The sequence below is a fragment of the Eleutherodactylus coqui genome, chromosome 5 (assembly GCF_035609145.1).
Source record: "Eleutherodactylus coqui strain aEleCoq1 chromosome 5, aEleCoq1.hap1, whole genome shotgun sequence".
Lineage (NCBI taxonomy): Eukaryota > Metazoa > Chordata > Amphibia > Anura > Eleutherodactylidae > Eleutherodactylus > Eleutherodactylus coqui.
The window spans coordinates 35,845,085-36,075,691 of NC_089841.1; the positions used below are offsets into that span (position 1 = coordinate 35,845,085).

At 47.1% G+C, this 230,607-nt stretch overlaps 2 protein-coding genes and 2 pseudogenes across 2 annotated transcripts in view; all 4 read right to left on the bottom strand.

The window, feature by feature from the left end:
* LOC136629088 (zinc finger protein 585A-like) overlaps window positions 1-61,040 on the bottom strand; it is a 343,652-nt gene extending 282,612 nt beyond the window's left edge. The window contains exons 1-4 of the mRNA XM_066605206.1: window positions 60,999-61,040; window positions 60,298-60,444; window positions 59,991-60,170; window positions 59,785-59,908 (exon numbers count right to left, since the gene is read on the bottom strand). Of these exons, the coding sequence (XP_066461303.1) occupies window positions 59,785-59,908; window positions 59,991-60,170; window positions 60,298-60,375 (382 nt within the window). The 5' untranslated portion in view covers window positions 60,376-60,444; window positions 60,999-61,040. The remainder of the gene's footprint in view (window positions 1-59,784; window positions 59,909-59,990; window positions 60,171-60,297; window positions 60,445-60,998) is intronic.
* LOC136627180 (zinc finger protein OZF-like) lies at window positions 46,793-59,724 on the bottom strand (annotated as a pseudogene).
* A 13,564-nt stretch (window positions 61,041-74,604) lies between the features above and the next one.
* LOC136629221 (zinc finger protein 585A-like) lies at window positions 74,605-131,775 on the bottom strand (annotated as a pseudogene).
* Window positions 131,776-137,923: 6,148 nt separating this feature from the next.
* LOC136629222 (zinc finger protein 271-like) lies at window positions 137,924-179,100 on the bottom strand. Its single transcript, XM_066605398.1, has 6 exons — window positions 179,053-179,100; window positions 175,917-176,063; window positions 175,610-175,789; window positions 175,404-175,527; window positions 169,336-170,161; window positions 137,924-140,154 (listed from the first exon to the last, which is right to left on the bottom strand). The coding sequence occupies exons 2-6, from the start codon at window positions 175,992-175,994 to the stop codon at window positions 139,287-139,289; spliced, it is 2,076 nt and encodes a 691-aa protein (XP_066461495.1). The 5' UTR covers window positions 175,995-176,063; window positions 179,053-179,100; the 3' UTR covers window positions 137,924-139,286.
* Window positions 179,101-230,607: the final 51,507 nt, after the last annotated feature.

Here is a 230,607-nt window from a genome sequence, read left to right on the forward strand (position 1 = left end):
GATAGCCGCAGTTACCAGCACTATCCACTGGCTTTAGAGTCTTCTCTCACTCCACAAAGCCTCTATTATCTACAAGTCTCTGCGAGTAGTAGATTACCCCTAGGTATCAGTGCAAGAGAGCGGGTTACTTTTTTCAAGTCACAGCATAGAGCCTCCGCTATCTACAACTCTCTGTGTGTGGTGAATTAAGCCACAGTTGTCAGTGCTATAGAGTGGGGTAATTTATTTGGGCCCTGCTCTATTCTTAATCTGACATAATGAGGAGTAGGGATAAGGGTCGAGGGCGTGGACGTGGATGCGGACACGGATGTCCAAGTGAGGGTGTGGGCACAGGTTGAGTTCCTGGTCCAGGTGAATCACCGCCGTCTGCTGAGGGATTAGGAGAGAGGCAAGTTTCTAGGGTCCTCAGCTTCATATCACAATTTATGGGTCCGCGTGGTAGACCTTTATTACAAACAGAGCAGTGTGAGCAGGTCCTGTCGTAGATGGCAGAAAATGCGTCCAGCAATGTATCGACCACCCAGTCCACTACTCCCGGCCTAGGGACTGCAACTCTGAATCCTCTGGCTGCTGCTCCTCCTTTCTCCCAGCCTCCTCACTCTATGAAAATGACATATTCTGATGAGCAGGCAGACTCCCAGGAACTGTTCTCGAGTCCCTGCCATGAGTGGAAAAAAATGGTTCCTCTCCCACCAGAGGAGTTTGTCGTGACTGATGTTCAACCTTTGGAAAGTTCCCGGAGTCCGGGTGATGAGGCTGGGGACTTCCGGCAACTGTCTCAAGAGCTTTCAGTGGGTGAGGAGGATGATGATGATGAGACACAGTTGTCTGTCAGTGAGGTAGTAGTAAGGGCAGTAAGTCTGAGGGAGGAGCGCACAGAGGATTCGGAGGAAGAGCAGCTGGACGATGAAGTGACTGACCCCACCTGGCTTGCTAAACCTACTGAGGACAGGGCTTCAGAGGGGGAGGCAACTGCAGCAGCAGGACAGGTTGGTAGAGGCAGCGGAGTGGCCAGGGGTAGAGGCAGGGCCAGAGCGAAGATTCCCCCAACTGTTTCCCATAGCACCCCTTCGCGGCAAGCCTCCGTGCAGAGGCCTAGGTGTTCAAAGGTGTGGATGTTTTTCAGTGAGAGCGCGGATGACCGACGAACAGTGGTGTGCAACCTGTGTCGCACCAAGATCAGCCGGGGAGCCACCACTACCAGCCTCACCACCACCAGCATGCGCAGGCATATGATGGCCAAGCACCCCACAAGGTGGGACGAAGGCCATTCACCGCCTCCGGGTCACACCACTTCCTCTTTCCCTGTGCCCCAACCTGCCACACAGATCCAATCCCCCTCTCAGGACACAGGCACGAGCTCCTCCCGGCCTGCACCCACACCCTCACCTCTACTGTCCTCCGCGCCATCCAGCAATGTCTCTCAGCGCAGCGCTCAGCTGTCGCTAACACAAGCGTTGGAGCAAAAGCGCAAATACGCCGCCACGCACCCGCACACACAAACTTTAAACATGCACATTGTCAAATTAATCAGCTTGGAGATGCTGCCGTACAGGCTTGTGGAAACGGAGGCTTTCAAAAACATGATGGCGGCGGTGGTCCCGCGCTACTCAGTCCCCAGTCGCCACTATTTTTCCGTGTGCCGTCCAAGCCCTACACCAGCAAGTCTCCCGCAACATTAATCGTGCCCTCACCAACGCGGTTACTGGGAAGGTCCACTTAACCACGGACACATGGACAGTACTGGCGGGCAGGGCCACTATATCTCCCTGACGGCACATTGGGTGAATTTGGTGGAGGCTGGGACCAAGTCAGAGCCTGGGACCCCTCATGTCCTACCCACACCCAGAATTGCGGGTCCTACCTCGGTGCTGGTATCTGCGGCGTTTTATGCCACCTCCTTTAAACCCTCCCCCTCCTGCTACGAAACCTCTACCTCTCAATTAAGAAATGTGAGCAGCACGTCGCCAGCAGTCGGTATCGCGCGGCGCAGCAGCACAGCGGTGGGTAAGCGTCAGCAGGCCGTGCTGAAAGTAATCAGCTTAGGTGACAAGAGGCACACGGCCCCCAAACTGTTGCAGGGTCTGACAGAGCAGACCGACCTTTGGCTTTCGCCGCTGAGCCTCCAACCTGGCATGGTCGTGTGTGACAACGGCCGTAACCTGGTGGCGGCTCTGCAGCTCGGCAGCCTCACACACGTGCCATGCCTGGCCCACGTCTTCAATTTGGTGGTTCAGCGGTTTCTGAAAAACTACCCACACTTGTCTGACCTGCTCAGCAAGGTGCGCTGCGTCTGCGCACATTTCCGCAAGTCCACCACAGACGCTGCCACCCTGAGGACCCTGCAACATCAGTTTTAGTTGCCAGAGCACCGACTGTTGTGTGACGTGCCCACATGGTGGAATTCTACGCTTTACATGTTGTCCAGGCTGTATGAGCAGCGTAGGGCAATAGTGGAATACCAACTCCAACATGGGCGGCATAGTGGGAGTCAGCCTTCCCAATTCTTTACCGAGGAGTGAGCCTGGATGGCAGACATCTTCCAGGTCCTCGGAAACTTTGAGGAGTCTACCCACATGGTGAGCGGCGATGCTGCAATCATTAGTGTTACCATCCCGCTGCTTTGCCTGCTGAGAAGTTCGCTGCAAAGCATAAAGCCCGTCGCTTTGCGGTTGGAACAGAAGACGGGGGATGACAGTATGTCGCTTGATAGCCAGACCACCCTCATGTCTATATCTCACCGCGTTTTGGAGGAGGAGGAGGAGAGGGAGGAGGAAGGGAAAGAGACAGCTGGGCACGCTGCAGAGGGTACCCATGCTGCTTGCCTCTCATCTGTTCAGCGTGTATGAGCTGTGGAGGAGGAGGATCCTAATAGTCATCTTTCTAGTGAGGACAGCGATGTGTTGCGTACTTGTACCCTGGCACACATGGCTGACTTCATGTTAGGCTGCCTTTCTCGTGACCCTCGCGTTAGACGCATTCTGGCCAACACGGATTACTGGGTGTACACCTTTCTTGACCCACGGTATAAGGAGAACCTTTCCACTCTCATTCCCGAAGAGGAAAGGGGTACGAAAGTGATGCAATACCACAGGGCCCTGGTGGAAAAAGTGATGCCAAAGTTCTCATCTGACAGCGGTAGTGGCAGAATACGCAGTTCAGAGGGCCAAGCAGCAGGGGAGACGCGGAGATCAGGCAGCATGTCCAGCGCAGGCAGGGAAACACTCTCCAAGGCCTTTGCCAGCTTTATGGCTCCCCAGCAAGACTGTATCACCACTCCCCAGTCAAGGCTGAGTCGGAGGGAGCACTGTAAAAAGATGGTGAGGGAGTACGTAGTCGATCATACCACCGTCCTCCGTAATGCCTGTGCTCCATACAACTATTGGGTGTCAAAGCTGGACACGTGGCACGAACTTGCGCTGTACGCCCTGGAGGTGCTGGCTTGCCCTGCCGCTAGAGTCTTGTGGAAGAGGGTGTTTAGTGCAGCTGGGGGAATCATCACGGATAAGCGTACCCACCTGTCAACTGCCAGTGCCGACATGCTTACACTCATAAAGATGAACAAAGGCTGGATTTCCTCAGACTTCTCTTCTCCACCGGCGGAGAACAGCGGAACCTAAAGATTCTTTTCGCTGCAACCGGAGAAAAAAGCATTCTCTATCACCGGAAAAAAAGGGGTAATTAGCTTTGACAATCACTCTCGGATATTATTAGTCCTCCTCCTCCTACTCCTCCTCCTAAAACAGCATGTCATCACGCTGAACTGCCAATTTTTCTGCGGCCCAAAAGGCTCTGCTTACAACTTTTTTACGAGTTTTCAAAGTTTCAAAAGTATTGATACTTTAACAGAAACCATTTTTTCCACAGGACTGCCTCCAGGCTCTGTTACAAATTAAGCAACAGCGAGCTGTATCTTTAAAAAATATTTATGGGTTTCACCTGCCCTCTCGGTTGAGCAATTTTTCAGGGGTACACTTGTGCTCTTGGTACGCTAATTTTTCTGGCCCTCACCTATACTGTTATCTAACTAATTTTTCCCGCCTTCGCCTACACTCATGGTACACCAATGTTTCAGGGGTTCGCCTATACTCTTGCTACAGAAATGTTACTGGGGTCTGCCTATACGTCTGCTACAGAAATGTTACAGGGGTCTGCCTATACTTCTGCTACAGAAATGTTATAGGGGTCTTCGTATACCTTTGCTACAGGAATGTTATTGTATCTTGACGCCACCAGAACTAGGGGGCGGAGACAAGATACACGCCCACAACCAACGCTCCTCGCTGGATTGGCTGGCCATGCCAGCTTCGGCCAAGTGCTCCGCTGCTCATATTTGGCCCCACTGCCGTTCAGTAAGCGCTGACATCAGGCGAATTAGAGCCCGCTGTCGTCCCGTGGATTATGCGTGCGCTGCTCCACGTGGCAAGTGCTCCGCTGCTTACACTCACCCCTCCACTGGCACAGTGCATCGCGATACTCCATCTCGCAGTCCTACAATGTGGTCCGCTCCTTCCGCCACTGCAACAGTGTCTGCGGGAGCTGCTGTCACAGACTCCTCAGCTGGGTACGGCGCTTTCACGTTCCGTGCTCAGATGGTTCCCCGCTGACACTTCCATGCCCTCAGGTGTCAGTGGCGCCAGCGCCCTGCCTTCACCCCTCCAAGCTCTGCAACACTCGCTCAGCTGCTGTCAGTGTCCTCAGCCAGCTCAAGGGAACCACGCCAACCGCTTGAGGGGATATTGACAGGAGGCCATTTAGGCCGAGTGTTGGAGGGGGGATTTACAGCAGCCAGCTGGGGAGCGGCAGAGCGTATATTGACAACAGCAGCCCATTAACGAGCGGCGAATGGGGCATTCACAGGAGCAGCCTGGGGAGATGACAACAGCAGCCAGCTAGGGAGCGGCGGAGCCGACATTGACAGCGGCAGCCGATTAAGGCAGAGCGGTGGAGGGAACATTCACAGTAGCAGGCTGGGGAGATAATGCCCACCCATTGCCCATGGGAGCCAATCCAGTGGAGGGTGTTGGTTGTGGGTGTGTATCTTGTCTCCCCCTTTTAGTTCTGGTGGCGTCACAATATAATAATTCCACCTCAGTTTTTCAACGTAATTGCTGCTGGCGGTTCGTTACGGAATGCCCATAGGAATTATGCCATGTATGAAGGTGTCCTTATAGACAGGTTTTATTTGACATAGTTGTTGTTGCTAAATTCCCCCTACACTCCACAGGCCCAAAATTTTCTCGGCGCTCAGCAGCATCCACAACCCCCACTTTCCCCTGTGTCCAAAGCCCCAACTTTACTGCTGCGCTCCACAGTCTCCAATTTCTCACTGCATTCCACAGCCCCCACCAATTGCTAGCGATTGTGGGGGAACGATAACGTGACAGTAGGTGGTCGCTCCCTCTGCGAACCTTTTGCATGTCACAATCCACATTGATTGCGACATCTAAGGGGTTAATAGCGGGGATTGGTGTTCTCACAGACCGAACCATGGAAGGCAAGCTGTCAGTCACAAAAGAATCCTTCCCCTAGCAGGAGTTGTTGAAATGGAATGATTGTGTGATTGTAAGCTTGATATAAGTGATTACAATATCAGAGCAAAAGGATCAATTATTGCAGAAAACTGAAGACCTGAATGGAGGCTCTAGTACCCTGTTGTACTGCCTCTAGCTTGGATAGAAGATGTGATACAGATGGGCATGGAGTCTCCTAGGACCCTGTTGGGTCACCTCTAGCTTGGATAAAAGATGTGATATGCGTGGGTATGGAGGCTCTTTTACCCTGTTGTACATTCTCCAGCTTGGATAGAAGATGTGATACAGGTGGGCATGATGGCATACAGGTTCTGTATGGTATACAACAGAATATTTCTCCACATTTGCTGTAACTGAGCCTCTAGATCATGCAAAGTCGTAGGCCATCAAATTTGATGTCCCAAATAGTCGCATGCATGTTACTATTGCATGCGACTATTGGGGCATCAAATTTGCATGTTACGTTCCAAACTGAGGCAACGGTGGGTGTCAAAAGCAGTACATGTAATTGGCTCCATGATATCAAATGTGCTTCAGCCAAGTGCCTGGAAATGGTTCCAACAGAAATACGGGCCTGTAATGATGGGGCCACTTCCTGTCTCTGGAATGTGGACAACAAAACAGTTGGAGCTGCTGGTGCTTGTCGGACAATCAGACAATGCTCTCTACTGGTGGACTGTCAATGACATATCTGAGCCCTCAAGCATCTACTGGTCTAAAAACCTCCTAACATTCTGCTCAGAATGACCCAGAGCATTTATCTAATCAGACCACAACTCTAATAATTTGCATATCTGCCTGAGATCATAGAATGGTAGAGTTGGAAGGGACCTCCAGGGTCATCGGGTCTAACCCCCTGCTCAGTGCAGGATTCACTAAATCATCCCAGACAGATGTCTGTCCAGCCTTTGTTTGAACACTTCTATTGAAGGAAGTAATGTAACTGAATGCTGAGTTTTTCAGCAAAATAACAACTTCTAGGGGTGGGATTGTTACCGACAAACAGCAATCAATATAATAAAGTTATACATATAATCAAAAATAACATACTTATAGTTCATGAAGATTTGAAAGTTACATAATATATTATCAAATAACATTAAAGGGGTTGTCTCATGCCGAAACAGGTTTTTTTTTTTTCAATAGGCCCCCCCTTCGGCGCGAGACAAACCCAAGGGATGGGTTAAAAAAATATATATATGTTACTTACCCGAATCCCCGCTCTGCGGCGACTTCTTTCTTCCCTTACCAAGATGGCCGCCGGGATCTTCACCCACGATGCACCGTGGGCTCTGTGCGGTCCATTGCCGATTCCAGCCTCCTGATTGGCTGGAATCGGCACACGTGACGGGGCGGAGCTACGATGACGACGCGGTGACCAGCTCTCTGGCACGAGCCACCCCATTCACCAGGCAGAAGACCGCACAGCGCAAGCGCGTCTAAAAAAGCAAGAAGCCGGCGAAATTAGACGGATCCATGGCGACGGGGACGCTAGCAACGGAGCAGGTAAGTGAATAACTTCTGTATGGCTCATAATTAATGCACGATGTACATTACAAAGTGCATTAATATGGCCATACAGAAGTGCTGAACCCCACTTGATTTCACGAGACAACCCCTTTAAGTTTGTGGCCAAAAGAACTCCAGTAATAGGTTATACGTTTGCCCCAAGTTTATTTCTTAAGCAATAACAAATTGGAAAAGAACATAGCTTTCGGTGATTGGTTTCTACTGTTGTTGAGATTTTAGCTGTAAGGCTTGTAAATTTGCTAATTCTAGTAAATCATTCACACCTTGTTCGACAAATGTAAAACATGATATGCGGAGTTACATAAATTGCTAAGTCGGCCCAGTTCACCAGGAACCAAAACCCCAAGAGGATCTGGATATGTTGAGGGCTTGGGCAGAAAAGTTGCAAATGAGGTTTAACACTGATAAGTGTAAAGTTATCTACATGGGCAGAGGAAATACATGTCACCATTACACACTAAGTGGGAAACCACTGGGAACACTTGCATAAAAAAGGACTTGGGGGTTTTAGTTAACTGTAAGCTTAACTGGAGCAACCAGCGTCAGGCAGCTGCTGCCGAGGGTAGTAGGATCTTGGGGTGCATCAAAAGAGGTCTAGTACACATGACAAGAACATTGTTTTTCCTCTTTACAAGTCACTGGTCAGACCACACATAGAACATTGTGTACAGTTTGGGGCACCGGTCCTCGAGAAGGACATATCAGAGCTTGAGTTTGTACAAAGGTGGGCAACTAAAGTAATAAATGGAATGGACTGACCACAATACCCAGAGAGGTTATCAAAATTGGGATTATTTTGTTTAGAAAAAAGATGGCTGAGGGGCGACCAGACAGCTAAGTATATATAGGGGGCAATACAGAGATCTTTCCCATGATCTATTAATATCCAGGACTGTGACTGTAACAAGAGGGCGCCCTCCTCATCTACAGGAAAGACTGTTTTTACACCGACATAGGAGGTTCCTTACTGTACAAGCAGCAAAACTATGGAACTCTCTGCCTGAGGACGCGATGATGACAAATTCAATAATAGTTCAAGAGGGGCCTGGACACCATTCTTGAGTTATACAATATTATAATCATTAATAACTTCAGAGAGGTCGGTAATCTGGGGATTATCCCGATTGCTAGATTGGAGTCAGGAAGGAATTTCTTTTCCTTAAAAATGGGGAAAATTAGCTTCTACCTCATTGTTTTTTTTTTGTCTTCCTCTGGATCAACATTGGAGGTGATAGGCTGAACTGGATGGCCATTTTTTCAGCCTTACATACTATGTTACTATGCAATACGTCAAATGTGATTTATTGCACTACCTGTACATATGTAATTTACAACATATCGGATGTAGCATGAGGTTGTTGAAGGTACGAATAAAGCAACATTTATCTGATATTCTACAATTGCTCTACCTGGGGAACACAGAAAGATGGTCTGTGTGAGCCACTAAACTGGTCTGTGAGTACAGTTGTAAAGGTATGGCGTTTTGCAAGCTGGTAAAGAGAAGATCTCCAGTTGGTAGTGAGGGCATCACTGTGTGTTAGTGACTGCCAGAGAGGTAAGGTGGTGTTATTTGGTCTGTGCTGTATTACATTTTATTACTACTACAACCATGCTAAAGCTGTTTGACTATTAGTTTGAAATGTATTCCTGGCTATTGACTCCATGATTGATGTGAAACGTCTCCTTTACCCCAGCAAAAGCGATCCTGAGCTAATCCTGCCACCATCTGCATATAAGATTGGTGGCAACATGCCAGATACTCACTTCATATGTGCAACTTTCTTTAAAAGCTGGCACCTGCCAGTTTTATTTCATTGTGACAATAGTTCACAGCACTTTTGCACTTTGCATTAACCCCTTGAGTGGCACGCCCAGAAATTTTCCGGGACGAGCTCCACTGCCGATAGTGATAGAGCCCGGAAACTATGTATCACTATGGGAGCTGCAGAGCACAATGCCACAAGCTGTGACAGTGTGCTCTGCCTGCACAGACCCACAGAGAACAAAGCAAGGGCTTTGAAAAACCAGCGGAAGATATTGCCGATATGCCGGCAATCTCCTGCTTCTAAGTCTCATGCTTTGTTTATAGGTTGCCATAGAGACCATCGGCTTGTCAGAAGCAAGCCGATGGTCCCTGTTGCAGGGAGAGCTGGTTCTTGGCTGTCAGAGGACAGCTAGGTGTACCAGCTCTTACAGCAGAGATCAGAGAAAACTTCTGATCTCTGCTGTGTTAACCCGTTACATGCTGCAGTCTATGTGACTGCAGCATATAAAGGGCTGTCACCATGGGAACCCTCCCCCCCAGAATGGGATCAGGGAGTCTTGATGGGTCTCTGTGGAAGTCCCCTAAAGGGACAAAAATTTAAAAAAAGTAAAAAAAAAAAATAAAAAAAAAGGAAAAAATTATTTTTAAAAATTAAATAAATAAAATTAAAAACACTTGTCTCCCTTTACTTTGTGCACAATTAAAAATAAAATTACACATGTGGTATCTGTGCATCGTAATGACCCAGAGAAGGAAGTTAGTACATTATTTAACCCCTTAATGACACGGTCCCTTTTTTTCTTCTTTCCCCATTTCTTTTTTTCCTCCCCCCGTTTAAAAAATCATAACTCCTTTATTTATCCATCAACGTCACTGTATGAGGGCTTGTTTTTAATTTTTATTTAAAGTACCATATAATGTACTGAAAAACTTTTACAAAAATCTAAGTGGAGTAAAATGAAAGAAAAATGACATTCCACCATCCTTCAGTGCGTTTTGTTTCTACAGCGCACAAACTGCAGCAAAAATGACCTGATAACTTTATTCTATGGGTCAGTACGATTACTACGATGCCAAATGTGTATACTTTTTTTTACTATAGCACTTGTATTTTTTTTCAAAGACATTTAATTTTTTAAAATTATTTTCTGCTGCATCTTCTGCGTGCAATAACTTTTTTCCATCGACATACTTGAGCAAGGGCTCATTTTTTGAGGGACGTCCTGTAGTTAACGTTGGTATCATTTTGGAATACATACGACTTTTTGATCGCTTTTCATTGCATTTTTTCTGGGAGACAGGGTGACTGAAAAAGTGCATTTCTGGCGTTCTTTATTTTTTTTCGGATTACGTTCACCGTGGGGGGTAAATAATGCACTATTTTGATAGATCAGACATTTACGGACGCAGCGATACCAAATATGTATTTTTCTTTTATGATTTAGATTTTTCCCCTCGTCATCCTGACAGCATACACATGGAGGTTGCCTGCTGGACACCTGTTGGGACAGGAAGCGGAAACTACAAAAGGCAACTCCCACCACCGGCTCACCAGTGTCTTCCTGTCCCTACAGGACAGTCCAAGCGGGCCTCCAGGTGTATCCTGGAGGTGAATGAAGAAAGAAGACTCCCATGCAGCCTGTCCGCCCGTGGGGGGACGACTCTCTGTTCGGGCTGGCAGGGCTTGCGTGGGTGAGACCCTACGAGGGGACCCTCACCCGCAGGATCTACCCAGCACTGTTCCCCCAGTGGGAAAATCCTCCCCCGGTACGCTGCCCAGTGGGGTTGTCGTACCGGTAGGAAGCAGCCCCGGTACCTGCAGGCTCGGACGCCGGTGTCTCCAGGGATCCACGTCTAGAGAGGTATGCCAGCAGTGCTCGGGGCGGTCCGTTCGGCGTGAGCGCGGCGCCATGTGTGTCTCCTAGGCGGCGGGTCCGGTCGGCGTCCCCACGTGTGTGCTGGTTGGCGGCGTCCCAGTGTATGCGGTGTATCCCCCGGGTCCGGCGTGGCAGCGTGACGTCAGTGCGGCCGCATCACGGGGGGCGGGGCCTCACTTAAAGGGGGCGTGTCGGCGCCAAATTTGAAAATTTAAAAGGACTGGATTCCTCTGCATCTCTCCTGTCTGCACCTTACTGAAGATGTCAGCCAGAGAGGACACTGAAAGCAGCCTGCTGGTGAGTAGACTGCTTTGGGAGTACCGGGAGGGAGGATTGAGAAATCAGGTATCTGGTGCTGGAAGTCCTTTTTGCTGTCTCCGTCTCTTAGGACAGAGAAGCACAAAAGGTTAGAGAGGCCAAAAAGCGAGTGCGCAAATGTCCAGTTGGCTTGCGGCGGCTAGAAGAGGGCCACACCAAGCCACTATGCGCGAACCATACGGAAAAGGTGATCCGCGAAGAGGGCTCCTCGGGCATGTCGGACATCCGATCCATGATCCGCGAGGAGATTGAAGCCTCGCTCTCCTCTTTCTCTGCCGCCCCCCACGGAAAGGGTAAGGCGGGCACGAATGGAAGAGTCAGACTCTGAGGAGGTCCTAGAAGATTCTCCTTCAGAATCCATGCCGCCCATGAAGGATACAAGGAAGTATTTCTTTTCATCGGCGGACTTGGGTCAGCTGTTAACTGCAGTCCGGCGCACCATGCAGGTGGAGGAAGAGGTGCCGCAGCAGCCATCCTTTCAGGATTGCCTGTTCCGGGGACTCCTACCACAGCCAAAACCGTCATTTCCAGTTAATGACACTTTAAAACAGCTGATCCTGACAGAGTGGAAACAGGCAGATCAGAAATTCTTCCTGTCTAAGGAATTCAAGGATCGGATGGTCTTCACACCAGAAGATATCGAGTTCCTAGAAACCATCCCTAAGGTGGATCTGGCGGTCGCCAGGGTCTCAAAAAGCAGCCCTCCCCTTTGAGGACATTTCCCAACTGCGGGATCCACTAGATACCAGAGTGGATTCTGCGATGGGAAAGGCCTGGGAGACCGCGGCCCTGACCGTCAAAGCCAACATCACGGCCACATCTGTGGCGAGATCTATGTCGGTCTGGTTAGACCAACTCCAGACGCTGATTTCTCAGAGGGGCTCTAGGGAGGACATCTCCAGCTGCCTTCCCCTCCTCCAGAGGCAACCGGCTTCCTGGCAGATGCCTCTATGGAGTCAGTGAGGTTCAGGGCCCGTTCAGCAGCCCTCTCGAACACAGCAGGAGGGCTGTCTGGGTAAGGCCTGGACAGGAGATAACGCCTCCAAGAATAGACTCTGTTCCCTGCCCTCCCAAGGACACAGAATCTTCGGGCCTTCCTTGGATACTCTCCTAGAGAAGGCATCGGATAAGAGCCAGGGACTACCATCGGAGAAATCGTTTAAGCGGCTTCCTCCTCCTACCCTCCTCCTTTTGTTCCCTCTAGAGCATACAAGGGGAAAGGAAAAACCGGACGCTGGTCCTATCCCAAAGGCGGAAAGGGTGAGAATCCGCCTTCCCGAATCCTACAAGTAGGGGGTAGACTAAAGGGGTTCGCCCTTAGATGGAACGAGGCGACCTCCAATCCCTGAGCCTTACGCCTAGTCTCGGATGGCTACAAAATTGAATTTCCTCCCCTCCTCCCCGGAGGTTCATAGTCACCCCCTGCCAGTCACCTGCGTCTGCTCAGGCCCTCCAGTTGGGGGTGCAAGAGCTGTTGTCCCTAGGGGCCATCACTCGGGTTCCCGCAGAAGGACTATTCAAGGGGTGCTACTCCCCCTTGTTCCTAATAAAAAAAAAAAAAAAAAAAACAACGGATCCTATAGAACTATAATTAATCTGAAATTCCTGAATAAATCTATCACGTATCAAAGATTTAAAATGGAATCGGTGCGGTCAGCAATCCCCTTAATTGCGCCGGATAGTGTCATGGCCACCGTGGACTTAAAGGACACATATTACCATGTCCGTATACACATAGATTCCCAGCTTTTTCTGCGGTTTGCCCTGGTGATAGATGGCTCTGTCTCTCACTTTCAATTTACGTGCCTGCCGTTCGGGATTTCCTCCGCACCCCAGGTGTTCTCCAAACTGGTGTTAGAGATGGTGGCGGCACTGACAAGGTGTTGATTGTCCCATACCTCGACGATTTCCTGATCATAGCAGGATCGGCTTCAGAACTCCAGTTCCAGGTCAACCTCACACTCCGTCTGTTTGAGTCATTAGGCTGGATCATCAACTCCTCTAAATCCAGTCTTCTGCCCGAGCAGAAAGAAGAAAAAAAAATTTCTGGGAGTGATTCTGGACTCACACCATCAGTGCTCATCCCTTCCCCTAGAAAGGCAAAAAACGATCCAGGATGAGTGTCGGGCACTTTCTCTAACCACTAAAGTCTCCCTTAGGAGAGGCATGAGGGTCCTCGGCCTCATGACCTCTTGCATCGGGTAGTCCCTTGGGCCCAGTTACATTGTAGAACCCTCCAAGACTTTATCCTAAACAACTGGGATAAATCCCCCGCCTCCCTGGATCGGAAAGTCGTCCTTACCTACAAGATAAAATCCTCCTTGGAATGGTGGATGTCTATCTCTAACCTTGCCAGAGCCACGGCTTGGTACCCCGCATCCCCAATATCCATCTTTACTGACGCAAGTGCAACTGGTTGGGGGGCCCACTTAGGCCATCATTACGTCCAAGAGGGCTGGAACCGGGAGGAAGCTGCTCAATCCTCCAACTACAAAGAACTTTGCGCTGTCTGGAAGGCCATTCGGGGCCTCGAGACAGAGATCAGGGGTAGACGCATTAAGATCTTTTCGGATAACATAACAACTGTGTCCCTCATCCGCCACCAGGGATCCACGCGGAACCCCCGACTCCAAGACCTGGCGGCGAAAGTTCTCGGGTAGATAGAGCAGCGGACGCCTTCCGTCACAGTGTACCACGTAAGGGGCCCAGAGAACTCCATGGCGGACCATCTCAGCCACAGGAAGATAGACCCCGGGGAGTGGACTCTACATCCACACGCGTTCCAGCTAATTTTAGAGAGATGGGGGACACCCAAGGTGGACTTGTTCGCCTCTCGGGAGAACACCAAGTGTCCCCGGTTTTTCTCCATGGGAGCAGACGGGGGCTCCCTGGGAATAGATGCACTATCCCAGGCCTGGGATTGGGACCTTGCATACGCCTTCCCGCCTATCCCCCTGATTCCTCGGGTCCTAAGGAAAATTCAGGAGTCCCCAGGCTCCGTTATCCTGGTGGTCCCATTCTGGCCCAAGAGACCCTGGTTCCCGCTCCTGGCCGCTCTCTCGACACAGGAGCCTCTACATCTGCCGCAGAGAGACGACCTCCTTCAGCAGGGTCCCCTGATATGCCCAAAGGTCCGACAGTTCAGACTGGCGGCCTGGAAGTTGAGCGGGTAAAATACCTGAGCCAGGGCCTATCAGAGGGGGTGACCACTACGTTATGTGAGAGCCTCAAAAAATCCAACTGAAAAATATACTCCAGGGTGTGGGATACCTTCTCTAGGTGGTTGGGGCATAGTATACATGACCTCCAACAGCCCGACATTAACAAAATATTGGAGTTCCTACCTAGTACCCTTAAGGTCCAGGTGGCCGCCCTTGGGGCCTTCTTCGACTTCCCCTTAGGCGACCATAGGCTAATTAAGAAATATCTGAAAGGGGCAGTCAGACTCCATCCCTTTATAAGAGAAACCATTCCCCCATTGGACCTGAACCTTGTTTTACAGGCCCTCTGCGCACACCCCTTTGAGCCCCTGGAAGATCTATCAGTAAAGATCCTCCCCCACAAAGTTGCCTTTTTAGTGTCCATCACATCCGCCAGACGGATCGGGGAGATCCAATCCCTCTCGATTAGGACCCCATACATGACCACCTTCCCAGATAAAATAGAGTTCAGGCCTGACTCCTTCTTTCAACCAAAAGTTCTCACAGACTTTCACAGAGAACAGCGTATAGTACTTCCCTCCTTCTGCCAGGAACCCCGTAATACCCCGGAACAGAGGTTCCATAATTTAGATGTTAGACGAGCAGTCCTGAAGTATTTGGAATTCACACATTCCTTCAGGAAGTCTAACAACCTCTTCATTCAATTTCAAGGTCCACGCAGAGGAGGGGCCGCTACTAGGACTCCTTAGCCCGTTGGGTCAGGAGGGCCATAGAAGAGGCGTACAGATCCCAGGGGATCCCACTCCCGGGCGACGTTAGAGCCCATTCCACTAGGGCGGTCGCCTGTTCCTGGGCGGAGAGAGCCCAGGCGACAACCGACCAGATCTAAAGAGCCGCCACGGGTCGAGCACACATAATTTCGTTAAACACTATCGCCTGGATTTGGGGGCCAACCGGGATATGGCCTTTGGGCGGAAGGTGCTATAGGCAGTGGTCCCTCCCTAAAGCCCTTGGTCGTTGGTATTCCTCCATGTGTATGCTGTCAGGATGACGAGGGGAAGACAGGAATTAGGTCCTACCTGTTAATTCCTTTTCTTGAAGTCATCCTGACAGCATAGGGGCTTTTCCCTCCCCTTCGGTTATATTTTACGTGAAGTAACGTATTGTACTATGATTTCCATATTAGAAATAATTGGTTAAGCAAAGCCGGGTCACTGTAGTTATTTGGTACACACTGGTGAGCCGGTGGTGGGAGTTGCCTTTTGTAGTTTCAGCTTCCTGTCCCAACAGGTGTCCAGCAGGCAACCTCCATGTGTATGCTGTCAGGATGACTTCAAGAAAAGGAATTAACAGGTAGGACCTAATTCCTGTCTTTGATTATAGATATGGCAAAAGGAGGGTGATTTAACTTGTATTACTTTTTTTCCCTAATCTCCCTACAAATTTTTTCACAAAAGTTATGCAATACATTATATATACCCAAAAATGATGCCATCAAAAAGTATAACTTGTCCCGCAAAAAACAAGCCCTCACATGGCCGTGTCAATGGAAAAATGAAAAAGTTATGGCTCTTGGAACGCGACTGCAAAATTAGTTGAAATTAAATGATTGGCCCATTTAAAAAACCTGCCCTGATGGGCACGACAGAGGGGTAGGAAACCCGCCACTCAAGGGGTTAAACCAGCACCAAACACCTGGCTATCTGGTCACTAACTAAACAGGATCTTCAATACTACCAGGCCTAATGCCTTAATGTATCACATCAGCATAACATCTATTGGTTCATTCAGATTTCCTTTGTTTGAGCGTGCATTTATCGCACACACAAAAAAATAAAACATGCTCTATTTGGCGCACCGAAGAGTCCCATGGAAGTCTATGGGGAGTACACAAATGCACAAATTGCGAGAAAACACAAGCACTAGCAAGTTCCACTCAAGATTCTTGATGCAGCTCACACCATACATGGACACCTCATCCATGTGCTGTGCAAGACTCTGCACATTACATGTCCTAATCTTGTGCATGAATTAAATAAAAACAGGACATTCTTCAGTCTTTTAATTTTTGCACCATCAATGCAAGGGCAGAAACACCCATGTAAATTAAGATATTGAAAACAATGAGTTAATTAAATGCAGAAGCTTTGTGTGTCACACAAATGCATAAAACATGTGCGATTTTATCGGCCATGTAAATACGGTCTAGCTTTTGCAATTTCTGAACATGAAAACGGATGCTCCCTTGTGTGAATTTTCAGATGTGTAACAAGACCTGAATTGAAAGAAAAACATTTCTCACATTTTGGACATGAATATGGCTTCTCGCCTGTGTGAATATTTCGATGTTTAGCAAGATACGATTTATCTATAAAATATTTCCCACATTCTGAACATGAAAATGGTTTCTCCCCTGTGTGAATTTTCAGATGTGTAGCAAGACCTGCCTTGAAAGAAAAACATTTCTCACATTTTGGACATGAATATGGCTTCTCACCTGTGTGAATATTTCGATGTTTAGCAAGATACGATTTATCTATAAAATATTTCCCACATTCTGAACATGAAAATGGTTTCTCCCCTGTGTGAATTCTCTGATGTCTGACAAGTGTTGATTTTTCTGTAAAACCTTTCTCACATTGTAAGCATGAAAATAACTTCTCTCCTGTATGAACTCTTTGATGTCTAACAAGATCTGATTTGACAATAAAGCATTTTCCACATTCGGAACATGAAAATGGCCTTTCTCCTGTGTGAATTTTCTGATGCCTGACAAGATCTGATTTCACAGTGAAGCATTTTCCACATTCTGAACATGAAAATGGCTTCTCCCCTGTGTGACTCCTTTGATGTCTAACAAGATGCGATTTCACAGTAAAGCATTTCCCACATTCTGTACATGAAAATACATTCTCTCCTGTGTGACTTCTCTGATGTATAACAAGATTTACTTTCTGGGTAAACCATTTCCCGCATTGTGGACATGAATACAGATTCTCTACTGTGCAAGATCTTTGATGTTCTCCACTTTTGTAACTTTTCTTCTGCTTATCATTCAGTGATGAATCAGAAAATGGGACCTCTATAAGAGGATCAGATGATGGATCTTTGCTGTGAAGGGCTGAGGGGATATCTGGGATAATGACAGGTTCTTCATATGTATCTTGTGTGATATCACAATCTTCTGCTTTACAATCTGCAGACATCAGACCTCCCTCTGAGCTCCCGCTACCGTTATCTGCAAAGAACAAAAACGATTTAACTGTTTTTGAACAATATAACTTTAAAATGGATATTGATATTTTATCATATTTGTATAGTAACTTTACAAATTGCTGGGCATTTGGCAAAATGCAATTATTAACCCCTTAATACCACAGCCATTTTTGACCTTCAGGCGACAGCCCCATTTTTCAAATAGGAACATAGAAAATTGATGGCAAAAAAAAAAAAATTTCCTGACGTCGCTTTTGATTTTCCCTCAACTAATCTAGGATTGTGCACCCTTGATTTAGTGTTTAGCTTCCTGATAAAAACACCTTTCCCCAGACCTTATTTATTCCTGTAATACATATAAAGGGTTTCCATCATGTCCCATTTTTCTCTTCTTTCCTCCAGGCTATCCAAATTAATTTATTTAAAGGGTTGTATCAGAAAAAGCTTTTATCACCTTGCCAACATCACATCACCTTATGTTGCACAAAGAGCACAACAGCTGCACTTTCACTTTCATTCATTCATTCATAAATAGCTAAGCACTAGCTGTGATTGGCTGAGTGCTCAACCAATAGCTAAGCACTAGCTGTAATTGGCTGAGCGCTCAGCCAATCAGCATAGTCCTTTCAGGAGGCGGGGATGTAGGAAGCATTTGACCCCACTGGTATTTTGTAAATTTTGTTAACATTGAGCTTTAAAAATGATTTTTTTTCCCTAAGAATTCACACGTTTAGATGTAAATTTCTCATTTTGTTGAAGGGCAGTATAGTACTTTCGTAAACACTGGCAGAATTTTTCACAAGCTTCTGCAGGCTTTCCTTTTATTCTTAGAGCATCTAATTAAATTTTTTCCCAGTAAACAACATTCCAGTGAAGTTTGCTGTACAGGGTGCACCACGGAAAATTAGCCCGGTCCCCCCCCCTCTTATGAAAGCTGGCTAAAATTAAATCTTTCTTGCCCGTAGCAACCAATCACAGCGTAGCTTTCATTTTACCTCAACAGTATAAGAAATGAAAGCTGCTATGTGACTGATTGCTGAGGACAACGAAGACAGATTTTTCTGTGGCCCACCCTGTAGATGCTATGGTGATGGGCGAATGTGAGGCGTAGCACGCAGTTACATAATGCATACACATGAGGGCAAAAAAGGGGAATCCCCTAGTTGAACCAATCCATCTTGAAGAAACTGAAAAGCACCAAATAGACCCCCATTGACTATAATGGGGTCTGTCTGGTTTCTGCTCAGCTATCCAGCATTTTACCAGACGGATAAGTCTTGCATACAGTACTTTTCCTTAAGCATTTTGTGCCGGATATGTGACGGAGGATGTAACGCTGATGCAGGGGCATAACTAAAGGCTCAGGGGCCCTGATGCAAAAGGTGAGCTGGGGCCCCCCTCTATCTGTACCCGTACCTAAACCATGCTGGACAGAGGCATAACTTGAAGCTTCTGGGCCCCAATGCAAAACCTGTAACAGGGCCCCCAACTATAATGCTTTATTCATAGTACTGGGCTCCCTATATGGAGAAGAGAGGCCTTATGGGCCCCCTAAGGCTCCTGGGCCCGGGTGCAACCGCATCCCCTGCATCCTCTATAGTTACGCCGATGTATTTTTTCTTGGTGATGGGGTGACCAAAAAAATAAAGAACACAGTTCTGGCATTGCATCTTTTTAGATGGCGTTCACTGTCTGGGATTAATATGATATTTTAATATATTGAAATAATTTGTTTTTAAAGGGGTTGTCCCGCCGAAACGGGTTTTTTTTTTTTTTCAATAGCCCCCCCGTTCGGCGCGAGACAAACCCGATGCAGGGGTTTTTAAAAAAAAACGGATAGTACTTACCCGAATTCCCGCGCTCCGGTGACTTCTTACTTACCTTGCGAAGATGGCCGCCGGGATCTTCACCCACGGTGGACCGCAGGTCTTCCCCCATGGTGCACCGTGGGCTCTGTGCGTTCCATTGCCGATTCCAGCCTCCTGATTGGCTGGAATCGGCACACGTGACGGGGCGGAGCTACGAGGAGCAGCTCTCCGGCACGAGCGGCCCCATTCAGAAGGGAGAAGACCGGACTGCGCAAGCGCGTCTAATCGGGAGATTAGACGCTGAAATTAGACGGCTCCATGGAGACGGGGACGCTAGCAACGGAACAGGTAAGTGAATAACTTCTGTATGGCTCATAATTAATGCACAATGTATATTACAAAGTGCATTAATATGGCCATACAGAAGTGTATAACCCCACTTGCTGCCGTGAGACAACCCCTTTAATGCAACAACTGGCAAAGTGAGGTTGAACTTTTAGTATTTTTATTAATCATTAAAGTGAACTTGTCATCTGGTTCATGTTGTTCAAACAACATTAATAAGGGACAGATCTGCCCATCCCGGCCATGTGTGTTTTACCATGTAAAACAAAAAAAAAGTTTAGTACCATGTTAGCCAGCAGAGGAAAATGTGATTGTTCCCAGCAGGGGAAACCAAGTCACATTTCAGAAAAAAAAAAAAAAAAAACACACTTAGAAGTTTGACTTAGAGCTCAGCCGGAACGGATCTCGTAGTTGAAGAGGTGGGCCGAACAGAGTCAAGCTACTGAATACAAAAAAAGGGAAGCACCAATAGAGTACTGTATTATTCACCCTATAAAGACGCACTTTTTTTTTTCTGACAAAGCGGGGAGAAAAAGTCATTGCATCTTATACAGCAAATGTGCCGAAATTCTTCGCAATCGCCATTTTTTGGCATGACTGTGATTTACTTAGCGCGATTGCGAACAAATGTTTAGGTAAATAAATGAGGTCTGGCAGCACTCCAGGATGCAGTAAAATCAGATGATCTTTATTTTCCCATCACCCACAGACAGCAGTCTGTGGGTGATGGGAAAATAAAGATCATCGCTGCCTGTGGGTGATGGGAAAATAAAGATCATCGCTGCCTGTGGGTGATGGGAAAATAAAGATCATCGCTGTCCGTGGGTGATGGGAAAATAAAGATCATCTGATTTTGCTGTCTGTGGGTGATGGGAAAATAAAGATCATCTGATTTGAGTGCTGCCAGACCTCATTTATTTACCTGGACTTTGATTTTGGAGATGTTTTGGTTCGGATCTCCTTACTGGCGATTGCACACAGGTCTGACATTGCGATAATTATTCGTGCTGTTGATTCAACTCTCTTGGCGATATGCGAACAAATGTTTATCAGTTAGCAGTTTTCTGTCCTCCCTACTGCAGCGCCTTTTGTACCGCTGATTGGCGTTGAGCGCCGGCGAAAATTGCCGCACACAAGCGCCGCTGTGACACAGAGCTCTGGTTTCTCAGAGCTCTGCTGCTTCTTGTGCTCCTTCGCCCGGCACTATCCCTGCGCTGTCCCTGGGTGAATTCAAAATATTTTTTTCCAATTGTCCCGCTCTAAATTCAGGTGTGTGTCTTATCGTCCGCTGCATCTTATAGAGCGAAAATATGGTAGTTAAGAAACATAAAACCATGGGATGATGTGGGAGCAGATTCTCACGATATCACATTTTCATTCATATACAATTTGTATTTTGCTCAAACAAGGGAATATAAATCAAAAAATATGATACTTCACAGAGCTTATAAATCTACATAACCATCTGCAGCCGCTGACCGAGGAGAATCTGACTCTTCTCTGCTGTATTTAGTGGTTACTACTCACCTGGGCGGTTACCTGTAGGAATCTCCTCTTTACACCGCTGATCACCCCTCACATTTGTCTCTGTAGCATTAATATTGATCAGATCTTCATCCTGATACAAAAGCTGGAAGACAAATATTGTAAAAGTCAGCAGACAGTTGGAGAAATCATGTGGAAGGTTTTACATGACAAGAAAAGATCATTAATCATCATGATGACCAAAAATGACCTGACAGGAGTAGTTACTGAGCCACATAGCTGAAGGTCTAGAAGCCGGACATAGATATTAGATGGCAGCTCAATGACCCCTCAGGAACCTCATACACATGTATATCCGGCATGGCTAGACACGCTGCACGTTGTCTCAGTGGAGGAGATCAGCGTCTACCAGACACATCCGCTGTTTGTCTCGGGGAAATAAAGGAGCAGATAGATATAAATCCAACCTGTTGGCTCCTTATTCCCACCAGCAGTCTCTACCGCCAGAAAACGGGGAGAAGATCCAGACAACATGTAATGTCTCTGGTCAGCGGGAATCCTGCCATCTACACCGGCCTCATCACACAAGTAGAAGACATCTAATAAGACTGAAGACAAGAGCTTCACAGCCTTCTACAGATCAGAGGGACATCTCCATCTACCTGGTGGTCCTGTGGAAGAAGAGGACGGGGACATCTCTCTGGTGGGCTTCTCTTACTGGATGGAACTGGAGGAAACACAGACAGACACTGAAGTCATTCTTTACATACAGATAATAAAGTCCCCGTGTATTTAGTCCTGTCTATTACCTGGTGATGGGAGCGGCTGGCGGGTTTCCATCATGGCCTCCTTGTACAGATCCTTGTGTCCTTCTAAATACTCCCATTCCTCCATGGAGAAATAGACAGCAACATCCTGACACCTTATAGGAACCTGACAACACAATATACAGTCATCACCCAGAAGCCTCCAGGGCTGTTACTGTACAATGTCCCAGCATGCCCTGCAGCGTCACCTCTCCAGTCAGCAGCTCAATCATCTTGTTGGTGAGTTCTAGAATCTTCTGTACATTGATGTCCTCATGTATCAGGGGGTGAGGTGGGGGCCCCATGATTGGGCTCAGGGTTCTCCCCCATCCATCACACACAGGGGCCTGACAGCCATCACTAGAAGTCTTCTTCACTACTGTGTAATCCTGTATATGGGGATACATTAATAAACATCACTACAGACATTTTCAGAGTCCATCACCTCTCCAGTGACATCATCTGTTATTACCATAGACAAGAATGATGTAATCTGACCAGGTACAAACTGCCAGACTAAGTACTGCTGTATCCATAACAACTGAGACTGCAGGGGCTTGTGGGGGATGCAGTCCACCCATAATCCCTCATTCACTGCACAAGGAGGATAAAGGACCTGTGATGATGTCACCATCATGTGATCAGGGAGTGGAGCTAAGAGACAGTAACTGACATCACAGGTGCTGTCAAGCTCTGCATGTAATTCACACAGCAAAGACAGAATGATGGACAAGTGGTCATTAGCACTTTGATAAGAATGATGTTATATGACATCATCAGCATCTCTACCCTCTCCAGTGATATCATCTGTTATTATAATAGATAAGAATGATGTAATGTGACATCATCAGAATCTCTCACCTCTCCAGTAAGCTGGAAGAGTATCTCTAGGGTGAGATTTAATATACTCTCCACCATCTTGTTCCTGTCCTTCTACAATCTTGATGGGTCAAGCAGAAAAATGATCTTATATAGAAGATATTAACAGAAGATCCTATATTGTAGGGACCTGAATGGAAGGAAAATGAGAAAATATTTAAAAAAACACACAAAGTCCATTATTTTAAAGCGGTTGTCCCGCGCCGAAACCTAAAATTTTTTTTTTTACACAGACCCCACCTTAGTAGACAGAAAAACAGCATCCATTTGTTATTTAAAAAAATAAAAGATTTGCTTACCTGGATCCCCATTCTGCAGCTTTGAAGATTCTTCTTTCAAAGATGGTGCCGCTGGTCTTCTCCCACGGTGCACCGCGGGTCTTCTCCCATGGTGCACCGTGGATGTTCTTCTCCAGTCTGTGTTCCACTGCCGATTACAGCCACCTCATTGGCTGATCGGCACCACTTGATGGAGGCGGAGCTACACGATGACGGGAGAAGAGGGAGGAGCCAGGACGCAGCTCGTGAGCCCCGGACCATCAAGAAGAGGATTCCTCTGTGAGCAAGCGCGACTGTTCGTGCGACCACAGAAGAAGTTTGATCGTCACCATGGAGACGGGGACGCCAGCACCGGAGGGGGTAAGTGTATAACTTCTGTATGGCCAATATTTAATGCACGATGTATATTACAAAGTGCATTAATATGGCCATACAGAAGTGCTTAACCCCACTTGCTTTTGTGGGACAACCCCTTTAACTTCATAGCCAGGATTATCGTTGGAGTACTAGCCCAAGGCCTTGCGATCTCTGCTAATCAGGGGGTCCCTGGCTGCCTGTTATTTCATGGACTGATGGAGAATCAGTGAAGCCCTTTTTTATCTGCTGGTAGAATCCCCAACCTCCCCAACCCAAACAAAAATTGCTCCCCAAGATGCTTTGGATTGTTCCTTTGTACTTCTGGGTAAGTGTATGTGCTGATTAACATCATAGAATCATAGAATGCTAGAGTTGGAAGGGAACTCCAGGGTCCTCTAGTCCAACCCCCTGCTCAGTGCAGGATTCACCAAATCATCCCAGACAGATATTTGTCCAGCTTGTATCTGAACACTTCCATTGAAGGAGAACTCACCACCTCCCATGGTAACCTGTTCCACTCATTCATTGCCCTGTCAGAAAGTTTTTTCTAATATCTAATTTGTGTCTCCTTCCTTTCAGCTTCATTCCATTGCTTCTAGTCTTTCCTTGTACAAATGAGAATAGGGCTGATCCCTCTGCACTGTGACAGCCCTTCAGATATTTGTAGACCGATATTAAGTCTCCTCTCAACCCTTTTTTTTTTTGCAAGCCAAACATTCCCAGATCCTTTAACAGTTCCTCATAGGACATGATTTGCAGACCGCTCACCATCTTGGTAACTCTTCTCTGAACTTGCTCCAATTTGTGTTTGTCTTATTTAAAGTGGGGTGCCCAGAACTGGACACAGTATTCCAGATAAGGTCTGACTAAGGAAGAGTAGAGGGGGATAATGACCTCACGTGATCTAGACTCTATGCTTCTCCTAATACATTCCAGAATTGTGTTTGCCTTTTTGGCTGCTGTATCACATTGTTGGCTCATGTTCAGTCTATGATCTATTAGTATACCCAAGTCTTTTTCACATGTGCTGCTGCCCAATTCCTCCCATTCTTTATGTGCTTTTTTCCTTTTTCTTTCTCTTTCAATTCTCTCTCTTCTCTAGTGTTAGCTATTCCTCCTAGCTTTGTGTCATCGGCAAATTTGATCAGTTTCCAATTAACCCATTCCAGCTCCATGACGTATAGGTACGGGGGAGCCATGCAGGTGTCATGGCAGCCGGGGCCATTAAAAAGGCCCCAGGGCTGCCTATCAAGCCATCCCCGTGGGGTGGCTTGATATACTGCATTCTGACAGGCAGCCTGACGTAATGCTATAGCATTACGTCATACTGCAGGAGCAATCAAAGCATCGCTGCTTGTAGTCCCCCAGGGGGACTTTAAAGTAAAAAAAAAAAAAAGTTTTTTTAATTGTAAAAAAAAAAAAAGTTATAAAAGTTTAAAAATCACCCCCTTTTGCCATATCCATCATTAAAAAATCTAAATCATAAAATAAAAATATATATAATAATATATATTTGGTATCGCCGCATCCGTCAAAGTCTGATCTATCAAAGTAGTGCATTATTTTTCCCGCACGGTGAACGTCGTCCAGAAAAAAAAAAAAAGCGCCAGAAATGCATTTTTTTAGTTACCCTGTCTCCTAGAAAAAACACAATAAAAAGCGATCAAAAAGTCGTATGTATTCCAAATTGGTACTATCAGAAACTACAGGACATCCCGCAAAAAAATGAGCTCTTGCTCAACTACGTCGATGGAAAAATAAAAAAAAGTTATTGCGCGCACAAAATGACGGAAGAAAATAATTGAAAAAAATTAAATGTCTTTGAAAAAAAAAAAAGAGTTCTCCAGGAATTTTCAATGATTATGGCAAGTGGTTCAGCAATTATTTCTGCTGCTTCCTTTAGTATCCTAGGATGTAATTCATCTGGACCTTGAGACTTCAATTCATTAAGTTAGCTAAGTGTCTCACAGATAGCCTGCATTCTTTTATTCCCCCAATAGCCCTGGGAAGATCAGTTGATGTTCCATCTACTTTTTGAGAGAAAATGGATACAAAATAGGAATTTAAATGTTTGGCCTTCTCAACATCATTCTTAACCAATTCACCATTTTCATCCTGTAAGCATTCAATGGCATATTTGATTTTTCTTTTGTTTTTGACCTACCCCCCAAATCCTTTTTTATTGCTTTTGGCCTCTGTTGCAAGCATCAATTCATTATTAGCTTTTCTGACACTTACCCTACAGTTTCTGCAGACCGTATTATATTCCTCTTTAGACATTTCCCCCTATTTCTATTTGATAAACACATTTTTCTTCTTTTTTAACGTGTGTGCAAGTTCAGTGTTCATCCATCCTGGTCTCTTTAAATGCTTCCCATTCTTCCTTCTTCTAGGGATTGTTAACGATTGCGCTTTGAGAATCTCAATATTTCCCAACCTTCTTGGACATTTCTGTCCTTAAGAACATCCAGCCATTGGATTCTTACTATCCTCTTTCTGAATGCATTAAAATCTGCCTTTCTGAAATTCAACCTTGAGGTCTGAGTTTTCTCAGGCCTTCCTCCCCTTTTTATCCAAAATTCAAGGATAGGATGATCACTGCTTCCTAAGGTCCCAGCCACCCTGACTTCCTCAACCATTTCCACCATGTTGGTAAGATTTAGTTCCAAGATAGCAGATCCCCTTGTTTTCTCTTCTACCTTTTGTTTAAGAAAAATATTTATTGCCTTTATGATGCTCCAAAATATATCAATCAAGAAATACAGCATTACAGTCAGCGACAAGAAGACTGAACAGATAAATAAGGAGTTACATTGCCAGATATCATTTCTAATAAACATACAAAGTAAAATAAAAGTCACTTCTTCAATTACTGCAACTCCTAATCAGATAAATCAGTATAAAAACCATAAATGAGAGTAACGAGTGGGGGAACACAAGAGGAACACATAAGGAAAAATGAAAGGGAAGAGAGGGATGAGGCTGTAATATGGTGTATTATGTGGGTGAACCTAAAAAAGGAAAAATTAATTTATTCTATTAGGCCTCATGTCCACGGGCAAAAGAAGAATTAAAATCCGCAGCAGATTTTAACTCTTCTCCCGTGTGCGGATCCGCACCCCATAGGGATGCATTGACCACCCGCGGGTAGATAAATACCCGCGGATCGTCAATAAAAGTGATTTAAAAAAAAAAATGGAGCATGAAAAAATTTGGACCATGCTCCATTTTCGTGCGGGTCTCCCGCGGGGACGGCTCCCGCGGGCTTCTATTGAAGCCTATGGAAGCCGTCCGGATCCGCTGGAGACAAAAATCAGATTTTACTCACCCGCTCCATTTCTTCTCTTCACCGCGGCGCCATCTTCTCTCAGTCACGGCCGGATCATTTTGCTTCGGGCCGGCGCATGCGCGGGGCACGTCACCGACGTCATCCTGCGCATCCGCCGGGCCGAAGAAAGAAGATCCGGCCGCGACGCAGAGAAGATGACGCGGCAGCTAAGGAAGGATCCGGAGCGTGTGGGAGGTGAGTTAATTCTGATTTATTCTTATTTTCAGCGCTCATGTCCGCGGGGCAGGAGGGACCCGCTGCAGATTCTCCATGGAGAATCCGTAGCGGGCCTGATTTTCCCCGTGGACATGAGGCCTTAAACTGTCTGGAACCATGGTCATCATAAATCTGTTGGGGGAGTAGATTAAATGCTTGAAGGTAAACTAGACTGACCTGCAAGTGTCAAAGCTTTGGCTGTTGGGTTCCATAGGTGCATAGTCTGCGAATAATGATACCAGGACGACCAAGTTTTTTGTACAGCCCTTCTCGATCGATTAGAGTAGCTGCCAGCTTCTCACTGACCATGATCCAAGATAATTTAGTTTTCACAAAGTTGATACTGAGATTTTTCTCCAGGAACCGGCGATTGCGATCCGTTTAGCTATAGGATATCCATTTGTCTGTGTGTTTGGGGATGCTAGGAATTTGTTTACCCAGTAGAGCGTCCCAGGGTGATTTTTGTAGTGACAGATTTGTAATGGAAAATATAAAGTATATACCTGGATCCAAAATCTATGAAGCCAAAGACAATTCCACCAAATGTGTAGGAAGGAACCCTCACCTCCACATCCTCTGAGGAATAAACCTGACATCCCCGGAACATACTGGCTAATTGTCTCAGAACCATATACCATCGCATTAAATGTTTATAGCCTGCCTCTGTTATTACATTAATAGAAAGCTTTGCGGTTGAAATGGCTAGTTTATGCCAGTCTCGCATATTGGAGTTTATCCATGGGTGTTGTAAAGTGGGTGTACAATTTAGCGATTTTTCCAGGACCCCAGGCGTTCTCAAAACTAGTTAGTTCGGAAATGTCTCGCCCATTCTCCGTGAGTGCTAAAACATAGTGTTTAATTTGTTGAAGATGAAACATCTCCGAGCCTGGAAGAGAGTGAACAGCCTGAAAAAACTCAAACTGTCTGAAGCCAAGCAAGTCAATCCATAAAACCAACTATTCTGGTTAGGCCCTTCTCCATCCAAACCTCTTTTTGATCATACCTGGGGAAAGGTGGAATTACCAAAGATCCTAGATATGGGGAGGTGCCTAGATGCCAGGTTATATCTTGTAGAGAGTCTATCCCAGTGAGCCAGGGAAGAAGAAGGATGGGATTCATGAGTGCTTTCTTATGTTCCGTCCTGTGCCAAAAGATTTCATCGAGTGGTAGAGGCAAGACTGCCTGTGTCTCATATAATACCCAAAGAGGTTTATCATGATGGGAGAAGATGGAGACTGATTGAGCTCCATGATAACATTTTATGATGCTCCAATAGTAACAGGCTCCCCTCTCTGCCCTCCATCCCCTGAATCCCCACATCATCGCTCACCTTCTCTCTCTCTGGCTCCCAACTAGCCGCTGCTGCTTTAATCTAAGCTTTGACCCTTGACCTCTCATCCCAGCATCTGCCTACAGGATGCAGACACCAGGAGGAGAGGTCAGCGGTCACAACTCTGATTACAGTAGCCCGACGGGAGCTGAAGAGGGTGAGTGAAGTACTTGATGCTGTTGGGCTGCTGCCCAAACGAAGATACTCTTAGTGACAGCATCGTCCTAGTGTCGTCCACATGGCGGCTTCCACCTAGCTGTCCCCTCACACGGCAATCACCTACCTGTCTCCCCACGTGGTATCACCTACCTGTCTCCCCACGTGGTGTCCTCCTACCTGTCCACCCCCCCTCCCCCCTCCCCCATGCGGCATCCTCCTACCTGTGTCCCCCCACACGGCGTCCTCCCACCTGCGCCCCCCACACGCACACACGGGGCGTCCTCGCACCTGCCCACGCGGCGTCCTCCTACCAGTGCCCCCCCCTCCACATGCGGCGTCCTCCCACCTGCCGCCCCCCTCCACCCAACACCACCCACACACACGGGGCGTCCTCTCACCTGCCGCCCCCCTCCACCCAACACCACCCACACACACGGGCGTCCTCCCACCTGCCCCCCCCCCCCACGGCTTCCTCCTACCTGTCCCCCTCACATGCCCTCTCCATTGTGATAGTGCTTTCTTACCTGTCCATGAGAATCTTCATTTTCTGTACTGTAGAAGAACTGCGAGATACAACAGCACAGCCTGCAGCCTGCCTGATCACATAACAAACCGTCCTTCAGATTCTCCAGCGAACATACTTTACATATGACTGGTCACATGGTCAGCACATCGAAGCTTCTTTAACCCTAAAGATGTCCCACCTGCAAAGCCAGACAGCAGCTGTGTGTTTACAGGACCTGCGATGATGTCACAGTCATGTGATTAGTTCCATTTGTGGGAGGAGTTAGGGATGACATCATCAGGGGGTTGATCATTGTATGCAGGAGTCTGCCATGCTAGATAAGCAGAAGTGATGTGTAGGGATCAGGATGGATGGAGTAGAGCTGTGCGTGTGATGTGTCGGGGATCAGGATGGATGGAGTAGAGCTGTGCGTGTGATATGTCGGGGATCAGGATGGATGGAGTAGAGCTGTGTGTGTGATGTGTGGGGATCAGGATGGATGGAGTAGAGCTGTGTGTGTGATGTGTGGGGATCAGGATGGATGGAGTAGAGCTGTGTGTGTGATGTGTGGGGATCAGGATGGATGGAGTAGAGCTGTGTGTGTGGGGATCAGGATGGATGGAGTAGAGCTGTGTGTGTGATGTGTGGGGATCAGGATGGATGGAGTAGAGCTGTGTGTGATGTGTGGGGATCAGGATGGATGGAGTAGAGCTGTGTGTGTGATGTGTGGGGGATCAGGATGGATGGAGTAGAGCGGTGTGTGTGATGTGTGGGGGGTCAGGATGGATGGAGTAGAGCTGTGTGTGATGTGTGGGGATCAGGATGGATGGAGTAGAGCTGTGTGTGTGATGTGTGGGGATCAGGATGGATGGAGTAGAGCTGTGTGATGTGTGGGGGATCAGGATGGATGGAGTAGAGCTGTGTGTGATGTGTGTGGATCAGGATGGATGGAGTAGAGCTGTGTGTGTGATGTGTGGGGATCAGGATGGATGGAGTAGAGCTGTGTGTGATGTGTGGGGATCAGGATGGATGGAGTAGAGCTGTGTGTGTGATGTGTGGGGGATCAGGATGGATGGAGTAGAGCGGTGTGTATGATGTGTGGGGGATCAGGATGGATGGAGCAGAGCTGTGTGTGATGTGTGGGGATCAGGATGGATGGAGTAGAGCTGTGTGTGATGTGTGTGGATCAGGATGGATGGAGTAGAGCTGTGTGTGTGATGTGTGGGGATCAGGATGGATGGAGTAGAGCTGTGTGTGATGTGTGGGGGATCAGGATGGATGGAGTAGAGCTGTGTGTGATGTGTGTGGATCAGGATGGATGGAGTAGAGCTGTGTGTGTGATGTGTGGGGATCAGGATGGATGGAGTAGAGCTGTGTGTGATGTGTGGGGATCAGGATGGATGGAGTAGAGCTGTGTGTGTGATGTGTGGGGGATCAGGATGGATGGAGTAGAGCGGTGTGTATGATGTGTGGGGGATCAGGATGGATGGAGCAGAGCTGTGTGTGATGTGTGGGGATCAGGATGGATGGAGTAGAGCTGTGTGTGTGATGTGTGGGGATCAGGATGGATGGAGTAGAGCTGTGTGATGTGTGGGGGATCAGGATGGATGGAGTAGAGCTGTGTGTGATGTGTGTGGATCAGGATGGATGGAGTAGAGCTGTGTGTGTGATGTGTGGGGATCAGGATGGATGGAGTAGAGCCGTGTGTATGATGTGTGGTGATCAGGATGGATGGAGTAGAGCTGTGTGTGTGATGTGTGGGGGATCAGGATGGATGGAGTACAGCTGTGTGTGATGTGTGGGGGATCAGGATGGATGGAGTAGAGCTCTGTGTGTGTGATGTGTGGGGGATCAGGATGGATGGAGTAGAGCTGTGTGTGTGACATGTGGGGATCAGGATGGATGGAGTAGAGCTGTGTGTGTGATGTGTGGGGATCAGGATGGATGGAGTAGAGCTGTGTGTGTGATGTGTGGGGGATCAGGATGGATGGAGTAGAGCTGTGTGTGTGATGTGTGGGGGATCAGGATGGATGGAGTAGAGCTGTGTGTGTGATGTGTGGGGGATCAGGATGGATGGAGTAGAGCTGTGTGTGTGATGTGTGGGGGATCAGGATGGATGGAGTAGAGCTGTGTGTGTGACATGTGGGGATCAGGATGGATGGAGTAGAGCTGTGTGTGTGTGATGTGTGGGGATCAGGATGGATGGAGTAGTGCTATGTGTGTGATGTGTGGGGGATCAGGATGGATGGAGTACAGCTGTGTGTGATGTGTGGAGGATCAGGATGGATGGAGTAGAGCTCTGTGTGTGTGATGTGTGGGGGATCAGGATGGATGGAGTAGAGCTGTATGTGTGATGTGTGGGGATCAGGATGGATGGAGTAGAGCTGTGTGTGTGATGTGTGGGGGATCAGGATGGATGGAGCAGAGCTGTGTGTGTGATGTGTGGGGGATCAGGATGGATGGAGTAGAGCTGTGTGGGGATTAGGATGGATGGAGTAGAGCTGTGTGTGATGCGTGGGGATCAGGATGGATGGAGTAGAGCTGTGTGTGTGATGTGTGGGGATCAGGATGGATGGAGTAGAGCTGTGTGTGATGTGTGGGGGATCAGGATGGATGGAGTAGAGCTGTGTGTCATGTGTGTGGGATCAGGATGGATGGAGTAGAGCTGTGTGTGTGATGTGTGGGGGATCAGGATGGATGGAGTAGAGCTGTGTGTGTGATGTGTGGGGGATCAGGATGGATGGAGTAGAGCTGTGTGTGATGTGTGGGGGATCAGGATGGATGGAGCAGAGCTGTGTGTGTGATGTGTGGGGATCAGGATGGATGGAGTAGAGCTGTGTGTGACGTGTGGGGGATCAGGATGGATGGAGTAGAGCTGTGTGTGTGTGATGTGTGGGGATCAGGATGGATGGAGTAGAGCTGTGTGTGTGATGTGTGGGGATCAGGATGGATGGAGTAGAGCTGTGTGTGTGATGTGTGGGGGATCAGGATGGATGGAGTAGAGCTGTGTGTGTGTGATGTGTGGGGATCAGGATGGATGGAGTAGAGCTGTGTGTGATGTGTGGGGATCAGGATGGATGGAGTAGAGCTTTGTGTGTGATGTGTGGGGATCAGGATGGATGGAGTAGAGCTGTGTGTGTGATGTGTGGGGGATCAGGATGGATGGAGTAGAGCTGTCTGTGATGTGTGGGGGATCAGGATGGATGGAGTAGAGCTGTGTGTGTGATGTGTGGGGTGATCAGGATGGATGGAGTAGAGCTGTCTGTGATGTGTGGGGATCAGGATGGATGGAGTAGAGCTGTGTGTGTGATGTGTGGGGATCAGGATGGATGGAGTAGAGCTGTGTGTGTGATGTGTGGGGATCAGGATGGATGGAGTAGAGCTGTGTGTGATGTGTGGGGATCAGGATGGATGGAGTAGAGCTGTGTGTGTGATGTGTGGGGATCAGGATGGATGGAGTAGAGCTGTGTGTGTGATGTGTGGGGATCAGGATGGATGGAGTAGAGCTGTGTGTGTGATGTGTGGGGATCAGGATGGATGGAGTAGAGCTGTGTGTGTGATGTGTTGGGGATCAGGATGGATGGAGTAGAGCTGTGTGTGTGATGTGTGGGGGATCAGGATGAATGGAGTAGAGCTGTGTGTGTGATGTGTGGGGGATCAGGATGGATGGAGTAGAGCTGTGTGTGTGATGTGTGGGGGATCAGGATGGATGGAGTAGAGCTGTCTGTGATGTGTGGGGATCAGGATGGATGCAGTAAAGCTTTGTGTGATGTGTGGAGGTCAGGAGTGATGCAGTAGAGCTGTGTGTGATCTTTGTGTATCAGGAGGTATGGTGTAGAGCGGTGTGTGTGATGACAGATCAGAGGTGCTTGTGTTTAACCCAATCAAATGCTTAGCCTGATCCAGGGACAACAAGAACCCCTCCAAGTGACCAACTCTCTTCTGCTCTACTGCCTCTTAGACAATAAGAATAGCATTAAAGGTGCTGCGGCCTGGAACCAAGCAATGCTGGGCATTTGAGAGGAGTCGGGGAGTAAACTTCACCAGATGATTAAACAGCATTTTTCCTAGAACCTTTCTGTCCGCATTGAGAAGTGCTATGGGACGCCAGTTCTCAATATGGCTCAGATATCAACCTTTTATAGGATGATCAAGGTCAACTTGCTCATTGACGTTTACAGAGTGCCTGAAGCACTCATTGAATACTTCAGTTAAGGGGGAATGAAAATATCCTTAAAGAGTGCCTGCACATTTGTCTTCGGAGTGCTTCTGCTCCATTGGCCATTTTCAGCTTCTTTCATCAGCTGAGGATGGTCCCAGCTGCGGGAAGGAGGCAAAAATGGCCGACGGAGCACCAGCACTCCGAAGACAAATGTGCAGGCACTCTGTAACCCCTTCCCGCTCCAGGACGTACATGTACATCCTGGAGCGTCGAGGTATTTATGCAGAGAGGTCGCGGGGCGACCTTTCTGCATACAGCGCTGGTGTCAGCTGTTTACTACAGCTATTACCCGTGGGCAATAGCTGCAATCGGCCGATCGCAGCTATTAACCCTTTAAATGCCGCTGTCAATTCTGACCTCGGCATTTAAATCCCCTGAACGATGTTCGGGGGTCCCGTACAGACCCCCCAGGTGAGATCGGGGGTCCCGTACAGGTGTCATGGCTGCCGGGGGCCTTCTGAAAGGCCCCAGGGCTGCCTTGAGAGACTGCCTATCAAGCCATCCCCGTGGGGTGGCTTGATAGGCGGCTGCCTGTCAGAATGTTTTTAATTGTTAAAAAAAAATAAAAAAAATTTAAATCACCCCCTTTTGCCTTATCTGTAATTAAAAAATCTAAATCATAAAATAAAAATACATACATACATATATATATATCGCCGCATCCCTAAAATTCCGATCTATCAAAGTAGTGCATTATTTACCCTGCGCCGTGAACGTCAGCCGAAAAAATTAAATAAATAAAGTGCTCTTTTTCAGTCACCCTGCTTCCCAGAAAAAAAACCGCAATAAAAAGCGATCAAAAAGTCGGATGTATTCCGAATTAGTACTAACGGAAAATACAGGACATCCCGCAAAAAATGAGCCATCGCTAAACTAAGTCGACAGAAAAATAAAAATGTTATTGCGCGCACAAGATGACCGCAGAAAATAATTTTAAAAAATTAAATGTCTGAAAAAGAAGAGTGGAATAGTTAAAAAAAAACTATACAAGTTTGGTATCGTAGTAATTGTACTGACCCATAGAATAAAGTTATCATGCCGCTTTTGTTGCAGTTCGTGCGCCATAGAAACAAAACGCACTGAAAGATAGCGGAATGTCATTTTTTTTTTCATTTTACTCTACTTAGAATTTTTTAAAAGTTTTTCAGTACTTTAGGGCTTATTCAGACGACCGTATATCGGCCGGGTATTCACGCCGGCCGATATATGGCATCTCTCTCTGCAGGTGTAGGAGGCTAGAAGAGCTGATAGAAGAATTTTGCCACCTTGATCTCGAACATCTCCCACCACTCTGACTTACTGCTAAAAAGATCCAGTAATAGTACATGGCTCTGCAGAAAGTCCCCAAAGGACTGTCTTATCTCTGCTTCATCCAGGAGTAATGAATATTCCTCTGTGACATTGAAAGAAAACAAAATAAGACAGTGATCAGAGAATTTCACTTCACCTGCGGACACTAGTGAAGAGATGGCTTCCTCCTTCAAACAAAACCAGTCTATCCTAGCCTTACATCTACCATTATAATAGGTTAACCCCACATGGCCTAGGGTGTTCCAGATGTGGACATCTACCAGGCGAGCTTCACTAGCTATGCTATTAAGTGCGATGCTGTTGCAAACCAACCTATCTTGGGAGCCTTCCCTATCTTGGGTTCTCATGACTGTTAAACTCACCCCCAAAGATCACTTGATAAAAAGCTACGTCTTGATCCTCATAAAGAGATCCTTCTGGTCTTGCTTGGTTTGCGGAACCTTATATGTTAAATAACCAAAGCTCTTGTCCCTTCATGAGAACATCATGGCATAAAAATCAGGCAACTCCCTATTTCTAACTCAATAATCTGTTGGTACTTAAATGCTGCGGTAAAAAGGTCTGCCACCTCCGCTATATGGTTCAGACGCAAGAGACCATTAGGATGGACCAGACCTCCACTACCACTTTGCTAAATGTCCGGTAGCCAAATTTGGCAGTCCGGTCTTTTGTAAAAATAAAATGTTGAGACTTCAACATTGCTGAGAAAATCAAAGGCCGCAAATCAAGCCAAATCTGACTTAAATGTTGGCAACATTAATCAAAGACAGTGTGTCATTGGAGTGGGTGCCGCCATCATGGGTGATTGAATTAGACAGCTTTCTTCTTCCCACCCGCCTTTTTTTGAGGATAACCCCTTGCCATGTTTTTGGACACTGAAAGGTCCATGGCAATGTGCTCCTCGACCCTGCTCTGCTTGCCACTTGGCTACAGGCAAGCGCTCCACTTGAAGGTCAATGAACCCTCAGAAGAGGAAGACTCAGTATCCCCTGTAGGCCTCGCTTATGCCTCAGGAACCCCCGCCTCCTCCACTGCCTCTTTACCTTATGTACAGCTAGGAAATTTGGCAGCCTGGTCTCTTGCAACAACAAAATGTCAACTTCAACACGGCCAAGAAAATCAAAGGTCCCAAATCTAGCTATTTCTTACTTGATGCTGGCAATGAGAATTGATACCAGTGCCAACAAACCTCTGGGTTTCACGCACCAACTTTGCCTCCAGCAGCCAGTCTACACATTACAGATGTCATTAAAGCATACTGTAAGCGGAGTGCCGATCAGTGCTTACTGTAGGAACGTCAGGGATTAACCACCAGGCAAGCGGTAACAAAAATAAAGGAACAAACTGTTTCTCCAGTAAACAAAAAAATACAATGTCCTTCACACTGGTATTAGCAGTTGTAGCAGGAACTATGACAATAGCTATAGCAACGGTAGGAGGAGTGTCACATCTCAGTCAGTACATAGTTAATTATTTGCCAGCACACCTTGTTTCTGTAGGTTCTGTCCAGACAAGCCAGGGTTAACAGCTGCTGTGCCTTCTAGTCTAGGTTAATTTCCCTGCTAGTGTTTGAGATGGGTGCTGGTGATTGACATGTCTGTCTGCAAATCAGCTTCTCCCGCCTCCCTATAAGATCCAGCTCTTACTGCCTAGGAGTGGCCGATTGTTCTCCAGTGATCCCTGAGCAGTCCTGCTGAGTTTCTGTCTCTGGTACTTTGACCTGTTCCCTGTTTGTGCCGGGTGTTCTGCTACTGCAGTTAAGTAGCTGCTGCGTCTTTACCAGTAATTAGTTATTGGTTCAGTTCCCTAGGTGTCTGACTGCGGTCCTGCCCTAGTGGAAGTTACCTTACCTCGATCCAGCTCTGCCTGTGTTCTGTGGTTTTCCTGTCATGTTGCTCTATCCTTTCAACCTAGCCTGTCGGTACTAGTAATTTGTCTTTTGCATAGGTACGACGGTTCCTTCCTGTCCTGCCACTAGGCAGCGTAGGGTCAGTGTTGGCGGCTTGGACCTGTACACCTTTAGGGCTACCTCCAGGAAGGAACATTGGCGTGGGTGAGGGTCAGGGAGTCCCGCTCCGTGTGTGCCTGTGCACACTACTAGTATCGTAACATAATAATCGGCCAAAATAAACTGTGCTTGATGTTGTATGGATCCTGTTCAGGCACTTACAAGTCAGATTAGTTCCATGTCGGTACAGGATCCAACGCAAGCTCTGGTTCAGTTAGTGCTAGCCTTATCGCAGCAAATGGCGAACATTATGCAGCAGCTGTCTGCCATTAAGTCTTTGCCTACTGCTTTTGACTTATCTGCACAATCTGAACAAAGGCTTGAGCTACCAGACCGTTTTTCTGGTAAATGTAGCGATTTTGTTTCCTTTCATGAAGCCTGCAAGTTATATTTTTGTTTAAGGCCAGTTTCCTCAGGGAATGAGACCCAGCATGTGGGTATAATTATCTCCCGGGTACAGGGAGACCCCCAGGCCTCGGCATTTTCCCTTTCTCCTGTCTCACCTACTCTGTCTTCTGTTGACAGTTTTTTCTCAGCTCTAGGCTTGCTCTATGATCATCCGGATCGTGTGGCCCTCGCTGAAAGTAAAATCCGCATGATACTACAAGGCAATCACCTGGTTAAGGACTACTGTGCAGAATTTCAGCATTGGGCAAATGAAACCCAGTGGAACGATCCAGATTTGAGAAGCCAATTCTGTTTTGGTCTGTCATGCAGGCTAAAGAATGCAATGGTTCAGTATGCTACACCTTGCACGTTGGAGGATGCCATGGCCTTGGCAATAAGGATTGATCGCTGCCTGCGGGAGAGAAAGGAGAGAAGGCAGGAGACTATGTTTGAGTCTTCTTCCTCATAGTCTATATTCCCTGAAGAGGTTGCGGAGGAACCTATGGAGATAGGGACAGCCTCTACTAATAAAGCTCGTAGGGATATTCGTCTAAAGAAAGGTTTGTGCTTTTATTGTGGGCATGATGGGCACTTTATTTGCAGTTGGCCAGTGAGACCCAGGAACAAGCAACCAGTTATTCAGCGGGATCCACAAGTTGCTTGGTTGGCTAAGTCCAGGCAAGACGTCTCTGCTGAGGTAATATTAGATGATAACGTAATATCTGCTGGTGTTTGTCTGGATAGCGAGTCGGATATTAATGTGATTAATTCTCAGTTTGTCCTAAAAGCTGGTCTGAAGATAAAGACTCTCCCTAAACCAATGTCAGTTACCAGTGTAGACTCATCTCCGTTACATCTGAGACACATTATTCCGGACGTACGTTTAGGGGTTGGGCAGTTCATGTGGAAACTATATCCTTGTATGTATGTGAGGGCCTGCCTTCTGATATAATCCTTGGACTACCCTGGTTTAATTTTCATAACCCGATTGTCAGCTGGGTTTCTAATGAGATTTCTGGGTGGGGAACCCATTGTCTAACCAGGTGTATTCCTGCGAATACCCCTTTTAGGGACTATTAGCCCTCATCCTGATTCTGGGAAAAGTTATGGTATTTTTTTTTGGCTTCGTATACCTGTTCATTACAGACTATTGTGACTGAGGCCGATTGTGTAAGGCGCAATAGTTCTGTTCAAGGTGTCTTGTGTATGTTTTCGGCAATACCAAGTATATACCCGTTTTTATGTTTTGGTTTTTTTGTACACAACCCCCCCCCCTTTTTTTTTTCTTTTAAGATTTGCTTTTGTATTGCCACATGCTAAGAGCCATAGCATTTTTATTTTTCCATCAACTGAGATCTACGAGAGCTTGCTTTTTGCGGGATGAACTCTAGACTACATTTATCCAACTTTTGGGGCCATATAATATTTTGATTGCTTTTTACTAGAGATGAGCGAGCACCAAAATGCTCGGGTGCTCGTTACTCGAGTCGAACTTTTCGCGATGCTCGAGGGTTCGTTTCGAGTAACGAACCCCATTGAAGTCAATGGGCGATTCGAGCATTTTTGTATATCGCCGATGCTCGCTAAGGTTTTCATTTGTGAAAACCTGGGAAATTCAAGAAAGTGATGGGAACAACACAGAAACGGATAGGGCAGGCGAGGGGCAACATGTTGGGCTGCATCTCAAGTTCCCAGGTCCCACTATTAAGCCACAATAGTGGCAAGAGTGAGACCCCCCCCCCCCCCCCGCACTGTCAGCATAAAGATCGTTCTCCTCTGCCACAGCTGTAACAGCTGTGGCAGAGAAGAACGATGTCAGCCCATTGAATTCAATGGAGCCGGCAATACAGCTGGCTCCATTGAAAGCAATGGGCTGCCGGCGATCGCGGGATGAATTGTCGGGAAGGGGTTAAATATATAAGCCCTTCCCTGCAATTCATCCAGAAATGTGTAAAAATAAAAAATATATATATACTCACCTGGTCCCGGCAGAACGATGTTAGCCCATTGAATTCAATGGAGCCGGCAATACAGCCAGCTCCATTAAAAGCAATGGGCTGCCGGCGATCGCGGGATGAATTGTCGGGAAGGGCTTAAATATATAAGCCCTTCCCTGCAATTCATCCAGAAATGTGTAAAAATAAAATATATATATACACTCACCTGGTCCCGGCAGCTGGAGTTCAGTGCGGCCAGCGGCAGTCCTCCTGAACTGCTCTGAACAGCTGTGAGTAGTATTCAGCAGCCGGGGATTTAAAATCCCCGCCTGCTGAATGAGCTGCCTCTAATTGGTCACAGCCTGACCAATCAGAGGCAGATTCCACTCACACCCATTCATGAATTTATGAATGGGTGAGTGACTGCTGCCTCTCATCTGATTGGTCCCACTGAGCCAATCAGAGGCATATAAAATATGACTGTGACTGCTGCCTCTGATTGGCTCAGTGGGACCAATCAGATGAGAGGCAGCAGTCACTCACCTATTCATAAATTCATGAATGGGTGTGAGTGGAATCTGCCTCTGATTGGTCAGGCTGTGACCAATTAGAGGCAGCTCATTCAGCAGGCGGGGATTTTAAATCCCCGGCTGCTGAATACTACTCACAGCTGTTCAGAGCAGTTCAGGAGGACTGCCGCTGGCCGCGCTGAACTCCAGCTGCCGGGACCAGGTGAGTGTATATATATATATTTTATTTTTACACATTTCTGGATGAATTGCAGGGAAGGGCTTATATATTTAAGCCCTTCCCGACAATTCATCCCACGCTCGCCGGCAGGCCATTGCTTTCAATCATTGAATTCAATGGTCAGTGCTCGTTTAATCGAGACGAGTACCGCTGGTGCTCGTCTCGAGTAACGAGCATCTCGAGCACCCTAATACTCGAACGAGCATCAAGCTCGGACGAGTATGCTCGCTCATCTCTACTTTTTACACATTTTTTTTTCTAGAGTCAAAATTAACAAATTCTGTAATTCTGGCATGTTTTTTATTTTTAATATTCAATAGGTTTTTATTGAAAGAAACCGGCATAATATTTGTACATTCACATTATATAGCAGTCCTTAGAATGTTGATTGAAATGCAGAAAAATAAAACAATTCTTGGAACTTCAGTTGGTATAAGTATCTGCCAACTTCTTATATAATTAAACATTCTCAAGTCTCAATTAACATGGGGAAGGGGATGTATAGGTAGGTGGGAAAGGAGGGGAAGGAGGGGGGGGGAGCATACTATTTGTATCCACCAGCGATTGCTCTATCTATTTCCACTCCGTGCCCATCCAGGGTTTTCCAAACAATACCATCTCGTCCATCTACTTCTGGGTCACGGCAAATGGCCTTCAAGCAGAGGTTCCGGGTTGATTTGGTTGTTCTATGTGTTCAGGTTCAATGTAGTTTGTTGTGGGTGAAAGTGTTTTATCCATGTTTCTACAAATCTGGAAATGTTGTTTTCTCTTATGGCATAGATTTTTTCCATGCCCATGTGGTCTGACATTAGTTGAGTGATATCAGATAAAGAAGGTATAAGATGGGACCTCCAGTTCCTCACTATCAAGAGTTTATATGACAATAGGCTATGGAAGATAAGTTTCCTTACTTCATGAGGTATGAATTCTGTGTCCAGTAGGAATAAAACTCTATCCGGTGTCGGGGAAACTTCAATCTTCGAAATTGTTTTTATAAGGTGTAAAAGTTCCCTCCAAACTCCATTGATTTTTGGGCAGCTCCAAAATATGTGTAGTAGAGTGCCTCTTTGTCCACACTGTCTCCAGCATTGTTCTGAAGCGCCCGGGAAAAAATCTGCTATGCGGACTGGAGAGCGGTACCAACGGGTGGTCAATTTGTAGTGGACTTCTATCAGCGAAGCACAAAGTAAAGCCTTGTTTGCCCATTTGAATGAGCTTATTCCACTGTTCTGCTGTATATGTTCTTCCCATTTCTCTTTCCCAGTTTAAGATGTTTGCTCTTTTTTTTTGGAGCGGTTGGGACTTGGATTCACCGCAAAAGAGCTCATAGATATCTCTTAGGGGGACCTTGTGGGATGAGGGGCCAAAAAGAAAATTAGTTAGGGTTTTTGGCATGGAGGTCTTTCCGTGTGCCAAAGCCGGCCAACTACTTTTTATTTGGGAGTATAGGAGGAAGTCTCCTCCCTGTAAGTCATATTCTTTCTGGAGTTGTTGAAAGGGTTTTATTTTTTCCCCATCTGCTAGGTCCAAGATCAATTTGATGCCCTTCAGTCTCCAAGATCTAGTGTTGATGTTATTTTGTGTTAAGTCTATACAGCTTATCGGGAGGGGTATTTGTACTCTGGGTTGGAAGTCCTTCGTGATATGTATAAGGTGTTTCCATACCATCAGTGTGTTTGTTATTGTTGGGTTTTTGATTAAGTTAGTTTTCCAGTTCAAACTTGTAGTCAGTAGTGCGTCTTTTAGTGTTCCACCTCCTAGGCTGTTTTGTTCTATGGATAGCCAGCTAATCCCTGGCTGGGATGTTCCCCATGGTCTAGACTGTTGAATTACGTTTGCTTCATAGTAAGCGGTGATATTGGGAACTCCCAAACCTCCCTTCCTTTTGGGGGTGTAGAGTATGGAGGCGGCGACTCTCGGCCTTTTGTTTTCCCATATAAAAGACATCAGCTGTATTTGAAGTTCTTTCAGTAGTTTGGGGTTGCATTTTAATGGGATAGTTCTGAATAGATACAGGATTTTGGGAAGTATCATCATTTTGTAAATTACTATTCTTCCCATCCATGATAGTTCTGATTTGCTGAAGTTGATCAGGTCCTGACGAATTGTTTGGATAAGTTGAGATATATTAATATCCATGGATTCTTTTATGGGAAGGTTGATTGTTGTCCCCAAGTATTGAATACCTTTAGGATCCCATTCGAAAGGAAACTCTTCTTTTATTATTTTTTGGAAGTTTGTGTGTAAATTGATTGGGAGAATTTTTGATTTTGTTGGGTTAACTTTATAGTATGCGATGGTGCGGAACATCTTTAGAAGGTTATATGCTTCCCTGAGGGAATCCAGTGGAGAGGACAGGAACAAAACAATATCGTCGGCAAACAGCCCTATTTTTTGTTCTCTGCCTGCCAGGGGTATTCCTCTTATCCTCTCATTTGTTCTGATTGCCTCAGCTAACGGTTCAATAGTTAGTATAAATAATGTAGGTGACAGGGGGCACCCCTGTCTGGTTCCATTAGTTATCATAAAGGAGTCTGATAATACTCCATTTGTCAGGACTCTTGCTGACGGATTTATGTATAGAGCTTGAATACCTGCCAATATGTTGCCTCTGAGTCCAAATTTTTCCAAAGCTGAAAAGGTGTAGCCCCAGTGCAGTCTGTCGAATGCCTTCTCCGCATCCAAAGTTAGGAGCAGAGAAGGCATCCGAGAGCCCTCCACCTCCCCCACTATGTCCACCAGTCGACGGGTAGCGTCCGACTCTTGCCTACCTTTAACAAAACCCGCCTGATCACTGTGTATGAGGTAAGGTGTGAATTCTAGTAGTCTCAGGGATATAATTTTTGCGTAAAACTTGGTGTCGTTATTTAAAAGTGAGATGGGTCTGTAATTAGCTGGGTTGGATGGGTCTTTCTCCGGTTTGGGGATGGTTACTATAGTGGCCTGTAACATTTCAGCTGGGAGGGAACCTGTTTGCATTGCTTTATTGTAAGTATTAACCATGTGGGGAACTAATATTTTTTTATAAGTTTTGTAGTATTCGCACGAATAGCCATCGGGGCCTGGGGCTTTATCTTTTTTAGATTTATCTATGACCTGAAAGACTTCCTGGGGTGTGATATTGGAATTTAATTTCCTAAGTTGTTCGTCGTTTAGTTTTGGGAGTTGTAGGTTTGCAAGAAATGTGTCTATAGAGCTTTTCGAGGGCGGCTGAGTATTCGAATTTTGATTAAGGTTATATAATTCTCCATAGAATTTTCTAAACTCCTCTGCAATGGCCTTCGGGTGGAGTATTTTGTTTTTTGAGTTGGGTTCAATCACGAAGGGTATTTTGGTTTTAATTCTTTTTTGTTTGACCCTATTAGCCATCCATTTTGTGTTCTTATTTATGTCGGTATAATAGGTGGTCTTCATGTTTTTTATATTTTTTTCGTGTTCGTCAATTAATAGATTCCGCACTTTGAGTCTGGCTTCTCTTATTTGGTTACCCATTGAAGGGGGGGGGGGGGGGGGAGTTGGGTTGGATTTGGCTCTCTAGTTTTTTTAGGTTCTCTGTGGCTCTCTTGAGGAGGATGTTTTTTTCTTTTTTATATATTGATCCTTGTTGGATCATAGCACCCCTTACGACAGCCTTATGCGCGTTCCAAAGCACATATCTGCACATTTCTGGGTTGTCGTTGAGTAGGAAGTATTCTTCCATCACTTCTTTAATTTTTTGCTGGAATCTTGGTAGCTTCATTAAAAATAAGTTGTTACGCCAGGAGTTTGAGGTGTTCACTAGGGGACCTATTTTTAGTTTTAGTGATATTGGAGCATGGTCTGACCATGTTGTTACTCCTATCTTGGAGTCTTTAGTTTTATTTAGGATATGGAAGTCGCCTATAAACATGTCTATTCTCGATGAAGAACTGTGTCTAAAGGAATAAAATGTAAATTCCCTAGAATTAACATTCATTGCTCTGAATACATCATATAAATCATTATTCTGTATCCAAGACATAAGGTTTGTACCTCTGTTCCTCCCCGGGTGGCTTGAGTCGAGAGAGTGATCAGATACTGCATTGAAGTCCCCGCATAACAACAAGGAGCCTTTTTGTAGCTTCCTAATCTTCCTCGTCACTCTGTTCAAGAATCTAATTTGATGTGTGTTTGGAGCATAGATGTTGGCCAGGGTGACGAGGAAACCATCTATTTCACAGATCAAAATTAGGTACCTTCCTTCTTGGTCTTTGACCTCCTCTAGTAGTTTGAAGTTCACCGAGTCTCTGACAGCTATCATGACTCCAGCTTTTTTCTTGGGAGCGTTGGCCAAATAACACCTGGAAAACAATGGGTGATCCATCTTTGGGTGATTGGATTCCTTCAGGTGTGTTTCCTGAAGACAAAAAATGTCTGCATGGGAAGCAATAGCTTCTTTCCATAGGCACGATCTCTTGAAAGGGGAGTTAAGTCCTCTGGCATTCAGAGATATTAATTTCAGTTCCATTTCAGTTTCTGGGTGTTTGTTGTGGTGACTTGTTGGACCTTGTAATGTACCTTGGAAGTACCCGGAGCTTCATCAGTCTCAAGGTGCGCCCGAGCAGATTCGGTGAATTGCACGGGGGTCATTTTCTGGTGGAAAAGTATGCGAGGGTTTTGCTGGTGGGTTTGATTGGGGGAAAAAATAACTCTGTAACTGTAGAGCAATGTAACAGTTGTTGCTGTTGTCATCTGTGGGTGACGTTAACAAAGTAAAAGGACCTTTCCTTCAATGGGTTCGAAAGCCCTAGGAAGGTCTTGTTTCGGGGGGGTTAAAAGTTCAGCCTGTGCCCAAGCGTAAACGTGCTTATTGGTGCCCAGGGTTTAATTGTGGTGTGAGCCTCTTTTCTGGGAATATCAACGATGCGTGGATTTGTTTTTGTTTGGTCTGTTGTTTTGTTGGTAAGACCAATCCTTAGTTATTTGAGGCGGGTGATGTTCTTTGGGTTCTGGGAGATCCCATCTTCGCAGGAGATGTATACCCTCTTCAAAGGTTAGAATTGTGGTGATCTTGCCGTCTTTGTTGATGTGTAATTTAGTGGGGAACCCCCATCTATAGGTTATATTGTTGTCTCTCAGGACTTTGGTGATTGTTGTGAATTTTTTCCGAGCAAGCATTGTAGCCTGGGAGAAGTCAGCGAAGATTTTTATATTGCTATACGGAGTCTGGAGTTCTCTTATGGTTCTTGTTGCTCTCATTAGGTTGTCTTTTGTTTCATAGAAATGCACTCTCGCTATTACATCCCTTGGAGCGTTATCAGGGACATTTTTTGGCTTCGGGAGCCTGTGAACTCTATCCAATATGCGTTCTTCCTTTTTTGAGTTAGGTAGGAGCGTTTTAATTAGTTCTTGTACGAACTCATTTAGTTCCTCTGGCTTCACTGCTTCTGAGATGCCTCTTAACTTTATATTGTTGCGGCGATTCCGATCTTCAAGATCGGCCATTTTGTTTTTTAGTAAGACCACTTCCTCTTCGAGTCTATAATGGGCGTCTATAAGCTCATTGTGTGAGGTGGTTATTTCGCCGGTTTTATTTTCTAAGTGGTCAATTCTTTCTTCTATTTCGTTGAAATTTCTATTTATTTTGGTATTTAAATTTGCAAGATCGCTCTTTATTGAGCTTTTCAGGGCAATCGCCATGTCCCTAATAAAGCATTGTGAGGCCATCTGGTCTGTACAATAAATATTAAATAGAGGGTCAGTGGCTTCCTCCTCTTCTTGTGCCTCTTCTATTATGTTGTCAGTAGGTTTGTGTAGAGGGTCCTTTCTAGGACGCCTTTTATCAGGGCTTTTACTAGGGGAGCTGATAGCTCTTTTTTCTTTATGCTGTGTGGATGTTTCAGGGGGGGGAGATGGCGCCTGCACTCCCCCCTCCCCTTCTCCCCCGCAGACTCTGAATGGCTCCGAGTCTCCTTCCCTTCCTGGGGTCTCCCTGCTAGTTTTTGCAGGTTTCTCTTTGTGAGAGGGGTTGCATGAGGGTGCTGTGTGCGGTGGAGTAGGTGTTATGACTTCTCCGCTTACCGCTAGCTCTTGCGGTCCCTCCGATCGTGCTGCATCCCCCTCTCCCGCGCTGCAGGGAATCGGCTCCGCCATCTTCTCCTCTTCTGAGCCGCGCGCCGGATAGAAGTCCGTGAGGCGCTTTGGACCCCCTTTCCCGGTCTTCCTGCGTGCTGTCATCTGCAGGTATTGAGTTCTCCTGTCTGTTTGTGCAATTAGGTGCCCTGGGCAGGCTTTTAATTGCTGTGAAGCTTGGTTTAAGAGCAGAGCCGTCTAACACACGTCTTCCATCGGCTCCGTCAGGCCAAGCCCCCCCCATGTTTTTTATTTTTAACGGCGTTCACCATGCAGCAGAAATGATCATGTTAAATTAATTCTGCAAGCCAGCATGATTATGTCAATACTAAATTTACATAGTTTTTTTCTTTTCTTCTACTTTTTCACACTTTTTTTATTTTCTGTATTTTTTGTTTACTGCTGCATTCAAAGATCCCTAACATTTTTATTTTTTTTTCCTCAACAGTGCTGTGAAATGGTTGTTTTTTTTTCTTTTTGCGGAATAAGTTGTACTTTGTAATGGTCAAAAGATGGCGCTGCAAAAGAAAGCCCCTTAAAGGCATATGCCTGCACATGAACAGCATATTTTATGCATGCCATCATGCACTGGCTTCCTGGTTTCTTCTTTTTTTTTTTTCACTTTCCTCCCACGTTTCCTATAAACATGCGTAAAAAACACCATACATACACGAAATCCTGAACGATGACCATTCAGTACTGAACGGCCGCTGTGTTAAGTGAATCGAGAGGAGTGGGAGAGAGCGAGAAGTGAAATCTCCAGCATGTCCCGCCCCCCTGCTGAGTGAGTCAGCGATACTCGCTCCCGTGCAGCAGCACAGGAGCAAGTATATGCGAGAACGAGTGTTGGGCATCGTTTGCCTGACATTTATCCAGTGTAAATGGGCCTTTAGATGGGGCGGGGGTAAGGGGAGGAGGAAATTACAGCTGCTCTATTACTCCTTAATAACGACATTAACATTTTTGCGAAAGTGTTGTTTGTGCCATATTAGTACAAGGAGATTATTCATGCTGATTAGTCTGGCTTTATGCCAAGAGTACAGATATGAAGCTCAGAAGACTTCTAATCAGTCTTGTGCTTGAACGTTTCAATTCCGGGAGGCGTACTCCTCTATTCTTTTGACAACGCTAAAGCTGACTGTGGATTGGAGGAATTTGTGGTATTTGTAATGACTCACTTTGGGTTTGGGTCAACTTTTAATATACTTTATTGAAATATTTGAGAAATTGAAAGTTCACAATTCACTAGCTGAAATCCCCACGCAGGGGCCATAAACAAGGCAATGTAATTCCAGAGAACATAAATAAAAAAAAAATCAAAGAAAGCTGGAAATCATTACTTTCTCTTAGATTTTTAGGAAAAAAATATTTAGGCCTCATGTCCACGGGGAAAATCAGGCTCGCTACGGATTCTCCATGGAGAATCGGCAGCGGGTCCCTCCTGCCCCGCTGACATGAGGCTAAAAAATAAGAATAAACTCAGCTGCTGCGGACGGTGCAGGTCTTCCCTTCTTCACGGCCGGATCTTCCTTCTTCGACCCAGCGGATGTGCTCGGCACGCCGGCTGCATGCCAGGCACATACGCCGGGCCAAAGAAAGAAGATCCGGCTGCGAAGAAGAAAGATCAGGCCGCGAAGAAGGGAAGACCCGTACTGTCCAGAACAGGTGAGTTTAATTCAGGCGCGGGTCTCCCGTGGATCCGGACGGCTTCCATAGGCTTCAATAGAAGCCTGCGGTAGCCGTCCCCGCGGGAGACCCGCACTAAAATAGAGCATGTCCGGATTTTTCCCTGCACGCAGGACCCGCGCCTCAGGGAAGAATGACATCCGCAGGTATTTAACTACCTGCGGGTGTCTAATGCATCCCTATGGGGCGCGGATCCGCGTGCAGGAAAAACGCTGCGGATTTTAATTCTTAATTTCCCCGTGGACATGAGGCCTAAGTGTGCTACACCTAATTTATGACAACATAATATCCATTTGTTCTCATTTGTTGATCGGTTTGTATTCATCTTACTGCTCCGTGATTTTGTATGTTTATCTTTTCTCTTTAATTATACAATGTGTTTTACTTCAAAATAACTTTTTTAGTGGAACACTTGTTAAACATTTCCACATTTTGAACATAAGAATGACCTCTTCTTTGTGAATTTTCGGATGTAAATCAAAATTTGATTTCAAAGCAAAGCATCTGCCATATTTTGAACATGAAAATGGCTTCTCCCCACATGTGTTCTTTGATGTTCCGTAAGATATGATTTCCATGAAAAGCATTTTCCACATACTGAACATGAAAAAGGCTTCTCCCCTGTGTGAATTCTATGATGTTTAACAAAACTTGCTTTCTGAGTAAAAGATTTGCCACAGTCTGAACATGAAAATGGCTTCACCCCTGTGTGAATTTTCTGATGTTTAACAAGATTTGCTTTCTGGGTAAAACATTTGCCACATTCTGGGCATGAAAATGGCTTCTCTCCTGTGTGAGTTTTTTGATGTAAAAAAAGTTTTGCTTTCTGGGTAAAACATTTGCCACATTCGGAACATGAAAATGGCTTCTCTCCTGTGTGAGCTCTTTGATGTTCAATAAGATGCGATTCCCAAGTAAAACATTTCCCACATTCTAAACATGAATATGGCTTCTTCCCTGTGTGAGTTCTCTGATGTATAGCAAGATGTGATTTCTGGGTAAAAGATTTCCCGCATTCCGAACATGAAAATGGCTTCACTTTTGTGTGAATTCTCAGATGTCTAAGAATATCTGATTTGTGGGTAAAACATTTCCCACATTCTGGACAGGAATAGGGCTTTTTCCCTGTGATGGCTCTTTGGTGCTCTTCCACTCTGTGACTTTTATTTTGCTGATCAGTCTGTGATGAATAAAATGATAGGACCTGTATAAGAGGATCAGATGATGGATCTTTGCTGTGAAGGGCTGGAGGGATAATGGTAGGTTCTTCATATGTATCTTGTGGGATATCACAATCATCTAATGTAAAATCTGCAGATATCAGATGTCCCTCTGAACTTCCAATACCATCATCTGCCAAGAAAAAGTATGATTTTTTAATAATATAAACCTTAAAAATGATACTGATATTTTAAAACATTTCTATATAAATATAATCATAGCAGGGAGGATCTCAATTTCCCTTTAAACCCAACAATAGACTGCTCAACCCCGAGAGACCGACTCCCTGTGGCCCAGGTCTTTTAACGGGACCCTCCATCTACTCCAACTAGTTGACATATGGTGGATCTTGCACACACAAGATAGGGATTATTCCTATTACTCACCCGCACATCAATCATACAGCCATATAGACGTTTTCTTTTTGAGCCATCATGCCCTGACACTACATCCAAAGGCATCTATTGGCAATATGATATGGTCTGACCATGCACCAATTTTTCTCTCACTTGGAGTCCCCGAGATCCCTTCGGGAACCTGGAATTGGAGGCTTAATGACAACCTCCTTAAACACTTGGTGTGCTGCGAAGACATCAAAACAAATGATATCTGGCTTCTTATTACACCACACATCAGACCCTACACCCCCTCCAACATAATGGGAAGCCCTAAAATGCGAGATAAGTGGGGGGGGGGGTCTTAATCAAACAAGGGATACATTTGAAAAGTGAAAACTCACATAAAATCATAACATTAATTGACAAAAATAAATAAAATAATAAATAAATACCCTGGTAGCCACACGCAAAAACAATAGATCCCAGTCTGCCCTGACCGAATTACTCAATGCCAGAGAAGAACTGAGACGGATACTAGATCAAAAATATCTACAGTCCTGTGACCTACTCCAAAAATATTGAACACTGTAATAAATGTATATGCCCATGGCACGCTTTCTGCACACAAATAGAGGCCACACTTACACATCCTCAATTAACGAGAAATCGGGGCAGAAAACGTATGATCCAACTAAAATAGCAAACACCATTCGGGACTACTATAAGGAGCTGTATCAAAATTAAAGGTCATTTTGACGATATGACACCAGAGGTCCTACATGCACGCTTCCAGTCTTATGTGCAGGAATACCCCAGCCATGCAAACACATGGGGTCTCTTGGAGAGAGACATATCTAAGGAAGAGATAGAGGAAGTCATTGAAGGGGCCCCAGGAGGTAAATCCCTCGGCCCTGACGGATTTACGACCCGATTAAAAAACAATTCAGGCAGCTGCTTTTCCCTTTCATGACGTCGGTCTTTAATCAAGTGTCCCTAGCTTCTCAATTCCCATGTCACGCACTTATGGCCCATATCACAATGATCCCCAAGTGGGGGAAAGATACTATGGTATATGGAAACTACCGCCCCATCTCGCTAATTAATGTTGACATCAAATGATTTTCCAAAATCCTAGCAAACAGGTTGGGCCCTTTTGTGCCATCAATTATACATAATGACCAAGTGGGATTTGTCCTGGACAAGGAGGCCAAGAATAATACCAATAAAAGCCTTCTTCTCATTTCAAGAGCTTCAATCCTAAAGCTACCGCTATGCTTACTCTCCATTGATGCTGAAAAGGCATTTGACATACATTGGTGGTTCCTACGCTCCGCTCTGGAGCAAATTGGCTTAGGTCCCAGGTTCCTGGGTAAAGTGATGGTCCTTTACTCTGATCCTACAGCGCAGGTAAGAGCCAATGGCCTCTTATCTGAACCATTCTCCATTAAAAATGGAACTAGGCAGGGCTGCCCACTTTCCCCGATGTTACATGCAATCGTAATGGAACACTTGGCCATAGCTCTTCGGAATAATACAAACATATGTAGTATTACTATTGGGCATGAGCAATATAAAACAGCCTTCTACGCTGACGACCTCCTCATGAACCTCTCCCCGGTCATCTTGAGAGAGTTTGCACACGTTGGCCAGCTTAGCAATTTTAAGGTTAACATGCACAAGACCGAGGCATTACCCATATCTCTTCCAGCAGAGGAAGTCGAACAGTTAGCCAGTCACTTTCCCTTTAGGTGGAGAACCTCCTCCCTGAAGTACTTTGGTGTCCACATCTCTGCTGATCCATCACAGCTGTTCCAATTAAATTATGCCCCAGTGTTAGAGAAATCCACTCAAGAGCTGAACACCTACTCCAGGAAACACTTATCCTGGTTTGAGCAAATCAAAGTTCTTAAAATGGACATAATTCCCCTAATCCTCTAATATTTCAGACACATCCTATTAAAATCCTGGCTCACTTTTTCAAGCAAACCCAAGCAGCTTTCCGCAGATTTGTGTGTGGGGGTAGAGAAAGTAGGCTGAGCCATCGTACTCTCTATTGCCATGAAACACGTGGAGGGGTGAGAGCCCCAGACCCTAGGCTATACTATTTGGCAGCTATACTTAAAAGACTTCTCGAATGGTTCTTCTGTTCCAGTACCAAACAGTGGGTAGGGGTACAGGCAACCATGATCGGAACTAATTTACAGGATCTGCCTTGTTTGTCTCCTGAAGACAGACAGTCCTCTATGTTGTCTTTCCCACTAGCTGTGAAGTGCCTAGATGTGTGGGATGTGTTGGTGGCCAAAAAGAGTCTCCCAATATGTAGTGGAGCTTCGGCTCCCTTATTTCACAACCCGGCATTTCCACATGGACTCCATGGAAGACATCAGATAACATAAGACTGGCAGAGGTGGCCCCCAGCGGGGTGCTACCCTCACTGCCCACACTTCAGCCATCCAGACAAGATGCTCTCCTGGTTCGAACACAGACAATTATCAGTCTTTCTCACTTTCCAAACAAAACCCTTTCAGCTGGGAGATGTTCCTATGGTATTTGAAAACATGTTCTTGTAGGATTCCCTTCCCCCCATGACCTTTCTAAGATGTATAGTATACTACTGAGTATCATCACTCCAGACGCCCCCTCATTTGTCCTCGGTTGCCAGAGAGAATTTGCCGTTTCGGTACCGGACCCTGATTGGGATAGGGCATATCTGTTCTTACACAAGCTACCGGTGGCATGTGCAGCCCAAGAAAAGAACTATAAGATCCTTTCCAAGTGGTATAGGTGCCCAGTTCTAACCCACTGTCATACTACTAACGACCACTTGTCTGTGAGTATGTGTGTGCATGATTCTTATGCTCCACCCCTGGTAACATCATCGCTCCACACTCTGGTGATGCCATCGAAGGTCCTACAACATATATAAAACACAGAATCTGACTGACAGAAGAACAACACAGTTGGGGCTCTTGAAAAGGGGAGGACAAAAATAAAAAAATGAGAATACAACTAAGCTGTTATTATCTCAGACACAACTCAGCACTCCTGACAAAACACACTGACCTACCTCCACCACAGAGATCCGGTGAGCTAAAGGACCTGTGGTAATGTCACTGCTGTGGGAGGAGCCAAGCTGTGTGTGTGAAAATCAAGCTGCTGTGTGTGATGTGTGGGGACCATAAGTCATGTACCATGTAGCAGATGGTGACATCCCACAGCGGCCCCAGTAGTAATGGTGACATCCCACAGCGGCCCCAGTAGTAATGGTGACATCCCACAGCGGCCCCAGTAGTAATGGTGACATCCCACAGCAGCCCCTGTCAGTGATTAAAAAGGGCCTCTTACGCCACTTAGGCACTGGTGGAGTACACGTCACGCCATGATACTTGAATTGTGTCACCTGAAATACATGGAGGAATTAAAGGGGTTGTCCCGCGAAAGCAAGTGGGGTTAAACACTTCTGTATGGCCATATTAATGCACTCTGTAATATACATCGTGCATTAAATATGAGCCATACAGAAGTTATACACTTACTCACTCTGTTGCTGGCGTCCCCGTCTCCATGGAGCCGTCTAATTTCGGTGTCTTCTTGCTTCTTTAGACGCACTTGCGCTGTCCGGTCTTCTGCTGTGTGCTCGCGCCGGAGAGCTGGTCTGCGCGTCGTCATCGTAGCTCCGCCCCGTCACGTGGTGCCGATCAACCAATTAGGTGGCTGTAATCGGCAGTGGAATGCAAAACATCCACGGTGCACCATGGGAGAAGACCCGCGGTGCACCATGGGAGAAAACCCGCGGTGCATCCTTGGGAAAGGACCGGCGGCCATCTTTAAAGAAGAACTTTTATAAGTTCATGAAACGCTGGGATGGTGAGTATAAACCATCTTTAAAAACGCTTTAAACGTGTAAATTGTAATGTTTGCTTTAGAAGGGGGACTGGGCAAAACAAAATTTTTCACTTTTGCCTCGGGACAACCCCTTTAATGTCAGAAGAGTGCGGGGACTGCATGGGAAAGTGGCCCAGGAACTTCTAGGGTAGTTAGCTCAAGGCAGTCTCAAATATTGAGTTAAATGAGCGCCACCAGACAAAGTCCATTGTATCCCCTCACCTCCTCTTTACTACCCCTTTCCCAGGAATCTCTCACCTCCATCTCCCCTTCTCTTTCGATGGTGCTCGTTACTCGAACGAGCATCAAATCACGTTCGACCCCGCCCCAGCTTTTGGCTCCTCCCCGCTGTGACGTGCCTGTTTTGGCCCGTCCCTGCAACGACGCAACGCGTGTCATACGAAAATTTTTGAGAGAGCACCCGGCACCCGACGTTCCACATACAAAAATGCTCGAGTCTCCTATTGTAGTCAATGGGGTTCGTTACTCAAGTAGAGCTCTCGAATTTTACGAAAAGCTTGACTCGAATAACGCGGACCCGAGCATTTGGGTGCTCGCTCATCTCTAGTAATGACCTGTACAATTAATTGAGCACACTATTTATCTTGCAAGGTAAAAAAAAAACGAAAAAATAAGACTAACATTACACTGGCGAGCGCGATATGGTAAATCCCGCCCCCATATCACGCTCCCCACCATGTCAATTCCCCGAGTATGGGAGGCATTTTCATGTTATACCAGCCTCACATCACTTCGGGGAAGAAGCAATCCTACCATGGCTGTCGGCCACAGCAGGAGAATCATGGAGTTTCGGCCATTGCTTTCAATGGAAGACCTCGCAATGCTGTCCCCGGCCCCATTGAAACCAATGGGGCTGAGATGCGAGATCATGCAGCAAGATACAATACGTTGCGATTTGCTTCCTGCATAGTGTCACATCATCGCTCATTTGTATGACCCCACTGAAAAGAATGGGGTTCTTATTCGTGCGAGATTAGTGCGTCTCGCGGGATTTTGATGCCCATGTGTAAGCAGCCTAAAAGTGTACAAAAAAGCATTTTGTACCCCTAAAGTGGTACCAATAAAAACTACAGCTCATCACGCAAAAAACAAGCCGCCCCAAAGCTCTGTCCATGGAAAAATCAAAAGATAGGCCATTCTCACACGTACGTTTTTTTCAGCATTTAACCCCTTGAGTGGCACGCCCGGAAATTTTCCGGGACGAGCTCCACTGCCGATAGTGACATAGCCCGGAAGATTTCCGGGCTATGTATCACTATGGGAGCTACAGAGCACAATGCCACAAGCTGTGACATTGTGCTCTGCCTGCACAGACCCACAGAGAACAAAGCAAGGACTTTGAAAAACCAGCAGAAGATATTGCCGATATGCCGGTAATCTCCTGCTTTCTTTACAGGTTGCCATAGAGACCATCGGCTTGTCAGAAGCAAGCCGATGGTCTCTGTGGCAGGGAGAGCTGGTTGTTAGCTGTCAGAGGACAGCTAGGTACCAGCTCTTACAGCAGAGATCAGAGAAAACCTCCGATCTCTGCTGTGTTAACCCTTTACATGCGGCAGTCTATGTGACTGCAGCATGTAAAGGGCTGTCACTGCAGCATGTAAAGGGCTGTCACCATCGGACCCCCGGAATGTGATCAGGGGTCCTGATGGGTCCTTGTGGAAGTCCCCTAAAGGGACAAAAAAAAAAAAAAAGTAAAAAAATTATTTAAAAGAAATAATAAAAACACTTGTCTCTCTTTACTTTGTAAAAAATCTAAAATACAATCACACATGTGGTATCCATGCGTCGTAATGACCCAGAGAAGGAAGTTAATACATTATTTAACCCCTTAATGACATGGCCCCTTTTTTTTTCTTTTTTCCCCATTTCTTTTTTTCCTCCCCCCTGTTTAAAAAATCACAACTTGTCCCGCAAAAAACAAGCCCTCATATGACCATGTCAATGGAAAAATGAAAGAGTTATGGCTCTTGAGACGCAACTGCAAAATTAGTTGAAATTCAATGATTAGACCATTTTAAAAAAACCTGCCCTGGTGGGCACGACAGGGTGGTAGGAAACCCGCCACTCAAGGGGTTAACGCTGTGTTTTAAGTTCAGCGCTACACGCTGTCAAACGTTACCATTGATTTCAATTGGACTTCTCAGACGTGCGCTAAAACGTGTTTTGAACGCTACATTTTTCAAGCGCCGTCTGTTTTATTCTCATGTGTTTTAAAACGCGATGCTTTGTCCGCTGAAACGAATGGGATGCATTTTGAGCGCTGCTGAAAACCCGGTAGAATGAGGTCCCCGTGTTTAACAGTTTTTTTCAGCCCTGGCATTATCAGCTTGCTTGGCTTCATTTATAACTGCGCTGAAGACGCAGCGAAATGCATATCAACGTAGCTGAAAACACGGTAAATGCTGCATTAAACAACACCGCGTTTTTACAAGCACATGTGTGACAGTGGCCTTATGGGACCTTGAATAGAGCAATACAAGAAAAAAAATAGTATATATAAAAAACGGTGCAAAAGATAAAAAAATAAATAAATACATTTTGGTATCGTAATCAGAACAGCCTGCAAAAAAGTTCCTGTCATTTATGCTGCATGATTAATGTAAAATTCATTTAGGCCTCATGTCCACGGGGAAAATCAGGCCCGCTACGGATTCTACATGGAGAATCTGCAGCAGGTCCCTCCTGCCCCGCGGACATGAGCGCTGAAAATAGGAATTTAAAAGAATGTACCCATCCGGAGCGGTTCGGGAAAGTCTTCTCTTCCTCACGGCCGGATCTTCTTTTTCGGCCGGCGGATGAACTCGGCACGTCGCCGGCGTGCCGCGCGCATGCGCCGGGCACATCCGCCGAGCCGAAGCAAGAAAGATCCGGCCGTGAGAAAGAGAAGACCTTCCCGGCCCGCTCCGGATGAGTAAATTCTTTTAAATTCCTATTTTAGGTCTCCCGCGGATCCGGACGGCTTCCATAGGCTTCAATAGAAGCCCGCAGGAGCCGTCCCCGTGGGAGACCCGCACGAAAATGGAGCATGGTCCAGATTTTTTCATGCTCCATTTTTTTAAAAATCCCTTTTATTGACCATCCGCGGGTATTTATCTACCCCGCGGGTGGTCAATGCATCCCTATGGGGTGCGGATCCGCGCACGGGAGAAGAGTTAAAATCCGCTGCGGATTTTAATTCTTCTTTTGCCCGTGGACATGAGGCCTTAGAGTAGCCGTTCGAAGAAAATCCCACTTCCCCCCCCTTTTTTTAAAAAACGCAATTTTTTTCGGTATACTCAAACCCCCATGCTAAAATTAAGATTAATGACTCCTTCTCCCCTTCCTTCTCCATTACAAACGGAACCCGGCAGGGGCGCCCCCTGCCCCCTACCCTTTTGTAACCTCTCTTTAGAAATTCTTCTACAATTAGTGAGGGGATTGAAGGAATCCGAATCGACCACCATACATTTAAAGCTGTAGCATTTGCTGCTGATATTGTATTCGTATTGACTCGCCCAGAGCAGGGCCTGCCAAATCTCAATAAGATCCTACAAACCTATGCCTCCTTTTCTAACTTTAAAGTCAACGAGTCAAAGTCCACGGTCCTTAATATTACACTTTCCCCAAATACAGTGATACCTTGGGTTAAGAGTGCCTCAGCTTACAAGCTTTTTGATTAAGAGCAGGCTCTCTCACAAATTTTTGCTTTGACTTAAGAGCAAAAAACTTGGGTTGCGAGCCTTGCTTTCAATGGGGCCGCTGCTACTGCCAGTGGCCCCATTGAAAGCAATGGCCTGCCGACAACCCCTGCAGTGATTTTCGGGGAAGGGCTTTAAATATAAGCCATTCCCTGAAAATCATCCCTAGCTGTAGTAAAAAATATATACTCACCTGTCTGCTGCTGCCGGGGCTCAGGCGTGTCTAGCTGCTGCTTCAGAGCAGTGCAGGGAGAACAAGCGGCGGCTAGACGTGCCTGGGCCCCGGCAGCGGCACACAGGTGAGTATATTTTTTTTTACTGCAGCTAGGGATGATTTCAGGGAAGGGCTTATATTTTAAGCCCTTCTCCGAAAATCACTACAGGGATGCCGGCGTACTATTGCTTTCAATGGGGCAACGCCATCCCCATTGAAATCAGTGGCAGAGCTTCACGATCCGGAATAGATTAATGACTTTTCCATTCATTTCAATGGGGAAACTGGTTTTGAGATAAGAGTGTTTTGGGTTAAGAGCTCCGTCACGGAACGAATTAAACTCTTAACCCGAGGCACCATTGTATAGCAAAAAAACTGCAACTATCCTCCAAGTGTACTTGGGCTGAAACCTACATTGAATACTTGGGGATCAAGATCACCAAAGACTTGGGGAACCTATATGATAAGAACTTTTCACCTCTCCTTAAAGAAATATCATCATCATTATTAAAAACATACGATTTGCCAGTACTTCTGGTTTTGACACTTACCAGACATGTTCCACTACTATCAATAGATGGATGGAATTGACTAAGCCCTCTAAAAACTGAGTGGCAAGTCTTCTAGCTCTTGCTTCTTATGGAACGTCTATCCTTTGACCCCTTGCTGAGTGGAGCGTGCGAGATCTGGGACTCTCTCCGAGGAGAATCAGGCCCTCTCCCATCCCCAACTACCCCTCTAAGCTTAATACTAAACTATCTGGGCTTAGATCTAGCCGTACATACAAAGCAAATTTGGTCTTTTTTGAGCGATCTATTAACCCTTTCCAATCCACTGTCTGACATCTAAAGACATTCTGATTGCAGGCTGTACAGCTCTGATGTCGGAAGACGTCCGGCAGGGTATTCTTACTGTAGATTACTGGCTGTCATGTTGTCGGGGGGGGGGCCTCTACAGCATGTCGCATACTGCAGTACCAGCTCTAGCCAGCAGATGGCGCCATTGTATAATGGCAGAAAGAGAGACCCCCCCCCCCCAGGAAACCCACAATCCAAAATTGGACTGCAAAGGCTTAATTGCAGATCTTTGGTCGCATCGATCGCTCCAGAGCAGACAGCTCTTGGAAAAATTACTTTCTCTCACAACTTCCCCCTTGCATAACCCTTTATAAGCAATTCACCTATCTATTCACTCTAAATGCACTAGGATTAGAGCTGAGCGAGTATACTCGCTAAGGCACATTACTCGAGCGAGTAGAGCCTTAGCTGAGTATCTCCCCAGTCGTCTCTAAAGATTCGGCTGCCGGCGGGGAGCGGCAGGGGAGAGCGGGGAGGAACGGAGGGGAGAGCTCTCTCTCTCCCTCTCTCTCCCCCGCTCCCCCTGCAACTCACCTGTCACCTGCGCCGGCCCCCGAATCTTTAGAGATGAGCGGGGAGACACTCGGCTAAGGCCGGCAGCACACGGCTGTGACGGGCTCCACGGCGGAATATTCCGCGGCGAAGCCCGTCACGGCGCCCCCCAGAGACCCCATACTTACCAGCGGATCCGGCGTTCTGGGTCCCGCATGACGCTTCCCCGCCCACCGCCACCGTGTCATATGACACGGCGGCCGCGTCACATGTCATGCCCACTGCACCATATGACGCGGCCGGCTGTGTCATGTGACGCGCCGGCCGCGTCATGTGACGCAAGGGCCGCAGGCGGGGAAGCGTTTTCACGCTATCTTCCGCTGTGCTACAGCAGACGATAGCGTGAACGGACGGCTTCCATTGACTGCAATGGAAGCCGTCTGCGCGTACACCCGCGGCAAATAGAGCATGCCGTGGGTGAGGTCGGGTGATTTCACGGTGCGGAATTCCGCGGTGGAATTCCGCACTGTGTGCGCTGAGCTATTAGGTTCAATAGAACCTAATAGCTGCGGGCAACGCAGCGGATTTTCGCCGCGAATTACACGGCGGAAATCCGTTCGTGGGAAGGAGGCCTTAGGCACTACTCGCTCGAGTAAGGTGCCTTAGCGAGTATACTCGATCATCTCTACTAACTAGATTGCTCTCATATTCATCTTATGTCAGAGGTTGGCGGCTTATTGTTTCGCCAGGGGCCTCAACCATATTACTAAATTCTCTTTTTTGTCTCTTAACTAGTAATATTATCGCAAGCTCATCACTTAACTCTCATTTCCCTCCCTTCCCCCTTCTCCCCCACCCGATACTTTATCCTCATCTCTCCCATTGTACCATAGCTTAAAAGTTGAAAACTGAATTTTATTTTTATCATTGTGGTGTAATTGTCAAATAATATGTAAAATGTACGTGAGTGTAAGCTTACCATTGTACTGCTTTCACTACTGATTTTAATTCAAAAAAGAATTCGCAAAAAAAAAATTAATTTAGTGGTTACTACTCACCTGGAAAATTATCTGTGGGGATCTCCTCAAACTCCTCTTTGACCGTCACAATTTCTACTGTATCATCTAGATCGGTAAAATCTTTATACTGATACCAAAGCTGTGAGACAAATATTTTAAATCAGCAGACAGTTGGAGAAGATCATCAATCATAACAATGACCAAAAATAACCTGACAGGAGTAGTTATCTGAGCCACATAGCTGCAGGTCTAGAAGCTGGACATATATATTAGATGGTGGCTCAATGACCCCTCAGGAACCTCATACACATGTATATCCGACATGGCTAGACACGCTGCATGTTGTCTCAGCGGAGGAGATCAGCGTCTACCAGACACATCCGCTGTTTGTCTCGGGGGACATAAAGGAGCAGATAGATATAAATCCAACCTGTTGGCTCCTTATTCCCACCAGCAGTCTCCACCGCCAGAAAACTGGGAGAAGATCCAGACAACATGTAATGTCTCTGGTCAGCGGTAATCCTGCCATCTCCACCGGACTCATCACACAAGTAGAAGACATCTAATAAGACTGAAGACAAGAGCTTCACAGCCTTCTACAGATCAGAGGGACATCTCCATCTACCTGATGGTCCTGTGGAAGAAGAGGACGGGGACATCTCTCTGGTGGGCTTCTCTTACTGGATGGAACTGGAGGAAACACAGACAGACACTGAAGTCATTCTTTACATACAGATAATAAAGTCCCCGTGTATTTAGTCCTGTCTATTACCTGGTGATGGGAGCGGCTGGCGGGTCTCCATCATGGCCTCCTTGTACAGATCCCTGTGTCCTTCTAAATACTCCCACTCCTCCATGGAGAAATAGACAGCGACATCCTGACACCTTATAGGAACCTGACAACACAATATACAGTCATTACCCAGAAGCCTCCAGTGCTGTTACTGTATAATGTCCCAACATTCCCTGCAGCATCACCTCTCCAGTCAGAAGCTCAATCATCTTGTTGGTGAGTTCTAGAATCTTCAGTACATTTATGTCCTCATGTATCAGGTGGTGAGGTTGGGGCCCCGTGATTGGGCTCAGGGGTCTCCCCCATCCATCACACACAGGGGTCCGACTGCCATCACTAGAGGTCTTCTTCACTACTGTGTAATCCTGTATATGGGGGGACAGTAATAAATATTACTACAGACATTTCCAGAGTCCATCACCTCTCCAGTGACATCATCAGTAATTACCATAGATAAGAATGATGTAATGTGACATCATCAGAATCTCTCACCTCTCCAGTAAGCTGGAAGATTATCTCTAGAGTGAGATTTAATACACTTTCCGCCATTTGGTTTCTGTTCTTCTCCATCCTTGGTGGGTTAATTAGTAAAATTCTCTTATATAGAAGATATCTGCAGAAGATCCTGTATTGTAGGACCTGGATGAAACAAAAAAATTACAAAATAGAGAAAATAAAAAGACACAGAACTCCAACATAGAAATAAGAACTCCACAAAGACAAGAATTCGCTGGAGAAGTCAGGGAGGTCTGGAGTAGATGGAAAACAAAAGAGAAGAGTCCAGAAAGAGTCACCCGATGTCCTGGTGCGTTCTGTCTCTAATCTCCTCTACTACACCTCTCAGCATGTCCTTATCTTTGTTAGTTCACACTGGGAGTTGTAGTGTTATCTGGTTAAACCGTCTATAACGCCCGATGGGTTGTCAATAATGTAATAAGTATACTAAAACATTACGGGCAGCCCAAGTGCAGAAAGTGACGTCACCATCTTCAGTTCTCGTACCTTGTCACCCTGTTCAGGTTGACCGCACTCACAGAGCGCTCCCCACTTAATGTCTACATTAGAGATCCCAGTTCTGCTCCAACTAGATTTACTGGACACAAAAATCCAATTCTACCATTAAAAGAAGTGACGTTTTAGCAAGAGTTTTCTGGGCTGGTCCTGAAGGGGTTAATAAGCCCAATCACACCGACCTGACATAAGGGGGACACACAGACCTCCAACTGCAGTGCCCGACAGCAGCTTACAGGACCTGTGATGATGTCACCGGCATGTGATCACATGTGTGGGAGGAGTCAGGGGTCACATGATCAGTCAGTGATTAGTGGATGCAAGACCCTGTTGTGCTGGTTGTGATCCCTGCTGGATGAACTGAGGTGATCAGGATCCAAAAGATGGAGTAGAGCTGTGTGTGATGTGTGGGGATCATGATGGATGGAGTAGAGCTGTGTGTGTGATGTGTGGGGATCAGGATGGATGGAGTAGAGCTGTGTGTGATGTGTGGGGATCAGGATGGATGGAGTAGAGCTGTGTGTGATGTGTGGGGATCATGATGGATGGAGTAGAGCTGTGTGTGTGATGTGTGGGGATCAGGATGGATGGAGTAGAGCTGTGTGTGTGATGTGTGGGGATCAGGATGGATGGAGTAGAGCTGTGTGTGTGATGTGTGGGGATCAGGATGGATGGAATAGAGCTGTGTGTGTGAGATGTGTGGGGATCAGGATGGATGGAATAGAGCTGTGTGTGTGAGATGTGTGGGGATCAGGATGGATGGAGTAGAGCTGTGTGTGTGATGTGTGGGGATCAGGATGGATGGAGTAGAGCTGTGTGTGTGATGTGTGGGGATCATGATGGGTGGAGCAGAGCTGTGTGTGTGATGTGTGGGGGATCAGGATCGATGGAGTAGAGCTGTGTGTGTGATGTGTGGGGGTCAGGATGGATGGAGTAGAGCTGTGTGTGTGATGTGTGGGGGATCAGGATGGATGGAGTAGAGCTGTGTGTGCTGTGGGGGGGATCAGGATGGATGGAGTAGAGCTGTGTGTGATGTGGGAGGGATCAGGATGGATGGAGTAGAGCTGTGTGTTATGTGTGGGGGGATCAGGATGGATGGAGTAGAGCTGTGTGTGATGTGGGAGGGATCAGGATGGATGGAGTAGAGCTGTGTGTTATGTGTGGGGGGATCAGGATGGATGGAGTAGAGCTGTGTGTGTGATGTGTGGGGATCAGGATGGATGGAGTAGAGCTGTGTGTGTGATGTGTGGGGATCAGGATGGATGGAGTAGAGCTGTGTGTGTGATGTGTGGGGATCAGGATGGATGGGGTAGAGCTGTGTGTGTGATGTGTGGGGATCAGGATGGATGGAGTAGAGCTGTGTGTGTGATGTGTGGGGATCAGGATGGATAGAGTAGAGCTGTGTGTGTGATGTGTGGGGGATCAGGATGGATGGAGTAGAGCTGTGTGTGTGATGTGTGGGGGTCAGGATGGATGGAGTAGAGCTGTGTGTGTGATGTGTTGGGATCAGGATGGATAGAGTAGAGCTGTGTGTGTGATGTGGGGGGATCAGGATGGATGGAGTAGAGCTGTGTGTGTGATGTGGGGGGGATCAGGATGGATGGAGTAGAGCTGTGTGTGTGATGTGGGGGGGATCAGGATGGATGGAGTAGAGCTGTGTGTGATGTGCGAGGATCAGGATGGATGGAGTAGAGCTGTGTGTGTGATGTGTGAGGATCAGGATGGATGGAGTAGAGCTGTGTGTGTGATGTGTGGGGATCAGGATGGATGGAGTAGAGCTGTGTGTGATGTGTGGGGATCAGGATGGATGGAGTAGAGCTGTGTGTGATGTGTGGGGATCAGGATGGATGGAGTAGAGCTGTGTGTGATGTGTGGGGGTCAGGATGGATGGAGTAGAGCTGTGTGTGTGATGTGTGGGGATCAGGATGGATGGAGTAGAGCTGTGTGTGTGATGTGTGGGGGTCAGGGTGGATGGAGTAGAGCTGTGTGTGTGATGTGTGGGGGGATCAGGATGGATGGAGTAGAGCTGTGTGTGTGATGTGTGGGGGGATCAGGATAGATGGAGTAGAGCTGTGTGTGCGTGATGTGTGGGGATCAGGATGGATGGAGTAGAGCTGTGTGTGTGATGTGTGGGGGTCAGGGTGGATGGAGTAGAGCTGTGTGTGTGATGTGTGGGGGGATCAGGGTGGATGGAGTAGAGCTGTGTGTGTGATGTGTGGGGGGATCAGGGTGGATGGAGTAGAGCTGTGTGTGTGATGTGTGGGGGGATCAGGATGGATGGAGTAGAGGTGTGTGTGTGATGTGTGGGGATCAGGATGGATGGAGTAGAGCTGTGTGTGTGATGTGTGGGGGTCAGGAGGGATGGAGTAGAGCTGTGTGTGTGATGTGTGGGGGATCAGGATGGATGGAGTAGAGCTGTGTGTGTGATGTGTGGGGATCAGGATGGATGGAGTAGAGCTGTGTGTGTGATGTGTGGGGATCAGAATGGATGGAGTAGAGCTGTGTGTGTGATGTGTGGGGATCAGGATGGATGGAGTAGAGCTGTGTGTGTGATGTGTGGGGGTCAGGAGGGATGGAGTAGAGCTGTGTGTGTGATGTGTGGGGATCAGGATGGATGGAGTAGAGCTGTGTGTGTAATGTGTGGGGGATCAGGATGGATGGAGTAGAGCTGTGTGTGTGATGTGTGGGGATCAGGATGGATGGAGTAGAGCTGTGTGTGTGATGTGTGGGGATCAGGATGGATGGAGTAGAGCTGTGTGTGATGTGTGGGGGTCAGGATGGATGGAGTAGAGCTGTGTGTGTGGTGTGTGGGGGTCAGGATGGATGGAGTAGAGCTGTGTGTGTGGTGTGTGGGGATCAGGATGGATGGAGTAGAGCTGTGTGTGTGATGTGTGGGGATCAGGATGGATGGAGTAGAGCTGTGTGTGTGATGTGTGGGGGATCAGAATAGATGGAGTAGAGCTGTGTGTGTGATGTGTGGGGATCAGGATAGATGGAATAGAGCTGTGTGTGGGGGATCAGGATGGTTGGAGTAGAGCTGTGTGGGATGTGTGGGGATCAGGATGGATGGAGTAGAGCTGTGTGTGTGATGTGTGGGGGATCAGAATGGATGAAGTAGAGCTGTGTGTGTGATGTGTGGGGATCTGGATGGATGGAGTAGAGCTGTGTGTGTGATGTGTTGGGGATCAGGATGGATGGAGTAGAGCTGTGTGTGTGATGTGTGGGGGATCAGGATGGATGGAGTAGAGCTGTGTGGGGGATCAGGATGGATGGAGTAGAGCTGTGTGTGTGATCAGGATGGATGGAGTAGAGCTGTGTGTGTGATGTGTGGGGATCAGGATGGATGGAGTAGAGCTGTGTGTGTGTGATGTGTGGGGATCAGGATGGATGGGGTAGAGCTGTGTGTGATGTGTGGGGATCAGGATGGATGGAGTAGAGCTGTGTGTGATGTGTGGGGGATCAGGATGGATGGAGTAGAGCTGTGTGTGTGATGTGTGGGGGATCAGGATGGATGGAGTAGAGCTGTGTGTGTGATGTGTGGGGATCAGGATGGATGAAGTACAGCTGTGTGTGTGATGTGGGGATCAGGATGGATGGAGTAGAGCTGTGTGTGTGATGTGTGTGGATCAGGATGGATGGAGTACAGCTGTGTGTGTGTGATGTGTGGGGATTAGGATGGATGGGGTAGAGCTGTGTGTGATGTGTGGGGATCAGGATGGATGGAGTAGAGCTGTGTGTGTGATGTGTGGGGGGATCAGGATGGATGGAGTAGAGCTGTGTGTGATGTGTGGGGGTCAGGATGGATGGAGTAGAGCTGTGTGTGATGTATGGGGGTCAGGATCGATGGAGTAGAGCTGTGTGTGTGTGATGTGTGGGGGATCAGGATGGATGGAGTAGAGCTGCATGTGTGATTTCAGGATGGGTACTGCTGCATCTTGTCTCTAGCAGAATGGTGGGTGGAGACATGGGTTGCCAGCCGAAGTACAGGGAATGCCCAAAGCTTCTAATTGGCAGCCGTATATACACCCTCACTGAGCTGCAGAGAACAGCTCTTGTTGTAGACGTGCAAAGCCTCCAACAGAGGGAGGGAGCTCCCTCTGCTGTGTTTTCGCCAGGTTGTCATGGAGTGGGAAGGGGTTAAAAACAGTCTTTTACTTTTTCCCCCTATTTTTATGTAACACAATAAACATTTAGGCAAAAGCCTACATATGTAGTATCGCCGCATCCATAACGACCAGTACTATAATCCTGCGCAGCAAAAAACGGGAAAAAACAGGCACAGTGCTTCTTTCACCTCTAAAACAGCCCAATAAAAGCGATCCAGAAAGCCATATGTACCCCAAAATGATACAAATATAAACTACAGCTCGTGATGCAAAAAAACAGCCCTCATGGAGCTGTCTATGGAAAAACAAAAAATGTATATGACTTTCCATGCAACGCTACAAAACTAATTCATGGCGATGATAGCTGCTACTGATCGGCTCGTTTTCACGGACTTGGATAAAGGCCCCTTGCTTGATGAGCGACATGACTCATCATAGAGGTTGCCACTGGATTTCAGCTGTAATAAACAGCCGACACCCGGGATGTATGAAGGGAGGTCAGAGCTATTTAACAGCTTTCACTACCCCCATCATCCGCTATCAGTGCTTAAGCTGATCATGGCTGTTAACCCTTTAGCTGTTGCCAATTCTAACGGAGAATTTAAATGCATCAATCAGTGTTCAAGGATTTGAAACAGACCCCTTCCCCAGGATGAGATCGCAAGGTGCTAATCGGTTCTCACTAAAGATGAGCGAACCTACTCGTTTCGAGTAATTACTCGATCGAGCACCGCGATTTTCGAGTACTTCTGTACTCGGGTGAAAAGATTCAGTGGGCGCCGGGGGCCGAGGGGAGGCGTGGCAGAGCGGGGGTAGCAGCAGGGAACAGGGGAGAGCCCTCTCTCTCCCTCCCCCCCCCCCACTCCCCGCTGCAACCCCCCACTAACCCACGGCGCCCCCCGATTCTTTTCGCCTGAGTACGGAAGTACTCGAAAATCCCGGTGCTCGGGCGAAAAAGGGGCGTGGCCGAGTACGCTCGCTCATCTCTAGTTCTCACAGATCCAATGGATGGAACATTTTTCCAATCAGAAAAGAGGGTAACATCTGAGGTTACATTAAGCTCAAAATATTCTTAAAGGGCTTTTTGAAAGCTGCCTTACCTTTTGGGCGTCTTGTAAAAAAGGATTCATTCAGATGCCAATGGCCTCGGAAAGGATAAATAGTTTAATAACTGAATAGGTTGGTTTTCTGGCTCCAGAATGAGATATTGTTATTGAAGCATGTGTCAGCACAATGGAGCGCTACAGGTATATTCTTGTGTTACAAATTAAGGGTTAATTCATGAGCACTTCAGAAAATCGCTGACATGTCACGCAGCAGATGTCTAAATTGCAAATCATTCCATTTTCGCTTAACAAATTAAAGTATTTATAATTAGAGATGAGCGAGTATACTCGCTAAGGCTAACTACTCGAGTGAGTAGTGCCTTATTCGAGTACCTGCCCGCTCGTCTCTAAAGATTCGGCTGCCGGCGCGGGTGACAGGTGAGTTGCAGTGGTGAGCAGGAGAAAAAGAGGGAGAGAGAGATCTCCCCTCCGTTCCTCCCTGCTCTCCCCCACCGCTCCCCGCCCCCTGCCGGCACCCGAATCTTTAGAGACGAGCGGGCAGGTACTCGAATAAGGCACTACTCGCTCGAGTAGTTTGCCTTATCGAGTATGCTCGCTCATCTCTATTTATAATCCTTTAAGATTAATACATTGAAAGTGAGACTAAAGGTCACCAGACTTAACTTGTAATACCTCTTTATATTAACCTTAGCAGGTGGCCTGTGTTCAGAAACATCCCATTGTGGCCCTAATCTAATGTTAGTAGGCACAATTAGAGATGAGCAAGCATGCTCATCCAAGCTCGATGCTTGTTCGAGCATTAGCATACTCGGAAGTACTCGTTACTCGAGCGAGTACCACGCGGTGTTCGAGAAAATGTCACCCTCTCCTCCCCACATGTTTAGCGGCTTTTTTAGCCAATGAGCATGCAGGGAAGCCTTTGGCACCTCCTGATATGATGTGCCAACCGTGTGCACGTCTATAGCAGTGACTGGCTGGCCAGATCAGGTGATCAAGGATCATAAAAACTCAGGTCACCTGATGCTCGCCTTACACGGAGGCTGGATTAGCTGAGGGACAGAGCTGCTGTGAATGAGGGAGAGCGTTAGTGTAGGTTAGAAGAAGCGTTTAGGCAGGGATCCATTTTCAAAGAACCCAACAGTCCTTTTTAGGACTACAATTCCACTTTTGTGCATCATCAGTTTTGGCTGCATGGGACCCATAGTGCGCACAAAGCATTCACAAGCATCCCGGCTGTATACTGCATACTGTTATGGTTCTATACAGTATATTGCTACTGGTGTACACAGTGTATATAGAAACTAACAAAACTCCTCATTTTTCATTTTTTTTATTTGTTTTTGTACAAGACTGTACAGATTTTTCACAGTCTACTTTTGGCTTAAAGCATACGCAAAATACCTCGCAGTTTGCATAGCATTTTGACACAGTGCATTATACAACATGATCAAGACTAGGGGTAAGGGAGGGGCGTGGCCTAACCGAGCTGGAAGATGGCAGCATAATCCCTGCGCTCCGGCCGTAACCACCGATAAACCTACTAAAACTGCAGCCTCCGCTTACCTGACATCAGCCAGTGCAGCCTCCGGCTTTCCCTGTCAGAGCGATGACCCGCCGCCGACCTTCCCGGTCCCAGCCGCGCCGCTTGGAAGATTTCTTCACTCCGTCGGAGGTCCCGCGCTTGAGAACCGACAGCCTCCCGGCTTCTCCCGGCTCACAGACGGCGTCCAGAGAGGAGGAGAGCGCCGACAGCGATGCAACCTGCGCAGAACGGCAGCCCCTGGTCCGGGAACAGCAGGAACCGGTGAGTGAAGCGTCTTCACCCCACTCACATGGCCATAAAGACAGGGAAAAACAGAGCCCTCCATCTCGGCCCCACGCTAAAATGGCGGCGGTCACCCTAGTCTCCTCACATCATGGCCGACAGCACCACGCTGTAACAGCTTCAGCTGTCTCACCCACACGGCAGCCCCGGCCAGAACAAGTCAAAGCAACTATGCAAGACTTTGAATTGGGAGATCAGCTGCCTGTCAGCCCTCTTCCTCCATCACCCAAGTTAACAGGAGGGAAAAGGCAAAAAAACCCCTCACAAGAGTCCAACAAAATGGCTGCTGCCATATCTGTATCCAAAAAGAAAGGATCTAATCACATAATAGACTCCCCTTCGGACAGTCCATTGAAACAGCGCCCTAGAACAGACGAAGGGAGCTCATCTGAAAATCACCCTGAATCACTACATAATTTCATAACGTCCCTACCATCGACTTCTCAGCCGGCCTCAGAAGCATTTATTAAAAACATGGTAGTGGCCCTCAGCGACTCCTTCCAAGCCAGCTTTAAATCTCTCAACTCATCCATAAGAAGCACAATTGATTCTATTGGAGAGAGAGTGTCGCACACCGAAAACAAAATGGGGGAAATAACAGAATCCCATAATGCCTTAATCGATGCACACTACGACCTGGTAGAGGAGGTATCCCAGCTCAAAACCAAACTCGCCGACATAGAGGATAGAAACAGGCGAAATAATGTAAAATTTCGCGGTATCCCGGAAGCTATTGCGCCATCTGAACTATCCAATTTTCTAAAAAAATTCATGTCTACCCTCCTTCCGGAGGCCACTCCACACGATTTAACCATCGACAGAGCGCATAGGCTCCCCAGGCCAAAATTTCTTCCTGATTCTAGTCCAAGAGACACCATAGCCAGGATCCACTTCTACCATATTAAGGAGGCCTTGATGCTCGCGGCTAGGAAAAAGAAACAACTTCCATCACCCTACGCAAACATCCGACTCTTTGCTGACCTCTCACAGGTCACTATGAATGAGAGGAAAAAATTCCAGCCAATTACCGCAGCCTTACGGCAAGCTAATGTCCTCTACCGCTGGGGCTTTCCAGCAAAAATAATAATACGTAAAGACAATGTCACGTATGTACTCCAAAAACCGGAGGACTTTCAGCAAATTCCAAAGTCCTGGGGAGTTAAGCTATCAACGTCTCAACAATCCCAACCTTCCCTGAGGAAACAGGGAAAGCAAACCCAAGATTGGACCCAAACCTAATTCATTAAGCGGACATGCCACACGCTTAAAACAACCATGAAGGTGGTTGCACTCCTAAGAAGCCCCTAAACAGGCGAACTTTCTCGTCCCCCCCTTTATTCAGCGTGCACACGCACTTAGCTGAACCGTCGCACTTCATGTCGACTTTCCCAACCCCGCTCAAGAATACAAAGTCTAGACTTGTTTATTGTTTAAAAAATTTCTACTTTCATTCTGCATTACTAATGTTCTCATACAGTTGCGTAAATGTCTTTGTGAATTCTTACATTCGCAGAACAGAGATTTCCTTTTTACATGTTAATGTTTTCCTCCCTTTCTACCTTTCACCGAAAAACACAAGGCTTCCACAAACCATCAAATCACTCTTACACACTCAAACATGTCCATAAAAATATTCTCATTAAATGTAAACGGGCTAAACTCGCCTTTTAAAAGGTCTTCCTTCTGGAAGGAGGCGATCAGCTCCAAAGCTGAAATAATTTGCGCACAAGAGACGCACTTTGCATCTGAAACATGTCCAAAAATAACAAATAAAAAATTTCCACAAATTTTTAAAGCCTGCGACACAAAAAAACAAGCGGGAGTTCTGATAGCCTTTAGAGACTCGTTGCAAATAGATATAACACATCAAGAAGCAGACCCTAGGGGCAGATTCCTAATCCTGTCAGGCCAGGTAAATGGCAAACCGTTCACTATTGCTAATATCTACACACCAAATACCGCCCAAACCCGCTTCCTAAACAAGATTATAAAAAAGATAAGAAAATGCGAAAAAGGCACCCTATTAATTTGCGGAGACTTCAACTCCGTACCAGATAACATACTTGATTCCACAAAAGGGACGTCGAGATCAACCCCGTCGTTACTTCCATGGCTCCACAACAATGCCCTATTCGATACCTTTAGGTGTCTCAACACATCGTCAAAAGAATTTACCTTTTATTCTGCGAGACATAGGTCATTCTCCAGGATCGACCTAATTCTGACAGATAGATCATCCCTACCCTCTATTAAATCAGCCCAGATAGGCACGGCCACATGGTCCGACCATGCCCCTGTCTCAATAACAATCGCCCTAGACCAAACAAACGACAGGCCAAAATCATGGAGAAACAATGTGTTCCTCATGTCACTTCCTAAAAATCAAGCTGACATCTCTTCCGCTATAAAAGACTATTTTAAAATTAACACAACTCCAGATATCTCTCCCATTACCGTTTGGAATGCCCACAAAGCCTTTATTAGAGGAATCTTAATTAAAATAAGCGCAAGACACAAAAAAGAAAAAACCCTCAAATTAAATGAACTCTTATCACAAATATCCGACAAAGAAAACCAAATGTCTAGATCCCCCTCCAACTCCTTACACAACGAACTACTTATACTAAGACAAAACCTCAGAAACCTCCTGATAGATAATTACGACAAAGAAATGAGATCCTCAAAAGCATCTTACTACGCCTCAAATAACAAACCCACGCGAATGATGGCAAACTTGGTCAAAAAAAAGATCATCAGATCTAGAATACCATATCTACTTGATCCAAATAACCATAACAACAAAATTCAGCACCCCAACCGCATAATAGACGCCTTCCGCCAATATTATCTAGACCTATATAACTTAAAAGACGACCCTTTAACCCCCCAACCCCAAACTCACAACATTGAACAGTTTCTTAGTGCAATAAATCTTCCTGCACTCTCAGAATCCCAACTCACCCTTCTTAATGCCCCCTTAACACCTAACGAATTAGTTGACAACATCAAATCTCTAAAACCACACAAAGCCCCAGGACCTGACGGGTTTTCAAACGACTATTACAAACTCTTCTCAACACACCTTGCCCCACATCTAACGAAAGCATGCAATCAAGGAATCATGAAAGGCTCCTTCCCACCCGAAATGTTAGAAGCTACAATAATAACCATCCCCAAGCCAGGGAAAGAACCCACCTCACCTTCCAACTTTAGGCCGATATCCCTTTTAAATAGCGACTTAAAAATATATGCCAAAACTCTAGCAATGAGACTACTAAATATACTACCAAATTTAATCCACTCAGACCAAGTCGGTTTCGTTAGAGACAGACAGGCTTCTGATGGAACTAGAAGGATACTAAACCTCCTCCATAAACTAGAAATAACACATACCCCCTCAGTGCTACTTGCCCTTGATGCTGAAAAAGCCTTTGACAGGCTCCATTGGAACTATGCTTTTGCCACTTTGAAAAAGTTTGGCTTTTCCGGCAATATATTTAAAGCTATCCAAGCCCTGTACACCACCCCATCGGCAAAAATTTATGCAGACGGCATGCTATCTTCTTCCTTCCCAATTACTAATGGCACCCGCCAGGGCTGCCCACTTTCTCCTTTAATATTCACCCTAGTTATGGAACCCCTGGCGGAGTACATAAGAACATGCCCAGACATTCAGGGAATAGCAGCGAGTTCAAGACTAGGGGTAAGGGTCAAGGATGAGGATGTGGATGTGGGCGTCCGAATGAGGGTGTGTGCAGAGGCCGAGGTCCTGGGGTGAAACAGTGCCTGCTGCTGAGGGAAAAGTAGAACACCATGTATCTACGCTCCCCAGCTTCATCTCACAGTTTGCAGGTCTGCGTGGTAGACCATTATTAAAACTACAACCGTGCGATCAGGTGATGTAGTGGATAGCGGATAACGCATCCAGTCATTTATTCACCTCCCAGTCTTCCACGCAGTCCACTCACGCTAGCCTAGGGACTGGACCTGTGAATCTTCATGGTGATCTTCCTTCCTCCCAGCCTGGTCACTCCAGGAAAAGGAGAGATTCAGAACAGGCAAACTCACAGGAACTGTTCTCAGGTCCCTTCCCTGAGTCGCAAACAATGGTACATGAGCCACCTGAGGAGTTTGTCCTTGCCAATGCCCAAAATTTGGACCTTTCAGAGTCTCAGGGTGATGAGGGTGGGGACTTCCAAGTAGTGTCTCAAGAGGTATATGATCATGATAATGAGACACAGTTGTCTGTCAGTGAGGTCCTTGTTAGGGCAGTAAGTCTGAGGGAGGAGCAGACTGATGATTCAAAGGAAGAGCTGGTGGATGATGAGAATGTGGATGTGGGCGTCCGAATGAGGGTGTGGGCAGAGGTCGAGGTCCTGGGCGGGGTGAAACAGTGCCTGCTGCTGAGGGTGACGTAGAACACCACGTATCTATGCTCCCCAGCTTCATCTCACAATTTGAAGGTCTGCGTGGTACACCATTATTAAAACCACAACAGTGCGATTTGGACCTTTCACAGTCTCAGGGTGATGAGGGTGGGGACTTCCAAGTAGTGTCTCAGGCGGTATTTGTTGATGATGATAATGAGACACAGTTGTCTGTCAGTGAGGTTGCTGTTAGGGCAGTAAGTCAGAAGGAGAACCAGACTGAGGATTCAGAGGAAGAGCTGGTGGATGATGAGGTGACTGACCCGACCTGGGTTGGTAAGCCTACTGAAGACAGCGCTTCAGAGGAGGAGACAAGTGCAGCACCAGAACAGATTGGAAGAGGCAGTGGGGTGGCAAGAGAGAGAAGCAGGGCCAGAGCAAGTAATCCCCCAACTGTTCCTCACAGCACCTCCTCGTGGAAAGCTCCCGTGCAGTGGGCTAGGTGTTCGAAGCTCTGGAGGTTTTTTTAATAACAGCACGGAGGACCGACGAACAGTGGTGTGCAACCTGTGCCGCACCAAGGTCAGCAGGGTAGCCATCATTACCAGCCTGACCACCACCAGCATACGCAGGCATATGATAGCTAAGCACCCGACGTGGTGGAACAAAGGCCATTCACCGCCTGCGGGTCACACCACTACCTCTTCCCCTCTGTCACATGCTGGCACTGAGATGCAATCCCACTCCCAGGACACAGACACGTGTCTCCCGCCCTGCACCCACCCCTTCACCTGCACGGGCCTCCACTGCCTCCACCAATGTGTCACAGTGCAGCGTTAAGTTGTCCATAACAAAAATATTCCAGCGCAAATATGCAGCCACCCACCCGCATGCACAATTGCTAAACTGCTGAGCCTGAAAATGCTGCCATACAGGCTGGTAGAAACTGAGGCTTTCCTCAACCTCATGGCTGCGGCTATCCCTTGCTACTTGGTCCCCAGTTGCCACAATTTTTCTCAGTGTCGTCCCCGCCCTACACAAGCACGTGTCATGGAATATTAACTGTGCCCACACCAACGCGGTTACTGGGAAGGTCCACTTAACCAATGACACATGGACAACTGCTGGCGGGCAGGGACACTACATCTCCCTGACGGCACATTGGGTTAACCTGGTGGAGGCTGGGACAGAGTTTGACCCTGGGTTCGCTCATGTGCTACCCACACCGAGGATTACGGATCCTACCTCGGTCATGATTTCTCTGGCTTATTATGCCACCTCCTCCAACCCCCCTCCTTCTCCACCTCTCAATTACCATCTGTGAGTACATCGCCTTCAGTCGGTAGCTCAAGACGCTGCAGTACTGCCATGGGGAAGCATCAACAGGCCGTGCTGAAACTCCTGAGCTTAGGTGACAAGAGGCACACCGCCCAAGAGCTGTTACAGGTTTTGATGAAGCAGACAGATCTGTGGCTTTCGCCGCTGAACCTCCAACCAGACATGGTCATGTGTGACAGTGGGCGTAACCTGGTGGCGGCTCTGCAGCTTGGCAGACTAACACACGTGCCATGCCTGGCGCACGTGTTCAACCTGGTGGTTCAGCGCTTTTTTAAAAACTACACCAATTTGTTTGAGCTGCTCAGCAAGGTGAGTCGCGTGTGCGCACATTTCAGATAGTCCACCACAGATGCTGCCACCCTCAGGACACTGCAACAGCGCATCCAGCTGCCAGTGCACCAACTGTTATGCGACGTGCCCATGCACTGGAATTCAACTTTTTCTGTAATTCAACTTAAGATAGGGAGTGCAGGAACAAGATTGCAAGGGGACGAGATATGGAAGTGTGCACTGTCCAGCCCTACTGGCAGAGATCAGGGAGAAAGCATAGAAAGAAGAAGCTGGAGGCAATACTCAATGTACCAAAGGGCAAGGACAGCCGCCATCACCCACGGCTACAGGAGCAGGTAAACATATCTGGAGTAAACTGTACTTAAAGAAAACATGGAACCAAACAAATTTAACACAAGCACAGAAAATCACAACACACAAAAAAGCATAGTTTGACATGAGTTTTATAGTTCACTTATGGCTTTCAGTGAATATTTATTCAGGAAAAAAAGGATAAAATGATGTCAGTAAAAATGTCTCAAAAAAGCAGCACTTAAAATCTACCTTCAGACTTCCTTCACATACACACTTTTTTCACCCCCAAAATGGAAGTGTTTGGTTTTTTTTCCAATGGCACATGCAATTTTCAAGAGACTTTTTTAAGTTACACAATTTTCAACATGTATTTTTTTCAGCCATTTTTGCTGAAGCATTAGAAGAATGACGGAATAAAAAGTGCCAAACCTATAACTTGATGCGATTAAAGAAGGAAACACTTATTGGAGTACATTTAGTAACTCTTTAATAACCTACAGTTAACATCTAGCCATAGTATTTTTGGATGAAGAAGAAAAAAAATGCCTGGAAAAATGCAATGAGAACAGAAATTTTAAAAAAATCTGTGAAGTCACCTTGTTGTAATTTTTCTAATGCTATTTGTTAATTAAATAAGTCCCTTATGTAACAAAACCTGCTATCTCGATTTAACATTTCACATATTCTGATCATGAAACTTTTTCACCTGTGTGAATTCGCTGATGTTTAGCAAGACAAGATTTTAGAGTAAACAATTTCCCACATTCTACACATGAAAATGGTTTCTCCCCTGTGTGACGTCTTTGATGTACAACAAGATTTGTTTTGTTGGAAAAACATTTTCCACATTCTGAACATAAAAATGGCTTCTCGCCTGTGTGAATTTTCTGATGCTGAACAAGAACTGATTTATCTGTAAAACATTTCCCACATTCTGAACATGAATATGGCTTCTCCCCCGTGTGACTTCTCTGATGTGTAATAAGAACTGATTTGTAGGTAAAACATTTCCCACATTCTGAACATGAAAATGGCTTTTGCGTTGTATGAATTTTCTGATGCCTAACAAGATTTGATTTTTCGGTAAAACATTTCCCACATTCTGGGCATGGAAACGGCTTCTCTCCTGTGTGAATTCGCTGATGTTTAACAAGATCTGATTTTGCAGTAAAACATTTCCCACATTCTAAACATGAAAATGGCTTTTCTCCTGTGTGACTTCTCTGATGCACAGCAAGAGTCGATTTCTGGGTAAAGCATTTGCTGCATTGTGAGCATGAAAATGGCTTCTCTCCAGTGTGACTTCTCTGATGCGTAATAAAACCTGTAATCTCGGTAAAACATTTCCCACATTTTGAACATGAAAATGGCTTCTCCCCTGTGTGAGTCCTCTGATGTGGAATAAGAGCTGATTTCTGGGTAAAACATTTTCCACATTCTGTACATGAAAATGGTTTCTCTCCTGTGTGAGTTCTCTGATGTTTAACAAGACATGATTTTAGAGTAAACAATTTCCCACATTCTACACATGAAAATCGTTTCTCTCCTGAGTGACTTCTTTGATGTACAACAAGATTTGATTTGTTGGAAAAACATTTCCCACATTCTGAACATAAAAATGGCTTCTCGCCTGTGTGAATTTTCTGATGGTGAACAAGAATTGATTTATCTGTAAAACATTTTTCACATTCTGAACATGAATACGGTTTCACCCCTGTGTGAATTCTCTGATGTGTAACAAGAGTCGATTTCAGGTTAAAACATTTCCCACATTCTGAACATGGAAATGGCTTCTCTTTTGTGTGAATTCTTAGATGTCTAAGAATATCTGATTTCTGGGTAAAATGTTTCCCGCATTCTGGGCATGAATATGGCTTCTCCCCTGTGTGTACTCTTTGATGTGTAATAAGATGTGCTTTTTGAGCAAAACATTTTCCACACTCAGTGCATGAATACGACTTCTCCCCTGTGTGAGCGCTTTGATAGTCTCCACCTCTGTGACATTTATTCTGCTTATCAATCTCTGATGAATCAGAAGATGAGGCCTGTATAAGAGGATCAGATGATGGATCTATGATGTGATGGTCTGAAATAATACCTGGGATAAAGGCAGTTTTTTTGTTTGTATCATGTGTGTTACCACAATCTTTTGCTCTACAATCTGAAGATATCAGATGTTCTTCGAAGCTTCTGGTACCATCATCTGTCAAGAATAAAAATCAAACATTTCTATTTAAATTTTGGCATGTAGCAAAATACAGTTAGTAATGAAGACAGTGGTGACAAAACAAATCATAGTCTAAAAAAGGACCTCAGAGCAAGGACCAGCAGATCATGATTTTCAATAACCAGGTTGCAGATTTTCCCTTCTGTAGTGAAGCCTCCACCTTCATAGGTCCATGTCTCAGTGCACATGTCACCACTCTTCCAAAAAATGCGGAGAAGCATAAAGACTCCTGTGAGTCAGTGCTACTAGGTGATGTCCATCTCACACACTCCCTGACAGCTACATGCACTTTATCACAGATTGGGAGGAGCAGTATGGTCACGTATGAAGAAGTCATAAGGGGAAGGCTGGATTAGCATATTCAATTTTCTATTATTTTATTCAGCATTGTACTTAATATAATGTACTGAAAAACTTTAAAGTGAAGTGAAATGGAAAAAAAACACAATTCCACCATCTTGGGGAGGTGTCTTGTTTTTAAGGTGTACACACTGCGGCAAAAATGACATAACTTTATTTTGTATTCTGTTACCTGGGTCTATGTCTCCATGTTCTGTATTTTGTTACCTGCATCTGTGTCTCCACATTCTGTATTCTGTTACCTGGGTCTATGTCTCCACATTCTGTATTCTGTTATCTGGGTCTATGTCTCCACATTCTGTATTCTGTTATCTGGGTCTATGCCTCCACATTCTGTATTCTGGTATCTGGGTCTATGTCTCCACATTCTGTATTCTGTTATCTGGGTCTATGTCCCCACATTCTGTATTCTGTTATCTGGGTCTATGTCCCCACATTCTGTATTCTGTTATCTGGGTCTATGTCCCCACATTCTATATTCTGTTATCTGGGTCCATGTCTCCACATTCTGTATTCTGTTACCTGGCTCTATGTCTCCACATTCTGCATTCTGTTATCTGGGTCTATGTCTCCACATTCTGTATTCTGTTACCTGGGTCTATGTCTCCACATTCTGTATTCTGTTACCTGGCTCTATGTCTCCACATTCTGCATTCTGTTATCTGGGTCTATGTCTCCACATTCTGTATTCTGTTATCTGGGTCTATGTCTCCACATTCTGTATTCTGTTATCTGGGTCTGTGTCTTCACATTCCGTATTCCATTATCTTGATCTAATGTCTCCACATTCTGTATCCTGTTATCTGGGTCTATGCCTCCACATTCTGCATTCTGTTACCTGGGTCTATGTCTCCACATTCTGTATTCTGTTATCTGGATCTATGTCTCCACATTCTGCATTCTGTTATCTGGGTCTATGTCTCCACATTCTGTATTCTGTTACCTGGGTCTATGTCTCCACATTCTGCATTCTGTTATCTGGATCTATGTCTCCACATTCTGCATTCTGTTATCTGGGTCTATGTCTCCACATTCTGCATTCTGTTATCTGGGTCTATGTCTCCACATTCTGTATTCTGTTACCTGGGTCTATGTCTCCACATTCTGCATTCTGTTATCTGGGTCTATGTCTCCACATTCTGTATTCTGTTATCTGGGTCTATGTCTCCATGCTCTGTATTGTTATCTGGGTCTATGTCTCCACATTCTGTATTCTGTTATCTGGGTCTATTTCTCAACATTCTGTGTTCTGTTACCTGGGTCTATGTCTCCACATTCTGTATTCTGTTATCTGGGTCTATGTCTCCATGTTCTGTTAAGGCCCTTTTACACGAAAAGATTTTCGCTCAAAAATCGCTTAAAGCCATCTTTTTAGTGATAATCGTTGTATCTAACTGCACTGACATTGTGCAGTTTTCGTTAAGCCGTCGCTGATCTTTCAGCATGCTGAAAGATCAGTGATCAGTTATCAGGAATTCATAGCAGGATTAACCTGATACTATTGTTTTAGCTGTATCTCGCTCCCTGATGACAGGCGGGGTATGAAGAACAGAGCGGTCCAGCTGTGTTCTCCATACCCCGCTCGGAGCGCTCGTCTGTATAACAGCCGGGTGCTCCGAGGGGGGAACAGCTGAATGCAGAAGACAAGTGGGGACGCCCCGCTTGGCTTCTGCATCCTCCGCTTGGAGCGCAAGGTGATCGCTCAACATTTGAGCGATCGCCTTGCGCTGTTAAAATACCACAACGATTATCGTTCAAAAATAGCTCAAAAGATTTTTTTTGGAGGGATAATCGTTGTGTCTAAACCAGCCTTTATCTGTGTTTACTTCTTCGTGATTTGTAAACTATTATCTGGGTCAGGTTCTCCGAAATCTAGATTCTAATAGGAGCTAATGCTTCCTTAGTCCTGAAACTGGGGGAAAACTTTTGCCTCATCAGGAGAAACAACAGATGATGAAGGAATCAGCCTCCTTCATATAGATCGATTTCATGTTTATATTCCAGATTTATATTACATTGATATTTTCTATTTTACATATTTTACTATTCTGAATAATGGACACAATACATAAGATAATTGTGTCATTTTTATGATATGGTGTGCACCTAATTACATCCTTATTATAGATGCTCATCATATATTTTTCCTATACCAGTATCACATGTCATCCATCTTTAGTTTGTATATCAGCTAAATGGGGGAACATAGAGCAGAAATCTGACAGATCACATAGCTTATAAATCTACATAAAACACCTGCTGTAATATGGAAGGTCTGTGACTCTACTCTGCCTTATTTAGTGGTTACTACTCACCTGGTAAGCAGCCTGTAGGAAGTTTCTCTACAAAGTCTTCTTTAACGGTCATAACTGTCACTGTACCATCAAAATCAGTAAAATCTTTATCCTGGTAAAAAAGCTGCAACACAGATATTTTAAGTTGGCTGACGGTTGGAGAAGTTGTGTGGAATGTGTTACATGTTCAGAAAACATCATTCGACAACATCATAATGACCAATAATGACCTGACAGGAGTAGTTATCTGAGCCACATACCTGCAGATCTAGAGGCAGTACACATATATTAGATGGCGGCTCAATGACCCCTCAGGATCCTCACACACATGTATATCTGGCATGGCTAGACACGCTGCACGTTGTCTCAGTGGAGGAGATCAGCGTCTACCAGACAAATCTGCTGTTTGTATCGGGGGACATAAAGGAGCAGATAGATATAAATCCAACCTGTTGGCTCCTTATTCCCACCAGCAGTCCCCACCACCAGAAAACTGGGAGAAGATCCAGACAACATGTAATGTCTCTGGTCAGCGGTAATCCTGCCATCTCCACCGGACTCATCACACAAGTAGAAGACATCTAATAAGACTGAAGACAAGAGCTTCACAGCCTTCTACAGATCAGAGGGACATCTCCATCTACCTGATGGTCCTGTGGAAGAAGAGGACGGGGACATCTCTCTGGTGGGCTTCTCTTACTGGATGGAACTGGAGGAAACACAAACGGACACTGAAGTCATTCTTTACATACCGATAATAAAGTCCCCGTGTATTTAGTCCTGTCTATTACCTGGTGATGGGAGCGGCTGGCGGGGCTCCATCATGGCCTCCTTGTACATATCCTTGTGTCCTTCTAAATACTCCCACTCATCCATGGAGAAATAGACAGCGACATCTTGACACCTTATAGGAACCTGACAACACAATATACAGTCATTACCCAGAAGCCTCCAGTGCTGTTACTGTATAATACCCAAGCATTCCCTGCAGCGTCACCTCTCCAGTCAGCAGCTCAATCATCTTGTTGGTGAGTTCTAGAATCTTCTGTACATTGATGTCCTCATGTACCAAGGGGTGAGGTGGGTGCTCCATGATTGAGCTCAGGGGTCTTCCCCATCCATCATACACAGGGGTCTGACAGCCATCACTAGAGGTCGTCTTCACTATTGTGTAATCCTTTATATTGAGAGACATTAATAAATATCACTACAGACATTTCCAGAGTCCATCACCTCTCCAGTGACATCATCTGTTATTACCATAGATGAGAATGATATAATGTGACATCATCAGAATCTCTCACCTCTCCAGTAAGATGGAAGAGTATCTCTAGGGTAAGATTTAATACACTCTCCGCCATCTTGTTTCTTTCTTTCATCCTTGATGGGTCAATCAGTAAAATGAGAAGATATCAGCAGAGGATCTTGCATTGTAGTAACTGGATTTAAAGCAGATGAGCCAATATAAAAAAAATCAAAATCCAATCTAAAAATATGCTGACAGTACAGACTATTTCTTGGTGCGCAGTGAGTGGCGCTATTTTCAGGTGACAGTATGTGGTGCTATTATTTTCAGAGGGACCAAAGACATTTGGGCCGCAAATGCCGCAGAGACAAGAATTAGCTGCAGAAGTCAGGAAGGTCTGGAGCAGATGGAGAAGAGAAGGAAGGAGTCAAGAGAATGTCACCAGTGAGTCATCCAATGACATTGAGATTTCTGTCTCTGACATCAGCATTGTGTTCAGTCTAATTTCCTCTACTACACCTCTCAGCAAGTCCTTATCTTTGTTAGTTCACACTGGGAGTTGTAGTGTTATCTGGTAAAACCGTCTATAGCGCCCGATGGGTTGTCAATAATGTAATAAGTATACTAAAGCATTATTGGCAATCCAAGTACAGAATGTGACCGCGAATTATTGTTTTTCTGCCCTCTAAGACCACTCCCACAGAGCGCTCCCCATTTGATGTTTATGTTAGAGCTCCCAGTTCTGCACCAACTATATTTACTGGAGACAAAACATCTAACTCTACAATTAGGGTAAAGGTAAGGTCCCGGGGCAAGCACCAAGTCATGGCTGACCCCTTGGGTGACGTCACAACGTGATGTGTTCTCTTTAGACTGTCTTTGCAGAGTAGTTTGCTATTGCCTCCTCAGTCATCTTTTCACCCTAGCAAACTGTGTACCCATTTTACTGAACTCAGAAGGATGGAATGGTAAGTCAACTTTGAACCGGCCACCTGAAACATATGGAGATTGAGCCCGCAACCTTCAGGTCGTGAGCGAGAGCTTAGCTCTGCATCTCTGCTGCCCTAACACTGCGCCAGTTCAGGCTCATATTCTACAATTAAATAATGTGCAATTTTTTGGAAGAGTATTTCAATTTTATGGTTATTAGGGGTTAAAACCCAAACTGGGGAGGTCCAGATGGGGGTAATAATCCCTTCGTCTCCCCAGTGGGAACACACAGACGTCCACTTGAAAAGCCGAAAAGCAACCTTGTACTTACAGGACCTGTGAAGATGTCACATACATGTGATCAGTCACATGTGTGGGAGGAGTCAGGGATCGCAGGACCACCGGTTGATCAGTGGATGCAAGACTCTGTAGTACTGCTTGTAAACCTTGCGGGATGACCTGAAGGGATCAGGATGGATGAAGCAGAGCTGTGTGTGATGTGTGGGGGTCAGGATGGATGGATGGAGTAGAGCTGTGTGTGTGATGTGTGGGGATCAGGATGGATGGAGTAGAGCTGTGTGTGTGATGTGTGGGGGATCAGGATGGATGGAGTAGAGCTGTGTGTGATGTGTGGGGGATCAGGATGGATGGAGTAGAGCTGTGTGTGTGATGTGTGGGGGATCAGGATGGATGGAGTAGAGCTGTGTGTGTGATGTGTGGGGATCAGGATGGATGGAGTAGAGCTGTGTGTGTGATGTGTGGGGGATCAGGATGGATGGGGTAGAGCTGTGTGTGTGATGTGTGGGGATCAGGATGGATGGAGTAGAGCTGTGTGTGTGATGTGTGGAGATCAGGATGGATGGAGTAGAGCTGTGTGTGTGATGTGTGGGGATCAGGATGGATGCAGTAGAGCTGTGTATGTGATGTGTGGGGGATCAGGATGGATGGAGTAGAGCTGTGTGTGTGATGTGTGGGGATCAGAATGGATGGAGTAGAGCTGTGTGTGTGATGTGTGGAGGATCAGAATGGATGGTGTAGAGCTGTGTGTGTGATGTGTGGGGATCAGGATAGATGGGGTAGAGCTGTGTGTGTGATGTGTGGGGATCAGGATGGATGGAGTAGAGCTGTGTGTGGTATGTGTGGGGGATCAGGATGGATGGAGTAGAGCTGTGTGTGTGATGTGTGGGGGATCAGGATGGATGGAGTAGAGCTGTGTGTGTGATGTGTAGGGGATCTGGATGGATGGAGTAGAGCTCTGTGTGTGATGTGTGGGGGATCAGGATGGATGGAGTAGAGCTGTGTGTGTGATGTGTGGGGATCAGAATGGATGGAGTAGAGCTGTGTGTGTGATGTGTGGGGATCAGGATAGATGGGGTAGAGCTGTGTGTGTGATGTGTGGGGATCAGGATAGATGGAGTAGAGCTGTGTGTGTGATGTGTGGGGGATCAGGATGGATGAAGTAGAGCTGTGTGTGTGATGTGAGGATCAGGATGGTTGGAGTAGAGCTGTGTGTGTGATGTGTGGGGATCAGGATGGATGGAGTAGAGCTGTGTGTGGATCAGGATGGATGGAGTAGAGCTGTGTGTGTGATGTGTGGGGATCAGGATGGATGGAGTAGAGCTGTGTGTGTGATGTGTAGGGGATCAGGATGGATGGAGTAGAGCTGTGTGTGATGTGTGGGGGATCAGGATGGATGGAGTAGAGCTGTGTGTGTGATGTGTGGGGGATCAGGATGGATGGAGTAGAGCTGTGTGTGTGATGTGTGGGGATCAGGATGGATGGAGTAGAGCTGTGTGTGTGATGTGTGGGGATCAGGATGGATGGAGTAGAGCTGTGTGTGTGATGTGTGGGGATCAGGATGGATGGAGTAGAGCTGTGTGTGATGTGTGGGGATTAGGATGGATGGAGTAGAGCTGTGTGTGTGATGTGTGGGGATCAGGATGGATGGAGTAGAGCTGTGTGTGATGTGTGGGGATCAGGATGGATGGAGTAGAGCTGTGTGTGATGTGTGGGGGATCAGGATGGATAGAACTCTATGTTATTATAAAATTAGGAAACATAACAGTAATTGTCAAAAGAAAAATCTGTCTCTCTCCACAGTTTGGAGCATCAAACACAAATTAACACAACATGTGTATTCCAGTCCGTACAATGTCCGCTCAGGAAGCTTGCTTCTTCTGAACAAAATAGAAAAATAAGGACCTCCTCATCCTCTCTTGACCTTTCTTGAGCTTCTCTTTTGTTCTTTGCCTCTTCTCCTGCTTTAGTTTTTCTGTCCGTATCTTCCCTTACTGCCCATGGACTCTCTGGTGCCAGAAGATCCTCGATGCCAGACAAATCAGCAGTGCCAGTATACGTTCCCCAGAAAGAAAAACAAATAAACTGGCTTTAGATTTTTTTCTCATATGAAATGAAATAACAGCACTAACTAGAACATTCCCCTCATACAACCCCCTACGCTAGGCCGGGCCCTTAAAGGGGTGGTCTCGCGAAACCAAGTGGGGTTATACACTTCCGTATGGCCATATTAATGCACTTTGTAATGTACATCGTGCATTAAATATGAGCCATACAGAAGTTATTCCACTTACCTGCTCCGTTGCTAGCGTCCCCGTCTCCATGGCTCCGTCTAAATTCGCTGGCAGCTTGCTTTTTTAGACGCGCTTGCGCAGTCCGGTCTTCTCCATTCAGCACGAGCCGCTTCAGTGTGCTCCCCGCTACAGCTCTTCTGCGCATGCGCAGACGAGCTGTCACTGCTCGGGAGCGCGCTGCAGCGGCCATTCTGTACCTTCCTCTGTTAGAGGAAGGTGCAGAAACTGGAGCTGCCCAGCGGAGAAGCCCAGCCCAGCCGCCCCGAGAAGCCTCCCAGGTAAGTGATTTGTGGGGGGGGGCTGCCGCTGCGCCGGGCTGCGCCGGGGGGGCTGTCGCTGCTGCCGGGGGGGGGGCTGCCGCTGCGCCGGGGGGGCTGTCGCTGCGCCGGGGGGGGCTGCCGCTGTGATGGGGGAACTAGCGCTAGGCCGGGGGGGCTGTCGCTAGGCCGGGGGGGGCTGCCGCTGTGATGGGGGAACTAGCGCTAGGCCGGGGGGGCTGTCGCTGCGATGGGGGGGCTGTCGCTAGGGCGGGGGGGGGGCTGCCGCTGCGATGGGGGGGCTGTCGCTGTGATGGGGGGGCTGTCGCTAGGCCGGGGGGGGGCTGTCGCTGCGATGGGGGGGCTGTCGCTAGGCCAGGGGGGGCTGCCGCTGCGATGGGGGGGCTGTCGCTAGGCCGGGGGGGGCTGTCGCTGCGATGGGGGGGCTGTGGCTAGGCCGGGGGGGGGGGGGCTGTCGCTGCGATGGGGGGGCTGTCGCTAGGCCGGGGGGGGGCTGCCGCTAGGCCGGGGGGGGCTGCCGCTAGGCCGGGGGAACTAGCGCTGGGCTCCGGAACCTAGCGCTGGGCTCCGGGGCCTTCACCTGGGCTGAGGGTCTAGCGCTGGGGAGCCGGGGGCTAGCGCCTTACCTGCTGCCTGGCGGTGGGCGTCTGGTCGGCGGCTGCGGGGCGTCTGGTCGGCGGCTGCGATGCGTCCGGTTGCCATGGAGACACAGCTGGCGGCGTCTCGGGAGCGCGCACGTCGGGCTGCAGCGAGCGACGGGGAAAGAGCCGGCGGCCATCTTGAGGAAACTTTTATAAGTTGCTGAAACGCTGGAACGGTAAGTACGAACCAGCTAGAAATGTCATTTACAGGGGGGCTTAGTAATGTGTACTTAATGGGGGGGACTGGGCAAAAAAAAAATTTAACTGCTTCCTCGAGACATCTCCTTTAAGACATGAAGAGAAGATAACATGGAATATTTACATTATTTATACAATTTTCTGTTTCCCTACTAAGTCATGCTATAACCTACTTACAAGTTGTTTATTTTATTTTATTTATTTATTTAATCTATTTTTTTTGTTTGTTTTTTATTTTATTTTTTTTCAAACACAAGAACTGTAATTTAATATTTACAGCATATTATATACATATATACACAAATTATTATTATTATTTTTCTCTCTCAATATAACTTAATTAAATTCTTGTTGTACACTCAATTCTCTTCAATATAAAGAAAATTCCCTTCACCCTCTTACCATCACCGTCTTACCATTGAGTCCTGGTTCAGTCATTTGCAAGCCCTATTTCTCCTTTTGTACTTAAAACAAAACAAAAAGCTGTTAGTGTGAGAAAAACCAGCCCACCACCAGGAATCAGAAAGGGAAACAGGCTAGGGCACCGCAAAAGAAAGGCCCCTCCATAACCGAGATGCCTTTGGCGCTCCCAACCTGCTGCCCTCCCAAGAACGTACCTTCCCCAGGTCATCAAGAATGCCCCTACATACTACTTCCACCAGGAGGATTTTCTGATGCGTCGAAACTAGACACCTTGCGTGCCACGTGAAATATCTAACCACTAGGCTGACTAAATATAGCGTGCATTTATCCCGGCCACCCAGAACTCTGAAAGCTCCATATGCCCACTCCGAATAGGAGAGTGCAGCCAGCCGGGGCCAGCCGATGGAAATCCCCACCCTTCTATATACCTCTGTATTGAAGGGACATTGAAGTAGGAAATGCTCCATGGTTTCCACCGTAGAGCCACACTCCTGACGGGGGCAATTTCTTTCCTCCGTGCTCCTATACTTCAGATTGTCCCTCACATACAGCTTTCCGTGGAAAGAGCGCCAGGCCAAATCCCAAAACTTCATAGGGACCCTCACTGAATTTAACAAAACCAACCCACTCTCCAGGTCCTGGCTTGCCACAGTAGAAACAACCAGGTTAGCGCTCCTGAATATATAGGCAGAGTGATATCAATATGCACGTGTGTTGAATATAAATAACACACTTACCTGGTGTCTGGCAGAGACCTTGGATAAGATCCCTACCAACACCCCATATCCAGAAAAGCCTGTAGGTAAATGCTGCCGGTGAGTCCCTTAAAATCCCTCTGGGCTAGACAGCTGGGAGAGCTCCTGCAGATCCTCCGTCTTCCTAGCAAGAGAGCCGCTAAAGTAAAAGTCTATGTGTTTAAAAATAGGATACCGCGCTCCTAAGAACATCCACGTCCCGGACAGCAGTTAGTTTTCTTTCACCTCGTTTATTTGCACAACGCGTTTCGTCTTAAAGACTTCCTCAGGTACAGACCCTCACTGAATTTAACAAAACCAACCCACTCTCCAGGTCCTGGCTTGGGCAGTCCTTGAGGGCCAATGGCTTTTGGAAACGGGAGGTCAGGACCCTCCTATCAAGGAACCTCCTCGACAGAGTCTCAAGCTCCACAGCCCCCAAGCCCCATCGACGGATAAGCTTCAGAGCCGGAGTAACGTAAGCCGGGAGATGTTCGTGCGGCGTGCATAGGTCTTTCACTCGCCCTCCTCTCACCCAATCCTGGAGAAAGGGCCGAAACCATGACTTAGAGGAAACTACCCACCAAGGAGCCCTTTCCTCATTGCGGAAGTTGACTAGATTAATCTTCAAAAAGGTGTTGACTAAAAACACCACGGGATTGACCATACCCAATCCCCCTAGTCTCCTTGGGCGGTATGTAACCTCTCGCTTCACTAGGTTCAGCCTGTTGTCCCATAACAGCTGAAAAAACAGGCTGTAGATCCGTGTCCAAGAAGACTCTGGCAAGATGCACACGCTGCCTAGATAGATAAATAAGGGGAGCAGGAAAGTTTTGATGAGGCTCACTTTTTCCCTCAGGGACAAAGACCATCCCTTCCATTGGTCCACCTTTTGACAAGCATCTTTTAGTCTGCCTTCCCAATTTGTCTCGGGATAATTTCCCTGGCCGAAGTGGATGCCCAGAATTTTTAATGACTCCTGGGGTCTTGGGAGGGTGTCCGAGAGACTAAAATCAGGATCTTCTTCTCCCAACCAGAGACTTCCACACTTATCCCAGTTGAGCTGGGATCCAGTTACTTCTGAATACTCCACAACCTCCGACATCACCCATCCCGCCTCCTCGCGAGAAGAGACGAAAATCGTGACATCATCGGCGTAGGCCACCCCCTTTAGTGCCGGCCCAGAGTCCCCCAGGCCCACCCCAACCCCCGCCAACGGCCCACAACCCAACCTCCTTAAAAAGGGGTCGATCGCAAACACGTATAGCAGGGGGGTTAAGGGACAGCCCTGACGAACCCCGGATCCCACACAAAAGGGGCGCCCAGCTCAACGGTTCACCAGCGGGAAACTCTCAGCCCCTTTGTACAAAAGTTTTAACCAATTGACAAACCCTACCGGCAGACCATATATTAAAAGCACCGACCAGAGGTACTCATGGTTAACCTTATCAAAAGCCTTTGCCTGATCCAAGGACAGCAAGAACCCTTTCCAGTTCCCAGCCCTGCCCTGCTCCACAACCTCCCGGACACTCAGCACGGCACTAAACGTGCTTCGGCCTGGAACAGAACAGTGCTGATCACCTGAAAGCAGCTCCGGTGCAAAACGCACCAAACGATTAAACAGCACCTTAGCCAAAATCTTCTGGTCCGTATTGAGCAGCGCTATGGGACGCCAATTCTCAATCCGGGACGGATCCTTACACTTTGACAAGATGATAAGGGCTGACCTCATTGACTCTGGCAGAGTACCCAAGAAAAGGCACTCATTATATACCTCAGTCAATAGGGGAACCAACTGTTCCTTAAAGGTTTTGTAGAACTCGGATGATAAGCCATCCGGACCTGGCGTTTTCTTGAGCTTAAGCCCATCAAAGGCCAGTCTCACTTCCTCTTCTCTGATAGCTTCTGTCAAATCGTCAAGCCCAGAGGTCACTCTCTCTTCAGGAATGGTTTCAGCCAGGAAAGCCGACAGCCTGTCTTGATCTTGATCCTTCCCTGCCAGAAGGCCCGAGTAGTAGTGTGAGGGTATATGTATATATTGCCATATGTTTTTTATGCTTTTATACCTGTATGCAAGTTCTATTCAATGCTAAAATGAGAAAAACTTAATATGTCGCCTTACATCAGATATTCTAAAGGTTTGCAAGGCTGAGAGAGATGTGTCCAGAAATTCAGAGATGATACAGAACCGGATACGAAGGCCGTGTGCTTGGCTGTTTTCCCAGAAGCGCCGTATCAAGATAACGACTGTTTAACTACGTATATAACTATCACTACCTCAGGCGGAAATGCGGACTTCACATATATGGTTATGCGGTGAATTTGAGCCAATGAGACCATTACCCATTCCTAGTGACGTGACCAAAGGGTATAAGACCCCATGTAATTTGTAATAAAGTGCGCAGTTATGTCCCCGTGTGAGGAACTATACCAGACCTCCGTGTGTGGTGTCTCTTCTTTACGCCGGCAGCGGGGCATTGGGGTGGGCCTGATTGGTGCTGTACCCAGAATTTCCCTGACAAATAGCGCATCCAACGTGGGGCGACAAAACCGGAGCCGTGCAGCCCTGTCCACCCGGATCCACACCACGGGAAAACCGTCCTGCTGCAAACCGAGCCTGATCAACTCACAGAACTCCAGGTAAGATCGGCATATATTTATGTTGTGTTTTACACTGAGAGTCTTGCAGCAGGAGGGGCTATCTGTGTTTTGTGGCCGGATGGGTTGGGTTAAGAGTTCTACACGGTAACTCGTGGGCTTCGGGTTTGCTGTCACGGACCACTGACCGTGATAAGCGCACCAATCACTCACCCAGGAACTAGTCTGTAGTCTATTTGTACTCTGAAGTCCGTAGCGATTTAGCAATAGTGGAGATTGTTTGTTGTATCTGCAGAATTGTTTTCCTCTTTCTTTTCATTTAGTCTCATAGAAGAAGGGACCCTCGGTTGTTTTGCCATATATAAGGGGCTAACGGTTTGATTTTAGAGGGATGCATTTTGTGAGACAGGCTTCATAGGAGAAGGGACCCTCGGTTGTTTTGCCATATATAAGGGGCTAACGATTTGATTTTAGAGGGATGCATTCTGTGAGGCTGGTTCCATAGGAGAAGAGACCTTCGGTTGTTTTGCCATATATAAGGGGCTGACAATTTGGATTAAGAAGGATACATTCTATGGAGCGTGTTATTATTATTGTTGTTGTTGTTCTAATATGCGTAAGACCTTATTAAAGAAGACGGAGCCCCTCAAGGGCCACCGCCGTGCGGATCAATTGATGGAGGAGAGACAAGGGTCCCAATTTGTAAAATGTAAGAAAACTCTTATGAAAATGTGTAACAAGGACCCGCATGGTAGATTACAGTATGGTGACTGGGAGGAGGTCTTTAGGACCAAGAAGGGCGCCTTGAAAGACAAAGCTTTACTAGAAAGTGCTGAAGTGAGGAGCAGAGGGAAAGTCAGAGAAAGTTAGGTATGTACACATTATTTGTTTAAGAAAGTATCTGTAAGTAAAATGTTGGAAAGTACAGTAAGTGATCAAGAGGGTGTCGGGAGAGTGTCTATTGAAGGTTTCATTGGCAGTTAGGTAGGGAGAGAAATATGGGGAACAAGCAAAGTCGAGAGGAAAGTTACAAAGTATGTGATTTGGTGGCAGAGAGAGAGAGGAAAAGGTGTATAATACTAGGGTGATAGATATAGATGTATGTGTGTGTGTGTATATATGTATATATGTACAAATGGTTAACTGAGCTCGCTTTTAGTGGGAGAAGGATTGTTTACTTGAAGCTGCAGAGTCTGTGTCTAGCTTTCCAAGGCCAAGAGATAACAGAGCGAGAGAGAATGCGATACTAACCCTGGAAAGTAGCCTTGTTTGCTTTAATGGAATAGAAGCTTGTAATGAATCTAATGAATTATACTGTCTTAGAAGGCAGGAAAGATAGCAATTTCTAAGGTATATTCTTACTGGGTTCTGAGGTCACAAATAGACACGTTTTGGTCTCTTTCATACAGGTGTAAGAAAGTTATACCCCACTCACATCCTGTGGGGGCTTTTAAGAATACAGGGGTTGAAAATGAAGAACATGTTGCGCTGTCAAAAGGTCCCAGCATATGTATTATTTATGAGTTCAAATGCAGGGAATAGTTAAACTAAAAAAACTTTGTTCAGTCGGTGAATGCATATTCACAGAGAGATAACAGTTATTTTGCAAAGGTGGGGGCTTTCAGACTTCACTCTAAGCTCAGGGTCACAGACACAGAAGGAAAGGAAGGGGGGCTGAAAGATACCCACAGATTCTAAAATACTTCAGCGTTTAATACAGCATATAATAGCTTCAGTAGATAAGAAAGATAGAATGTCTCAGTCACTCAGCAAACTTTTTCACATAATTTGTCAAAAATAGCACTCATTCACAATTTCATCTCAATAGAATCATGTACTTTATAACATTATAGCACTCACCTCAATGTTTTTCAACTGATGTATGTATGTTTGTCACACTTTTTGTCCGTGCATCTGTATGTACTGGTACACCTTCAATGGGGGGTGACGGGGCAGACTTGAGCGCATGGATCGATGAGAGTTAATGCCCAGTGTTCAGACTATGATGAATTTAAAATGTGTGATGCGGATATTGACTGGGGATAAAAGTCCCCCCCCCCCATGCATAAGACTTTACTTGGTTGTGATGTGGACATGCAGACTGTAAAGTTTAAATGAAGGTGTGAAGAAAGAAGCAAGCGGCCAGTATCGAGGGGGTGGAGCTAGATGATGTAAAAGTACGTAATCTTGAGCAGCTAGTAAAAGTTTTTTGGTTTTTTTTCTCCCACAAATTTGATGAGACATTGCAGGCAGGATCAGATTAATAATGAATTTGCTTAAAGAATATCACATTTCAAGTATTAATAGATGTTTGTAGATTATTCTGCCGCGATGTAACTCATGTCTCTGTTATTGGTGCTAACATCTTACAGGCCTTATCTGCATCCATCAAATCTTTTTCCAATGTTGTACTACTTTGAACCCGGCTTCTTTTTTTTCAATTGAGTACCCTGGTTCAAAGGGGGGGAGGAGAAGGCATAGGTGATCTAGGTATTGCAAATCAGCCATTTTTTTAATTTTTTGCAACAAGATTCTGATCTATTTGAAATAGAATATCAGCATGATTGTCAAGCATTGATGCAACAAGAAAATGTAAGTTTTAAAAAGTTACTGAAAGCCCTTGTTAACAATGCATATTTTGAAATGTTTTTTTATAGATGGTCCCAGGTTGATTGACGACTCCACACTAGATATGCAGTGGCCACACAACAAGATGTCCTAAAAACAGAAGCTCTGCCTCCGCATGTCTCAGTACAAGAAGCGGAACTGAATGCCCTCACTGAGGCGTGTAGAGTGGCAGAAGGTAAGACAGCAAACATTTACACTGATTCCCGGTATGCATTTGGCATAGCTCATGATTACTGCCCAATATGGAAGGCCAGACAGTTTCTTACCTCAGCAGGACAAGCAATTAAGAATGGTGCAGCTTTGCAGAGTCTCACGGACGCCCTACTTCTACCTGACAAAGTGGAGAGCTCACACCAATTCCTACACCAGAGAAACAAGAGGCAACGCCATCACAGATCACACAGCAAAGGCAGCGGCCCTGAAGCCGTGGAAGAAAAGAAGAATCTAACAATAACTTTGGACTTTGACTAAACTTTGGACATTGACTAAAAACTTTGGACATTGACTAAAACGTGGACTTTGATATGCTAAAGACTTTACAGTTACAAGCCAGAAAGGAAGAAAAAGACAAATGGACTAAATATGGAAGCAGCAAAAACAGGACGGCGTATGGCGAACAGTCAACAGAACTTGCCTACCACGGTCTCTGTGCCCCATGATGGCCCAGCTGATCCACGGATAGACGCACCTCTCAAAGCAGCAATGATGTCGACGCTTGAACAAGGACGGGTGGCTCCTGGGTTTTCTGTAGCTGCTGCATCATTTGTCCAATTTTGCATGATCTTTGCCGTAAGCAACAGGGCAGAAGTAAAATTTGTCACATAACACTTGCCCAGACCACTCTACCCATTTCAGGGATTGCAAATTGGCTACATTCAGCTCCCACTTGTTGGGAAGTATGAATATGTGCTTGTTTATGATTTCTTTTCAGGTCGGAGACCTACCCTGTTGCCAAAGTTAATAAGCAGGTAACCGCACAGAAGCTCATGAATGAGGTAATCCGCAGATACGGGGTACCGGAAGTGATTGAGTCAAACAAAGGTGCACACTTCACAGGTGAAATAATGCAACATATCATGTCTGCTTGGGTATATCCCAGGCTTTTCACACACCCTACCATCCGCGGAGTAGTGGGAAAGTAGACACAAAAGGCAATGAAGAAAATGGGCAAATCTTGAATTGAGTGTCTCCCATTAGTTCTTTCCCAGGAGGGTACATGCCACAGTAGCTGAGTTTGGGGAATGATTTTCTTGCTAATTTTGTCATAGGCCTCTCCAAGGAATTGTCAATAACGCAATCTGCAGTCTCTGCTTTTCTCCCTGGTCCTATGGATGAGTGTCACAATCTGAAACCAGGTGACAGGGTCTATGTAAAAAAGTTTGAGAGAGAAACCCGGTTTAAAGGTCCCTACCAGGTGTTGCTCACCACCCCAACTGCAGTCAAGCTCGAAGGAAAGCCCACTTGGATCCACACCTCGCACTGCAAAAAGCCAGTTTCACCGAGCCCGTGAAACCATCATTACTATGCCCCTCCCCTTTGTAGTCCGACCCTGCAGCAAGCACCTTGCCAGACTGGACATGGGGGGGGGGGGGGGGCTACCAATGGTTCTATTTTCTCTCCCTTTTGACTGGCTCCCGGTGCCACTTCAGACACCGGGCGACCCCCTGCCACAGGGATTGCATTATCAGGAAGTGGCACATATCTTGAACTTACCACTTCCACTGTAGCCTTCTTCGCCTGGCCTTTTGCCCGGATACGGGTGTCCTCTCCAGGTGTCTCGTTCCCAAAGCACAGCTTGCTCAAATCCGGGGGGGCCTCCATTTTCTGGATCTCGCTGAGTAGATACCCGCCGCTGTCACTTTCCTCTTCCATGGATGAACCTGAGAGGGGCGGGTCGGATTGTCTTGCCTGGATGCTAGCGTCAGACTCGTGACCCGTCCCCTGCTTTCTTTGGCTGCCTCCGGGGCTCTGTTCATTAACCCCCTGTGATCTAGCAGTGTTTGAATGCTGCTGCAGGCTTGTAAAAAGCTGGGTTTTCCCTCTGCAGTCTTCCTCTGCACTCTCTTCACTGCTTGTATAGGACGGAATATTCCTATTAAAGCGCTCCTGGTGTCTCCAGTTTTCCGACATGCTGCCTCCGTTTGCCTTTATAGCGTCTTTTCTTGCCGTCAGTTTCCTAATTTCCTCCATTATGTTCTTTATTTCGTCCTGATAGTCTTTCTTTTGGTCTCTTGAGCATGTCTCTAGCAGGGCTTTCAGACCCTGCACTTCATGCTGCAGTTTCTTTAATTTGCCGCTTATTGCATCAAACTCCCGCTTGTACTTATTAAAGCGGGTGGCTAATTGCTCCGCTGTCTCTCCATCCTTTCTTTCACCCCAGGAGTACAGATCTTCCTCCTGGGGCTTACCTTTAGTTTCTGCTGCTTGCACTCTCAGTCTCTGCGACCTCCTCAATTCTGTATTGGCTCTTGGAACCGGCTGCCTCTCGCTGCCCCCCGCCGGTCCATCCCGGGAGGCAGTGGATGCCCCAGGCGAGGGCATACTCGCTGGGGAAAAGCAGACCTTCTCCCCCTGGAAGAGGGAGAGGCTGCCTGCACGTCTTCACTCTCCAACAGCTGAGCACACACTGCTGCACTCTGACATGCCCACCTCAGGATGGATGGAGTAGAGCCGTGTGTGTGATGTGTGGGGATCAGGATGGATGGCATGCCATTGCTATTGCATGCTATGGGTGGTATAGGCTGTGGAATCTGGAAGCGGCCGCTTGCTTCAGATTCCGCAATGCAAATAAGGCCGTGTGCAGCTGGCCCAAAGCTGTGTGTGCGTGATGTGGAGCCGATCAGGATAGATGTAGTAGAGCTGTGAGGTATGTGTGGAGATCAGAATCAATCTTTCCTTGGCTCTTGTTCCTGCAGGTCTGGTTCCTGTTTAGCATTTAGTTCCACCCTACACTAATTGGACTTCCTATATAAACCTGGCCGTGGCCCTCCTTCATTGCCTGTTTATTTTGCTCTTAGCCTTAAACCAGTCTCTCTCTCTCTCTCTCGGCTGTCTCTCTCTCTCTCTCTCGGCTGTCTCTCTCTCGGCTGTCTCTCTCTCTCTCTCGGCTGTCTCCCTGACTACATCTGTGCTTAAAGGAGATGTCTCGAGGAAGCAGTTACATTTTTTTTTTGCCCAGTCCCCCCCATTAAGTACACATTACTAAGCCCCCCTGTAAATGACATTTCTAGCTGGTTTGTACTTACCGTTCCAGCGTTTCAGCAACTTATAAAGTTTTCTCAAGATGGCCGCCGGCTCTTTCCCCGTCGCTCGCTGCAGCCCGACGTGCGCGCTCCCGAGACGCCGCCAGCTGTGTCTCCATGGCAACCGGACGCATCGCAGCCGCCGACCGGACGCATCGCAGCCGCCGACCAGACGCCCCGCAGCCGCCGACCAGACGCCCACCGCCAGGCAGCAGGTAAGGCGCTAGCCCCCGGCTCCCCAGCGCTAGACCCTCAGCCCAGGTGAAGGCCCCGGAGCCCAGCGCTAGGTTCCGGAGCCCAGCGCTAGTTCCCCCGGCCTAGCGGCAGCCCCCCCCGCCCTAGCGGCAGCCCCCCCCGGCCTAGCGGCAGCCCCCCCGGCCTAGCGGCAGCCCCCCCCGGCCTAGCGACAGCCCCCCCGGCCTAGCGGCAGCCCCCTCCGGCCTAGCGGCAGCCCCCCCCGGCCTAGCGGCAGCCCCCCCGGCCTAGCGCTAGTTCCCCCATCACAGCGGCAGCCCCCCCCCCCCGGCGCAGCGACAGCCCCCCCCCCGGCGCAGCCCGGCGCAGCGGCAGCCCCCCCATCGCAGCGACAGCCCCCCCCCGGCCTAGCGCTAGTTCCCCCATCGCAGCGACAGCCCCCCCCCCGGCGCAGCGCTAGTTCCTCCCGACCCATCACTTACCTGGGACGCTTCTCGGGGCTGCTGGGCTGGGCTGGGCTTCTCCGCTGGGCAGCTCCAGTTTCTGCACCTTCCTCTAACAGAGGAAGGTGCAGAATGGCCGCTGCAGCGCGCTCCCGAGCAGTGACAGCTCGTCTGCGCATGCGCAGAAGAGCTGTAGCGGGGAGCACACTGAAGCGGCTCGTGCTGAATAGAGAAGACCGGACTGCGCAAGCGCGTCTAAAAAAGCAAGCTGCCAGCGTATTTAGACGGAACCATGGAGACGAGGACACTAGCAACGGAGCAGGTAAGTGAATAACTTCTGTATGGCTCATATTTAATGCACAATGTACATTACAAAGTGCATTAATATGGCCATACGGAAGTGTATAACCCCACTTGGTTTCGCGAGACCACCCCTTTAACTTCTCTGTGCTGCATTGTCATCTCTGTACCCGGACCTCTGCCTCACTCAATTACACTATCCTCCAGCGGCAGTTCCAAGCAGAAGACTTCAGTCCTGCACCAGAATCATGACAGAATAAACACGCCCACCTACAAACATGGAGTACATCGTAGCCAGCTCAAGGCAACAAATCACAGAACTGCAAGACTTCTGTGCCACCTATTAGGTTTCTGCCTTTCAAAACAAAGTAGATATGTTACACTGACAATTACTTGGATCAATTTGTGGTGGCCTATCTTGATGACATTCTTATTTTTTCTGATAACTTGAAGAAACCTCATAGCCACGTCTGGTTAGTCTTCAAGCGACTTTGGAAGAACGCTGTTTATATCAAATTGGAGAAATGTGAATTTGAGCAGACCTGCATGCAATTTCTGGGGTATATCATCTCTCCAAACCATCTGAGTATGGATTCTAGCAAGATTAAGGCTGTTGTGGATTGACCTGTTCTGAAAAACTTAAAAGATGTTTAACGCTTTGCCAGATTTGCACATTTTTACAGAAGAATTCATATAAGACTTCTCAAAAAGCATCTTGCTCATTACCACACTCAAAAACCAAACACAAGCTTTTTAATGGTCTCCAGATGTTCAGGATGCCTTCAAAAGATTAAAGACCCTCCTTATGTCTGCAGCAGTACCGGTCCACCCAAACTCTGAATTGCCCTGTGTTGTCGAAATTGACGCCTCCAATTCGGTGGTGGGAGCTATTTCACCACAACGGGCCAGAGATAAGATGCAAATGCTTCCACATGCGTTTCTATCATATATCTTATTGTCCGCAGAAAGAAACTATGACATTGGGGATAAGGAACTTTTAGCTAATAAGGTAGCCTTTTTTGAATGGAGACATCTTCTGGAGGGAGCTCATCATCTGGTGACTGTTCTTATGGACCATAAGAATTTAGAATTTCTACTTACAGCAGAAAGATTATTGGCAAGACAAGCAGGATGGCCTTATTCTTTTCAAGATTTAACTTTATCATCTGCCACTGGCATGAATCCAGGAATGGTAAGGCCGATGCCCTGTCGAGGATTCTCGTTGAATCTGGGGAATAGGTTGTTCTGGACAATACTATTCTGGTTCCAAGAAATTTCCTAGGCATTCTTAACCTAAAAGAACTGCTATCAAGGTTTAAGAAAGGGTTAGAGATGAGCGAACCTGCTCGACCACGCCCCTTTTTCGCCCGAGCACCGCGATTTTCGAGTACTTCCGTACTCGGGCAAAAAAATTCGGGGGGCGCCGTGGGTGAGTGGGGGGTTGCAGCGTGGAGTGAGGGGGGAGGGAGAGAGGGCTCCCCCCTGTTCCCCGCTGCTACCCCCTACTCCGCCATGCCTCCCCGCGCCCCCCCCTGCGCCCCCCGAATCTTTTCACCCGAGTACGGAAGTACTCGAAAATCGCGGTGCTCGATCGAGTAATTACTCGAAATGAGTATATTCGCTCATCTCTAGAAAGGGTATAAAAATGATAATTTCCTCAATCAGCAATCCAAGAAAGTAAATCTTTTATTTAAGAGGGGGTTCTGGATGCAGGGAAATAGATTGCATGTTCCAAATGCCGGTCATCTCGCTGTTTTAAGACAGATCCATGACTCTAAACTTGCTGGACATCTTGGGATCACAAAGACTTTGAAGCTCCTGCTTCATTTCTTCTGGTGGCCCAATTGCAAGGGTGATGTAAAATAATATGTTCACTCTTGTGATGCGAGTGCACAAAATAAGATTCCCCAAGCTCGTCCTCTGGGTCTATTGCAACCACTTCCAGTTCCATCTAAGGGTGCCCACCAACTGGCGTTTTTTTTTCCCTGCGAAATTCGCAGCATTTTTTTTCTGCAGGGGTCTATGGGACTTGTAATGTTAAAATCGCGATCGCGCAAAATCACAATTTACCGCGATTCGCAGTAATATATCTATGGACTTTATTGTGGACCTGCCTGAATCAAAAGAGTTGACTACATCCTTGTCATGGTAGACCACCTTACAAAGATGGCTCATTTTATTCCCACCAAAAGGATTCCAATAGCTGAGTATACTGCAGAACTGGTGATTAAGGAAATATTCAGACTACATAGAATCCCTGGTTATGTAGTTTCTGACAGAGGGGGTTCAGTCCACATCTAAGTTCTGGAAGAGTTTTTGCATGGCCCTATCTTCTGCTTTCCACCCCCAGTCCAGCGGTCAGACCGAAAGAACAAATCAGACTTGGGAACAATATCTCCGATGTTTTATCTCCCACCTCCAGGAATATTGGGTTGATTACCTACCGACAGCAGAATTCACTTACAACAACACCAGACATTGTTCAATCTCTCAGAGTTTGTTTTTTGGGCATAATGGGCCACATCTTGTCTTCATTCCTGTCCTCCCTATCCAGAGTACCATCTCCACTGTCACCCACAGACTTGTAACATTGTAGGGAATTCAGGAGAAGTTAAAAGAATTACTACGGGAGGCTCAGGAAAGTTACAGGCAAGCAGCAAATAGACATTGCAAAGCCTTCCCTATCTTGCAGGTGGGGGATAAAGTATGTCTATCAACCAAAAATCTTAAAAGCCACGTTCCTTCCCCCAATCTCGGACAAAAATTTTGATGGCCTTTCCCGATGATGGTAAAGATAGGCCAAGTTGCATTTCGGCTGGACCTGCCTGGCGAATTGAGAATCCATCTGGTTTTTCACGTCATTTCTCAAGATAATTCAAAGAAAATCTTTCCAGGAAGGACTCAACCACCTCCCTCCCCAGTGGTGGTCCAAGGAGAGGAGGAATATGAAGTCGAGAAGATTTTGGACTCCAGAATGTGTAGAAGGAAATTGTAATACCTCATTCAAGGGAAAGGTTATAGGTGGGAAGACAATGCTTGGGAACAAGATTGCAATATCCACATCCCTGACCTCACCAGAGAGTTCTATTGCAGGTATCCAGGAAAAACAGCCCCTGGGACGTCCGGAAGCCATGCTGGAAGGAGGGATTAGCTGTCAGGGCTCAAACCCAGAATCTCCTGTACTCCAAGTTGCAGCTCTACCTGCTGTCATTCAGCCCTCTGAACAGATCTTTCCAAATCTGTCCTTGGCTCTTGTTCCTGCAAGTCTGGTTCCTGTTTCCCATTTAGCTCCACCTTACACTAATTAGGCTTCATATATAAACTTGTCCCTACCTCATTGCATGTTTATTGTGCTCTGAGCCTTTAACCGAGCTCGCACTCTCTCTGCATATCTGTATTTCTTACAAGTGGATCGTCATCTTTGTGTACTGAACCCAGACTGCCTACCTGACTACGTCCCTGCTTAACTTCTCTGTGCTGCATTGTCACCTTGTGTACCGAACAGAACTGCCACCCTAACTACGTTCCTGCTTAAACCCTTTATGTTGCATTGTCATCTCTGTGCCTGGAACTCTGCCTCACTTGATTACGCTCCAGCAGTGGTTACATACAAGAGACTCCACTCCTGCACCAGAATCGTGACAACAGCTGCACATGGCAGAGCCGGATTCCACATGCAGGTTCCTGCAGCAGATTCTGGTTCTGACCTAAACCAGTGACCACACGTACCTGCTTTTGGTGTGCTGTGGAGGACCGATGACACTCGGTCATGTGCAGCACAGATTTTCAAAAAAATATTGGCTTTTAGCACGCCGTCACTAGGCAAGGATGCTAGTATCCACAGTCTATCCACAATGTCAATTGTGGATGAATTGCGGGCCAGACGGCTTCCATTGATTTCAATGGAAGCCATTTAGCAAAATAGAGCACGCTGCATTCCCCCCCCCCCCCCCCCCGCTCATAGAAATCTCAATTAGTTTCCCCGAGTGTAAAGGAAAAAAGCAAAAATACATAGCATGCCTAGAATGGTATTTGCTGCAGATCCTCTATGTGGACGCCCTGCCACGGATTCCGCAGCAACAATCCAGTTGTGTGCAGTCGCTCTTACTGCGTCCGTAATACCATGGTGAAATGTAACCAATCAGATTGTTTTTAGATGACAAAGGAATGTCTTTGTGTGGATTGTATAAGAGAGTATGTTGCCATTTGATGTTGGTTCAGTCTTGGGAAACAATTCCACTAAACACATATGTATCGATACAATTAAAGAAGCTGTAATTCCGGAAGAATCTGCCTCAGTGTCTTTGAATCCCACTTAGAGGCGTAACTTAAAGCTCCTGGGCCCCAATGCAAAACCTGTAACAGGGCCCCCAACTATAATGCTTTATTCATAGTACTGGGCTCCCCATATGGAGAAGAGAGGCCTTATGGGCCCCCTAAGGCTCCTGGGCCCGGGTGCAACCGCATCCCCTGCATCCCCTATAGTTACGCCATTGATCCCACTACACCATATCTTGAAGGTTTTCTGCAGACATATTTTCAAATAGACCCTTCAGTTTCAGGCCACAGTCACACAAGGTGGATTCCCGACGGAAATGTCGCGGCTTGGCCGCAGCGAAAAACCGCGACATTTCCGACGGTAGAACCGGCTTTGAAGCGGCCTGGACGCTCGCTCTTCTGCTGCGGCCGGCGCTCCCATAGGGGAGAGCGCAGCCGCAGTGGAAAAAAAAACAGACATGCTGTGGTCGGCAAATCCGCGCTGCAGCAGCGGCTTCTGCCGGCTTAGCCGCAGCAGATTTGCCATCCCGTGTGGACGAGATTTCTGAGAAATCTCGTCCACATGGCTGGCTAATCCCGGGATTAGTGGCCGTATTCGGATTTGCCACGGTGAAATTCCGCACGGAATTTCCGTGGTGAATCCGCCCTGTGTGAACCGAGCCTCACTGTTATTTTTATCCGTCATCATTTTGTGCTATAAATTACTTTCTTTTTGGCTTGAATGACATGAAATACTTTGTTTTAATTGCGTTCCCCGCAGCGATAATCCTGCCACCGGGAACGCAGTAAAAGCTTTCCATAGCGCTGCTAGGGAGAGCGCTTCCCCCCTTTCCATGAGCAGAGAATCATTGCGATTCGCCGCCTGCGGGCGGCTATCTGCAGCATGCTGCGAATTACCGCGATTCTCCGCAGTCAACTTATCTGTCAGATAGGCTGACAGCGGAGATCCGTCTGCCGGCACTTGCTCCTGGGCGACAGCTCCAGCGACGGAGATCCGCGGCAGGATACCGCAACACCCGTGGACATGCAGCCTAAGTCTATGTTCACACATGGTGGATTTGTTGTGGACTTCACCTGCAGAATGTGCTGCAGGGTTCCACATCCAAGTGCAGTACAATGTAGGGAAATAAGGTCCAAGCAAACTTCACTCACAATAGTAGAAATCTGCAGCGCTCCATCTATAGCAGAACATCACCGCGTTGTCAGCGCAGATTTCACTTCTTGTAATATAAAGGGTGAAATCCACTGGGAACATCTGCACCAAAGTCACATGGGGATTTTGGTGCAAAATCTTCAGCTGTAACATGTGAACACGCTAAGGCTAACTTCACACTGGGAAGCATGATATGGAGCCATGAATCACAGCCCCGTATCACGCTCCCCACTATGTGAATTCCCGGCGGATGTAAGGTGTTTTCATGTCAAAAAAGGGATGTAGCGGAGGATTGCTGAGTTTGTACCATTGTTTTCAATGGGAGACCGCGCATCGCATTGCGTGCACCAACCATGTGGTGCGATGCTGCTGCTGTTGTCATTAAAAACCATAGGAAACACTTTCCGATCCGCCAACATGGCTGAAAGCAGAGAATCGCTACTTCACAAAAAGGATAAGAGGCATTTTTGACAGAAAAACGCCCCGCATCCACGGGTAAAATCGCATGCTGCAGAGAGCGATATCAGGACAAGTTTCTTGGCCTGGTATCGCGGTTGTGTGTAGGTAGCCATGCGATGCGCATGCGAGTGCGATTACAGGTTTCCCATGGACCCCAATACTTTCCTGCGGATCCTGCGTCCTACGTCCCGCAGGACGCTTCGGCACGCATGCGCAACAGAGCGCGTGGCACGCAGTAGCATCATGTGACGTGCCGGCTGCGTCATATGACACGCCCACAGTGTCACATGATGCGCCAGCCGCGTCATGACACGGCTGCGGTAGGCAGGGAAGCGGTTTCACGCTATCTTCCGCTGTGCTACAGAGGAAGATACCGTGACGGACGGCTTCCATTGACTGCAATGGAAGCCGTCCGCGCATACACCCGCGGCAAATAGAGCATGCCGCGGGTGAGGACGGGTGAATTCACGGTGCGAAATTCCGCGGTGGAATTCCGCACCGTAAGCATTGTGCTATTAGGTTCAATAGAACCTAATAGCTGCGGGCAACGCGTAATACGCAGCGGAAATCCATCCGTGGGAAGGAGCCCTAAGGATGTCAAAGCTGAAGGTCAGGGCTGGCAGCAGGCAAAAGCAAAGGTCAGAGTGCAGAGCCGTGGTCAGGGAGCAGAGACGAGGTCAGGGAGCAGAGCCAAGGTCAGAGTGCAGAGCCAAGGCCTGGGAGCAGAGCCAAGGTTAGAGTGCAGAGCCGAGTTCAGGGAGCAGAGCCAAGGTCAGAGTGCAGAGCCAAGGTCAGGGTGCACAGAAGTCAGAATTGTCAAAGTCAGGCTAGGGTCAGTACCAGAACAAACACAAACAGCAACTCCAACACAAATGGCAGAAGGAAACCGATTGCTAAGGCATCCACCCTAGGGACTAGTTATGGCAGTGTGCACTGTCCCTTTAAGAGACTGAGCTTCTATTAGCCCTGCAGACAGAGGTCAGAGAGCAAGCAGAGGAGAAGGAAGGAGCTGGAGGCAGGAATAAATGTACCAAAGGGCAAGCGCAGTGGCAATCACCCACAGCTGCCAGAGCAGGTAATAGAAGTATGCGGTGACAAATACCATATCTGGTGTAAATTCTATTTAGAAAAAGCTAGGAACCAAAAAATGTAACACAAGTACAGAAAAAGAATACAAACAAAAATACACTCTTTGACATACATTTTATAGTTCATTTTAGCAAACATTCATTTGGGGAAAAAATGGCTGAAAACAGCAGCATTTTTCTTAAAATCTAACTTTAGACTTCCTTCACATACACTTTTTTTCACTTAGTCCTCTGTCTTCTATTCTCCATCTACACAGCCCCTATTGGACAAACCATCGGGAGCTTTGGCAATCAGTACCATCTCTTTGCTAACTACACCCAGTTATACACCTCTTCCCATGACATCACAGCACCGATCCACCAGAATGCCACCGACTGTCTGTCCGCTGTCTCTAATATTATGTCCTCTCTCTACCTAAATCTGAGCCTCTCAAAACCTGACCTTCTCCTGATTCAGCCCTCTACTAACCGCCCTCATCCTGACATCTCCATCTCAGTAGGTGGCACCACCGAAACACCCAAACAGCACGCCCGCTGCCTTAGGGTTATATTCAACTCTGATTTCTCCTTTACCCCCTATATCCAATCTCTCACCCAAACGTGCCACTTGCACTTCAAGAACATTTCAAAGATTCACCCCTTTCTCACCGTGGACACGCTGAAAACAATCACTGTTGTCCTCATCCACTCCCGGCTCGATTATTACAACTCGTTGCTGATCGGCCTCCCCTGCACCAGACTCTACCCTCTCCAATCCATCCTGAATGCAGCAGCCAGGCTCATCTTCCTGTCCAGCCGCTGCATGGACACCTCTGCCCTGTGCTGGTCACTGCACTGGCTACCCGTCAAATACAGAATTCAATTTAAATTCACTACCTTCATCCATAAAGGGCACCACGCCGCCCTATATTGCCTCCTTCATCTCAATCCACAACCCAGCCCGCGCCCTCCACTACGCTAATGAAATCAGATAAAGTGCCCTTTTAATTCAAGCCTCTCATTCTTGCCTCCAAAACTTCTCCAGAGCAGCACCAGTCCTTTGGAACACACTACCCAAAACTAACCGGGCAATCCTCGACACACAAAACTTCAGGCGAGCTCTAAAAACGCACCTCTTCAGGGAGGCATACCATATTCCCTAAACCAAACCCCTCTTTACTCTGCCTGATGATATGCTCCCTGTCCTACTGACTGCGATCCCTGCTAGCCGTAATCAACTGCCAATTCAGCCACTATACGGCCTAAGTCTGACCATTGTCTATGTGTATAGCATCCCTCACTCTCCACCTCGCCATACGGTGCACATCTCCAGCCCCTTTACCTTCTGTATCACTCCATTATCTGTAGTATGTAAGCTCGTTGGAGCAGGACCCTCACCCCTACTGTCTCCATCAATCGATTACTACATGTAACCTTGGTTTTTGTATCTTTGTTTGTTTGTATCTGTTCTCCCCTGTTTTGTGAGCACGGCGGAGTACGTTGGCGCTATATAAATATAGATTATTATAATTACGCCATATAAGGTCTCTGAATAGACTATGGACCTTGTAGAAGAAGCCCTATATAATCCACTGTGGTGAATTCTGCAATAACTAGAGTAATTGTGGCATCCATATCATCTTGATTAGGTTTGACCTACCTATCACTGAAAGAGGGAGTTTGAATTTAGATAGTAACGGATCCAGATTGAGTCTCGTATAATCTGAGAGAAGCCTTGTTATGTTTTTTTTTTAAACTCGTTTTATTGAAAACATTGTATTTTGTACAACAACTGAATAAAGAAAACTTTTGGTTACATCATTAGCTCATTATATTCCTAACAAGTGTTTTAGTACATTCTATTGACATATTCCTTTGTTACATTTTCCTCTGGTAATATAATTTCTTTGTGGTGTCGGCGGAGGGTGTGTTCCTTTGTTAGCCCATCTAAGTGTTTCTAGGCATCACTGTTCTCAGCAAATTATGGAACTGGTTCTGTGTGTACACCGTACTTGATGACCCACACCATCTTTCCCACACTTTATCGAATTTTTCAGGGCATTTTCTATTTTTATATACCATTTTTTCATATGGCAGAACGGCGTTGACAATGCTCTGCCACTTTGTGAGTGTCGGGGGGCGCCTGTCCATCCAGCGTAAGGCTATTGCCTTCCGGGCGTAAAATAGAGCCTTTGTAAGAAATATCCTGTCATGATATTGCCATTGTTCTTCGTCTAAGATCCCCAACAGGCACACTGCAGGATCGTGTGGTACTGGTATTCCCAATATTTGTGTTAGAAACTCTATAATCTCTCTCCAGTATGTCTGAATATCTACGCAGTTCCATAACAAATGGTTGAAGTTTGCATTGGGCATTCCACATCGGTGGCAGCGGTTGGTGGTTATCCGATTCATTTTATGAAGTCTGCTCGGTGTTAGATAACACTGATGTAAGATATATAGTTGTGTTAGTTTGTTATTTGCCGCCGGTGATACTGTGGTGTATATGGACATGGCCATTTCCCAATCTTCACTAGTGAGGGTGGGAATAAGTTCTCTCCATCTCTGCATTACTGTCATTGGTATGTCAGGGATTTTAGCATGTAGTAGATGGGTATACAGCACTGAAATCAGGCCTTTGGGTCCTTGTGTTCGCAGTACCCCTATCAATGGATACTGTGAAAATATTTGTCTAGGTCCTGGAAACTGTGCGGTCAGTGCGTGTCGGAGTTGCAAATATCTAAAAAATCCCGCCCTTGGGATCTGGTATAGCTCTTGCATTTGTTCAAAGGAAACCAGTGTTTGGTCCCTATAAACATGCTCTAGTGTGGTAACTCCTGAGTTTATCCAGAATTGTTTACCTGGCAAATTCACCAAGTGTGGTAATGCCCTGTTGTCCCACAGGGGAGTCTCCAAGGGGGTGTTCTCTTGTCTTGTTAGTGATTTGCATATCTGCCACACGTTTACTGCCAGTCTGTGGACTGGCAGCATTTGTTTGGTTATCAATTTTGGTTTTTCCAGGAGGATCCACAACGAAGTCTCCTCGAGGAAGTACATGAGATGGTGCTCGGAGTTAGGGAGAGGCGCACCCGACAGCCAATGACGGAGATACCTGACCTGTCCCGCCAGATAATATAGTTTAAAATCTGGTAACGCCATACCTGCAATTTCTTTAGGGCGTTGTAGGGTATCCAGTCGTAGTTTGGCTCTAGAGTTTCCCCATATGAATGACGTTATTAATGAGTTAGTTTTTTTAAAGAATTTCTGTGGTATAATTGTTTCTGTATGTTCTAGGCAATATAAGTATTTAGGGAGTATTATCATTTTTATGAGGTTTATTCTGCCTGCTACAGATAGTGGTAGGGTGCTCCAGCCTTTCAACTTTTGCTGCAAAGTTGTCAGCAGGGGGGCAATATTTAACTCGAGGCTCTGGGTGTGTTCTCTGGTGATATATATACCAAGGTACTTAAATCTGGGAGTGATTTGTAAGTTACAAAATACATCCCCCGTCTGCCATCCCTCTGATCTTAGGGGCATGAAAGCGGATTTTTGCCAGTTAATGCATAGGCCTGAAAAAATTCCAAACCTGTCTATTAGAGATACGGTCAGTGGTAGGGTGTTTCTAGGGTCTGACATATACAATATTATATCGTCCGCATACAAGCCTATTCTATCCTCTCTGGGTCCGATTTGAACGCCTTTGTATGAGTTGTGTTGTCGAATTCTCAGGGCTAGGGGTTCGATTGCAATTGCAAATAGAAGGGGGGAAAGTGGGCATCCCTGTCGTGTCCCCCTGTGTAGTGGGAAGGAAGTGGAGACCAGGCCGTTTACCGTTACCCTTGCGGTCGGGGCTTTGTACAGGATGGTGACCCATTTTATAAACGTTTCTCCAAACCTGAATTTACGCAGCACCTCTATCAGGTACTGCCACTCGACGGAGTCGAACGCTTTAGCCGCGTCTAGTGAGGCCAGGGCCCAGTCTGCTCTCCACCTCCACCCCACCTGTGTGATTACCTGTGTTCTTCTGATATTGTCCGATGTCGATTTACCCGGGATAAAGCCAGATTGGTCCGGGTGTATAATTTTCCCTATTATTTGGTTTAGTCGGGTCGCTAGTATTTTAGTAAGGATTTTATAGTCCGTGTTTAATAGGGAAATCGGCCTATACGAGCCGCACTCCTCTGGGTTTTTGTCTGGTTTAAGTATGAGGACTATGTTGGCCTCTAGCATCGATTCTGGTAGGTGATGTTTATCCAGGATGTATTTGTATAGGGTAAACAATTGTGGTATTATTTCTTTTTTGTAATGTTGATATATTTCCACTGGCAACCCATCCATTCCCGGAGTTTTGTTTTTAGCCATCTCATTTATTGCTTCTTCAATCTCTTCCACTGTTATGGGGGAGTCAAGTAGGGACCTATAGTCGTCTTGTATTTCTGGAAATATTATGTCATTTAAGTAGGTCTCTAGTTCTGCCGCTGTGTAATTTACCCTTGATTGGTATAAGTCTTTGTAGAATTGCTGAAATCTATCTAGGATTTCTTTCGGGTCTGTAAGCACTACTTCCTCGGTTGATTTAACTCGCAGTATGGTTGGGGGAGCGGTTTCCTGTCTCGCCATATAAGCAAGTAGTTTACTGGATTGGTTTCCTTGTTCAAAAAAGGACTGTCGGGTAAAGAATAGATTCCTTTGGGCTTTCTCTTTCAGGTATAATAAGTAGTCTCTGCCTGTCTGAAGCCATTTATCTCTTTTAGTGTCTATAGGGTCAGCTATATAATCTCTTTCTAGTTGTTGGCATTGCTCTGCTAAAAGTTCACCTTCACGTGCCGTGGCTCTTTTGACAAATGAAATTGAGGACCTTAAACAGCCTCTAAGGTATGATTTAAATGCCTCCCATACTAGATTTATGTCTCCATGCGTCTCATGTGCCTCATAGTATATTTGGATCTGGTCCGGTATGCGGTCATTAGGTCCAAATAATGAAAGCCAGAATGGGTGCACCCTTGGTCTCTTGATTGTGATTGGGCCTGGGTTTTTAAGGGTCATACGTATTGGCGAGTGGTCTGAGATACCTCGAGGTAGGAACTCTATTGAGTCTATTTTAGGGAATAGTGAAGGGGACCCGAATATATAGTCTATTCGGCTGAGAGCGTGGTTGTGGGCTGCATGGCAGGTATACTCTTTTTGCTGCGGGTGAAATGTTCGCCATAAGTCTAGCCAACCCGTTACCGAGATAATAGAGGCCAGGCGAGTCTTGCTCGCATCTCCCTCCCCCCGAGCACCACCCCCAAATCTATCCAAGGCGGGATCCATCACCATGTTCATATCTCCCATACAGACAACTGTTGCGTCTGGAGAGAATGATGCAAATTGAATGCCGTCTGCTAGAATGGTTGTTGTTGCCGGCGGCGGGTTATAGTAACATAGTAGGACATATGGGTCATTGTTAATTTTAGCTCTTACAAAAATATATCTGCCCTCTGTGTCCTTCTTAATCTGTTCCACCTCCCATCTAAGTGTTCTTCTTATTAGTAGAGACACCCCCCTGGAGTATGATGTGTGGTATACATGCGCGGACCATTGTACCCATGGCTTCAGTAAGACTTTTGTGGTTTCAGGTGTAAGGTGGGTCTCCTGTAAGCACAGGATGTGTGGTCGCCAGGAGCGCAGCAACGTGTTCATCGCTGCCCGTTTCCTAGTAGACCCCATGCCCCTGACGTTCCAGGATACAAAGACTATCTCCGCCATTGGCTAAGAGATGTTAATCTGATCCGGATACTATTCCCCATGTTATTCTGCCCGTCAGGCGACCCCCCCCGACACTCAATTGCATTTTTATCATCTATCATGTAACAGTACTTCAGCACATTTTCAATATCATCATAGAGCACTTGATGCATACAACTTAAAAACATTTTGATAAACTACTATCAACTGTAACTCTCAATCAACCTGTAATTAACCAGATTCGAAGATTATCTTCTTTATCACATACGTATTCGTGGCAACCTGTATTTAGGGGGTACCTACATAGTATAGCTTATTACAAGACTATACTTGTGGTATTGTTGTGTTGTTAAATCAGTTATGTGGACCGGCATTGGTTAGGCTGTCATTTTCTGGGTGGGTCCCCTTAAGGATAGGAAGCATATGGGGAGGGGGTTCTAAATCACCCCGCAAGACATCGACGAGGGGAATCGGTGGAGGAGGAGGATGGGGGGGGGGGGGGGGTTAAAACAGGTGAATCTCGCCGGGGCCGTAGAAAGGGAAGGTTTGTCATCTTCTCCTGGGAATCGTAGATTACTTGTCTGCCACAGATAAAGAAAGTCTCGGTTCTGTGCCATTTGGCTAGAGTGTTCTTGTGGCGTGTTTAGAGGATAGTCACTAGTGTGCAGTTAGGAACTGTAAGGGAAATGTTCATCTTTGTGTATTGGTCTCTGCACCTAGAGAGGGGAAAATAAATGGTTATGTATACATTACGGCCCTTCTGGTCGTCGTCTGGTGTTCAGCCAATTTCCTGCTTCCGTTGGTGTGGAGAAGAAGCGGGCACGGTCCCCGTCGATCACCCGCAGTCGAGCCGGATACACCATCGAGTACGGGAGCTGCAGATCTCTTAGTTGCTTTTTGACTCCGAAGAATGTTGCTCGCTGCTTTTGGAGATCAGCTGAGAAATCCGGAAAAATGGACACTGTGGCGTTGTCATGTCGCAGGGGCCCTCCCTTTCTGGCAGCTTGTAGGATTATATCCCTGTCACGGGAGTTGAGCAGCTTTGCTAGTAGGGGTCTGGGTGGGGCTCCTGGTATTGGTGGCTTCATGGGCACTCGATGCGCACGTTCAATAACAAAGACTTGCGATAGTCCAGCATTGGGAAAGAGTTCTCGAAGCCAGCGTTCTATAAATTCTTCAGGTCTTTGCCCCTCGGCCCGCTCTGGTAGCCCCACTATGCGCAAATTATTTCTTCGCGACCGATTTTCCAGATCGTCTGCTTTTTGTCTCCAGTATTCAGCTTTCTGCGTAAGATCTCGTATTGCATCTGTCATTGGGGCGACAGTATCATCTAGGGTAGATATTCTGTTCTCTGTGCTGGCAACACGTTCTCTTAGGTTTTGGAGATCTTGTCTCAGCAGACTCACATCCACTTTAACTTCATCAATTTTGCTGGTGAGCGTGGCTGTAGATGTTTGTATTGCGGTCAGAAGCTGTTCAGACAGTTGTTGCAGCGTTTGCACAGTTCCCTCAGTTGGATCTGGGTTGGTATGCTTTGTTGCTGCAGCTCCCGCCGCAGCGGGCGCAGCGGGTTCAGGGCTGGGCTCCTTCCGGGTTTCTCCTCTTGCGAAGACTTTAAGTTTGTCTGCAGATGAGCTTTGTCTAGTGGGGCCCATGTCGCGGTTGTTTTGGTTTTCCGTTATAGAAATTGAATGTTCTATAGGGGTCTGCTGCTGCCCCTGTTTTGCCCCTTCTCCTGGTTCTCCGAATTGTATGGTGTTTAGTCCTCTTGTAAGTGGAGGGGGGGGGGGGAGGGCCTCCCTCTATGTCCCCTTAAATGTGTCTTCTCACTGCTTTGCTTGCTAGCTGCGCTTGTTCGCTTGATGGTCACTTCGCTGCGGGTCTGAGGTCGTTGTGCGCTGCGCTGCCTGTGCCTTCTGTGTAATTCTAATGTCTCTGTCCTCTTCCCTTTCCCTGCAGCGGTGCTATATTGGGCCCGGGGGTAGCTTTCGGCCCTGTTTTAAGGGCCTTTCTGTTCCGGCGCCACACGCAAGATGGCCGCCGCAGCCGCGTTTTCGCGGTCTTTTCCCGCCAGCAGCTTTTCCTATGTCCACCTCTCGGTTATACCTTCCGGATCTCGACCTTCTCTTCCCCCTCTCCGCACAACTCCTTACCGCGCCCGGGAGCAGTGCACTCTGGTGTTCAGGGCCCTGCACCTCCGCCTCTGCCCCTCACAAGATGGCCGCCGGAGTCGCTGCCTCTCGGACTTTTCTCCCGCCGGCGGTGCCCGCTATGTCGGTGTCACAGACGTCCCTCCGGGGGGTCTATCCGCCTCCTCTCTCCCCCCTCTCGGAGCAAAGTCTGGCTCGGAGTCCCCGCCGCTCACCGGTGTCCTCCGTAGTACGTCCGCGGCGGCTATGGGTCTCCGCTCTCCCCGCTGCCGGTACCTCAGCTGCGGCCGTCCGGGAGCGCCGTCAGGGGCTCTATCCTCTCCTCCCTCCGCCGGTGCTATTCTGGGTCAGGGGACCCTCAGGATGTCTTCAGGATTAGGGTTTTTTTGCCGGTATGTGGAGGAGCGCTCCTCACATGCGGCCGGTCAGATTAGCTGCTTGGCCACGCCCCCAAGCCTTGTTATGTTTACTCCTAAATATTTAAATGCTGATGTACAGACCAAAGGGGTCTGTTCAGTTTGAAGAATTAGGTCAGTTTTGTCTATTGGCTAATTGTGGATTTGTTCTAATTAATTCTGAGTCCTGAGTGACTGCCAAATTCATCAATCGTGGATATAGCCGATCTTAATGACATTCCAGTAAGGTTGGGACATCGAAAACCGATATATCGAAATATTGATATATCGCTAATGCTTTGGTGATACTTTTCATCGATATTGTTCTGTCCGATATATCGGTAACATCGATAGTTTAAGGCGATATAATATCGATTTTTGTAAAGAAGAAGCGTATCTTGTGGTCCGGTGACCAGATTGTCTTTCTTTAGATTCTGCCCTTTCCTTGGTCTTGCTGCAGGATGTAGTTTTGTTCTCGGCATTAATGAACTTATAAACAAGTTCTAGAAACTTTTGGAAAGTGTAAGGCAACTCTTTGTCACCAATCAGGTTTGCTCCAGGCAAAATGACTCTCAGAAAAAGTGGGGTCTTCGGCCCCTCCTCCACATTGTTCATCGCGTTAGATGAGGCTCTGAATGCTTTCAACTAATGCGATGGCTGTGGGCAATGCTTTCTAAATGAAAGTATTCCCACATGCAGATGGAGGGCTGCGCTGAACGCACGAAGGTCGTGTCCAGATAAGGAGAGGTGACATGTCATGCGTTCAGCGTCTAACGCAAATGCAGTGCCCATAGAAAAGATAGGAGACTCATCTAACACAATTACAATTGCGTTCGGGCACTGTGGTCACGTTACCAGGCCCTGCATTGTTTACAAGTTGCCATGGAGACCGTTGGTCCCTCAGCGGCAGTTTGAAAAAATGCAAACACACACAGAGATCATGCTCACATCCTGTTAGGTCCAGCGGCCAGCTTCTGGAGCATGTGAGCAAATTAATATTTCTTGGCTCATTAGATAACGATTATTGGAGCCAATGATAAAAAACTTCCTTTCATAACCTAATTTTAATTCTATGTTTCATCTGTAATTTTTTATTTTCATTTGTAACTTTGATATATTTTCCTGTTATTCATAGTTAGAAGTTAATAATAAATTCAACAGTTTAAAGTTTTAAAAGAAAACTAATTTTTTGTTGATTGTTGCTTTATTAACCCCAGACTAGAGATGAGCGAACGTACTCGGTAAAGCACTACTCGTCCGAGTAATGTGCTTTATCCGAGTACCTCTCTGCTCGTCCTGAAAGATTCGGGACGCGCTGCGGAGCGGGGAGCTGCAGGGGAGAGCCGGGAGGAACGGAGGGGAGATCTTTCTCTCCTTCTCTCCCGCCCGCTCTGCCCCGCTCCCCACTGCGACTCACCTGTCAGCAGCGGAGCGCCCCGAATCTTTCAGGACGAGCACAGCGGTACTCGGATAAAGCACATTACTCGGACGAGTAGTGCTTATCCGAGTACGTTCGCTCATCTCTACCCCAGACCCATTTTATTTTTATACAGCATTTTAAAAAGTCGATATATCGAAATATCGAAAGTTTTCCACTGATATTTTACAATAATCGATAGTTTGTTCAGCGATAGTCGATACTATCGACTATCGATATTTCTGTGTCGATGTCCCAGCCCTACATTCCAGTGTCTCCCAGAAACAGCAGCATGTCATCCACATATAATGCAATCATCTCTATATATTTCCATGCCTAAACCCCACTATATCTGGATGTGACCTTATCTTTCTTGCAATAGATTTTATTGCAACCCTGACCTGTTCCTCTGAAAAGCGAGAATGTGTCTGTGCAGCCCCTATTCATGGCTACCAAGACCCTGGCATCGGTGTAGAGTAGTTGTACCCAGCCTATGAATTTGGAACCCATTTTATGCATAACCCCCCATAGAAGGAGCCGCTCCATGCTGTCAAATGCCTTAGCGGCACCCAATGAGCGTACTATTCACCACCCTTCATGGTCTACTTGTAACTGTCAATTGAGAAACAGTCTGCAGATATTGTTTGCTGTTGACCTCCCTGGTATAAACCTGTTTTGATCTGGATGAATTAGGGTTGAAATCACCATCATGATGGGATTAGCTAGTACTTTTGCTAGAATGTTAATGTCTGCATTCAGTAAGGAGATGGGCCTATAAGAATCCACCATCAGTGGATCTTTTCCTCTTTCTCATAGAGGGAGGCAATTCATGCCTGTGCTCTGCCTCTTGGAATGCTGTAAGCAATTTCGGAAGCAGTATGTCCCCAAATTGTTTGTAAACCATCAGTACCTGGGGCTTTATTATTCTGTAAGGTGACTAGAGCTTCCTGCAGTTCCTCCAGATATTCCCTCTGCTCTTGAGATAAGCAGGGTATTGTTATAGTTGTCAGTAATTGTGTGATTTGTTCCCTGGTCCTGAGTAATCCAGAGGAAGCATGGGAGTGTACCGTCCCACTGATGGAAGTGGAGTCCATGTCAATTGTTCCACTATCATTTCTCAGTCCAGTAACATAGGTGGATCTCATCTGTGCTCTAGCTATAACCGCCAGCATATGGCCTGTCTTCTCCTCCTATACGATGGCTGCGATTGGTTCATCGAGCTCTGCAGTGATTGGCTGAGCCGCGGCACTCGAGAATTAATCAAAGCCAGCACTTCCTGGAGGCAGGATTTTAGAACCCCCTCACCAGGAATTACTGGGTGAAAACTATAGATAAGGGCAGTGGAACTGCCAGAGGAGACGGAGCCGACAGTGCCTGTTAGGTAATGTATTGTTTTTGTTTTTTAATGCAGCCAGGGCTTATTTTAGGGTCAAACAGTAGGACTTCCTACTGTAAGAGTTGCATCGCAGCATTAAGGAAGGCTCCAAATGCAAACATAAGCCACAAAACATCGGAAATCGTGGCTGTATAGAGCAATGCGGGATTTTTTTTTCTCGCAATGTAGAAGCTTACAAAACATTGCTAATGTGAAGGAACCCCTTGGAAAACATGGGCATCATATACATGCGATTTGTATCTCAGATCACAAGAAAATCGTGTGATTTTGTCAACCGCGTGATAGTGGTCTAATAACCAACAGTTAACATCTGGCCATGGCATTTTTTTTATTCAGATTTTTTTATTAGACAATTTTTGCATCTGAACACTTTTTAACATACAACACAAAACAAAGACCCCCCCCCCCCTATAAACCGTTCCCATAAGTCTTTCTTGTACCGTCCCATCATATTTTATAAAGTACGGTAAGCTCCCTCTCCCCTCCCTGCCCCTCCTTATTCCTCCCCTCCCCCAGAACACTCCAGTGACCATTGAGCACTATCCTCTAAGCAGATCGGTATTAGGGAGACTGAAGGCACGCCGCCATTTGAGCCATATACTGTAGTATTTCTGCAATGTTTTCCTTTTGTAATAAACACTTTTTTCCCACATTAGAATTTGAGTGACTTTTTGTGAGTTCGGTCGGATCAGGAGGGGCTTCATCCAGCCAGTGCTGCGCTATTAAGTTTCTGGCCAAGTATAGTAGTCTAGCTCCTGCCAGCTTCTCATTTTCATCTAAGGGTAGATCATTCACATATCCCAGAACGCACACCAGTGGGGTAAATTCCAATGTGGTTCCATACGCTCTATGGATCAGACTGCATACCTCGGTCCTATATATTTGTAGTTTTGGACAGCGCCACATCATATGTATAAGATCCGCTGTGTGGATCTTACATCTATTACACAGAGGGGAACCCCTCACACCTATACCGTATAGAAATGCTGGAGTACGATACACACTATGCAATAGATATATTTGTAATGATCTATGGGACTCGCTCAGAGACAGCTTGGGAGTCATTTGTAGTATTTCCTCCCGCAGTGATTCTCCATCAGGACTGATATCTTCCTCCCACTTGCTCCTTGTTGCCAGAGGATAGCGCAAATTTATCTGACCCTGGATACAGGAATATATGTGTGATATCTTCCCCTTTTACAGGTTGATCCACCTATAATCTCTGTTGGTAGGAATTTTCCAAATTCTAGGTCATCCAGGCCCTTCTCCATCTGAAAGGCATGTCTAAGTTGTAGATACTTAAAAAATTGCTGCTCAAAGGATTTTATATTTGCCCCAGTCACTATCTGGGACAATCGTCTAATCTCTCTATCCTTCCACCCTTGAAAGCCCTCTAACTTTTCTAACTCCTGTAACCTTGGATTATCCCAGATAGGAGTGTAGTGCGTATAGCCCTTGACTCCCATTATCTCTCTAACCTTCCACCAAACCTTATGCATAAGAGCTAAAGTTGAAAAATTCTGGGTGTTACAGTGGAATTTAAAACTCTCTAGGGACTCAAACAAATGTGCATTATTAAAATAGGTTTTTAGAAGTCAGAAACTCCCATCACGAGTATCCTCTGATTCTCATCCCTGGAAGTGTTATATGACATAGGATTAGGCAATGGAAGTCCTCCCTCTCCCTTAGGATTACATAGTGTCCCCAATCTAATTCTAGGCCATTTTTCTTTCCAAATCAAGTCTCTAAACAGTCAGTTGACCCTATAGAAGAGGCCCTGCATAAGCCAATGAGGCAAGTTATGAAGAAGGTCTGGCAATTGTGGCATCCATACCATTCTAATGAGGCTCACTCTTATAATCGTTAGGTAAAGTTTACACCAGTCATCATGTTTTTTTTCTAAATTTCACTATTAAGGGGTCTAGATTCAATTTTCCATATTCCAAAACGTTCCTTGAGACTTTGACTCCCAAATACATAATAACCGACTTGCATTGCATAGAGGTCCTATTTTCCTCCACCTCTAGATTAGGGTCATCTACTGAAAATATATCAGATTTAGGGGTCAATTACTGAATTAAAGTCTCCCAATATCAGGACGGGGACATCTGGCATTTCTGCTATAAAGCCCAGAATCTGTCGCATAACCACTCTGCTATAAGGAGGTGGAAGATATATCGACACAAGTAGGCAAACGTAGTTAAATATTTTACAGTGAAGGCAGACAAAACAGCCCTCTGCGTCTATCCTCTGCGCAAAAGTTACAAACGGACGTTTCTTAACATCTATGAAAGTCCTTCTTTTCTTTTGTATTTCCGCCAAGAAGTCGTGAAAATAGGAAATTCTGGCACCATTAACTTTGATGTCTCCTTTCTCCCTGACCCCACGCAATATGGCATCTCCATCTTTCAAAAGTTAGGAACTTCATAAGTACCAGTCTTGGAGGGGGTCCCTGGGGGAGGGTGTCTCATGGGTTTATGATGGGCTCGTTCGATTGCAAACATTGGCGAGAAGGATTCTCTTCCTAATAAATCCAGTAGCCAAGTTTCCAAGTATTCAGACGGGTTGTTGCCTTCCATTTTCTCTGGTAGCCGCACTATGTGCACATCATTTCTTCTTGGCAAGAAGAGATGTTATACTTTGGGTATTATTCGTCACTTCACATTGCATGGGCAGCACTTGGCCTTCTATCTCGCTAATTCTCCCTTCTGCTGCAGTCAATTTTTCTGAAATTTTTTGCACGCCTTGCCTAAGTAGCCCCATGTGCTCTTGTAAAGTGCCAAACTGCTGGTACATGGCCTGTACAGTGTTCGTACATTTAGTTTGGGCTCTGCTTCATCAGAGGTTGTTGCTTGCACTGTCACTGTATGTGTCAGCCTTCTCTCCCCACTGTGTGTCTGACCTTCCTCCCCATTTCTCTCCATCTCCTTCAGCGTGGTGTGTGTAGAGGAACTCACTGGTGTCACATTGCTCCCTACCATCCTCCGGTAATCAGCAGCTCCTGCAGCAGGTAGCGGGTCTTCATTAGCATACCTTGCTAGTTTCACCTCTATCTTCGTGCTCCACTCCGAGCACTGTGTTTGTGGTCTCCTTGTGGCATCTGCTCCTGCTCTGCACACACAGGACAGCGCCACCTTGGATCTGCCGGCGGCCTGTCTCATTGCTCTTTTCCGTCTCCTTGCAGCGGGTCTTGACTGTCTGGACAGCTTCCAGTGTGCTCAGGCTACAATGGGAATTTCTGCAGCAGTGCAGCAGGTAAATAGCTAGTTATTCCTGATGACAGGATAGATAGCAGGATGTTTTCAGCGAAGCACTGATCTCTTGCTGCCGTTCACATGCCCGGCTTGGCTCCGCCCCCTAGGCATAGCATTTTTAACTGAGGAAGGGAAAAAAAGAAAAAAAACATGCCTGGAAAAATGCAATGAGAACAGGCATTAAAAAATGCTGTGTACGAAGTCACTTTTTCTTGTGCCATTTTTTTAATTAAATGAGTTGCCTGTGACTTATCTGATAAGTAACAAAACCTGCTATCTCGGTAAAATATTTCCCACATTATAGACATGAAAATAGTTTCTCTCCTGTGTGAATTCTCTGATGTTTAACTAAACAAGATTTTAAAGTAAACATTTTCGCACATTCTACACATGAAAATGGTTTCTCTCCTGTGTGAGTTCTCTGATGCACAACAAGATTTGATCTGTTGGAAAAACATTTCCCACATTCTGAACATAAAAATTGCTGCTCGCCTGTGTGAATTTTCTGATGCTGAACAAGAATTATTTTATCTGTAAAGCATTTTCCGCATTCTGAACAAGGAAATGGCTTCTGCTTTAAGTGAATTCTCTGATGTTTAACAAGAATTGACTTCTGGTTAAAACATTTGCCACATTCTGAACATGAAAATGGCTTCTCATTTGTGTGAATTCTTAGATGTCTAAGAACAACTGATTTCTGAGTAAAATATTTCCAACATTCTGGACATGAATACGGCTTCTCCCCTGTGTGTACTCTTTGATGTGTAACAAGATGTGCTTTCTGAGTAAAATATTTCCCACATTCTGAACATGAAAATGGCTTTTCTCCAGTGTGAATTCTCTGATGTTTAACAAAATCTGATTTATGAGTAAAACCTTTCCCACATTGTGTGCATGAATATGACTTCTCCCCTGTGTGAGCTCTTTGATGTTCTCCACTTCTGTGACTTTTGTTCTGTTTATCAGTCTGTGGTAGAGTAAAAGATGGGACCTGTATAACAAGATTAGATGATGGATCTTTGATGTGAAGGTCGGGGGGGATATCTGGGATAATGGCAGGTTCTTCATATGTATCTTGTGTGACTTTACAATCTTTGGCTTTACAATCCGCAGATATCAGGCATCCCTCTGAGCTCCCGGTAACATCATCTGCCAAGAATAAAATTGAGTATAAAATATGAACTTTAAAAATGATATTGTAAAAGATTTCTATATAAATTACTAGTCATGTAGCAAAATACAGTTAGTAACCAAGACAGTGGTGACAAAACAAACCACCATCTAAAAGTAGACCTCAGAGTGAGGACCAGCAGATCATGATGTTCGGCCACCAGGCTGTTCTCCTGCAGTTTTATCCTTGTAGCGTATGTCAGTGTACCTGTCACCATGCTTCTAGTAAATGCTCAGTAAAAAAAAAGTTAAAGGTAAAGTCCCCTAGTGCAAACACAGAGTCATGACTGACTCCTAGGGTGACATCACAGTGCAACGTTTTCTTGGCAGGCTGCTATTGCGGGGAAGTTTAACATTGCCTTCCCAAGTCATCTTTTGTACCCCCGCAAATTGGGTACTCATTTTACTGACTTCAGAAGGATGGAAGGTCAACCTTGAGCAGGCTACCTGAACCACATAGGGATTGAACCTGCAACCTTCAGGTTGCGAGCGAGGGCTTAGGACTGCATTTCTGCAACCCTAACACTCTGTGGGGAACCACAAACATTCAAGTGAGTCAATCCTATTAGGTGGTGTCCATCTCACTCACTCCCTGACACCTGCATACACTTTATTACAGAGGGAAGGAGCTATCTGGTCATTTATGAAAAAATCATGGCTGTAGAGAAAGGCTGGATTAGCATATGAAAGTTTCTACTATTTTGTTTAGCATTTTCAAATTGCATTTTTTGATTTTACTATTGAATGTGCATATAATGTAGTGGAAAACTTATGAAAATTTCCAAGTGGAGTGAAATGGGAAAAAACACAATTCTATCATATTGAGAAGGTGTCTTGTTTTTATGGTGTATACACTGCGGAAAAAAATATGTGATAACTTTATTCTATAGGTCAGTACAATTACAATACCATTTTTTTTTTTGCTGTAGTACTTTAACCCCTTCATGCCATGGCCTATTTTGGGCTTAAGGACGCAACAATTTTTGGCGGACTTTCATCTCCATTTTTCAAAAGCTATAACTTTTTTTTAATTTTTCCGTCAACGCGGCCGTATAAGGGCTTGTTTTTTGCGTGGCAAACTGTAGTTTTTATTGATGCCATTTTTGGATGCATAGACTATATTGTAAAACTTTTATTATTATTTTTTCATGATAGCAGGGATTCTGCCATAGATATTTTTTACAGCGTTAATTACGCAGCATAAATGCCACAATGCATTTTTTCTGCAGGACTGTACGATTACAACGATACCAAAATTCTTATATTTTTTTAGGTTTTTCCACTTTTCCACAATAAAAACGCTTTTTTTGGAAATAATTTTTTATAGATCGCTGCATACAAAGTTTTATAACTTTTTTATTTTTCTATATACGGAGCTCTGTTAGGGCTTACTTTTTGCGACACGAGTTGTAGTTTTTATTGGTACCATTTTTAGGTACATAAGGCTTTTTTTGGTCACTTGCGCGGTTTGTGAGGCAAAATGAAAAAATAAGCATTTTGCCTCCGTTTTTTTCAGTTTATTTTTTTACGCTTTTTGCTGTGCAGTATAAAAAGCATGTTCAATTTACTGTACGCGTCGTTACGGATACGGCCATACCAAATATGTGGGTTTTAATAAAAAAAAAAAAGTATGCTAATATGGGAATAAGCACAAAAAAGGGTTTTTTGACATCTTTTTTTACATTTTTATTTTTATTACATTATTTTTATTTTCCTTTTACACTTTTCATGTCCCTGTGGGGGACTTGCACCATAGCACCTATGATCTCTATGATAAAGGATTGCAGGAATTCTGTCCTGCAATACCTTATCGCTTGTCATAGCGTTCATAGGCAATTTCATTGTGTGAGTCCGATGACGTCACAGAGGGAGCTCCCTCTGTGAACTCTTTACATGCTGCGATCTACATGGATCGCGGCAGTGAAGTGGTTAACAGTGGGGGTCGCTGCTCTGATGCACCCCAACTGTTGCAGCACGAGGCCAGCTATTGGTGACAGCCGGCTCCTGCTGCCGGATAGCGCGGGATCTCTTATGATCTTACGCTATCCCCAGAACGTAAATGTACATCCTGTTGTGTTAAGTACCCCTCTGCCAGGATGTACATTTATGTCCTGTGGTGGAAGGGGTTAGAAAAATAAAATATCTTTGTAAAAAATAGAATTATTTTCTGCCTCCGTCATGGGGTATGCATACATAATCAACCCTCGTTTTTTGTGCAAGAAGCATATTTCAAACTTTGTGACTAGAGTTGAGCGAACGTACTGTGCCGAGCTTGATGTTCGTTCGAGTATTAGCATATTCGATGAGAGAGAGAGAACTGGGGGCACCCTAATCGTAACTGTATGCTCACTTACCTATAACAAACATATACTTACACCTTCTTGCTTGAAAAACGTGGGTTGGCCACAGCTTTATTAAGATATATAAAACATATTTTAATCTTCAGTTTAACTTAATTTAACTATCTTCTGTCTAACACCTTCCCATGCCGTAAACTGCTGAAATTTAAAACCGTAACGGCCACAGGACGTTCGTAAGCCCCTGATCTTCCTTGGGCTTGAAAACCTTCCTCTACGCCGTAGCCCGCATGGGAAGCTCCCAGCCACGCAGTATGCGCCGTAAACCTACGGCGCATCTCGCCCCACAACGCCAACCCGAGCAAACGCCATCTCCACTCCTTCTTGCAGTCCAGACAAAAAGGTATCCAGTCCCACCTCATTGAGGTGCACACCATCGTCCCTTAATGCTCCTCCCTCATTGTCCTCCAGCTCCCAGTGGCGGACTGCCACTCTGCCCAACGATTGCACGAACCTGGACATCCTGAGATTTATTAATCTCCTCACCCGCTCGATCGCATCCGAATCTCTGGCCCCTCTCCAGCATCTCCGGGCCACGATATCCCACCAAACTAAAATGCAATCCTGAAAGCAGTCTCGAAATCGAAGCATATCCTGCTTCATGAGCACTAGCAGCTCGCTCATCTTTGTTTTTCCTAAGTCGTTCCCCCCGGCGTGAACGACCAGTATGACTCTCCGGGGGTCCACCTGCTTATCTTCAGAACAAATTGCAACATCCTGGGCCATTGCAACCCCCGTACACCGATCCAGTTTATGAGTGCGCCGCTCAGACCTAGATTCCTCCCCATAGGTCGAGTGGCCGCTCTTCTCTCCGCCCAATAAATAAATGAATGGCCCACAATCCAAACGTGCCATGGTTCCGGAGCTGAAAGAAAATAGACATAGAAAATACCCCCGTAATTACCAACAACCCACCCAAAAAACCCCGAAAAACCCACATATGATGAAAACCGAGGTATGACAAAAAACTACAAGTCAATCCGTGACCAAGGATCCTTCCACAGTACGGTCCGGTCTTACGTATGATTTATACGCCTGCGATTTCCACCTCCCCAACGGCTTCAAACCATCTTCCGTCATGCCGTGGGCTTCCGCTGTCGTCATGGCCCCAATTCTAAATGAATGGGTCCCAAATTTCACCGGATCCAAACCACACTTCCTTAACGCCGACCGCAAAACCGCCAAAAATTGGAAACGAGTGAGGGGGGACCCAGCCTCGTGTACTAAGAACTGTTCACTATGGGGGCACTTTTTTATGTACTGGCCCATCACCTCCACTGGGCACCATTGCGTCCCCAATCGATTAATGGTAATCCAATCGCCTCTACCATAAACATCTGTTTTCGACTTCCTGATGCCTATCCGGATAGACGCTCCTGTAGCAATAACGTCATTTACCCGTAAACCCCCCGGCTTTACTTTGCTTGCCGGGACCATCTCACCGATACGCAAAGCAGCAAAAAATGCCAGCAAAAAGGCCGTCCTGAACAATAACGTCTCATACTCATCCGAACATACCGCCTCTAAAACCGTCAATAACTTAACTAACAATGAAAATGTAATGGGTCGGCGCGTATCCATCTGAACCTTTTCTTTTTTCCAACCACGAACTATCTGTTGGAACACAAAATCCTTAGTCACATCTTGCATTCCGTGTAATTTTAGCAAAAAGGCCACTCCCGCCAAGTGTTTTCTTGCCGCTCCAACTGACAACTGTCTACCATGCAACTCCGTCAACATATCCAACGTCGCCGAACTCGCTCTCTCGCCTCCTACCACCCTTCCACCAGCAAATTTCAACCATGCAGACCAGACTGTATTATAATTTTTCCACGTTGTAACCGCCACTGATGCCTCCACCAGCTTCAGCAACTCTCCTCTGCCAGACTCCATAAGGAAGGCGGGCAGCGTACCCCCTTGGCATCCGCCTGTGGGTGTCGCTCCTTGAACAGCTCCATCTGTGAACGAGAGAGTGCATCAGCCGCTCCATTGTCACAACCTGGGACATGTTTTGCACGTAAATACATATTACCCTGCAAACATCTTAATACCACGTGCCTCAACAAAGCCAAAACCGTCCGGGACGCCGACGATTGTTTATTTATCGTTTGCACAACCGCTGCGTTATCCGACCAAAAACAAATTTTTCGATCCCATAACTCTGATCCCCATAACTCAATAGCCACCACTACCGGGAAGAATTCCAGCAACGTGATATTTTTGGTCCACCACTTCTCTCTCCATGACTTTGGCCAGGGCTCCCTGCACCAATGGTTGTTAAAGATTACTCCGAAACCGCCCGAACCGGCTGCGTCGGCGCACAAGCTGATTTCAGTGCCTTCCACATCTTCCCTCGGGCATACCACCTGCCAGTTGAAAGAATGAAGGAACACCCTCCATATATGCAAATCTGCTTTTATTCCCGTCGTCACCCACACGAAATGGTGTGGTTCGCGGACCCCCATGGTCGCCAGCGATAATCTCCTGGTAAACGGCCGCCCCATGGGGATCACTTTGCAAGCGAAATTTAATAAACCCAACAAGACCTGAATCTGTCGTAACGTTGCTTTTTTACAAAGAGCCACATCACCGACCGCTTGCCGCAGCCTCAACACTTTGTCTGCCGGCAACCTGAAAACCATTTCCACCGAGTCGATCTCTATCCCTAGGAATGTCAGACCGGGCCCATCGTCTTCTCTTCGGATAATGGGACCCCCGCTAGTCGCATCAGCCTCTGAAAATTTCTCATTAGAAACCCACAATCGCCTGACGTTTTGGAACAGACAAACAAAAAATCATCCAAATAATGTATTACCGATGTGATGCCCATCTCATACTTTAACATCCACTCAAGGAAAGAACTGAATAACTCGAAAAAATAGCATGAAATAGAGCATCCCATCGGCAAGCACATGTCGTCGAAAAATTGGTCCTCGATTCTACATCCTAAAAGGTGAAAGCAATCTGGGTGAACTGGAAGCAGGTGGAACGCCGATTCTATGTCCGCTTTTGCCAGCTGGGCAAACCTGCCCGCCGACTTCACTAACCGTATTGCGCAGTCGAAAGAAGTATAGGCTACTGCTGCTTCTTCTTTTGAGATGCCATCATTGACCGATCCCCCGCTTGGGAAAGATAAATGATGGATCAAGCGGAACTTCCCGGTTTCCTTCTTGGGTATCAGACCCAACAGGGACACGCGCAAGTTCTCAAACGGTGGGTCGTTGAACGGCCCAATTCCACTTCTTTCATGACCTTCCCTCTCACTAAATCAATATCGTCTCTTGCCGATTTCAAGTTAGGGCATAATGTGGTGGCTGGCTGGTAAGCGTACGGAATTTTGAAGCCCTCCAGAAATCCTGACCTAAGGATTTCTGCTTCCTGTTTCCTGTGGTACTTGTTTAGCCACGGATCCAGGTACTGGCTTCTCACTGGGGTTCGTAGTCCCGCCAGCGCTGCCCACCGCGGGTACCGTTCTTTGCTTGCAGAAACAGTGGACCGCTGCGTGTTGCCCCCCGCATACAGAGCATTCATGCCTGAACTTGCAGGTGGCATAAAATCTGCAATGGCCCTCGTTGTACAACCAACAAGAGCCATTTGGTCTAGGAGAGGCCGCGGGCGGCTGAGATGCGCCCCCCGCGGCTCCCTTGGGAAAGGAAGTCCTAGCGGGACGTTGTGCTAGAATCAGCTGTATCCATACATCAGTGGCCTTAGAGGCCCAACTCATGTGACTCTTACCCGATACCCGGTGTCTAAAATCTTCATCATAGCGCCACCAGGCTGCACCTCCGTGCAACCTGTACGCGCTGTAAATGGTGTTTAAATATACCATAATTTCCGAAGCTTTGAGCGGCTGATGCTGGCATGTCACATGCACCAGAACCAAATACGCTTGTAACCAATTTCCAAAAGTTCTAGCAATTTTAGGTTTTTTATCAGCACCACGCTCCGTCGTCCGCTCTTTATCCACCATCACGTGGTCCGCTGATAGCAAGGACCATACAGTTAGGGCCAGAAATATTTGGACAGTGACACAAGTTTTGTTATTTTAGCTGTTTACAAAAACATGTTCAGAAATACAATTATATATATAACATGGGCTGAAAGTGCATACTCCCAGCTGCAATATGAGAGTTTCCACATCCAAATCGGAGAAAGGGTTTAGGAATCATAGCTCTGTAATGCATAGCCTCCTCTTTTTCAAGGGACCAAAAGTAATTGGACAATGGACTCTAAGGGCTGCAATTAACTCAGAAGGCGTCTCCCTTGTTAACCTGTAATCAATTAAGTAGTTAAAAGGTCTGGGGTTGATTCCAGGTGTGTGGTTTTGGATTTGGAAGCTGTTGCTGTGACCAGACAACATGTGGTCAAAGGAACTCTCAATTGAGGTGAAGCAGATCATCCTGAGGCTGAAAAAAAAGAAAAAATCCATCAGAGAGATAGCAGACATGCTTGGAGTAGCAAAATCAACAGTCGGGTACATTCTGAGAAAAAAGGAAATCACTGGTGAGCTTGGGAACGCAAAAAGGCCTGGGTGTCCACGGAAGACAACGGTGGTGGATGATCGCCGCATACTTTCTTTGGTGAAGAAGAACCCGTTCACAGCATCAACTGAAGTCCAGAACACTCTCAGGGAAGTAGGTGTATCTGTCTCTAAGTCAACAGTAAAGAGAAGACTCCATGAAAGTAAATATAAAGGGTTCACATCTAGATGCAAACCATTCATCAATTTCAAAAATAGACAGGCCAGAGTTAAATTTGCCGAAAAACACCTCAAGAAGCCAGTCCAGTTCTGGAAAAGTATTCTATGGACAGATGAGACAAAGATCAACCTGTACCAGAATTATGGGAAGAAAAAAGTTTGGAGAAGAAAGGGAACGGCACATGATCCAAGGCACACCACATCCTCTGTAAAACATGGTGGAGGCAACGTGATGGCATGGGCATGCATGGCTTTCAATGGCACTGGGTCCCTTGTGTTTATTGATGACATAACAGCAGACAAGAGTAGCCGGATGAATTCTGAAGTGTACCGGGATATACTTTCAGCCCAGATTCAGCCAAATGCTGCAAAGTTGATCGGACGGCGCTCCACAGTACAGATGGACAATGACCCCAAGCATACAGCCAAAGCTACCCAGGAGTTCATGAGTGCAAAAAAGTGGAACATTCTGCAATGGCCAAGTCAATCACCAGATCTTAACCCAATTGAGCATGCATTTCACTTGCTCAAATCCAGACTTCAGACGGAAAGACCCACAAACAAGCAAGACCTGAAGGCTGCGGCTGTAAAGGCCTGGCAAAGCATTAAGAAGGAGGAAACCCAGCGTTTGGTGATGTCCATGGGTTCCAGACTTAAGGCAGTGATTGCCTCCAAAGGATTCGCAACTAAATATTGAAAAAAAATATTTTGTTTGGGTTATGTTTATTTGTCCAATTACTTTTGAGCTCCTAAAATGTGGAGTGTTTGTAAAGAAATGTGTACAATTCCTACATTTTCTATCAGATATTTTTGTTCAACCCTTTAAATTAAACGTTACAATCTGCACTTGAATTCTGTTGTAGAGGCTTCATTTCAAATCCAATGCGGTGGCATGCAGAGCCCAACTCGCGAAAATTGTGTTACTGTCCAAATATTTCTGGCCCTAACTGTATATCAATGTAAACACCATTCTTAATTTTATCAACCGTATCATCAGGCAGACCTACCCCCAGAGGGGCAACCCCACAAAACAAAGAATCCGCATATTGCAAACAATCAGTTGGATCACCTTCTGCGCCCGCTGTTGAGCCAACTATGGTATTACCCACAGGCGGGCCTGCACCCCCTGGAGCCACACAGGACACTGAAAGGCCCTTTTTTGGATCAATCTTGCTCAACAGCGACCTCAGAACAGACACCAAATCACCTTTTTCCGCAACCGTTGCGGGATCTGTAACATTTTTCCAAACATCGTATAATGTTGACTCACCAGCTGGACCGACCTCCGGCGTTGCCAAGGGTGATGTCCTCGCTGTACCGCTCCCGCGGTTCCGGCTCAAGTCGTGCGCGGGCTGCCGACCACTCGTATGCAGAGCCCTCCTCATGCTATCTGACTGCAACATGCCAGGCTGGTCTGGCCCTGACCGATCCTGCGCGAGGTCCCGCCACCTGCGGCGTTCCCGGACCTTCCGATAAAGGGATGACTGCGGGTCTGACCGCCGTGGCTGTTCCTCTAGCTGGTAGAACTCGTCTTAGTCGCTGCTCCCCTCCTCCCCGCTTGACTCGCGCGCCCTGCCGCTGCTGCTGCGCCCTGCCCTTGACTGCTCCAGCTGAGCATGAAACTCTCGGTCCTGCCTCTCCTGCCTAGCTCGCTCCCTCTGCCTGCGCCTGGCCCTGTCTTTTTGAGCTCCTGCGGAGCGCCTGGTTGTGTGTGTGTGTGTGTGTGTGGGGGGGGGGGGGTCGTCTATGTGCTCTGCTGAGGGGGGTATGTAGCGGGGGTTAATGTAACAGCGCCTGTAAGCGCCGGACTGATCTGGTGGGGGCTGGTACATGGTGGAGGGGGACCGATGTGCCCGCGGTATGGCCATGCTCTGTGGGGGGGTTAATGGGGGAGTGGGCCATGGTTCTGGGTGTCTCCTGGCTCTGATCACGAATGTGCTGCACTGCCTGCCGGCTGGTCTATGTCCCTCTCCGTGGCGTTCTGTCCCTGAGCTCAGGGATTTTATTGGAGGGTAACGCAAGCTGCCGCCCCTCCCCCCGCTGCTGCTGGACCCGCTAGTGCTCCCCGGGCTGTGTGACGGGGGGTTGTATGGGACCCTGGCTAGCCTCCCCCCCGAGCTCTCCTTCCTCCCTCCCCCTTCCCCCCCGAAGCGCGGGCTTCCCCTATGTCGCGCCCTTTGTGCTCCTTGTGCTCCCCTGTGCGCTGCGCCGCCATTTTGAGAGGACGTGCGGCCTGACCGCGCGCTCCCCTGCTCTTCTCCGCTGCTTGGTCTCCGCTCAACTCTCCCCGGCATTGAAGTCCTGCGCCCGGCCGTGCGACGACGCTGCGGTTCGGAGCCTGTTAAAGCTGCCGAACGCTGTCCCCTTCGCTCCGGACCACCGGTTGGTGTTGACCGCTGCACCTCTCGTCGGTCCTCCCGCCGTATGCCTCGGTTCCGGCGCCATTTTGTCTCTCGCCCTTCCGGCCCCCCTCGGGCCTGCGCTGCCTAGGCTACCTCTTCCTCCTCCCCGTTTTGCCACCGGGCTCGGGCTTAGTCTTGCTGGGGGCTGTTTTCTTTGGCACAGCCTACCTCGCGGTGCCTCGTTCTCGCTGGCAGCATCCTCCCCGGGCCTCTGCTGCTGTTCTTCCCGCCCGACTGGCTCCGTGGGTTCCACGGTTGACCTGCAGCTTGCCAGCAGCTCCTCCAGCCATCCGGTGCCGTCTTGCTTCACCGCTTCTTGAATCTTCGAACGTAAGTCGTCCATCTTCTCTCTTCTATCTTCCGCTGTCTGTGTCTTCCACCCGATTCTTCCGTCCTTCTCCACCTTCCGCCGGCTTCTTTCCACTTAATCTCCTATCTTCTGTGCTCTTGGTCTTGCTTTAGTTGCTTTCTCCGTGCATCTGCTCTTCTGCGTCCTTCTTCTTCACTGCCCCAGCCGTTTGTGCTCTTTCCCGCTCTCTGGCCGTCTCCTTCCTGTCTTAGCTCCACCCCCTCTACCTAAGCTCGCTCATTAACCCCTTCCTTCCCTGCCCCCAGTCCCACGCCGCATCGTTATGCACTTTGCGGCATACAGAGAGAGAGAGAGAGAGAACGAACACACGAACAAAAAACAAAAAAAAGCTCAGGACCCGGCGTCCCACATACAAAAATGCTCGAGTCTCCCATTGTAGTCAATGCTCTCGAATTTTACAAAAAGCTTGACTCGAATAACAAGGAGCCGAGCATTTGGGTGCTCACTCATCTCTATTTGTGACTTTTACACCAATAAAAACTGTCACAACTGCTTGATAGATCAGAACAAGAGATGAGCAAGCACACTCGTTTAAGGCTGCTGCTCGATCGAGTAGCAGTCTTATCGAGTAACTGTGTACTCGCCTGAGCAGCATGCGGGGGGGGGGGGGCAGCTGGGGGTGGAGGGTGGCGGGGGGAGAGTGAGAGAGATCTCTCTCTCCCTTTCGCTGCCCCCCGCTTCCCCCCCCCCCCCCCCCCCGCTGCCCCTCCACCCCCCTGCATGCTGCTCGGGAGAGTACACAGTTACTTCTGAACAGTCTATGGAAAAGACTTTATTTTTACATCATTCGATTAAAATCCTGGTACAAAACTGAAAAGCTCATGTGGAACGCTTACATGTTTTAAAGTAGTCATCTTTCTTTAATCAGAATCACTAATAAACGTGAATTGATAAATCAGAATCAATAACTTAATTCAGAAGGCGTTACTTGTACTTCCTGCTTGCCATTTCTTACATCATAATTATCTAGCACCAAGGTTTCTTCCTTCTAATCCCTGGAGAGAAGCATCCCTGACACTCATAGCACCAACCTTCCATCCTCCAAGGAATCTTCTGTTATCCGGGTCTATGTCTACACATTCTGTATTCTGTTACCTGGGTCTATGTCTACACATTTTTTATTCTGTTACCTGGGTCTATGTCTCCACATTCTGCATTCTGTTATCTGGGTCTATGTCCCCACATTCTGCATTCTGTTATCTGGGTCTATGTCCCCACATTCTGCATTCTGTTATCTGGGTCTATGTCCCCACATTCTGTATTCTGTTATCTGGGTCTATGTCTCCACATTCTGTATTCTGTTATCTGGGTCTATGTCTCCACATTCTGTATTCTGTTATCTGGGTCTATGTCCCCACATTCTGTATTCTGTTATCTGGGTCTATGTCTCCACAATCTGCATTCTATTACCTGGGTCTATGTCTCCACATTCTGTATTCTGTTATCTGGGTCTATGTCTCCACATTCTGTATTCTGTTATCTGGGTCTATGTCTCCACATTCTATATTCTGTTACTTGGGTCTATGTCTCCACATTCTGTATTGTATTATTTGGGTCTATGTCTTCACATTCTGTATTCTGTTATCTGGGTCTATGTCTCCACATTCTGTATTGTATTATCTGGGTCTATGTCTCCACATTCTGTATTCTGTTATCTGGGTCTATGTCTTCACATTCTGTATTCTGTTATCTGGGTCTATGTCCCCACATTCTGTATTCTGTTATCTGGGTCTATATCTCCACATTCTGCATTCTGTTATCTGGGTCTCTGTCTCCAAATTCTGTATTCTGTTATCTGGGTCTATGTCTCCACGTTCTGTATTCTGTTATCTGGGTCTATGTCTCCACATTCTGTATTCTGTTATCTGGGTCTATATCTCCACATTCTGTATTATGTTATCTGGGTCTATGTCTCCACATTCTGTATTGTATTATTTGGGTCTATGTCTTCACATTCTTTATTCTGTTATCTGGATCTATGTCTCCACATTCTGCATTCTGTTAGCTGGATCTAGGTCTCCACATTCTGTATTCTGTTATCTGGGTCTATGTCCCCACATTCTGTATTCTGTTATCTGGGTCTATGTCCCCACATTCTTTATTCTGTTATCTGGGTCTATGTCTCCACATTCTGTTTTCTGTTATCTGGGTCTCTGTCTCCACATTCTGTATTCTGTTACTTCAATCTATGTCTCAGTGTTCTGTCATCTGGGTCTATTTCTCTATGATCCACAATCTGTCATCTGGGTCTGGTTCTCCTTAATCTGGATTATGAGTCTAATAGGAGCTAATGGTTTCTTAGTGCCGAAACTGGGAAAATAATTTTGCCTTTATCAGTAGTGACAACAGATGTTCTTATAGATACATGTATTTTACATTCATACTTTCTATTTCAAACTTTTTTATTCTTCTGAATAACGGATACAATACTAAGATAATTGTGTCATTATTACGATGTGCTGCACATAATGACACCCATATTATAGATGTATCACATTTACCTTAATATTTTGTTTGTATTTTAGCTAAATTGGGGAACATACAGAGGAAATCTGACAAAATACAGAGCTTGGAAAATCTACATAAACAGCAGCCATAAAGAGGAGAATCTGTGACTCTACTCTGCATTATTTAAGTTGCTACTCACCTGGGAAGTAACCTGTAGAAATTTCTTCTTCAAAGTCATCTTTGACCGTCACAATTGTCTTAGTATCATCAATATTGGTAAAAACTTTATCATGATACCAAAGCTGTGAGAAAAATATATTGTCAGGAGATGGTTGGAGAAGTTATGGACAATGTTTTGCATGACCAGAAAACATCATTAATGATCGCAATTACCAAAAGTGACCTGACAGGAGTAGTTATCTGAGCCACATGGCTGCAGATCTAGAAGCCGGACATGGATATTAGATGATGGCCAAGGACCCCTCAGGAACCTTATACACATGACTAGACACGCTGCACGTTGTCTCAGTGGAGGAGATCAGCGTCTACCAGACACATCCGCTGTTTGTCTCAGGGGAAATAAAGGAGAAGATAGATATTAATCCAACCTGTTGGCTCCTTATTCCCACTAGCAGTCTCCACCGCCAGAAAACTGGGAGAAGATCCAGACAACATGTAATGTCTCTGGTCAGCGGTAATCCTGCCATCTCCACCGGCCTCATCACACAAGTAAAAGACCTCTAATAAGACTGAAGACAAGAGCTTCACAGACTCCTACAGATCAGAGGGACATCTCCATCTACCTGGTGGTCCTGTGGAAGAAGAGGATGGGAACATCTCTCTGGTGGGCTTCTCTTACTGGATGGAACTGGAGGAAACACAGACAGACACTGAAGTCAGTCTTTACATACAGACAATAAAGTCCCCGTGTATTTAGTCCTGTCTATTACCTGGTGATGGGAGTGACTGACGGGTCTCCATCATGGCGTCCTTGTTCAGATCCTTGTGTCCTTCTAAATACTCCCACTCCTCCATGGAGAAATAGACAGCGACATCCTGACACCTTATAGGAACCTGACAACACAATATACAGTCATAACCCAGAAGCCTCCAGTGTTGTTACTGTATAATGTCCCAGCATTCCCTGCAGCGTCACCTCTCCAGCCAGCAGCTCAATCATCTTGTTGGTGAGTTCTAGAATCTTCTGTACATTGATGTCCTTATGTATCAGGGAGTGAGGTGGGGGCTCCGTGATTGGGCTCCGGGGTCTTCCCCATCCATCATACACAGGGGCCCGACAGCCATCACTAGAGGTCTTCTTCACTACTGTGTAATCCTGTATATGGGGAGACAGTAATAAATATCACTACAGACATTTCCAGAGTCCATCACCTCTCCAGTGACATCATCTGGTATTACCATAGATATGAATGATATAATATGACATCATCAGAATCTCTCACCTCTCCTGTGAGCTGGTAGATTATCTCTAGAGTGATATTTAATACCCTCTCCGCCATCTTGTTTCTGTCCTTCTCCATCCTTGATGGGTCAATCAGGAAAATTATCTCATACAGAAGATATCAGCAGAGGATCTTGAATTGTAGGAACTGGATGGAAAGCAAATGAGCCAATATAAAAAAAATAAAAAAAAATCCAATTTTAAAATATATTGACAGTACAATTTCTTGGCGCACAGTGAGTGGCTCTATTTTAAGGTGATAGTATGTGGTGTTGTTATTTTTAGGGGGACCAAAGACGTTTGGGCCGCAAATGCCACAGAGACAAGAATTAGCTGGAGAAGTCAGGAAGGTCTGGAGCAGATGGAGAAGAAAATGGAGGAGTCTAGAGGATGTAACCAGTGAGTCCTCTAATGTCATTGTGCTTTCTCCCTCTGACATCAGCATTGTGTTCACAGCAGTCTAATTTCCTCTACTACACCTCTCTGCATGTCCTTATCATAGTTAGTTCACACTGGGAGTTGTAGTGTTATCTGGTAAAACCATCTATAGCGCCCGATGGGTTGTCAATAATGTAATAAGTATACTAAAACATTACGGGCAACCCAAGTACAGAATTGTTTTCTTGCCCTCTAGGTTGACCACACCTCTGAGGCCAGAGCCACAGAGCGCTCCCCATTTGATGTCTACATTAGAGCTCTCAGGTCTGCGCCAACTATATTTACTGGAAACAAAACATCTAATTCTACAATTAAGGCAGACTGTTCACGGGCGGAGATCCGCCATGATAAATGGCCAGCGAATCACGCTCTGTAAAGAGGGTCTAAGGTAAAGGTAAAGTCCCCAATGCAAGCACCAAGTCATGACTAACCCCCGCGAGTGATGTTACAACGTGATGTTTCTCGTTAGACTGTCTTTGCAGGGTGGTCCGTCATTGCCCTCCCCAGTCATCTTTTTACCCCTGCAAACAGGGTACTCATTTTATCTACCTCCGAAGGATGGAAGGGTAAGTCAACCTTGAGCCAGCTACCTGAACCAAATGGGGATTGAACCTACAACCTTCAGGTCGTGAGCGAGAACTTAAGTCTGCATCTCTGCTGCCCTAACACTGCGCCCGTCGAGGCTCTTATTCTACAATTAAATAGAGTTTTTTTTAATTCTATGGCTATTAGGGGTTAAAACCCAAACTGGCCAGGTCTTGTTGGGGGTAATAATCCCTTCTCACCCCAGTGGATACACATAGACCTCCACTTGAAGAGCCGGTCAACAGCCTTGTGCTCACAGGACCTGTGATGATGTCACCGTCATCTGATCAGTCACATGAGTGGGAGGAGTCAGGGATAACATGACCAGGGGTTGATCAGTGGATGCAGGACTCTGTTGTACTGCTTGTGAACCCTACTGGATGACCTGAAGGGATCAGAGATGTGTGCGTGATGGGTGAGGATCAGGATGGATGGAGTAGAGCTGTGTGTGTGATGTGTGGGGGTCAGGATGGATGGAGTAGAGCTGTGTGTGTGATGTGTGGGAGATCAGGATGGATGGAGTAGAGCTGTGTGTGTGATGTGGGGATCAGGATGGATGGAGTAGAGCTGTGTGTGTGATGTGTGGGGGTCAGGATGGATGGAGTAGAGCTGTGTGTGTGATGTGTGGGGGTCAGGATGGATGGAGTAGAGCTGTGTGAGATGTGTGGGGATCAGGATGGATGGAGTAGAGCTGTGTGTGTGATGTGTGGGGGTCAGGATGGATGGAGTAGAGCTGTGTGTGTGATGTGTGGGGGTCAGGATGGATGGAGTAGAGCTGTGTGTGTGATGTGTGGGGATCAGGATGGATGGAGCAGAGCTGTGTGTGTGATGTGTGGGGGATCAGGATGGATGGAGTAGAGCTGTGTGTGATGTGTGGGGGATCAGGATGGATGGAGTAGAGCTGTGTATGATGTGTGGGGATCAGAATGGATGGAGTAGAGCTGTACGTGTGATGTGTGAGGATCAGGATGGATGGAGTAGAGCTGTGTGTGATGTGTGAGGATCAGGATGGATGGAGTAGAGCTGTGTGTGTGTGTGTGGGGGGGGGGGGGGGATCAGGATGGATCGAGTAGAGCTGTGTGTGTGATGTGTGGGGATCAGGATGGATGGAGTAGAGCTGTTTCTGTGATGTGTGGTGGATTAGGATGGATGGACTAGAGCTGTATGTGTGATGTGTGGGGATCAGGATGGATGGAGTAGAGCTGTGTGTGTGATGTGTGGGGATCAGGATGGATGGAGTAGAGCTGTGTGTGTGATGTGTGGGAATTAGGATGGATGGACTAGAGCTGTGTGTGTGATGTGTGGGGATCAGGATGGATGGAGTAGAGCTGTGTGTGTGTGATGTGTGGGGGATTAGGATGGATGGAGTAGAGCTGTGTGTGTGATGTGTGGGGGATCAGGATGGATGGAGTAGAGCTGTGTGTTATGTGTGGGGGATTAGGATGGATGGAGTAGAGCTGTGTGTTATGTGTGGGGGATCAGGATGGATGGAGTAGAGCTGTGTGTGTGATGTGTGGGGGATCAGGATGGATGGAGTAGAGCTGTGTGTGTGATGTGTGGGGATCGGGATGGATGGAGTAGAGCTGTGTGTGTGATGTGTGGGAATCAGGATGGATGGAGTAGAGCTGTGTGTGTGATGTGGGGATCAGGATGGATGGAGTAGAGCTGTGTGGTGATCAGGACATCATGTTTCAAAGAACAACTAGAGTTCATGACTCGTCTGACTAGTCCACATGAAGTAAGAGCATGAATAAAGAGAAGGATAACCAGATCGGGACCTGTAACTTATCTATATATATACAAAGACGAAAGCCCTCACTGACTCACTGACTGACTGACTCGCCAAAAGTTCTCCAACTTCCCGATGTCGTAGAAACATGAAATTTGGCACACGCATAGATTATCTCCAAAATAGGAAAATTGGGTCCCAACTCGATTATTCAATTCTAGCGCAAAAGAATTGGCGTCGAAATTTTACCTACGTAATCTAAATCTGTCACTTTCCAATGTCATAGAAACTTAAAATTTGGCACAGGCATTGATTATGACATAAATAGGAAAAGCTAATGGGTCCCAACTCGATTATTCAATTCTATGCGCAAAAGAATTAGCGTCCAAATTTTATGTACGTAATGTAATTTTTTCACTTTCCGGTGTCATAGAAATGTGAAATTTGGCACGAGCATTGATTATGTCATAAATAGGAAAAGCTAATGGGTCCCAAGTCCATTGTTCAATTGTATGCGCAAAAGAATTAGCGTCCAAATTTTACGTACGGAATGTAATTTCTTCACTTTCCGGTGTCATAGAAACAGGAAATTTGGCACGAGCATTGATTATGTCATAAATAAGAAAAGCTAATGGGTCCCAACTCGATTATTCAATTCTAAGCGCAAAAGAATTGGCGTCGAAATTTTACGTACGGAATCTAATTTTCTCACTTTCCGGTGTCATAGAAACGTGAAATTTGGCAGGAGCATTGATTATGTCATAGAGAGGAAAAGCTAATGGGTCCCAACTCGATTATTCAATTCTATGCGCAAAAGAATTAGCGTCCAAATTTTACGTGCGGAATGTACTTTGCTCACTTTCCCGTGTCATAGAAAAGTGAAATTTGGCACGAGCATTGATTATGTCATAAATAGGAAAAGTTAATGGGTCTTAACTCAATTATTCAATTCTAAGCGCAAAAGAATTAGTGTCCAAATTTTATGTACGTAATCTAATTCTCTCACTTCCTGATGTCATTTTATATAAAGGAAACGTCGCATGGTTACCTGCACGTGGTATTTCCTGGGTAACACAGAGAACTATGCAAAATGGTGAACATATGTTTTTCCTCAGTATCTCTAAAGTAACCATGACTTCATAAGATTTCCGTGTGTCCACCAGATAAACACCAGTACCAAATTACTCGGGCGAAGCCGGGTATATCAACTAGTAGATTAATATATATTTCTTGCTCTGTTCATCGAGGTTTCCTGCATGTTGGCCATTCAAAGTCCATTCTAGGATGCTGGAGAATGGGGGTCTGGTTGCTGCACATTTTCCATTGAGGTATTCGAAGAGATGCGGTCATGACTGAGAGTCCAATGCAGAATGGTAATCAGGGGAACTTTAAAAAAGTAAAATGCTTCTTCTAAGTACTTTGGTGATCTTGCTGTATAGAAGTAGCCCTGTTTTTGTATAATGATATGGAAGTGTAGCCTCATCTATAGGAAGTGCAAGCTGATTTGTCTCCAGTATAGGGCGCACCACCCTACGCATAGCCAATGTCAATCTAGAAACATCAGGCTAAATATTAATTTCTGAGCCTATGAAGGTAATCTTGCCCGGTTCCCAGTATCTCCATAAAATATCTCCCCTTTGCTTATAGAGTTATACCCTTTATATCACATCACGTGGATTATTAGGGTCTCTTGTTTCAGGGCCGGTAAGTCTTTGGACCTGGTCTAGTTCTATAGCAGTGTCAGGAGGCCTCCAAAGTGATAAAAATGGCAACAACTGTATCTTAAAGGCTTTCTATAGACATATTTTCAGATAGACCCTTCATTTTTATACTATTTACATTTCCTGTGTTTTCCACATCATCTACGTGTAGAGTAGGCTCACACAATTGGGTTCCTTGCCGCTAATCCTTCTATTGATAGCAGTTATTTCTGAGGACCCAAGGTTGCTTCTATGTTCAAGTGATATTCATCTGTGTGTTCAATAAACCTTTTTAAACTTTACATTAGATTGCTGTGTGAATTTCTGAAATAAGGCTTGGAGGGGAATGACTTTGCATAACATGGGGATATAAAATGGGGAACGCTTGATAACACCAATCGTAATAGGTGGGACTTATCAAGCTGAACAGCTATGTTGTGCTAATTTTGGGTAGGGCCCAGGATAATCAATAATAAATGTAGGCATGGAACCTAGTCCCAGAAGGGTTGGGCAAGGGTATCAAGCTATGAAAGGAGCGGGATACCTTTCGCCTTTGCAGAAGTAGGTGTTTTTATGAAATATCTAGACGTATTACTGATTTCCTTACTATCCCCTTCTTCATTCCAGATGTTACTGTTCCCATACAGACACCACAAGGTACATTCAACACATCTTCACTCACTCTGGATCATAAAAATGTTTATATTGAAGCCACACAACTCCTTTAATGAGAGGCTGGATGGCAAGAAAAGGCAGCAAGAATAGAGTTATTTGCTATGGGTTGCAAAAAGGGACTCACTTGAACCACTTAATACAACTACTTAAAATATATCTAAAGAATTAATAAAAGCATTTTGATAACAATGAGTGAACCGCAAATTCATTAAGTTATTGTTGATGTATGAAACAAAGTCTAATGCTTCCCTTTCAGATTTCTCCCACACCAGGTGGAGGTAATCAATATAGCGACCATACCACTTGGATGTGGGAGGACTAGACCACCCTCCACAAAAAAAGTTGCCTCTTTCCTAGATATTTGCCCATGAGGGGGAAAATTTCCCCTCCAATTGATGCACCCTGAAGAAAAAACAATCAAAGGAAAATAATTGCATGTTAATCAAAATTCAGCTGCCAAACCTATGGATTCATGAAAAGCTGCAGAATAGAGACTAACTCTTTACAAACTTAGAGAAAGCCTGAAAACCAAAAGAGTGCGGAATTGAGGGATACAGATCTATCACATTACAAGTCAAGTCAACCATTTAGAATATTCAGACTATTGATATTTTGTCAAACACTGTAACAGGAGGACTTGGAGAAACGTGAGATTCGACCATGGCCATTACAGGCTCGCCTACTCTGGCTTCAAGTTCAACACTTTCAAGTTCTTCCTTAAATGCTGCTACCCATCTCACCATGTTCTGGTATGGTGTCTGTTCTCCATATGCTTCTTCAAGGCCTTGGTGACACTATCATGCATTACTAACACAAGCAACCTGAATTTTCATGAAAGAAATCTGCTCATGTCGAGAGAGCATTATATTATAGGGCGGTATTATATTTTCCTTTATTTATCCCCATCAAAGGCTCTCTAACCGGAGTCTACTGAATGCCCTCCCATTGCAGGAAAAAAGAAAATGTATGTAATAGGAGGGGAAAGATTCAGTTGCTCTACCCCTTCAAACCCTACTCGTTTAAGGGTTGCAGCTCAATCCTAATGAACAGACCAGGCTTTGATTTCAGGCTTTAATATAATTATTTTTCATTACATTGACCTCTATTTGTATGTGAAATCACGGCACTAATTAAGCGTTTATTAAATTTATTTCATTGTTCATTAAAAAAAAAAAAAAAAAAAACTTTAACAAAAACAATTTCCATTCCGCTTTGCTTCACTACGTAAAGAAAGATAATCTAACAACATATTTTGAATTACTGCGTTTGTAACCACCCGGAATATAAAATCAGCACATTTTTATTGATCCTGCAGAGTGAGCTTAGCAAAATTAAAATAAAAAATGCCAGAATATCTGTTTTTGATCTTTCCTCAAAAAAATAAATTATAAGAAGGATAAAAGTTGTATGCATCCCAAAATGTAGAAATAAAAAGTACATATTGGTCCGTAAAAACCAAGCCGTCGCTCAGGTGAGTTGGTGGAAAAATAAAAAAAAGTTCGGACTAATATAGTAATGCAACATTTTTCATGAAAAACATTGCTATTGTACAAAAGTGGAAAAACTTATATATGACTAAAATTTAATATCGCTGTAACTCTATCGACCTGCAGAATGAAGGCTACATGTTATTTATGTCACATAGTGAACGGCAGAAAATGTAATAGGTTATATGTACCCCAAAAAGGTGCCATTAAAAAAAAACGGAACTCATTTAGCAAAAAAAGAAACCCTCAGATGATTATGTAGACGAAAAAAACAGATTTAGAACAAAGTTTCACTATTTTTTTTGTCCATCACTGAAACAGCTGTCTGTGCATGGAGTCTGGCTTTGCTTTCAATTCCCAGTCATTGTTACAAGGCTTGTATAAAAAGTCTAACTTTGGCTTGAAGGAATGCTGCCTTCCAATAGGTGGCACTGTGGAGGTATTATTCCATCTACCTTATTTGCATATTACCCAGAGGAGCATAAATGGTCTAGGTGCTCTCCTTAAGGAGAAAAGATAGCGTTTATGACCCTCTTCTATGTCATGAGTTTTAGTCTATGTTCACGCATCGTGGATTTGTTGGGGACTTCACCTGCAGAATGTGCACCAGGGTTCCACAACAAAGTACAATACAATGTAAGCAAATAGGGTTTAATCAGCTATTTACAGTAAAGGAAATCTACAGTGTGCTCCATCTATAGTAGAACATTGGCAGATTGTCATTGCAGATTTCACTTGTTGCAATACAATTAACTGGAAAAATCTGCACCAAAGTGGATTTTAGCACAAAATTGTTAGTGGAAAATTTCTGCAACATGTGAACACACTAAGGCTTCCCTTGCCCCGATTTTTTGCAGGTTCATTTAAAAAGAAAAAAAAAAGGTGAAAAATGTGATGAGTACGGGCCTTAAAAAATAATGTGTATGAAATCACCTTATTGTAATTTTTCTTGTGCCGTTTGTTAATTAAATGAGTCCCCTGTGTGACTTCTCTAATGTGTAACAAAACCTGTAAAACATTTGCCACATTCTGAACATTACAACGGTTTCCCTCCTGAGTGACGTCTCTGATGTTTAACAAGATAGGTTTTGTTCGAAAAAAATTTCCCACATTCTGAACATAAAAATGGCTTCTCCCCTCTGTGAATTTTCTGATGCCTAATAAGATTTGATTTCTCTGGAAAACATTTACCACATTCTAGACATGGAAATGGCTTTTCTCCTGTGTGAATTCTCTGATGTTTAACAAGATCTGCTTTTGCAGTAAAACATTTCCCACATTCTGAACATGAAAATGGATTCACTCCTGTGTGAGTTCTCTGATGTTGAATAAGATTTGATTTCTCTGTAAAACATTTCCCACATTCTGAACATGGAAATGGCTTTTCTCCAGTATGAATTCGCTGATGCTTAACAAGATCTGATTTTGCACTGAAACATTTCCCACATTCCAAACATGAAAATGGTTTCTCTCCTGTGTGAATTCTCTGATGTGTAACGAGAATTGATTTGTGTTTAAAACATTTGCCACATTCTGAACACAAAAATGGCTTTTCTCCTGTGTGAGTTCGCTGATGTTTACCAAGATCTGATTTTGCAATAAAACATTTCCCACATTCTGAACATGAATACGGCTTCTCCCCTGTGTGAATTCTCTGATGAGTAACAAGAATTGATTTATGGTTAAAACATTTGCCACATTCGGAACATGAAAATGGCTTCTCCCCTGTGTGAATTCGCTGATGTTTAACAAGAACTGATTTTGAAGTAAAAGATTTCCCACATTCTGAACAGGAGTATGGATTCTCTCCTCTATGACTTTTCTGATGTTGAATAAGATTTAATTTCTCTGTAAAACATTTGCCACATTCTGAACATGAATACGGCTTCTCTCCTGTGTGAGCTCTTTCAAGTTCTCCACCAGTAGAACGTTTCTTTTGCTTATCTGTCTGTACTGAATAAGAAGATGGGAGCTGAATAAGAGGATCAGATGATGGATCTTTGTTGTGAGGGGCTAAAGAGATATCTGGAATAATAGCAGGTTCTTCATATGTATCTTGTGTGATATCACAATCCTCTGATTTAGAATCTGCAGATATCAGACGCCCCTCTGAGCTCCCGGTACCATCATCTGTCAAGAATAAAGCTGATGATAAACCTTAAAAATACTTTAAAACATTTCTATATAAATTACAAGTCATGTAGCAAAATACAATTAGTAACCAAAACAGCGTTGATTAAACAAATCGTTATCTATTAGTAGACCTCAGAGAAAGAACCAGCAGATCATGATGTCCGGCCACCAGGCTGTTGTACAGTTTTCCCCCTCGGTGGTGAAGCCTCCATTTTTGTAGGTTCATATATCAGTGTCCCTGTCACTATGCTCAGTCACTAGCATGTCACTAGGAAATGCTCAGTGGAGAACCATAAGGGTTCCTGTGACTCAGTGCTATTAGGTGGTGTCCGTCTCACACACTCCCTGACACCTACATGGAGTTTATCACAGAGCGGAGGAGCAGTATGCTCATGCATGAAGAAGTCATGGCTGTAGAGTAAGTGGAAGGCTGGATTAGTATATACAATTCTCTATTATTTCATTCTTACCTAGCCAAAGTAAGGAGTGGACGCAAAAGAAGAAAAGTCCTGTATATGTTTCCTTATTTTAAAATCTATTCCAAACTTTGGCTTAAAAAAGTTTAAAAATGCCTAAAACAGCACAGAAAACTGCATGTGGGAATTTGGCCTTAAAACTAATTATGGCTGCCATTGCCAATACAAGCCCACTGGGGTATCTGAAAAAGGGGCATGTGAAATAATTTGTAGCCATTATAAGCCCTGGGTGCCTATCATTGGTAGATCACTTAGCACAAGGTACATAATATTCTACACCTGACATCTAGGACTGGTCAACTGCAGCCATTGTATCTCTAGCTATCCCCTCTGCTCTAGTCATGAAGGAGGGAGACTTTCCCTCCTGTCACACATAGTTAATCTTAGAAAATCCTCCCTGCTGCAGCTGCCTGTGTGTAGTGTATAACATGCAAGTAAGTTTCTGTAGATTCAAAGATATATACAGTTTAATATTTTGTTTACTACATTGGCACAATATGAATTCTTAAAAATACCGTATATACTCGAGTATTAGCCGACCCAAGTATAAGCCAAGCCAATAAGTTTTACCATAAAAAACTGGGAAAACTTATTGACTCGAGTATAAGCCTAGCTATACTCAAGTATATAGTAGGTAAAGAAAAAATGCAATACTCACCTCCCAGCTGGCGTCTGTGTCCCCGGCGCGATGGTCTCCCTGGCGGTGCAGCAAGCTGCTTGAGAATTCTTCCCGCTGTCATCTCCCTGCTCGGCTTTAAATTCCCCCGCCACCAGCGCTGTGTAAGTAAGCACTGTTATTGGATTGAGCGCCAGATAATCACAGCCAGCGCTCCATAAACCAATCACAGCCATTCAGTAATGTCATTCACTGAATGGCTGTGAATGATCGAGCGCCGGCTGCGATTGGCTGGTGCTTGATCCAATCACAGCGCTTACCTACACAGCGCTGATGGCAGGGGAATTCAAAGCTGAGCAGGTAGATAACAGGAGGGAGAATTCTCAAGCAGCTTGCCGTACCACCAGGGAGACCATCGCGCCGTGGACAAAGACGCCGGCTGGGAGGTGTTTATTGCGGGGTTTTTGTTATTGTTTTTTTTCTACCTCACTCGAGTATAAGCTGAGGGGAGCTTTTTCAGCATAAAAAAATGTGCTGAAAAACTAGGTTTATACTCGAGTATATATGGTAATTAGTTTTTGTGCTGCCAGGTTCAGGGAGACAAAAAATCTTAATCCATCAGTGGAACTGTGAGGCTTCATTTTATGGTCATCGACACTTTTATTGTCATAATTTTGATATTAACTCTTTGTCAAACACAATTCCTCCCCAAGAAGTTTTCAGAATGAAGTGAAACTTTCTGTGTGTGATTATACCGTTGATATAAGTAATGATTATAATATCAGACCAATGAATCATTTAAAGTGGAAAACTGACCCTTTGAATGGAGGCTCTAGTACCCTGTTTGGCCGCCTCTAACTTAGATACAAGATGTGATACGGGCTATTTTTTTTTTTTTTAAAACATTTATTGGGTATTCTTATAGATACAATACAGACATGCCTTTTATTTATTTTCCCCCCAAAACAGAACTCAATTCCCAACCTGAAAAACCTCCAAATTTCCCCTTGGCCAAGAAACTAGCCAGATACGCCTGGTGCAGTATTAGGGCAGTCAACCCACCGGCCCCATATCTTAGCTAATTTGGCAGGGCAGCCTCGGCCCATATATGTCAACTCACATAGATGACCCCATTTACTTCATGCTGCCAAGCAGCCCTAGCAGGTTTTTTTGGATGTTTCCAGTTAAGCAGTATAACTTTTTTAGCATAAAAGAACAGCAATTTCTATAAAGTGCAACCGGAATGTCCTCCACAAGGCCAAAGAGACAAATGTTTAGATGCAGGATGCGCGGAGCCCCTAGGTGCGTCTCCATAAACTCGAGGATATCTCTCCAATAGGTCTTAAAAACATGGCATTCCCAATTTGAATTGAATGTTGGCCATCTGTGCTAGCTCTTCTAGCTGGGTCAGTGCGAGGGGTATGGTCATGCCTCCAAATTGGGCTCCGAGCACATGACGGAGTTGGAAATATCTAAAAAGGGAGTTATTAGGGAGGCCCAATTGCATCTGTAGTTGTAAGAAGGTACTAAGAACACCATTCTCAACCACATCTGAGGGGGTAGTTATCGCATGACATCTCCAGAAGATAATGTCTGGCATTTCTTGCAAGTCTGGGAGGTTAGGACTTCTCCACAAAGGAGTATGAGGGGACCATTTTGCTGCCTCATCCTGTATCAAGTGGAGGGCTATACTCCAAACCTTTAGGGTCACCCACATAAGTATAGGCAGGGTAGTTATACCTGAAGTTGGGCCCCTTAGCCATAATCCTCTCAAACTTTGTTCAGGACTTACTATTCTGTGCTCAAGCCCCACCACTGGGTTAAAGACAGCCACCACCCTGCACATACCAGCTGACTAGCCAGGTAGTAGTACTGAAAGTGGGGGAGGGCTAGTCCCCCTCCCTCCATGGGCAGACAGAGAGTTTCTAGTTTAATTCTCAGGGTGGATCCTCGCCACAGTATATGGAGGAGTATCTTTCGGAAAGCCGTAAAGAACTTTTTAGGCACCACTATCCCAAGGTAGGTAACTCTGTGAGTCCACCTCAGAGGAGCAGGGAGGGCCAAAGAGGTCGCATGAGCTTTGACTGCCAGCAGCCCAGTTTTGTCCCAATTGACCCTCACCCTTCAGAGTATATTCCAAAAAAATCAAAAATAGACAGTACTGCAGCCAAGGAGGATTCTGGGTCTTGCAAGAATAAGAGGATATTGTCCGCATAAAGCGCCACCTGTTCTACATACGCTCTCAGTCGGAACTTCTGCAAAATTTTAACGTAAAATACACTACAAATGCTGGGCTGCAGGAGGCTACACCCCTCTGATATGCCAGGTCTATGTCTCCACGTTCTGTATTCTGTTATCTGGGTCTATGTCTCCACATTCTGTATTCTGTTATCTGGGTCTATGTCTCCACCTTCTGTATTCTGTTATCTGGGTCTATGTCTCCACCTTCTGTATTCTGTTATCTGGGTCTATGTCTCCACCTTCTGCATTCTGTTATCTGGGTCTATGTCTCCACCTACTGTATTATGTTATCTGGGTCTATGTCTCCACATTCTGCATTTTGTTATCTGGGTCTATGTCTCCACATTCTGTATTCTGTTATCTGGGTCTATGTCTCCACCTACTGTAATCTGTTACCTGGGTCTATGTCTCCACATTCTGTATTCTGTTACCTGGGTCTATGTCTCCACATTCTGTATTCTGTTTTCTGGATCTATGTCTCCACCTACTGTATTCTGTTACCTGGGTCTATGTCTCCACATTCTGTATTCTGTTATCTGGGTCTATGTCTCCACCTTCTGTATTCTGTTATCTGGGTCTATGTCTCCACCTTCTGTATTCTGTTATCTGGGTCTATGTCTCCACCTTCTGTATTCTGTTATCTGGGTCTATGTCTCCACCTTCTGTATTCTGTTATCTGGGTCTATGTCTCCACCTACTGTATTCTGTTACCTGGGTCTATGTCTCCACATTCTGCATTCTGTTATCTGGGTCTATGTCTCCACATTCTGCATTCTGTTATCTGGGTCTATGTCTTCACATTCTGCATTCTGTTATCTGGGTCTATGTCTCCACCTTCTGTATTCTGTTATCTGGGTCTATGTCTCCACATTCTGTATTCTGTTATCTGGGTCTATGTCTCCACCTACTGTATTCTGTTATCTGGGTCTATGTCTCCATTTCTGTATTCTGTTATCTGGGTCTATGTCTCCACATTCTGTATTCTGTTATCTGGGTCTATGTCTCCACCTACTGTATTCTGTTATCTGGGTCTATGTCTCCACATTCTGTAATCTGTTATCTGGGTCCATGTCTCCACCTACTGTATTCTGTTATCTGGGTCTATGTCCCCACATTCTGTAATCTGTTATCTGGGTCTATGTCTCCACATTCTGTATTCTGTTATCTGGGTCCATTTCTCCACCTACTGTATTCTGTTATCTGGGTCTATGTCCCCACATTCTGTATCCTGTTATCTTGGTCTATGTCCCCACATTCTGTATTCTGTTATCTGGGTCTATGTCTCCACATTCTGTATTCTGTTATCTGGGTCTATGTCTCTCACATTCTGTATTCTGTTATCTGGGTCTATGTCTCTACATTCTGTATTCTGTTATCTGGGTCTATGTCTCCACATTCTGTATTATGTTATCTGGGTCTATGTCTCTACATTCTGTATTCTGTTATCTGGGTCTATGTCTCCACATTCTGTATTCTGTTATCTGGGTCTATGTCTCCACATTTTGTATTCTGTTATCTGGGTCTATGTCTCCACATTCTGTATTCTGTTATCTGGGTCTATGTCTCCACATTCTGTATTCTGGTATCTGGGTCTATGTCTCTACCTACTGTATTCTGTTATCTGGGTCTATGTCTCCATTTCTGTATTCTGTTATCTGGGTCTATGTCTCCACATTCTGTATTCTGTTATCTGGGTCTATGTCTCCACCTACTGTATTCTGTTATCTGGGTCTATGTCTCCACATTCTGTAATCTGTTATCTGGGTCCATGTCTCCACCTACTGTATTCTGTTATCTGGGTCTATGTCCCCACATTCTGTAATCTGTTATCTGGGTCTATGTCTCCACATTCTGTATTCTGTTATCTGGGTCCATTTCTCCACCTACTGTATTCTGTTATCTGGGTCTATGTCCCCACATTCTGTATCCTGTTATCTTGGTCTATGTCCCCACATTCTGTATTCTGTTATCTGGGTCTATGTCTCCACATTCTGTATTCTGTTATCTGGGTCTATGTCTCTCACATTCTGTATTCTGTTATCTGGGTCTATGTCTCTACATTCTGTATTCTGTTATCTGGGTCTATGTCTCCACATTCTGTATTCTGTTATCTGGGTCTATGTCTCTACATTCTGTATTCTGTTATCTGGGTCTATGTCTCCACATTCTGTATTCTGTTATCTGGGTCTATGTCTCCACATTCTGTATTCTGTTATCTGGGTCTATGTCTCCACATTCTGTATTCTGTTATCTGGGTCTATGTCTCCACATTCTGTATTCTGTTATCTGGGTCTATGTCTCCACATTCTGTATTCTGTTATCTGGGTCTATTTCTCCACATTCTGTATTCTGTTATCTGGGTCTATGTCTCCATTTCTGTATTCTGTTATCTGGGTCTATGTCTCCACATTCTGTATTCTGTTATCTGGGTCTATGTCTCCACCTACTGTATTCTGTTATCTGGGTTCATGTCTCCACATTCTGTATTCTGTTATCTGGGTCCATGTCTCCACCTACTGTATTCTGTTATCTGGGTCTATGTCTCTACATTCTGTATTCTGTTATCTGGGTCTATGTCTCTACATTCTGTATTCTGTTATCTGGGTCTATGTCTCTCACATTCTGTATTCTGTTATCTGGGTCTATGTCTCCACATTCTGTATTCTGTTATCTGGGTCTATGTCTCCACATTCTGTATTCTGTTATCTGGGTCTATGCCTCCACATTCTGTATTCTGTTATCTGGGTCTATGTCTCCACCTACTGTATTCTGTTATCTGGGTCTATGTCTCCACATTCTGTATTCTGTTATCTGGGTCTATGTCTCCACATTCTGTATTCTGTTATCTGGATCTATGTCTCCACGTTCTGTATTCTGTTATCTGGGTCTATGTCTCCACATTCTGTATTCTGTTATCTGGGTCTATGTCTCCACATTCTGTATTCTGTTATCTGGGTCTATGTCTCCACATTTTGTATTCTGTTATCTGGGTCTATGTCTCCACATTCTGTATTCTGTTATCTGGGTCTATGTCTCCACATTCTGTATTCTGTTATCTGGGTCTATTTCTCCACATTCTGTATTCTGTTATCTGGGTCTATATCTCCACATTCTATATTCTATTATTTGGGTCTACTTCTCCGCATTCTGTTATCTGGGTCTATGCCTACATGTTCTATCGGTTAGAATGGATTTCCACATTCTGAATTCCATGACTCTAATAGGAACTAATGTTTCCATAGTCCTGAAACTGAGAAAGTACTTTTATCTCATCAGTGCTAACAGCAGATCCTGAAGGAATCTGCCTCATTCAATAAGATATATTTCATATTCATATTCCAGATGTATTTTCCATTTATATTTTCTATTTTAAAGCTTTTATTCTTATGTATTGTGTCCATTTTTCAGAAAACAATTATGTCATTATTACGATGCGGTGCACACATAATGACATCAATATTATAGAAGCTCATCGTGTGTTATTGCCTATAACGGTATCACAATGTCCTCCATATTTAGTTTATTTTAGCGCTAATCTGTCAGAGCACAGAGCTCATCAATCTACATAAGACAGCTGCAGTAACAAGGAGAATCTGTGACTCCTCTCTGCTGTATTTAGTGGTTACTACTCACCTGGGCGGTTACCTGTAGGAATCTCCTCTTCAAAGTCCTCTTTGACTGTCACAATTATCACTGGATCATCAATATTGGTCAGATCTTCATCCTGATACAAAAGCTGTGAGACAAATATTTAATGTCAGAGACGGTTGGAGAAGCCGTGTGGAAGGTTTTACATGGCAAGAAAAGATCATTAATCATCATGATGAACAAAAATGACCTGACAGGAGTAGTTATCTGAGCCACGTAGCTTCAGGTCTAGAAGACGGACATAGATATTAGATGGCAGCTCCATGACCCCTCAGGAACCTCATACACATGTATATCCGGCATGGCTAGACACGCTGCACGTTGTCTCAGTGGAGGAGATCAGCGTCTACCAGACACATCCGCTGTTTGTCTCGGGAGAAATAAAGGAGCAGATAGATATAAATCCAACCTGTTGGCTCCTTATTCCCACCAGCAGTGTCCACCGCCAGAAAAATGGGAGAAGATCCAGACTACATCTGTCAGAGTGATCTGTTTCTTAATTTCATCCATATTTACATTTTGTAACTGTGTGTCATTTTGATCGATACCGCATTCTTAAAAACTTTTGTATTCTTAGGAAATAGTGCAAAATTATTGCAAGAAATTACCTTGAAGTTCAAAGCTCCTGGCAAAATTCACAAAAGTTGATAAGCGAGCACCTGTCTGAATGCTTCTCTGTCAGCCAATTAACTGACTTATATGTTCTTACTTTAACCCCTTAGTGACCAAGCCTGTTTGCGCCTTAATGACCAGGCCACGTTTTGGAAATCTGACATGGGTCACTTTAACATAGAATAACTCTGTAAAGGTTTTGCATATCCAAGTGATTCTGACATAGTTTTTTTGCCACATGTTGTACTTCATTTAGGTGGTAAAAGTAGACCCATAGAATTTGTGTATATTTGTTAAAAGCACCAATACTGGGAAAATTTTGAAAAAATTGTCATTTTTCACATTTTCAATTGCAATATCTCAAATATGTGCAAACACACTGTACAAATTTTTTATGAGATATATTTCCATCTGTTTACTTAATTCTGGAAGCACAATTGAAAAGCTTTACGGTTTTTTTAAACCATTTAGGAGACGTAAACATTTTAACAGTGATTATCAACATTTTGAAGAACACTTTGTTTTCCTGCACCAAGCCAAGATTACAAAGGCTCATAGGTGTCAGAATGATAGATCCCCCAACAAATGACCCCATTTTGAAAACTACACCGTTAATGTATTCACTGAGGGGGGGGTCAGGAGTATTTTGACCCCACAGTTTTTTTTCAGGAGTTAATGCAATTTAAAAGGAAAAATAAATAAATTTTATATTTTTGTAAATATGTCATTTTAAAGGCAGGTTTTGTTTTCTATAGTGCACATGAAAATGAGGATTGACACCCCAAAAGGGATACAGCTGTCTATCCTGTGTTCAGAAATATACCCATTGTGCCCTAATCTTATGTCCGTATGCACAATGGGGCCCAAACCGAAAGGAGCAGCCGGTGGCTTTTAGAACAGACATTTTGCTTGATGGTGTTTTAGGCCTTATTGCCCACTTGTAGAGCCCGTGAGCGGCCAAAACGACTGAGAGCCCCCGCAAATGACCCCATTTTGAAAACTAGACCCCTTAACGAATTTCCCTAGGGGTGGACTGCATACTTTAACCCCACAGTTTTTGAATGAATCCAAGCAAAGCAGAAGGTAAAAATTAGGATTTTCATTTTTTTGACAATGTTGTCAATTTTTGTAAAACACACATCCCACTGTTTGTCCCGTGTTCAGAGACATACCTATTGTAGCCCTAATCTACTTATAAGACACATGGCTAGGCCTATAATGGAGGGAATACCCACTGGATTTCAGGGCACAACTGAATAAATTCCAGGCCCCTAAATGTTAAATAAAAGTAATAGTGTAAACTGTGTGGTCTGTCTGTAGACAGGGGTAATTACAGAGGCCTAGCTGGGATGGGCACATGGGGCAATAAAACCGGGTATCCCTCCTCCTCCCATGCTTTTTGGGGGTGTTTTATTGACGGGCAGGGACGGGGTGTAAGAAGTGGCGCTCTGTGAGGCTCCGTAATGTTGCTGCAGTGCGGCGGTCTCACACAGAAGGCGCTCAACAAGCTGCTCCTGGAGCTGCAAGAAGGCGAGCGTTCCCAAGGCTTCTTGTAAATTACGTAACACAGGTAGCGGTCTGAATAAAGCTGGGCTCACACGACCGGATGTGGAATCCACTTGCAGAAGCCCACAGCGGATCCTAACTGTGAGCACAGCTGTGACCCTGCGTACGGCCATGTAATGTACTGCGCATACCTGCGTACTCACACAGGCGGTCATGCGCAGTACACCTTTTATTGTTTATATTTTCCGTGCCGTCACTTAGCGATGATACAGGTACCCGCAGCCCCTACACTATGTAGTTGCGTATAGGCTGCAGGTATGTTGTGGATATCCGCGATAAAATAGAACATGCTGCGTTCCGTTTTCTGCGAGTGGATTACATGATTCCGACCCACTAATGTGAGCTAATGCATTTGATTGATCCGTGTATTACAACCGATCAAACACATTCAGAATCGTGTGAAAGCGGCCTAAGGTAGATCGTTACCTTTTTAGCACGTGACCGGGGAGCGCTCAACGAGGCCACCGGTCATTGCTATAGGCTCTTGTCTGCCTTTGATAGCCAGGAGCAAAGAGATTTTAAATTTACCGGGCCCTCCCCGGCTCCTGCGCATATGTCTGTCATTTTGCCGGCATGTGCATGCACAGAAACCAGGGAAGGTCCATAGAGGAGGATTTAGTTGGGATTCAATTGTGGAGGCCTCCAGTAAGAAGTTTCATCCCTTCTCACCGATTGGATCGGAGAGGGGAGATTCAACTTCAACATGATCGTCATTATGAATTCGATAACAGCGATCATGTGACCAAGGACCACTCACCGTGGCCATTGGTCACTGCTTCAGGCTCTCCAGTGGCCATGAGCAAGGAGATTTTAAATTTCCCGGGCCTTCCTCAGCTTCTGCATACCGTGGCTCCCTGTGAAATCTCCAAGCTCTCAGCTATGTTTGGTAGCAAGGAGCAGGGAGACTTTAAAATACCCTTTTAGCAACGGGTAAGTGCGCAGAAGCCAAGGTAAGGTCTGCGGATAAAGCTGGGGGCCTTAAGTACGTAATTTCCTCTCCCCTCACAGATATGATCCTTGAGGGAAAATGAAACTAAAACGTTTTCAACTTTTTTTTTTACACTTGGATAACGGTGATCATGTGACCGGGAATCGCATACCACGGTCCCCGGTGACATTTGCCTGCTCTTGGCTACTCATGCTAGCTGGGCGCAGGGAAATTTTAAAACTACTGGGCTACTGGCATTCTGGTGTCAGGTCTTAGAAGGACAGAACGCCATGGAACATCATACAGGACAGAGGGGAGCACTTTCAGCTCCCCTCATGGATCTGATCCGTAAGGGGAGCTGAAACTTTAACTTTATTTTACTTTTTATTCACTTTTATGTGATCGCAAGTTATCTATTGGATAATGGTGATCGTGTGACCATGGGTCGCTCCCCGCGGCCTCCCAGGACAGCTCCAGGATAGCGGTTACCTCCGGCAGCTGATAGCAGGAAGCTGTCACCCGCACAGACCTCAGAGCTTTATTCCATAATGAAAAGGATGTGAAAAGAACTGGTATGGAGGCGCAACACTCTAAGCTACTAGAAGATGTAGATCAAAGTCCAATGTGTGATGGTGAAAGCACTTCTTTTTTATTATTTTTTCAGAAATTAAAAACCAGCAATGGAATACGCGTTTCGGGGAAGAACCCCTTCGTCAGTTCGGCTGGATAGGACAACAGGATTCCTAGGGGTGACACGATTCCAAAGATATATAGGATGTGTCGGAGGTCCTGTGTGCAGGAGGACAGGGGAGAAAAAAGTGCTTTAACCTGGTTAAACCGTGTCACCCCTAGGAATCCTGTTGTCCTATCCAGCCGAACTGACGAAGGGGTTCTTCCCCGAAACGCGTATTCCATTGCTGGTTTTTAATTTCTGAAAAAATAATAAAAAAGAAGTGCTTTCACCATCACACATTGGACTTTGATCTACATCTTCTAGTAGCTTAGAGTGTTGCGCCTCCATACCAGTTCTTTTCACATCCTTTTTGCTACACTTACGCCCACACTGGTGGAGCGTCATCTGGTTGGCAGCACCTCCACCATTCAAAATACTCAATCATTGAAAACTCTGTGTACTCCATAAATATTCCACTACCCTCACTGGGTCTTGCTCCACCCTCCTTTTTCATTTCTTTTACTCTTATTCCATAATGAGGCCGTCAGTTGATAACCATGTGGAATAAGTCCCATCTAGTGAGGTCATAAAAAGGTGTATTGGTGGTCACTAAGGAGTTAATCTAACTGTTGGTGAAACACAACAAACAACTCTGGGAAGCTGCATATTCTCAGGAATATATACAACTAGCTTGTTACCCGCGACTTCGTCCATGTGGAATTTGTATTTTTTTATATAATTTGTGTTTTGCTGTATATTGAAATGTAAAGAGTTGAAATAGTGAAAGGAATGTAACTGCAATGTGCTGTCAGCGGTTCTGTACACTACATTTTGGTCTAGTCCTTTTTTTTGTTAGGATATAATGGTTTTGTGGGCTGTATACACGTGAGCACGCCACATACAGTTGCCCATGAGAAAAACATGCTTTTTCTAAACGTACACCTGCTACCTTAAGTGTTTGCCCTTGAGCCTTATTAATCGGCATTGCAAATGCTGTTTTAAGATGGAATTGCAGCAAATATCATCTGGAAGCACGTATTGTATTTCCTAACTCTATTTAAAAAACGCTGTGATTCACTGCGATCATACAAAAGAAGAGTTTTCAGCGGTTCCTCTGGCTCACCTAGTGATAGGAGCGGGATTCTCCCACCAGTACAACAGATATCAACAGTTTCCTCCTTCCATTTTAGTGCTTTACAATGCCTATATATTTTTGATTCATTCTTCCTATGATTGCTAATTGATGATTAACAAAGTCAATCAATGGGTCATAATGAAATGCAGCATCATTAAAAGGCTCCCATGTGCTACATACAAATGCATGTCTCCTTTCTGACTATTGTTCAACAAATAAAACACACAATCTTTGTGAGTCTTCAAGCGACCCTGCAGCTGTCAGAGATGCATGACGCTCAGCATCCAAAATCTGATGGGCCCGAGTTTGCTCTGGGTTCTCACAGGTCTAAGAAATGCATGATGCTCAGCATCTAAGGTCTGGCGGGCCTCAGATTGCTCCAATGTCTTGCCAGCTCTAAGTGATGCAAGATGCTCAGCATCTAAGGTCTGGCGGGCCTCAGATTGCTCCAATGTCTTGCCAGCTCTAAGTGATGCAAGATGCTCAGCATCTAAGGTCTGGTGGCACTGAGATTGCTTTGTGTAGCTCTAGAAGACGTGTGACGGTCAGCATCTAAAGTTTTGCAGACCTGACATTGCTCCAATGTATCTCTAGCTCTGAGAGACGCATGACGGTCAGCATCTAGGGTTTGGCCAACCTGAGATTGCTTCGATTTCTCTGTAGCTATAAGAGACATGTGAGGATCATAATCTAACGTTCGATGGGCCAGAGACTGCTCCAGGGTGTCTACTGCTTGAAGAGCAGCTTGTCCTTGAGCTTGTTGCTGCCTCCTTGCCTCAGCATGGTCATTCGATTCTTGGGTTCTAGTAATTTTCGCAGTTCGAGCTCCATAATATATTATTTAGTATTATTAGTACGGATTATTGATAGGCAAGTTCACTAATAATATAATGGCAGGAAAAGCAGATGTACTTAACTTGTTATTTGTATAACGCCAACGTATTCCGCAGCGCCTTCATTTTACCGACCTCGGAAGGATGGAAGGCTGAGTCAACCTTGAGCCGGCTACGTAGACAATTTTAAATGTACTAATTTCTCAATATATTAAAACTTAGGGCTTACAAAACACAAGCAAACAACTTTATGGTGAAATCACCCCACATAGGTATATTTGACGATGTCACAGAGATGTAAAAAAGTCTCTAATAGGGTGTTACCTGCATTAATGTGTTTAAAAAGAACTATTCAGGCCAATATCCAATAATGGCCGATGATTGACAAAGTGACCCAATCCGATTAGTAAAGGGACACTTAGATGGGTATAAGCTCCCCTGTCAGCCTCAGACTGCTGGATGGTGAGGCAGACATCTCTCAGAACTTCAATGAGGTGGATGTCATGATCATAAATTGGCAAGGGAGAACAACTGGAGTTAGTGTCTCCTTTTATACCGTCCGAGAAATCAATGTATACGAGATACAAAGTTATTGGAAGGGATTCTCGTATTGATGGTGTAGCCTGCTGGATCAGTACTCAGATCTAGGATTCTTAGATTTTTAATGATTTCCAAAGAGATTTTTACTTGGAATCAGGGAGTACACAGGTCAGATACAAAAGTGATTCAGATTCAAAAACGGTTCAATGATTTCCGGTTCGTCGCGTTTCTCTGTCAATCGTGACAAGTTCATCAGGAATGAGCTAGCTAGCAAAGAATCATGGAGCGAGGAATCATAAAGCAATTCCAAGATGCTTTATCTTAGGCCGCCTGCACACGGCCGGGTCAGATCCTGCTGAGAGAATTCTCGCAGCGAGATGCGACATGTGCCCCGGTATTGACTTTATACTCACCCATCCAGCGTCTTCTCTCTCTGCACTGCGATGTGCCGGCTGGCGTACAGCCGCACATGTGCAGAGCTGGCGCGTCACGTGTGACGTTTCTATGCAGGCTCTGCGACATTCACACAGAAATAGGACATGCCGCGATTTGCTTACCGTGCGAGTTATCACGCGGTCAAATCACGGCTGACTGCATAGGATTGCATTATCTAATGCAATCCTATGGCAGCGGGCACGGGCGGAAATTCTGCGGGAAATCCCGCCACGGAAATTCCGCCCATGTACAGGAGGCCTTAGATATCAGTTTGGTCAGCTTCCTACCCTCCCTTAAGGGAGTGCACGTGACAGCCAATCAGCCACTGTACCAAACTTTTTTTCATTACACCTTTCTCATTACATAAGCATAAAGCATATATAGTAATAAGACTGAAGACAAGACCATCACAGCCCTTCTACAGATCAGAGGGACATCTCCATCTACCTGGTGGTCCTGTGGAAGAAGAGGACGGGGACATCTCTCTGGTGGGCTTCTCTTACTGGATGGAACTGGAGGAAACACAGACAGACACTGAAGTCATTCTTTACATACAATTACCCTCTTACCACAATTAAACACAAATTATTGTCCAGTGGATGGTAACTTGCTGAGAAGCTGTGCTTAAAACATCAACGATGGAAGCAATCTGAACATACAGCCAACATACCGCTGCAATGGTTGGGATTAGAGACTATGCTGATTCCAGCTGTTTAACTCCTTAAATTCCACAGTGCATGGCTGCAGCTTCTTGGTGGTTAGATAGTGGGAAAGGGGCTTCCCTGTCACCTAATCAGTGCCCTGCAACACCATGGTGGGACACCGTCAGCATGTTATGACAGCAAGGAGCATAAGAAATGCCCCCAACTTGCGATCGCTATATTGCAAAGTTGTGGCCTAAAATATACTTTTTTTTATTCCAAACACAAAAGATGGAAAAATTAAAAAGCATATATAAAATGTGATCAATAAATTATGTGCACCCCAAACCAGACCTAATGAAAAACCTCATACAAAACCTACATGCCCAGTTACACCGATTTAAAATAAAGAAGTTTTGGGTCTTGGAACACAACAAACACTATATTTGAAATTACATTTTCTATTATTGTACATTAGTAGGAATACACTGAATATATGTACTTGGTATCACCATAACTGTACCGCCCCGTAGAGTAAGGCAAGACATTATTTATACTGCACGGTCAGCGGCAAAACCTTAAACAGCAAATAAAAAAAACCTTTATGATCTTTCTTCCATCCCCCCCCCCCCAATAAAAGTGAAAAGATGTTACATTTGTTGCATGAAGCTCTAGAAAAATCAAATTCAAAAATAGAAGTAGACGGGCAAAAAAGAAAAAAGTTATGATGACTCCATTAACGGAAAAAATCATGTATGGCCTCCAGAATGTGGCAATGCAAAAAAAAAGCAAAGAAACAAACAAAAAAAAGACACTGTGGTCCTAAAAGGCCAACATAGCTCTGATATTGAAGTGATTAAGGTCGCTTCCACACAGGCGATGTGATATAGTTGCAAGAAAGTCGCAGTGATATTGCATCTCTGCTCTGTGCGATATCGCTGCATTTTCTCGCGGTGATATCACGATTTCGAATGGCTACAAAGTTGCGCGACTTTGTAGTGCTCTTCTGCTGGGATTTTCGGAGGGGGGGGGGGGGCTTGAAATATAAGCCCTAGCTGCCTGAAAAGAAAACAAAAATGTCTGGCTCCGCCGCGCGTCTCCTTTGCATTTCCAACACTTGTTTGAAGTCCTCCGGCATTGCTTCCTGGTCAAGAATTTGAAAATATCCGCCTCCAAAAAGCTCTAGCTCTAATTGGTTCATTGAGCGCTCACTCAGCCAATCAAAGCCAGCACTTGATGAACTAATCACTGGTTCATCAAGCACTGGCTCTGACTGGTTCTCAAGCACCGCGGCTCAGCCAATCAGAGGCAGTGCTTTCTGGAGGCAAGGTTTTTCAAACTCATAAAAAAAAGCAATGCTGGAGGACTTCAAACAAGTGGCGGAGATGCAGAAGTGACGCATGGAAAAGCCAGACAGCGGCTCTTAGGTGATGTATTGTTTTTTTTTTTTTCATGCAACAAGGGCACATTTTAGGGGAAACAGTAGGATTTTCTACTGTAAAAGTTGCATCGCATCGCAGTGTAGCAGGCTACAAAACATTTCTCGTGTGAAAGAACTCATTGGAAATCATTGGCTTCACATACATGCAATTTGGAGCTGTCGCATCGCAAGAAAATCACGTGATTTTGTCGCCCGTGTGTGAAAGCGGTCTAAAGGACACAGGTATTTAGTCCTTTCTATTACCTGGTAATGTGAGCGGCTGGTGGGTCTCCATCATGGCGTCCTTGTACAGATCCTTGTGTCCTTCTAAATACTCCCACTCCTCCATGGAGAAATAGACAGCGACATCCTGACACCTTATAGGAACCTGACAACACAATATACAGTCATCACCCATAAGCCTCCAGTGCTGTTACTGTATAATGTCCCAGCATTCCCTGCAGCGTCACCTCTCCAGTCAGCAGCTCAATCATCTTGTTGGCGAGTTCTAGAATCTTCTGTACATTGATGTCCTCCTGTATAAGGGGGTGAGGTGGGGGCCCCGTGATGGGACTCAGGGCTCTTCCCCATCCTTCACAGAAAGGGGCCCCATAGCAATCACTGAAGGCCTTCTTCACTATTATGTAATCCTGTATATGCAGAGACATCAATAAACATGACTATAGACATTTCCAGACAGACATATCATCAGTTATTACCATAGATAAGAATGATGTATTGTGACATCATCAGAATCTCAACTCTCTCTAGTGACATCAATTGTTATTACCATAGATGAGAATGATGTTGTAACATCTTACCGCCACTGGATAGGAGCTGCAGGTGTAGCAGCCATGTTGGACTGGAGAGTAGTCAAGAGGAAGCTGGAGGTCAGCAGCAGGTAGTCACATTTGCAGTACAGATGGATTAGGCTGGAAGCGTAGTCAGATGGAAGCTTGGAGTCGTTATCGGGTAATCACATTTGCAGTACAGGTGGATGAGGCAGGAAGCGTAGTCAGATGGAAGCTGGGAGTCATTATCAGGTAATCACGTTTGCAGTAGAGGAGCAGGGTTAGGAGGTGACACTTGATAAAGGCAAAGGGCTAAATAATCTTGCACTGAAGGGGTGGCAAGGACAGGCTTTTATAGGTAGTCCAATCAAGACCGAGGTGGGGTCAGGAGGTAGGAGCTGGGTTAACAGGAACATAGAAACAAGGCTAGGGTTTGCAGAGGAATTTGTCCAAAGGCTTGGATGGCTCAGCAGGGAGAGCTGCTGGTCTGGTAACAGGAGGTCCTGGGTTTAAGTCCTGATAGTAGGATGGCCTCTGGACATCCTAAGGACTGGCTTTCCTAGGTACCTGTGATGGAACTTATTTGTGAGCCTGGAAGCATGGACGTTGCTAGCCGATTACCATGAATGTTGCTCCGAGCTATACCCCTTCCATTTAACAATGGATTTTCGAGTCCAAAATCTTGTCCACCACAAACTCCACTGAGGGTCCAAGGCGGGGAAGAGTCTTCTCTTTGGACCCTCAGTGGTGGAGGTGTTCCAAGAAGGGTGTTCGTAGAACGGTTTTAGCAAGGATAAGTGAAAGACTGGATACACCTTCATGTTGTCCAGTTGCTTCAACTGGAATACCATCTTGATCTTTATCGTGATCGGGAAGGGTCAAATTAATCTTTGTCCAAGCTTGGGGTAAGGTACGTGGCATTTTACATTTTTGGTGGATAACTACACCTTGTCCCCCACTTGGAAGGTGGGGGCTGCTTGGCGATGTCTGTCCACTACTCTCTTGTAGGCATCGTGAGCTTCTTGCAAGGTCTCTTAATTATCTCTGAATCTCAGCTCATGCAACCAGTTTGTGGTCGACTGTCAGGACGGGGGTGCTGATTGTAAGGCCCGGAATAAAGGCAGGATGTATCCCGTGGTTCGCAAATAATGGTCTTTGGGTGGTTGAGCTGTGTTGGGCATTGTTATAAGTGAACTCTGTTGATAGATAATCCACCGAGTTATCCTGAACATGGGATATAAAGCAGTGGAGATATTGCTTCAGCATCGGGTTAGTTCTCTCAGTCTGGCCGTTAGACTATGGATGAAAGGCAGAAGAGAGACTCACTGTAATTCCCAGGGCCGTGCAAAAATGTCTCCAGAACTTCGAGGTGAACTGAACCCCTCTGTCCGAGACAATATTATCCGGAATACCATGTAGTCAAAAAACTTCCCAGATCAATAACTCAGCGGTGGGAATCTTTTCAATAGGGACAAAGTGAGCCATCTTCGTAAGACGGTCCACAACAACAAAGATGATGGTCGTTCTTTTCGAGGAGGACAAGTCCACTATAAAGTCCATTGATATAGATCCCCAAGGCCTGGATGGGATTGGCAGTGGTTGTAGAAAACCCAGAGGGCAAGCTCGTGGTGTCTTGTTCCGGGCACATACATCACAAAAGGTGACATATCTCTTCATGACCTTACTGCAGTTGAGCCTCCAGAAGGAACGAGGCAAGAATCGTGGACCAGTTTAAGGACTTTGAGTTGACCAGCTTTGGGAACCTATAGTTGGCGCTCTTGCCTCCTATACCCATTCTCGAAAGCGAGTCTCACATCCTTAGAAGGATGACTCAGAAAAGGGTCACTTTTGTAGCCTCTCTTAAGCTTTGTTAATAGGGTTTTGGTAGTGCTGACTTATTTTTCTCTACATAGGCTTTTGGAAGTTAACCTATCAGGCCTATGTTTTAGTGTGTATATGCACAATTACACACATGATACTAACTGATGACTACTGGTCACATTTCATTTGCTACCATCATTTGCCCCATTATTTTACATTTTTTTCAAGGTTGTCTTTGTCTTTTTGAATAATAAAGTATTTAGATGATATTTTAGGGGATGTTACCTACGGGTATTATTTGCCTTTGGCAATTAGAATTGTGTTTGTATGGCCCGGAGTATTCCTAGGGCAATTTCATAATCTATTCCTATATATGTATATATCTCCATATAATTCTATGGGTGAATTTACTCTATATGCGTATGTATTTATATGTGTGTATGTAGGTATACCTCTATATGATGCATAGATGAATGTATATAAAACACATATGAAATTTATATCCTTCATGTAAACCTTAATTGACTAATGATTGCTAAACACTGCCAATTACAAGTTTTAACTATTTATATGAATACATATATATATATAAAAAAAACAACTAATTAGTGACTCTAGAGACAGTTAACCCAGGACTTACCAACTAACATCCAGGCAGGGTGTGACATGGAAGAAAGTCCTACCTATAGATAGATTTCACTGTTTGTGCTCAGCTCTAATAACCAATGGTTAAAAGTGAATTCTAATAAGGTACACATATGCGTCTTCCAGCCTTGTTTCCAATGTCTTTCTCTAAAAACTGTATAAATACTTATGCTTGTTAACAAATAAATGAGAATTTGTCATGTTAACACAAATGTTGTATGACCAGTCAATCACTCTGTGTGCAGCTCGTAACATAACCCTTTAATATACCTGTTCCGCTCCATAAAATGATATGATGTGACATCACCAGAATCTCCCCCATCTCCAGTGACATCATCTGTTATTGCCATAGATGAGAGTGATGTAATGTGACATCATCAGAATCTCTCACCTCTCAGTGACATCATCTATATTATCCTTATGCATAAAAGTGATGTAGTGTGACATCATCAGAATCTCTCACCTCTCCAGTGAGCTGGAAGATTATCTCTAGGGTGTGATTTAATATACTTTCCACCATCTTCTTTCTGTCCTTCTCCATCTTTGGCAGCTCAATCAGTAAAATTATCTTTTATAGAAGATATCAGCAGAGGATTCTATATTGTATAACCTAAATGGAAACAAAATGAAAACAAAAACAAAATCCAATATAAAAATATATTTACACTGTAGAATATTTCTTGGTGCACAGTGATTGGCGCCATTTTCAGGTGACAATATGTGGTGCTATAATTTTAAGAGGGACTAGAGATGTTTGAGGTGCAAACTTTGCAGAGGAAAGAATTAGCTGGAAAAATCAGGGAGGTCTGGAGCAGACCAAGTAATGGGAATGAGGGTCGAGCATGGGGTGGGGATAGTACAGATAGAACAGCTAATATGACCGTAAGTAGCATAACGAATATAAAGAATAACAACTGTATAAATTATATGGCAACAAATGCAGGAAGTCTGACCAGTAAAGTGGGTGAGTTTGAAGCGAGAATTTCTGTAGAAAATTACAATATAGTAGGAATAACGGAAACATGGCTTGATGATAAGTGCAATTGGGCAGTGAATTTACAGGGTTACAATCTATTCAGAACCAGAAAGGGGGAGAGGTTTATCTGTATGTTAAATCCGTATGCTGCAACCCCCCGGGGCTCACCCACAGCGCACCCGAGTACTTTTCACTTGAGTAGTGAAGTACTCGAAAATCGCGGTGCTCGATTGCGAAATCGTCCTTACCGAGTACGTTCGCCCATCTCTAATAACTACCTTACCCAACTAGTGCAGGAGCCAACTAGAGGGAGGACCATTCTGGACGTATTACTAACAAACCAGACAGAACCATGGGGGTGCAGGTTGAGGGACACTTGGTAAATACTGACCAACATATAATTAATTTCCAGTTGTCATTTAATAGGAAGCCTTATCAGGGAGCGTCAAAAAAAATAAACTTTAGTAAAGCGAAATTTGATCAGCTCATAATTCCTCTTGGTAACATTAATTGGGACAACATCCTCAAAAATAACTGTACAGGCAACAAATAGGAGAAGTTTAAAAACATCCTAATCACCTTCTGTGAGCAGTTCATACCCTTTAAATATAAAAGAACTACAAGCAAATCAATGTGGCTCGACAAGACCGAAAGGGGGGCTATGAGCAGAAAAAGATAGCATTTAAGTTTTAAAACAAGAAAACAGTGAAGAAGCGCTAAAAACATACAAGGAAAAAAGCAAATTATGTAAAGCAAAGATCAAAACTGCCAAGGAGGAGGAAGAGAGACTAATTGCCAAAGAGAGCAAAAATAAGAGGGGAAAAAATGGTTACTTTTCTGTTTTGGTTAAGTTTTCTCCAAAAGCAGAGACTGAGAGCCTGAACTGACCCTAACACTAGTGTGATAGCAGCCTGACCAATAGTGTGCAGCTCCATGCTGCCCCCTGTAGGGCACAGCTCCATCTGCTCTCCAGTCGCTGCGTGTTCGAATCGCTGACCGCAGCACGACTCTGTAGATGTCACTGGACTTCAGCAGCGTCAGCTAGTGGTAGTAAAGGGGAAATCACACACACACACTCGCCTCCCTCCAGCATTCCTGAAAGGCTTAATCCTTCCCACGAGCAGTCATGACAGGGTTAATCATCCCCCTACTGACCTGACATCAGGGGATACATAGACTTCAACCTGCAAAGCAGCAGCTTCCAGGACCTGTGATGATGTCATCATCATATGATCAGTCACATTTATGGGAGGTGTCAGGGGATCACATGACCAGGGTGTGATCAGAGTCTGCAAGACTCTACTGTGCTGCTTGTGATCCCTGCTGGATGAATTTAAGGGATTAAGATGTAGCAGAGCTGTGTGTGTGATGTGTGGGGATCAGGATGGATGGAGCAGAGCTGTGTGTGTGTGATGTGTGGGGGTCAGGATGGATGGAGTAGAGCTGTATGTGTGTGATGTGTGAGGGATCAGGATGGATGGAGTAGAGCTGTGTGTGTGATGTGTGGGGGATCAGGATGGATGGAGTAGAGCTGTGTGTGATGTGTGGGATCAGGATGGATGAAGTACAGCTGTGTGTGTGATATGTGGGGATCAGGATGGATGGAGTAAAGCTGTGTGGGCATCAGTATAGATGGAGTAGAGCTGTGTGTGTGATGTGTGGGGGATCAGGATGGATGTGGTAGAGCTGTGTGTGTGATGTGTGGGGATCAGGATGGATGGAGTGGAGCTGTGTGTGTGATGTGTGGGGATCAGGATGGATGGAGTGGAGCTGTGTGTCTGATGTGTGGGGATCGGGATAGATGGAGTAGAGCTGTGTGTGTGATGTGTGGGGATCAGGATGGATGAAGTAGAGCTGTGTGTGTGATGTGTGGGGATCAGGATGGATGTGGTAGAGCTGTGTGTGTGATGTGTGGGGATCAGGATGGATGGAGTAGAGCTGTGTGTGTGATGTGTGGGATCAAGATGGATGAAGTACAGCTGTGTGTGTGATGTGTGGGGATCGGGATAGATGGAGTAGAGCTGTTTGTGTGATGTGTGGGGGTCAGGATGGATGCAGTAGAGCTGTGTGTGTGATGTGTGGGGGATCAGGATGGATGGGGTAGAGCTGTGTGTGTGATGTGTGGGGATCAGGATGGATGGAGTGGAGCTGTGTGTCTGATGTGTGGGGGATCAGGATGGATGGGGTAGAGCTCTGTGTGTGTGATGTGTGGAGATCAGGATGGATGGAGTAGTGCTGTGTGTGATGTGTGGGGATCAGGATGGATGAAGTACAGCTGTGTGTGTGATATGTGGGGATCAGGATGGATGGAGTAAAGCTGTGTGGGCATCAGTATAGATGGAGTAGAGCTGTGTGTGTGATGTGTGGGGGATCAGGATGGATGTGGTAGAGCTGTGTGTGTGATGTGTGGGGATCAGGATGGATGGAGTGGAGCTGTGTGTGTGATGTGTGGGGATCAGGATGGATGGAGTAGAGCTGTGTGTCTGATGTGTGGGGATCGGGATAGATGGAGTAGAGCTGTGTGTGTGATATGTGGGGATCAGGATGGATGGAGTAAAGCTGTGTGGGCATCAGTATGGATTGAGTAGAGCTGTGTGTGTGATGTGTGGGGATCAGGATGGATGAAGTAGAGCTGTGTGTGTGATGTGTGGGGATCAGGATGGATGGAGTAGAGCTGTGTGTGTGATGTGTGGGATCAAGATGGATGAAGTACAGCTGTGTGTGTGATGTGTGGGGATCGGGATAGATGGAGTAGAGCTGTTTGTGTGATGTGTGGGGGTCAGGATGGATGCAGTAGAGCTGTGTGTGTGATGTGTGGGGGATCAGGATGGATGGGGTAGAGCTGTGTGTGTGATGTGTGGGGATCAGGATGGATGGAGTGGAGCTGTGTGTCTGATGTGTGGGGGATCAGGATGGATGGGGTAGAGCTCTGTGTGTGTGATGTGTGGAGATCAGGATGGATGGAGTAGTGCTGTGTGTGATGTGTGGGGATCAGGATGGATGTGGTAGAGCTGTGTGTGTGATGTGTGGGGATCAGGATGGATGGAGTGGAGCTGTGTGTGTGATGTGTGGGGATCAGGATGGATGGAGTAGAGCTGTGTGTCTGATGTGTGGGGATCGGGATAGATGGAGTAGAGCTGTGTGTGTGATATGTGGGGATCAGGGTGGATGGAGTAGAGCTGTTTGTGTGATATGTGGGGATCAGGATGGATGGAGTAGAGCTGTGTGTGTGATGTGTGTGGGTCAGGATGGATGGAGTAGAACTGTTTGTGTGATATCTGGGGATCAGGATGGATGGAGTAAAGCTGTGTGGGCATCAGTATGGATTGAGTAGAGCTGTGTGTGTGATGTGTGGGGATCAGGATGGATGAAGTAGAGCTGTGTGTGTGATGTGTGGGGATCAGGATGGATGGAGTAGAGCTGTGTGTGTGATGTGTGGGATCAAGATGGATGAAGTACAGCTGTGTGTGTGATGTGTGGGGATCGGGATAGATGGAGTAGAGCTGTTTGTGTGATGTGTGGGGGTCAGGATGGATGCAGTAGAGCTGTGTGTGTGATGTGTGGGGGATCAGGATGGATGGGGTAGAGCTGTGTGTGTGATGTGTGGGGATCAGGATGGATGGAGTGGAGCTGTGTGTCTGATGTGTGGGGGATCAGGATGGATGGGGTAGAGCTCTGTGTGTGTGATGTGTGGAGATCAGGATGGATGGAGTAGTGCTGTGTGTGATGTGTGGGGATCAGGATGGATGAAGTAGACCTGTGTGTGTGATGTGTGGGATCAGGATGGATGAAGTACAGCTGTGTGTGTGATGTGTGGGGATCGGGATGGATGGAGTAGAGCTGTTTGTGTGATCGGTGGGGATCAGGATGGATGGAGTAGAGCTGTGTGTGTGATGTGTGGGGGATCAGGATGGATGGAGTAGAGCTGTGTGTGTGATGTGTGGGGGTTAGGATGGATGGAGTATAGCTGTGTGTGTGATGTGTGGAGGATCAGGATGGATGGGGTAGAGCTGTGTGTGTGATGTGTGGGGGTCAGGATGGATGGAGTAGTGCTGTGTGTGTGATGTGTGGGGATCAGGATGGATGGAGTAAAGCTGTGTGTGTGATGTGTGGGGGTCAGGATGGATGGAGTAGAGCTGTGTGTGTGATGTGTGGGGGTCAGGATGGATGGAGTAGAGCTGTGTGTGATGTGTGTGGATCAGGATGGATGGAGTAGTACTGTGTGTGATGTGTGGGGATCAGGATGGATGGAGTAGAGCTGTGTGTGTGATGTGTGGGGGATCAGGATGGATGGAGTAGAGCTGTGTGTGTGATGTGTGGGGGATCAGGATGGATGGAGTAGAGCTGTGTGTGATGTGTGTGGGGATTAGCATGGATAGAGTAGAGCTGTGTGTGTGATGTGTGTGAGGATCAGGATGGATAGAGTAGAGCTGTGTGTGTGATGTGTGGGGATCAGGATGGATGGAGTAGAGCTGTGTGTGTGATGTGTGGGGAATCAGGATGGATGGAATAGAGTTGTGTGTGTGATGTGTGGGGATGAGGATGGATGGAATAGAGTTGTGTATGATGTGTGGAGATCCTGGTTGGTTCTTATTTGCTCATAGACTGGGGATCATCATATTATTCCATTTGCCCAGGAAAAGTGTCACTATAGACTTTTATCCCTCCTGGACAAAATGTACATGTGTGGAAGTCACAAATTATAGGGTGACTCTGTTTTCGAATCACACCCCTATGGGGATTGCAATGGGTAACCTTATAAATGCGTACAATGTGTGGAAGTTAAGCACACACTAGGTGACTCCATGCATTGTTGAAATTACAAAAAGAAAAATGGGTTTCAAGGTTGGACAACATAACATGGATGAAAAATGGGCCATAACATAGGGTATCCTAGGCTTTGGACAACTGTTATGATTAAGGCTGTGTAACAGCCGAAACGCATCAGCTTGTCTTTTAATCCCTGGGCGCATGGGAATTTTTAAAATATGTACCAAATAAAGAAGAGATTTTTTTATAAAAAAAAACATTGGTGCTGGATCAAATCTTTGTACGTTTGGACAACTGTTGTCTGGCATCTTAGATCACATGGCTGTAGCTATGCCACTTTTGTGTTACCACATGATGGTCTGTCATAAATGGTAAGCCCTGAACACACACTCAAGAAAGCTGCTGATAATTGGGCAAAGCCAAATCGTAAGCCTCATGTAATATCTATGGGCATGGCTAATATGATGGTTTATTTGCTCATTCATATCACAAATGAGGAATTAGTTAGTGGAAGATACAGACAGGAGGTCCCACTGAGATGTCTAGATGATCCAAGTATCTCAGTTCTGCGGCTGGTTAATCAAAATAATGCAATTCAAGCTTAATTGATTGTTACTAACCAACACACCGTACTGCTAAATTATCTTACAGCTGCCCAAGAGTGGCATATGCCAGTATGTTTTGTACTTAGTCACACTTAGGTATTCTCATGCATTAAACACCTAACTACAATTTAGAGGAAAAAGGGAATCCTGCCAGCTGGATGAAACCTGTGAGGGACCTTCCACACTGCTGAGTAGTGCTGAAGTGATATCTCGGGGAGCATCAATAGTGGGGGTCTGGAGACTAGGAACAACTAATAGCAGGGTGATAAATGGTATAGCATGTGATAAGGCAAGAGCTCTTAACGCTACCTCACAGGCTCTTGACTTTTTACTGTTGGATGTTAAGGGTACTCAGGAAACTGCACTACAGGACAGAAGTACAATTGATGGTATTCAATCATGGATGTGAGGAATTTTAAGGTGTCATTTCAACTGAACCGATGATTCAGAATCTATTCAGAAAAATATGCAAGATATCACTTCCAATGGAAGAAAAAAGGTAAGACAGACACTCATTGGATTCCAATGCATCAGATCACATGGCTGTATTCCCGCGACATAAAAACACCTGGGCAGCCAATATAGCATGGGGTGTTTTTAAGTTGGGCCTAAAAGATAGTCCTGGAACTATCTTTTGGGGCGGTATATATTGGCCGCTGCGGCCGGAGAAGGGAGGTGGGAGAGAGTTTAGGAGCATGACTGCTAAGCTCCCTCCCTCTTCTCTTCTCCTCTCCGGCTGATTCCAATGGGAGGGGGCAGGACAGGGCAGAGCTAAGCTCCCACCCCTCCCCTTGTCTGTAGCCAGCAATGGGAGAAGACGGGGAGGAGCTTAGCTCTGCTTCGTCCTGCCCCCTCCCATTGGAATCAGCCAGAGGGGAGAGAAGAGGTGAGCCGGCGAGGAGAAGGGAAGGGGACGGCTCAATGGCATGGCAGCCTCGGCGTATATGCGCCAGGGCCCATGCCGTGTGAACAGGCACACAAACATTAGATTTGTGCGCCCCTTCACAAGCTTTTACGCCCCATATGGTAGTGTATATCGGCCGACCATGAAAAAGATGGCCGATATACACTCGTGGGAATGAAGCCCGAGGGTTAGAATAGAGCCTCCTTAGGGACGGGGCCGCCCTACGTGGGTGTAATCAGGTGAATTATGAACAATTCTCTGGAATGTCAAACATATTATTATCCTTTTGATCTTCTGCTATATTCTGCTTATGTGCAAAAACCACCAACCGCCTGTCACAAAAGAGTATAAAAATCTCATGTGTAACAGTTGCTTCTACCAATAGAGAATATGCTAACCTTACACAAGTTATTCCTTTCCAACGTGTGTAGATTGTGATACACTTCTACTACTCTAGACTTCCCAAAGTACATGGGGCCATGACAGGGGACTAAGAAATAGTAAGGCAGCATGGACCATCCTACCATCAGGAGACAACTCCATGGCAAATGGACAAGCAGCATCTGTTGTAGAAATAGGGACAGATTATACATCCAGAGTATTAAAGTGCTCACAAAAAAAGGGAGGGGGATGTGAGAGCAGTAAATATGTATCCATGTTGTATCTTTTCTCCATTTCATATGCTTCAGTCCGTTATATCATAAATCTTGTGATTTTCCATTAACTAGAGCACTCCAGACATAATATCTTAGCCTTGCCGAAGTGGTACAAGAAATCAATATTGGTGACTTTGACATTATCAGCACTAGTTTCCCAAGAATATGTTGTTTTACTTAATGCTATAAAACGAGATGCAGCAGTAAATAAAGACAGACTACTTCCTATCGCATTCAGAATTGTGTGATTTGTAAGCTTCCACGAGCATTAACTCTTTGAATTTGGCTCCCTGAAAATATACCTGAAGCATAGCTAATACGCTAACACAGCAGAAGGAAAACACCATATGAGGCGGTAACATGGGTGTGTTGGAGTAATCACTTAGTTTAGGGGATACTGAAAGTGTGTCATAGCCTCAATGATCAGGTATGCCTATTAATATATACGATGCATCAGAGAAGAACACAGTGAGAAACACTCAGGTGATGTCTCCAAGCTCTTCTGAAACATTTTTCTATTTGCATGACATATACAGAGAAATGCAAAGCAATGATAATAATCGTCCAACTAACAGAAGTGCAACATGTTTCTCCAGCATTTTATTGCAAATCACAAATAAGGTCTTTTCTATGTTGCACATATTAGTTAATTTCTAGAGATGAGCGAACCTACTCGGCCACGCCCCTTTTTTGCCCGAGCGCCGCGATTTTCGAGTACTTCCGTACTCGGGCGAAAAGATTCAGGGGGCGCCGTGGGTGAGTGGGGGGTTGCAGCGGGGAGTGGGGGGGAGAGGGAGAGAGAGAGGGCTCCCCCCTGTTCCCCGCTGCTACCCCCCGCCCCCCCGAATCTTTTCACCCGAGTACTGAAGTACTCGAAAATCGCGGTGCTCGGTCGAGTAATTACTCGAAACGAGTAGGTTCGCTCATCTCTATTAATTTCACATACCATCCACAAACTAGTTCCAGCAGCCTCTTCTGCTTTTGACCACTTTTTGACTCACTTTTGATTAGTTTTGTAAGTAAACTCTATTAACCCCAGGGGATAATGTGCAGAAACCACTGCTAGGTTACTCTTACAGGTGCTCAAAAACACAGACAATAGAACCCATTGATTTCAACGGGTTCCCTCATATTCTGCGTTTTTGCCTGCGAACTCCGGGTGCACAAAAATATAAGCGACATGCTCTATGTTTGTGCGCACCCAAGCCTCCATAGAAGGCTATGGGGGTGGCAAATGCGTACCAGATTTACATAAAATTGTACGCAAACCTGTTAATAACACTGGAGACTAATTCTGTTACTCAGGCAGTTTAAAAATGGTGCAGGTGTGTGCTGAGCCAATGTGAATGGGCCTGGCAGTGAAAAAAAGTACAGCAAGCAGCACAAAAATGCTTGCGAGAACACATGATTGTGCTCCGAAGGGAACACTATCACGTCAGACTCGTGTGCAGGAGCCATCGGGGTGTGTTCAGAAATTGGGGATTTCTTGTGGAATTTCACCTGCAGAATGAGTACCAACACAGTACAACGTAAGTGGATAATGTTTTACACCTCATTCATTCATAGTGTAGGAAATCCGTAGCGTGTTTCAATCATACTGTAGATTTTGAAATCTCCAGCGTGTTCTATCACTAGCGGGAAATTGGCAAATTTTCTCTTCACATTTCATTTATGGCAATGCAACACGCTGTGAAAATTTGCAAAAAAATGTGCAATAAAGTCATGTGCAATTTTCCTTGCAAGTTTTTGATGTGGATTTACTCAGGGAATGTTTCTGCAATGTGGGAAAAACACCATAAATTTCTTAAGCTTTTTTCCATAAGCTATTTATTTTTGGAGAATTGTTTATATACAGATTTTTTGTTAAGATGAGCTTTACGGCACAGAAGTATTTGCAAAAAAAAAGGTAAAAATACCAGAAAAAAACACTACAACTGTGGCACAAAATGCTGTGAATGAAGCCCTCTTGTTGTATTTTTTCTTGAACTATTTCTTAATTTAAAAAAAAGAAAAAGGCTACTTTCTTTCATGAGTTCTTTGATGGTTAATTTGTTGTGATTTCTGAGTAAAACATTTCCCACATTCCGAACATGAATATGGCTTCTCTCCTGTGTGAATTCTCTGATGTGAAACCAGATTTGATTTCTCTGTAAAACATTTCCCACAATCCACACATGAATATGGCTTCTCTCCTGTGTGAATTCTCTGATGTTTAACAACATCTGATTTCTGAGTAAAGCATTTCCCACATTCTGAGCATGAATATGGAATCTGCCCTCTATGAATTCTCTGATGTGAAAGAAGAAGTGATTTACTCTTAAAACAAATGTCGCACTCTGGGCATGAAAATGGTCTCTCTACTGTGTGAATTTTCTGATGTTTAACAAAACCTGATTTCTGCTTAAAACATTTACCACATTCTGGGCATGGAAACGATCTCTCCTCTGTGTGAATTTTCTGATGTTCAACATAAGTTGATCTCTGGTTAAAACATTTACCACACTCTGGACATGAAAATGGTTTCTCCCCTGTGTGAATTCTTTGATGTTGATCTAAACTTGATTTCCTAGTAAACAATTTGCCACATCCTGAACATGAATACAGCTTCTCTCCTCTGTGAGTTCTTTGAGGCGCTCCTTTTCTGTGACTTTTCTTCTTACGAGCCTGTGCTGAATCTGAAGATGAGAACTGTATAGAAGGATCAGATGATGGATCTTTGCTGTGAAGGGCTGAAGGCATACCTGGGATAATGGCAGATTTTTCATATGTATCTTTTGTGACACCACAATCTTCAGCTTTACAATCTGCAGATATCAGACGGCCCTCTGAACTCCTAATATCATCATCTGCCAAGAATAAAACTTATTACTTATATATATTATAAACAGTAAGGCTTATTTCACATGGGCGACACGATATGGCCGCCAGAAAATCACAGTGATATCGCATCGGTGGTGCTACAAAGTCATGCGACTTTGTCGCACCACATGCGAGTGTTTTCGGGGTGCGTGGGGGCTTGAAATATAAGCCTTACCCCAAAATCAAGCCCTAGCTGCGGAAAAAAACCACCAAAAAACATACATCACCTAAAAAGCGCTGTCCGGCTCCGCTGCATCTTCTCCCCGGTCCTCGGCACTGGTCTTCAGGCATGTCTTCTGGCTGGGGATTGGAAAATCACCTTCTCCTGGAAGCGTTGCCCCTGATGTGCTCGATGAACCAATCAGAGCCAGTGGAGGCGGGTATTCTTTCATCGATCCAATCAGAGGCAGCGCTTCCTGGAGGCAGGGATTTTCCAATCCCCAGCCAGAAGAAATGCCTGAAGACCAGTGTTGGGGACTGGGAAGAAGATGCAGCGGACCCGGAAAGTACTTCTTAGGTGATGTATGGGTTTTTTTGGAGTTAGGGCTGCAGAATGGCTTAAATGGCTGTGATTGGCTGAGCGCCACAGCGCTTCGCCAATCAGAGCCAGTGCTCGATGAACCAATCCCTGGCTAGAAGACATGCCTGAAGAAAACTGCCGGTGACCGGAGAGAAAATGCAGCGGAGCTGACAGCACTTCTTAGGTGATGGAATGCATTTTTTTCTACAGCTTGGGGCTTAGCTTAGGGTTTTGACAGTAGGATTTCCTACTGTCAAGGCTGCATAGCAATGTGATGCAACAGAGAGGAAGGCTCTATAGAGAAACATGGGCTACAAAAGGTCACAAGTTGCGGGCATATCGTGAAACCCAGGAGGTTTTCAACTTGCAATGTTGCATGCTACAAAATATTGCAAATGTGAAGGAACCCATAGGAAAGCATGGGCTTCACATACATGCGACTTGTTGCATTGTCACAACACAAGAAAATCGTGTTGATTTTTAAGAGAATGGCTCGCGAGTACCAGGAAACTGCTTAATATTACTTTAAGTGCAACAACTGGGAATGGAGAACTCCAATCCTGCCTATTTAACCACTTAGATGCCACACTCAGTGCCGATGGCAGCATTTAAGTGGTTGGGCAGAGAGGAGGATCTCCCTCTGTCCCACGATCAGCTCCCATGACTAGGTCGTGGGATGCCATTTGTTTTCTATGGCAGCCTGAGACCTAGCAAAGTCTTCCAGGCCTTCAATAAATTTCAGCTTGCTGTGTGCAGCCAGCCTAGACCTTTGGGTACCTGTCACTAGGTTAGGTTTGTCATAATAATCCATCCCAGACCTTCACCTGTTTTAAATGATCAACCATGATCTCTGATGTGTCTGCTATGATAAGAAAGTCACCTAAATACGGAATTATTGTAATTCCTCTAACTCCTAAATAGGCCACTATCTTGAATACCACCTTGGCAAAGACCCAAAACACACTTAAAATCCTAAATTTAAGTGCCCTTATTGCAGATCTATGATATTTTTGATAAACAGAATTGCTAATTGTTTATTAGGGGAACTGTAGACCTAACAGTTTCCATTTTAAATCTAAAGTTGGAAATATATTTATCCATTGCTTTAATTTAATTATAGTTCTATAAGAAATGTCTGTCTTTCTTACTAAGAGTAACGTAGAATAGTGGCCTAACCCCTAGAATATTTGACAAGGAGTATATGTGAGCAAACCTTCAGCTCCGACTGCTTCCATTTCTTGGTAATCAAACATCTAGTCGCTGTTAATATATGTAAGGCCAATTTGAATTATTTCAGACCCATCTTAAATGGTGGTACATTACGAAGATAGAATCAGGGATTGCAGCACTTCATATAGAAGAGCTTTAATCTCCTTCCAAAATTGTTGTACAATTGAGAATTGCCAAAATATATGGTTTAGAGATCCATCTGGAGTTTCCACATCTCCAACAGCAATTCAGTACAACAGGATGTAATCTATGCAGGAGGGAGTGAGTGTGATACCAATTCATTAACCTCCCAGGTCTTTTGATTTAAGGAGCTCATCAGACTTTCGGTCCATTGGGTCCTCAACTGTGAGGAATCCTTGAATGGAAGTGAGATCTTTTTGTCCATCTTAGCGACCTGAACATAAAACTTTGGGACCTGTTGCCAAGATTTAGCATCTTTAGTAGAAAACAGGAGACAGTCTTTACCTTCTCTAGCAACAGAAAAATATTTACCCACCTCTTCCTACTCAATTGAGATTAACTGTTTAAGGGTCTGGTTTAACGGAAATACCGTTGGCAAGATCTCAGCCCACCAAGTATCTTGTCCTGTATTAACCTGGCATGTTGAACTTCTTCCATCTTCAAAGTCTCTCTTGTGGCCCTAAGAATCTCGACAATATCAGATGAAAGCCAGAGATATTATTTGCTACAACTATTATAGTTTGGCCTTTTCCTTTCTTTAGCACTTTCCCCTCTGATAGATCTATACTTATAGCAACCTTGAAGATCTGGGAACAACGGATGGAGTTAAATTAGCTACAGATGCCTGGACCTCCTCTCTTACCATAGTGCGAAGATCATTTAAAAGAATATCTTTATAAATTTGGCTGTGCAGTCAGCACATAAAGGTTTCCTATAAGTGTCCTCCATTTTTTTGAAGCACACATTTCCTGATGCATCTCCTAACACTAGACTTAGGTCTTTGAATTTCTCCCTTACCCTAAAGAGAAGAGAAGCTTGAATAATATAGCATACATTTTTCCTCTCAACAACAGCAATAAAAAGGGATTTTGGGGTATGTCAAAAGCAGAAGAAGAAAAGTCAAAGATGCTATAAGATTTTTACAGAATGAAAATGGTGAATTGGTTAAAAATGATGCTTAGAAAGCTGAACTTTTAAATTCCTATTTTGCATCAGTTTTCTCTCAGAAAGTAAATGTAATATCAACTGATCTTCCCTGTGCTGTTGAAAGAATAAAGGGATGCAGGCTATCTCTAAGCAGGGCAATGGTGAGGGTACACTTAGCTAGCTTACAAGAATTCAAGTCTCAGGTCCAGATACATACTAGGATAATTACTGAACCACTTGCCATAATCTTTGAAAAATCATGGAGAAAAGGAGAAGTCTCAAAAGATTGGAAAAGGGCAAATGTTGTCCCCATCGTCAAAAAAGGGAAGAAGGTGGATCCAGGAGACTACAGGCCTGTGAGCCTGACTTCTATACTGGGAAAGATCTTTGAACAAATTATTAAACAGCATATATGCAAGCACTTGGATAAAAATGGAGTAATCACAGCCAGCATGGGTTTATAACAAATAAGTCATGCCAGGCTAATCTAATTTCCTTCTACGACAGAATCATTGACTGGGTTGATCAGGAAAATGCGGTGGATATAGTATATCTTGACTTTAGTAAAGCATTTGACAAAGTATCTCATACCATACTTATTGAAAAAATGACCAAATATGGGGTTTGACAAGGCAACTGTTAGGTGGATTCACAACTGGCTGAGTGATCATACTCAAAGAGTGGTCATAAATGGCTGCACATCCAAGTGCTGTGCCAGGCAGTATGGGCATCCACACAATGGTCACACAACTGGAAAAGATCTGTCTACATTCCTCTACCAAAGAAAGGCAACTCCCAGAATTGCTGCAACTATCGAACAATAGCCCTCATTCTCATGCAAGCAAGATGCTTCTCAGAATTATATAGAAAAGACTGAGATCAGTAGTTGAAGCGGCGCTCCCTGATGCACAGGCAGGATTCTAGTGAGGACGCGGGAGCCCGCGACCATATTGCAAACCTGCGATGGACCATGGAAAAAGCTTGAGAATACCAAAATAATATCTACATGTGCTTTATCGACTACATCAAGGCCTTTGATTGCATCCACCATGACAAGCTATAGCAGGGCCTATAAGAGCTGGGCGTATCGACACATCTAGTCAGGCTGTGGGAACACAGTATTGGGACACAGATTGGTTTCGGACCGGCAAACATGTCCGACAGAGCTGCACCCTCTCACCCTTCTTATTTAACCTGTATGCGGATGTGATCATGCGAAAAATGAACCTAGACAAATTGGAAACCGGTGTGAGAAGAGGTGTCAGAAACATCAACAATCTGTTTGCAGAAACAGAAGCTGGTCTGAAGCAGCTGATATGGAAGGTTAAAACGGAAAGTGAAAAATCGGCCTCTACCTGAATATAAAGAAGACAAAAATTACAACAACTGCAAAAAATGGCCAAATGAGGCCATGGAATGTAGGCAAGGCTTCATCTTCCTTGGTTAAAAAAATTGACCGAGATGGAGAATCTATGCCAGAGAAAAAACGTAGGATAGTATTGGGGCAAAGTGCAATGCCAAGCATGGACAAAATCTGGAAAAGTAGGGATATCGGTATAGCAACTAAACTCAGGATTGTGCAAACCATCGTATACCCCATAGCCATGTATGGATGTGAAAGCAGGATTGCAAAAAAAGCTGATAGAAGGAGGATTGATGCGTTTGAGCTGTGGTGCTGGCAAAAGCTGCTGTGTATGCCCTAGATGGCAAGAGTAACAAACAGAGAAGTCCTGAATCGTAAAAGACCTGATATATCACTGCAGGGCAAGTTGACCAGACTTAGGCTCACGTATTTTGGCCATGTAGCGCAAGCAGAGTCGCTAGAAAAATCTAGAATGTTTAGACAGATCAGTGGCAAAAGAAGACCTGACCACCAAAGGACATGATGGCTGATACTGTCAGAGATGGTACTGGCATGGCTATCACACAACTGAGAGAAGCAGTGCAAAACTAAAAACCATGGAAGGAGTTCGCCTTTAGGGTCGCCGAGGGTCGTGAACGACTGAATAGCTAACAACAACAAGCTACGCAACAGCACATGTGAAAAAGACGTGGATATACTAATAGATCATAGACTGAACATGAGTCAACAATGTGATGCAGCAGCAAAAAATTCAAACACAATTCCAGTATGTATTAAAAGAAGCATAAAGTCTAGATCACGTGAGGTCATTATCCCCCTATAGTCTTCCTTAGTCAGACCTCATCTGGAATACTGTATCAAGTTCTGTGCACCACAATTTAAAAAAAAAACCTCATCTCTCTGGTGGTCTTCTCTTACTGGATGGAACTCGAGGAAACACAGACAGACACTGAAGTCATTCTTTACATACAGATAATAAAGTCCCCGTGTATTTAGTCCTGTCTATTACCTGGTGATGGGAGCGGCTGGGGGGTCTCCATCATGGCCTCCTTGTACAGATCCTTGTGTCCTTCTAAATACTCCCACTCCTCCATGGAGAAATAGACAGCGACATCCTGACACCTTATAGGAACCTGAGAACACAATATACAGTCATTACCCAGAAGCCTCCAGTGCTGTTACTGTATAATGTGCCAGCATTCCCTGCAGCGTCACCTCCCCAGTCAGCAGCTCAATCATCTTGTTGGCGAGTTCTAGAATCTTCTGCACATCGATGTCCTCATGTATCAGGTGGTGAGGAGGGGGCCCCGTGATTGGGCTCAGGGGTCTCCCCGATCCATCACACACAGGGGCCCGACAGCCATCACTAGAGGTGTTCTTCACTACTGTGTAATCCTGTATATGGGGAGACAGTAATAAATATCACTGCAGACATTTCCAAAGTCCATCACCTCCCCAGTGACATCATCTGTTATTACCATAGATAAGAATGATGTAATGTGACATCATCAGAATCTCTCACCTCTCCAGTAAACTGGAAGATTATCTCTAGGGTGAGACTTAATACACTTTCTGCCATCTTTTTCCTGTCCTTCTCCATCCTTGATGAGTCATTCAGCGAAATTCACGTATATAGCAGATATCAGCAGAGGATCTCATATTGTAGGACCTGAATAGAAGGCAGATGAGGAAATGTAAAAAACAAAACACATTTACTTAGAATAATAAGAGAAAATACTTGAGGAGATATTATTATAGGGACAACCACCCACCGGGTAATGACCTCTTTATTTTCTACAGATGAGCAAACGTACTCATTTAGGGCGATTTCGCAATCGAGCATCGCTTTTTTCGAGTAACTGACTACTCGGGCAAAAAGATTCGGGGGGCGCCGGGGGTGAGCAGGGGGTTGCAGAGGGGAGTGGGAGGGGGAGAAAGAGCTGTTCCCCACTGCTACCCCCCGCTCCACCACGCCGCCCCCCAAATCTTTTCACCCGAGTAGTGGTGCGAAATCGCCCTAAACGAATACATTCGCTCATCTCTATTATTTTCCCTTCGTAACCAGGGCTGGAGTATTGTTGGAGTAGCAGCCCAAGGCCTTGCAATCTCCAATATTCAGGGGGCTATTGACGTACTGAGGAAGGATCCAAGATCGAGTGAGAAGTAGTGAAGCTCTTTTCTATCTGCACCGCCTCCCCCCATTCCAATAAAAAAAAACAAAAAAAAACAGCTTCATACTTATCTGTTTCGCTCCCCAAGATGATTTATGGGTTTAGCCATCACGATTTCGGTTACGTTGTATTTGTATCCATCTCTGCCCATGGTATACGCAGCATACGCCGCCGGCACCACCGCTCAACGGCCTCCATCCTTCTTCTGTCTCTTAGGCCACCTGCAGACGGCCGGGTCGGATCCGGCTGCGAGAATTCTCGCAGCGGGACCCGACCCGAACGTCTGCAGAGAGCAGCGTGACACTCACCTGCTCCCGCGGCCCTGGCTCTATCATGTACGGGCAGCCGACGCATGCGCAAAGGGGGGTCGGCGGCCGGGGAGTGACGTTTTTGTGCGGGGCTCTGCAAGCCCCGCACAGAAATGGAGCATGCCGCGATTTGTTTGCCGCGCGAGATTTCGCATGGCCAAATCGCGGACGTCTGTAGAGGATTGCGTTTGTTAACGCAATCCTATGGCAGCTTCCAGGGGCATAATTTCCGCCCGTCTGCAGGCAGCCTTACTTGAGTGTCCAGCTGTCGCATGAATACGTAGTTATTAGGAAAATGACTGCATTGATTATTGGGATCTTTGTTGTAATCCTGATGTCTTTGTTCTTCCATATCTTCGCCATTCCTTGCGTTGCACTACGGCCCGGATGATTCTTCGTTTGATTTCAGGCCCCGATTCACCACTGCGGTCGATCTTGGATTCAAGGAAAGTGAAATCTTGGACGGATTCAGTTTCTTCATAGTCAATTGTTATGCGCAGTACAACATTGCTTGCTATTGTCAGCAGCTTTGCTTTCTTAACCCTTTCCAATCCAATTTGTATCCTGGCTTTCCTAGGGGGCTTCCTCTTTTTCTGCTGTTATACAACAGCGCTATCTGCTGGCTAAAGCCAGTACTGCATGAGGTGACAAGTTGGATAGGCTCCAACAGCAGAGAGGCTGGCAATATACAGTAAGAGAACCCTGATGCATGTCTTCCAACATCTGAGCTGTACAGCCTTAAATCATAATGTCTTCAGAGGTCAGACAGTGGATTGGAAAGGGTTAATATTGCGCTACAGCCCCGTGTGCCCGCTTTCCTCTTTGAATTAGGTTTTCAAAGTGGTTTTCATTTTCAGCCAGTAGAGTTGTGTCGTCATACAAAGTACAAAAAAAAAAATCACATACAAACATGTCGGTGGCCATTTAATCCCATGTTTATGTTTCGTGCCGATGCTATGGGGCAGCATCCACAAGACAACACACTTCTGTATCGCCTTATGGCTATATGCCATATTCACATCTGCCCGCTGCCTCTGGCGGACGGATGCTTGCTGCAGATGTCTACGGCCAGGACTCCACAATGATATCACACGTGGCCATCAGCAAACTTTACTATATTTACAATACCCTGGTATTGCATTATACAGCATTCTAACAGGCAATCAGAAGGCCCTTGGCTGCCATGACAACCGAACAGCAGCTCGCAATCTCATCACATGGTGGCCACTTGCGACCCCGGAAGAGCAATCATATAAAAGCTTAAGAGCCACAATCAGAAACCGAGCTGATCGCAGCTGTTCTGGGTGGGGTCAGCTGTCAGAGACAGCCAGCACCCTCTGTGTATGCTGCAGGATCAGCCCCCCTATCCCACTCAGGACATAATTACACAGTGGGGTGTGAAGGGGTTAAATAACGTGACTCTGGGCGCCGGCGCTCTCGTATACCTGCAGGAATTAGAATTTGCATTACTTAATTACAGAGTTTTGGGATCGATATAATATATGAAAATAAGTATTCTTTGACAGGTGGGGGGGGGGGGGGGGGGGGAGGGAAATAAACTGAAATTCTGTAATTTTGTGTGTGTCCATCCTGCTGAGAACCTGTGGAGTATTTTCTATTTGTAAGCCCCTCCCCCAGCTGTCCATGAAAACATTATGCGGGGCCAATTGGGTGGCAAAGGGAGCCTATATCTAACCACTTAGAAGCAGCGGGCGCTGTCCATAACAGCATCTAGGGGGTGAGAGGGTCAGGATGGGCAGCAGCTGTAATATATAGCCGACTGCTGTGGCCATGGCTTGGTCTCCGTACCTAAAACCACAGTCACAGCAATGTACGAATACGGCGGTTGCTGTAAGCCAATCAGAACATCTCTTGTTCCAGTGACATAATTTCCCGAGGGCTGGTTAATGTGCGGCCAGCTGAGTTCTTTAACCCCTTCCCTCCCCATGACGTAAGGGTACGTCGTTGCGTCCTTAAGCCCAAAAGAGACCGTGTCATTAAGGGGTTAATGGAACCATCAGACAGTAGCAGTCACCAGGTAACTAAGTGATGGTGCTCCACGGCAGCTTAGCGAAGCCAGTCACCACAAAGTCAGCATGGACATTACAGACGGCATTCTGACTACACAAACCCTCCCCCAGCAGTCCTGAAGGGGTTAATCCTCCCCTTCCCCACTAACCTGCCATAAGAGAACACACAGACCTCCAACTGCAGAGCCTGACAACAGCTTGCAGTACCTGTGATGATGTCCCTGTCATATGATCAGTCACATGTGTGGGAAGAGCCAGAGATCCCATGACCAGGGGTGACCAGTTTTCAAAGGGCTCTGCTGTGCTGGTTGTGACTTCTGCTTGATGAGATGAAGAAACCATGATGCAGCGGAGCTGTGTGTGATGTGTAGGGATCAGGATGGATGGAATAGAGCTGTGTGTGTGATGTGTGGGGATCAGGATGGATGGAGTAGAGCTGTGTGTGTGATGTGTGGGGGATCAGGATGGATGGAGTAGAGCTGTGTGTGTGATGTGTGGGGGATCAGGATGGGTGGAGTAGAGCTGTGTGTGTGATGTGGGGGATCAGGATGGGTGGAGTAGAGCTGTGTGTGTGATGTGTGGGGGATCAGGATGGATAGAGTAGAGCTGTGTGTGATGTGTGGGGATCAGGATGGATGGAGTAGAGCTGTGTGTGTGATGTGTGGGGGATCAGGATGGATGGAGCAGAGCTGTGTGTGATGTGTGGGGGATCAGGATGGATGGAGTAGAGCTGTGTGTGATGTGTGGGGGATCAGGATGGGTGGAGTAGAGCTGTGTGTGTGATGTGTGGGGGATCAGGATGGGTGGAGTAGAGCTGTGTGTGTGATGTGGGATCAGGATGGATGGAGTAGAGCTGTGTGTGTGATGTGTGGGGGATCAGGATGGGTGGAGTAGAGCTGTGTGGGATCAGGATGGATGGAGTACAGCTGTGAGTGTGTGATGTGTGGGGATCAGGATGGATGGAGTAGAGCTGTGTGTGTGATGTGTGGGGGATCAGGATGGGTGGAGTAGAGCTGTGTGTGTGATGTGGGGGGTCAGGATGGATGGAGTAGAGCTGTGTGTGTGATGTGTGGGGGATCAGGATGGATGGAGTAGAGCTGTATGTGATGTGTGGGGGATCAGGATGGATGCAGTAGAGCTGTATGTGATGTGTGGGGATCAGGATGGATGGAGTAGAGCTGTGTGTGTGATGTGTGGGGGATCAGGATGGATGCAGTAGAGCTGTATGTGATGTGTGGGGATCAGGATGGATGGAGTAGAGCTGTGTGTGTGATGTGTGGGGATCAGGATGGATGGAGTAGAGCTGTATGTGATGTGTGGGGGATCAGGATGGATGCAGTAGAGCTGTATGTGATGTGTGGGGGATCAGGATGGATAGAGTAGAGCTGTATGTGATGTGTGGGGAATCAGGATGGATGGAGTAGAGCTGTGTGTGTGATGTGTAGGGATCAGGATGGATGGAGTAGAGCTCTGTGTGTGTGATGTGTGGGGATCAGGATGGATGGAGTAGAGCTGTGTGTGTGATGTGTGCGGATCAGGATGGATGGAACTCTATTTTATTATAAAATTAGGAAACATAACAGTAATTGTCAAAACACAAAACTGTCTCTCTCCACAGTTTGGAGCATCAAACACAAATTAACACAACATGTGTATTCCGGTCCGTACAATGTCCGCTCAGGAAGCTTGCTTCTTCTGAACAAAACAGAAAAAGAAGGACCTCCTCAACCTCTCTTGACCTTTCTTGAGCTTCTCTTTTGTTCTTTGCCTCTTCTCCTGCTTTAGTTTTTCTGTCCGTATCTTCCCTTACTGCCCATGGACTCTCTGGTGCCAGAAGATCCTCGATGCCAGACAAATCAGCAGTGCCAGTATACGTTCCCCAGAAAGAAAAACAAATAAACTGGCTTTAGATTTTTTTTTTTTTTTTTTTTTTCCCATTTGAAATGAAACAACAGTACCACCTAGAACATTCCCCTCATAAACCCCCCTACGCTATGCCGGGCCCTTAAGAGATGAAAAGAAGATAACATGAAATATTTACATTATTTCTACAATTTTCTGTTAGTGTAGTTATACTATAACCTACTTACAAAATTATTATTTATATATATATATTTTTTTTTTTTTATTATTTATTTATTTATTTATTTATTTTATTTTTTTTTTTTTTTCCAACACAATAACTAATCTAATATTTACAGCATATTATATACATATATACACAAAATTTAATTTATTATTTTTTTTTTTTTTTTTTCCCCCCCTCAATATAATTTAATTAAATTTTGTTACACACTTCATTCTCTTCACTATAAAGAAAATGACCTTCACCCTCTTACCATCACCGTCTTACCATTGAGTCCTGGTTCAGTCATTTGCAAGCCCTATTTCTCCTTTTGTACTTAAAACAAAACAAAAAGCTATTAGTGTGAGAAAAACCAGCCCACCACCAGGAATCGGAAAGGGAAACAGGCTAGGGCACCGTAAAAGAAAGGCCCCTCCATAACCGAGATGCCTTTGGCGCTCCCAACCTGCTGCCCTCCCAAGAACGTACCTTCCCCAGGTCCTCAAGAATGCCCCTACATACTACTTCCACCGGGAGGATTTTCTGACGCGTCGAAACTAGACACCTTGCGTGCCACGTGAAATATCTAACCACTAGGCTGACTAAATATAACGTGCATTTATCCCGGCCACCCAGAACTCTGAAAGCTCCATATGCCCACTCGGAATAGGAGAGTCCAGCCAGCCGGGGCCAGCCGATGGAAATCCCCACCCTTCTATATACCTCTGTATTGAAGGGACATTGAAGTAGGAAATGCTCCATGGTTTCCACCGTAGAGCCACACTCCTCACGGGGGCAATTTCTTTCCTCCGTGCTCCTATACTTCAGATTGTCCCTCACATACAGCTTTCCGTGGAAAGAGCGCCAGGCCAAATCCCAAAACTTCATAGGGACCCTCACTGAATTTAACAAAACCAACCCACCCTCCAGGTCCTGGCCTGGGCAGTCCTTGAGGGCCAATGGCTTTTGGAAACGGGAGGTCAGGACCCTCCTATCAAGGAACCTCCTCGAGAGAGTCTCAACCTCCACAGCCCCCAAGCCCCATCGACGGATAAGCTTCAGAGCCGGAGTAACGTAAGCCGGGAGATGTCCGTGCGGCGTGCGTAGGTCTTTCACTCGCCCTCCTCTCACCCAATCCTGGAGAAAGGGCCGAAACCATGACTTAGAGGAAACTACCCACCAAGGAGCCCTTTCCTCATTGCGGAAGTTGACTAGATTAATCTTCAAGAAGGTGTTGACTAAAAACACCACGGGATTGACCATACCCAATCCCCCTAGTCTCCTTGGGCGGTATGTAACCTCTCGCTTCACTAGGTTCAGCCTGTTGTCCCATAACAGCTGGAAGAACAGGCTATACATCCGTGTCCAAGAAGACTCTGGCAAGATGCACACGCTGCCTAGATAGATAAATAAGGGGAGCAGGAAGGTTTTGATGAGGCTCACCTTTTCCCTCAGGGACAAAGACCATCCCTTCCATTGGTCCACCTTTTGACTAGCATCTTTTAGTCTGCCTTCCCAATTTGTCTCGGGATAATTTCCCTGGCCGAAATGGATGCCCAGAATTTTTAATGACTCCTGGGGTCTTGGGAGGGTGTCCGAGAGACTAAAATCAGGGTCTCCTTCTCCCAACCAGAGACTTCCACACTTATCCCAGTTGAGCTGGGATCCAGTTACTTCTGAATACTCCACAACCTCCGACATCACCCATCCCGCCTCCTCGCGAGAAGAGACGAAAATCGTGACATCATCGGCGTAGGCCACCACCTTTAGTGCCGGCCCAGAGTCCCCCAGGCCCACCCCAACCCCCGCCAACGGCCCACAACCCAACCTCCTTAAAAAGGGGTCGATCGCAAACACGTATAGCAGGGGGCTTAAGGGACAGCCCTGACGAACCCCGGATCCCACAAAAAAGGGGCGCCCAGCCCAACCATTCACCAGCGGGAAACTCTCAGCCCCTTTGTACAAAGTTTTTAACCAATTGACAAACCCTACCGGCAGACCATATTTCAAAAGCACCGACCAGAGGTACTCATGGTTAACCTTATCAAAAGCCTTTGCCTGATCCAAGGACAGCAAGAACCCTCTCCAGTTCCCAGCCCTGCCCTGCTCCACAACCTCCCGGACACTCAGCACAGCACTAAATGTGCTTCGGCCTGGAACAGAACAGTGCTGATCACCCGAAAGCAGCTCCGGTGCAAAACGCACCAAACGATTAAACAGCACCTTAGCCAAAATCTTCCGGTCCGTATTGAGCAGCGCTATGGGACGCCAATTCTCAATCCGGGACGGATCCTTACCCTTTGACAAGATGATCAGGGCTGACCTCCTCATTGACTCTGGCAGAGTACCCGAGGAAAGGCACTCATTATATACCTCAGTCAATAGGGGAACCAACTGTTCCTTAAAGGTTTTGTAGAACTCGGATGATAAGCCATCCGGACCTGGCGTTTTCTTGAGCTTAAGCCCATCAAAGGCCAGTCTCACTTCCTCTTCTCTGATAGCGTCTGTCAAAACGTCAAGCCCAGAGGTCACTCTCTCTTCAGGAATGGTTTCAGCCAGGAAAGCCGACAGCCTGTCTCGATCTTGATCCTTCCCTTCCAGAAGGCCCGAGTAGTAGGATCTGACTACCTCCAGGATCTCTGAACTGGACCTCTTCAGAGACCCTGTACTATCAATCAGTCCTGTAACCATCTTACTATTTACTGACATCCTACAGTTTCTGTAGGGGTCGGGCGAGCGGAATTTCCCGAAATCCCTCTCAAAAACCAAGGATGTGTACCTATCATACTGGCACCTTTTTAACAGGGATTTCACTCTGGAGACTTCCTCACGGTTGCCCCCCGCCGAGACAAGCCTCTCGAGTTTCCTCCTCAGTCCTTGATATAAACGATAACAAGACAAGGATCTGAGGTTAGAGAGCTCACGGAAATACCTCGCTGCCCTTTTCTTGAAAATCTCCCACCACTCTGACTTACTGTTACCTAGGCCCATGAGCGGAATCTGGCTCTGAAGGAACTCCTCAAAGGACTGTCTTATCTCAGCTTCTTCCAGGAGGGCCGAATTCAATTTCCATAAACCTCTACCCATCCGAGGGGTATCTGTAACATTCAAAGTAAACATAATTAAACAGTGATCGGAGAACTCCACCTCCACCACCAATAAAGGTGAGGAGACAGCTTCCTCCTTTAAATAAAACCTGTCTATCCTAGACCTACTACTACCTCTATGGAAGGTGAACACCGTGTTGCCTGGGGCATGCCTGATGTGGATGTCCTCCAGGCGAGCCTCACTGACTATTCTATTCAAAGCGACGCTATCATAATCCAGTCTGTCTTTGGTACCTCCCCTATCGCAGAGCCTCGTGACGTTATTGAAGTCTCCACCAAAGACTACCAACCGGCTTGAAAAAAGATAGGGCTTGATCCTTGTGAAAAGGTCCTTTCGCTCACATTGACTTTGAGGACCGTAGATGTTAATCAGTCGTAGCTCTTGACCTCCCACAAGGACGTCTAGGACCAAACACCTCCCCATTTCCACCTCAATCACCCGTCGGCATGTGACATCTGCGGTTTTAAAAAGAACCGCCACTCCGCTATACTGCTCGGCCGCAAGAGACCAATAGGAGGGCCCGTGAGTCCACTCCCTCTTTGCCTGATATATACTGGCTAAATCTGTTAGCCTGGTCTCCTGCAAAAATAAAATATCAGCTTCAACACGGCTGAAAAAATCAAAGGCCATAAATCTTGCAGTATTTGACTTAATGCTGGCTACATTAATGGTCGCCAGCGTCAACGGACTGAGTGCCGCCATCTAAGGTGATTAAGGTTGGATGACTCTTATCTTATCCCTTCCCCTTTCTTCACCCGAAAACCCACATTCCTCTCCTCCTCTCTTTAATGACGCAGACATATCCATGCCCTCGATTGTTGCCCCTCCATCTTCAGGGGACGCCAAACGTTTGTCTGGTGGCTTCGGTACCTCCTCCCTCCCCTGGGACTCAGTCTTCCCAAGGACGGGAGGGGGGGTCACATCCTCCGGCCCCTCCCCACCCCTCTCGGGTTCCCCCGTCACCCCCACCAGCAAGGGAGATTCAGGTTCCCCCTCAAGGGATTGAAAACGGTTTGAAAGAGACACCAGAGGGGAGCCGGTTTGTCCTTCCATTAGTCTCTGACCCGGGGCAGGAGAAGATTTCCTTTTACCTGGTTGTTTTTTCTTTTTCACATCCTTTTTCCGCCTCTTTTCCAGCCATTCTCTGCCATCTTCATTTGATGACAGAGCGTCGCCAGAGGCGGACCCCTCTTCCCTCTGCAGTCTCTCGGTCTCCTCCTCCAACTCGCTCTCCCCTGGAGCCTCAGTAGCAGGAGCTTTCTCAAGGGCAGGGGCGCGGACCGTACCAACGGTTTTCCCAGATGTTTCACCTGCCCTTGCCGCCTTCCTGGCTTCCAGGCGTCTCATCTGACTTGCTGTCTTACTGCCGTTCTTCACTGGACCCTCAGCCCCAGTACCCCCGTCAACACCCTCCCCCACCGGCAGACCCTCACCCTGCGTCTCCTGAGGCCTACCCGTGGGTTCAGGGGCCGTGTTGGCACTAGATCGAGGGCAGCGGCTGTAGGGGTGTCCTAGAACACCACACAGGTGACAGCGTATGTCCCTACACGATGCGGCTGTATGGCCTACCCCTCCACATGAGAAGCACACCTGCTGAGTGCAGTCTGCACTAAAATGGGTGGGGTCGCCGCATCGGTGACACACTTTAGGCTGTCCCCGGTAGAAGACCGAGATCCTGTCCCTACCCAGATAGGCCGAGGAGGGGATGTGGGTCACTGAGTTCCCCGCCCGGCTCAGCTGGACCAGAAAAGTCCATGCCCCGGACCAGATACCATATTCATCCCGGTTTTTCACCGGGGCACCCTTAACTTCTCCAAAACGACTTAACCAGGTCATGATATCAAGCGAAGACAGAGACTCATTACGCGTTAACACAGTCACCGTCTTTACATCGTCCTGGCGGGACAGGGGGGAGACCCTGAAATCCCGCCAGCCGGGCCGATTCTTCACCAGCTCGTAATTGGTCCAGAAGAGTTCCAAACCCTCTGGCCTTACGAAACTGATGTCGAACTCCGGGGTACCGAAGGGATGGATCAGAGCAAAGATGTTATGTGCCCTGAAGCCCATCTTCAGCAGTAGTTCAACCACCTCACTTCTCCTAGGGCATGTTTCATCACTTTCCCACCGAAGACGGACTGCATTCCTTCTGGTCCCCCTTGGCCCGCCTGTTGGGAGTGACCAATTTCCCGTATTTTCTCGGAAGGCAGAAAGACCAAAACGTTGAACCCAAAAACTTAAATCCACCTGCTCACCATCTATAAGGGCAGACCTCTCGCCCCGTCTCAGAGCGGCCGTGAGTTGCTGTCTTAAGTCCCTATCCGTGCCACCAGCCAAAACCCTCCTCGCATCACCCTGAACTGCACCAGCGTAGCTCTTTGCCCCAGGGGCCACCGGGGGGTTACTACTGCGGGGAGGGGAGGGCCTAGATGAAGGGCCCGGCATAGCCTCCCTCTCATCTCCACTCATCTCATTATTGCTCCTGCTCCCTTGCTGGGGAGGCTCAACCCTTTTTCCCCCTTCCATAATTTTTGCACTCCCGCATCCTTCCCCTGCATTCTCACCTGCACCCACACTCTTCTCCGTCACCTCACTCTCCCTACTTTCCTCAACCTCCACACCTTTGTTATTCTGCATTTTATTCTGTTTTGTTCTTTCAACACTCCCCTCCTCCCCTCTATCAGTGTTTAGCCCTTCATTTCCCTTATCTATTACAATCTCCTTCTCTCCCTCTGCTTCTACTTGCTTTATGACTTTCACCCCCTCATGCACTCCACCATTCTTTCTTTTATTTCCCTTTTGTCCCTCCTCAGTTCCCCCTCCCCTCTTGTTTTGGGAAACTGCTTGTATCGTCTTCCCTGCTGCTTTCTTTACCTTCGGGCTGGCCTGCACCGAAAGGGTCCCCGACGAGCCACTTTGCAGCATGGCCTGGGTCCCCCCCAGCCGGCCATCCCGACCGCTCTCACTCATTCTTCTTTTACCCTCCTTTATTTCAGCCACACTCTTACAACTCGCAGCTCTTCTCATTTTACCATCTTCCAGAGAGACTGACTTTGGCGCAGTTTCTCTGGTGCTCAGGCCTGGTGCTGCCTTAATTGCCCCAACTGATTTCCCGGTAGCACCTTCCCTGGGCGCTACTGCTTTTACATCTATTTTTTTTCCCTGGACATTTTTAACCCTCTGAGTGCTGAGAACCCCGGACTGCTTTTTACTTTCATTCATCAGCTGCCCCTTTTTAATCACTCCTGCCTTTCCACTCCCCGCTGCTTCAGCTCCCCGCCGCTCCGTCTCCTGTGCACGATCCGCTGCCTTAACCCCTAACTCCCCGCTGGACACTAGCCCCGTGCCTGTATGAGCCGGGAGAGTTTGGGATTCAGGTTTTACATTGCATGTTGCTGGCACTGCTGATTTTACACTGGCATCGCCTCTGCCCTTTCTTGATACATTTAACCCCTGCCCGGTCCCTTTTGTTTTAGTATCTTTTCCTTTGTCCTGGAGAGGAGAGACCACCGGCCGCTGCTGCGTTGCCGCCTGTGCGTTCTCCCCCCCTCCAGGGCACTGCTCATCTACTATTGGCAAACAATCCATATCATCAGTCCCCTCACCCGGCTCCTGTACCTCCACCACAGTAGCCTGGTCTGAGGAGACCTGCTTAGCTACATGCTCCAACTGTACTTGCTCCACCGAGCCCGCGAAACCATCATTACTATGCCCCTCCCCCTTGCAGTCTGACCCTGCAGCAAGCACCTTGCCAGACTGGACACGGGGGGCTACCAATGGTTCTATTTTCTCTCCCTTTTGACTGGCTCCCGGTGCCACTTCAGACACCGGGCGACCCCCTGCCGCAGGGATTGCATTATCAGGAAGTGGCACATATCTTGAACTTACCACTTCCACTGTAGCCTTCTTCGCCTGGCCTTTTGCCCGGATACGGGTGTCCTCTTCAGGTGTCTCGTTCCCGAAGCACAGCTTGCTCAAATCCGGGGGGGCCTCCATTTTCTGGATCTCGCTGAGTAGATACCCGCCGCTGTCACTTTCCTCTTCCATGGATGAACCTGAGAGGGGCGGGTCGGCTTGTCTTGCCGGGATGCTAGCGTCAGACTCGTGACCCGTCCTCTGCTTTCCTTGGCTGCCTCTGGGGCTCTGTTCATTAACCCCCTGCGATCTAGCAGTGTTTGAATGCTGCTGCAGGCTTGCAGAAAGCTGGGTTTTCCCTCTGCAGCCTTCCTCTGCACTCTCTTCACTGCTGGTATAGGATGGAATATTCCTATTAAAGCGCTCCTGGTGTCTCCAGTTCTCCGACATGCTGCCTCCGTTTGCCTTTATAGCGTCTTTTCTTGCTGTCAGTTTCTTAATTTCCTCCATTATGTTCTTTATTTCGTCCTGATAGTCTTTCTTTTGGTCTCTTGAGCATGTCTCTAGCAGGGCTTTCAGACCCTGCACTTCATGCTGCAGTTTCTTCAATTTGCCGCTTATTGCCTCAAACTCCCGCTTGTACTTATTAAAGCGGGTGGCTAATTGCTCTGCTGTCTCTCCATCCTTTCTTTCACCCCAGGAGTACAGATCTTCCTCCTGGGGCTTACCTTTAATTTCTGCCGCTTGCACTTTCAGTCTCTGCGACCTCCTCAATTCTGTATTGGCTCCTGGAACCGGCTGCCTCTCGCTGCCCCCCGCCGGTCCATCCCGGGAGGCAGTGGATGCCCCAGGCGAGGGCATACACGCTGGGGAAAAGCAGACCTTCTCCCCCTGGAAGAGGGAGAGGCTGCCTGCACGTCTTCACTCTCCAACAGCTGAGCACACACTGCTGCACTCTGACACGCCCACCGCAGGATGGATGGAGTAGAGCTGTGTGTGTGATGTGTGGGGATCAGGATGGATAGAGTAGAGCTGTGTGTGTGATGTGTAGGGATCAGGATGGATAGAGTAGAGCTGTGTGTGTGATGTGTGGGGGATCAGGATGGATGGAGTAGAGCTGTATGTGATGTGTGGGGGATCAGGATGGATGGAGTAGAGCTGTGTGTGTGATGTGTGGGGATCAGGATGGATGGAGTAGAGCTGTGTGTGTGATGTGTAGGGATCAGGATGGATGGAGTAGAGCTGTGTGTGTGATGTGTGGGGGATCAGGATGGATGCAGCGGAGCTGTGTGTGATGTGTAGGGATCAGGATGGATGGAGTAGAGCTGTGTGTGATGTGTGGGGGATCAGGATGGATGGAGTAGAGCTGTGTGTGTGATGTGTGGGGGATCAGGATGGATGCAGTAGAGCTGTATGTGATGTGTGGGGATCAGGATGGATGGAGTAGAGCTGTGTGTGTGATGTGTGGGGGGTCAGGATGGATGGAGTAGAGCTGTGTGTGTGATGTGTGGGGGATCAGGATGGATGGAGCAGAGCTGTGTGTGTGATGTGTGGGGATCAGGATGGATGGAGTAGAGCTGTGTGTGTGTGTGTGTGATGTGTGGGGGATCAGGATGGATGGAGTAGAGCTGTATGTGATGTGTGGGGGATCAGGATGGATGCAGTAGAGCTGTATGTGATGTGTGGGGGATCAGGATGGATAGAGTAGAGCTGTATGTGATGTGTGGGGGATCAGGATGGATGGAGTAGAGCTGTGTGTGTGATGTGTAGGGATCAGGATGGATGGAGTAGAGCTCTGTGTGTGTGATGTGTGGGGATCAGGATGGATGGAGTAGAGCTGTGTGTGTGATGTGTGGGGATCAGGATGGATAGAGTAGAGCTGTGTGTGTGATGTGTAGGGATCAGGATGGATAGAGTAGAGCTGTGTGTGTGATGTGTAGGGATCAGGAAGGATAGAGTAGAGCTGTGTGTGTGATGTGTGGGGGATCAGGATGGATGGAGTAGAGCTGTATGTGATGTGTGGGGGATCAGGATGGATGGAGTAGAGCTGTGTGTGTGATGTGTGGGGATCAGGATGGATGGAGTAGAGCTCTGTGTGTGTGATGTGTGGGGATCAGGATGGATGGAGTAGAGCTGTGTGTGTGATGTGTAGGGATCAGGATGGATGGAGTAGAGCTGTGTGTGTGATGTGTGGGGATCAGGATGGATGGAGTAGAGCTGTGTGTGTGATGTGTAGGGATCAGGATGGATAGAGTAGAGCTGTGTGTGTGATGTGTGGGGGATCAGGATGGATGGAGTAGAGCTGTGTGTGATGTGTGGGGATCAGGATGGATGGAGTAGAGCTCTGTGTGTGATGTGTGGGGGATCAGGATGGATGCAGCGGAGCTGTGTGTGATGTGTAGGGATCAGGATGGATGGAGTAGAGCTGTGTGTGTGATGTGTGGGGGATCAGGATGGATGCAGTAGAGCTGTATGTGATGTGTGGGGATCAGGATGGATGGAGTAGAGCTGTGTGTGTGATGTGTGGGGGGTCAGGATGGATGGAGTAGAGCTGTGTGTGTGATGTGTGGGGGATCAGGATGGATGGAGTAGAGCTGTGTGTGATGTGTGGGGATCAGGATGGATGGAGTAGAGCTGTATGTGATGTGTGGGGATCAGGATGGATGGAGTAGAGCTATATGTGATGTGTGGGGGATCAGGATGGATAGAGTAGAGCTGTATGTGATGTGTGGGGGATCAGGATGGATGGAGTAGAGCTCTGTGTGTGTGATGTGTGGGGATCAGGATGGAGTAGAGCTGTGTGTGATGTGTGGGGATCAGGATGGATGGAGTAGAGCTGTGTGTGTGTGATGTGTGGGGATCAGGATGGATGGAGTAGAGCTGTGTGTGTGATGTGTAGGGATCAGGATGGATAAAGTAGAGCTGTGTGTGTGATGTGTGGGGGATCAGGATGGATGGAGTAGAGCTGTATGTGATGTGTGGTGGATCAGGATGGATGGAGTAGAGCTGTGTGTGTGATGTGTAGGGATCAGGATGGATGGAGTAGAGCTGTGTGTGTGATGTGTGGGCATCAGGATGGATGGAGTAGAGCTGGGTGTGTGATGTGTAGGGATCAGGATGGATAGAGTAGAGCTGTGTGTGTGATGTGTGGGGGATCAGGATGGATGGAGTAGAGCTGTGTGTGATGTGTGGGGATCAGGATGGATGGAGTAGAGCTCTGTGTGTGATGTGTGGGGGATCAGGATGGATGGAGTAGAGCTGTGTGTGTGATGTATAGGGATCAGGATGGATGGAGTAGAGCTCTGTGTGTGTGATGTGTGGGGATCAGGATGGATGGAGTAGAGCTGTGTGTGTGATGTGTGGGGATCAGGATGGATGGAGTAGAGCTGTGTGTGTGATGTGTAGGGATCAGGATGGATAGAGTAGAGCTGTGTGTGTGATGTGTATGGATCAGGATGGATAGAGTAGAGCTGTGTGTGTGATGTGTGGGGGGTCAGGATGGATGGAGTAGAGCTGTATGTGATGTGTGGGGGATCAGGATGGATGGAGTAGAGCTGTGTGTGTGATGTGTGGGGGATCAGGATGGATGGAGTAGAGCTCTGTGTGTGTGATGTGTGGGGATCAGGATGGATGGAGTAGAGCTGTGTGTGTGATGTGTAGGGATCAGGATGGATGGAGTAGAGCTGTGTGTGTGATGTGTGGGGGATCAGGATGGATGGAGTAGAGCTGTGTGTGTGATGTGTGGGGGATCAGGATGGATGGAGTAGAGCTGTGTGTGTGATGTATGGGGGATCAGGATGGATGGAGTAGAGCTGTGTGTGATGTGTGGGGGATCAGGATGGATGGAGTAGAGCTGTGTGTGTGATGTGTAGGGATCAGGATGGATGGAGTAGAGCTGTGTGTGATGTGTGGGGATCAGGATGGATGGAGTAGAGCTCTGTGTGTGATGTGTGGGGGATCAGGATGGATGCAGCGGAGCTGTGTGTGATGTGTAGGGATCAGGATGGATGGAGTAGAGCTGTGTGTGTGATGTGTGGGGGATCAGGATGGATGCAGTAGAGCTGTATGTGATGTGTGGGGATCAGGATGGATGGAGTAGAGCTGTGTGTGTGATGTGTGGGGGGTCAGGATGGATGGAGTAGAGCTGTGTGTGTGATGTGTGGGGGATCAGGATGGATGGAGTAGAGCTGTATGTGATGTGTGGGGGATCAGGATGGATGCAGTAGAGCTGTATGTGATGTGTGGGGGATCAGGTTGGATGGAGTAGAGCTGTGTGTGTGATGTGTGGGGATCAGGATGGATGGAGTAGAGCTCTGTGTGTGTGATGTGTGGGGATCAGGATGGATGGAGTAGAGCTGTGTGTGTGATGTGTAGGGATCAGGATGGATGGAGTAGAGCTGTGTGTGTGATGTGTGGGGATCAGGATGGATGGAGTAGAGCTGTGTGTGTGATGTGTGGGGATCAGGATGGATGGAGTAGAGCTGTGTGTGTGATGTGTGCGGATCAGGATGGATGGACTAGAGCTGTGTGTGTGATGTGTAGGGATCAGGATGGATAGAGTAGAGCTGTGTGTGTGATGTGTAGGGATCAGGATGGATAGAGTAGAGCTGTGTGTGTGATGTGTGGGGGATCAGGATGGATGTAGTAGAGCTGTATGTGATGTGTAGGGGATCAGGATGGATGGAGTAGAGCTATGTGTGTGATGTGTGGGGATCAGGATGGATGGAGTAGAGCTCTGTGTGTGTGATGTGTGGGGGATCAGGATGGATGGAGTAGAGCTGTGTGTGTGATGTGTAGGGATCAGGATGGATGGAGTAGAGCTGTGTGTGTGATGTGTGGGGGATCAGGATGGATGCAGCGGAGCTGTGTGTGATGTGTAGGGATCAGGATGGATGGAGTAGAGCTGTGTGTGATGTGTTGGGGATCAGGATGGATGGAGTAGAGCTGTGTGTGTGATGTGTGGGGGATCAGGATGGATGCAGTAGAGCTGTATGTGATGTGTGGGGATCAGGATGGATGGAGTAGAGCTGTGTGTGTGATGTGTGGGGGGTCAGGATGGATGGAGTAGAGCTGTGTGTGTGATGTGTGGGGGATCAGGATGGATGGAGTAGAGCTGTATGCGATGTGTGGGGGATCAGGATGGATGCAGTAGAGCTGTATGTGATGTGTGGGGGATCAGGATGGATGGAGTAGAGCTGTGTGTGTGATGTGTGGGGGATCAGGATGGATGGAGTAGAGCTGTGTGTGATGTGTGGGGATCAGGATGGATGGAGTAGAGCTGTATGTGATGTGTGGGGATCAGGATGGATGGAGTAGAGCTGTATGTGATGTGTGGGGGATCAGGATGGATAGAGTAGAGCTGTATGTGATGTGTGGGGGATCAGGATGGATGGAGTAGAGCTCTGTGTGTGTGATGTGTGGGGATCAGGATGGAGTACAGCTGTGTGTGATGTGTGGGGATCAGGATGGATGGAGTAGAGCTGTGTGTGTGTGATGTGTGGCGATCAGGATGGATGGAGTAGAGCTGTGTGTGTGATGTGTAGGGATCAGGATGGATAAAGTAGAGCTGTGTGTGTGATGTGTGGGGGATCAGAATGGATGGAGTAGAGCTGTATGTGATGTGTGGGGGATCAGGATGGATGGAGTAGAGCTGTGTGTGTGATGTGTAGGGATCAGGATGGATGGAGTAGAGCTGTGTGTGTGATGTGTGGGCATCAGGATGGATGGAGTAGAGCTGGGTGTGTGATGTGTAGGGATCAGGATGGATAGAGTAGAGCTGTGTGTGTGATGTGTGGGGGATCAGGATGGATGGAGTAGAGCTGTGTGTGATGTGTGGGGATCAGGATGGATGGAGTACAGCTCTGTGTGTGATGTGTGGGGGATCTGGATGGATGGAGTAGAGCTGTGTGTGTGATGTGTAGGGATCAGGATGGATGGAGTAGAGCTCTGTGTGTGTGATGTGTGGGGATCAGGATGGATGGAGTAGAGCTGTGTGTGTGATGTGTGGGGATCAGGATGGATGGAGTAGAGCTGTGTGTGTGATGTGTAGGGATCAGGATGAATAGAGTAGAGCTGTGTGTGTGATGTGTATGGATCAGGATGGATAGAGTAGAGCTGTGTGTGTGATGTGTGGGGGATCAGGATGGATGGAGTAGAGCTGTATGTGATGTGTGGGGGATCAGGATGGATGGAGTAGAGCTGTGTGTGTGATGTGTGGGGGATCAGGATGGATGGAGTAGAGCTCTGTGTGTGTGATGTGTGGGGATCAGGATGGATGGAGTAGAGCTGTGTGTGTGATGTGTAGGGATCAGGATGGATGGAGTAGAGCTGTGTGTGTGATGTGTGGGGATCAGGATGGATGGAGTAGAGCTGTGTGTGTGATGTGTAGGGATCAGAATGGATAGAGTAGAGCTGTGTGTGTGATGTGTGGGGGATCAGGATGGATGGAGTAGAGCTGTGTGTGATGTGTGGGGATCAGGATGGATGGAGTAGAGCTCTGTGTGTGATGTGTGGGGATCAGGATGGATGCAGCGGAGCTGTGTGTGATGTGTAGGGATCAGGATGGATGGAGTAGAGCTGTGTGTGTGATGTGTGGGGGATCAGGATGGATGCAGTAGAGCTGTATGTGATGTGTGGGGATCAGGATGGATGGAGTAGAGCTGTGTGTGTGATGTGTGGGGGGTCAGGATGGATGGAGTAGAGCTGTGTGTGTGATGTGTGGGGGATCAGGATGGATGGAGTAGAGCTGTGTGTGTGATGTGTGGGGGATCAGGATGGATGGAGTAGAGCTGTGTGTGATGTGTGGGGGATCAGGATGGATGGAGTAGAGCTGTGTGTGATGTGTGGGGGTTCAGGATGGATGGAGTAGAGCTGTGTGTGTGATGTGTAGGGATCAGGATGGATGGAGTAGAGCTGTGTGTGTGATGTGTGGGGGATCAGGATGGATGCAGCGGAGCTGTGTGTGATGTGTAGGGATCAGGATGGATGGAGTAGAGCTGTGTGTGATGTGTGGGGGATCAGGATGGATGGAGTAGAGCTGTGTGTGTGATGTGTGGGGGATCAGGATGGATGCAGTAGAGCTGTATGTGATGTGTGGGGATTAGGATGGATGGAGTAGAGCTGTGTGTGTGATGTGTGGGGGGTCAGGATGGATGGAGTAGAGCTGTGTGTGTGATGTGTGGGGGATCAGGATGGATGGAGTAGAGCTGTATGTGATGTGTGGGGGATCAGGATGGATGCAGTAGAGCTGTATGTGATGTGTGGGGGATCAGGTTGGATGGAGTAGAGCTGTGTGTGTGATGTGTGGGGATCAGGATGGATGGAGTAGAGCTCTGTGTGTGTGATGTGTGGGGATCAGGATGGATGGAGTAGAGCTGTGTGTGTGATGTGTAGGGATCAGGATGGATGGAGTAAAGCTGTGTGTGTGATGTGTGGGGATCAGGATGGATGGAGTAGAGCTGTGTGTGTGATGTGTGGGGATCAGGATGGATGGAGTAGAGCTGTGTGTGTGATGTGTGCGGATCAGGATGGATGGACTAGAGCTGTGTGCGTGATGTGTAGGGATCAGGATGGATAGAGTAGAGCTGTGTGTGTGATGTGTAGGGATCAGGATGGATAGAGTAGAGCTGTGTGTGTGATGTGTGGGGGATCAGGATGGATGGAGTAGAGCTGTATGTGATGTGTGGGGGATCAGGATGGATGGAGTAGAGCTGTGTGTGTGATGTGTGGGGATCAGGATGGATGGAGTAGAGCTCTGTGTGTGTGATGTGTGGGGGATCAGGATGGATGGAGTAGAGCCGTGTGTGTGATGTGTAGGGATCAGGATGGATGGAGTAGAGCTGTGTGTGTGATGTGTGGGGGATCAGGATGGATGCAGCGGAGCTGTGTGTGATGTGTAGGGATCAGGATGGATGGAGTAGAGCTGTGTGTGATGTGTGGGGGATCAGGATGGATGGAGTAGAGCTGTGTGTGTGATGTGTGGGGGATCAGGATGGATGCAGCGGAGCTGTGTGTGATGTGTAGGGATCAGGATGGATGGAGTAGAGCTGTATGTGATGTGTGGGGGATCAGGATGGATGCAGTAGAGCTGTATGTGATGTGTGGGGGATCAGGATGGATAGAGTAGAACTGTATGTGATGTGTGGGGAATCAGGATGGATGAAGTAGAGCTGTATGTGATGTGTGGGGGATCAGGATGGATGGAGTAGAGCTGTGTGTGTGATGTGTGGGGATCAGGATGGATGGAGTAGAGCTGTGTGTGTGATGTGTAGGGATCAGGATGGATAGAGTAGAGCTGTGTGTGTGATGTGTAGGGATCAGGATGGATAGAGTTGAGCTGTGTGTGTGATGTGTGGGGGATCAGGATGGATGGAGTAGAGCTGTATGTGATGTGTGGGGGATCAGGATGGATGGAGTAGAGCTGTGTGTGTGATGTGTGGGGATCAGGATGGATGGAGTAGAGCTGTGTGTGTGATGTGTAGGGATCAGGATGGATGGAGTAGAGCTGTGTGTGTGATGTGTGGGGATCAGGATGGATGGAGTAGAGCTGTGTGTGTGATGTGAAGGGATCAGGATGGATAGAGTAGAGCTGTGTGTGTGATGTGTGGGGGGTCAGGATGGATGGAGTAGAGCTGTGTGTGATGTGTGGGGATCAGGATTTATGGAGTAGAGCTCTGTGTGTGATGTGTGGGGGATCAGGATGGATGCAGCGGAGCTGTGTGTGATGTGTAGGGATCAGGATGGATGGAGTAGAGCTGTGTGTGTGATGTGTGGGGGATCAGGATGGATGCAGTAGAGCTGTATGTGATGTGTGGGGATCAGGATGGATTGAGTAGAGCTGTGTGTGTGATGTGTGGGGGGTCAGGATGGATGGAGTAGAGCTGTGTGTGTGATGTGTGGGGGATCAGGATGGATGGAGTAGAGCTGTGTGTGATGTGTGGGGATCAGGATGGATGGAGTAGAGCTGTATGTGATGTGTGGGGATCAGGATGGATGGAGTAGAGCTGTATGTGATGTGTGGGGGATCAGGATGGATAGAGTAGAGCTGTATGTGATGTGTGGGGGATCAGGATGGATGGAGTAGAGCTCTGTGTGTGTGATGTGTGGGGATCAGGATGGAGTAGAGCTGTGTGTGATGTGTGGGGATCAGGATGGATGGAGTAGAGCTGTGTGTGTGATGTGTGGGGGATCAGGATGGATGGAGTAGAGCTGTGTGTGTGATGTGTAGGGATCAGGATGGATAGAGTAGAGCTGTGTGTGTGATGTGTGGGGGATCAGGATGGATGGAGTAGAGCTGTATGTGATGTGTGGGGGATCAGGATGGATGGAGTAGAGCTGTGTGTGTGATGTGTAGGGATCAGGATGGATGGAGTAGAGCTTTGTGTGTGATGTGTGGGCATCAGGATGGATGGGGTAGAGCTGGGTGTGGGATGTGTAGGGATCAGGATGGATAGAGTAGAGCTGTGTGTGTGATGTGTGGGGGATCAGGATGGATGGAGTAGAGCTGTGTGTGATGTGTGGGGATCAGGATGGATGGAGTAGAGCTCTGTGTGTGATTTGTGGGGGATCAGGATGGATGGAGTACAGCTGTGTGTGTGATGTGTAGGGATCAGGATGGATGGAGTAGAGCTCTGTCTGTGTGATGTGTGGGGATCAGGATGGATGGAGTAGAGCTGTGTGTGTGATGTGTGGGGATCAGGATGGATGGAGTAGAGCTGTGTGTGTGATGTGTAGGGATCAGGATGGATAGAGTAGAGCTGTGTGTGTGATGTGTAGGGATCAGGATGGATAGAGTAGAGCTGTGTGTGTGATGTGTGGGGGATCAGGATGGATGGAGTAGAGCTGTATGTGATGTGTGGGGGATCAGGATGGATGGAGTAGAGCTGTGTGTGTGATGTGTGGGGGATCAGGATGGATGGAGTAGAGCTCTGTGTGTGTGATGTGTGGGGATCAGGATGGATAGAGTAGAGCTGTGTGTGTGATGTGTAGGGATCAGGATGGATGGAGTAGAGCTGTGTGTGTGATGTGTGGGGATCAGGATGGATGGAGTAGAGCTGTGTGTGTGATGTGTAGGGATCAGGATGGATAGAGTAGAGCTGTGTGTGTGATGTGTGGGGGATCAGGATGGATGGAGTAGAGCTGTGTGTGATGTGTGGGGATCAGGATGGATGGAGTAGAGCTCTGTGTGTGATGTGTGGGGGATCAGGATGGATGCAGCAGAGCTGTGTGTGATGTGTAGGGATCAAGATGGATGGAGTAGAGCTGTGTATGTGATGTGTGGGGATCAGGATGGATGGAGTAGAGCTGTGTGTGTGATGTGTGGGGGGTCAGGATGGATGGAGTAGAGCTGTGTGTGTGATGTGTGGGGGATCAGGATGGATGGAGTAGAGCTGTGTGTGTGATGTGTGGGGGATCAGGATGGATGGAGTAGAGCTGTGTGTGATGTGTGGGGGATCAGGATGGATGGAGTAGAGCTGTGTGTGATGTGTGGGGGATCAGGATGGATGGAGTAGAGCTGTGTGTGTGATGTGTAGGGATCAGGATGGATGGAGTAGAGCTCTGTGTGTGTTGTGTGGGGGATCAGGATGGATGCAGCGGAGCTGTGTGTGATGTGTAGGGATCAGGATGGATGGAGTAGAGCTGTGTGTGATGTGTGGGGGATCAGGATGGATGGAGTAGAGCTGTGTGTGTGATGTGTGGGGGATCAGGATGGATGCAGTAGAGCTGTATGTGATGTGTGGGGATCAGGATGGAAGGAGTAGAGCTGTGTGTGTGATGTGTGGGGGGTCAGGATGGATGGAGTAGAGCTGTGTGTGTGATGTGTGGGGGATCAGGATGGATGGAGTAGAGCTGTATGTGATGTGTGGGGGATCAGGATGGATGCAGTAGAGCTGTATGTGATGTGTGGGGGATCAGGTTGGATGGAGTAGAGCTGTGTGTGTGATGTGTGGGGATCAGGATGGATGGAGTAGAGCTCTGTGTGTGTGATGTGTGGGGATCAGGATGGATGGAGTAGAGCTGTGTGTGTGATGTGTAGGGATCAGGATGGATGGAGTAGAGCTGTGTGTGTGATGTGTGGGGATCAGGATGGATGGAGTAGAGCTGTGTGTGTGATGTGTAGGGATCAGGATGGATAGAGTAGAGCTGTGTGTGTGATGTGTGGGGGATCAGGATGGATGGAGTAGAGCTGTGTGTGATGTGTGGGGATCAGGATGGATGGAGTAGAGCTCTGTGTGTGATGTGTGGGGGATCAGGATGGATGCAGCGGAGCTGTGTGTGATGTGTGGGGGATCAGGATGGATGCAGTAGAGCTGTATGTGATGTGTGGGGATCAGGATGGATGGAGTAGAGCTGTGTATGTGATGTGTGGGGGATCAGGATGGATGGAGTAGAGCTGTGTGTGATGTGTGGGGGATCAGGATGGATGGAGTAGAGCTGTGTGTGATGTGTGGGGGATCAGGATGGATGGAGTAGAGCTGTGTGTGATGTGTGGGGGATCAGGATGGATGGAGTAGAGCTGTGTGTGATGTGTGGGGATCAGGATGGATGGAGTAGAGCTCTGTGTGTGTGATGTGTGGGGGATCAGGATGGATGGAGTAGAGCTGTGTGTGTGATGTGTAGGGATCAGGATGGATGGAGTAGAGCTGTGTGTGTGATGTGTGGGTGATCAGGATGGATGCAGCGGAGCTGTGTGTGATGTGTAGGGATCAGGATGGATGGAGTAGAGCTGTGTGTGATGTGTGGGGGATCAGGATGGATGGAGTAGAGCTGTGTGTGTGATATGTGGGGGATCAGGATGGATAGAGTAGAGCTGTATGTGATGTGTGGGGGATCAGGATGGATGGAGTAGAGCTCTGTGTGTGTGATGTGTGGGGATCAGGATGGAGTAGAGCTGTGTGTGATGTGTGGGGATCAGGATGGATGGAGTAGAGCTGTGTGTGTGATGTGTGGGGGATCAGGATGGATGGAGTAGAGCTGTGTGTGTGATGTGTAGGGATCAGGATGGATAGAGTAGAGCTGTGTGTGTGATGTGTGGGGGATCAGGATGGATGGAGTAGAGCTGTATGTGATGTGTGGGGGATCAGGATGGATGGAGTAGAGCTGTGTGTGTGATGTGTAGGGATCAGGATGGATGGAGTAGAGCTGTGTGTGTGATGTGTGGGCATCAGGATGGATGGGGTAGAGCTGGGTGTGTGATGTGTAGGGATCAGGATGGATAGAGTAGAGCTGTGTGTGTGATGTGTGGGGGATCAGGATGGATGGAGTAGAGCTGTGTGTGATGTGTGGGGATCAGGATGGATGGAGTAGAGCTCTGTGTGTGATTTGTGGGGGATCAGGATGGATGGAGTACAGCTGTGTGTGTGATGTGTAGGGATCAGGATGGATGGAGTAGAGCTCTGTCTGTGTGATGTGTGGGGATCAGGATGGATGGAGTAGAGCTGTGTGTGTGATGTGTGGGGATCAGGATGGATGGAGTAGAGCTGTGTGTGTGATGTGTAGGGATCAGGATGGATAGAGTAGAGCTGTGTGTGTGATGTGTAGGGATCAGGATGGATAGAGTAGAGCTGTGTGTGTGATGTGTGGGGGATCAGGATGGATGGAGTAGAGCTGTATGTGATGTGTGGGGGATCAGGATGGATGGAGTAGAGCTGTGTGTGTGATGTGTGGGGGATCAGGATGGATGGAGTAGAGCTCTGTGTGTGTGATGTGTGGGGATCAGGATGGATAGAGTAGAGCTGTGTGTGTGATGTGTAGGGATCAGGATGGATGGAGTAGAGCTGTGTGTGTGATGTGTGGGGATCAGGATGGATGGAGTAGAGCTGTGTGTGTGATGTGTAGGGATCAGGATGGATAGAGTAGAGCTGTGTGTGTGATGTGTGGGGGATCAGGATGGATGGAGTAGAGCTGTGTGTGATGTGTGGGGATCAGGATGGATGGAGTAGAGCTCTGTGTGTGATGTGTGGGGGATCAGGATGGATGCAGCAGAGCTGTGTGTGATGTGTAGGGATCAAGATGGATGGAGTAGAGCTGTGTGTGTGATGTGTGGGGGATCAGGATTGATGCAGTAGAGCTGTATGTGATGTGTGGGGATCAGGATGGATGGAGTAGAGCTGTGTGTGTGATGTGTGGGGGGTCAGGATGGATGGAGTAGAGCTGTGTGTGTGATGTGTGGGGGATCAGGATGGATGGAGTAGAGCTGTGTGTGTGATGTGTGGGGGATCAGGATGGAAGGAGTAGAGCTGTGTGTGATGTGTGGGGGATCAGGATGGATGGAGTAGAGCTGTGTGTGATGTGTGGGGGATCAGGATGGATGGAGTAGAGCTGTGTGTGTGATGTGTAGGGATCAGGATGGATGGAGTAGAGCTCTGTGTGTGTTGTGTGGGGGATCAGGATGGATGCAGCGGAGCTGTGTGTGATGTGTAGGGATCAGGATGGATGGAGTAGAGCTGTGTGTGATGTGTGGGGGATCAGGATGGATGGAGTAGAGCTGTGTGTGTGATGTGTGGGGGATCAGGATGGATGCAGTAGAGCTGTATGTGATGTGTGGGGATCAGGATGGAAGGAGTAGAGCTGTGTGTGTGATGTGTGGGGGGTCAGGATGGATGGAGTAGAGCTGTGTGTGTGATGTGTGGGGGATCAGGATGGATGGAGTAGAGCTGTATGTGATGTGTGGGGGATCAGGATGGATGCAGTAGAGCTGTATGTGATGTGTGGGGGATCAGGTTGGATGGAGTAGAGCTGTGTGTGTGATGTGTGGGGATCAGGATGGATGGAGTAGAGCTCTGTGTGTGTGATGTTTGGGGATCAGGATGGATGGAGTAGAGCTGTGTGTGTGATGTGTAGGGATCAGGATGGATGGAGTAGAGCTGTGTGTGTGATGTGTGGGGATCAGGATCGATGGAGTAGAGCTGTGTGTGTGATGTGTAGGGATCAGGATGGATAGAGTAGAGCTGTGTGTGTGATGTGTGGGGGATCAGGATGGATGGAGTAGAGCTGTGTGTGATGTGTGGGGATCAGGATGGATGGAGTAGAGCTCTGTGTGTGATGTGTGGGGGATCAGGATGGATGCAGCGGAGCTGTGTGTGATGTGTGGGGGATCAGGATGGATGCAGTAGAGCTGTATGTGATGTGTGGGGATCAGGATGGATGGAGTAGAGCTGTGTATGTGATGTGTGGGGGATCAGGATGGATGGAGTAGAGCTGTGTGTGATGTGTGGGGGATCAGGATGGATGGAGTAGAGCTGTGTGTGATGTGTGGGGGATCAGGATGGATGGAGTAGAGCTGTGTGTGATGTGTGGGGGATCAGGATGGATGGAGTAGAGCTGTGTGTGATGTGTGGGGATCAGGATGGATGGAGTAGAGCTCTGTGTGTGTGATGTGTGGGGGATCAGGATGGATGGAGTAGAGCTGTGTGTGTGATGTGTAGGGATCAGGATGGATGGAGTAGAGCTGTGTGTGTGATGTGTGGGTGATCAGGATGGATGCAGCGGAGCTGTGTGTGATGTGTAGGGATCAGGATGGATGGAGTAGAGCTGTGTGTGATGTGTGGGGGATCAGGATGGATGGAGTAGAGCTGTGTGTGTGATATGTGGGGGATCAGGATGGATGCAGTAGAGCTGTATGTGATGTGTGGGGATCAGGATGGATGGAGTAGAGCTGTGTGTGTGATGTGTGGGGGGTCAGGATGGATGGAGTAGAGCTGTGTGTGTGATGTGTGGGGGATCAGGATGGATGGAGTAGAGCTGTGTGTGTGATGTGTGGGGATCAGGATGGATGGAGTAGAGCTGTATGTGATGTGTGGGGATCAGGATGGATGGAGTAGAGCTGTATGTGATGTGTGGGGGATCAGGATGGATAGAGTAGAGCTCTATGTGATGTGTGGGGGATCAGGATGGATGGAGTAGAGCTCTGTGTGTGTGATGTGTGGGGATCAGGATGGAGTAGAGCTGTGTGTGATGTTTGGGGATCAGGATGGATGGAGTAGAGCTGTGTATGTGATGTGTGGGGATCAGGATGGATGGAGTAGAGCTGTGTGTGTGATGTGTAGGGATCAGGATGGATAGAGTAGAGCTGTGTGTGTGATGTGTGGGGGATCAGGATGGATGGAGTAGAGCTGTATGTGATGTGTGGGGGATCAGGATGGATGGAGTAGAGCTGTGTGTGTGATGTGTAGGGATCAGGATGGATGGAGTAGAGCTGTGTGTGTGATGTGTGGGCATCAGGATGGATGGAGTAGAGCTGGGTGTGTGATGTGTAGGGATCAGGATGGATAGAGTAGAGCTGTGTGTGTGATGTGTGGGGGATCAGGATGGATGGAGTAGAGCTGTGTGTGTGATGTGTGGGGGATCAGGATGGATGAAACGGAGCTGTGTGTGATGTGTAGGGATCAGGATGGATGGAGCAGAGCTGTGTGTGATGTGTGGGGGATCAGGATGGATGGAGTAGAGCTGTGTGTGTGATGTGTGGGGGATCAGGATGGATGCAGTAGAGCTGTATGTGATGTGTGGGGATCAGGATGGATGGAGTAGAGCTGTGTGTGTGATGTGTGGGGGGTCAGGATGGATGGAGTAGAGCTGTGTGTGTGATGTGTGGGGGATCAGGATGGATGGAGTAGAGCTGTATGTGATGTGTGGGGGATCAGGATGGATGCAGTAGACCTGTATGTGATGTGTGGGGGATCAGGATGGATGGAGTAGAGCTCTGTGTGTGTGATGTGTGGGGATCAGGATGGATGGAGTAGAGCTGTGTGTGTGATGTGTAGGGATCAGGATGGATGGAGTAGAGCTGTGTGTGTGATGTGTGGGGATCAGGATGGATGGAGTAGAGCTGTGTGTGTGATGTGTAGGGATGAGGATGGATAGAATAGAGCTGTGTGTGTGATGTGTGGGGGATCAGGATGGATGGAGTAGAGCTGTGTGTGATGTGTGGGGATCAGGATGGATGGAGTAGAGCTCTGTGTGTGATGTGTGGGGGATCAGGATGGATGCAGCGGAGCTGTGTGTGATGTGTGGGGGATCAGGATGGATGCAGTAGAGCTGTATGTGATGTGTGGGGATCAGGATGGATGGAGTAGAGCTGTGTGTGTGATGTGTGGGGGATCAGGATGGATGGAGTAGAGCTGTGTGTGATGTGTGGGGGATCAGGATGGATGGAGTAGAGCTGTGTGTGATGTGTGGGGGATCAGGATGGATGGAGTAGAGCTGTGTGTGTGATCTGTAGGGATCAGGATGGATGGAGTAGAGCTGTGTGTGTGATGTGTGGGGGATCAGGATGGATGCAGCGGAGCTGTGTGTGATGTGTAGGGATCAGGATGGATGGAGTAGAGCTGTGTGTGATGTGTGGGGGATCAGGATGGATGGAGTAGAGCTGTGTGTGTGATGTGTGGGGGATCAGGATGGATGCAGTAGAGCTGTATGTGATGTGTGGGGATCAGGATGGATGGAGTAGAGCTGTGTGTGTGATGTGTGGGGGGTCAGGATGGATGGAGTAAAGCTGTGTGTGTGATGTGTGGGGGATCAGGATGGATGGAGTAGAGCTATGTGTGTGATGTGTGGGGATCAGGATGGATGGAGTAGAGCTGTGTGTGATGTGTGGGGGATCAGGATGGATGGAGTAGAGCTGTATGTGATGTGTGGGGGATCAGGATGGATGCAGTAGAGCTGTATGTGATGTGTGTGGGATCAGGATGGATAGAGTAGAGCTGTATGTGATGTGTGGGGAATCAGGATGGATAGAGTAGAGCTGTGTGTGTGATGTGTAGGGATCAGGATGGATGGAGTAGAGCTCTGTGTGTGTGATGTGTGGGGATCAGGATGGATGGAGTAGAGCTGTGTGTGTGATGTGTGCGGATCAGGATGGATGGACTAGAGCTGTGTGTGTGATGTGTAGGGATCAGGATGGATAGAGTAGAGCTGTGTGTGTGATGTGTAGGGATCAGGATGGATAGAGTAGAGCTGTGTGTGTGATGTGTGGGGGATCAGGATGGATGGAGTAGAGCTGTATGTGATGTGTGGGGGATCAGGATGGATGGAGTAGAGCTGTGTGTGTGATGTGTGGGGATCAGGATGGATGGAGTAGAGCTCTGTGTGTGTGATGTGTGGGGGATCAGGATGGATGGAGTAGAGCTGTGTGTGTGATGTGTGGGGGATCAGGTTGGATGCAGCGGAGCTGTGTGTGATGTGTAGGGATCAGGATGGATGGAGTAGAGCTGTGTGTGATGTGTGGGGGATCAGGATGGATGGAGTAGAGCTGTGTGTGTGATGTGTGGGGGATCAGGATGGATGTAGTAGAGCTGTATGTGATGTGTGGGGATCAGGATGGATGGAGTAGAGCTGTGTGTGATGTGTGGGGGGTCAGGATGGATGGAGTAGAGCTGTGTGTGTGATGTGTGGGGGATCAGGATGGATGGAGTAGAGCTGTATGTGATGTGTGGGGGATCAGGATGGATGCAGTAGAGCTGCATGTGATGTGTGGGGGATCAGGATGGATAGAGTAGAGCTGTATGTGATGTGTGGGGGGGATCAGGATGGATGGAGTAGAGCTGTGTGTGTGATGTGTAGGGATCAGGATGGATGGAGTAGAGCTCTGTGTGTGTGATGTGTGGGGATCAGGATGGATGGAGTAGAGCTGTGTGTGTGATGTGTGGGGATCAGGATGGATGGAGTAGAGCTGTGTGTGTGATGTGTAGGGATCAGGATGGATAGAGTAGAGCTGTGTGTGTGATGTGTGGGGGATCAGGATGGATGGAGTAGAGCTGTATGTGATGTGTGGGGGATCAGGATGGATGGAGTAGAGCTGTGTGTGTGATGTGTAGGGATCAGGATGGATGGAGTAGAGCTGTGTGTGTGATGTGTGGGCATCAGGATGGATGGAGTAGAGCTGGGTGTGTGATGTGTAGGGATCAGGATGGATAGAGTAGAGCTGTGTGTGTGATGTGTGGGGGATCAGGATGGATGGAGTAGAGCTGTGTGTGTGATGTGTGGGGGATCAGGATGGATGAAACGGAGCTGTGTGTGATGTGTAGGGATCAGGATGGATGGAGCAGAGCTGTGTGTGATGTGTGGGGGATCAGGATGGATGGAGTAGAGCTGTGTGTGTGATGTGTGGGGGATCAGGATGGATGCAGTAGAGCTGTATGTGATGTGTGGGGATCAGGATGGATGGAGTAGAGCTGTGTGTGTGATGTGTGGGGGGTCAGGATGGATGGAGTAGAGCTGTGTGTGTGATGTGTGGGGGATCAGGATGGATGGAGTAGAGCTGTATGTGATGTGTGGGGGATCAGGATGGATGCAGTAGACCTGTATGTGATGTGTGGGGGATCAGGATGGATGGAGTAGAGCTCTGTGTGTGTGATGTGTGGGGATCAGGATGGATGGAGTAGAGCTGTGTGTGTGATGTGTAGGGATCAGGATGGATGGAGTAGAGCTGTGTGTGTGATGTGTGGGGATCAGGATGGATGGAGTAGAGCTGTGTGTGTGATGTGTAGGGATCAGGATGGATAGAATAGAGCTGTGTGTGTGATGTGTGGGGGATCAGGATGGATGGAGTAGAGCTGTGTGTGATGTGTGGGGATCAGGATGGATGGAGTAGAGCTCTGTGTGTGATGTGTGGGGGATCAGGATGGATGCAGCGGAGCTGTGTGTGATGTGTGGGGGATCAGGATGGATGCAGTAGAGCTGTATGTGATGTGTGGGGATCAGGATGGATGGAGTAGAGCTGTGTGTGTGATGTGTGGGGGATCAGGATGGATGGAGTAGAGCTGTGTGTGATGTGTGGGAGATCAGGATGGATGGAGTAGAGCTGTGTGTGATGTGTGGGGGATCAGGATGGATGGAGTAGAGCTGTGTGTGTGATCTGTAGGGATCAGGATGGATGGAGTAGAGCTGTGTGTGTGATGTGTGGGGGATCAGGATGGATGCAGCGGAGCTGTGTGTGATGTGTAGGGATCAGGATGGATGGAGTAGAGCTGTGTGTGATGTGTGGGGGATCAGGATGGATGGAGTAGAGCTGTGTGTGTGATGTGTGGGGGATCAGGATGGATGCAGTAGAGCTGTATGTGATGTGTGGGGATCAGGATGGATGGAGTAGAGCTGTGTGTGTGATGTGTGGGGGGTCAGGATGGATGGAGTAAAGCTGTGTGTGTGATGTGTGGGGGATCAGGATGGATGGAGTAGAGCTATGTGTGTGATGTGTGGGGATCAGGATGGATGGAGTAGAGCTGTGTGTGATGTGTGGGGGATCAGGATGGATGGAGTAGAGCTGTATGTGATGTGTGGGGGATCAGGATGGATGCAGTAGAGCTGTATGTGATGTGTGTGGGATCAGGATGGATAGAGTAGAGCTGTATGTGATGTGTGGGGAATCAGGATGGATAGAGTAGAGCTGTGTGTGTGATGTGTAGGGATCAGGATGGATGGAGTAGAGCTCTGTGTGTGTGATGTGTGGGGATCAGGATGGATGGAGTAGAGCTGTGTGTGTGATGTGTGCGGATCAGGATGGATGGACTAGAGCTGTGTGTGTGATGTGTAGGGATCAGGATGGATAGAGTAGAGCTGTGTGTGTGATGTGTAGGGATCAGGATGGATAGAGTAGAGCTGTGTGTGTGATGTGTGGGGGATCAGGATGGATGGAGTAGAGCTGTATGTGATGTGTGGGGGATCAGGATGGATGGAGTAGAGCTGTGTGTGTGATGTGTGGGGATCAGGATGGATGGAGTAGAGCTCTGTGTGTGTGATGTGTGGGGGATCAGGATGGATGGAGTAGAGCTGTGTGTGTGATGTGTGGGGGATCAGGTTGGATGCAGCGGAGCTGTGTGTGATGTGTAGGGATCAGGATGGATGGAGTAGAGCTGTGTGTGATGTGTGGGGGATCAGGATGGATGGAGTAGAGCTGTGTGTGTGATGTGTGGGGGATCAGGATGGATGTAGTAGAGCTGTATGTGATGTGTGGGGATCAGGATGGATGGAGTAGAGCTGTGTGTGATGTGTGGGGGGTCAGGATGGATGGAGTAGAGCTGTGTGTGTGATGTGTGGGGGATCAGGATGGATGGAGTAGAGCTGTATGTGATGTGTGGGGGATCAGGATGGATGCAGTAGAGCTGCATGTGATGTGTGGGGGATCAGGATGGATAGAGTAGAGCTGTATGTGATGTGTGGGGGGGATCAGGATGGATGGAGTAGAGCTGTGTGTGTGATGTGTAGGGATCAGGATGGATGGAGTAGAGCTCTGTGTGTGTGATGTGTGGGGATCAGGATGGATGGAGTAGAGCTGTGTGTGTGATGTGTGGGGATCAGGATGGATGGAGTAGAGCTGTGTGTGTGATGTGTAGGGATCAGGATGGATAGAGTAGAGCTGTGTGTGTGATGTGTAGGGATCAGGATGGATAGAGTAGAGCTGTGTGTGTGATGTGTGGGGGATCAGGATGGATGGAGTAGAGCTGTATGTGATGTGTGGGGGATCAGGATGGATGGAGTAGAGCTGTGTGTGTGATGTGTGGGGATCAGGATGGATGGAGTAGCGCTCTGTGTGTGTGATGTGTGGGGATCAGGACGGATGGAGTAGAGCTGTGTGTGTGATGTGTAGGGATCAGGATGGATGGAGTAGAGCTGTGTGTGTGATGTGTGGGGATCAGGATGGATGGAGTAGTGCTGTGTGTGTGATGTGTAGGGATCAGGATGGATAGAGTAGAGCTGTGTGTGTGATGTGTGGGGGATCAGGATGGATGGAGTAGAGCTGTGTGTGATGTGTGGGGATCAGGATGGATGGAGTAGAGCTCTGTGTGTGATGTGTGGGGGATCAGGATGGATGCAGCGGAGCTGTGTGTGATGTGTAGGGATCAGGATGGATGGAGTAGAGCTGTGTGTGTGATGTGTGGGGGATCAGGATGGATGCAGTAGAGCTGTATGTGATGTGTGGGGATCAGGATGGATGGAGTAGAGCTGTGTGTGTGATGTGTCGGGGGTCAGGATGGATGGAGTAGAGCTGTGTGTGTGATGTGTGGGGGATCAGGATGGATGGACTAGAGCTGTGTGTGATGTGTGGGGATCAGGATGGATGGAGTAGAGCTGTATGTGATGTGTGGGGATCAGGATGGATGGAGTAGAGCTGTATGTGATGTGTGGGGGATCAGGATGGATAGAGTAGAGCTGTATGTGATGTGTGGGGGATCAGGATGGATGGAGTAGAGCTCTGTATGTGTGATGTGTGGGGATCAGGATGGAGTAGAGCTGTGTGTGATGTGTGGGGATCAGGATGGATGGAGTAGAGCTGTGTGTGTGATGTGTAGGGATCAGGATGGATAGAGTAGAGCTGTGTGTGTGATGTGTGGGGGATCAGGATGGATGCAGTAGAGCTGTATGTGATGTGTGGGGGATCAGGATGGATGGAGTAGAGCTGTGTGTGTGATGTGTAGGGATCAGGATGGATGGAGTAGAGCTGTGTGTGTGATGTGTGGGCATCAGGATGGATTGAGTAGAGCTGGGTGTGTGATGTGTAGGGATCAGGATGGATAGAGTAGAGCTGTGTGTGTGATGTGTGGGGGATCAGGATGGATGGAGTAGAGCTGTGTGTGATGTGTGGGGATCAGGATGGATGGAGTAGAGCTCTGTGTGTGATGTGTGGGGGTTCAGGATGGATGGAGTAGAGCTGTGTGTGTGATGTGTAGGGATCAGGATGGATGGAGTAGAGCTCTGTGTGTGTGATGTGTGGGGATCAGGATGGATGGAGTAGAGCTGTGTGTGGGATGTGTGGGGATCAGGATGGATGGATTAGAGCTGTGTGTGTGATGTGTAGGGATCAGGATGGATAGAGTAGAGCTGTGTGTGTGATGTGTAGGGATCAGGATGGATAGAGTAGAGCTGTGTGTGTGATGTGTGGGGGATCAGGATGGATGGAGTAGAGCTGTATGTGATGTGTGGGGGATCAGGATGGATGGAGTAGAGCTGTGTGTGTGATGTGTGGGGGATCAGGATGGATGGAGTAGAGCTCTGTGTGTGTGATGTGTGGGGATCAGGATGGATGGAGTAGAGCTGTGTGTGTGATGTGTAGGGATCAGGATGGATGGAGTAGAGCTGTGTGTGTGATGTGTGGGGATCAGGATGGATGGAGTAGAGCTGTGTGTGTGATGTGTAGGGATCAGGATGGATAGAGTAGAGCTGTGTGTGTGATGTGTGGGGGATCAGGATGGATGGAGTAGAGCTGTGTGTGATGTGTGGGGATCAGGATGGATGGAGTAGAGCTCTGTGTGTGATGTGTGGGGGATCAGGATGGATGCAGTAGAGCTGTATGTGATGTGTGGGGATCAGGATGGATGGAGTAGAGCTGTGTGTGTGATGTGTGGGGGGTCAGGATGGATGGAGTAGAGCTGTGTGTGTGATGTGTGGGGGATCAGGATGGATGGAGTAGAGCTGTGTGTGTGATGTGTGGGGGATGAGGATGGATGGAGTAGAGCTGTGTGTGATGTGTGGGGGATCAGGATGGATGGAGTAGAGCTGTGTGTGATGTGTGGGGGATCAGGATGGATGGAGTAGAGCTGTGTGTGTGATGTGTAGGGATCAGGATGGATGGAGTAGAGCTGTGTGTGTGATGTGTGGGGGATCAGGATGGATGCAGCGGAGCTGTGTGTGATGTGTAGGGATCAGGATGGATGGAGTAGAGCTGTGTGTGATGTGTGGGGGATCAGGATGGATGGAGTAGAGCTGTGTGTGTGATGTGTGGGGGATCAGGATGGATGCAGTAGAGCTGTATGTGATGTGTGGGGATCAGGATGGATGGAGTAGAGCTGTGTGTGTGATGTGTGGGGGGTCAGGATGGATGGAGTAGAGCTGTGTGTGTGATGTGTGGGGGTTTAGGATGGATGGAGTAGAGCTGTGTGTGTGATGTGTGGGGGATCAGGATGGATGCAGCGGAGCTGTGTGTGATGTGTAGGGATCAGGATGGATGGAGTAGAGCTGTGTGTGATGTGTGGGGGATCAGGATGGATGGAGTAGAGCTGTGTGTGTGATGTGTGGGGATCAAGATGGATGGAGTAGAGCTCTGTGTGTGTGATGTGTAGGGATCAGGATGGATGGAGTAGAGCTGTGTGTGTGATGTGTGGGGATCAGGATGGATGGAGTAGAGCTGTGTGTGTGATGTGTAGGGTTCAGGATGGATAGAGTAGAGCTGTGTGTGTGATGTGTGGGGGATCAGGATGGATGGAGTAGAGCTGTGTGTGATGTGTGGGGATCAGGATGGATGGAGTAGAGCTCTGTGTGTGATGTGTGGGGGATCAGGATGGATGCAGCGGAGCTGTGTGTGATGTGTAGGGATCAGGATGGATGGAGTAGAGCTGTGTGTGTGATGTGTGGGGGATCAGGATGGATGCAGTAGAGCTGTATGTGATGTGTGGGGATCAGGATGGATGGAGTAGAGCTGTGTGTGTGATGTGTGGGGGGTCAGGATGGATGGAGTAGAGCTGTGTGTGTGATGTGTGGGGGATCAGGATGGATGGAGTAGAGCTGTGTGTGATGTGTGGGGATCAGGATGGATGGAGTAGAGCTGTATGTGATGTGTGGGGGATCAGGATGGATAGAGTAGAGCTGTATGTGATGTTTTGGGGATCAGGATGGATGGAGTAGAGCTCTGTATGTGTGATGTGTGGGGATCAGGATGGAGTAGAGCTGTGTGTGATGTGTGGGGATCAGGATGGATGGAGTAGAGCTGTGTGTGTGATGTGTGGGGATCAGGATGGATGGAGTAGAGCTGTGTGTGTGATGTGTACGGATCAGGATGGATAGAGTAGAGCTGTGTGTGTGATGTGTGGGGGATCAGGATGGATGGAGTAGAGCTGTATGTGATGTGTGGGGGATCAGGATGGATGGAGTAGAGCTGTGTGTGTGATGTGTGGGGGATCAGGATGGATGGAGTAGAGCTGTGTGTGTGTGATGTGTGGGGATCAGGATGGATGGAGTAGAGCTCTGTGTGTGTGATGTGTGGGGGATCAGGATGGATGGAGTAGAGCTGTGTGTGTGATGTGTGGGGGATCAGGTTGGATGCAGCGGAGCTGTGTGTGATGTGTAGGGATCAGGATGGATGGAGTAGAGCTGTGTGTGATGTGTGGGGGATCAGGATGGATGGAGTAGAGCTGTGTGTGTGATGTGTGGGGGATCAGGATGGATGTAGTAGAGCTGTATGTGATGTGTGGGGATCAGGATGGATGGAGTAGAGCTGTGTGTGATGTGTGGGGGGTCAGGATGGATGGAGTAGAGCTGTGTGTGTGATGTGTGGGGGATCAGGATGGATGGAGTAGAGCTGTATGTGATGTGTGGGGGATCAGGATGGATGCAGTAGAGCTGCATGTGATGTGTGGGGGATCAGGATGGATAGAGTAGAGCTGTATGTGATGTGTGGGGGGGATCAGGATGGATGGAGTAGAGCTGTGTGTGTGATGTGTAGGGATCAGGATGGATGGAGTAGAGCTCTGTGTGTGTGATGTGTGGGGATCAGGATGGATGGAGTAGAGCTGTGTGTGTGATGTGTGGGGATCAGGATGGATGGAGTAGAGCTGTGTGTGTGATGTGTAGGGATCAGGATGGATAGAGTAGAGCTGTGTGTGTGATGTGTAGGGATCAGGATGGATAGAGTAGAGCTGTGTGTGTGATGTGTGGGGGATCAGGATGGATGGAGTAGAGCTGTATGTGATGTGTGGGGGATCAGGATGGATGGAGTAGAGCTGTGTGTGTGATGTGTGGGGATCAGGATGGATGGAGTAGAGCTCTGTGTGTGTGATGTGTGGGGATCAGGACGGATGGAGTAGAGCTGTGTGTGTGATGTGTAGGGATCAGGATGGATGGAGTAGAGCTGTGTGTGTGATGTGTGGGGATCAGGATGGATGGAGTAGTGCTGTGTGTGTGATGTGTAGGGATCAGGATGGATAGAGTAGAGCTGTGTGTGTGATGTGTGGGGGATCAGGATGGATGGAGTAGAGCTGTGTGTGATGTGTGGGGATCAGGATGGATGGAGTAGAGCTCTGTGTGTGATGTGTGGGGGATCAGGATGGATGCAGCGGAGCTGTGTGTGATGTGTAGGGATCAGGATGGATGGAGTAGAGCTGTCTGTGTGATGTGTGGGGGATCAGGATGGATGCAGTAGAGCTGTATGTGATGTGTGGGGATCAGGATGGATGGAGTAGAGCTGTGTGTGTGATGTGTGGGGGGTCAGGATGGATGGAGTAGAGCTGTGTGTGTGATGTGTGGGGGATCAGGATGGATGGACTAGAGCTGTGTGTGATGTGTGGGGATCAGGATGGATGGAGTAGAGCTGTATGTGATGTGTGGGGATCAGGATGGATGGAGTAGAGCTGTATGTGATGTGTGGGGGATCAGGATGGATAGAGTAGAGCTGTATGTGATGTGTGGGGGATCAGGATGGATGGAGTAGAGCTCTGTATGTGTGATGTGTGGGGATCAGGATGGAGTAGAGCTGTGTGTGATGTGTGGGGATCAGGATGGATGGAGTAGAGCTGTGTGTGTGATGTGTAGGGATCAGGATGGATAGAGTAGAGCTGTGTGTGTGATGTGTGGGGGATCAGGATGGATGCAGTAGAGCTGTATGTGATGTGTGGGGGATCAGGATGGATGGAGTAGAGCTGTGTGTGTGATGTGTAGGGATCAGGATGGATGGAGTAGAGCTGTGTGTGTGATGTGTGGGCATCAGGATGGATTGAGTAGAGCTGGGTGTGTGATGTGTAGGGATCAGGATGGATAGAGTAGAGCTGTGTGTGTGATGTGTGGGGGATCAGGATGGATGGAGTAGAGCTGTGTGTGATGTGTGGGGATCAGGATGGATGGAGTAGAGCTCTGTGTGTGATGTGTGGGGGTTCAGGATGGATGGAGTAGAGCTGTGTGTGTGATGTGTAGGGATCAGGATGGATGGAGTAGAGCTCTGTGTGTGTGATGTGTGGGGATCAGGATGGATGGAGTAGAGCTGTGTGTGTGATGTGTGGGGATCAGGATGGATGGATTAGAGCTGTGTGTGTGATGTGTAGGGATCAGGATGGATAGAGTAGAGCTGTGTGTGTGATGTGTAGGGATCAGGATGGATAGAGTAGAGCTGTGTGTGTGATGTGTGGGGGATCAGGATGGATGGAGTAGAGCTGTATGTGATGTGTGGGGGATCAGGATGGATGGAGTAGAGCTGTGTGTGTGATGTGTGGGGGATCAGGATGGATGGAGTAGAGCTCTGTGTGTGTGATGTGTGGGGATCAGGATGGATGGAGTAGAGCTGTGTGTGTGATGTGTTGGGATCAGGATGGATGGAGTAGAGCTGTGTGTGTGATGTGTGGGGATCAGGATGGATGGAGTAGAGCTGTGTGTGTGATGTGTAGGGATCAGGATGGATAGAGTAGAGCTGTGTGTGTGATGTGTGGGGGATCAGGATGGATGGAGTAGAGCTGTGTGTGATGTGTGGGGATCAGGATGGATGGAGTAGAGCTCTGTGTGTGATGTGTGGGGGATCAGGATGGATGCAGTAGAGCTGTATGTGATGTGTGGGGATCAGGATGGATGGAGTACAGCTGTGTGTGTGATGTGTGGGGGGTCAGGATGGATGGAGTAGAGCTGTGTGTGTGATGTGTGGGGGATCAGGATGGATGGAGTAGAGCTGTGTGTGTGATGTGTGGGGGATGAGGATGGATGGAGTAGAGCTGTGTGTGATGTGTGGGGGATCAGGATGGATGGAGTAGAGCTGTGTGTGATGTGTGGGGGATCAGGATGGATGGAGTAGAGCTGTGTGTGTGATGTGTAGGGATCAGGATGGATGGAGTAGAGCTGTGTGTGTGATGTGTGGGGGATCAGGATGGATGCAGCGGAGCTGTGTGTGATGTGTAGGGATCAGGATGGATGGAGTAGAGCTGTGTGTGATGTGTGGGGGATCAGGATGGATGGAGTAGAGCTGTGTGTGTGATGTGTGGGGGATCAGGATGGATGCAGTAGAGCTCTGTGTGTGTGATGTGTGGGGATCAGGATGGATGGAGTAGAGCTGTGTGTGTGATGTGTGGGGGGTCAGGATGGATGGAGTAGAGCTGTGTGTGTGATGTGTGGGGGTTTAGGATGGATGGAGTAGAGCTGTGTGTGTGATGTGTGGGGGATCAGGATGGATGCAGCGGAGCTGTGTGTGATGTGTAGGGATCAGGATGGATGGAGTAGAGCTGTGTGTGATGTGTGGGGGATCAGGATGGATGGAGTAGAGCTGTGTGTGTGATGTGTGGGGATCAAGATGGATGGAGTAGAGCTCTGTGTGTGTGATGTGTAGGGATCAGGATGGATGGAGTAGAGCTGTGTGTGTGATGTGTGGGGATCAGGATGGATGGAGTAGAGCTGTGTGTGTGATGTGTAGGGATCAGGATGGATAGAGTAGAGCTGTGTGTGTGATGTGTGGGGGATCAGGATGGATGGAGTAGAGCTGTGTGTGATGTGTGGGGATCAGGATGGATGGAGTAGAGCTCTGTGTGTGATGTGTGGGGGATCAGGATGGATGCAGCGGAGCTGTGTGTGATGTGTAGGGATCAGGATGGATGGAGTAGAGCTGTGTGTGTGATGTGTGGGGGATCAGGATGGATGCAGTAGAGCTGTATGTGATGTGTGGGGATCAGGATGGATGGAGTAGAGCTGTGTGTGTGATGTGTGGGGGGTCAGGATGGATGGAGTAGAGCTGTGTGTGTGATGTGTGGGGGATCAGGATGGATGGAGTAGAGCTGTGTGTGATGTGTGGGGATCAGGATGGATGGAGTAGACCTGTATGTGATGTGTGGGGGATCAGGATGGATAGAGTAGAGCTGTATGTGATGTGTGGGGGATCAGGATGGATGGAGTAGAGCTCTGTGTGTGTGATGTGTGGGGATCAGGATGGAGTAGAGCTGTGTGTGATGTTTGGGGATCAGGATGGATGGAGTAGAGCTGTGTATGTGATGTGTGGGGATCAGGATGGATGGAGTAGAGCTGTGTGTGTGATGTGTAGGGATCAGGATGGATAGAGTAGAGCTGTGTGTGTGATGTGTGGGGGATCAGGATGGATGGAGTAGAGCTGTATGTGATGTGTGGGGGATCAGGATGGATGGAGTAGAGCTGTGTGTGTGATGTGTAGGGATCAGGATGGATGGAGTAGAGCTGTGTGTGTGATGTGTGGGCATCAGGATGGATGGAGTAGAGCTGGGTGTGTGATGTGTAGGGATCAGGATGGATAGAGTAGAGCTGTGTGTGTGATGTGTGGGGGATCAGGATGGATGGAGTAGAGCTGTGTGTGTGATGTGTGGGGGATCAGGATGGATGAAACGGAGCTGTGTGTGATGTGTAGGGATCAGGATGGATGGAGCAGAGCTGTGTGTGATGTGTGGGGGATCAGGATGGATGGAGTAGAGCTGTGTGTGTGATGTGTGGGGGATCAGGATGGATGCAGTAGAGCTGTATGTGATGTGTGGGGATCAGGATGGATGGAGTAGAGCTGTGTGTGTGATGTGTGGGGGGTCAGGATGGATGGAGTAGAGCTGTGTGTGTGATGTGTGGGGGATCAGGATGGATGGAGTAGAGCTGTATGTGATGTGTGGGGGATCAGGATGGATGCAGTAGACCTGTATGTGATGTGTGGGGGATCAGGATGGATGGAGTAGAGCTCTGTGTGTGTGATGTGTGGGGATCAGGATGGATGGAGTAGAGCTGTGTGTGTGATGTGTAGGGATCAGGATGGATGGAGTAGAGCTGTGTGTGTGATGTGTGGGGATCAGGATGGATGGAGTAGAGCTGTGTGTGTGATGTGTAGGGATCAGGATGGATAGAATAGAGCTGTGTGTGTGATGTGTGGGGGATCAGGATGGATGGAGTAGAGCTGTGTGTGATGTGTGGGGATCAGGATGGATGGAGTAGAGCTCTGTGTGTGATGTGTGGGGGATCAGGATGGATGCAGCGGAGCTGTGTGTGATGTGTGGGGGATCAGGATGGATGCAGTAGAGCGGTATGTGATGTGTGGGGATCAGGATGGATGGAGTAGAGCTGTGTGTGTGATGTGTGGGGGATCAGGATGGATGGAGTAGAGCTGTGTGTGATGTGTGGGAGATCAGGATGGATGGAGTAGAGCTGTGTGTGATGTGTGGGGGATCAGGATGGATGGAGTAGAGCTGTGTGTGTGATCTGTAGGGATCAGGATGGATGGAGTAGAGCTGTGTGTGTGATGTGTGGGGGATCAGGATGGATGCAGCGGAGCTGTGTGTGATGTGTAGGGATCAGGATGGATGGAGTAGAGCTGTGTGTGATGTGTGGGGGATCAGGATGGATGGAGTAGAGCTGTGTGTGTGATGTGTGGGGGATCAGGATGGATGCAGTAGAGCTGTATGTGATGTGTGGGGATCAGGATGGATGGAGTAGAGCTGTGTGTGTGATGTGTGGGGGGTCAGGATGGATGGAGTAAAGCTGTGTGTGTGATGTGTGGGGGATCAGGATGGATGGAGTAGAGCTATGTGTGTGATGTGTGGGGATCAGGATGGATGGAGTAGAGCTGTGTGTGATGTGTGGGGGATCAGGATGGATGGAGTAGAGCTGTATGTGATGTGTGGGGGATCAGGATGGATGCAGTAGAGCTGTATGTGATGTGTGTGGGATCAGGATGGATAGAGTAGAGCTGTATGTGATGTGTGGGGAATCAGGATGGATAGAGTAGAGCTGTGTGTGTGATGTGTAGGGATCAGGATGGATGGAGTAGAGCTCTGTGTGTGTGATGTGTGGGGATCAGGATGGATTGAGTAGAGCTGTGTGTGTGATGTGTGCGGATCAGGATGGATGGACTAGAGCTGTGTGTGTGATGTGTAGGGATCAGGATGGATAGAGTAGAGCTGTGTGTGTGATGTGTAGGGATCAGGATGGATAGAGTAGAGCTGTGTGTGTGATGTGTGGGGGATCAGGATGGATGGAGTAGAGCTGTATGTGATGTGTGGGGGATCAGGATGGATGGAGTAGAGCTGTGTGTGTGATGTGTGGGGATCAGGATGGATGGAGTAGAGCTCTGTGTGTGTGATGTGTGGGGGATCAGGATGGATGGAGTAGAGCTGTGTGTGTGATGTGTGGGGGATCAGGTTGGATGCAGCGGAGCTGTGTGTGATGTGTAGGGATCAGGATGGATGGAGTAGAGCTGTGTGTGATGTGTGGGGGATCAGGATGGATGGAGTAGAGCTGTGTGTGTGATGTGTGGGGGATCAGGATGGATGTAGTAGAGCTGTATGTGATGTGTGGGGATCAGGATGGATGGAGTAGAGCTGTGTGTGATGTGTGGGGGGTCAGGATGGATGGAGTAGAGCTGTGTGTGTGATGTGTGGGGGATCAGGATGGATGGAGTAGAGCTGTATGTGATGTGTGGGGGATCAGGATGGATGCAGTAGAGCTGCATGTGATGTGTGGGGGATCAGGATGGATAGAGTAGAGCTGTATGTGATGTGTGGGGGGGATCAGGATGGATGGAGTAGAGCTGTGTGTGTGATGTGTAGGGATCAGGATGGATGGAGTAGAGCTCTGTGTGTGTGATGTGTGGGGATCAGGATGGATGGAGTAGAGCTGTGTGTGTGATGTGTGGGGATCAGGATGGATGGAGTAGAGCTGTGTGTGTGATGTGTAGGGATCAGGATGGATAGAGTAGAGCTGTGTGTGTGATGTGTAGGGATCAGGATGGATAGAGTAGAGCTGTGTGTGTGATGTGTGGGGGATCAGGATGGATGGAGTAGAGCTGTATGTGATGTGTGGGGGATCAGGATGGATGGAGTAGAGCTGTGTGTGTGATGTGTGGGGATCAGGATGGATGGAGTAGCGCTCTGTGTGTGTGATGTGTGGGGATCAGGACGGATGGAGTAGAGCTGTGTGTGTGATGTGTAGGGATCAGGATGGATGGAGTAGAGCTGTGTGTGTGATGTGTGGGGATCAGGATGGATGGAGTAGTGCTGTGTGTGTGATGTGTAGGGATCAGGATGGATAGAGTAGAGCTGTGTGTGTGATGTGTGGGGGATCAGGATGGATGGAGTAGAGCTGTGTGTGATGTGTGGGGATCAGGATGGATGGAGTAGAGCTCTGTGTGTGATGTGTGGGGGATCAGGATGGATGCAGCGGAGCTGTGTGTGATGTGTAGGGATCAGGATGGATGGAGTAGAGCTGTGTGTGTGATGTGTGGGGGATCAGGATGGATGCAGTAGAGCTGTATGTGATGTGTGGGGATCAGGATGGATGGAGTAGAGCTGTGTGTGTGATGTGTCGGGGGTCAGGATGGATGGAGTAGAGCTGTGTGTGTGATGTGTGGGGGATCAGGATGGATGGACTAGAGCTGTGTGTGATGTGTGGGGATCAGGATGGATGGAGTAGAGCTGTATGTGATGTGTGGGGATCAGGATGGATGGAGTAGAGCTGTATGTGATGTGTGGGGGATCAGGATGGATAGAGTAGAGCTGTATGTGATGTGTGGGGGATCAGGATGGATGGAGTAGAGCTCTGTATGTGTGATGTGTGGGGATCAGGATGGAGTAGAGCTGTGTGTGATGTGTGGGGATCAGGATGGATGGAGTAGAGCTGTGTGTGTGATGTGTAGGGATCAGGATGGATAGAGTAGAGCTGTGTGTGTGATGTGTGGGGGATCAGGATGGATGCAGTAGAGCTGTATGTGATGTGTGGGGGATCAGGATGGATGGAGTAGAGCTGTGTGTGTGATGTGTAGGGATCAGGATGGATGGAGTAGAGCTGTGTGTGTGATGTGTGGGCATCAGGATGGATTGAGTAGAGCTGGGTGTGTGATGTGTAGGGATCAGGATGGATAGAGTAGAGCTGTGTGTGTGATGTGTGGGGGATCAGGATGGATGGAGTAGAGCTGTGTGTGATGTGTGGGGATCAGGATGGATGGAGTAGAGCTCTGTGTGTGATGTGTGGGGGTTCAGGATGGATGGAGTAGAGCTGTGTGTGTGATGTGTAGGGATCAGGATGGATGGAGTAGAGCTCTGTGTGTGTGATGTGTGGGGATTAGGATGGATGGAGTAGAGCTGTGTGTGGGATGTGTGGGGATCAGGATGGATGGATTAGAGCTGTGTGTGTGATGTGTAGGGATCAGGATGGATAGAGTAGAGCTGTGTGTGTGATGTGTAGGGATCAGGATGGATAGAGTAGAGCTGTGTGTGTGATGTGTGGGGGATCAGGATGGATGGAGTAGAGCTGTATGTGATGTGTGGGGGATCAGGATGGATGGAGTAGAGCTGTGTGTGTGATGTGTGGGGGATCAGGATGGATGGAGTAGAGCTCTGTGTGTGTGATGTGTGGGGATCAGGATGGATGGAGTAGAGCTGTGTGTGTGATGTGTAGGGATCAGGATGGATGGAGTAGAGCTGTGTGTGTGATGTGTGGGGATCAGGATGGATGGAGTAGAGCTGTGTGTGTGATGTGTAGGGATCAGGATGGATGGAGTAGAGCTGTGTGTGTGATGTGTGGGGATCAGGATGGATGGAGTAGAGCTGTGTGTGATGTGTGGGGATCAGGATGGATGGAGTAGAGCTCTGTGTGTGATGTGTGGGGGATCAGGATGGATGCAGTAGAGCTGTATGTGATGTGTGGGGATCAGGATGGATGGAGTAGAGCTGTGTGTGTGATGTGTGGGGGGTCAGGATGGATGGAGTAGAGCTGTGTGTGTGATGTGTGGGGGATCAGGATGGATGGAGTAGAGCTGTGTGTGTGATGTGTGGGGGATGAGGATGGATGGAGTAGAGCTGTGTGTGATGTGTGGGGGATCAGGATGGATGGAGTAGAGCTGTGTGTGATGTGTGGGGGATCAGGATGGATGGAGTAGAGCTGTGTGTGTGATGTGTAGGGATCAGGATGGATGGAGTAGAGCTGTGTGTGTGATGTGTGGGGGATCAGGATGGATGCAGCGGAGCTGTGTGTGATGTGTAGGGATCAGGATGGATGGAGTAGAGCTGTGTGTGATGTGTGGGGGATCAGGATGGATGGAGTAGAGCTGTGTGTGTGATGTGTGGGGGATCAGGATGGATGCAGTAGAGCTGTATGTGATGTGTGGGGATCAGGATGGATGGAGTAGAGCTGTGTGTATGATGTGTGGGGGGTCAGGATGGATGGAGTAGAGCTGTGTGTGTGATGTGTGGGGGTTTAGGATGGATGGAGTAGAGCTGTGTGTGTGATGTGTGGGGGATCAGGATGGATGCAGCGGAGCTGTGTGTGATGTGTAGGGATCAGGATGGATGGAGTAGAGCTGTGTGTGATGTGTGGGGGATCAGGATGGATGGAGTAGAGCTGTGTGTGTGATGTGTGGGGATCAAGATGGATGGAGTAGAGCTCTGTGTGTGTGATGTGTAGGGATCAGGATGGATGGAGTAGAGCTATGTGTGTGATGTGTGGGGATCAGGATGGATGGAGTAGAGCTGTGTGTGTGATGTGTAGGGTTCAGGATGGATAGAGTAGAGCTGTGTGTGTGATGTGTGGGGGATCAGGATGGATGGAGTAGAGCTGTGTGTGATGTGTGGGGATCAGGATGGATGGAGTAGAGCTCTGTGTGTGATGTGTGGGGGATCAGGATGGATGCAGCGGAGCTGTGTGTGATGTGTAGGGATCAGGATGGATGGAGTAGAGCTGTGTGTGTGATGTGTGGGGGATCAGGATGGATGCAGTAGAGCTGTATGTGATGTGTGGGGATCAGGATGGATGGAGTAGAGCTGTGTGTGTGATGTGTGGGGGGTCAGGATGGATGGAGTAGAGCTGCGTGTGTGATGTGTGGGGGATCAGGATGGATGGAGTAGAGCTGTGTGTGATGTGTGGGGATCAGGATGGATGGAGTAGAGCTGTATGTGATGTGTGGGGGATCAGGATGGATAGAGTAGAGCTGTATGTGATGTTTTGGGGATCAGGATGGATGGAGTAGAGCTCTGTATGTGTGATGTGTGGGGATAAGGATGGAGTAGAGCTGTGTGTGATGTGTGGGGATCAGGATGGATGGAGTAGAGCTGTGTGTGTGATGTGTGGGGATCAGGATGGATGGAGTAGAGCTGTGTGTGTGATGTGTACGGATCAGGATGGATAGAGTAGAGCTGTGTGTGTGATGTGTGGGGGATCAGGATGGATGGAGTAGAGCTGTATGTGATGTGTGGGGGATCAGGATGGATGGAGTAGAGCTGTGTGTGTGATGTGTGGGGGATCAGGATGGATGGAGTAGAGCTGTGTGTGTGTGATGTGTGGGGATCAGGATGGATGGAGTAGAGCTCTGTGTGTGTGATGTGTGGGGGATCAGGATGGATGGAGTAGAGCTGTGTGTGTGATGTGTGGGGGATCAGGTTGGATGCAGCGGAGCTGTGTGTGATGTGTAGGGATCAGGATGGATGGAGTAGAGCTGTGTGTGATGTGTGGGGGATCAGGATGGATGGAGTAGAGCTGTGTGTGTGATGTGTGGGGGATCAGGATGGATGTAGTAGAGCTGTATGTGATGTGTGGGGATCAGGATGGATGGAGTAGAGCTGTGTGTGATGTGTGGGGGGTCAGGATGGATGGAGTAGAGCTGTGTGTGTGATGTGTGGGGGATCAGGATGGATGGAGTAGAGCTGTATGTGATGTGTGGGGGATCAGGATGGATGCAGTAGAGCTGCATGTGATGTGTGGGGGATCAGGATGGATAGAGTAGAGCTGTATGTGATGTGTGGGGGGGATCAGGATGGATGGAGTAGAGCTGTGTGTGTGATGTGTAGGGATCAGGATGGATGGAGTAGAGCTCTGTGTGTGTGATGTGTGGGGATCAGGATGGATGGAGTAGAGCTGTGTGTGTGATGTGTGGGGATCAGGATGGATGGAGTAGAGCTGTGTGTGTGATGTGTAGGGATCAGGATGGATAGAGTAGAGCTGTGTGTGTGATGTGTAGGGATCAGGATGGATAGAGTAGAGCTGTGTGTGTGATGTGTGGGGGATCAGGATGGATGGAGTAGAGCTGTATGTGATGTGTGGGGGATCAGGATGGATGGAGTAGAGCTGTGTGTGTGATGTGTGGGGATCAGGATGGATGGAGTAGAGCTCTGTGTGTGTGATGTGTGGGGATCAGGACGGATGGAGTAGAGCTGTGTGTGTGATGTGTAGGGATCAGGATGGATGGAGTAGAGCTGTGTGTGTGATGTGTGGGGATCAGGATGGATGGAGTAGTGCTGTGTGTGTGATGTGTAGGGATCAGGATGGATAGAGTAGAGCTGTGTGTGTGATGTGTGGGGGATCAGGATGGATGGAGTAGAGCTGTGTGTGATGTGTGGGGATCAGGATGGATGGAGTAGAGCTCTGTGTGTGATGTGTGGGGGATCAGGATGGATGCAGCGGAGCTGTGTGTGATGTGTAGGGATCAGGATGGATGGAGTAGAGCTGTGTGTGTGATGTGTGGGGGATCAGGATGGATGCAGTAGAGCTGTATGTGATGTGTGGGGATCAGGATGGATGGAGTAGAGCTGTGTGTGTGATGTGTGGGGGGTCAGGATGGATGGAGTAGAGCTGTGTGTGTGATGTGTGGGGGATCAGGATGGATGGACTAGAGCTGTGTGTGATGTGTGGGGATCAGGATGGATGGAGTAGAGCTGTATGTGATGTGTGGGGATCAGGATGGATGGAGTAGAGCTGTATGTGATGTGTGGGGGATCAGGATGGATAGAGTAGAGCTGTATGTGATGTGTGGGGGATCAGGATGGATGGAGTAGAGCTCTGTATGTGTGATGTGTGGGGATCAGGATGGAGTAGAGCTGTGTGTGATGTGTGGGGATCAGGATGGATGGAGTAGAGCTGTGTGTGTGATGTGTAGGGATCAGGATGGATAGAGTAGAGCTGTGTGTGTGATGTGTGGGGGATCAGGATGGATGCAGTAGAGCTGTATGTGATGTGTGGGGGATCAGGATGGATGGAGTAGAGCTGTGTGTGTGATGTGTAGGGATCAGGATGGATGGAGTAGAGCTGTGTGTGTGATGTGTGGGCATCAGGATGGATTGAGTAGAGCTGGGTGTGTGATGTGTAGGGATCAGGATGGATAGAGTAGAGCTGTGTGTGTGATGTGTGGGGGATCAGGATGGATGGAGTAGAGCTGTGTGTGATGTGTGGGGATCAGGATGGATGGAGTAGAGCTCTGTGTGTGATGTGTGGGGGTTCAGGATGGATGGAGTAGAGCTGTGTGTGTGATGTGTAGGGATCAGGATGGATGGAGTAGAGCTCTGTGTGTGTGATGTGTGGGGATCAGGATGGATGGAGTAGAGCTGTGTGTGTGATGTGTGGGGATCAGGATGGATGGATTAGAGCTGTGTGTGTGATGTGTAGGGATCAGGATGGATAGAGTAGAGCTGTGTGTGTGATGTGTAGGGATCAGGATGGATAGAGTAGAGCTGTGTGTGTGATGTGTGGGGGATCAGGATGGATGGAGTAGAGCTGTATGTGATGTGTGGGGGATCAGGATGGATGGAGTAGAGCTGTGTGTGTGATGTGTGGGGGATCAGGATGGATGGAGTAGAGCTCTGTGTGTGTGATGTGTGGGGATCAGGATGGATGGAGTAGAGCTGTGTGTGTGATGTGTAGGGATCAGGATGGATGGAGTAGAGCTGTGTGTGTGATGTGTGGGGATCAGGATGGATGGAGTAGAGCTGTGTGTGTGATGTGTAGGGATCAGGATGGATAGAGTAGAGCTGTGTGTGTGATGTGTGGGGGATCAGGATGGATGGAGTAGAGCTGTGTGTGATGTGTGGGGATCAGGATGGATGGAGTAGAGCTCTGTGTGTGATGTGTGGGGGATCAGGATGGATGCAGTAGAGCTGTATGTGATGTGTGGGGATCAGGATGGATGGAGTAGAGCTGTGTGTGTGATGTGTGGGGGGTCAGGATGGATGGAGTAGAGCTGTGTGTGTGATGTGTGGGGGATCAGGATGGATGGAGTAGAGCTGTGTGTGTGATGTGTGGGGGATGAGGATGGATGGAGTAGAGCTGTGTGTGATGTGTGGGGGATCAGGATGGATGGAGTAGAGCTGTGTGTGATGTGTGGGGGATCAGGATGGATGGAGTAGAGCTGTGTGTGTGATGTGTAGGGATCAGGATGGATGGAGTAGAGCTGTGTGTGTGATGTGTGGGGGATCAGGATGGATGCAGCGGAGCTGTGTGTGATGTGTAGGGATCAGGATGGATGGAGTAGAGCTGTGTGTGATGTGTGGGGGATCAGGATGGATGGAGTAGAGCTGTGTGTGTGATGTGTGGGGGATCAGGATGGATGCAGTAGAGCTCTGTGTGTGTGATGTGTGGGGATCAGGATGGATGGAGTAGAGCTGTGTGTGTGATGTGTGGGGGGTCAGGATGGATGGAGTAGAGCTGTGTGTGTGATGTGTGGGGGTTTAGGATGGATGGAGTAGAGCTGTGTGTGTGATGTGTGGGGGATCAGGATGGATGCAGCGGAGCTGTGTGTGATGTGTAGGGATCAGGATGGATGGAGTAGAGCTGTGTGTGATGTGTGGGGGATCAGGATGGATGGAGTAGAGCTGTGTGTGTGATGTGTGGGGATCAAGATGGATGGAGTAGAGCTCTGTGTGTGTGATGTGTAGGGATCAGGATGGATGGAGTAGAGCTGTGTGTGTGATGTGTGGGGATCAGGATGGATGGAGTAGAGCTGTGTGTGTGATGTGTAGGGATCAGGATGGATAGAGTAGAGCTGTGTGTGTGATGTGTGGGGGATCAGGATGGATGGAGTAGAGCTGTGTGTGATGTGTGGGGATCAGGATGGATGGAGTAGAGCTCTGTGTGTGATGTGTGGGGGATCAGGATGGATGCAGCGGAGCTGTGTGTGATGTGTAGGGATCAGGATGGATGGAGTAGAGCTGTGTGTGTGATGTGTGGGGGATCAGGATGGATGCAGTAGAGCTGTATGTGATGTGTGGGGATCAGGATGGATGGAGTAGAGCTGTGTGTGTGATGTGTGGGGGGTCAGGATGGATGGAGTAGAGCTGTGTGTGTGATGTGTGGGGGATCAGGATGGATGGAGTAGAGCTGTGTGTGATGTGTGGGGATCAGGATGGATGGAGTAGACCTGTATGTGATGTGTGGGGGATCAGGATGGATAGAGTAGAGCTGTATGTGATGTGTGGGGGATCAGGATGGATGGAGTAGAGCTCTGTATGTGTGATGTGTGGGGATCAGGATGGAGTAGAGCTGTGTGTGATGTGTGGGGATCAGGATGGATGGAGTAGAGCTGTGTGTGTGATGTGTAGGGATCAGGATGGATGGAGTAGAGCTGTGTGTGTGATGTGTGGGGATCAGGATGGATGGAGTAGAGCTGTGTGTGTGATGTGTAGGGATCAGGATGGATAGAGTAGAGCTGTGTGTGTGATGTGTGGGGGATCAGGATGGATGGAGTCGAGCTGTGTGTGATGTGTGGGGATCAGGATGGATGGAGTAGAGCTCTGTGTGTGATGTGTGGGGGATCAGGATGGATGCAGTAGAGCTGTATGTGATGTGTGGGGATCAGGATGGATGGAGTAGAGCTGTGTGTGTGATGTGTGGGGGGTCAGGATGGATGGAGTAGAGCTGTGTGTGTGATGTGTGGGGGATCAGGATGGATGGAGTAGAGCTGTGTGTGTGATGTGTGGGGGATGAGGATGAATGGAGTAGAGCTGTGTGTGATGTGTGGGGGATCAGGATGGATGGAGTAGACCTGTGTGTGATGTGTGGGGGATCAGGATGGATGGAGTAGAGCTGTGTGTGTGATGTGTAGGGATCAGGATGGATGGAGTAGAGCTGTGTGTGTGATGTGTGGGGGATCAGGATGGATGCAGCGGAGCTGTGTGTGATGTGTAGGGATCAGGATGGATGGAGTAGAGCTGTGTGTGATGTGTGGGGGATCAGGATGGATGGAGTAGAGCTGTGTGTGTGATGTGTGGGGGATCAGGATGGATGCAGTAGAGCTGTATGTGATGTGTGGGGATCAGGATGGATGGAGTAGAGCTGTGTGTGTGATGTGTGGGGGGTCAGGATGGATGGAGTAGAGCTGTGTGTGTGATGTGTGGGGGATCAGGATGGATGGAGTAGAGCTGTGTGTGTGATGTGTGGGGGATCAGGATGGATGCAGCGGAGCTGTGTGTGATGTGTAGGGATCAGGATGGATGGAGTAGAGCTGTGTGTGATGTGTGGGGGATCAGGATGGATGGAGTAGAGCTGTGTGTGTGATGTGTGGGGATCAGGATGGATGGAGTAGAGCTCTGTGTGTGTGATGTGTAGGGATCAGGATGGATGGAGTAGAGCTGTGTGTGTGATGTGTGGGGATCAGGATGGATGGAGTAGAGCTGTGTGTGTGATGTGTAGGGATCAGGATGGATAGAGTAGAGCTGTGTGTGTGATGTGTGGGGGATCAGGATGGATGGAGTAGAGCTGTGTGTGATGTGTGGGGATCAGGATGGATGGAGTAGAGCTCTGTGTGTGATGTGTGGGGGATCAGGATGGATGCAGCGGAGCTGTGTGTGATGTGTAGGGATCAGGATGGATGGAGTAGAGCTGTGTGTGTGATGTGTGGGGGATCAGGATGGATGCAGTAGAGCTGTATGTGATGTGTGGGGATCAGGATGGATGGAGTAGAGCTGTGTGTGTGATGTGTGGGGGGTCAGGATGGATGGAGTAGAGCTGTGTGTGATGTGTGGGGATCAGGATGGATGGAGTAGAGCTGTATGTGATGTGTGGGGGATCAGGATGGATAGAGTAGAGCTGTATGTGATGTGTGGGGGATCAGGATGGATGGAGTAGAGCTCTGTATGTGTGATGTGTGGGGATCAGGATGGAGTAGAGCTGTGTGTGATGTGTGGGGATCAGGATGGATGGAGTAGAGCTGTGTGTGTGATGTGTGGGGATCAGGATGGATGGAGTAGAGCTCTGTGTGTGTGATGTGTAGGGATCAGGATGGATGGAGTAGAGCTGTGTGTGTGATGTGTGGGGGATGAGGATGAATGGAGTAGAGCTGTGTGTGATGTGTGGGGGATCAGGATGGATGGAGTAGACCTGTGTGTGATGTGTGGGGGATCAGGATGGATGGAGTAGAGCTGTGTGTGTGATGTGTAGGGATCAGGATGGATGGAGTAGAGCTGTGTGTGTGATGTGTGGGGGATCAGGATGGATGCAGCGGAGCTGTGTGTGATGTGTAGGGATCAGGATGGATGGAGTAGAGCTGTGTGTGATGTGTGGGGGATCAGGATGGATGGAGTAGAGCTGTGTGTGTGATGTGTGGGGGATCAGGATGGATGCAGTAGAGCTGTATGTGATGTGTGGGGATCAGGATGGATGGAGTAGAGCTGTGTGTGTGATGTGTGGGGGGTCAGGATGGATGGAGTAGAGCTGTGTGTGTGATGTGTGGGGGATCAGGATGGATGGAGTAGAGCTGTGTGTGTGATGTGTGGGGGATCAGGATGGATGCAGCGGAGCTGTGTGTGATGTGTAGGGATCAGGATGGATGGAGTAGAGCTGTGTGTGATGTGTGGGGATCAGGATGGATGGAGTAGAGCTGTATGTGATGTGTGGGGGATCAGGATGGATAGAGTAGAGCTGTATGTGATGTGTGGGGGATCAGGATGGATGGAGTAGAGCTCTGTATGTGTGATGTGTGGGGATCAGGATGGAGTAGAGCTGTGTGTGATGTGTGGGGATCAGGATGGATGGAGTAGAGCTGTGTGTGTGATGTGTGGGGATCAGGATGGATGGAGTAGAGCTCTGTGTGTGTGATGTGTAGGGATCAGGATGGATGGAGTAGAGCTGTGTGTGTGATGTGTGGGGATCAGGATGGATGGAGTAGAGCTGTGTGTGTGATGTGTAGGGATCAGGATGGATAGAGTAGAGCTGTGTGTGTGATGTGTGGGGGATCAGGATGGATGGAGTAGAGCTGTGTGTGATGTGTGGGGATCAGGATGGATGGAGTAGAGCTCTGTGTGTGATGTGTGGGGGATCAGGATGGATGCAGCGGAGCTGTGTGTGATGTGTAGGGATCAGGATGGATGGAGTAGAGCTGTGTGTGTGATGTGTGGGGGATCAGGATGGATGCAGTAGAGCTGTATGTGATGTGTGGGGATCAGGATGGATGGAGTAGAGCTGTGTGTGTGATGTGTGGGGGGTCAGGATGGATGGAGTAGAGCTGTGTGTGTGATGTGTGGGGGATCAGGATGGATGGAGTAGAGCTGTGTGTGATGTGTGGGGATCAGGATGGATGGAGTAGAGCTGTATGTGATGTGTGGGGGATCAGGATGGATAGAGTAGAGCTCTGTATGTGTGATGTGTGGGGATCAGGATGGAGTAGAGCTGTGTGTGATGTGTGGGGATCAGGATGGATGGAGTAGAGCTGTGTGTGTGATGTGTGGGGATCAGGATGGATGGAGTAGAGCTGTGTGTGTGATGTGTACGGATCAGGATGGATAGAGTAGAGCTGTGTGTGTGATGTGTGGGGGATCAGGATGGATGGAGTAGAGCTGTATGTGATGTGTGGGGGATCAGGATGGATGGAGTAGAGCTGTGTGTGTGATGTGTAGGGATCAGGATGGATGGAGTAGAGCTGTGTGATGTGTGGGCCTCAGGATGGATGGAGTAGAGCTGTGTGTGTGATGTGTAGGGATCAGGATGGATAGAGTAGAGCTGTGTGTGTGATGTGTGGGGGATCAGGATGGATGGAGTAGAGCTGTGTCTGATGTGTGGGGATCAGGATGGATGGAGTAGAGCTGTGTGTGATGTGTGGGGATCATGATGGATGGAGTAGAGCTGTGTGTGATGTGTGGGGATCAGGATGGATGAAGTAGAGCTGTGTGTGTGATGTGTGGGGATCAGGATGGATGGAGTAGAGCTGTGTGTGTGATGTGTGGGGATCAGGATGGATGGAGTAGAGCTGTGTGTGATGTGTGGGGATCAGGATGGATGGAGTAGAGCTGTGTGTGTGATGTGTGGGGATCAGGATGGATGGAGTAGAACTGTGTGTGATGTGTGGGGGTCAGGATGGATGGAGTAGAGCTGTGTGTGTGATGTGTGGGGATCAGGATGGATGGAGTAGAGCTGTGTGTGTGATGTGTGGGGATCAGAATGGATGGAGTAGAGATGTGTGGGGATCAGGATGGATGGAGTAGAGCTGTGTGTGTGATGTGTGGGGATCAGGATGGCTGGAGTAGAGCTGTGTGTGTGACGTGTGGGGATCAGGATGGATGGAGTAGAGCTGTGTGTGTGATGTGTGGGGGGTCAGGATGAATGGAGTAGAGCTGTGTGTGTGATGTGTGGGGATCAGGATGGATGTAGTAGAGCTGTGTGTGTGATGTGTGGGGGTCAGGATGGATGGAGTAGAGATGTGTGGGGATCAGGATGGATGGAGTAGAGCTGTGTGTGTGATGTGTGGGGATTAGGATGGATGGAGTAGAGCTGTGTGTGTGATGTGTGGGGATCAGGATGGATGGAGTAGAGCTGTGTGTGTGATGTGTGGGGGATCAGGATGGATGGAGTAGAGCTGTGTGTGTGATGTGTGGGGGATCAGGATGGATGGAGTAGAGCTGTGTGTGTGATGTGTGGGGATCAGGATGGATGGAGTAGAGCTGTGTGTGTGACGTGTGGGGATCAGGATGGATGGAGTAGAGCTGTGTGTGTGATGTGTGGGGGGTCAGGATGAATGGAGTAGAGCTGTGTGTGT

Excerpts from the sequence above, each read along its gene's own strand:
- LOC136629222 (XM_066605398.1), bottom strand. The coding sequence starts at position 175,994 with ATGGAGAAGGACAGGAAAAAGATGGCAGAAAGTGTATTAAGTCTCACC. Across the intron at positions 175,790-175,916 it reads TCTTCCAGTTTACTGGAGAG|GATTACACAGTAGTGAAGAA; the intron begins GTGAGAGATTCT and ends CCCCATATACAG. Across the intron at positions 140,155-169,335 it reads CAAAGAACTCATGAAAGAAA|AGCTCACACAGGAGAGAAGC; the intron begins GTAGCCTTTTTC and ends AGAACTTGAAAG.